This window comes from Papio anubis, chromosome 8 (genome assembly GCF_008728515.1).
Source record: "Papio anubis isolate 15944 chromosome 8, Panubis1.0, whole genome shotgun sequence".
In the NCBI taxonomy this organism is placed as follows: Eukaryota; Metazoa; Chordata; class Mammalia; order Primates; family Cercopithecidae; genus Papio; species Papio anubis.
In genome coordinates this window covers 112,371,079-112,659,436 of record NC_044983.1, presented here as the reverse complement: position 1 = coordinate 112,659,436, position 288,358 = coordinate 112,371,079, and the positions used below count along the sequence as shown (strand labels likewise).

The 288,358-nt window shown below is 38.6% G+C and overlaps 1 protein-coding gene, 2 long non-coding RNA genes and 1 pseudogene across 8 annotated transcripts; 2 read left to right on the top strand and 2 right to left on the bottom strand.

The window, feature by feature from the left end:
* Nucleotides 1-95,934: 95,934 nt before the first annotated feature.
* Nucleotides 95,935-96,847, bottom strand: LOC100999955 (annotated as a pseudogene). Its single transcript, XR_650993.4, has one exon. The product of XR_650993.4 is annotated as a 39S ribosomal protein L47, mitochondrial pseudogene (transcript).
* Nucleotides 96,848-101,232: 4,385 nt separating this feature from the next.
* On the bottom strand, nt 101,233-151,589 carry SLC30A8 (solute carrier family 30 member 8). Its single transcript, XM_003903094.5, has 8 exons — nt 150,791-151,589; nt 135,716-135,915; nt 124,276-124,422; nt 120,048-120,201; nt 116,060-116,210; nt 114,397-114,502; nt 106,766-106,900; nt 101,233-105,394 (listed from the first exon to the last, which is right to left on the bottom strand). The coding sequence occupies exons 1-8, from the start codon at nt 150,859-150,861 to the stop codon at nt 105,249-105,251; spliced, it is 1,110 nt and encodes a 369-aa protein (XP_003903143.2). The 5' UTR covers nt 150,862-151,589; the 3' UTR covers nt 101,233-105,248.
* LOC110744006 lies at nt 104,459-217,180 on the top strand. Of its 3 annotated transcripts, XR_004185916.1 has the most exons (6): nt 104,459-104,570; nt 105,186-105,315; nt 182,560-182,663; nt 183,488-183,550; nt 185,050-185,166; nt 193,578-194,148. It is a non-coding gene; the product is annotated as an uncharacterized LOC110744006 (long non-coding RNA). The 3 variants fall into 3 exon arrangements; XR_004185917.1 differs by lacking the exons at nt 183,488-183,550; nt 185,050-185,166 and adding an exon at nt 211,232-217,180 and having other exon boundaries at nt 193,578-193,762; XR_004185915.1 differs by lacking the exons at nt 183,488-183,550; nt 185,050-185,166 and having other exon boundaries at nt 193,578-194,146.
* Nucleotides 217,181-250,112: 32,932 nt separating this feature from the next.
* Nucleotides 250,113-255,249, top strand: LOC103887058. Of its 3 annotated transcripts, none has more exons than XR_002523958.2 (3): nt 250,113-250,699; nt 252,194-252,312; nt 253,738-255,249. It is a non-coding gene; the product is annotated as an uncharacterized LOC103887058 (long non-coding RNA). The 3 variants fall into 3 exon arrangements; XR_002523957.2 differs by having other exon boundaries at nt 252,194-252,316; XR_004185914.1 differs by having other exon boundaries at nt 252,135-252,316.
* Nucleotides 255,250-288,358: the final 33,109 nt, after the last annotated feature.

Genomic DNA, 288,358 nt, shown 5'->3' with positions numbered 1-288,358 from the left:
ATACATGGTGAACATGGTGAAATAAAATAATATTAATATGTTGCAGATCACAAATGTTTAAATATAAAAATATAGAATTATAGTATGTAAAGTTGTTTGTATATCTATATCAAGTATATATTACCTATATTTAATATTAAATAAGGTCACATATTATATATAATAATGCTTTTATGTGCCTAATATACATCCTATTATAGATTCTATATAAAGGTTAAAATAAATAAATATGCAAAACTTATTCTTTGACAACCCAGAGACAAAAAATCATTATACAATACTCTGGATTCCTTACTTTTTATCCATTGGCCTAAGATAAGGTATAACTTCTTCTTATTTAAATCATATACTTTGTTTCAATCCCACCATAAATGACAGCTCTTCCAAATAACTTTGCTCAATGACCCTCAAATCACTCCTGGCTGTTAATAGCTGATATGGTTTGGCTCTGTGTTTTCACCCAAATCTTATCCAGAATTGTAATCCCCATGTGAGGAGGGATGGACCTGGTGAGAAGTGATTAGCTCATGGAGGCAGTTTTCTCCTTGCTATTTTTGTGATAGATTTCTCATTAGTTTAAAAGTGTGGCACTTCCCCCACCCTCTCTCTCCTGCCACTTTGTGAAGAAGGTGCTTGCTTCCCCTTTACCTTCCACCATGATTGTAAGTTTCCTGAGGCCTCCCCAGCAATGCAGAATTGTGAGTCAATTAAACTTCTTTCTTTTATAAATTACCCAGTCTCAGGTAGTTCTTTATAGCAGTGTGAAAACAGACTAATACAGTAAATTGGTACCGAGGTAGTGGGGCATTACCATAAAGATACCTGAGAATGTGAAAGCAACTTTGGAACTGGATAACCAGCAGAAATTGGAACGGTTTGGAAAGATTAGAAGAAGACAGGAAGATGAGGAAAGTTTGGAACTTCCTAGAGACTTATTGAATGGCTTTGACAAACATGCTGATGGTGATATGGACAATTAAATCCAGGCTGAGGTAGTCTCAGGTGGAGATAAGGAACTTGTTGGGAACAGGAGTAAAGGTGACTCTTGCTATGCTTTAGCAAAGAGACTGGTGGCATTTTTCCTCTGCCCTAGAGATCTGTGGAACTTTGAACTTGAGTGAGATTATTTAGGGTATCTGGCAGAAGAAATGCCTAGGCAGCAAAGTGTTCAAGATTTGACTGGGCTTTCTCTAAAAGCATGCAGTCATATGAGTTCACAAAAAGATTTCTGAAATTGGAACTTATGTTTAAAAGGGAAGCACTGCACAAAACTTTGGAAAATTTGCAGACAGACCATGTAGTAGAAAAGAAAACCCAGTTTTGGGGGGACAAATTCAAGTGGGCTGTAGAAATTTGCATAAGTAAAGAGTAGCTAAATGTTAATAGCCAAGACAATAGGGAAAATGTCTCCAAGGCATTTCAGTGATTTTCATGACCCATCACAGGCCCAGAGGCCTAGGTGGAAAAAATGGTTTCATGAGCTAGGCCCAGGGCCCCACTTCTTTGTGCAGTCTCAGAACATGGTGTCCTGTGACCCAGCTGCTGCAGCTTTAGTTGTGGCTAAAAGGGGCTAATGGCTTCAGAGGGTACAAGCTCCAAGCCTTGGTGGCTTCCACATGATATTGGGATATGGGTGTGCAGAAGACAAGAGCTGAGCTTTGGGAGCCTCTGCCTAGCATTCAGAGGGTGTATGAAAATGCCTGGATGTCCAGGCAGAAGTCTGCTTCAGGGGAGGATCCCTCATGGAGAACCACTACTAGGGCAAGGTAGAGGGGAAATATGGGTTTGGAGCCCCCATACAGAGTCCCCACTGGGGTACTGCCTAGTGAAGCTGTGAGAAGAGGTCCACTGTCCTCCAGACCACAGAATGGTAGATCCACTGACAGCTTGCACCATGCACCTGGAAAAGCCTCAAGCACTCAACACCAGCCTGTGAAAGCAGGTGCTGGGGCTGAACCCTGTAGATCCACAGGACCAGAGCTTCCCAAGGCCTTGGGAGCCCACCCCTTGTATCACCATGCCCTGAATGTGAGATCTGGAGTCAAGGAAGGTTATTTTGGAGCTTTAAAACTTACTGAGTGCCTTGCCAGGTTTCAGACTTGAACGAGGCCTGTGGTCCCTTTGTTTTGGCCAATTCCTCCCACTTGGAATGGGAATATTTACCCAATGCCTGTACCCCCACTCTATCTTGGAAGTAGCTAACTTGCTTCTGATTTTACAGGCTCGTAGGAAGAAAGGACTTGCCTTGACCCAGGTGAGACTTTGGACATGAACTTTTGGATTAAATCTGCAATGAGTTAAGACTTTGGGGGACTGTTGGGAAGGCATAATTGTGTCTTGAAATGTGAGAAAGACATGAGATTTGGAAGAGGCCAGGGCAGAGTACTATGGTTTGGCTCTGTGTCCCCACCCAAATCTCGTCTTGAATTGTAATTCTCATAATCCCTATGTGTGGAGGGAGGAACCTGGTGGGAGGTGATTGGATTGTGGAGGCAATTTCCCCCTTGCTGTTCTTGTAATAAAATTCTCACAAGATCTGATGGTTTAAAAGTGTGGCACTTATCTTTCTGCCTTGTGAAGAAGTTACTTGCTTCTCCTTCACCTTCTCCCATGATTGTAAGTTTCCTGAGGCCTCCTCAGCCATGCAGAACTGTGAGTCAATTAAGCCTCTTTCCTTTATAAATTACTTAGTCTCAGAAAGTTATTTATAGTAGTGTGAAAACAGACTAATACAATAGTTTTCTTTTATCCTGCACCACCAGATAGTGAACTCCTAAAGAGCCTCTTATTTGAGAAGCAGACCCTCAGGTCATTGAGAATAGGACCTTAGAATCAGGCCATCAGAAGCCAAGGCCCAATCTGCCATTTTCTGAATATGAGGTTGGAGTAATTGCTCTAACCTCTCTAAACTTGCTCATTTCCTCGTGTAGAAAATGATGATAATAATTGTACCCACTGCATTGTCTTTTCAGGATTCAAGTCTATATAGGCACATGGCACTCAGTATGTGTAGGCCTTTAGCTCTTTTTTGTGGCTCTTGAACATTGAGTGCTGAATAAATGTGTGTTATGCCAAATCAAATCTTATATTTTCCTTCAAATCTTTTATATTTCTTTTTCTTGTATTTCAGCTTGATTCCTTTAATTTTGTCACCCAGATACTGACACATTGATCATGAAGGCTATTTTAAATTATTTATTCACCTTTGGGTCCTCCAAGAAAACAAACAGCCAGCTACATCAAATTTTGCCCAACAGCATTCTCTCTTTGTCAACACAGAGTAAAAAAGGCAGCTATAGAAGTTTGTAAAAGCATTTTTTTCTGGTGACTCATCAGCAAAGGAGAGAGAAGCAAACATCAAACAGAAAAGTGAACAATCAAAATAAGTAAGAAACAAACTGTGGAGTTTCTGAGTGTTCCTCAGGGTAAAAAGACATCAAGTGAAGGAATGATGTTGCCTTTGTCTGCAAGAATCAGCCAAAATAGAAACTTTTCTTGGAAATTTCCAGATAGTAACTGAAGAAAATGGTTGTGAGAGGTTTTCACACAAATTAACTACCTAGCTGCCCCAACTCCTCTCTTGAATTTGCAATAGAGGCTTACTTCCTTATCATCAGTTATTTTTCACCTCTCTGGATTATTATAAGGTTAACTTATTAGATTCACCTTCAAATACATTACAACTCTACCCCACCATCTCAGTGTCTTCATCTGAAAGAGTTACTGCATGATCAAATGAGCATGACTCACTAGCTATGCCTTCAAAGACATCCCAAATTCACCTCACTACCCCATCACCTCTGACCTGAATTGCAAGAGCCTCCTAACTGTCTCTTTCTATTCTTGCCTTCTGTAATTGATTTTTCCACTCCATGGCCAGAGTAATACTTAAAATACACAGATAAATTGTAAAGACAGTAAATTTCATGTGCATATTTTATCTCAATTTTTTTAAAGTATAAAATAAAATAAAATGTACAAGTAGGCTTTCTATTATCTTTAGAATAAAATGGAATCTCCTTACCATGGTCTCCAAAGCCCAACATGTTTAGGTTTCTGACTTTCTGTTTGACCTCATCTCCTGTTACTTTTCTACTCACTTGTTTTAAGTCATTTCTCAAATGCATCAAATAGGAGCCAAGTAAAAGCTTTTGGTCTCCTTGTCCTCTTTGCTTGGAAGAGTCTATTTCCAGATGTTTGCATGAGTCATGACTTTGATAATTCAGATGGCTATTCAGAGAGGCTTTTCCAAACACCCTCATTAAATGCCCCTCCCTACAACTTATTTTGCCTTACTTGAATTTATTGTCTCATTATCACTCATGTTCTGGAATTAATGAGCTACACGTTGATATTTTCTGTGTCTCTGCACTTGCACACAAGCTTTGCGAAACTTTATCACCACAGCCTAAAGCAATGCATGACATATGGTAGGTGCTCAATAAATAGTTTTTGAAGAATGAGGAATATAAAAAATATTTGTAAAGCTCTTAGTAGAGTGTTGATCACATGTACACATGCAGAGAGTTAATTATTTAAAAGTTATGCAATTTGAAATGTAATGTGAGATCAGAAAAAAAAAATGTGTAATGAGATACTACTAGGGTAGGATGACCTCCACTATCAGGCTAGGAAAAGTATTAGGATGCCAGTAGGTAGAGAAGAGAGTCCATTGAAGATTTCTCCATTTATATTAATTCCTATATGAACTGATTCCACCAAGGCTATACAAAATTCTACCAGACATATGCCTTTATATTCGTAGATGTTGACCAACCTTGGTGCATGGATTAAATTTAGTAACACAGTCTGCTTATGTACATCTAGGATGCAGCATGCAATTGAGTATAGCTTCTGCCCTGGAATTGATTGCAATGCTGCTATTAGGAAACCAGACACTCAGCCTGTCTTCAAGGCCAAAGAAAGTTCATTCCAGGCACCAAGACCTTCTTGTTTTTTGTAGACACTTCAGAGATTTAACATTGAAGGCATTCTGGGACAATGCTCAAAGCCTCAGAAAATAGATTTATATCATCCAAGGAGAAAGAATACACTTTTTCCGGTTGTGAGCTTGTGAACTGCACTTCCTGTATTGCCACCATATTTTCAAGCTTGTAATCCCTGACATGCAGACAGAGGCTATTATTTTAATTTGCATTTCTGGATGACAATGCTGACCTGGATTTCCTTGTAGCCCATAGTCTGTGTGAAGAAGCGATTTTGATGGCTTCTCCCTTAGCCCCTGTATATAATTAGTTACATCTCAGACTGAGACAGAGAAAAAGAAAAGGCAGGAAAAAAAAATTGGCCTGGACTTCTGCTAACTCCAGAAACCAAATGTATTTGTTTCTTTGTAAAAAGTGTCTCCCAAGTCCTTGGCAGAGTGCTCAAAGCAGCTTTATGTAAGTACTGGAAGTTGTCTTTAGTCCAAGGCCCAAAGACTGCAGTTCAGTGCTTGCAAGATCAAACACAGGTGCAGCAGAGATGCTGTGCAGTTCAGCAAGTCACCCTGGGGATAGAGCCAGGTGGAAGACTGTGGGGGAAAAGCTTTTCATATTTTAAAAGATATTAAAGTACCACTGCCTGGAGATGTGAAGTATTTAAGGGAACTCTGGAAAAATTCCTTTTCACTACATCAAATGGTAGGAATAAAATTCAAAACAAGCACCATTCTTTTTCATGCTGCTGATAAAGACATACCCAAGACTGGGCAATTTACAAAAGAAAGATTGTTAATTGGACTTACAGTTCCATGTGTCTGGGGAAGCCTCATAATCATGGCAGAAGGCAAGGAGGAGCAAATCACATCTTACATGGACGGCAGCAGGCAAAGACAGAATGAAGAAGATGCAAAAGCGGAAACCCCTGATAAAACCATCATATCTCATGAAGCTTATTCACTACCATGAGAACAGTATAGGGGAAACCACCCCCATGATTCAATTATCTCCCACCGGGTCCCTCCCATAACACATGGGAATTATGGGAGTACAATTCAAGATGAGATTTGGGTGAGGACACAGCCAAGCCATATCACATTCCTTCAGAGAAGTTCTGTTTTTACCTCCATCACCTCCCCTAACTCTAAGGTAAAAATAAACCCAACTAAAATTTGAGATACCACAACTTCGTAAGGAGAGCTAGAAATGTTACTCTAGCCACATATTTGCTTTGGGTTTATGTTCATTTGTTCACTAAGTATTTAAGTGCCTCTATGGGCCTGAATGTGGTGGGAAGCAAAACCTGAATTTCTCTCAGAGTTTACTACAGTCTTGTTTCAAAATAGAGTGCATGCCTTTGCTTCTTTTACTAGTTGTGGAGAATGATTTGAAGAGGTATACCAGGAATCCTCTCCTGGCATGTGAAATCTAGGCATTATGGAGCCTAGAGGAATGGCATCATATTTCCGTTTCTCCCTGCTTCTGTGATCACTTCTCTGGACCAGCGCCATCCTAGGCACTCACAGATGTTAAATTTAATGACCTATTTCAGGAATGTTTCCTCCTTGCTCCAGTCCACTTCCACAGCCCCAGACGTAATTCACAACATCGCAAAAAGAACATGGGTTTTGACATTAGACAGAGCCAGTTTCCAATCTTAGCAGGCCTTCAGAGGTCACCACTTATGTCCTATGTGACTTTAAATAATTTGGATTTGAGTCAATGCTCCTCTGTCTCCAGTGTACGAATTCTGGGTGCATGTGAATCTTATTCTTATCTGTATACTGAAATTATTTTTTCAAAGAAACATTTATTGAGTCCTAACTCTATGCAGTCCTTGAAAATATAAAGCTAAGTAAGACATATTTGGCCTTGAGAGAGCTGGATGAAGTTCTAAATGCAGATGTCATGACAGTCCTGTCCCATGTGGTTAGTGGAATCAACACTGATAGGAAGTTACAATTTATAGTGGGATGTGCAGGAAAGAATCACTAATTCTTCCATTAGTTGAGACGGTAAAAGAGGCTGAGGTTGGGGAGAGGTGAGCACAGGATTGATTATGTAGGAGTTTATTAGGTGGACAAAGTGCAGAAGGACATTCAAGGCAGAAAGAACAACATGCTCCAAGATGTTGAAGGTTGAGCAGCCTGACATATTTGAAAAATAGCAAATATTTGAGATTGGATACAGTGTTTGTCTTCATTTTCTGTTTCTCAGGATTTCACTCCAGTCACTGTATTTATAATCACACACCTAAGGTTTGTTGTTGTTAATTTACTTATTTATTCAATAAATGTTTTTGAGTATCAACTATGTGTTAGGCAACATAGCAAGTCTGATCCCATTGGTATAGTCAAATCTCATAATTGTACTCATAAGAGGTGAATGAATAATAGTAGTTAAATATTCCAAAGTTTTAAATAATGTTTCTGCTATGCAATTTTATTGTGGAGGTCACGATCATTCTAGCAAATTCTAATGCACAATCATGCTAACACAATAAGCATATTTTGAAACAGACCTGTGCCCATTTATGCATTGATCAAAGAGTGAACTTAACAGGGACCTTCTCTAGAGGATTTTACAGGAGATCAACAAATTATCAAGTATTAATTATCAAGCATTTTTATAAAAGATAGAATGCTCAAGAATAGCAAAAAATATCTTACTCTTACAAAGTCCCTTCCAAAGTGATTGTTTCTAATCAGATCATGGCATTTTTTCAAACAAGACACATCAAGACCCTACACCAAATATGTCTGCCTTCCAGTCTCCCGACGTGATGAGGAATCCCAGAAAACAAGGACATAAGAGATTGTTCTTAGCTTTTGCTTAACAGAAATGAATGGCTAAGGTATAACCCTCTCATGTGTGCAGCTTTGAGACATTAAAGACTCCTCCGGTTGTGTCAGCCTGACACTGTGGAAGGGACAGCTAATGATAAGTTATGTGTGCTCTGGAGAGACAGGACTGGCTGTCACCATGGCAATGGTTATCATGGTCAGACTTTGTTCTTATATACAATGGTTAGCCACCCTTCCCATGGCTCCTCCCTTCTGTGCTGCCCACTTTAACCCCATATGCAAGATACACACAGTTCCTGAGGCAAATATTGGCAGAACCAGATCACTAGCTGGCTGTTTATGCCTTAAGAGAATCTGTATAAACAGCTCCTCTAGAGGTGTATGTTTCTTTGTAGCTAGCCAATAATTTAGAGCAGAAGATACCTGCCTTTTAGATCCCAAGGACTACAAGGGAAGGGAGTTGACCTGAGGAGTTATTTAACAAACATTGAGTAGAACTAGGATGTAGTCATGGGCCTCAGCTATGGCCCAGTGCCCACTGACCAATTCTGTCTCTGTAAGCTAAGTAGCCCCTGCTCACCTGTCTTGTACCCAATGTCATATGATAAGTTATAAAGAAGGGAGACTCAAAAACAAGGCCCATGTGACCCCACAAGACCAGCCACTCTCTTTAGCACATGAAGCCTTAGTAGAGTCATTAAGGAAAATCCAAATATACTCATTTTCCACTTAATTTATTCATTTAATTATACATCTTTTATTTCTTTTCAGTTACTATGTGTTAAACAGTGTGTGAATTCCTGAGGATGCAATGATGACTTCTCCACATTCAGACTTTAGTATGAAAGGAAGGTATATAAACAGGCATCTGTAATACAAGAAGAATCAGTGCTATAATTTATTTCAACAAACATAAAATTGACATTTACTATGTGCCAAACATTATGCTAGACAATGTGGATAAGCTCAGAGTTTAGTAGAAAATGTATTATAAAAGAAAGACATGTTATTATAGTAGAACATTAGAGGTACACCAACAAAAGTATATGAAGTGTAAAATAGTCTCCATGAGTAATTAGTACCTTTATTTAGAGACAATCAGAGAAAACCTGCTGAGAAGGCGACATCGCCGTCAGTTTTAAGAGATGCTTAGAGATTCGCGACCTGAACTACTGGGAGAAGGCTATTTCAGCATATGAAAGACATAGATTCAAGAAATGGTTGCACTTTTTTTACTCCTCCAGTAAAAGTGGTGGGAAACAGCAAACCTTGCTCACACAGTACAAAATATCTAGAATTTTCTTCCTGTAGATGCAGAAGAAAAAGAGGGCTAAAAGATGGAGAGAGATAAAATTGTAATTGCATTTTAAAACAATCTCTGCAGTGGAAGGGTGGAAATTGAACTGCAGAGAATGTCCCTTCTCTTTGGTCACAGAAATCCTTCCAAAGGCCAAAAGTGAGCACTTAATACAATTGAAAACAAGATGAATCCTTTCTAGAATGATTTTATTCTGAAGCCAAGGAAGACATCTTCTCTTTCTTCTTGCATTGTTAAGTTATGTTGACATAGCTGGTTCTACAATGTCTTCTGCCATATGGAGCAAGCCTGTCTACTGTAAAACTGAGTAAAACAGTAATACTAAGAGAATGGTAGGGTTGTCAGAAAGAGAGAGTGTGAGAAGAAACATCCACAGAGAGAGATAACTGAAATAGTTCTTGTAGTTCTAGTACCTGGATCCTGTAGAGTGTCAAGCCAACCCCATCTCTGTCCATGATTTCCTTCCTGTTTAAATAATTTGAGTTGTGTCTATCACTTGCAGCTAAGGGCCTTGACTCACACAGAAAGGTGAGGCTCAACTGATATGTAGAAATCTAGCAGCCAGCTAAGAATATAAAAGGCATTCTAGGCAGAGGGACTAGAATTTCTAAAAGACCAGAGTGTGTGACTTTATATGGTGAGATCTCAGTGCTGTGAATGGGAGAGCAAGAGGCAGGTGCTAAGGTTGGAGAATTGAGCAGGGACCAGGATATCAGTGACTTTGTGGATTATACCAAGATCTGGGACTTAACCCTATAGTTCAACATTTAGCAAACTGCTTTGGCAAAAGATTCGTTTTTCTTTTTAACTTTTATTCTTTCACAGGCCAATCTTTTTGTAAAACACATTAAAATGAATAATTTAAAAAAGAAAATAATGACACAGTACCCAAATCTTTAATTATGAGAATAAACTACATAAAACCACTCTTCCAAGTAACTATACTTATTCTTCATTTCTGTACTTATCTTGTTGCTGAATGAAAATGAACAGTTGCAGTGCAATGCCGGCCCATAGACCACACTTTAGGTGACACTGATGGAGATGACATAGAGCCATTGAAATGTTTTCAATGAAACATTCCAATGTTCCCTTTAAATTTTAGCTTCTTACAATGAATATACACAAAGCTTATAGATTAACAAACATGACTTTAATGATGTATTGCAAGTTCTGCTCTGAATTCTATCCTGTCTAAAATTTTCTCAGGGTCTTGAATGAGCACACAGAAGGCATGCTGATAAAAAGTTGATGACATCAGTTGTTAGGCCTAAGATTTGGAATGACAGCATTAGGATTTTATCTTTTTAACTGTCAGAGCAGCCCTAGAATGGAATGAGGTGACTTGTGAGATGGCAACTTTCTTCTTGACACTGACAGTTGAAATAGAAATTGAGAGGAGCAGAGAGAGAGAGAGAGAGAGAGAGGGCTTGTACACATGTGCACAGGCACATTTGCTAGAGGTGAAAAATAGAGTACCCACCAGAGGTCTTTTCTTAGTTCTTTTCATGAATCTAATTGGTAAGCCACTTTGTCAAGCACAAGGAGAGAGAAAGAAGGATGCCCTGCCCTGCAACTGCCCCGGGTACATTACCTAGGTATCTGTAATTATTATCTCAGGACTGGAAAGCACGGGCAGTGATCTGTGCCTCCATTACATGGTTATGTGAAATAGACCCTTCTCTATTTCAGTGCTTCATAATGACCTTTCTGCAGTACATTTCCACTAAAATTATAGTTTATTTTGTGGTGTATATTCTGTGTTAAAAAATACATCCTGAAGGGTAAATAAATACCAGTAAGCCCCAGAGGTTGAAACAAAAATCTTCTTGGAGTGAATTTTAAAAAGATATATTCAAGACCCCACATGCAAAAGGAAGGACTCTCTACATGGGGTTATCAAATGCCATCCCTCTTGTACAGAACTAATCATTAAAAGAAAATGATCTCTCTACCTGTCTCCTCCTACTCCTGAAGCCGGACTGATTTCCTCAGCCACAAGCTGTCAGATATATTTTTGGAGTCATCTTTGAGAATGATCTTGATTGAGTTAATCAATCAATTTCCCACAGTGCTGATATTTCAACTTCCCACTAAAGGCTGTAGCAGGAAGGCACATAATTAAACTCCCTGCACACTAATAAACTATACTATCGCACTAGAATATACAATCTAGTTCTCAAACATTGTCTATTAGATGAATGTCTGGAAAGATTTTCAGATCATTTTTGGCAAAGGTTCAAAATATTAATCATCATCATCATCATAACAATCTACTTTGTTTACTGTGAGTCAGACAATATGCTAAATATCTGAATGTGTTAGCTATATTATCTGATTTAATTCTAACAGTAACTCAGTTAAGAATTTTTTTCTCTTTCCTGTTTTCTCTTGTGGGCATTTAGTGCTATAAATTTCCCTCTACACACTGCTTTAAATGTGTACCAGAGATTCTGGTATGTGTGTCTTTGTTCTCATTGGCTTCAAAGAATATATTTATTTCTGTCTTCATTTCGTTATGTACCCAGTAGTTATTCAGGTGCAGGTTGTTCAGTTTCCATAAAATTGACACCCTAACATCACAATTAAAAGAACTAGAGAAGAAAGAGCAAACACATTCAAAAGCTAACAGAAGGCAAGAAATAACTAAGATCAGAGCAGAACCGAAGGAGAAAGAGATACAAAAAACCCTTCAAAAAATCAATGAATCCAGGAGCTGGTTTTTGAAAAGATCAACAAAATTGATAGACTTCTAGCAAGACTCATAAAGAAGAAAAGAGAAAAGAATCAAATAGACACAATAAAAAATGATAAAGGGGATATCACCACCGATTCCACAGAAATACAAACTATCATCAGAGAATACTATAAATACCTCTACACAAATAAACTAGAAAATCTAGAAGAAATGGATAAATTCCTGGAAACATATACCCTCCCAAGATTAAACCAGGAAGAAGTTGAATCTCTGAATAGACCAATAACAGGCTGTGAAATTGAGGCAATAATTAATAGCTTACCAACCAAGAAAAGTCCAGGACCAGACGGATTCACAGCCGAATTCTACCTGAGGTGCAATGAGGAGCTGGTACCATTCCTTCTGAAACTATTCCAATCAGTAGAAAAAGGGGGAATCCTCCCTAACTCATTTTATGAGGACAGCATCATCCTGATACCAAAGCCTGGCAGAGACACAACAACAAAAAAAAAGAGAATTTTAGACCAATATCCCTGATGAACATCAATGCAAAAATCCTCAATAAAATACTGGCAAACTGAATCCAGCAGCACATCAAAACCTTATCCACCATGATCAAGTGGGCTTCATCCTTGGGATGCAAGGCTGGTTCAGCATATGCAAATCAATAAACATAATCCAGCATATGAACAGAACCAAGACAAACACCACATGATTATCTCAATAGATGCAGAAACGGCCTTTGACAAAATTCAGCAGCCCTTCATGCTAAAAACTCTCGATATATTAGGTATTGATGGGATTTATCTCAAAATAATAAGAGCTATTTATGACAAACCCACAGCCAATATCATACTGAATGGGCAAAAACTGGAGGCATTCCCTTTGAAAACTGGCACAAGACAGTGATGCCCTCTCTCACCACTCCTATTAAACATAGTGTTGGAAGTTCTGGCCAGGGCAATCAGACAGGAAAAGTAAATAAAGAGTATTCAAATAGGAAAAGAGGAAGTCAAATTGTCCCTGTTTGCAGATGACATGATTGTATATTTAGAAAACCCCATCGTCTCAGCCCAAAATCTCCTTAAGCTGATAAGCAACTTCAGCAAAGTCTCAGGATACAAAATCAATGTGCAAAAATCACAAGCATTCTTACACACCAATAACAGACAATCAGAGAGAGAAATCATGAGTGAACTCCCATTCACAAGTGCTTCAAAGGGAATAAAATACCTAGGAGTCCAACTTACAAGGGATGTGAAGGACTTCTTCAAGGAGAACTACAAACCACTGCTCAATGAAATAAAAGAGGACACAAACAAATGGAAGAATATACCATGCTCATGGATAGGAAGAATCAATATCATGAAAATGGCCATACTGTCCAAGGTAATTTATAGATTCAGTGCCATCCCCATCAAGCTACCAATGACTTTCTTCACAAAATTGGAAAATCTACTTTAAAGTTCATATGGAACCAAAAAAGAGCCCACATTGCCAAGTCAATCCTAAGCCAAAAGAACAAAGCTGGAGGCATCATGCTACCTGACTTCAAACTATACTACAAGGCTACAGTAACAAAAACAGCATGGTACTGGTACCAAAACAGAGAGATAGACCAATGGAACAGAACAGAAATAATACCACACATCTACAACCATCTGATCTTTGACAAACCTGACAAAAACAAGAAATGGGGAAAGGATTCCCTATTTAATAAATGGTGCTGGGAAAACTGGCTAGCCAGATGTAGAAAGCTGAAACTGGATCCTTTCCTTACACGTTATACAAAAATTAATTCAAGATGGATTAAAGACTTAACTGTTAGACTTAAAACCATAAATACCCTAGAAGAAAACTTAGGCAATACCATTCAGGACATAGGCATGGGCAAGGACTTCATATCTAAAACACCAAAAGCAATGGCAACAAAAGCCAAAATTGACAAATGGGATCTAATTAAACTAAAGAGCTTCTGCACAGCAAAAGAAACTACCATCAGAGTGAAAAGGCAACCTACAGAATGAGGAAGAAATTTTTGCAATCTACTCATCTGACAAAGGGCTGATATCCAGAATCTACAAAGAACTCAATCAAATTTACAAGAAAAACACAACCCCATCAGAAAGTAGGCAAAGGATATGAACAGACATTTCTCAAAAGAAGACATTTATGCAGCCAACAGACACATGAAAAAATGCTCATCATCACTGGCCATCAGAGAAATGCAAATCAAAACCACAATGAGATACCATCTCATGCCAGTTAGAATGGCAATCATTAAAAAGTCAGGAAACAACAGGCGCTGGAGAGGATGTGGAGAAATAGGAACACTTTTACAATGGTGGCACTTAAACTAGTTCAACCATTGTGGAAGACAGTGTGGTGATTCCTCAAGGATCTAGAACTAGAAATACCATTTGACCCAGCCATCCCATGACTGGGTATACACCCAGAGGATTATAAATCATGCTGCTATAAAGACACATGCACACGTATGTTTATTGCGGCACCATTCACAATAGCAAAGACTTGGAATCAACTCAAATGTCCATCAATGGTAGACTGGATTAAGAAAACATGGCACATATAAACCATGGAATACTATGCGGCCATAAAAAGGATGAGTTCCTGTCCTTTTTAGGGACACGGATGAAGCTGGAAGCCATCATTCTCAGCAAATTATTGCAAGGACAAAAAACCAAACACTGCATGTTCTCACTCATAGGTGGGAATTGAACAATGAGAACACCTGGACACAGGAAGGGAAACATCACACACTGGGGCCTGTTGTGGGGTGGGGTAAGAGGGGAGGGATAGCATTAGGAGATACACCTAATGTAAATGACGAGTTAATGGGTACAGCACACCAACATGGCACATGTATACATATGTAACAAACCTGCACGTTGTGTACATGTACCCTAGAACTTAAAGTATAATTTAGAAAAAAAGAATATTTTTCTCATCAACTCATTTCTAGAGATATGAAAACTCATACATAGATTAGGTAACTTGCCTAATGTAGAAAAGTTAAAATCTAAATAGAAATGCATTGTAATTGATAAAACTTCCAAACCATTGTGAAAGAAGAATAAATGAATAGGGAGAGTGGAACATTCTAATAGAAGATAGAAAACAAGGAGAAAAACGTGTGGAAAAAGTTCAATATGTGATAAGAGAAATACATCCACATTGATCAGTAACAATTATAAATATATGTAGAGAACTAGTATCCTTTTTATGAAAATGCCAATACAATCCCAAAGTATTGAAATACATCATTTTAAAATATGCCTGGAAAATGCATAAATAAGGTTGACGTGGCTCTGTTAATATTAGAATAATTACTTGTGGACAAAAAAAGAAATGTTAGGGATAAATATAAAATAGTGAAAGAAATAGTTCAGTAAAAATATATATCAAGATTGAACTTATGCACACCTAACAACAGACTCAAAATATGAAAAGCAAATATTAATAGAATAAGAAGAAGAAAAGGATAATCACAAATCCATAATCATAACGAGAGACTTTTAGTAACCTTCTTTTTGTAATATATAAATCAAGCAATCAAAAACCTAGTAAGGATAAAAATTGAACAACAAAATAAGATATAGAGTTGAACAATAACAAAAAAATAAAATTGAAAGAAAAGAGGCTAGATTGACATAAAAATTAGACAATGCATATTAAGCTCAATTATATAGGGATCATTTTGAACAATTACCTGAAAATTAGTCCACAATATACTTAACAAGATGTCAAGCAATTCCTATCATATGGATCACATTCTCTAATGACAAAGCAATAAAATTAGAATTATATTGCAAAAATGTATTTGGAAAATTTAAAATGTACTTCTAAATCATGGGTTGTGGAAGACGTAATATTGAAAACTGAAAAATAGTAAAACCATTACATGTCAAAATTTCCCAAATGCAGTTAAGTCAGCTAGGGTAAATGAATAGTTTTAAATGCATGTATTAGAAAAAATGAAAGGATGACATCAATGGAATAGGAATCACAACCCAAGATACTAAAAAATGAACAGCCAAATAATTCAATAAAGCAGAAAGAGAAAAATAATAGTTATGAGAGTGAAATTTATAAAATTGCAAACAAAGATGCAATAGGGGATTAAAACAAGTGAACTTGTTTTATCCACTAGAGTGATAAAGTGAATACATCCTAGACAACAGTTATCTATACATTGTAACAAATTCTCATAAATAGTATTTGGCATGAAAAGGACAAAACACTGGAGATGCAGTGGCAATGGAAAAATCCATTACCGAATATTCCAAATACCATTATGCCAATAAATCTTAAAACTTAGAGAAACTGAACTATTTCCTAGGACAACAAAATTAGTCAAAACCAATTCAAGATCAGAAGGAAAATTAGATTACATTTGTAAACATTAAAGAAATTGAATAGTTAAAATAATTTATTAAAATTGGCTATAAAAATAATGAAAGTGTGTGGGTGATTTTACAGGAATTTTCATGAAATAGTTGATCTCAATTTTATAAAAATTACTCCAGAATATTGAAAAAAAGAAGAGCTAAATTTCTTTGTAATAGGTTGAAGAGTGGTCACCTCAAAATATTTGCAAGTTCTAATCCCTGGAACCTATGAATATTACCTGACATGGCAAAACAGTGAGTATGACCTTGTATGTGGCAAAATATGTAATTAATTTAAGAATTTTGAGAGGAAGGGTTTATCCTGGATTATTTGGGTGGACTCTAAACCCAATCACATAGATCTTTAGTGTGTGTGTGCACGTGTGTGTGTGTGTTGAAATAGAAGGATCTAATTTTCATTTTATGTTTAAAAACTTTTACAACTGTGATAAAACACATATAATGTAAAATCTAGCATCTTACCCATGTAAGTATACAGTTCAGTAGTGTTCAGTAAATTCACATTGTTGTTCAAGCAATTTCCAGGACTTTTTTATCTTGCAAAACTGAAACTATGTTCATTAAACAACAACTCTCCACTTCACCCTCCCCCGAGCCCTTGGCAGCCTCCACTCTATTTTACATTTCTATGAGTCTGACTATTCTTGATACCTCCTATAAGTAGACATATATGATATTTGTCTCTTTGTCACTTACTTATTTGACTTAGCATAATGTTTTCAAGGCTCATTCATATTATAGCGTGAGTCAGAATTTCCTTCTCATGTAAGGTTGAGTAATATACCACTGTGTGTATATGCCACATTTTGTTTATCTGTTCATCAGTCAATGGACATTTGAGTTGCTTCCACCTTTTGGCTATTTTGAATAATGCTGCTATAAACATGGGTATGAAAATATGTCCTCAAGATCCAGCATTAACATTTTTGTGGCTATATATCCAAAAGTAGAATGGCTGGATCATATGGTAATTCTATTTTTAATATTTTGTAGAACTGCTATACTCTTTTTCATAGTGGTTGCACCACCATGGTGCAAAAGAGTTCCAATTTCTCCACACACTTTTTAAGGATTCTTAGTAAAAAAAAAAATTTTTGTTTTGAGTTTTATTTTAGATTCAGGGGTACATGAACAGCTTTGTTACCTGGGTATATTGAGTGATGCTGAGGTTTGGGATATAAGCTTTATGGCTGCATAGTATTCCATGGTGTATATGTGCTACATTTTCTTTATCCAGTCTATCATTGATGGGCATTTGGGTTGGTTCCAAGTCTTTGCTATTGTGAATAGTGCTGCAATAAACATACATGTGCACTTATCTTTATAGTAGAATGATTTGTAATCCTTTGGGTATATACTCTGTAATGGGATTGCTGGGTCAAATGGTATTTCCAGTTCTAGATCCTTGAGGAATCGTCACACTGTCTTCCACAATGGTTGAACAAATTTACACACCCACCAACAATGTAAAAGTGTTCCTATTTCTCCACATCCTCTCCAGCATCTGTTGTTTCCTGACTTTTTAATGATCACCATTCTGACTGGCATGAGATGGTATCTCACTGTGGTTTTGATTTGCATTTCTCTAATGACCAGTGATGATGAGCTTTTTTTATGTTTGTTGGCTGCATAAATGTCTTCTTTTGAGAAGTGTCTTTTCATATCCTTTGCCCACTTTTTGATGGGGTTGTTTTTTTTTTTTCTCTCTCTCTCTTGTAAATTTGTTTAAGTTCCTTGTAGATTCTGGATATTGGCCCTTTGTCAGATGGATAGATTGCAAAAATTTTCTCCTATTCTGTAGGTTGCCTGTTCGCTCTGATGATAGTTTCTTTTGCTGTGGAGATGCTCTTTAGTTTAATTAGCAAAAAGAACAAAGAACAAAGCTGGAGGCATTACGCTACCTGACTTCATACTATACTACAAGGCTACAATAACCAAAACAGCACAGTACTGGTACCAAAACAGATATGTAGACCAATGGAATGGAACAGAGGCCTCAGAAATCATGCCACACATCTACAACCATCTGATCTTTGACAAACCTGACAAAAACAAGCAATGGGGAAAGGATTCCCTATTTAATAAATGGTGTTGGGAAAACTGGCTAGCCATATGCAGAAAACTGAAACTGGACCCCTTCCTTACACCTTATACAAAAATTAACTGAAGATGGATTCAAGACTTAAACTTAAGACCTAAAACCATAAAAACCCTGGAGGAAAACCTAGGCAATGCCATTTAGGACATAGGCATGGGCAAAGACTTCATGACTAAAATACCAAAAGCAATGTCAACAAAAGCTAAAATTGACAAATGGGATCTAATAGTTTTTTATATTTTGGATATATGCTCAGTAATAGGGTTGTTGAATTGAGTGATACTTCTGTTTTAAATTCTTTGATAAATTTATAAACTGCTTTCCACAGTGGCTGATTTAAATCCCCACCAATGTCGTATATGCCTTCCCTTTTCTGCACAGTCTTGCCGGCATCTGTTGTTTTTTGACTCTTTAATAATGCCATTTTGACAGGTGTGAGATGTTATCGACTTCTGATTTTGCATTTCTCTGATGAGTAATGATGTGATGCATTTTTCATATGTTTCTTGGCCGCTTGCATGTCTTCTTTTAAGAAGTGTCTGTTCATGTCCTCTGCCCACTTTTTAATGGGGTTATTTGGTTTTGCTTGTTGCTTTAAGTTCCTTATAGATTCTGGATATTAGAGCTCATTGGAGGCATAGTTTGTGAATATTTTCTCCCATTCTGTAGGTCGTCTGTGTACTCTGTTGATAGTTTCTTTTGCTGTGCAGAAGCTCTTTTATTTGACTAGATCCCACTTGTCAATTTTTGGTTTTATTGCAATTATTTTTGAGGAATTAGTCATAATTTTTTTCCCAAAGCCCTTGGTGTTTCCTAGTTAGTCTTCTAGGATTCTTAGAGTTTGAGGTCTTACAAATAAAGCTTTAATCCATCTTGAGTTAACTTTTGCATATGGTAAAATGTAGGGGTCCAATTTCATTCTTCTGCATATGGCTCACCAACAATACCAGCACAATTTATTGAATAGGGAAACCTTTCCCCATTGCTTATTTTTGTCAACTTTGTTAAAGGTAGATGGCTGTAGGTGTGAAGTTTTATTCCTGGGTTATCTGTTCTGTTCCATTGGTCTATGTGTCTGTTTTTGTACCAGTACCATGATGATTTGGTTACTGTAGCCTTATAGTATAGTTTGAAGTCAGATAATGCCATGACTCCAGGTTTGTTCTTTTTGCTTAGGATTTCTTTGACTATTTGGGCTCCTTTTGGTTCCATAAGAATTTTAGAATAGATTTGTTCTAGTTCTGTGAAAAAATGATATTGGTAGTTTGATAGGAATATCATTGAATTTGTAGATTTATTTAGACAGTATGGTCATTTTAACAGTATTGATTTTTCTAACCCATGAGCATGGAATGTCTTTTCATTTGTGTCATTTATGATTTATTTTATCAGTGTTTTGTAGTTCTCCTTGTAGAGATCCTTTACCTACTTGATTAGATGTATTCCTAGGTACCTTTTGTGGCTATTGTAAATGGGATTTCCTTCTTGATTTGACTCTCAGCTTGAGCATTATTGATATGTAGAAATGCCACTGGTTTTTGTATATTGATTTTTTTATTCCAAAACTTTACTGAAGTCATTTATAAGTTCCAGGAGCCTTTTGGTGGAGTCTTCAGGGTTTTCTAGCTGTAAAATCATATTGTCTGTGAAGAGAAATAGTTTGGCTTATTCTTTTTCTGTTTGGATGCCTTTTATTTCTTTCTCTTGCCTGGTTGCTCTGGCTAGCATGTCTAATACTATGTTAAATAGGAGTGGTGAGAGTGGGCATCGCTATCTTGTTCCAGTTCTCAAGGGGAATGCTTCCAGTTTTTGTCAAGTCAGTATGATGTTAGCTATGGGTTTGTCCTATATGTCTCTTATTATTTTGAGGTATGTTCTTTTGATCCTGGTTTCTTGAGGATTTTTATCATGAATAGATGGTAGATTTTATTGAAAGCTTTTTCTGCATCTTTGGAGATGATCCTATAATTTTTGTTTTCAATTCTGTTTATATGATGAATCACATTTATTGATTGGCATGCATTGAGCCAACCTTGCTTCTTAGGAATGAAGCCTACTTGATCATAGTGATTTAACTTTTTGACGTGCTGTTGAATTCAGTTGGCTAGTATTTTGTTGAGGATTTTTGCTTCCATGTTCATCAGTGATATTGGCCTGTAGTTTTTTTTATTCATTATGTATTTGCAAGGTTTTGCTATCAGGATAATGCCAGCTTCATAGAATGGTTAGGGAGGCGTCTCTCCTCAGTTTTCAGAATAGTTTCAGTAGAATTGGTACCAGCCCTTCTATGTATCTATGGTAGAATTTGGCTGTGAATCCATGTGGTCTAGGGCTTTTATTCATTGATATGTTTTTATTGCTGATTCACTTTCAGAACTCGATATTGGTCTTTTCTGTTTCAATTTATTGCTGATTCAGTCCTGGAATATGGTGTGTTTCCAGGAATTTATCCATTTCCTCTTGATTTTCTAGTTTGTTTGCATAGAGGTGTTCCTAACTGTCTCTGAGGATCTTTTGTATTTCTGTGGGATCAATTGTAAATGTCACCTTTGTGGTTTCTCATTGTGCTTATTTGGATCTTCTCTCTTTTTCTTTGTTAATGTTAGTGGTCCTTCAATCTTGTTTGTCCTTTCAAGTAACCAACTTCTTGTTTTCTTGATCTTTATATAGATTTTGGGGTCTCAATTTTATTCAGTTCTTCCCAGATTTTAGTTATCTTCTTCTGCTACCTCTGGGGTTAGTTTGTTCTTGTTTTTCTGGTTCCTCTAGGTGTGATGTTACATTGCTAATTTGAGATCTTTCTAACTTTTTGAGATAGGCGTTTAGCACTATAAACTTTCCTCTTAAAAAGACAGTGACTTTTGCTACATCCCAGAAATTTTCGTATATTGTGTGTCTGTTTTAATTTATTTGAAATTTTTTTATATTTGTCTTGATTTTATTGTTTACCCAATAGTCATTCAGGAGCAAGTTATTTAATTTCCATGTAATCGTGTGGTTTTGAGAGATCTTTTGGTATTGATTGTTAGTTTTAATCCATTGTGTTCCAGGAATAAATACAGTTGGTATGATTTCATTTTTTTTAATTATTAAGACTTGTTTTATGGCTGAACATGTGGTTGATTTGGAGTATGTTCCATATGAAGAGGAGAGGAATGTATATTCTGTGATTGATGGGTGGAGTATTCTGTAGACATCTATTATGTCTAATTGGTCAAGCAATCACATTTATTTTTATAAGACAGAGGCAGAAAGACTTTTGAGACAGAAGGGGGGAAGTGAGGCGATCACAGAGGCAGAGATTAGAGTGATATGACCACAAATCAACAGCTGCCTGTAGCCACCAGAAGCTGGAAGAGTCAGGAAGCTAATTTTCCTCTAGAGAGGAGGGAGCATGATCCTGCCAATGTTTGGATTTCATACTTCTTCATTTCTGTTGTTTTAAGCCACCAAGTTTGTGTTAATTTGTTACAGCAGCCACAAGAAACTAATATAACTCTCATCCATTCTAAAGTATAGTAAAATTTTGATTTCTAAATTGGACAAGGGCAGTATGAAAAAAGAAACAATTAGGCAAAACTTCACATGTGAATGACTATAATGCAAAAATCCGAAAGAAAAACCATGTTACTGGTTTCAAACATACATTTGTGTGTGTGTGTATAAAATATATATGTACATACAAGCACTCTTTATTGATTTTCATTCTTTCCTTTTTTCTAATACATGCATTTGGAAAATTATTTTTAATGTTTTCAGTATGTAGGTGTATATATGTATAAATATACATAAAAACTTAAGAGTTGCATGAAAAGTGAACATAGAAACCTGAAAGGCATAAAATTATTAATATAATAGTTAAAATTTTCAAAAGTGAAATATTTATCAGTTTTTAGATAGAAGGAATCATCAAGTACCTAACTCAATGACTAAAACAGGCTTACACTAAGGTACATCATAGAGAAATCTAAGAACACTGGGGACAAAGAAACCATCCTGTAAATTTCCAGAAGAAAATAAAAGATCATCAAAAGAAATGCTGACAACTCAAAGGCAACAGAAAAACACCTTCAAAAATCTAAAGGGAAATTATTTTCATCTTCAAATTTGATACTGAGCTAGACTATTAAACATAGAATAATAACATTTTTTGACATATAAGATGTCAATAAATTTATTTTCCATGTAACCTTTTCCTAAAAACTATGGGAGAATATACTTCACAAAAGCTACCAAGAAAATCTGGGGGAAAGCATACAACAGATACAGTAAACAGAAAATCACACATGAAATAGACATGAAGAGAACCCCTGAACTGTTATTTAGGGAGATGCCAGGAGAGCAGCTATAAGTAGAAGGCACCTGTCCAGAAAGCAGCAAGTCAGAAGGCTCCAAGATAAACTCACTTAGAAAAATAAAATAATAGAATTTCTTAGGATGAGATTTAAACACGTGGCAAAGTTTGGGGTTGAATTCTAACAAGTATATACAAAATTAAGCAAACAAAGCCTAGGAAATTATTAGTTGTAAGGAAAACAAAAAGTTGTTCAGGAAACAAAATTATTATAGGTGGATGGGCTGTGAATGGCATTTACATAGTCATAATATACAAACACTGAATATTATTGTGAACCAAAAGGATTATAATGAGAGAATGGAGGATGTGTAAGATTTATAAAGGGTTGTAACTCTACAGAGAGGTAAGTTCTTACCTTCAATAGTAGTAGTTCAATTGATAATGTCTAAAACTAGACATGTAAGAAATAGTAATTCAAGTGTATTATTTCAAAACATAGGGCTATATACCCCCCAAAAAATCAAGTAAAGGATTAAAATTTTGTCTCTGAGGAAGGATGGGGGTAGGAAAGATGTGAGGGGTAGGAAAGCAACTGTGGCTTAAAAAAAAAAAAAAAACTTGTAGAAATATTTGACTCTTCAAACTATATGCATATATAACTTTGTTACAAATTAAAACTAAATTATCAACTCAATGAACACTTTTAAAAATCTGATAGAATTCAATACCATAAATGTTTGCTCATGGCAAAAATTCCAAATAGTAGCTAAACCACAAAAGCTTGCCATTTACAGTCAGGAGTGAGGAGTGAACAGTGCCCCAACTACTTTAGGTTGCAACTTGACAATACCCAGTACAGCTGAAGTTATGTTTCCATGACTTTCCATAACAGAGGAATTATTTAGTAGGTATACAAGAAGACACGTAAAAGAATGTTCACTTCAACGTTAAGAGATTGAGACCATCCTGGCCAACATGGTGAAACCTCATCTCTACTAAAAATAAAAAAATTAGCTGGGCATGGTGGCACCACATACCTGTAGTCTCAGCTACTCGGGAGACTGAGGCAGAATCACTTGAACCCAGGAGTTGGAGGTTGCAGTGAGCAAAGATCACGCCACTGCATTCCAACCTGGCAACAGAGTGAGACTCCCTCTCAAAAAAAAAAGTATGTTCTCTTCAGTGGTGCTGGATTAGTGCAGAAAGGATGACGATGGTGAAATAAATAAACTACATTTTATTTAGCAACCTTATTCTTGGTCTTACCTTATTTTCCTAGCCTTATTTTCCCTTTGCTTCATCTTCTGAGTGTATCTTAAGTAAACTTCATTTTGTTACTTTACAAACAAAGAAATGGGAAACTATGTGTGCTAATATTTATGTTCTTAACCAAAATATGTGTTTGATGCTTTATTTTTTAGGTTTCCAACCTCTACTTAATTGACACACGCTCACACGCATGTATACACACACATACACATACATATTTATTGAGTCTAAACAACACATGTGCCAGAAATATAATATCGGATCAGTTTTCCAACTGTGTCCTACAAATTATAAAATACAAGTTTCGCTATTCAAAAAATCCTAATAATTTATCACTTGTCAATTTCTGGCAAGTTCTACTTCCGCTAGTCTTAAACAGTTTGCAGAAGTTCACACAAAGAAATTTCTTAGTTCATTGATCAAAATCTGCTTATGTTTATGACATATAGCATGTGCTGACCTTTGGAGATACAATAATAATAAGACAGTGACTATCCTCAAGAAGCTTGTAGTCTAGTGGAGACAACAGGCAAGCAAATAGGCAATTAAAGTAATGTGCTCCATCATAGATGACCTAACCCAGGCTAGAGGATAGATTGAAGACATCTGTAGTGGGTTAAATTTTGCTCCCCTGCAAAACATGTTCAAGTCCTAACCCCTACTACTTGTGAATTTGACCTAATTTGGAAATTAGGTCTTTGCAAATATAATAAACTAGTAGGAGGTCATATCAGCATGGGATAGACCCTAGCACCAGTGACTGGTTCCTGTAAGAAGAGAGAGACACAGAGACACACAGCAAAGGTCATATGAAAACAGAGGCAGAGACTGGAGTGAAATGAAGGCATGCCAAAGATTACTGGCAACCACCAGAAACTGAAGAGGCAAGAAAGAGTCTTTAGATGGACCATGGCCCTGAAGACACCTTGATTTTGGACTTCTAGCTTCCAAACTGAGAAACAATACATTTCAGTTGTTTTAAGCTACCCAGTTTGTGGTAGTTTGTTACAGAAGCCCTAGAAATTGCAGATAGTATTGTATGAAAGATGACTTGAAATCTGAGATCAGAAGGACCCTTGGGGGTTGTGCAGAAGACAGTGGGGAAAATATTCCAGAGAAAATGGCATAGAACAGAGGCTTGGAGGTGTGACAGAGCTCCAGGCCATTGGGAGAACACACCCACTACTACTGTGGGAGTTTAGGGCAGATCTAGCAAGAGTTGAGTTTAGAGAAGTAAGTCGAGGACTAATTATGGATGGTCTGTGTGGATGTCATCCTTTGGGCTCCAGAGGGCCACTGAAGTCTTACGCAGGGGCCCAAATTAACTGATTTGTGTTTCCAAGGAGGTCACTGCAATAATACAGGTGATGTACCATGATGACTCAAATTAGCCATCATAGAAATAGAAATGGATGAATGTGAAAGATGCTAAGGAATCCATCTACACCAGTGGTTTTCAAAATGTGGTCTCTGAATCAACAGCATCACTTGGGAATTTGTTGGAAATTTAAATTCTCACACCCTATCCCAGAAACTCTGAAGCTGGGGCCATGCAATTTGTACTTTAACAAGCCCACCAAGTAATTTTGATGCATGCTAAAATTTGAAAGCCATTGAGCTATGGAAATTGGTGATTGGATGTGCAGATTGAAGGAGAGAAAGAGAAATAAGGATAATGTCCAATTTCTGGCTTGAGCAACTGGGCAGTAAAGAGAAAAATAAAAATCAAGATAAACAATGTGCAAGTGCTTTGTAAATTGGGTTCTGCTCACAGTCCACTGATACCTGGGCAGGGACCAGTTCAGTCTTGAGCAATCTCTGAACAGCAGAGTCTACCTTTAAAGCTCATGAAAATGTTAGAGGTTTTACACTGTCCTCCACATTTGACTTTCCTCATTCTAACTTCTGTTGAAAATCAATTTTTGCTTTATCAACAAATAGCATTGCAGCCAGAGTCCTTTACAATTCCATTTCAAATGAAGGTTCTGACTTTGCTGCTGAGATAACACATGGGAAGGAGTTTAAAGAGGAGAGAGACCACATTAGTGAAGAGGAAGCAATCTCCATGAAATTAATCTTTCTTTCTTTCAACAATCTGTTTTGGGCCTTTAAATGTGTCTCATAAATATTTTCTAGCCTAACATTTTTAGGGTCCCAAAGAATGAGAACTCTCTGAATAAATTATTTGTTTTAGTGACTAGCTCAGGTTTAAATAACAAAGCCTGGTGCAACAGTGCCCCTTTGAAGAGGCACTGCATCACCACATACCTGAACGACTGCAAAAACCTCCCCAGATCTGGGTTCCCTTCACTTCATCAGTGTAGCCCATCAATGTCAGATTATCTTCCTGAAGTGCCTAGAATAAAATTTTCATGAAGTTTCTTCCCTTTTATGAATACAACATTGAAATGAGGGAGAACTGTCATATGTCCTGATAGATAGGGATTATCCCTTGATGAAGACTCAGTGGGAAAAATTAAAAAGAGAATTTCGTTCTTAGTAATTTTCTGTCTTTTTGGCTTCCTTGAAAAATCTGTTGGAAAAACCTAAAGAAAGATTGGATAGAAAAGTGGTTCTGGGTTTGTAAGTTCATATGCAAGTGTAAGGTGGGAATAGTGTCCCTGAAAGACATTTCTTCCTTGGGTGAATTGTTCAAGCACATTGCAAAAGTATTAAGACAATGCTTAGGCTGGAGTGCTGAGTGAAAGGGGCTGTTGGCTGTAGGACTATAGATAGGGGCCATGCAAGGTCCCAGGGAACAGAGTGCAGTCATTCCTTTGTGGATGATCAAGAAGCATCATACCGGTGGCCATCAAAGGACAGTAAATACAGCCCTAATTCAGACACCATTGGGTGTTTGCCAGCCCAGCAAATGCCAGGTGCTGTCTCGGCTTCCCTGTGGCTTCCATTCACTGATGATGGCAGTGTTCTCTTTAGAGGTGTGCAGGTGATCTGCACACCTAGATCTCATAACCATGGTCCCTTCAGATCCAGCCCTCTTGTCTTAGACCATTTTAAATGGGCTAATCCACACAGAGTCACAGAGCTTGCTCTAATCCCCCCTCATCTCTGTTCCCTCTCTCATCTTCTCTCTATTCTAAATGAATCATTTTTCTTCCCCCAGCCAAGTGGGTAAAAAGGTCAGGATCTTACACAAAATGTTTTTTTCCTAAACCTTTATCTGTTCCTTTATTCCATTTTCTTCTCTTACAGGCCCAAGTTTTTGAAATCTAAAAAAGGCAGAAAAGATTCATTTTCCTCTCTGTTATCACTTTTTATTTTGGGGCCTAGGCAAGCAATTAGCTCAGGCTAGCATAGTTGCTTGAATGAGAGGAAAGGAAAATTGGAAGAAAACAATCTCCACAAAAATCATAGCTAAGATTAAGCTAAACCATATGAAACTGCCAGTATTTGACCGTTTTTACCTACAAAATAGCAATTTCAAATTGTTCAACTAATTTTTTAAACCTTTTTCCCCTACATAAAAGTTTATCAAAAGGCTTTACTGTAGCAAAAATTACTACTTTAAAAAAAGCTTAACCAAACGTGGTGCAAGCAAAGAATTAAGAAACTTTTAGTCTGAAAGTAGGTTAACTAATATAGAATTGGTCAAAGATAACTTACTGGAAGAAATGAGCTGTATTGGACTCAAGGCAGGGATATGAGCTACCAGGGACACTCAGATAGAGTACATTAGGTGCTGGAATGGTTTTAGTGGTGATGAATTGCTTGAAAGGCAAATTGATTGAGTGAGAAATGGGACTTCGCATTAATCATCAAAAGATGCAACCAGGTAACTGACAAAGGGAGTCTCACAGTTGCTCTGGGTTTGTGATTCTAATGTGTAAATCTGTCTTTTTTAGCAAGCATCATGGTGTAGTGGAAAGAACACTAGACCAAGAATTAAAAGACCTGATTTTTCATCCTAACCCTACCACAATAGGCTGGAGAAGCTTGGAAGACTCGCTAGGCTTTGTAAGACTGTATTGCAGTATCTACCGACAAAAAAATGAAGGATAATCACACGTCTCCCGCCTCCCTCACCACACTGTTGTCAGGATCAAAAAATAATCATGTAAAGAAGGCGTAAAAAATGCAAATAATTCCTTTATTTATAGCAACTGCTCTTGAAGTCTCATTTAGGCACTGTGTGACTTCATGTGTATTACTGATATCAAATTCAGAAAAGATGAAAATAAATTAAACTCAGATGCCAAAGAAATGTCAATAACATTTCAAATATGAATGATAAAAGAGCCATTAGCAAAATCTCAAATTATTGCCCCAGGCTCTGGCTTGATAAATACTCTCTCTGGTCAGAAAAAAAATACGATTTTTCTTACATCTTTAATCTTCTTCATCTTCTCTTCCTCCTTCCCCTCTTTCATCCTGTTTTTTTTTCTCCTTTCCTTCTTCCCTATCCTCTTTCTTCTCCCTCCTTCTCCATCTCAATTTGTTAAGCATTTCCTAAAGCCAGAGTCTAGCATGTCTCTTATATAATTCTTCACCTTTAATTATGTGTTATTCTTTTTTCTATACTCTTTCTGTTCCCTGATCAAGCCAGTTGTGCTGAATATTTACTTCAAAATATAAATTTGCATAATATACACTGTTGTAAGTAATATATTTAATTGGAAGGAAACAGCCTGTGTTTAGAAAATCAACTTATCTTCTCCCCACACTAGAACCCCATAGACACCTTGTGGGTTTCTCCAGTCAGTGGAATTTTGGGGATCCATCACGGATTCAGGCCATTCCTGTCAACCTGACTTTCCACACCCTCAGGGGCGCTTGGCTTGACTGGCTTGGTCCCTGCCCTGTCCTCCACAGCTGGTCCACAAGCACTTTGGGTGCTCCTGCTGCTGTAAGTTTATCTCACAAAGTCCTGGATACAACCCTCTCCGTATTATTTCTCTTTCCATCTTACTTAACCTCTCCTACTAGTGACAATAAGAGTCACTAGGATGTCAGAGGCCCATCTGTGAGGGGCTAATTGATTTCCCTTCTCTCTCGATTTATTTTCTTTTTCCTCGCCTCCAGAAGCACTCCCGGAACCAAAGGCCAGGGCAACAGCTCATGTTGGCAAAATCCTGCTTTTATTATTCCTTCCCTGGCAACAATTATTTATCCAGCTTGTGAAGTGACTGAGGACATCACACCGACCATCTGTTTCCCTCTGTCTGAATGCGTTAATGTAGTTAGACTCCATTTCCAGGAACAGCTCACTGATGCTGCCTGCGTTTTCTCCATTTGCCTTTGCTAGCTTTGGCGGCGTCTTCACTGGGGTTGGCATTTTCACTTCATGCTTGTTCATTTGATTAGCAGCTTCCTTTTGCGAATTAACTGTTTAGCTTCCACAGAGTGAGCTCTTGGTTAGTTTTCCCTTCATGCCTGAAAGGGTTCCTTTCATTTCGTCTATGCTGACACCATCTCTTTTCTTCAGGACCAAGTTCTCTTGGCTCCATCTCCAAGGTATCTCTCAGCCCCACTCCCATTCCCCAGCAGTGACCACGTGGTTCTGACATTCCTCTTTTCTTGCCTGGAAGACTGGAACACCCATTCTCCTTGTAGGTAATTCTGACCTCCTGCAAACCACAAAGGCCAAGAGATTTTCCTGAAACACAATGGCATTGCCCTGCTTGAATCTCTCAGGAATTTTCCACTGGTCTCAGCTAATGCCCGTCCTCTTTGGTCATGACACACATGTCTTTTATAATTTCCCCTCTGCATTTCTCTCTAGCAGCATATTGTGTTATGTCCTCATACTTGTTTCCTTCTCTTGCAAAGCCCTGACGATGGTCCTGAATTAGGTGTGGAGGGGAGGGAGTTTGCCCCTTGGATTACAACTGGCATGTCTGGAAACACCTCTGGTTGTCACAACTGGGGGAGGGAGAAACTACTGGCATTGAGTGACCAGGGATGCTGCTAAACATCCTACAATGTAGAGGACAGCTGCACACAGCAAAGGATTATCCAGCCCCAAATGTTGATAATGTTGAGGCTGAAAAACCCCACTCTAGCCAGACTAACTTACTTGGAGTTCTCTGGATGCACTATACCCTGTTGTGCCTCCACACCTGGGATCAATGATCTTTCTTCTCCAACATATCTCTCTTTGCCATAATTTGCCTGTTAGTGTCTAACTGCCCTCAAAGGCCCAGCCCAAGAATCCCCAAATTTTGATTGCCTGACCACGGATGATGTCTGATTCCTCTTGTGAGTTTCCCATCACCCCAAAACATAAGCAATATACATTTATAGGGTGTCTACTAAGTGCCAGTACTGTGTTCAGTTCTAATACTAAAATCATGAGCAAAACTAACATGGGCACTGCATTTATAAAATCTACAGTCCAGAGGTGGAAATAGAAAGTCAGTAAATAACCATCCCAATAAATGTGCTGCCCAACGCTCTCCGCACACCTCCTCTCCATACCAGAGGACTCACACCTCTATTTTATTCTTGAGTTTTGTTCAAGGGTCTCCCGTAGGCCAGGCATTGGCAAACTTTTTTTCTTTTTTTGATCCTGTGTTTTCATTTCTTAAAAACTATTGAGCATGTGACCAGAATCCAAGTTCCTTAGCACTATACACAAGGCTACTCCCAATGGCCCGCCCCCCTTTCATCTCCTTCCCCTCCTCTGCACCCTCTGTCCTGCGATGCTCCTGGCCACACCACATGGTGTAAACTGCCTTCCCTCACCCCCTCATTCTTTTGGTAAGTTTCTCTTTTTCCTTTTTTTTTTTCTCTTGAGACAGAGTCTTGGTCCATCACCAGGCTGGAGAGCAGTGGCACGATCTCGGCTCACTGCAACCTCCGCCTCCCAGGTTCAAGCGATTTTCCTGCCTCAGCCTCTTGAGTATCTGGGACTACAGGCACCCACCACCACGCCCAGCTAACTTTTTGTGTTTTAGTAGAGATGGGGTTTCACCATGTTGGCCAGGATGGTCTCGATCTCCTGACCTTGTGATCCATCTGCCTCGGCCTCCCGAAGTGCTGGGATTACAGGCGTGTGCCACTGCGCCCAGCCAAGTTTCCCTTTTTCCATCAATACCTGTATCATATGTCATTGCCACTTCACAGGTTCTCAAAACACAGCATTATCTTCTCTATTTGTGGGCACCCATTGCACATGGTTACGTATTCATATGTTAACACCCAGTTAGAAAAATGGTGAAAATCATAGTTTTGGAGTCTGACAGAGCTGAACATCATTTTTCTAAGCTGCAGTTTCTTTATCTGAACAATAGTAAAATAATAGTGCCTACCTCATAAGTTTCTAAAAATATTAAATAAAGTAATCCAGCACAGTATTAAGGAGTCAATAAATGTTAATGGTTATTACTCTCTCTAACCAAATCATAGGACATGTAACTGATAAGAAATACAGTTCTTATTCTCAAGGAGAAACAGTTCGTCTCCCTGGACTGACTGTTTTCTCCTTGAGGATAAGAATTGTATTTTATTCATCATTGTTGCCCAGAGACAAGAAAGACCTGAACAGTAGATGCCTGGTGAATGTTTGAGTAAAGAAAGGATGCAGGCCCAGTTACAGTGATCTTTCCTGTAGCAACTTAATACCTAACATTAATTGAGGGCCGGGTGCAGTGGCTCACGCCTGTAATCCCAGCACTTTGGGAGGCCGAGGCGGGCAGATCACAAGGTCAGGAGATCGAGACCACGGTGAAACCCCGTCTCTACTAAAAATGCAAAAAACAAACAAACAACAAAAAAAAACTAGCCGGGCGCTGTTGCGGGCGCCTGTAGTCCCAGCTACTCGGGAGGCTGAGGCAGGAGAATGGTGGGAACCCGGGAGGCGGAGCTTGCAGCGCCACTGCCCCTCCAGCCAGGGGGACAGAGCGAGACTCCGTCTCAAAAAAAAAAAAAAAAAAAAAAAAAATTAATTGAGTACTTACAAGGTACGGATGTGGGGTAAGCACTTTCACAGGTTGCCTTACTTAGTCCTCATCATAACGCCCTCTGAGATTGGTACCATTATTATCAGTCTCCATCTTACAGATGAGAAAACTGAGGTACAGAGAGATAAAGAGCCTGAGCAAGGTTACACAGTTAAGGGGCAGAGTTCAAATTTAAAGGCATGGTGTCTGATTCCAAATCATTCGATCTAGAAAATTAGACAATTAGATTAAATCAATATTTATTTCAAGAATTCATTGATCATGCAGTGCAATGGATACACAAAGAAGCCTTTCATTTAGAGATAGATGATACAAAAACATTCACTTTTCTACAGACATCAAAATTAGTTCAGGTGAAGCAATTCTCAGTAAGAAACAGTAAGTAGGGTGTAGGCTGGTGGGATGGGTGGGTGGGAGGTAATTATCTTCTCACTCAAACCAGGTGCTTTTCAACCAAGGCAACAACACATATGCCTTCTCTTTTTCCCCCAAGATCTTATATAGTAAACAATGTGAGAAATATGTAAATAGGAGAGGAAAGAATTAGAGCAACAAATATATCACATCAGGAAAATTGAGAGAAAAATGGTTCATTGACAGAGGAATGGCAAAACACCTCAGTGGACTTCCTAAACAGGAATGTCATTGTCATCCACCCACACAGGCCACCGAATTGTCAGGTTTTTACTGGGAGAAGGAGAAGGGAAGAATTAATGAAGTAAATATGAGAAGCAGTCTCTGCAGCATCTCAGTCACAGGTGGTTTCTCTAACAGGAGTTTGCAGCACATAACTTGGCTGTAAAGAGGATCCAGGCAGTTCTTAAGCTACCTGGGCTCCTGGGTACCTATTTAAATTATTAATTTTAGCCAAATGAGAATCATCTCCGCAGGAAAGTCAGGTGAGCTACTAAGTTTCACAGTTTGCTCTTAGAGAAAACTGTAATTAATCCTCCAAAAAGTCACTGGGATGTAAAACTTGCAATATAGAGAGCAAATGTTATTAAAGCTTCAAGCTTTTCCCATTTATTCATGATGCTGCTACCTCATTCTATTACGCAGTTCTGGGGTCCAGGCCGTGGGCTTAGGTTATGGGTGGCACTGTTATAATGAGGTCCTTCAGGCTAGCTGATGGCTGAATCGCCCAGCTTGGAGAGGAAAAAGACCTCAAGTATATCCTTAAACTCATCTAAACATTGCAGAAGAGGTGAGATACAGTAGTATATATGCCTATTTAACATGCTCCTATTAACTCCCTTTGTTCTCTGCTCTTCTGACTGAGGAGCCTATAAGCCACAGAGACCCCAGAAAATCAAATACAGTTGAAATCATGAGCTCTCAGGAAGGGGACCTTATGGGGAGGGGCAGAGACGAAAGAAAACCATTTGGTTTATAAATTTGAGAAAAACATTGCCCCAGTGGCCTCAATGTAATTGAATTGTGGGGAAGATGGAATGTATTGAAGAGGAAACAAAAGGGAACCACTTGATTTGGAAATAATCAAAGAGGAAAAATAAGTAAATTATCTGTGGAAGCTATTTGATTAAATATATGCCCTTTAAATACATATTATTTCACTTTTTGCAGTGGGGCAAAGGTAGTTCCCCAAAGATACACTGGTGTACTATTCACATGAAGAAGAAAGACATGCTGGGCAGACAAAGGAAGCATATGTCCTTTGCACAGATTATACATGGAATCATCTCTATCATTCAATATATGGCATTCAAGAAGAAAGGAAAACCAAACTGGATCCTCTATATGTACCTAAATCTTTAAATGATTAAAATGAAATAAAATATTCTTAACATGGGAGCTAAATGACCACAATTTTATATTCCACATCCTATCACACCTACAGAAATTTCCTAAATATTTGTCAAAATGATGGATAAATTTATTAAATTATTAGAGATGTGGCTTATAATTTAATGAAATCAAGAGTTCTTTACATTACATCATACTTACTACATATCTAATTTTACTGGCAAAACACCAATAATTATATGTTACACATGCAGTATATACATTCCATATGATGTAGATTATTTATATGATATAGATTACATCAATATCTGCTTATATATCATATATTTATGTCTATTATATATTATATATAATATATTACATTAAAAAGTATACATAGCAAATCACCAATAATAGAAATTTCTGGTGAATAGAATTTTCTAGTTGACAGAATTTTTGGTAAAAGAATCTAGTTTTGTCATTGGTCAATAGAAGATATGATGGAGAAATAATTACCTTGAATGACCAGGGAGTCTGGGAAAGTAAATTTAACTTCAAAACTCATTGATTTATCCCTGTTATACCCAAGAAATTAACTCCTTTGGTATTCATAACTTTACTTTCCACTGGAAGCAGCACATTTTAACTCTGAACCCAATTATCCTTAGTAGTTCAGCCTTTGCTTTGTCTTCAAAGCCCATCTAGACGAATGTCTTCTCTGGAATACATTTCTTTCCTTGTAAGAATGGACGAAATCAATCTGCAATCAGAAGGACAGCCAGGGTGTGATTAGCCAGAGTGCACTGGATAAACAGTGTTTATACTTCCCTACATTTTGACAAAATTCACAATATTGTGAATTACAAAATTCACTTTGAATTTTTCAGGGAAAATTAAAATTAAATACTGAGCACCATGACTTTACTGCCCTCCTCGCCAGACCTGCAGCATGCAGATGGCACTCATTCATCTGGCAGTAAATCACGGTGGTCTTGTAAAGCCCTTGGCTGAGGCTTGGGGTCCTCTTCCTGGTGCCACCTGTGGTCCCTGGTATCTATTCCAGCAGGGCCCTGCTGTGGCCTTCAGACCTGCTATGAGAAAATGGCACTGCCACAAGCATTAGCATGACATTTCCATTTCTGAACGGAATGTCCCCAGAACAAGGCAGGGGCTGAGGAAACTCACTGGGCACAATGAATAAAATAGAACCAGACACGGCATTGAGTAGGCTCATCTGTCAGAAAGGAGGCAGGAGTGGGAGAGGAAAAACAAGGGAGGCAAAAGAAGCTTGCAAGGGAAGCAAGGGGAGGAAAAGGCAGAAAGAGTTTTTAAAGTGGAGGGAGAAGGAAGAGAGAGAAAATCTCATCTTAAAAGGTGAAGGGGAAGAGGTCAAGACTGAGGCTGACACAGAGAGTGACACTGCTGGAGAAGGAGACCTGACAAACAACACTGAGAGATAAGACAGCTTAAAGCTGTCCTGTGCTGCAGGCAGTGATATAACCAGGAACTGGCAAGTGAGGGACTAATGAAAACAACAGGAAAGCAAAAATGCACCGCAGGATTACCAAAAGTAAAGCTAACACAGATTGCGTGTGTTTCAGTGTAGAGAAATGTAAGAGCACAAATGAGGAGTGAGAAGGTCTCTAGTCTTCACTGTGCCATTAATAATAAAAACTGTCATGGCAACATTTATTAGGGATTGCTGTTTTCCAGGCATGGTGCTAAGGGTTTCCCAAGTACCCTCTTGTTTAATCCTTACAGCGACTCTATGCAGCAGGTCCTACTATCTTTCCTCTTTGGCAGAGGAAGACTCTGGAAGATACTCAGCAAAGTCACCCAGCTGTGTGATGAGGGGAAGGGGGCTGGGAAGGGTAGTAAGGAGAAAGCTGGAACAGGGATCAGGTGTCACAACCAGTTGGCAGCTTCAACCTCACATATTAGGATCTGGCTTAAGAATTTTGTTTGACAAAAGAGTTTATCAGCTAAGATACATCCACATCACTAACCAGATACCCCCTCAAATTCTTTCCTGTTCTTGAAGTCAATTCAATGCATAAAGTCCTTTCCTTGAAACTAATCAATGAATGATGCTGAGATTGTAGGTGGCTCAGGATTCTTTCTCTAAGGTCTTTCCTTTTCAAAGTGACTGTTTACAGCAGGGGAAGAGGGTGACACACACACACACACACACACACACACACACACCCCAGAACACACAATTATAACTAATTTTCCTATTTATTTTGTTCATGAAGACTGATGAGGAGAAAGACTACAGCTTTGCTCCAGAAATAGAAGTGGTCAAATTGGCACATGGGCTGTGATGGTTAGCAACCAGCATTTACAAGACTTTTGCCTGAGAAAATAAAGAATCCCTGGGTGTGAATGAGGGAGTCCTCATGGCTGTGAAACTTGAGATATCACACTCATGACCTGCAGCTTGGTCATTCCCACTCATTTCTAAATATTGTAAACAACTTCCTTATTGCAGCAAGGACATCTCACCTGTTGCCAGAAGTCAAAGCCAATACAACCATGGTGCCCTGAGCCATCAATAATACCATGTCACTACAATAAACTCTCAATGGAAGTGCAACCCAAGGCCAGTCCTGTCTACTGGGGAATCTTTTCCTTTTCTTATGAAAGTGGTTGGGGCTTTTTTGTAAGCCAAATTGAGTAAAGGCTGTGAAGGAAGATCAGGGGAGAGAGCTGTCCCCAAATGTTTCTAGGCCACCTCAAAGTTGATAGTTGTGTCTCTGAATTCCCTACACAACTCAGACACACACACACACACACACACAACTCAGTTACAGAAAAATTTAGAGAATAAAGTATTTCTTTACTCTAGGTTTTCTTTTTTTTTTTTTCTTTTTTTTTTTTGAGACGGAGTCTCGCGCTGTGTCACCCAGGCTGGAGTGCAGTGGCGCGATCTCGGCTCACTGCAAGCTCCGCCTCCTGGGTTCACGCCATTCTCCCGCCTCAGCCTCCGAGTAGCTGGGACTACAGGCGCCCGCCACCACGCCCGGCTAGTTTTTTGTATTTTTAGTAGAGACGGGGTTTCATCATGTTAGCCAGGATGGTCTCGATCTCCTGACCTCGTGATCCGCCCGCCTCGGCCTCCCAAAGTGCTGGGATTACAGGCTTGAGCCACCGCGCCCGGCCTAGGTTTTCTTGAAAAAAGAACACAACAAATCACAGCAAGGCATACTGAAATTTCTTGTTCCCATCTTGCTGAAGTCTTCATGAGGGCTACTTACAAGTCTCCTCTCCCAGATTCTCTTGTCTGGGTCCACTTGGTGCCACATCATCTCTCAACTATTCCCTTCATTCACTTCTCTTGCCTCTCTCATGTCCTACTTCCTTCCCCAAGCTCTAGCACTTGCAGCCATGTAGCTGACCTGCAGCAGTTTCCAGCACACAGGACATCCAGTCCATCCAGGTCTGATTGCTCACTTCTCTCTGAGGGCATCTCCCTAGAATACAAACCTCTTTATAGAAAGAAGGAAAGAAAATAAAAAACCGTTATGAGCAAGGTGTGGAATCCTGGGAAAATTAAGAAGAGAAAGGGACAAGAAGGCTGAGACCCAAATGATGTGCAGATTAATGGGGGATTTTAATGAGTGGCTTATTAGGAAATTGTAGATAAAGCAAAGGAAAGATAGGAGAAGGGCCCAGTTAGGATATTTTAGATATAAAATGAAGAAAAAAGAGCTAGTCAAATTAATGCCATTTTCTCCATTGTTTAACATGAAACAGATTAAATGAAATGACTAAGATATTACATAATGGAAAATATCAACTGCAAGTGATATTCACGATAACAAATGAAGAAATTATATTTTAGCTCAGATGCCATAAGCAGAATTGAATATGATGGCCCCACAATTTGCTGCGTTTGGAGAGATGTGTAAGAAACTAATGGAAGAATCTTAATGACACAGACAGGCATTGCACTTTGCAGTGGAGGAAGGGATTGCATCTCACTTAAGTACTTCCTCCTCCTTCTCTCCCCCCATTCCTGCTAAATGGAAATCAGACACATGTGTCAAGGGGACTCGGTCACTTTGTCTGCATATTAACTGTTATATTAAGATTTGCTGCAAAAAGACAGTCCATTAAAGTTTTGCCTCTGAAGAGGGAAAGGAGTGGAAATAAATTATCAGCTGAAGGACATTCTGGGAAGAGCTCTTTTGAGCATTCATTATTACTATTTAAGACTAATGGAAATCAATTGTTCCAGTGCCTCAACTCTGCCCAGTTTTGTTTTGCCCTTGGGAAAACTTTATCTCTTCCCACATCTGAGTCAACAAACAGGGTTCAGATTTGCTAGCTCTGTTACAAAAATACAAGAGGCCTCAATGATGTATTAATAATTCAGCTTACAAAACCGACTGTGTTTTCACTGGAATGCAGAATTGGAGTCTATGCTTCCTCATGAGAAGCCAGAGCAGGAGGGATTCTGGGAAGATGGCATGATACTCATTGAGGGACGGCTTGGTCAGCTTAAGGGCACGTGAAGCTGAGGGGCAATTCCCTGAGGCAGTGTTAAAATGGTTCAACCAAATCATCTTCAGGGAGACATTATTTATGCTATACCTCCCATGACTCTTTCAGGAAACTACAGCCCAGTATCATCAGACCTTCCTGACTTTGCACTTGGTGTACCCTCTGCCTAGAATTCCCTTTTCTAGTCTGAGGTACAGGTGGATTATGTGATTCTTGAGCGCTGGGAAAATTCCTGCACTTAAAATGTAAATGACATGAGTCTGCTGTGGTGCCTGAAATTCCCACACCAGTCATTTCAAAGGTCATAACTTTGAAGGAAGATCTTAAATATTTCCAATTTTTTGTAGTTAATTGAACTGAATCATGTTATCATATTAATCATAAAAGAGACCAAGGTGCAGGGAAGAATGGGACATAGTATAGATCAGCTTTGTTGGAAATTAAAGGAAGCAGAAGAGCGAACACATGCTTCCAGTAGAGTGGGTTGGTGGAAAGAGAATTGAACCAAGAATCAGAAGTATGCAGTTTGAATCTTCTCTTTGTTTCTTACAAACTACATATCTTTGGATGAGTCATTGGGAATTTTAGAATCTTGGTTTTCTCATTGTAAAACTGGATTAATAGCATTTTCCTTAGTAACCTCATAGGGCTATTGCAATTATAGCAAAAGGTGATCAGAGAAGGTTCAGGTTCTGTGAAGCCTGAAACTAACAGAATTTGGGGCACCCTCTTTAAGAAAAAAGATCACAAAATTATAAAAAAAAGATATAGAGATAGAAATTTAGAATATGAAAAGAAATCATAATACATTATGAAAAATCCTGTAACTCCCTTCAAACAACAACAACAATAACAACAACAACAAACTAAAACAACAACAAGCCAAAACTGTACTCCCAGCTCGAATTTATCTTAGCCACTTGCCAAAAATACCTGTGCTCACACCAAAGCCAGCAGCCAGGGGGAGGAACATGATAGAGAGGAAGTTGAAGTAAAGAAAGTTGTCTTAACAAACCACAGCTAAAATGCCTACTTTTGCAAATTTTACCAAAAACTGCAGACTATATGAATACATTGCTAGCGGTGTTTTCCATTGAAAGGGGCTAGTACCATTGAAAAGCTCAGAAGCTAAAGCTTTGTTAGTGATACAGTGTTGCTGTGTTCACATCCAAATCTCATTTTGAATTGTAGCTCCAATATTCCCACGTGTCATGGGAGGGACCCAGTGGGAAGTAACTGAATCCTTGGGGTGGGTCTTTCTCATGGTAGTGAATAAGTCTATAAGACCTAATGGTTTTATAAATAGGAGTTCCCCCACACATGCTCTCTCTCTTACCTGCCACCATGTAAGACGTGACTTTGGTCCTCCTTTGGTTTCTACCATGATTGTGAGGCCTTCCTAGCCATATGGAACTGAGAGTCTATTAAACCTCTTTTTCTTTATAAATTACCCAGTCTTGGGTATATCTTTATCAGCAGCATGAGAACAGACTAATACAGTTAGCTTTATGGTAAACAACTTTCTGAGATGATGTTTGTTAAAGGTTGTCATGAGTTGTGAACTACAGTACTGTATAAATGAAAGGTATAGTTTTCATGTTTCCCATTTCCAGAGGGATAACCTGATAGAAAATACGTTTAAAAGGCTACCCTTCTAATATCACTGCAGTAAAGTTGGTGTAAGTTGGAGTTTAGATTATTTGTATCACAACTACAACCCATATTTCTCAATGAAAATTTCATATTAAATTTCCTGTCTCAGAATATATATACCCAATTCCATGTAGAAAACAAGATTTCAATTTATAAGTGACTAGTTCAGTCAATAGAACACTTAAAATACATACTTCTATTAGTAGCACTGCATTGTCTCTTGGTCTATAACAAAAAACTCGGAGATGTAGAGTCGTGTCTTAAAACAATACTAATCATGTATTTTCTCATGTATTCTCATGCTATGTGTGGGTCAGATATTCGGAAGTTGTTCAGCTGAGTGATTCTAGCTTCGGGTCTCATGTGTTTATAGTTGGATGTTGGTTGGGGCTGCAGTCATCTGTAGGCTTAACACAGGCCAGAGGATTTACTTCCATGGGGCTCACTGGCATAGCTGGCAAGTTGGTCCTGGCTGTTGGCTTGGAGCCTCAGTACTACCCCATGTAGGGGCCTCTTTTGGGCTACTTAAGTGTCCCCTTGGCATGGTGGCCAGCTTCCCCTAGAGCAAGCAACCAGAGAGAGAGAGAAAACATCCTTGCCAATTATGATCCAACACAGGAAGTCATCAATGTCATTTTCCTTGGATTCTCTTGGTATAGGAGTTACAAAGTCAGTCTAGATGCAAGTGGAAGAAATATAAACCTTACCTCTCAAAGGGGGTTTGTCAACATTTACATGATAAGAAGAGCATACAGAATGAGATACGTACTGGCACAAACACCTTTGAAAGAAAAAAATCTGCCACAACCTCCCTCACAGAAGCCTGGGAGATGGTTAAGGCAAATATTTTAGTCTTTTTTCATCAAGAGGGAGCACTTTAAAACGTTTTGTCAAAAAGGAGCCCAATAGGTCTGGGTTCAAATACTGTCTTTATATTTTATTTTCTGAGTCATCCTGGGAAAAGTTACTTAACCTTCCAGGGTTTTTGTTGCCTTATCTGTAAACTCAAATATGACAGAATTCTCATGAGGCTTAAATGAGATAAGGTCTAAAGGGATCAGCCCACTGACTGGCATGGAGTAAATGCCAATACATAGTAGGCACATTTTGGAGACACACAAACAGAAGCTGAAACATTAAATAATTGCCCATTACATGATTTCTCCAGGTTGCAAACAAGAAAAAATAAAATTATTGAAGCAAAATCTTTTAACCTAAAGTGCATAAAAATCTTTTAATCTGAAGTCTAAGATCTCTTAACCAAAAGTCTTCATGGTAACGGGTGAGTGAATATTGTACTCACATGATGAGTAAATGACTGTGTATGTTCATATAAGGTTGGTTCTTATGCTTTGATTTTAAATAGACTCTTCTTATAGTCTAACTTTAAATACCAACTGAAAAGCTAAAACCCTCCAAGTTCCAGGTGCCCATTACTTATTTTTGGATAATAAATGTGATCCACATTATTGATTGTGCAAGTACTGAACTTATGAATTACTTTTTTAATTATTCAATTTGATAGTATATACAACACTATAATTAATAGGAGCCTGGAGTTGGGAGCAAATTTCCATTTTTTCCCTTAGTTAACAGTCTTGGTATAAACAATAATACAGCTGAGTTTAGCACATAGGAAAATAGGATCATATTTTAAAACTGAGCATGTTAACCAACTATGTTCTCTTTTTGAATATTAAGGGTGATTAAGAGGCTTTGTTTACCTCAAATTATTTGGGACGTATTTGCTGAGAGGTTGAGGGAAAGGGTTAGTAGGAAGTGTTTAATGCATTAAGCATATGTATAAGGTTTCTGTAATTCATCAGCTCCAATTTTTCATGCCTTCCTATGCATTTCCAGAGACTGCATACATTATACAGTGATGAATAGGGTGCTGATTAAATAAAACTTGTTGCTCTTGCCCAGAATATATATATTTTCACGTTAATTTCAGAAATTCTAAATGGTATCCTTAAAAAATGGCTGTTTATACCATACCTGAACTTCAGGGTAAACCAGAGTTATTAGAAGTTTGACAAACAGAAAGTTTTATTTCTCTTGACTTGCAGAAAATGACACCCACTCTTTTCGTCAAGACTAAGAAACAAAGCAAATTAAAGCATAAAATCCTATCTCGGACCTTCAATAATTCTTGAGATCTTCGGTGTTCAAAATATTGTGCTAGGCAAATGTATCCCACACTCCCAAGGTAGTTAATGATCTCAGAAAAGCCTGTCTATTCTATCTGCCTCTAAGAGAGTCACTGGGTACCCTCACACATTAAAGGTTCTCAGAAATCAAATAACAAGTTGCTTGGTTTAACTCAGTTGCTGGATTTAACTCAGTGTTTCTCAAGTGTATTTGAACAGGGAGTTCTTTTTTTTTTTTTTTTTCCTTCAAAGAACATCGATAGGCACCCCATAGACCTTGTCTTCTTTTAAGGGCTACACTCTCACTATCCCAGTGGATGTGCATGATCCTGTCTTATTTAACCAAACTCCTCCTGATGGATCTTTGTTACCAAGCTTTTGCAATTTTCAACCCCCATTTGTAAATTGTAGCACGATAGCCATGGTTATTGTCTTTAGATAGACTTCTAAATTTAGGATGCATGGTCTTAACCCACTCTTGATGTATAAGCTATAAAACCATCTCCTGAATATCACTAAAATTGCTCCCTAGAAATGAGAGTCCAATCATCCCTCCTCTGCATTGGAAATCTTATGGTTTCTGTGTAGTGACTGTTAGGGCAAGAGGTGCTGACATTCAGGAACAGACAGGGCACCATTAGCTGCATTTCTATGGAAGCCAGTGCTCTGCTTGGCCCTGATTCTATTCTGGATTGGGATATGTATTTTCACCAAATGTAAAGTCAGCCACAGAAGGAGCAAGTGAGCACCTCTGGCTTCCTAGATAAGACTTTGGGATGATGTGTGTGCTTATTCTGAATTGCACTCAGATAACCCATGGTATTGCTGAGTTAACTGCACAAGTCACCAAGTACCCATGTTTCGTCTGCATTTCCCCTGCCAAGTGTATTTAGTCCCCTTCTTATTTGTTTTCTGCTGTTGGCTGGTCACAAAAAAAGAAGCAAATCAACCACAAAGAACAACACTCCAAAGTCCATCTGTTGCCTGGGGCACTAGTGAGACTCATCTCTGCTCAGCTTTTAACTCTGTTTCCAGTGGTGAATATAATTTCTCAGTCAACACTTGGCCAAATGACTCATTTGCAGTCAGCAACCAGATATATTCTTGTGCATAAACATATTTATGTGTTTTGGAAAAACTCTGAGCCCATCCAATTCTATGACTATGATATTTGCATCAATCCTGGCTTACAGAACAAACCCCCTCTGTATGTGTTGCTGTATCCAGACATCACTAGCTAGTGCTGTACTCACTCCTGTATCCAAACATGACTAGCAGGCACCATTCCTTCTTCCCCAAGTAACTTTCATTCTTTTTCACCTTTCCTCAACCCCATATCCTTCCTACCCAATTTTGTAATTTTCATCTGTTCTTAGGGGCTCAGATCTTATCCAAAACCTTCCTGAAGCTTCCGCTGCCCATCATAGCCCAATAGGACCTCTTTCTCCTCATCTTATTAGGCATCCACCATATTTAGACTTGTGTTCTCATTTATCTTTTTTAAAAATGTGTTTTGTCTGCAGCTGGATTATGAATATCTTGAAGTAAATTACTGTCTTTTCATACTTTCTGAATTATGAACCATAGATTCTCTTTTGTTTGCTAGAGATTTCAGGGCAAAATCACTGATGATGTATGCCCAAGTTGGCACAGAACCTACTGGGTAATTGCCAACCACTTTCTCAGATTTTTTAGGCAATGAGAGTGCCCGGGGTACCTGTCTCAAATGTTAACTATAATAATTAGTTAGAGAAGAAAGATTAACCGCAAACATTTATTAAAATCCTGCTATCAGCTAGGACCCATCCTAGGTTCTGGAATTAATCAGTGAATAAGACAGATACAGATCCTGCCCTCATGGAGCAAATGCACTGAAGATCTTTGACTCTTGGAAGACTATGAACTCAACCTTGAAAGCTGAGAGGTAAAAAAAATATGAGTGGCCATTTGGAATTCTGGACATAAAATACATGCATCGCCTGTTTTATGCAGACATGCTGGTACGTGGTTGCATAAAATGGGGCCTTTTTATTATTCTTTTATGGATTGGCCATAGACTATGCAATACAAGTGGGACATAAAAGAATAATGGAAAAGACGAGACCTGACTAAATAAATCCTTTGAGAGCTTTTTTTCCTTAACACTTTGTCATGAGAATAAATTCTCCTTGTACTGGTTTTTGCTTCTGTTCTTTTCTAGGTCACTAGAAATGAAAATATATTAGAATGACATGCATATTAAAAATCTTTGCAATATCTCCAACTCAACACTAGACCTTTATGTACCAAAAGGAAATACCCAAAATGAATAGCTTGGAGGAAGGCCACTGGATAACGTTAGGAAAACCTGAAAATATCTACTCATTTGTCTAGGTTGATGGCTAATACTGTAATAAGAAACTAAATCCAAACAAACTATAAGACAGTTTTTAGTGACAGTTTTCAGATTGTGAACATTGTGAATACATAATAAACATTAGATAATCCTCATGATAAGACATTAGAGGAATGTTCTGCACAGTAAATAATATGAGGGGGTTAGAGTGATGCAACTTTTATTGTAGAACCTGGGCCCATATATATGAGACAACAGGCTACAAATGTGTCATTTCCATAATATGATATAAAATAGCTTTTCGTTGTTAGCAATTCCCAAGCCACAGTGAACGACAGATGAATGATTGGAAGGTAGAATCACAATGCTCTATGATAAAAATGAGGTATTGATTCTGCTAGATTTTAATTTAGATTAGTTTACTTAGAAAAAGTAATAAATTGAAATGTACTCAACACAGCTTCCATTCGAAATGACTTATCAGGATTTCAAAATGAAACCTTAGGCAAGCAATAATTTTAACTGTAGCACTCACCTAAGTTGCCCACACTAAATTACAGCATCTTTGCAAATAATTTGGACAAGAACAGGACAAGTAATATATCTCTGGATGACTAATGGGAGCTTGCACTGCAATGCCAGAAGAAAAGATGGAAAAAGAACTGGAAGCGAGTATCTGGCTGTAATAAATTAGGAAGACAAACATCTGAACTATTAGAAAAGTGATGCAACGTAAGCCATGCTATATGTTTGCCTGATGCCTAATTCAGTTTGGTGATCTGAGATGGTCAGATGAAAGGCATCATCTGTAGGCAAATGTGGAACTGGATTTCTTTTTATTCATATCTAGGTTTCCTGAGATATTAATTTGTTGCTACTAACTTTAGCTTGAAAAAAATTTTCAATTCAGTCTTTTTAGCTTTTTATATGCAATTAAATAAAATAGTGCATATAAATCTGATAATACAAACTTTAGTCTATACTGGGATGATAATAATTATGATTGCTAATAATAATTGAGCTCTTATTATAAGCCAGACACTAAGCTCAACATTCTTATTATTGCATTAAATGTGGAGTTCAGAAAGTATTATGTTCCTTTATGTGCAATTATGACTCACTTTTGCATTTAGTTTTACATTTTCTAAGTTGAACTGATGATCACAAAACTTGAATATTTTAGTCTTTTATTTGCATACTACTAATTGAAGATTGAAGACCTTACGACCAAGTATATGTTTACTGTCTTCAGCACTTTTCAATTTATACCATGTCCATGATCAATATAAATATTTTGTGTGTGCAGCACACATGCACGCACACATACACACACACACACTCTCTCTCTCTCTCTCTCATTCAGATATGCTCTTACAAGGATTCCCAATTTAAATAGCTTTTTCTCCTGGCCCTTTTTGAGGAGGGGGCCTTTAAAACTTTTTTTTAACCAGATGATTATTATTAAGTGTTTTCCCTGGTATACATAATTTGTAGTATCCATCTCTGAAATTGTTAACTGCCCTTAGTAAAGAATGACTGCGTTTCTGGCTCTTTCATAATAGCTCAGCTTTCTGATCTCTACTTGAAAGAATTTCTCTTCTGTAGGTTCAATACTACCTCCTTAGAAGTGAGGTTCTTTGTTAAAGGTTTAGCTCCTGTAGCATTCTGGGATGCTTCTGGGGCCATTAAGCTTAATGAGTTAACAATTTTTTTTCCCAAAGTGTGTATGAGGTGCCTACTGAAGATAACTTTTACAGGTTCTCCTGATTTATTACAAAGAAAGTCCCTTTTCAACAAAAGCTTTCAGGCTGAACTTTCATGCTCGTCTAAGGGAAGCAAACTTTTGGTCTCAATTGCTGCATAATACATCACATGCCATTTTTGTATTCTTGAGCTATTATGTAACCAAGCTATCAGTTACATCAAAGCTTGTCTCGCTACATAAAGATGAATTGACAATAGATAAATCCCTTCTCTCTCCAAATGTTTTTTTTTATAGAATTCCATTGAATAAGGACAACCTATTCCTTTTTGAAATGAGATTTTTAAATTTCACACATATTTATCAAGAAACAGTCAAAGCAGAATTAGCAACTTTTACCATAAAGGTGTTTGGTATTTGTTCTTAATAGAGAGCCTCTAAAAGGCAAACCCCATGCAACCATCAGAGGACCTTTTTAGAAGCAAGTCTTCAAAGCATTCCCTTAGCAGAGGGTGCTGGTCTCATAATAGGGATTCCTAAAGTTCCTCACACTCTACTCACCCTATTTGAGACTGCAAAAGGGACTCTTGACCCAGAGGAAGAGGAGGCAGAAGCAAAGTTCCTGCAAAGACAAAAAGGCAGGAAGAGCCCCTGACCTGTTAGCCAGAGATGACAGGAGCTCTAGCTCATGTGAGGCAGCTCGGTGGGGTCACCTGGAAACCACTTTCCACAGCAAAATAAGTCAGTGCCCTTCGCTCCTAAAGGCCCCCTCTGACCTTCGCCAGTCCTCCACTCTGATTCCGGCTCTCGTATTTCTAAAACGATAGGGTTCGGCATAAAAGCCTTCATTCAGTTCTGTAAACTTTGTTCACCCCTTGTAATATAGCCAGCCCGAGATCAGCATGACACACACGTTGCTGTGGGACCTTGTGCAAGTTTCTTAACATCTCTGTGCCTCTGGCTCTCATTTGTAAAATGTGGACAATGTATTCATTTCGCAAATATTTTTTGAATGTTTCTGAATATGCCAGGAACTGTTTTAGGTACTAAGACTACATCATTGACCCCTAAGAAAGGGCAATAAATTAATAAATCTGTACCTTAAATTAGCTTACATTCTGCTAAGAGGATTTAGACAATTTTTAAAAATTGAATGAATAAATTACCATAGAGAAGAGTAAAGCAGGGAAGGAAAATAGAAGTAGAGGAGAGAGTTGCAGTTTTTTCTTTTTGTTGTTGTTTTGTTTTTCGTTTTTGAGTCTTGATCTGTGACCCAGGTTGGAATGTGGTGGCATGATTTTGGTTCACTGTAGCCTCCACCTCCCAGGTTCAAGTGATTCTCCTGCCTCAGCCCCCCAAGTAGCTAGGATTATAGGCATGCACCACCACTCCCGGCTAATTTTTGTATTTTTAGTAGAGACAGGGTTTCACTATGTTAGTCAGGCTGGTCTTGAATTCTTGAACTCAGGTGATCCACCTGCCTCGGCCTCCCAAAGTGCTGGCATTACAGGCATGAGCCACTGTGCCCAGCCAGTTGCAGTTTTAAATAGGGGAGACTCTGAAGGTCTTTCTGAGATGGTGACATTGTAGCAGAGTCTGCAAGCAGGAGAGGGTTAGAACTATGGAGAACTCGGGGTTTAACAAGGAAATAGAAGGACGAGATAAGGTAGAATGCTTGAGTTCCAGGAAAAGCAAGGAGCCTGGAGCGGTAGGAGAAAAGAGAAGACTGGTGGAGTAATAGGATATAAAGATAAAGAGCTGATGCAGGCACAAATCTCTGGGCTTCTCATCCTTTGTACTGTGTCAGCTTTCCTTTGAGTAATAAGGATTTGAACAGAGTGATACAGAGTTTAAAAGTGGCACTCTGACCACCAGTTTCAGAACAGAAGGGGATCAAGGTGAACAAGGACAGATACAAGAAGATGGCTCAACAGGCTGCACTCATTATTCAAACAAGAGATGGTAGTGGCTTGGGCCAGGATGTGATGAGAAATGCTGAATTCTGGGTGTATCTCCTATGTAGAATCACCAGGATTTACTGATAGGTAAAATGTGCAATGTGAGTAAAGAGAGAAGTTGAGGCTGACTTTGACTTGAGCTAGGGTACTTTTAAAGACGCTATTTACTGAGTCAGAGAAATCAGCAGAAGCCACAGGTTGGTGGGGGCAGGACTGGAGTTTGGTTTTCCATGTGTAACTTGAAAGGCCAAGTAGATTTCCAGGTGGAATTATAGAGTTGACATTTAGATAATACAAGTACTTGTTACTTTTGATGGTTGGGAGGATTAAAAGAGCTTTACTATCCAACCCTGCCTACTTTTCCAATCACATCTGCCACCATGTCTCTGCCCACCCAGGCTCAGTCACTCACCCGGTGCTGAGTGCCCAATAGAGTACTTTTTTGTTCTCTTTCTCATCTCTATATCTTTGCATGTGTAGTTTCCATCCCAGGATGCTCTTTCCTCCTTGTCCACCCATTCCCTTCATTCTGCCATTTCTTATTACCCAATATTTAATTTTTTTTTCAGTTTCTCTCTTCTATTATAATTCTCAGGGAAATACAAGGCAGTAGTATTTGTTTAAGACAAATATCACCTCCTCCAGGCAGGCCTTCATAACTTCTCTGGGTAGAAGTAAGAGACGTCTTCCTTTGAGTACTCATAGGACTTCTCTGGAGCTTTAATGACAACCTTTATCATATTAATTATTAATTAATAATTAATTGCTTGCCACTGTACTTACTGATTTTCATGAGTCTTCCCTAAGGGGCCCCACAAAAGGTGAAATTGTTATATTTCATACTAAGTATTTAATAGATATTTTTGAATCAATGAGTAAGCAAATGAGTGAATGTTTTATAAGGCAGAAACAAAATGAAGAAATTATTACTTGAATGAATTTTCTGCAATGGAACATTTGTCATGAAACTGGTTTGAGCAGAGGCAAATCTTGAGTGGTCATCATTGCTGGAGCTCTTCCCAACCAATCTGTTTAGCCCTGGTGTCTGGCACAGTGCCTGGCACTGAGGATACACTTACTAAATGTCTGGTGATAGAGGTACCAGATAAACTCTAGAGATGAGTCACAAAGAAGATGCTATCTCCAAGGTCTATGAATTGTGGAGGATTGGTCACTGGAATAAAATTAGGAACTTAAATTTCAGCCACTTTAATAAAAAGCACGCTGCAGAATTATTTCACACTGGCAATGTTGTCACAACCTTCTGGGAAGAACTTATTCTTAAACACGTCTTAAAAGTGCCAGGCTTCAAAACCACCTGTCAATACAGGTTTGCCAATATCAGATAGTTAAGGAGCAAATGTTTTTGAAAACAGCAGCTGCCAAGCATTTCTGAAGGAGGTGCCCAGAGTGTTTTGATGAGTGCCGAGTAAGAACTACTCTCCTTCCCTGACATGCCAGGTTATTTCCCTTTGACCATTCATTTGTCGGAAACACCCTTCCTCTTTATTTCACCTGGCTAATTCTATTCCTCCAAGTTTCAGCCTAATGTCACTTCCACCCAGGAGTTCTTTATTGATCCTCCAGGATGCATGGTGGACCTTTTCTAAGTGTTCTCAGAACATTCACACACCTCCCTATCTGAGCAGTGGTCCCCCTTCATCATGAATTCTCGGTCAGTTGTCTGCCTCTCCTCTCTTTAATTTCAGCACACTTGACTCAAAGACTCAAATATTTAAAGTGTTTGATAAACATTCATGATATAAACCACTAATCCTTGGTGGTTGGGGTGGTTGAAAAGCATTGGCGGATAGAACTCTTCAGAAGGGTTGGCCCACATGCAGGGTGCTAGAAATAGAATGTTCCAGGCATCAGAAATCATACATCATTTATCCTACAATTCAGCCTGGGCCAATCCCACTAATAATACCCTGGTAAAGTTACCATGGCTGAGTCATGCTATTATGAAATTACTTAAATCTCTTTTAAAAAGTGGATTTTTACCTCAATTAGAGAATTCGAAGGCCTAGGCCATATGCTCTGTTACAGCCCTTCAGGGTTTCTAATGGTGGAGAAGAAATCTGAAATTCAGATATGATAATCTCAATATTTGTTCTGAAAGGAAATTTTATAATCACTTTCACAAAGCTTCAGGCTTTCCTGGAACTTGCAGTCTACATCTGTACTGAGGTTGAAATATTTGTTGAATCATTTTCTTTCTTTCTTTCTTTCTTTCTTTCTTTCTTTCTTTCTTTCTTTCTTTTCTTTCTTTCTTTCTTTCTTTCTTTCTTTCTTCTTTCTTTCTTTCTTTCTCCTTCCTTCCATTCTTTCTCCTTCCTTCCTTCCTTCCTTTCTTTCTTTCTTTCTTTCTTTCTTTCTTCCTTCCTTCCTTCCTTCCTTCCTTTCCTTCCTTCCTTCCTTCCTTCCTTCCTTCCTTCCTTCCTTCCTTCCTTCCTTCCTTCCTTCCTCTTTCCTTCCTTCCTTCCTTCCTTCTCTCTCTCTCTCTCTTTCTTTCTTTCTTCTTCCTTTTCTTCCTTTCTTTCTTTCACGGTGAGTTATTCCAAACCACAGTTTTGAGTAGAATAGGGGAACTGTGATGGATTTAGTCAGATTCCTTTTCTTGAATTTCCATATAGTTTCCAGAAATGCCCCTGTATAAAACCCACCTCTGTGTTTCTTTACTTTTCTGCCAAGATCCTTTGTGTTCACAGCAAATAATGCATGAAGTCCTTGAAACTACTGAACTCATTAGTTGCTGGAGCAATAGACTGAGTGCAAATTGCAATTAGAGCACCACTGGAAAAAGAAATCAGTTATGAAACAATCCTAAGTCCCCTTAATATGCTGGTGATATTAAATGCTTAGTATAAAGTAAGCAAGGTCATTACCAAGTTGCAGCCATCATTTCATGATTCCTGCAGAAGAAAAATGAGCTCAGTCAAATAGTGTCTTACAAACCAAGCTTTCAAAAGAAAATGACTATTAGGCTAAAAAGTCTCAAATTTTATTATTGAATAAAATTAAAATCAGGTAAAATCAGGTAATCTTTGCCTAACTTTGTTTGATTCTCAGACACCCTCTTTTAAAAAATCTAGTCTGTTAATGGCCATTTTTTAAATACACATACACACACATGCACACACACACAAATATATATATACTACGTGTGTTAAAAATTAAGCCTAATATAAAATAAACCAAAATGTAAAGTCTATTTCCTGCTTCAACATAGATTAATACCGACCTCTAAATTTATACAATTTTATTTCCAAGTTAGATGTGATATTGTTTATATGTCTAGCACCTCAAAAGAAAATCATAAGAGAAAATGAGAGCTTTCTAATAATATTTTAAAACAAGAGAAAATACATGTGGAATTATTGAGTTAGTCCCAACCCTGAAAATATATGATTATGAAATCCACACATTTGTTTGGTAAATTCAAAGCATTATTATTTTATGACACATAGCAGTGATTTTTATGAAGTAAAAGACCACAGTTCAAAGAAATAAATAATGTTTAAATTAAATTAACTACAAAATGTGGCAGTATTTTTTTTCCAGTTAACATTGTCTATGCATGCTTTTTTCTGAGGTTTTTGGGAGACTAACTTGCTGCTTACTTAATCTGCTCACTGTTTTTCATTTGAACTTTCTAATTTTGAATCGTGAGCACATTTCCAAGGTATTCATTTATGGATGTCCTGAGAGGTCTGGATTTAGGATGTGTCTCGAGAAGTAGATTTGGTGTTAGAGTCTATCAAGTGCCCCAGTATTACTAACCTGGACCTGTTCTTTTGTTAATATCTACTTGAGTGGTTTTTGGAAAACACAGGTAGTAGAAAGTCAAACCTCAAATCTATCTGGTTACCAATTTTAGAAGCGATCTTCCCCCACCGAATTCCAGTTAAAAATGTAGAAACTCTTTTAGCTTCTTCTAATGATGGCGAATGAATCATTTCCACACTGTCATTTCAACCAGGATGCAGCATTCTGAGGCCCAATGCCAATGTACTGTATTGTGAAGACTTAAAGGCTTCTCTTGCTCCTGCATAGTTATTGAATTTCAACTTGCAACCTACAGACCTTTTCTAACCCTGTTCCCACCCCAAGTGCAGCTATTGAATCTTCAGCTTCCTGGAATTTTCCCTTATTTTCTTATGAGCTCAGCGATACATTTTAAAATTCTCTTTTCCCCAGCATTTCTAGTGTTTTGCTGCAGGAAGATTTTCTGGCTATATACTCTACCACACTGGCAGAAAACAAGATCTTAGCTGAGACAGTGAGATGCACTTAAGACCAAAAAAGAAAACAAAACAAACATTAAAAAATGCAAATTAATTTTTTGTTACTAATTGTGCAGTTCTCAAAATATGTTACTTTTCTAATTATTAGTTCCTGAAAGAATAGCTGCTACCATATAAGTGCTTTATTTATAAAATCAGGAAATTCAGTCTGATATTATACACTACAATATAGAGAACTTATAACGACTTATAATAAAATGAGAAATTAAAAATAAATCAGACTGTGTTAACGTGTGTTTAATGTATATATGATCCACTTATTGAAACATGATATCAAAAGAAAACTATATACACCAAGCATTCTTCAAATGATTTGTCAACGGTTTCAAGAAAATGTTTTGTTTTCCATCTCCTAGTTATATCAATTACTGAGAAACGAGTCTTGGAATATCCAGCTACATTTTTGGATTTGTCCATTTCTTTTTAATTTTATCAGTTTTTGCTTCATGTATTTCGAAGCATTGTTATTAACTGCATAACTACTTAGGATTAAGTCTTTTTGAATTGAGTCTTTCATCATTATGTAACATACCTCTTTATCCCTCATAAGGTTTTAACTCTGAAGTCTACTTTGTCTAATATTAATACAGCCTCTCCAGCTTTTTCAAAATTAGTGTCTGCATGCTATATACTTTTTCCATTTTTACTTTCAACCTACCTATACTGGGTCATCAGACTTTTCTCCTAAAGGTTCAGATGGCAAATATTTTAGGTTTGTGGTCCATGTGGTTTGTTTCATAACTACTTAATTCTGCCTTTGTAGCATGAAAGCAGCCAAAACAACTTGTAAATGAATGGGCATGTCTGTGTTTCAATAGTTTATTTGTAAGAACAAGTGCTTGGCTCGTGAGCCATAGTTTACTGACCCCTAACCGACGTCATACTTGATGTGCCTTTCTTGGATAGATGATATAGGGAAGCAGTAGAAACTGAAATTTTTTAAAAAACAGGCTTATCACAGAATAAACCACACATATTCAAACTGTGTAATTTGATAAGTTTTGACATATAGACCCTTTATCACCATTGTATTAGTCCGTTCTCATGCTGCCAATAAAGACATACCTGAGACTGGGTAATTTATAAAGGAAAAAGCTTAATGGACTCAGTTCCACATGGCTGGGGAGGCCTTACAATCATGGTGGAAGGCAAAGGAGGCAAAGACACATCTTACATGGCAGCAGGCAAGACCATGTGTGCAGGGGAACCGCCCTTTATAAAACCATCAGCTCTCATGAGACTTATTCACTGTCATGAGAACAGCATGCGAAAAACCAACCCTTGTGATTTAATTACCTCCCACTGGGTGCCTCCCATGACACATGGGCATAATGGGAGCTACAGTTCAAGATAAGATTTGGGTGGGGACACAACCAAACCATAGCAACCACCATAATCAAGGTAATGAGCATACCATCATCCTCCAAATCACTGTGCCTCCCACGTCTTCCTGTCCCCCACTCACCCCCAGGCAGCCATTGATCTGCTTCCTGCCACTCTATATTTGTTTCCACTTTATAGAATTTTATATAAATGATATCATCTAGTTATGTATTATTTTTGTCTGGCTTCTTTCACTTATATAATAACTCAAACTTTATCCATGCTGATGAGTGTATAATAGTGCATTACATTTTATTCCTGAAGAGTACTACATTGTACGGATATGCTACGATTTATTCAATTATTCACCTGTTAGTGGACATTTTGGCTATTTTCCATTTGGGGCTATTACAAATAAGGAAACTTTAAATATTTGTGAACAAGCCTTTCACAATATATACTTTCATTTCTCTTTGGTACAAATACCTAGGAATGGAATGACTGGATCATATGGTATATGTATGATTAAAATCTTAAGAAACTGCCAAACTGTTTTCAAAGTGGTTATACCATTTTCCACCACCATATTTAATGTGAATACAGGTAGGATTAGTTTTCCATCTATCATTGTGCTGTTTTTTTCTTTTGCTTCTGTTTTTCCTTCTCTTTTGCCTCTGTTTCTGCTCCCTTTTGAGTTTTGCTTCCATTTTATCTCCTTTTTTGAATCATTAGGTATATTTCTTTATTTTACTATTCTAGTGGTTACTTTTTGGTTTCTAGTATACATTTTAACTCATCACAGTCTATCTTCAGGTGATATGATACGACTTCACATTGTGGTATAAGAATGATATCGTGGTATACATCCATTTCTACCCTGCAGATGATTGCACTCTTATTGCCATGCAATTTATTTGTACCATGCGTTATAAGCCCCATATTACATAGTTAATATTTTTGTTTAAACTGTCATTTATACACAATTTTAAGGAATATATATTGTTACCAATGTCTTTACTATTGTCATTGGTTTTCATTCCTTTTTGTAGATCCACATGTCATCCTGGTCCCATCGTCTTTCTGTCAGAAAGATGTCCTTTAATATTGCTGTAGAACAGACTTGTTGGTGATAATTTTTTAAAATTTTTGTGTGTCTATTTCAACTTCCTTTTTGAAAGATATTACCACCAGGTATAAAATTCTAGTTTAAAATTTTTGTCTTTTCAATAATTGTGTTCTTGGAAAGAATAAGTGTTCTATAACTGCTGAGTACTGAATTCTATGTTTGCTTATTAGATCTAATTATTAATTCAGTCATTAAAATGTATTATTATATTGTTTAACTGTTTTATCCTTACTAATTTGTCAGCTTATCAATTACTAATTAATGCATGAAAACCTATGTTTATGGTAGTAGATTGGACATGTTTTTCCTTTAAAGATGCTAAATATTGTTTTAAATGAGGACATATTAGGCTCATAAAAGTTTAGAACTGTAATTATATCGTTATGATAGAGGCTTCTAGTGCTTGCTCTTAATATTGTTTGGATATTTGTCCCCTCCAAATCTCATGTTGAAATGTAATCCCCAGTGTTGGAGGTGGGGCTTGGTGGGAGGTGTTTACATCATTCACCCCTCATGAATGGCTTAGCATCATCCCCTTGGTGATGAGTTCATGTGGGACCTGGTTATTTAAAAGTGTGTGGCACTTTTTGTCGCTTTCTCTTGCTCCTGTTCTGGCCATGTGATGCACTTGCTCCCCCTTCACCTTCTTCCGTGATGGTAGGGTTCCTGAGGGCTCCCTAAAAGCAGATGCTGGAGCCATGCTGGTACAGCCTATACAACTGTGAGCCAATTAAACCTCTTTTCTTCATAAATTACCCAGCCTCATGTATTTCTTTATAGCAATGCAAAATGGATTAATGCATATACATAATTCTTCTCTCCTTCTGGGTACAGTAGAGTATAATAATCCCCTGACTTTCTGAAATAAGGCAAGACTAAAAGTAACTAGTTCATACAAAGTGTCTATGAGAAGAAGTAAATGCCACTTGCAGGCTGAAGCATTCAATTTATAGCATGAGACAATCCAGTGCTCTCTTACCTTTCCATGGCAAAAAGAAGGTTATGCATTTCTGACAGGGCCACTACAAGACAATAGAGGCTCTATCAGCCTGAGTTTCTGGATGATTGTGTGGAATAGTATACCATTCTGACCTGTAGTGGTTATACAATATGAGTAAAACATGTTAAACAGGATGAATTTGGGGCTAATTTTTACTGAAGCAAAACCTTTCTTATGTCACTAATACATGTAGTGATTCCTTATCCCCAATGAGGCTTTTATCCTTAATAAATTGCTTATGCTGTATTTTGTGTTATACATGAAACAACATTAGCCTTCTTTTAATTTGTAGTAGTTGGGTGAATTTTTTACTTGTCCTTTACTTTTAAACCTTTTTTGTTTGTTTATTTTGTTTTGTTTTAAATGTGTCACTTGTAAATAATAGAATATAATAGGATTTCAACTCAATTTTTATTATTTCAACGAAACATTCAAGTATTCATTTAGTTACTTATGAGTACTAGGCCCTATTCTAGATACCTGGAGTATAGTAATGAACAAAGTAAAATTGTGTCTGTAATAAAACTATGAATATCTCTCTTTTACTGACAATGTCATAATTTCACCTTCACTGGTAAATAAGAATGTGTCTGAATAAAATTTGGTGTGTAACTAAACTGTATGTAATTTCCATTTTGTAGGTATACAATTTAACATTAGTAATTCTGTGTGGCTTAAGCTAACTAGGTTATCAATTATTTTCCCTTAGCATCAAAGCTATTTGATGTCTGTCATTGCTATTGAGAAGTTTCATTTCAATGTCCCTATTTCTATTAAAGGTAATTTATTTTTCTCTTTTTTAAATTTTTAATTTATTATTTTTCAGTATTGTTCTACTTATGAATTTGTAGATCCCTTTCTTTTCTTATTTTAAAAAAGTTAGCAGCTATTTTCTTAAATGAATATTGCCATTGTCTTATTCTCTCTAGAGTTTCCGTAGGAATTCCTATTAGATGTATGTTGGACCTTCTCATTTGTTTGCCTTCATTTCTAAACATGGCTTTCCTATTTTGTCTCTTATCATTCATGATGCATTATTTTTTCTCAGATACATGTTTCTGTTCATTAATTCTATTTTAGTTGTGTTTATCTGATGTTAAGCACATTTATTGAGTTTTTAGTTCCAGTGGTTATACTCTTTTTTACTTCTCCAAGTTTTATTTATATTTCCAAATATTTTTATTATTTTCATGTAATGTTTTATGTGTGTTTGATGTTTTGATTCCTTTCTTTAACTCTCATTAATCTTAAATATGATTATTTTATGTTCTTTTTCAAATTGTCATTCAAATATCTCAAGTTTCTATGACACTAATCCCACTGTTACCTTGTGCGTTGCCTCTAAGCCTTTAAATTGTTTCTTCATATGCTTTCTTATAACAAGCTCATTGTTAGGTGATATATTTTGTTATTGTTTTAACTATTTTGTGTGACCTGAATTCTAGAAGTTTCTTTCAAGGGTTAGTTTGCATTTGTTTCTGACAGGAACTACTTGAGGCCTATTGAATTTTGGGGTTAAGGTTTCCAGGTTACATGAGTGGTGTAGTTCAAAACATACACCTCAATGCAACATAAATCTTGAATTTGTAATTATTTTTTCTGTCATAAGCCAAACCCAGACAGACAACAATCTTTGTTTTCTACTTGTTACAATCCATGATGTTCACAACAAATGCAGTTCTTCAAGGGTCCCAGAAGTATGCAACAGTCTTAACTCCAACTCCTAGCCCTGTGTGTCTGTAAGGCCTCATTACTTATGCCTTCCACATCATAAAAACCAAAATCATGGTTGACTGATACCACTACTTCCTTCTCCTTATTCTTCTAGAAAATCAAGAAGTAGGCAGACAATTAAATTTAGAACTAAGGTAGATATATGGGGGTAAAATGCTGCCAGTTCCTAGTAGTACAAAGGTTAAAACAAAAGGAACAATCTTCAATCTTTACAGTTGACACAGGCAAAGTTTCCTTGGATAGATCACAAATAGCACAAATCATTTAAAAATTGATAAATTGGAATTTATTAAATTTTAAAACTTCTGCTCATTGGAAAATAGCATAAAAACACTAAAAATACAAGAAATATATAATTGCAATCCACATATCTGACAAAACACTCACATCCAGAATCCCTAAATAATTCCTACATCTCAATAATAAGTCAAAAATGGGTACAAGATTTGAATGGACTTCACGACGATAATCAATAAGCAAGTGTAAAGATGCTCAATATCATTAGTCATCAATGAAATGCTAATTAAAGCCAAACTGAGATCCCATTATATATGTCAACTGGAATCCTCAAACATTGCTTAATGTGAAATGGGACAATCACTTTTAAAACATGATTATCATCTTATATAGTTAAATATATACTTATCATATGACCCGACAATTCTAAGTTTTTACCAAATAAACAGAACACATACATCCACACAAAAACTTATATTTAAATGTTCATGGCAGCTTTATTCATAATAACCAAAATAAACGAACAAACCACAGATACACATAACATGGATTAATCTGGAAAAAAAAATGCACTGCAGAGCAAAAAAAAAGCCACGCCAAAAGAATATTTACTATATACTTCCCATTTATCTAAATTAGACAGCAGTAAAAACTAATGTATAACAGCAGAGATCAGATCAGTTATTGCCTGAGATAGAAGAATAGAGGCTAGATTCAATGCAAAGAGATACCAGGAAGCTTGTTGGAGTGATAAGAATGCCTTAAATATGGTAGTAGCACATGATATATTTTTTGTCAAAACTTAAAACTGTATACTTAAGATGAGTGTAGTTTACTGTATATAAATTATATAACATAACTTATATACCTAAACAAAACTGTAAGGATGATAGTAATTTGTTATTACACCAGTGGTAAAACAACAGAGTGATTCCAGCAGCAAAGCTGGTGTTGTTGTCACTAAACTGCTGCCTCAACATCCCTTAGCTTCCCTAATACCAGAAAAATAGGTGTTTTCAGAGCTTGAGAAGGAATTATGGCCTGTGAAAGTATTGAGTGTCCCCCTGTTCCACAGAGCCTGGATGTAGAAAACCAGACAGGTAGTTATTTTCATGGTCATTCTTGTTTTCTGTAGTGGGCACTGGGCCAGATTTATGTCTAGGATTGACCAAGTCAAAGGGGAACTCGAGTACATGAGTGAGAAAAATGAAAATGAGTCCTGTCCTTAGAAACTTTCAAGATTTTCTATGACAACATACTTTATTGAGATACACAGTTCTGTTTTCACATATTGTAGCAAATCCTCAGACAACTATCAAAATAACATTTCCCTTCTTCCTCCATTTCTTCATAGTTAACTGATACTAATTTGTTTTCTGGCTTACAGTGGGATTGTTAATGAGTTTCCTATTTCAGAGTCTGAGCCAGAGACTCCAGGTCACCAGGCTTTTGTATGGGCATCTAGAGCAGGAGTTGGCAAAGTTTCTTTTTTTTTTTTAATTTTAAAATATTTTATTGATAAAAAATGCTAAAGGTCATCTGAGTCTTCAGCGACTAGTAATCTTTATGCTAATGGAGAGCCATGCCTTGATGTTGACAGCTGCTGGCTGATCGGGATGGTGGCCACTGAAGGTTGAGTTGGCTATGACAATTTCTTAAAATAACACAACAATGAAGTTTGCCACACTGATTGACTCTTCCTTTCACAAAGAGTTTTCTGTAGCATGTGATGATTTTTGATAGCATTTTACCCACAATAGAATTTGTTTCAAAATTGGAGTCAGTTCTCTCAAACTCTGTCACTGGTTTCTCAACTAAGTTAATGTGATATTCTATATCCTTTGTTGTCATTTCAACACTGTTCATAGCCTCTTCTCCAGGAGTAGATTCCATTTAAATAAATCATTTTCTTTACTTATCCATAACAAGCAGCTCCTCATCCATTCAAGTTTTACCATGAGATTGCAGTAATTCAGTCACAGCTTCAGGCTCTACTTCCACTTCCAGTTCTCTTGCTGTTTTAACCTTCTTAAAGAGACAGATAGTAAATATTTTAGGCACTTGGGACCAAGAAGAAATATCAACGATATTACATAGGTACTTATATAACAATTTGGAAATACAACTATTTAAAAACATTTTTAAAAATTTGGTTACAAGCCATAAATAAACAGGCTTTTGGCTGGATTTGGCCTTTGGTAGGTCTCGTAGTTTGTCAACCCCTGATTGAGGAGAATTAAAGTGCAGTTGTCCTTAGGGACCTCTTTCCTGGGGACCAAAGAGAGGAGGACAATGGTGGTGAATTCCAAGAGTGTGGAGGAAGCCAAGTTCCACTTCTGTGAAATACCTAGGGTTGACAGTACCTTTGATGGATGGGCTAGTACATGGATTTCAAAAGGGATGGAGTGGAAAGCAAACACCAAGGACGGTGGCCTAGGGAGCCATTGGCAGAGTTCTGGGTGTCCCAGCTTAGCACCAAGTTGGTGAAAGCAGGTACATTTAATTGGACTAGGAAGCCCTGGGCAAAGATCTTGGGCTTCCCTTCCTGGAGGGAAAGCCCTGATGCCATGAAGCTGAAGGACCCCTGCTCAAGCTCACTGGATTACATAAGCCATTTGGGACTCTGAACAACCAAGGTGAAAAGAAAACTCCTTAATAAAGATAGATATTGGCTATTCCATCATAGTTCTGGGGGCACTCAGAACCAAATTTATTCTGATTTAAGAAAACAAAACAATGTAATATCTGATGCACATGCATATTGTGGGAAAAAAATCTACTGTATATCATTAAATGACACCATATTTTCAGAACCAGCACACTACTAATTTAGAAGCAAGATAAGTTATAAGCAAGCTTGTTATATTGTCCAGACTCCATGAACTATTTTATAGCTGGGGCAATTAGCATGAAATGAGCAAAACTCTCAATACTTTCTGTGGTTTTCCCACTCTCTGTCTCCTACCGAAAAAAAGAGGCATTATAAATCTTAAATAGCGATATCATATCATGATCTAAAAGTGTCACTCAGCTTCTCATGGAATTACAGTGAAGGAGCAGTCGGCCCTTTCACCGTCAAAGACAACTGTCAGCTTCTGCTCTGGTGGATGTTTCCATTGCTGGGCCTTATTATTTTTCTTACCCTTGTTGAAAACATGCACTCCTCTATCACAGCCTTCTCAGGTGCTTAGTAGATTTTGCCATGGAGACCACAGTGGCAGCTTGATGCCTGGTGTGTGAAATAACATGTCAGCATCCAACCTTGCTCAGCAATGAGAATTGGCATTTCTAGGAGCCCAAATTCTCCAGAGTCAGTGCCTTTTGCTGAGAGTGGATAAATATATAGATGAAAAGAGCCTTTATCGCTCCTATTTCTTGTTTATTTGATTGCATATTGTGTTGTTTTGATTTATAATCCACCCTCAAATTCCTGGTTTGGTAGTATCTATTATCTGTGGTTGTCACTTGCAAGAATTGAGCTTTATTTTCTTTACTGCTCTTATGTACCAGTGGTGGGTGAGAAATGGCCTTCTCTGTACTTTTATTTTCACAGGCTATCCATAATAAAGTTGACAGGGAAGTCCCTCAAATGCACATATGTAGTGTGTATAACACAAAGGGGAAAAAAAGAGCCTGAAAGAAAAAATAATGAATACACCTTGAGCACTGAAATAAAAGGAAAGAAGAAAAACATGCTGAAGTCAGGTTTTTGTAGTTAGAAACAAAGGGAGGTTAAAGAAATGTCAAGACACCTGGCTCCCCTGCCACTATGTTAATTTAATATTTCAGAAATGAATATCTTCATGTTTAAAACAGTGATTATAATTCCTCCCCTACCATTTTATTTTGAAAGTTAGATGGCGTGCAGTACACGGCACTTTGAAAGTAGCTCTGCTAGCTTTGCCCTGCTAATAATTAGATAGTACATTTAAATTGAATCACTGGAGAATGTTTAATCGTTGAACTCTTTACAAAGCTGAGGATAAAGTTCAGGGAGCTATAAGGGATCATGTAGCAGCCCAGGGCTAGCAACAGTGAGGACCCATTACCATTCCTAGCCTTGAGCTGGTGAGAAGTGTTTACCAGTCCTAAGGAGGGCGGGCATGGAAGAGCTCACCTAGCAGGAGCTGAGTTCAGTAGAGAGATCCAGTGGACCCTTGGCAACTTAGCAGGGAGATAGGCAGAAAAATACCCCAAACTCACTCACTTCATGTGGCCTGATCTGCTTGTGTCCTGCCTCCATTCCTACCACTACCCAGATTAGCAGACAAGTCAGAGAGCAAGGATGGCTGTTAATGCAAAGGCAGGGTAGAGAAAGGTGAAGAGCAGATGGAGGGGGCAAATGAAGACATCCAGAATGACAACAAAGACGGCCTTCTTTCCTCCTTTCATGCCTTCCACTTAAGAGTTTTGGGTAGGTGGGTAGATAGATAGATATCGATAGATCAGGGGTACATGTGCAGGATGTGTAGATTTGTTACATAGGAGGAGAACGTGTCATGGGGGTTTGTTGCACCTATTATTTCATCACCCAGATATTAAGCCTAGTATCAATTGGTTGTTTTTCCTGATCCTCTCCCTCCTCCCACCATCCACTCTCCGATAGAGCCCAATGTGTGTTGTTCCCCTCTGTGTGTCTGTGTGTTCTCATCATTTAGCTCCCACACATAAGTGAGAACATGTGGTATTTGGTTTTCTGTTCCTGTGTTAATTTGCTAAGGATAATGGTCTCCAGCTCCATGTCCTTGCAAAGGACATGATCTCATTATTTTCTGTGGCTGTGTAGTATTCCATGGTGTATATGTACCACATTTTCTTTATCCAGTCTATCATTGATGGGTATTTGGGTTGATTCCATGTGTTTGCTATTGCGAATAGTGCTGCAATGAACATATGCATGCATGTGACTTTATAAGAGAATGATTTATATTCCTTTGGGTATATACCTGGTAATGGGATTGCTAGGTTAAATGGTATTTCTGACTAGGTCTTTAGGAATTGCCACACCGTCTTCTACAATGGTTGAACAAATTTACACTCCTACCAACAATGTGTAAGTGTTCCTTTTTCTCCATAACCTCGCCAGCATCTATTATTTTTTTGGTTTTTTAATAATGGCCATTCTGATTGGTGTCAGATGGTATCTCATTGTGGTTTTGATTTGCATTTCGCTAATAATTAGTGATGTTAAGCTTTCTTTCATATGCTTATTGGCTGTATGTATGTCTTCTTTTGATAAGTGTCTGTTCAGGTCCTTTGCCCATTTTTTAATGGAGTTGTTTGGTTTTTTCTTGTAAATTTTATTTAAGTTTCTTATAGATGGTGGATATTAGATCTTTGTCAGACGCATAGTTTGCAAAACTTTTCTCCCATTCTGTAGATTGTCTGTTTACTCTATTGATAGTTTATGTTGCTGTGCAGAAGCTCTTCGGTGTAATTAGATCCCATTTGTCAATTTTTGCCTTTGTTGCAATTGCCTGTGACATCTTCATCATGAAATCTTTGCCCATGCCTATGTCCTGAATGGTATTGTCTAGGTTGTCTTCCAGGGTTTTTACAGTTTTGAGTTTTACATTAAAATCTTTAATCCATACTGAGTTAATTTTTGTATATGGTGTAAGGAAGGGGTATAGTTTCAATTTTCTGCATATGGTAGCCAATTCTCCCAGCACCATTTATTGAATGAAAATTCCTTTCCCCATTGCTTGTTTTTGTCAGGTTTGTCAAAGATCAGATAGTTATAAGTGTGTGGTCTTAGTTCTGGGTTCTCTATTCTGTTCCATTGGTCTATGTGTCTGTTCTTGTACCAGTACCAGGCTGTTTTGGTTACTGTAGCCCTGTAGTATATTTTGAAGTCAGATAGTGTGATGCCTCTAGCTTTGTTCTTTTTGCTTAGGATTGCTTTAGCTATTCAGGCTCATTTTTGTTCCATATGAACTTTAAAATCATTTTTTCTAGTTCTGTGAATAATGTCCATGGTATTTTAATGGGAATAGCATTGAATCTATAAATTGCTTTGGGCAAGATGGCCATTTTAAAGATATTGATTCTTCCTATCTGTGAGCATGGAATATTATTCCTTTTGTTTGTGTCATCTCTGATTTCTTTGAGCAGTGGTTTGTAGTTCTTTTTGTAGAGATTTTTCAGTTCCCTTATTAGCTGTATTCCTAGGCATTTTATTCTTTTGTGGCAATTTTGAATGGAAGTTCTTTCATGATTTGGCTCTCAGTTTGGCTGTTGTTGGTGTATAGAAATGTTAGCAATTTTTGCACATTGATTTTGTATACTGAGACTTTCCTGAAGTTGCTTATCAGCTTAAGAAGCTTTTGGGCTTAGATGATGGGGTTTTCTAGATATAGAATCATGTCATCTGCAAACAGGGATAGTTTGACTTCCTCTCTTCCTATTTGAATGCCCTTAATTTCTTTCTCTTGCCTGATTTCACTTCCAGAACTTCCAATACTATGTTGAATAAGAGTGGTGAGAGAGGGCATCCTTGTCTTGTACCGGTTTTCAAGGGGAACGTTTCCAGTTTTTGCCCATTCAGTATAATAATGGCTGTGGGTTTGTCGTATATGGGTCTTATTATTTTGAGGTATGTTCCTTGAATACCTAGTTTATGTAAAGTTTTTAACAACAAGGGATGTTGAATTTTATCAGAAGCCTATATATTTTTCCCAAACATCGACTCATCTTCTGTGTGCTTCATTTTCCACAGAGCATCTAAAGCAATCTTACAAACTTGTAAATCTGATCTCATCTTTTATCTGTTTAAAACCTTCACCAATTTGCCATTGAAAGCCCAGTGTGATCCACCCATGCTAATCTCTACAATCTTACCCAGGCCATTTTCTCCCTGGCTCCCAAACCTCAAGTCATACCTCTCACACATCTTCTCTCCCTTCTTTAAAAAGCCACACTTACATCCACTCCAGGGCCTTTGTTCTCACCACTTTGCTCATGATTTTCCTAGAGTTGTTCAAATATCTGTTCCTTCTTATCTCTTCATGCTGTAGCTCAAATACTATGTTGGCAGAAAACCATTTGTGACTATGCATTCTAAAGTATCCCTCATGGCAGACACTGTTGGCTTTCTACCCAATATTTTATCTTCTCTGCTTTCACATTAACAAAACTGCAACTTTTCATTGGACACGTCACTAATCAACTTAAAGACTACATTTCACATCTTCTTGCAGGCATGTAAGATCAAGTGACTTAGCTCAGAGTAATGAAGTGGGAGAAAATAAGTATCCTGTAGGAATACTAGGAAGTCTTCCAGAGGGATGAGATATTTCCTTGTCTTCATTATTGCCCATCTTGCTGCTTGGAACAGAGATGTGATGGCTAGAACTCTTTAGTCATCTTGAACCATGAGGACAAGGTTGGTACCTTAAGAATGGATCAAAGACTAATAAGCTGGAAAGGTGCAAGATCTCTCATAATCAGGCCTGAACTTTTCAGCTGTCAAATATTTGTTCAACGAGTTTAAAGCATTATTGGGTGTTCTTTTTTCCTATCTCTTTTTCTTGAAGCTACCAACGCTTCACATTATTTCTTTGTTTCTTTCTTTCATTGGACTTACCACTATCTGAAATCATCCCATTTATGGATTTGCTCAGTTATGCATCGCTTGCTTCCCCTCATTGGAGGACAAGGCTCATATCAGTCTTACTCACGAAGTCATATCCAGCCCCTAAAACAGTTCCTGACACAAAACATAGGCATTCAATAACTACTTTGAATGAATGAATGCTTTTTTTTTTTTTTTTTTACTTTAGTTTTACTGCAGGTGGGAATGTTTACCCGTGAGTCCAATTTTCTTAATGATTTTCTTATTCCCCACTGGAATATTCACAGTGAAGAACCCAGCCACTATGACTGTTCAGAATCAATGTAAAAAATATTTCTACAGTGGAGTGACTTTATATTAGGTTCATTGAAAGGCCGGGACTCTGTTGGAACCTAGGACCTAAAACTAATGTAGTCATGCACTGTCGCTGTATCAATCGGCAGTCTGAAATTAAATTTCTGTATTAAGTTGGTTTTATACCTTTTATAAGGGTCAATCTGGGTGTTTTTCAAATAGATTCTTAGACGAGGATACTGCTAACGAAAATCTACAACAACTCCCTGAAGGCCAATACACGCAGTTACATTTAGGATTTAATCCTGTGGGGCTCTTTTGCAATAATTAATACTATGGGGAGTTTTTCCTTCAAGATAAAATATTCTGTAACTCTTAATGAGTACACTCTGAAGCTTGTCTATAGTGCAGCCTTTTCAACCCCTTATCATGTAATTCAACTCTAACTTTGTCCACTCAGTTTTGTTCTTAGTCTTCTGGTGGCAGTGAGGGAAGGAATGTATAGTTTGTTGATTGCTTCTGAGTTAGAACCTCTTTAATCATCTCAATTGCTCTAGCTGATTTGGTTTGGTTTAGGTTTGCTCCTACAAACTATAGGGGCTGTTGACAGAGGTGCTTGGGATGTGGGTTTGTGAATCGGGCTGTATTCTCAATCTAGATCCTTCATAATTAGATATGTACAGGTATATTTATAATAAGATTTACAAGAGCTAACCCTTACTTAGCATATATCAGGCACTCGTCTAAACCCATTTCATGTGCTATCTAACTCAACCATCTTACCAAGAGGTACTATTTTCATCTCCCATTTTACAGATAAGAAAACTGAGGTAAAGAGAGGTACCTCAACAAGGCTGGCCAAGGTCATAGGGAAAACAAATAGCAGAGCTAGGTTTTGAACTCTGGTCGTCCTGACTCCAGAGTCTGTGCTCTCCATCACCATGCTAACATTCCCTCTAGAAATGAAATCTTACTTTGTGAAACACTTTCAGATGTGAGATCTTATTTGATTATTCAAAAAATATATTCAAGAGAGAAAGACAGACAGTGACATTTTCATTTTAAGAAATCAGAGCACGGAGATACCAAGAAGTCAAATATTTTACTTAAGGTTATAGAAAATTCAGGATCAGTGCCCTGTAGTGGGACCAGCAGAAACTTTCGAGCTAGTTAATCTATGTCAAATGTAGGCTCTATTATTACTGGTTATGTGCTTGGAATGTCATCTTACCTCTTTGAGCTGTAGTTTCATCATCTCATCACCCATACAATGAGAAGTACAGCAGGTGTCTCCATCTTGGTACTGTTATCATTTGGGCTGGAGATAAAGCAACATTCCTGGCTTCTATTCATTTGATGCTAATAGCATAACTTTTTTCACCTTTTCACCCCCAGCTATGACAACCCAAAATGTCTCCCGATATTACCAAATGTCAGGGGTAAATAGCCTCTAGTTGAGAACTACTATCTCTACCTCACAGTGTATTTTCAGGTATTAAAGAAAATACATATAAAGTGATGGGTGCACAGTGTTTCCTTGGTGAACGTGAGCTAGTATTAATTATACTTGAGCTTAGCTCATTCTTTGACCAGTGTTTTTTCCATAGCAATAAGGACAGCACTTTCACAGATTGGTGGAGGCATCAAATGAATCAGTGTATATGAAAATGACTGGTTGTTACTTAAAACTCATATGCCATATTGAAGCAAGATCAGACTCTGAAGTGTAATACATGAATTAAAATGGTTCATTCTTTGCAGTGCTCAAGTCGATATTCCATGTTGCACTTGCTTAAGGCAATAGAAAGTCCAGAATATACACATGTATACACACACCCAGCCCCAAGCTAATTCTCTAGTTCACATTATGGGCACAAGTCTTGGCTCTGGATTGAGTACTGCTACTTCCAATTATAATTACAGTGATTTCTAGTTTATCTAGTATTAGGGTTTTGAGTTCCATGGAAACCAAAAGCTCTTGATCTTTTTTTTTTTTCAAATTCACTTCCTATCACAGCTCCCCAAGAGGCCTTGTTGCACAGAGTCGTCTATCTGCCTTTGGTCATTATAGGATTTCAGCCAAAGACAGTTGCAAAGTATTGATTGTAGCTATTTCTGGTCTTCTTTCTCTACCAGTGGTTGAATAAAGTAAAGAAGGGAAGTTCATGTCACAGAGAAGGATGGCAGAGGATAAGACCTACCAAACAGCATCTTTTGCTGACAGAGGCATTTGAGACTCCATTCAGCAGCCTAAAAACGTTTTGAGTAGGTTTATTTATTTTTTCACAACTTTCTGTTGTAACAGCAATATCTCTGATTGTATATCTTCAAAGTTCTTTTTACCTCCCATTTATTTAACAGGCAAAGGCATAGGGGATCATCAACTGCACTGGCATCATTCCTCATGGATTTTTAATTTCTACACTTTGCCATAGGAAGAAGCAAATGAAAGCACCCATGCACAAAACACTTTAACAGTTTTCATCATACACAAAGCAAACCGTGCCAAGATGTGAGCATTTCTGGCTTGCCTCTGCTCCTGGACAACCCCTATTTAAAAAATTTTCATATGTTCCCTACATTTTTCCTTACAAATGTCTGTCCCAAATTTGTCCTTTGATAATTGCAGTCTCTTCCTTTCTGCTGGCTCCTTTTCTTCTTATTATCCAATTGTTTAATTCTAATTCCTGGTATATCACTCACTTCTAACCTCTTGAAATTTAGCCTCCACCTTAATCATCCTACTAAAATTGATCTCTCAAAGGCTATCCATTAATAGACTCCTACATATATCTTGAAGTCTACCAAAGCTGAGTCATCCACCATTCCCTTTGGATGGTATCTTACATCTGTACTTTTTCTTATAGTGTCAATACTGTCTACATGCTCATACTCCATTCTGATTCACCAAGACTGTCATTAGCTACCAGGGTTCCTTTGTACAAATTATAAAATGACAGCTCCTTCTCCAGGTCAATTGTTCTCAAACTGTGGATCCCAGTACTAGCAGTACCAGTTTCACTTGGAAACTTTTTAGAAATGCAAATTCTCAGCCCTACTTCGACCTACTGAATCAAAAACCTTAGGGGTAGAGACCAGTAATCAGTTTTAACAGGTCGATTGGGTGATTCTGATAGATGCTAAGGAGGGAGAACATTGTTCCAGGGGAATGGTGACAGAGTTGCCAACAGGAGAGGAAGGTAGATTTCAGCTCCTATTGGCAACCCTTAGCCAGGCTCCCTTGGCAGAATGGTCCTCCCTAACTTCTGCAGACATACAGCCTGCCTATTACATTGTACTTATCACTTCAATAGCCATTTAAATTAATATTTTAATGACCCAAGAAGAAAAACCATATAAGGGTCATGATAAATATTGGAAAGCATTTTATAAAATGTATATATTTATTTCTGAAAATAAAAATTCTTAGTAAAATAGAAATAAATGTTTTCTAAAGACATCACTTTACAATATAGATTCTGAAACTCTGAAATAAATCTAAGTGAAGATAAGACACCGTTATAATTTTACAGAGTTTTGAAGATGCTAGCTTTTATCATTAAACAAGAAAAAAGAATGATCTATTAAAATTAATAAAGGGACAAAGTTACTATTTTCAGATAATATAATTTTATATCAGGAAACTAAGATTAATTTTACAAATTAAGTAATGCTACTGGTTACAACATTAATATATACAAATCAATAGCTTTCCTATTTATAAGTAGTAACTACTTAGAGCAAAGATTGACAAACTATGGTCTGAGCACCTAATCCAGCAAAGTAAGGATGGTTTTAATATCCTCATTTATTTATGTTTTTGAGACAGTGTCTTGCTCTGTTGCCCACGCTGGAGCACAGTGGCATGATCCTACCTTACTGCAGCCTCAAACTCCTGGGCTCAAGTGATCTTCCTGCCTCAGACTCCTGAGTAACTGGGACCATAGGTGTACACCACCACACCCTTTTTTTGTTTCATCTTTTTTTGTAGAGACACAGTCTTGCTATGTTGCCTAGGCTGGTCCAGAATTCTTGGTCTCAAGCAATCCTCCCGCCCAGGGGTTCCAAAAGTGCTGGGATTACAGGTGCTAGCCACTGCGCCCAGACCCTACATGGTAGAGGGACTGTAAAACACACACATGCCTGCACACATATGTGACAGGGTCCTGAAAAGACTGAAACATTTACTATCTGGCCTTTACCAAAAGGAAGTGCTTACCCCGATTCAGAGAATATGATGTTCATATTTTGTAACAAAAAGTTATAAAAATATCTAGGAATAAACTTAGTAACAAATGTGTACTATCTATATGAAGAAGACATAAAAATCAGATTGAGGACTAAAAAGACTTGAATAATTGGAAAATGGAAGATTTTTTATTTTGAGTGAGAAGACTCAATGAAATCAGTTCTCCCTAATCATGTTTGTAATCCCAACTACTTGGGAGGCTAAGTAGTTTATCTTTTTAATCTATAAAGTTAATTGGATTTTGATTTAGGCATATTTTATCAAAAAAATCATAAAAGCCTATCTCATGTTTTAAATGTCATCAATATACCAAAATCCCATAAATGTTCACATCCACTTCAGACATCTCAGACTCTGGATGCATGTATGCAACTCCCTACTTAATATCTTCAATCAGATGATAAAAGATATTGTAGAAGAACATATCGAAGCAGAGCCCTGACTTTCCCTAAGTCTCTCCCCCTGCAGCCTTCTTTGTCTCATTTAGCACCAATTCTAATCATCCATTGGTTTAGACCAAAAATATCCTTAGAGTTTTTAAAGAGGTCTTTCTTTTTCCAATACCCCACATCCAATCAGTCATAAAACACTTCCAGTTATACCTCGAAAATATATTCAGATTCCTTCCATTTCTTATAACCTCCACTACTATCACTCTGCTCCATCTAACATCATCTCTCTACCTGGATTACAGCTGCGGTCTATCAACTGCTCTCTTGTATCTGCCGCTACCCCACAATATACTCTTAAAAGAGCAGTCAGGTCATTTCTTTTATTTTTTATTTTTATTTATTATTATTATTTTGGGGGGTGGGTGGATGGAGTCTTGCTCTGTCACCCAGGCTGGAGTGTAGTGGTGCTCACTGCAACTTCCACCTCCTAGGTTCAAGTGATTCTCCTGCCTCAGTCTCCCGAGTAGTTAGGATTACAGATGTTCACCACCACGCCCAGCTAATTTTTGTATTTTTATTAAAGATGGGGTTTCACCATGTTGGGCAGGCTGGTCTTGAATCCCTGGCCTCAAGTGGTCCACCTGCCTTAGCCTACCAAAGTGCTGGGATTACAGGCATGAGCCACCATGCCTGGCCTCATTTACTTTAAAACCTAAGGCATTTCATGTCACTCTACTGGACAAAACCTTCTCATAGTTTCCAACGTTGGGCAGGGTAAAAGCCAACACCCGTGCCATGGCCTTCAATGTCTGACACCATCTGGCCTACATTCCCCTCTGAACCTGTATCCTAATACTTTCCCTGCCCACTTTGTTCACTTTAGACCCATTGGCCTCTTTGTTATTTTTGTAAGAAACAAGGTGCATACTCATATCAACAACTTTGTGCCTGCTCTTTGTTTGTCATAGAATGTTCATCCCCAAATAGCTAATTTCTGCCTCCTTGAAATCTCCATTCAAATGTCACCTCAGTGATGCCTCACTTAAAACCACCCCCCAGGGCTCCTGGCACCCTGCTTTCCTTTACCTTTCTCTACTGTTCTCCAAGTCCTAATTTCCTATAGATTGTATCCTCTACTAAAACTGTAGGCTCCACAAACGCAAGGACTTTTTCTGTTTTGTTTTCTACCATATCTCCAGGGCCTAGAATAGTGTATGGCACATGGTAAAATTTTCAATAAATAGTTGCTGAATGAATGCAGAATGTGTGGGGAAATTCTGTAAAACAGCATTGAGCAGAATTAGCTCTACCAGATAGGAGTAATTACAAAACTTTGGTATATAAAACATTTTATACTACACAAGAGTATCAATTTCAATGGAACTAAAAAAATGAAGAACTAGAACCAAATACAAATAGAAATTTAATACATGGTACATGTGGCATTTCAAATCAATGGGAAAAAGATGTAAAACTAAAGAAAATGGGAACAAATTGGAAGAAAAATCAAGCTGGGTCTTTATTTCTTATTCCAAGATAAATTAAACACAAACCCCTGAAAATTTTCAAAAAGAATTTGAAGGCTTTTAAAAGCACATATTCTGGTGGTGATTCAGGCAGAAGCAGAGAGAGAAGCATGGCTGACAGAAAAATTAACAACAATAATAACAAAAATAAGCCTTCCAGATGTGCAGCAAAGCTTCCAGAGTGGGAATAGAAACACATTAAGAGTTCTCAAAATGGACTGGAGAAACTACCAAGTGTGCAAGAGGGAGAAACTTTGAATTGCCAAGAGGATAAGACAACTAATGAGACCTCATCCATTTCTTTGCCTTTTGTTTTTTTCTTTGACAAGGTCTCACTCTGTCACCCAGGCTGAAGTGCAGTGACACTATCTCAGCTCAGTGCAGTCTCAACCTCCCAGGCTCAAGCAACACTTCCACCTCAGCCTCCCAAAGAGCTGGGATTACAGGTATGAGCCACGGTGCCTAGCTTTTTTTTCTGGCTTCACTGAGTTATACTTGACAAGTAAAAAATTGTACATATATGAGGGGTACAATGTAATGTTTTGATGTTTGTATATAGACTTTGTGAAATGACTATTGCAATCAAGCTAACTAACATATCACCTCACATAGTTAACTATTTAGTGTACATGTGTGTGGTACGAATACTTAACAATCAAACTTCTTAGCAAATTTCAAGTATACAGTATTAGCTATGTCACCATGCTGTACACTAGATCACCAGAGCTGATCCATTTCTAATGTCAGAGTCTTTTTCCAGTACCAGAGCCTTTGATCAATAGTTTCATAAAAGGTGTATCAGGGGAGGGTCTCATTAAACAGGATTTATGTGCAAAATGAATTTTGACTACAATTTAGAACTAATGCTTGGAAATAACTAACCTGAATCGAAAAGCCATCCTTTCTCTGAAAAGAATAACTTTCTTATCTCTGAGCAAAAAAGCTTTGTTAATCAATATCTTAAGGACTTCAGTTTCCCATTTACTGGTCAGCAAAATGAAGTTAATTTTCCATCATTGAGGATGAAGCCATTCAAGGGAAACCACAAATACTCTCGCTTCTGGCCTTCTTGGGAGAATCAAATGAAAAACTGGCTTTCTAGAGAAGTGCTAATGTCAGTAACCCCGGGCTATTATGGAAGTGACAAACAAATCAATTAGCTTGGTGTAGAGCATGACCTTGGGCTCTGAAATAGAGAGACTTCTGAGAACTGCCAGATGAGCCTCCTTCTGTGAGAAACAGTGTTTTTGGAAAGAGCCAGGCAAACCTAGGTTCTAATTCTGGCTCTGATGCATTCAGTACTTCTGTGACTGCAAGCAAGTGGCTACCTATCCACTGGACTTCTGGAAATAGTAGACAAAATAAAATATTCAATTAATTAACTTCTATTTAACACTTTCTATGTAGCTGACATGTTTGGTGCTAGGAACACAGGGATGAGCAACAGAAACAAAATAGAAAAGAACTGTATGGAGAGTTCACATAATCAGATATTACACAAGTAAACAAATAAATGGTATAATTATGGACAGGGCCTAGAGTCATGAAATAGAGAATAACTGGTTAGGAATAGTAGGGGCACCACCCGACATAGTATGGCCATAGCTCTGCTTAGCATATTCCAAGCAGAAAAAGCTGTAAATGCAAAGATCCTCTGAGGAGACAAGAGCTTGCCACATTGAAGGAAACCAGTGTGACTGGAGCACAGTGAATGATGCACAGAGTGGTGTAAGATGCAGTTATAGAGGCAGACATTGACTGACTCCCATTCTGCCCTTGTTTGCTCCCAATAGTATCTTTGATTACCTTGCATGAGGCTGGCCATGTGACACAGCTCTAGCCAATGAGATGAGGCACAATTCCCAGTGGAGAGCCTTTCTGTCTAAATTGAAAACAGTATCAAACTCTTACATTTGCCCTTTATACATCTTTATTCTTGCCTAGAACAGTGATGCAGTATCTGGAGATGTAGCAACCATCTTGTGACCATAAAGACAAAAACTCCATGATAAAGAGAGCATAGAAGAAAGATAGAAGGGGCCTGGGCTCTTGGATGAGTCTCTTGATTATCTGCTCAGACTTCCTACTTTAGAAAAAACTTTACACAAGAAAAGTTGGTTTCTTCCTTTACTGACTCATTTTGTTGAATTTTCTTTTACCTAACACACAACCACTATTCCTAGCTGATATAGTTGTAGAGGTTAACAGAAGGCAGACCATGCATGGCAAAGAGTGTAGAATTTAAGGATTACAAGCACATGTAAAGCAACCAATTACATTCAATGGCACATTTTAGATTTTCAATAAGTGATTATTCCTACTATTAAAATGGCAATATTTACATATTTGATGCTAATTTTGAAAAATAAAAATCTTAGGTCAGCTTTTCATACTACTACAAATAATTTTTTTCTCCAAAGTCTTCTCTATTCTCTTCTCCAAAGCAAAATCTCAGAAAATTACCCATAATGTACATTGGGTCAGCACTAGTGTATCATGCTACATTAGGTGCCAGTGATTAAACTGACACCATCTGGACTGAAACATGTTGTCTTTGCCTGATGTCAAAAGAGCAAAGACAGCAGAACTCATATTCAGTGTGCTGGAAACTTCTAAGTATCAATCCACAGAAGGCTGCTGAGGTTGAGAAAGCATAATCCCAATAGTCACAAATAGCTCAGAGTCCTGGAATTAGTCAGTAAGCCTAAAGGAAGAAATGAACACAGCTTGCAGTTTCAGGAGATACCACTTCCCTATAGGTGAGAAGTGAAAAACTGGCATCTCGCCTCCGCTCCCCAGCACAGACAACCCCCAAATGAGATGCCTGAGAAACGGGATAAAGTGGAAATCCGAACCTCCATAGTTGTAACATGAGGCCCCTAGCAACTTGCATCAGGATTATCATCAGTCTGTGATACATACAATACAATGTAATACACATATGTAATTTGAATGTTTAGGTGCAGTGGCACAGGAGGGTATCTGCAGAAGATTCTCTTCCATTTCGGAACTGGTCAAGAATAGCTATAGAAATACTGTTTGTCAGTTGTAAGATTTATAAAATAAGTTTACAAAAACTGAAGTTTCTTTCATTGGACAGCATAAATACACACACACACACATATATATACACACACACAGAGATATGTATATTTGTACACCTATTTTATGTATGTATATATTACATTTACATATAGATACATATATGCATGTGTGTGTGTGTGTATATATATATTCCTGCACAAATATATTTAAAAGCATCATAAATTCATCTCTGTAAATTACCAAAGATGGTGGCAGATATTGTTTAATATGTTTCAGATTAAAATTCACTGAGATAAAATGTATCTGTAAAATTAAGTAAAAATCATCATGGCAGTGGGCCCCAAGTCCAAAGAAGGTGGGTAGGGAAGCCTCATGGGTAGATAAAGTAAATATTACCCTACCCTAAGTCTAACATCTGGAATTCAAGACCTGGAACAATCACTTTATCATCTCACTCAATGCCCAACAAAGAGGGTTAAAACTTCAAAAACACCCAAGATGAAGAATATGCACATTCTCCTCTACCTTAGAATGTCACTGAAAACACCCTCTAGTCAATTCACCTGCCAATGAGCCTGATGTGATGCTTGTACTTACCCCATCACAAGGGAAAAGATCCCCCATGTGAAAGTTACAAGGGCATTGGGGAGAAGGGACAATGGCCACCTGTGCAGAAGCCACCATGCCTCTTTCTCTGTTCTCCACCATCTTTAGTAGCCCTAGGGCAAAGCTATCTAGTGCTGACAGATGATAATTTTGAAAATCAGACTCCAAACAGGAGCCTATGTATTTGTACCTAAGGATATGTTACACATGTGTTTATATACTTTATGAAATGAATTATTATGAATATGCAGTATGCATAAGAAACTCACCAAAATCTTGCTTCCTGCTGACTTGCTAGCTAGGCAAGCTGAGATTTTTGGAAATTTAAAAAGCAAACTAATTTGCAAAATAGATAACAAGGGCTTCCACGTGATTCTCAAGTATAACTTTCAATTTACAAGTCTTTTATCTGTCCTCACTTTTCATCTGCCCTTCTTTTCTTCAACATCATTTGAACCTAAACAGATCTATCAGCATGAAGATTCTGAAGAATTGCCTGAAGGCTTCCCAAAAGAGTACAGAACTGTCTATTTGGATATTTTAAGGCACTTTTAATTGTAGGAAAATGGTCTCTGGATATCTGCCATAGATCATGTGGATTAGTGAAATTCATTCAGCTCAGGCATAACATGAAATATTAATAGTAGCAGTAGTAATGGTAATAGTCGTAGTAGTAATAGTCACCATGTTAATCACTTTACATACATTTTTTCACTAAATTATTTTTACATTCTGTAAGATGGTCATTTAAAAGCTGATGAAACGGGGTCAGATTTATCAAAACCACATAACTAGTACATGTCAATGGCAGAAATGAACCCAGGTTCACCTCACTTCATTGTTCATGCTCATACCTACCTCTCTGTGTTGTTTCTAGAGACACTAATCATGCTAACTTACATGTTGCGCAGAAGCTATTGTGGAAACCACTGGACCAAGATTATTGGTGACTTTACCTACAGATGCTGAAGCCACAGCTCAGAGGGAAACAACAGTAGGCAGGCAGGTTGAAACACTAGTACAGGAGAACCACACACCCTACCTGAAGCATAGTGCAGCTAAGACACCTCTGTGACAGAAAGACACACTGGCATATGTGGTAATAAGATAGGCTGATTCTGAGCAGGAAGCACTAACAACCACTGGAGCAAAGACCAAAACAAAGTGACAGATGACATCCAGGTGTAGACAGAGATGCTTACCTGGAATGTAGCACAGAGAGGTCAGGTGCCACATGCGTAACCTTGAGCAGTAGCAGCACTCAGATAATTGTAAGTAATAACACCCCTAAAGTGTCAACTTCTAGGTGAATTCTTACACACTATGTGCAACAGAGAATGTTGTTCACCAGGCCAAGTGGGTTTGTAGAACACAGAGTAACCAATCTTTTAAAATTATTTTTAACTAAATAATTTCTGCAGATTTTACGTTAGATTCACTGTAGTTCAACCATCAGCTTCTGTCTTTGAGAGCTACATACTTCAGGAGATAGACACAGCAGCAGCTACTGGGATCTACAACAAAACATGCCAGAAGTATTGTTGTTCAACATTCTCCAAGACTTGTGCATCAGGCCCATATTGGTAAACTTGGAACTATGTCTGTTACTGTGTAACACAAGGTCACAGTAGATTTGAATTCATCCATTCATTTATTTATTCAGCCAATATTTCTCCAGCATCTATTAAATGTCAACACCATACATATACTTACAGTCAATCTAGGGTGGGGAGAACATTTTAAAAATATAGAAATGTATGTTTAATTGTGAATGTGATTAGTGCTACAAAGAAGTCCAGGATGCTATGGGAATTCAATGTAGGGGATCTAAACTCGGCCTAATTGTGTGTAATTTAAATTAAGACTTGAATGGGAGTTTTACTTTTGTTCTGTAAGGAAGAAAGAAAGAATCTTCGAAGGAGAGAAATATGAAGTTCCTGAAGGAGAAAGTTGGAATTTCTGATACATGGGAATGTGGCTGGAGTATGAACAGAGGGAAGGAAGAGTGGTGTTAAAGAGACTAGAGAGATGGATTGTGAGGGAAGCCATTATCAACCACATTTGGCATTTCAGACTAATCTAAGGACACTGAGAGGTCACATGAAGGGTTTTAAGTTTGGGTATAACATAGTAATGACAAGCCAGGAATGCTTCTGTATTTGTTAACTTTACAATCTGTTAACTCTACAATCCTACTAGGTAGATAAACTGATCTCCTCTATCAGATGGGGATGTTCAGCCTTAGAAAATTTCAGTCACTGATGTTGGACAACCAGCAGAAAAGCCGAACAGGGATTCACACCCGGCAGCCCGGCTCCAGAACTGAGCTGAACTGTTACCTGACATTGCCTCTAATGAGCAGCTTTGTGCTTCAGAGGGCAGCAGATTGTTAAACGTGTTCTGTACATATTTCTTCAGTTGGATGTCCGTGAATGAGAGTAGAATAGGATCTCAAGAAGAAATCACTAGATATCTATCTGCCTTGGCTGTGTACAGCTGGTGGAGGCCTTTTGACAAATGTGAACATCACAACCAGAAGTACTTTCTGCACCTATTAGACATTTTGCACGTAAAAGCCTCTGAAAAAAAATGGAAGGCAGTCCATATTTCAGCAACTTCCATTAAGCTGTCATGTACCTTTCCCACACTTCCTGTCATATGGCAAGCCTTGGATTAATAAGATCTTCCTTACTTAGTGAAAGTGCTCTTCTCTCATTTACCCAGCCATCCTGTATTCTACTCCTGATGTCATAGTGCAATAATTTGAAGGTGAGAAGCACAAGTTCAACCCAGATCTTGAGCCCTTGGGTGGTTCTGAATCTTAGCAACTGTAGCCAACGTTTTAAAGGCTAGAAACATACTGAGTTTTGCTTCCCCAGGACAACCTACTACGGAAAACTCTTCCCCACCTAGCTCCTGAGTGTGAGAAACAAGGGAAATAAAATACAAAAAGCTCATTGTTTAGTTGTGTTTTGTGTATTTTTGCATATGGAAAATTCAGAGAATATAGATGTAGAACTCTACAGTAAGCGTATTTTAACTAAGCATTTTAAGCTGTTGAAAGTTTCATTCAAAGTCTGTTTTTTAAATAAGTAATATATTTGCAATACAAATACAAGTTTTCACTCATCCTACTAAAAATTATATGCATATACATACATATATATACATATATGCACATGTACATATATATGGAGATATATGTGTACATACATATGCACATATACTTGTGTATATGGAAACAGAGTTTCAATTATTCCTCCTACTCTAAGTCACTTGTACCCACCAAATGTCTCCAAAATAGGTAAGTTCTGTTATTAGTTTCTTCTGTACCCATCCAGGGATTGATTTTTTTTTCCTCATTCTTACACAAAAGGGCATACTATGCACACTATTCTGCAGCCATTGTTTTTCACATAACATAAATATTTAGGAAGTGTCTTCACTTTTCTTTAAACTATTTGTCATATGTGATTATTGAGCATGTGGCTAGAACAACTTTTTGTCTTTTAATAGCTTGAGATAGTATTCACATCACATAATTCACTCATTTAAATTGTATAATTCAGACCAGGCATAGTGGTTCAGGCTTGTAATCCCAGCAATCTGGGAGGCTGAGGCCGGAGGATTGCTTGGCCCAGGAGTTTGAGACCAGCCTGGGAAACATACAGAGACCCCTTCTCTACAAAAAATAAAATAAAATTATCCAGGCATGGTGTCATGCACCTATAGTCCCAGCTACTCTGGAGACTGAGACAGGAGGATCTCTTGAGCCCAGGAGGTCAAGACTGCAGTGAACTGTGATCACACCATTACACTCCAGCCTGGCCAACAAAGCAAGACCTCATCTCCAAATTAAAAAAAAAAAAATCTGTAAAAAATAAAAATAAATTGTACAATTCAGTGTTTGTAGTATATTCACAGAATTAGGTACAATCACCACAATCTAATTTTAGAATATTTTCATCAACCCCTGCAAAGAACCCTAATGCTCATTAGTAGTTAGTCCCCGTTCACTCCCTCAAACTCCTCTCCTTTAGTCCTAAGAAATACTAGTATATTTTCTATCTCCACAGATATACCTATTCTTGACATTTAATTTAAATGGAATCAAACCATTCGTGGTCTTTTGTGAATAGCTTCTTTCATTTAGTATAATGTTTTCAAGATTCATCCATGTTGCAGCATGTAATATTCAAACATTTGTCTTTGAGCTTCTGTATGTTTCATTTCTCTTGGGTTTATACATGGGAGTGTAATTGCTGGGTCATATGGGTAACTCTGTGTTTAACATTTTGAGAAACTGTCAGTTGTTTTCCAAGGTGGCTACACTATTTTGCATTACGAGCAATATATGAGGTTTCCAACTTCTCCACATCTTCATCAACACTTATTATTGTCTCTTTTTTATTATAGCCATCCTAGTATATGTGGAGTGGTATCTCGTAGCTTTGATTTTCATTTTCCGAATGACTAATGATTTCGAGTTTCTTTTCATGTGCTTATTGGCTTTTTGTATGCCTTACAAGTAATGTCTATTCAAATCCTTTCTCTATTTTTAAAATGGGTTATTTGTCTTTTTATTAATAAGTTGTAATAATTCCTTATACATCCTAGATAAAGTCCCTTATCAAATACATAATTTGCAAATATTTTATTCCATTCTGTTGACTTTTCTTTTCTCTTGATGGTATCATTTGTGACACAGAAGTTTTAAATTTTGCTGAAGTCAAATTCGTATATTTTTGTTTGTATTTTTGGTGTTATATCTAAGAAATCATTTCCTAACCCAGCTCCATGAAGATTTACTCCTAGGGTTTCTTCTAAGGGTTTTATAGTTTTAACTATAGATCTTTGATCAATTTTGAGTAAATTTAAGTCTTTGATTTACTTTGAGTGAATTTGTGTGTATGATGAATGAAAGAAGTCCAACTTCATTCTTTTATGCACATGGATATCCAGTTGACCCTATATCATTTTTTGAAAAGACTCTTTCTCCCTTAAATTGGTTGGCACCTTTGTTGAAAATCAATTAACCATAAATGTAAAGGTTTATTTTTAGATTCTCAGTTATCTCCCACAATGAGTTATATGTCTATTCTTAATGATAGTTCTGCACTGTCTTAATTACCATTTTCTTGTATTACATTTTAAAATTAGGAAGTGAGAGTCTTCTTACTTTATTTTTCTCTGTTAAGATTGTTTTAGTCATTCTGGGCCCCTTGCACTTTCATATGAATTTGGAAGTGGCTTGTCAGTGTCTGGAAAAAAAAAAAAAAAAAGCCAGGTGGGCTATTGTTAGGGATGGCACTGAGTCTGTAAATCAATTCTCAGAATAAGCCTTCCTTAACAAAATTAAGTATTCTGGTCCATGTATATGGGTTGCCTCCATTTACTTAGATTTTTAATTGCTATCAACAATGTTTTTAGTTTTCAATGTATAAGTCTTACCCTTGTTTCCTTTATTTCTAAATATTTTATTCTTTTTGATGCTATCATAAATGGGATTGTTTTTTAATTTCATTTTTGAATTCTTCATTGCTAGCCATAGAATTACTGTTAACTTTTGTATATTGATCCATATACTGTAAACTTATTGAACTCATTAATTAGTTCCAATAAATTCTCAGTTGATTTCTTAGAATTTCTATATATGAGAGATCATGCCATTTATAAAGAGAGAATTGTAATTCTCCTTTTCTGATCTAGACATCTTTAATTTTTTTTATTTGCCTGATTTCCCTGGCTAAAATGCACAGTAAAATGTTTCTTAGAAATGGTGAAAGCAAACATTCTTGCCTTGTTCCTGATCTTAAGAAGAAAGCATTCAGTCCCTCACCATTAACTATGATGTTAGCTATGCGTTTTTCATTAGATATCATTTATAAGGTTGAAGAATCTACCTTCTATTTCTAGTTTGTTGAACATTTTTTAATCAAGAAAGGGTGTTTGATTTTGTCAAATATTTACAGATAAAATATTTCCCAAAATCAAACACCCTTTCATGATAAAGAAAAAAAATTTATTGAGATGATCATGTGGGTTGTGTTCTTAATTGTATTAATATGGTACATTATACAGATTGGCTTTTGGATGTTAAACTAACATTACATTCCTGGGATAAATTCCACTTGATCGTGGTTTATAATCCTTCTCACAGGTTGCTGGATTTGGTTTGTCCCTCTGCCTTTTTTTAGAGCTGTATATTATTCCAGTGTGTGAATGGTTTACTTATCCAGTTCCATATTGATTGGAGTTTTTTAATTGCTTACTGTTTACAAATAATGCTGCAATGAGTCAGCCCATATGTATGTAATTTCAGAAGTAGAATTGTTATTATCAAATAACTATTTTGATATGTATTGTTTAAAAGCTCTGTAGAGCTGGAATCCATTTACATTTCTGCAAGTCATGCATGAAATTGAACATTTGATCACAAGCTTGGAAGCTGAGTGGTATCAAATTTTTGGATACCTGTCTTCTTAATAGTTCCACATTAGTAACCATGAGCATTGTTTTCATGTTTTGGGAGCCATTTTCAGGGTCTACTGTTTTCAGTGTTTATTCCTAGGCCTTGCTTATCTTTTAATGAGGATACTGATGTTTTGCAATATGGTTATAAATGTAGTTATAAAAGTACTTTTTTAAACTAGGGAAAATGCAACTTGGCTTTTTTAAAAAAAAAACTTTTTGCTATGCAGGATTTTTAAAAATATTATTGGGTAAAATTTAGAGATTTTTATATATGGTTTCTGATTATTAGCAATAAATAGAAATGTCTGTTTTATGCTAAGGCAATTAGAATTTCCATTGTCTTTTTTTCCTAGAACATTTATGCTTTTATTTATTACATGTAAGTAATTGATCCATTTGAAGTATATCCTGGAGTAAGATGTAAGAAAGATTTACAGTAATCTTTTTCTGATTTTTTTGGTCTATCAAAACTTATTGTTTTTATTTATTTGAAATGTCACCATTTTACATAACATAGTTGCACATTAATATGAATTAGTATCTATATAATAAACTCTCAAATTAATATTTTCAGATTTTTCTTCTCTGTTCCACTGGATTGTCTTCCTACTAATGTCTCAGCACCATGCTGCTTTTTCATTGACTCTCAAAATGCATTCTTTGTTTCAATAATCTAATAGATTGATTTCTCAAATTCACTTAATTTTTTTCCTATTCCTGGATATGTTTATTTGCTTATATTGCTATATGACCCTAGAAACAGTCTATCTGGTTTTTGAAACGGTGATACTTTTATCAGGTTAGCATTGTATTTATAAATTAACTTAGGTAACCTTGACATTCTTCATGATGTAGACTATTCCTACTCAAGTCATAATATCTATCGAATTTTTCAATTGTTTTTGACGTACTATGATGTTTTATCTTTTTCTTCATATATGTCTTGCATATTTCCTATTTTTTCTAGGTATTTTATCTCTTGTTGCTATTATTTATGTTAATAAGATTATGTAATCATATCTAATAATTTATTATTGCTTTAATATATAAAAATACTAATTTAATAATTTTGTAGTAGTATTTTTTTTGAAAACTTGTATTCTTTTTAATAGTTTTTAGTTGATTATCTTTGGTTTCCAAGGAAAATACATAATCATTATGATCTGGAAATAGTGATAGTTTTACCTCTTTCTAATTTTTAAAATTCTTTCTCTTAAATATTTGGGTTAATTTATATCTACACAACAAGTCTAAATAATTGTGTATTTCTGTGCTTATATAAAAAGTGAATTTCTTGCAGGTAGCATTTAATTGGGTCTTTTATATTCAGTGTGATAATTTGTGCCTTCTAAATTGAGTATTTAGGCCATTTACATTTAATGTGATTTGAACTGTATTACATTTAAATCCATCATCCTGCTTATTTGCTCTCTATGTTCTTTGTGTCCTCTTTTCCATTTTTTGCCTTCATTTGGGTTAAATTAATATTTTTTAATGATTTCATTTCATCACTTGATGTATTAGCTACAGCTCTATGTTGTATTATTTTATTGGTTGCTAGGACTTATGCTATACATCTTTAACTTATCACAGTCTGTCTTCAAGTGATAGTCTTCCACATCACATGTAGCATAAACATACTGCAGCAATTTACTGCTATGCTTCTATTCTGATATTTCGGATATTGTTGCCCTTTGTTTACTTCAACATGTTGTATAAACTCCATATATAATTTTGTTTCAAAAGTCAACCATCTTTCAAAAGGAATTTAATAAGAAATGTCTGCATTTTATTTTTGTAACTACCATTTTCAGTGTGCTTCATTACCTTGTGGAGCTCAACATTTTTGTCTCATATTATTTTTCTTCTGCACGAACTTTTAAAAATATATGTCTCATAGTGCTGGTCTACTTGAGATGGATTCTTTCAGCTTTATTATATTTGAAATGTTTTATTTTGTCTAAAGAAGTATAGATTGACAGAAAACTTTTTTTCATTACTTTAAAAATGTTTTCCTAATGTGTTCTAGCTTGCATTGTTTCAAATGAGAAATATAATATTACCCTTGTTTTTGTTCCTCTTTGGGCAATGCGCATTTTCTCTTGATACTTTTAAGATTTTTTTCTTTATCATTGGGTTAAACAATTTGATTGTGATAAGTTTTGTTATAGTTTTCTTCATATTTTGTCATTGGCATTTGTTGAACTTCTTGGACCTGGGGGCTCACTGTTTGAAAAATTTTTTGGCTGATATGTTCACAAACATTCTGTGTGCCTCATCACCCCAATTCTCTCCTTAAGGACTCTAGTTACACACACATTTGACCATTTAAGTTTGCCCTACAGTGTAATAGTGCTCAATTTCTTGTTGTTGGTTTTTTTTTTCCCAGTCCTGTTTCATTTTAGATAGTTTCTATTGCTATATCTTCAAATACACCACTTTTTATTTGCAATGTCTGTTCAGCTGATAATCTCATCCAATGTATTTTTCATTTTAGACACAGTTTTCATCTCTATAAGTTTGATTTTGGCCTTTTTATAAATCTTTCTTGTTTCTGCTTTACATGCCCAATCTAGCTCCTCAAGTTTATGGAATACACTCATAATAGCTGTTTTAATCTCCTTTACTAATTAGACTACTTTAAAAGAATTTAATCATTTTGGGCCTTGTTTTTTAGCTTTGTTTAGCTGAGCACCATTTAGTCTAGGGTTGATTTTCTCTGCTATTGAATAAAGACCCATTTTTACTACTCTAACTAAAGCCTCCTAACTTGAGGTTTTCCAATCTGAGTGTTGGGAACAAGCACTATTTCAGCCTTGTTTGAGTTATGAATGATTCCCTTTTATTCTTTCAGTAGGTCCTTTCCAGACTTAATTAGTGTTTCCACTGACAGACACTGATCACTCCTCAGCTGAGGACTTGAGGGAGTCTTCCTGCAGATCTCTGGCTCGCTCTCTCTGTGTGTGTGTGTGTATCTCCCTCACCTCTAGTGCCATGTCCTGTGAACTCTACCTACTCGGGCATCCTCAGACTCTTAGTTCTATCTCTCCCACTCAGGGAGACTGCCAGACTGTCTGCAATTCCCTGCCCTGTGACACAAAAGTCTGGACACTTTTTCAACACAATAAACTAGGGAAATTATTTGGCTCACTATTTGGTTCCCTGACTCCTGGGAATAATTGTCCTTCATTGACTGGTATTCAGTGTCTTGAGGACCATTGATTTTGTCCATATTTTATTTGTTTGACGTGATGGTAAGTCTCTGTTACTCCATTTTGGCTACAAGTAAACGTCTTAGATCTGCTTTTTCTGTCCTACTGGTCCTCTCTCTACGCTTCTTTGTTTTTTCATATGCATCTTCTGCTCAATACTAGCTAATGTTGAAAGTCTTATGCATATACTGGAATCAATATTACATCCATCTCCTAGAGTGACTGAAAATGGAGCATAAAGGTTTTAATTTTCCTAGTCTACTTGTTTTTCCTGAAAGCCTAAAAGAGAATGTGAAAGATGTTGACATTCTTAAATAAAGCCATTTCAGTTTCTATTTCAACAGTAGCTAAGGGCATGCACAAATCCTAGATTCTCATTTAAGTAGAATAAATTGGGGCATATTTAATGCCAGTAAGTTTCTTAGGCCATTTGATGTTTCCAGGTCATCGTATATGGGGGCTGCTATAGCCAATTAATCTTGATAATATTTTTAGTATTATTCAACAACTGGGAACATTTTCTCTGAAGTTTTGTGGCCATTATAATCACCATTATTAGTAGTAAAATTGTCTTTCTCTAATGAGGCAAAATGCACTATGTCCTGGGGTACTGGGTTCAAGAGACAGAATGCGAAAAGTATAGTGTGATTTTCCCTTCTTTATTATTAGTCTGTTCACTCCAGCCCCAAGTCTTCACCTCACCTTCTACTACTACTTAGAAATTTTGCTCCTTTGGTGCCAAATGAGGAAGTTGAAGGCCCATTTTTGCCATCCAAGGTTATTCATATATTCATGTAGCCACAACAGAAAATGGACCAGAGGAGGAGTATGGAATAAAGTCCTAGAGCACATGATTTGGAATGACACAAATCAGAATTTGAATCTTAGTTCTACTGTTTATTAGATTTAGGCAAGTCACTTAAACTCTCTGAACTATTTTCCATCTGTAACATGGAGGTTATCATACGTACATCATTGTTTTATTAAGGGTTAAATAAGTATATGAATTTAATTTCTCAGCCCAGTGCCTGACATCTTGCCAAGCATTACTATCATTATTATTGATATTATGTTAATAATATATTGCAATTATAATTTATAATGAGAAAAGGTTAGGACTCTATTTTTCCCTCCAACAGCCAGTTCAGCATTACCAGTGTCTTGTTCAAGACTTCCAAAGGAATGTGCCAAGCTCAGGATTTATTGCCATTTTGATTATTTAGTATTCACTGAGCACTGAGAGAATGCAGCATTTGTGGGAACACAGAAGGAGGTAGGGGCAGCCTCTCCCACTCTGAGTGGAGAAGGAAACCTGGAGCTGGCTGGATGTGTGGCTGAGAACAGTACAGCCAAAAAAGACCATCTGGACCAGTGCAACCAGGGTTCCCAGGAAATCTGTGGGGCCTCTGACTAAACTAAGTTATTTGGCTTCTAATCAACTTAACATTAACATTCTCCAAGCCCTCCCGTCTAAGATGCTAATTTATCCTAAAGAGGCATGCAAAGTATAGGCACCCACATCAATCAAGCTGCTCTTTTCTTCTGCCTCGTCTCACTTCTGTCAGCTAGGTTGATCCCCTGGAAAACAGAGACCTTAAAATAAAGTAAAACCCTAATTTGAATGAACACCACTGCCAAACCCTCGCTTTGAGAGCCCTGAACACAGTTGGGGACTTAAGGCCTTGCCAGTCCAATAATAATTCTACTGAAAAAAATGCCAAATTCCCTTTCTTTTTAGAAAAAGGGCCAAGCATTGCTTCTAGAATTGCCCAGTCCATGACCTCCTAACCTTCCAAAAATTGCTTTAAGGCCGAAGGTGTTCTGAATTCTGGACATAACATTAGTACAAAAGCTGTCCCCTCCAACAGGTTGACTAGTGACAGGGTTCAGTTCTAAGTCACAAAATGCATCCTGTAATTGCTTTCTTTACTTTATTACCTGCTTCAGCCCAGACAAATGGTATTCAGGGAAGCCTAAGGGTATCCACTTTCCCACAGAGAATTAAGCAAGACCTTCTTTTTAAAACCCTATCTTATAAATTTGACCCATTTCACCTAAAATGCTGAGGGAAATTTCAGATCAGACCCTCTGCCTCATTTTTCATGGTATTATCTTTACTTCCCCAGATACAGTGACAGGCACATGGAAGGTGCTTGGTCCAATGTCTGCTAAATTCAGTACAACCAAAAGAACCATTCCTCAGCTTCCATGGGTTTTTATTTGCAACTTTAGCTCCACTGGCATTTATTTCCAAACTTCATGGTCAGGTAGTATTACAGGAAGGTCTCAAAAGCAATTCTGCATAACTAGACAAGCAAATAGTCAATGTAGATATGAATGTGTGTGCTCTAGACATGCTGTAAGTTGGAGAGGGGAGGAGGAATATTTGTAGTCCCATGAAAATAGGCAAATCTATTGTAAAATGTCTACAATATGTTGCCACAGGAATCATTTCAGTTAATAGTGATACTAACTGCTGATTATATGATGGTTGATGGTTCACAAAGGACTTTTGCCTATGGTATCTCATTTGATCTCCATAACAACTGAAGGAAGTAAGAAGGATCAGGATTCTTATTCCTGTTTTATCCATGGGGAAGCAGAGCTCCTAGAGTCAGCTGTGAGCAATTTACAGTGATGGAATTGGCCATGTTGACACTTCTCCTGCTACACTCCCTATCACATATTCTCAGCTGCTCCTGATGCTTCTCTTCTTAAGAGCTCAATCCAGGATCACTGAATCCACTCCTATACTTTAAAAGTTGACATACTGTATAATCATTTATTGAATAAATTATCCAGTGATTACTTAGATAGTAGGCACCATAATAGGTTGTGGAGGAAGAGAAAACATTAAATAAGATAAAGATCACTGTTTTTGCAGAACTCAAAGTCTACTTGGAGAAGTCAAAATTGTAAATATTTTTGTGTAATGTGGTAAGTCCCTACAAAGTGTTCAATAAGCAAAGAAGAGAGAAGAATAAACTTTTCTAAGAGTGGAAGTCAGTGAAACTTCAGAAAGGGTTGATCTTTGGCAGGGCTTTAAACGATAAATAAGAGTTTCAAGGCAGAGAAGAGAAAGGAAGAGAAGGGAGGGTATTTGAGTAAGGGGAAATGAGCGCAGGCATGAACAAATATGGCCTACTTATGAAAAGATTAGCGGCGGAGCAAGATGGCCGAATAGGAACAGCTCCAGTTTCCAACTCCCAGCGCGAGTGACACAGAAGACCGGTGATTTCTGCAGTTTCAACTGAGGTACTGGGTTCATCTCACTAGGGAGTGCCGGACAATTGGTGCTGGTCAGCTGCTGCAGCCCGACAAGCGAGAGCTGAAGCAGGGTGAGGCATCCCTCACCTGGGAAGTGCAAGGGGAAACGGAATCCCTTTTCCTAGCCAGGGGAACTGAGACACACAACACCTGGAAAATCGGGTAACTCCCACCCCAATACTGCGCTTTAAGCAAACAGGCACACCAGGAGATTATATCCCACACCTGGCCGGGAGGGTCCCACGCCCACGGAGCCTCCCTCATTGCTAGCACAGCAGTCTGCGATCTTGCGGCAAGGCAGCAGCGAGGCTGGGGGAGGGGCGCCCGCCATTGCTGAGGCTTAAGTAGGTAAACAAAGTCGCTGGGAAGCTCGAACTGGGTGGAGCTCACAGCAGCTCAAGGAAACCTGCCTGTCTCTGTAGACTCCACCTCTGGGGACAGGGCACAGTAAATAACCACAAAAGCAGCAGAAACCTCTGCAGACGCAAACGACTCTGTCTGACAGCTTTGAAGAGAGCAGTGGATCTCCCAACACGGAGGTTGAGATCTGAGAAGGGACAGACTGCCTGCTCAAGTGGGTCCCTGACCCCTGAGTAGCCTAACTGGGAGACATCCCCCACTAGGGGCAGTCTGACACCCCACACCTCACAGGGTGGAGTACACCCCTGAGAGGAAGCCTCCAAAGCAAGAATCAGACAGGTACAGTCGCTGTTCAGCAATATTCTATCTTCTGCAGCATCTGCTGCTGACACTCAGGCAAACAGGGTCTGGAGTGGACCTCAAGCAATCTCCAACAGACCTGCAGCTGAGGGTCCTGACTGTTAGAAGGAAAACTATCAAACAGGAAGGACACCTACATCAAAACCCCATCAGTACGTCACCATCATCATCAAAGACCAGAGGCAGATAAAACCACAAAGATGGGGAAAAAGCAGGGCAGAAAAGCTGGAAATTCAAAAAATAAGAGCGCATCTCCCCCGGCAAAGGAGCGCAGCTCATCGCCAGCAATGGATCAAAGCTTGACAGAGAATGACTTTGACGAGATGAGAGAAGGCGGCTTCAGTCCATCAAACTTCTCAGAGCTAAAGGAGGAATTACGTACCCAGCGCAAAGAAACTAAAAATCTTGAAAAAAAAGTGGAAGAATTGATGGCTAGAGTAATTAATGCAGAGAAGGTCATAAACGAAATGAAAGAGATGAAAACCATGACACGAGAAATACGTGACAAATGCACAAGCTTCAGTAACCGACTCGATCAACTGGAAGAAAGAGTATCAGCGATTGAGGATCAAATGAATGAAATGAAGCGAGAAGAGAAACCAAAAGAAAAAAGAAGAAAAAGAAATGAACAAAGCCTGCAAGAAGTATGGGATTATGTAAAAAGACCAAATCTACGTCTGATTGGGGTACCTGAAAGTGAGGGGGAAAATGGAACCAAGTTGGAAAACACTCTTCAGGATATCATCCAGGAGAACTTCCCCAACCTAGTAGGGCAGGCCAACATTCAAATTCAGGAAATCCAGAGAACACCACAAAGATACTCCTCGAGAAGAGCAACTCCAAGACACATAATTGCCAGATTCACCAAAGTTGAAATGAAGGAAAAAATCTTAAGGGCAGCCAGAGAGAAAGGTCAGTTTACCCACAAAGGGAAGCCCATCAGACTAACAGCAGATCTCCCGGCAGAAACTCTACAAGCCAGAAGAGAGTGGGGGCCAATATTCAACATTCTTAAAGAAAAGAATTTTAAACCCAGAATTTCATATCCAGCCAAACTAAGTTTCATAAGTGAAGGAGAAATAAAATCCTTTACAGATAAGCAAATGCTTCGAGATTTTGTCACCACTAGGCCTGCCTTACAAGAGACCCTGAAGGAAGCACTAAACATGGAAAGGAACAACGGGTACCAGCCATTGCAAAACCATGCCAAAATGTAAAGACCATTTAGGCTAGGAAGACACTGCATCAACTAACGAGCAAAATAACCAGTTAATATCATAATGGCAGGATCAAGTTCACACATAACAATATTAACCTTAAATGTAAATGGACTAAATGCTCCAATTAAAAGACACAGACTGGCAAACTGGATAAAGAGTCAAGACCCATCAGTCTGCTGTATTCAGGAGACCCATCTCACATGCAGAGACATACATAGGCTCAAAATAAAGGGATGGAGGAAGATTTACCAAGCAAACGGAGAACAAAAAAAAGCAGGGGTTGCAATACTAGTCTCTGATAAAACAGACTTTAAACCATCAAAGATCAAAAGAGACAAAGAAGGCCATTACATAATGGTAAAAGGATCAATTCAACAGGAAGAGCTAACTATCCTAAATATATATGCACCCAATACAGGAGCACCCAGATTCATAAAGCAAGTCCTTAGAGACTTACAAAGAGACTTAGACTCCCATACAATAATAATGGGAGACTTCAACACTCCACTGTCAACATTAGACAGATCAACGAGACAGAAAGTTAACAAGGATATCCAGGAATTGAACTCATCTCTGCAGCAAGCAGATCTAATAGACATCTATAGAACTCTCCACCCCAAATCAACAGAATATACATTCTTCTCAGCACCACATCGCACTTATTCCAAAATTGACCACATAGTTGGAAGTAAAGCACTCCTCAGCAAATGTACAAGAACAGAAATTATAACAAACTGTCTCTCAGACCACAGTGCAATCAAACTAGAACTCAGGACTAAGAAACTCAATCAAAACCGCTCAACTACATGGAAACTGAACAACCTGCTCCTGAATGACTACTGGGTACATAACGAAATGAAGGCAGAAATAAAGATGTTCTTTGAAACCAATGAGAACAAAGATACAACAAACCAGAATCTCTGGGACACATTTAAAGCAGTGTGGAGAGGGAAATTTATAGCACTAAATGCCCAAAGGACAAAGCAGGAAAGATCTAAAATTGACACTCTAACATCACAATTAAAAGAACTAGAGAAGCAAGAGTAAACGCATTCAAAAGCTAGCAGAAGGCAAGAAATAACTAAGATCAGAGCAGAACTGAAGGAGATAGAGACACAAAAAACCCTCCAAAAAATCAATGAATCCAGGAGTTGGTTTATTGAAAAGATCAACAAAATTGACAGACCGCTAGCAAGACTAATAAAGAAGAAAAGAGAGAAGAATCAAATAGATGCAATAAAAAATGATAAAGGGGATATCACCACCGACCCCACAGAAATACAAACTACCATCAGAGAATACTATAAATACCTCTACGCAAATAAATTTGAAAACCTAGAAGAAATGGATAATTTCCTGGACACTTACACTCTCCCAAGACTAAACCAGGAAGAAGTTGAATCCCTGAATAGACCAATAGCAGGCTCTGAAATTGAGGCAATAATTAATAGCCTACCAACCAAAAAAAGTTCAGGACCAGATAGATTCACAGCTGAATTCTACCTGAGGTACAAGGAGGAGCTGGTACCATTCCTTCTGAAACTATTCCAATCAATAGAAAAAGAGGGAATCTTCCCTAACTCATTTTACAAGGCCAACATCATCCTGATACCAAAGCCTGGCAGAGGCACAACAAAAAAAGAGAATTTTAGACCAATATCCCTGATTAACATCGATGCAAAAATCCTCAATAAAATACTGGCAAACTGGATTCAGCAGCACATCAAAAAGCTTATCCACCATGATCAAGTGGGCTTCATCCCTGGGATGCAAGGCTGGTTCAACATTCGCAAATCAATAAACATAATCCAGCATATAAACAGAACCAAAGACAAGAACCACATGATTATCTCAATAGATGCAGAAAAGGCTTTTGAGAAAATTCAACAGCGCTTCATGCTAAAAACACTCAATAAATTCGCTATTGATGGAACGTACCTCAAAATAATAAGAGCTATTTATGACAAACCCACAGCCAATATCATACTGAATGGGCAAAAACTGGAAAAATTCCCATTGAAAACTGGCACAAGACAGGGATGCCCTCTCTCACCACTCCTATTCAACATAGTGTTGGAAGTTCTGGCTAGGGCAATCAGGCAAGAGAAAGAAATCAAGGGTATTCAGTTAGGAAAAGAAGAAGTCAAATTGTCCCTCTTTGCAGATGACATGATTGTATATTTAGAAAACCCCATTGTCTCAGTCCAAAATCTCCTTAAGCTGATAAGCAACTTCAGCAAAGTCTCAGGATACAAAATCAATGGGCAAAAATCACAAGCATTCTTATATACCAGTAACAAACAGAGAGCCAAATCATGAATAAACTCCCATTCACAATTGCTTCAAAGAGAATAAAATACCTAGGAATCCAACTTACAAGGGATGTAAAGGACCTCTTCAAGGAGAACTACAAACCACTGCTCACTGAAATCAAAGAGGACACAAACAAATGGAAGAACATACCATGCTCATGGATAGGAAGAATCAATATCGTGAAAATGGCCATACTGCCCAAGGTTATTTATAGATTCAATGCCATCCCCATCACGCTACCAATGACTTTCTTCACAGAATTGGAAAAAACTGCTTTAAAGTTCATATGGAACCAAAAAAGAGCCCGCATCTCCAAGACAATCCTAAGTCAAAAGAACAAAGCTGGAGGCATCACACTACCTGACTTCAAACTATACTACAAGGCTACACTAACCAAAACAGCATGGTACTGGTACCAAAACAGAGATATAGACCAATGGAACAGAACAGAGTCCTCAGAAATAATACCACACATCTACAGCCATCTGATCTTTGACAAACCTGACAAAAACAAGAAATGGGGAAAGGATTCCCTATTTAATAAATGGTGCTGGGAAAATTGGCTAGCCATAAGTAGAAAGCTGAAACTGGATCCTTTCCTTACTCCTTATATGAAAATTAATTCAAGATGGATTCGAGACTTAAATGTTAGACCTAATACCATAAAAACCCTAGAGGAAAACCTAGGTGGTACCATTCAGGACATAGGCATGGGCAGACTTCATGTCTAAAACACCAAAAGCAACGGCCGCAAAAGCCAAAATTGACAAATGGGATCTCATTAAACTAAAGAGCTTCTGCACAGCAAAAGAAACTACCATCAGAGTGAACAGGCAACCTACAGAATGGGAGAAAATTTTTGCAATCTACTCATCTGACAAAGGGCTAATATCCAGAACCTACAAAGAACTCAAACAAATTTACAAGAAAAAAACAAACAACCCCATCAAAAAGTGGGCAAAGGATATGAACAGACATCTCTCAAAAGAAGACATTCATACAGCCAACAGACACATGAAAAAATGGTCATCATCACTGGCCATCATAGAAATGCAAATCAAAACCACAATGAGATACCATCTCACACCAGTTAGAATGGTGATCATTAAAAAGTCAGGAAACAACAGGTGCTGGAGAGGATGTGGAGAAATAGGAACACTTTTACACTGTTGGTGGGATTGTAAACTAGTTCAACGATTATGGAAAACAGTATCGCGATTCCTCAAGGATCTAGAACTAGATGTACCATATGACCCAGCCATCCCATTACTGGGGATATACCCAAAGGATTATGAATCATGCTGCTATAAAGACACATGCACACGTATGTTTACTGCGGCACTATTCACAATAGCAAAGACTTGGAATCCACCCAAATGTCCGTCAGTGACAGACTGGATTAAGAAAATGTGGCACATATACACCATGGAATACTATGCAGCCATAAAAAAGGATGAGTTTGTGTCCTTTGTAGGGACATGGATGCAGCTGGAAACCATCATTCTTAGCAAACTATCACAAGAACAGAAAACCAAACACCGCATGTTCTCACTCATAGGTGGGAACTGAACAATGAGATCACTTGGACTCAGGAAGGGGAACATCACACACCGGGGCCTATCATGGGGATGGGGGAGGGGGGAGGGATTGCATTGGGAGTTATACCTGATGTAAATGACGAGTTGATGGGTGCTGATGAGTTGATGGGTGCAGCACAGCAACATGGCACAAGTATACATATGTAACAAACCTGCACGTTATGCACATGTACCCTAGAACTTAAAGTATAATAATAATAAAAAATAAAAAAATAAAAAGAAAAGATGAGCAGCTCAGCGTGTTACATTATAGGATATTTGGGAGAACTGGTAATAGGTGAGACTACAGAATAAAATCAGGCCAGATGGCTCCATACTGAGACATCTAGTTCCTAAACCTGTGCGTTATATATATTTTCAGAATTTCATGTTTTAAAAAACAAGTTTTGTAAATAAGCATTTCACCTAAGTACTTGCTCAGTACCAAGCACCAAGTACATCAATATTTGAAATGCCTTCTGTGGAAGAAGGCAAGTTTGTTCCAAGACAGGCGTAGATAGGATATGGACCAGGAGATCAATAGTGGAGATTGTCTGGGTGCTGTGGCTATTTCTGGGTGGCCACATGAAGAAAAGGGACAGCTTGTGCAGACCCAGAGAAGTAAGCCATGTCAAAAAAAAAAAAAAGATGGTTCTAATTTATTATAATCTTATAATGTTATTTATATGTTGGCGATGGCAGATAGCAGAAAGACTCCGAGGAAGAGAGGTGTCTCAAGAGCATGGAGATGGGACGGACTAATTCTCCAGTCTCCCACCCCTCCACCTGATGATTCTCCTACACTGACTGTGGGTTATATTTCCCTGTTTAGTGCTTTGCAGTGAGTGTATGTGGATAATAAGTATTAAATGCCAAACAAATAAATAAATATGTGAAGCACTTCTTTACACGGGATTTTGGGGTACTTGGTACCTCTTTGACAAATTTGGTAGAAAATGTATTTTGCCAAAATAATACAAACCTAACTAAAGAATTGCAGCCTGCCACACTTTGGCTGTGGTTCTTCTTCCTTTCAGTCAAGAGCTTTGCACTTACCATAAAATTCTAGCTCCTTCTCATGGCCTACAGGGCTTTTGCCCAGTCCAGCCCAGATCACCCCTCTTCCCCCAGCCTTGCTCGCTACACTCAGTACATCTGCTTCTTTTTCTCAAGGCTACCAGGTTCTTCCTACCTGTGGCCTCTGTCCAAGCTATCCTTCCTTTTCCTCCTCCACTTTGCATGGCTGGCTCAGCCCAAATGTCACCTCTTCATAAAGGTCATGCAGATATAGCTGCCTTGCTCTAGCCCTCTCCCAATTATTACCATATCCATTGGTTTTATCTCTATCTTACCACTTACCACTATCTGAAAATGTCTTATTTTGGTCTTTGTTTGTTTTTTGTCCATATCTCCCACTATAATGTGTCATTATTACTGGGATCCCCATGTTCACCACAAGGCCTGACACAGCATAGTCACCCATTAAATAAAAAAGTGAAAGAAAAAGCAAAGGTAGTTTTGGGGAGAGTCAAATTCTGCCTCTATTGGCATCAATATTTCAAACACCCCAATTTCTACTTGACTTTTCCAGTTACGGAGAGAAACAGCCATATATTATCTCACTTTCATCATATTATTTTAATATCCTTCATCTAAGTAACTTGTGAATCAATTTTATATTTTTACCCCCAACTCCTGACCCTTCACTCCACCCCATTTTCCTCCCCATGTCCCCATTCTCCCCCTCCATGTCCCCATTCTCCCAATCTAGTCTATTTCTGTGAGTGATAGGGAAGGAATGTACACTTAGCTCACTATCTAGTATAACACCCTTCCATACCAAGTACCGCACTAAGTACTTCTTTTTTTTTTTTTTTCTTTATAAACCACTTAACATATTTACTCTTGTACACAGATTATTCAAGAAAAACAAAATGGTAAATTTAAGAGTTCAGACATCTTAGACAAGACTTGACTTCTGGGCTTCAGCAAAATGTGGAAACTTTTTTAGAAGAATTTTTGCTTTCTTTCTCTCTAAATTTTCCTTCCGTGCTTTGATGCGGGCTCGTTTCTCACATTCCAGACTGAGAAAATGGTCCACATAAGGCATGACCAAGAATCGTTTCCTATTGTATCTTTTATTTAGGTGCCAAGGTATAACCCACTGCTTGAACTTGTGCCAGATGATTCTTCCAAAGATGTCTCTTCTCCAAGCACCAGGTCTAGCTCTTTCTTGACCAGTCTGAAGAAGCCTTAGGGCATCTTCTCTTTCCTGGACAACTTTATCTAATGCATCCATGGAATCTACTACCTTATCTAACTGCTCTGGACTTGGCATTGGCAATCTCTGCCGCTTGGCCTCCTGCTCTAGGGTTAAAATCATGTTTCTTTCCTTCAGTAAGACATACGACAGTTTGTGTAAATCTTCATTACTTTTATTCCTTAGTTGCTGACAGGTCCATGCTGCTCCAGATTTTACTTTTTCTTGCCCCCAGTTTTTTGGGTCATCAAAAAATTCTTCTAGTCCTCTTCTTGACAATGTAGTATGAAATAATCTATATTGGTGAAAGGATGTCACATTTGGTGTACTCTTAGGCAACAAACCAAGAAAAAACCCTGTGCAGGCAGGGACCTGAGGAATTATTAACGACCTGGAAGCTTTCAGGGCAGCTGAGACTCTCCTACAAAGAAAGGCCAAACCTGCCGCAGCCATGTTTTCGCATAACCCGCACTAAGTACTTCTTAAGTATGATCTCTGAATCTGATTTATTATAAACACTTTCTGAATATTGCCAGACCCTACACATTTGCATTATAACTGTTCCACTTACCTATTTCCTTTAAAAAAAAAAACAAAAAACAAAAAACTCCTTTTTGCCTTCTATCTTTTCACCTCCTATTTATTTCTACCAATTCCTTAAAATAGTTGTATATCCAATAGAATGAATCTAATTTTAAAGGTCCTTTGATATATGCCATAACAATTTTTATGGCATATTTTGATCACTTGGTTCTTCAAATAGTCCATCAATCTTTCATTTTAAGTAAGGAACGCATGCCTTCTATGACACCATCAGTGATGTTTTAAAAGCAGGGATTTAGTTCAGAGAAAAAGAAATGTTAATGCTCTCAGTTCACATTATACACCAGCCATTGTGCTGAGAGCAGCACATTAGTTATCTAATGATTACAATAACCTTGTGATATCGGTGTCGTTTTCCCCATTTTATTGTGAGGTAACTGAATCCTGCTTCACAATGTGGCCAAAACCATGCAGCTAGAAAGAAGATGTACTGGATTAGAAGCAGAGGCTGAGTGAATATAATGTTAGAGGTTAGACACAGATGTCTGGTGTTTACAATGAAACATCTGAAAGAATTAAAATGCTTCATTATCTTATTGATAACTATTGAGGCCTGCTAGAGGAAGGTGTGTTCCTGCAGATAACTTAATAATACTACTCTGTGCTGGGCCCAGTGCTAGGTGTTATTATTCAGAGATAAATAGAAACTAATACTTTAAGGAGGGGAAGATAGAAAAACAAAACACACAAGACACAAAGTGACAAAAGCAAGAACACAAAAAGGTGATTGCTTGAAAGGCAGCACTGAAGATGGAATGATTGGCATTGGGTAGAATATTAGGAAAAGCTTTCTGGACTAGGGGCCATCTGAATGGATTCTCAAAAAATGATAACTAGAATTTATTGAGAACTTACTATGAGCAGTGAATTGCATTAAGTGTTTTACATACAGCTTCTCATTTAATCATCACCTCTATTCTAAAATGGGTAGTCTTCATTCCTTCACTGAGTAAAAAACTGAGACAGACAGGTTGACTAGGTTGCTGGTGCTCAGACAGCCACTGTATCAAACATAGTCCAACAAGATCACAACAATTATTTTGTTTTTTCATATGTAAAATTTAGCCAGATATTGAAGAAATTGAAAGCAAAAAGAGAATAAAAAATAACAGAAGTAGAATTGCATCAAGCAGTTAACCCTCCTAATGCTTAGGGAATTAATAGAACCCAGAAGCTTGGAGGAGTAAACCCCAAGCTAAAACACTGTCCTCTGAGGAGGAGACACTGATTAATTAATGCTGATATCTTAGCCAGGGAGAGCCACAATGGAGCTGGGATCTAGACCTCCAAGGAAACAGTACAGTAACCTGGTGCTTTTCTCTGAGGGGATGTGATGAGGCTGGTTCTTTGAGTTTGGGGTCAACTACAAACTGGAAATACTGCAGGAAAAGAGAATGAAGTACTGCTGCCATGGTGAAGAAGTATTACTGGGTTGACACTGTTTGAGACAGGATCAAGCAGGAAATAAAACAAGAAGAAAGTCCCCTTTTCCTCCCTCTAGGCTTCTGATACCCCTCTAGGGCCTCCTAACAAGGAGCAGCCAGCAAAGGAGAAATGTAATTAACACAGTCCCTGCCCCCAGCATCATGAAGCCAAGAATACCTGAGAGAGTTGAGGGCTGAGAGACAATAGCTTAAAAACTGGCACAACCATGCAATCTTACTTTCATTATGGCCTTTTCACTCTCCACTCTCCTAGATGACAATTTCACTCTTGCTCCTCTTGTTTTACATCACTAATACTTCCTCTTTCATTGTCACACTCAGCTAATAACCTTGCTTCCTATTCACTTAGAAGAATGAAGTGATCAGAAGAAAATGCCAGATTGCCTCCATCGTACCTAGCCATCTACCAGCAGAATTCTGTTATTGTAAAAGTTCTGTGTTGTACATAAATACCCCCACCTAGAACCAGGTACATGACCTGTGCACTAGATTCCATCATTTCTTGCTTCCTCATGTACACCACTCCAGCAATTCTCTCCTCTCTCTGTGAGTTGGTGGCAGTTAATACCCATCAGAAACCCATGTGTTTCTCTGTATTTCCCAGCTTCCCTTCAGTTAGGTTAGGGCTATGTGATTAATTTTGGCCAATGGCCTCCAAGCAGAAGTGAAAAGCATCCGTTTTAAAAGGCACTGTAACAAATTTAAGATGTGGTTTCCCTTCTTCTCTCTCTTCCCTTGCTATCTCAGAGGCTAAATAATGTTCCAGATGGTGCAATTACAAGATGGAAGGGCCTTCATTATTATGAACACCTGTGTAATTGTGTGGCCCTCACAAGATAATGACTTTTGTAACTGCAGCCCAGACTTCTCTCCTGGATTAAAATACTATTTTTGTAACTCTAGCCCACATTCATATAAACAACTGCCTATTTGATATCTTTTTGTGCTTGTTTAATAACTCAATTTGCCTAATACCAAATTCCTAATCCTGCCCCATCTTATAGGCATCCTCCCCTCTAATCTTTCTTGGCTCTACTTCTGAGATCTATTCCAGCACTAACAGTCCAAGCCTAACACCAACATTCACATCATTGCCCAATATTTACCACTGGACAATGCAGAAACTGTCACCTCAGTAATGAGAGAAGGAAAGTAAAGTGAAATACCAAGTTCTGGAATAAACAGGAAAATTTCATCAGGAAATATAAATTACTCCATGATTTGATTACCCTGAAAAGTATCTTTATGAAATATGTTTTTCAAGGGAGAAGCAATGCAGGTGTGTTGATTTCCTAAAGTTGATGCCTACCATATCAGTATTGAGTTTTTTCAGGACCGTTAGGGTTTAGCAATTCAGTAATATTTTAATCCCAAATATTAATAAAACTCTTCTGGACAAATACAAACTTACCTAAAGCAATATTCTACTTCCTGCTGTTGTTTTGACTTGCAGTTGATTGATGAATACATTAACTGAATTAATGAATTAAAAGTCTCAGGGTATAGGATTTGAGGGTTTTTTTTTTTTTCCAAAATCTATATATTGTAATATCTCTACTATTGTGCAAATGTTTATTCTCGGGCAAAAAGAATTCTTTTGTTGAAGGATAAGTGGTAAATTCTACAGTGTTTAAGAGCTACCAAGATGAAGGGGGAAGAGGAGGCGGAGGAGCAGAAAGAGGAAAAGGAGGAGGATAAGAAAAAGAATAAAAATAATTGTGTATTCTCATCAGCTATGTTTGATCACAGTGCTTCCCTCAGAACTTTCTTATTAGAACATGAAAAATTATCTAATCTAAGATCCTGAAAGACCATCTCCACAGCTTTATCTTTATAAAGGATTGGAGGTTGAATGGAAAGGGAATCTGCTTCTTGTTTATGAATTCAGAACTTATTGAGCCAGGGAAATCTACTCTCCTTTCCCCATCCAAGTTGATACAAGGTGCTGAACTTTATGAGTAGGTGGAAACCAGAAAAAAAGGCTTCGTCTTTCTGGGGCATTAATTATTCATAGAAAGTACTGCCGTAAAGAAATGCCAACACAGGGTATTCTTATTTCCCTGACCGTGGACTTTTGCCATGTCAGAGGCAATTTTGGAGTGGAGAATAAGGCAATGACAGAAATTCTTGTTCATCAATCTCACGTATATGCCCAATAAAATCCCCTATTCATCTCTATAAAAATGGAGGAGGAGTTAAAACAAACCAGGGCACTGGTTCATTAAATCTCTACTGATTCCTGTTTGAAGAACGCAATTTAACTTCAAAGGAAACCCTAAATTCGCATCTGATCCTAATTCCATTGTACAGGTTAACTCACCATGGTTTACAGTATCTTCAGTACAGCTGGTGCCCTTTCTTCTTCTGCAATATCCCAAAATACTCCTAAACTCAACAGATTCAGGGAAATAATGTTTGATAGTACTGCTGGACTGCGTATAACAACCATAGGGTTTTAATGGCTGTAAATAGGATAATTATGTTTTTGACAAATGGGTATCCCTTTGAAGAAAGGAAATATAGGGCAATTATAATGATACATTGTCTCCAGGACTTGACTGACACTCCTGAAAGGGGTGCAATTCAGCTTAACATCTCTCATCACTTCCTGGCTTTATGGTTGAAGAAGCACAAGTTTGTTTTTCACAACTGTCAAGGGCTCCTGCCACATCTGACCACCATCTTCTTCCCCCATTGGGGTTTTATGCCCATAATTTCAAAAGCACCCCTGATTCTAACACATTATCTTCCATCTCTCTAGACAAATATGTTCCCCAAATGAGTTATTTCTTCCAATAAACAACTGAGAGTGAAAGAATGTATTCTCATTACAGTCCTCATTGGTGTCATGAAAAACATGTCCTGCCATGATTTTGGTGATAAAAAGATGACTTAACCCAAACTCTCTCTTTCTTGATTTTATTTTAAACAACACACACTAACATTTTAAAATAGAATTTAAACAGGTGCCCAGTAACAGAATGACAAACGTTAAGTGTGAAATCAGAAAGTTAAAAAACTAAACCGCAGATGGTCACCTTTTTATTTTTTTAACATCCGCCTGCGCTGGACTGTTAAGTGGCCTCATCACTGTCAAGCCAGGCAGGATTTGTAAAACTTGGGATGTGGGTATTCAAAGATGACATTTGCTTGGTGCCTTTAATGATTTCTGTAATTAGTCATTTAAACAGATTGCCCTGTGATCCAAAACAGGGAATACAGAGAGATGAGCTGAGAAAATCATTTCCTGGAGGCACTTTGGAGCTAATTGTGGAAAATGAGGCTTGTCTCTTTGCAAGACTCTCTGGATCATATTTCACTGGGTGGGGATGGAGCTGGAGAGCAACATTCTCCAGGAATCTATAAAATGTATATGCCTGGGAGGTGTTTTTCTTTTTAACACTACAGTGCTAAAAGACTTTGTCAGGTCACAAAATTTAACAGCTATTAAGTGATCCAAATTTGCCCCTGGCAATTTAGAAACCAGAGAAGGAAATGCACCTGGTCAGAGAAAGTTGAGGCTACATGACAGAGAAAAGCCAAGGACATGATATTTCACAGGAATAGTGTAAGACTTGGGAGACCTATGACTTTGTCTTCATTGCACTGGACAGTTGTACTTTTTGTTAATAAATGTCCTTGGAGTGACAATTCTGCTTTTCAAAGATAAAAGTGGAAGCTTTCAGAGAGAGTCAGAAAGGGATTCGACTATTTTAATTAATTCATCGCTCTCACTAGGTAACAGCCTCTCAGTAAATGCCTTCATCCCAGCAAGCCTCCATTGCTTCCTCAGAGAAACAGCTGTTTAATTCTCACCAATAATTTTGCCGCTGTCTTGTGGGAACTGTGTTGATAACTCAAAATTTCTCAAAAGTTTAGATGATTTAAAATTCTGTGCCCACTCATGTTTGTACATAATAAAAAATAACAGTTAACATGTACTGAATGCTAACTACGTGCTATGCACAGCTCCAACCTTTTAAAGTGTCCTAATTTATTAAACTCTCACACATTTGAACAGGGAGGTTTTACTGATCAGGAAATAGAGGATCAGGGCATTTAAGTAACTAGCTTGAGGTCACAGAGCTAATAAAGGGAAGAACTAAGATTCAAACTCAGGCAATCTAGCTTGAGAACTGATGCTTAATGTGTAAACATCCTTTCTTTCATGTCCTTCAACATTCCCATTTCCCATCTGTAACCAAACATATGGAAGGCATACATTTCTTTTATGGGTCCTAACATCACCATAGAGCCCTAGATAAATCTTAAGTGGGTGCTGGATGACGGTGAAGCATATTAAAAATGGAGGGTGGTGGTAAAGTTGACCTGATTTCACCACTCAGAATAGAGTGTTGCTTTGAAAGACATAAAGGAATGTAGATGACCGGTTGATGAGTGCAGCAAACCACCATGGCATGTGTATACCTATGTAACAAACCTACATGTTCTGCACATATACCCCAGAACTTGAAGTATAATACTACTAAGAAAAGACATAGAAGATCATTAACGTCTTGATAGCTGGAGAGGATACAACACCATGAAGTAAAGAATTCAACTACATTATTCCACTTACTTCTGGTGGCCTGGAGTTCTAACCACACTAGGGAAATGGTAATGGGAGTCAGAACTTCAGAATTGATGGATGGTGCATAAAGCCCCTGAGTAGCATCTGTTTTTTCATCTCAAAATCCTTAAAATCTCTGTTGTAGATTGCCTTGCATTTTGCCACATAAACATCTACTGTTCAGAGTTTTCAGTCTAGCTCACTAAAAAAGCAGAATTTCAGGCAAACAGCAGAAACACCCTGCACCCATGGGACAATTCCTTTGGTTGACACACAAATCTCCCTCCCTAATGATTACCTGACATTCAGTGAATTTCTGACATAAAATCAAATCTAAACATGGGTTTCAAAAGGAAGCAGAAGCAAAGAATTATACTAAAACTTGTGTGTTTGCCAAGTCACCTAGTCTTTAGGGTGTCCTATGCAAAATATGGAAAAGCAAAACCATTCAGTGGTCCTTGAGACAGGAAAAATGATTTGGCATAAACCATTCTTTCCATTTTGAGAATCGGATGTGGCAGGAGACATTGGGAACCTGAGGGGCTCTAATCCTGGTTGCCTAAACATGCTCATTGAGGTGAGGGATGAGTATATTCATTTCAACTGAGCAGGGAAAGCTCAGCAGAATGCTAAGTAGCTATTTCAGTGGTGCTGATTGATTTGCAGAGATGGCACAGATGTGACCTTCTCAGTCAAAGTCAATGTTTTCTTGGCCCTCAAATTTCAGAAAAAAAATACAAATATAAATGATAAATAATGACAAGGCCCAGATATAGTCTCAGAGTCATTGCCTCAACAATTATTAATGCCTGCTAGGTTTCTAGTACCCTGCTAGAGTCTGACAACAGCATAAAAATCATCTAAGACCTATCTCCTGTTCTCTACAATATTCATGACCATAAAGTTGCAAAAAGTATGTAGTTTTAAAAATCACAGCGTGGAGAGTTTTCTTTGCATCACGTATTTTGCTTTTTCAACTAAAAGCTAACAGACAAACATAAGTGTGCCTTGCGCCTAGTCTTCCTTTTGTCTAGAATGCCTTCTCTTCTTCATCTGCCTGGAGAACCTCCATATGTAATTCAAAGTCCAACAGGGTTGTCACCTCAGTGACATGAAACCTCACTGGCCATACCCATGCAGCAATATCTATCGCTTTCCTTTTATACCCCACTACATCATTGCAATTCAAGATATTACTGTAGCTGCCTGTGTATGTGTCTAGCAGTCCCACTCAATGACCTCCTGTGGTTGACAATCTTCTAGACTATGGCTCATCTTTAGAAGCATCTCTGGGTAACTTTTAAAAATGTAGAAGTCCAGGTTCCAAACCAAACCCATTGACATAGGATTTCCAGAATGTTGGCCTGCATATCTTTAGTTTACTCTCCACAGATAGTGTTGAGTTGCTACCAGGACATAGAAGCACTTGCCGCATCTGATTCCTCTTTATAGTTCCAATGCTAAGCCCAATGTCTAGTACAAAGCAGTGCTCAGATCATGCTCGTGGATTGAATGAATCGGTTGCATCTGCTTTATTCCTTCTTGCAGGTAAATATCTAAATTATCTGTAGCAACAACTTGGTGGGGTCAACTCCAATGTTTTTGTCGGCTGTTCTTGAAGACTGCTGGGTCTCTACAATCACATTCTTTGGCTGGTGCCAGTGTTTAAGCACTCTGGTAGGTGAAAATATTTTCTTTTGAATAGTGATTACATAAAGTTTTGAAATAAACAAGTTAGAATTTAGAAATAAGAGGGATTTATTGCCAAAATGTGACAAGTAAATAAAAATTAGTTGTAAGTGCCTCTCTGTATATTCATATATATTTCCAATTCAGAGTAGAAAAAAAAAAATCACATTACAGCTTAGTGAGAGAACGAAGTTCTAATGGGGTGTTAGCATACAGAGTCATTTTATTCCTGTCTTGGCTCTCCTTATTTTTTGTTTCTCATGTTTTGGGAAAATTTTGTGACTATTTTTCCCTTCCACTGATCTCTAGTAAGACTTTCCTGAGTTCAAATTTACCTATGTGTCCTCAAGATGCATTACTGGAAGGGAGATGAATTTTGTACTGCCGATAGTTACAAACAGCTGTTATTTCGGCTCCACTCAGGAATAATCTATATACACATTCCTGTAATTGAACACAGCTACTGATCAGTATATAATCCAACTGATTGATGGATCTCAGTGCCTCTTCCTTCATGGTGAATGGAGCTAACTAAATAGATAAAATGTGCATTGCACCATGACATGAATTGCTTCCTTTGGTTCCTTATTTTCTATGATGCAGAAACTGCATAGCAGCATGTTTGAAGGCCGCCTGTCAAATTTGGGAAGCTGACATGTGACTGAGCTAGTCACGGGGGTCTTCACAGAAAAGGCAGTCTGGATCCTGGTCGACTGGAGATTCCATCTGAATGGTGAGTGAGTACACCGTAAAGCTTTTGCTGAGGGCTCTAGCAATTTCTCTCCGAACCACTTGGCTCTCCCGGCTGGCTGCTGTTGATAAAGAACCACAGGGAGATTAGCGCTGATTGCACACGCATGGGTGACTGCTGTGACTCCAACTTCAAGTACTTTGTCTTTGACCTCCTGGGGCAGGGCAGAGGCAGGGCACTCAGAGGAAGCCATGTTGGCTCTGATAATCAGCTACACTCACACAGACAAGGCAGGGGAAACTCTGGTGCAGGAAAGTGCCCTGTCGCTATGGGAACTCTTTCTGTCTGCTATTATCTCTGGAGTCTGGCATTCCTAGGAGCTTAGTATGGAAGGGGAGACAAGCCCTGGAAAAAGCCAAGACAGAACTATTATTTCTTATACAGCCCTGCTCACCAGCTCCCAGGGATCTCTGGGTTGCAGGCCTTGTATGTAATCAGAATTTATATCAAGGATAGTGACAGGAACCAAGAAGCGTTTAGAGCTCCCCACAGACCTTTCTTAGAGCAGCAACCCTCACTGCCATATTGTTTTCCTGTCCCAAATGCTATCAGCAGGCTGTAAAGTCCCCTCCATAGCAACCTGAGTGTTTACTAGATTCTTCCATTTGCAGTGAAATATTGGCATAGTGAATGCTGTAAATTCCTTGAAGTGAGACCTGAGCCCCTTGGAGAAGATGAGGATGTCTGAGAAAGCACAGTTTTCAAATGACTGTCACTAGTGTTCCTGTCCCCTGCCCCTAAGTAACTTCTTGAGTCATTTTTTAGCAGCCTAATGTATTATCTTTGGCCTGAGTTTTCTCCTGAGGCAGTAAATGCTCTCTCACTACCTAGTCTCCCAGCTCTAGGACATATCAGAGACAAAAATTAACTTCTTGAAAAGGTAATTTTTAGTATAAACCTAATATTATAAGAATTTTCTCACATGGCTGCAGAATTTCTAACCACACAGTGTGGGACCCGCCATAATTCCTATTAGCACATCCATTTGCTTGTTAGAAATTGAAGAGTGGGGCCTGTGTCTCTTTCATCTTCCTATTTTCAGTTCTAGGAAAAACATCATATATAGAGGAGATACTCAATTAAGATTAAGTTTTTAATTCATTCCTATTATTTGACTGATAGGACACCAAGCCAAACAGATGAAGTTGAATTTTCAGAGTCCAAGGCCTTGAAGTTGGGGTTGCATTTTAGCCCTTTGTTCTGTCTGTCCTCGGCCCTCTGCAGTCAGCCCCAACGATGTCATGGGTATCATTGTTGCTATGACAACATCAGTAAGTGGGCTGGTTTCAAAGGCCCTTGGTAATAGAAAACACTTTATAATGTTTTGACAAGCAACAGACAATAAGGGCAGCTCTACAAAAAGGAGGGAAATTACTGACTTTACAGGACAAGGACTGAATTTTTTTCCAGGGTGTTTACAAAACTCACTGACCTGTAGCAACATGAGCTGAGAGAATTACTTGATTCATTGTTAGAGACCAGATGTGCAGGCTGTGCACAGACGCCACCCCGTCGACTGCTAAAATAAGCTCTTTCACACCATTGTAATTCAGGCTCTTTGGCACACCTGACAAAAGGTAAGAGATGGAGGCTGTAATTATTCAACTAAATACAGCTCATTGAATTACCTAAACAAGCTGCAAAGTCCTCCCCCAAAGTTCAAGGTGCTTATCCCTTTGCTGGTTTCTTACTTCAAATGTTTATAAAGAAGATTTACCTGACTACTTGAAGGTTTATCATCAACCAAAAGTTCCCACTCAGAATACTTGCATAATTTACTATGTAATAACCAACAACGGTAATTATCCTTAGTTTTTACGGTATACTATTAAACTAACTGTGCCTTTTCCAACTATCTTTATATACACTCTGGAAAGTAAAATGAATAACATGAAATTTGGTATCAAATAATCATGGGTTAGCATGCTGATGACAACTATTGTGAATTTACCCAAATCCCAGAACTTCTCTGATCCTCAGCACGTTTGTAGTAAAATAAGGGTGATAAGAACAACACATAGATCACAGAACTCTTTGAGGAGCAATTCAGAAAATATCTAAACATTATGAACGGCAATGTTGTACAAAGATTAGTTACCCAACAGGTCATTTAGTGAACTGTGCTAATAGAAGATCCTAACATTGTATAATACCGTCTTATTCCTTTTGTAAGTTTTCCATGATTTTAGCTACGCTGGAGGATGCTGTATAAGAGATGTCTAAGTACACCCCTTTTTTAGCCTCTACTTCAGTTATGTACAAACAACACAAACACCTGGGGTGTTTATTAAAAACAAATGTACCACGACTCCATTCCAGACCTAAAAGGAAATTTCTATGGATGAAGCTCCAAAATCTAGAGTCTTTCAGAGTGGTTTTCAACCTTGGATGCACATTAGTATTACCAGAGGAGATTTTAGAAATCCTGATGACGAAGTTATAATCTAAGACCAATTAAATCAGAATCTCTGTGGATAAGGCCCAACATCAATGCTCATTTGGTGATTCTATCAGGCAGCCGAGATTGAACCACTGCACTAACATGCATGAGCCACTGAGCAGCTCTACTTTGCAGTGGTTCTCCAGCCTGACTACATGTTTTTAAAAATACCAAAGCCAGCCCCAACCCCAGCAAATTAAATCAGAATCTCTGGGTGATATAGTTTGCATATTTGTCCTTGCCAGTGTCTCATGTTAAATTGTATTCCCCAATGCTGGAGATGGGGCCTGGTGGGAGGTGTTTGCGTCATGGTGCCAGATCCCTCATGGCTTGGTGCTGTCTTTGCGATGATGAGTGAGTTCTTGCAAGATTTGGTCATTTAAAAGTGTGTGGCACCTCCCTGCCCTTGCTCCATTCTCATCATGTAATGTGCCTGCTCCCCCTTTGCCTTTTGCCACTATTGGAAGCTTCTTGAGGCCTCCCCAGAAGCAAATGCCACCATGCTTCCTGTATAGCCTACAGAACCATGAGCCAATTAAACTTATTTTCTTTATAAATTATCCAGTCTCAGGTATTTCTTTATAGCAATGTGAGAACAGCCTAATACACTGGGTATGGGAAGCCTGAGAATAAGTATTTTTTAAAAGCTTCCCAGAGGATGATAATGAGCAGCTAGAGCTGAGAACCATCTACTTAAAGAAATGGGGAACCCTTAACCCTCCTTTTGAAAAATTTAACCCATTTATGCCTGAGGTTGCAATTTTTTGAATTTTTGTAATCAGACCTTGGCAATGACCTTGAGCAGTAGGATATAAATAACTCCCACATGCTTAGCATTCCAATAATGGAACACTAGGCATAAATAGGCTAAGAACCTTGTTCATGGGGGATTTCTTCCTTGAAGTTAACTCAAAATTCTCTACAGCATAAGCTGAGTTTTTGATCCTACCTAATATTGTTTGTGGAAGTAACAAAGAGCTGGTCATTATGCTGTTTTACTCTATGAGTGGCAAGAGACCTAGGCTCCTAGAAGCAGATGAAAGGAGTTCTTGTCTCAAATTAGCCATGCAATGTGAATAAAGTCATGGGTAAAACTGTTTTAATAATAATAACAAACTTTTATTGAGGGCCCACTATGTGTAAAGTTTGTGCAAAGTACTTCATTTATAGCAATTATCTCATTTAATAGTCCTAAAAACTTTAGAAGCTACTTATTAAGGTTACAATTCTTATTTAACTAGAGGAGAGGAAATTGGGGTCAGTTAGATTAAGGAACATTGCTAAGGCCACAAAGAGAAGTGGCAGAATCAGGGATATCAGATCCCAACGTCTGTGCTCTGAGTACAAAGTGTTATGCAAATACTAGAGTCCAGGAATTACAATCGAAACATTATCTGTTACGCCTAATGTGTGTCATCTCTTTGGGGAATTACCATTTGAAGACCTGCTATCATTCATCTAGGCCCTTTGAAATTAAGTCATGATCCCACTACCCTTTTTTCACTTGTCTCCTTCATCTCATTACTATTATAGAGAACACAGGTCCACCATGACTTATTTTATTATAAGAAATAGTGTTGCCAGGCAAGAGGCATGGCCCCTCTGGCCTTGATGCTCCATCACATCCTAGAACTTTCTTTTGCCTGGGGGGGAGTCTGAAAAAAATATTAATGCATCCAGAAAAATATCTAAATTAGTGTTTAATAAATAACTTCCCAGACTTACAAATGTATTTTAAAAACCACTGAACACCATTCATAGTTAAATAATTGCATTTGAAATCAATAAGATACAATATTTCACCTATCAGAGTAGAAAAGAATGAACAGTTTGATAATACTCAGTGGTTGTGATGATGTGAGGAAAGGAGCATTTTCATATGCTGTTGGGGGGAAGGAAATTGATACTATATCTTTGGTAGAAATGGTAATATCTATCAAATTTTGAAATGCATGTGCTATAGTTTGGCTGTGTCCCCACCCAAATCTCACCTTTAATTGTAATAATCCCCAGATGTCAAGGGTGGGGCCAGGTGAAGATAATTGAATCATGAGGGCAGTTCCCCCATACTGTTCTCGTGGTAGTGAATAAGTCTCGTAGATCTAATGGTTTTACAAATGGGAGTTCTCCTGCAAAAGCTTTCTTGCCTGCTGCCATGTAAGGTGTGACTGTGCTCCTCCTTTGCCTTCTGCCATGATTGTGAAGCCTCCCCAGCCATGTGAAACTGCGAGTCCATTAAACCTCTTATTCTTTATAATTACCCAGTCTCAGGTATGTCTTTATGAGCAGTGCAAAAACAAACTAATACAGCATGTAAGTTTTGAAACAGCAATATCACTTCTAGGAATTATTCCACAGATATTCAAGTGCTAAAAATATATATATCCAAGGGTGATAATTACATCATTGTTTATAATGTCCATCACAAGCAAGTCCTTCCATGCTGTGCAGTAATTACAGCTGTGAAGAACGGGGTTTATCTATGTATGTGCTAATATAAAAGATCTCCAAGTGAAAAATGTCAGGTGCAGAGAAAAATGTGAATCAATATGTAATCCCATTTTTATTAAAAAAAAGGCACACACATACATCACATACACATATACATATACGTGTGTGTGTGTGTGTGTGTGTATATATATATATATATGCAAATGCACAAATATCTTTGGAAAGATAAATGTCAACTTATTAATAGGTATTATCCCTGAAGAATAGGACTGAGAAGGCAAAGATGGAAATATAAGGAGACTTTTTAAAATTATTGCATACTTTTCTGTATTATTTTTAAATTTTACTAAGTACCATACTAACATAATTTGAAGACCTAATTTAAAAAGTAAGTGTCTTCCAGAAAGGAGTTATCTGCTAGTTTCTATAATTAACTGATGCAGACCAGTCTCTGCACTTTTCCTGAAGTAAAATAAGAAAGATAATCACCAAGGAAGAGCTATAGTGAGACACACAAAAAAAGTGGAATATAACTCATTTCAAATTGTACACCAACTTGTCTTTTATCTTTCTTTAAGTCAATAACTTCCATAATAGCAACAACAGCTGCAGCTCAGCACTTGGTGCTCAGGAAAGAAAATGGATGCTTCTGTGGCTTGACAACCCAAATATTAGAGCCAGAAAATTCACTGTTACTATGTGACATTTGACTCCTTTATCCATTTCACTGTTGTCAACACTATCATCTTTCAAAAATTGTAGTGACCACCAAGAACAAACCTTTAAATGTATACTTAGCAGTGAACGCTAATGAAATGTGAGCTGTCACTAAAGGCAATTGCACTCTGAGACCAGATCTACCTTATGTCAAAATGTGCTGGAAAAAAAAAAAAAAAAAAAAAAAAAAAAAAAAAAATCAGCTAATGTCTGGATATTTCAATCATTCGGATATTTGATATGATGCAAACTTATAGCTCTGGCTGAATTTTACAGGTGCCATTCCCATGGCCAGCATGTGAGAATCCCTTCAGTGGTACGAAAAGATTAGTCCAGTGGTTCCTGAATTGTTGTCCTGGGACCAGCAGCAACAGCATCTTGTTAGAAATTCAAATTCTTGCCCCTCCTACTCCCCAATAAGATATACTGACTCAAGAATTGTAGGAGTGGGTTCAGATATCTGTGTTTTAATAAACCATCCAGGTGATTCTGATGCCACTAAAGTTTGAGAACTGCTGGGTTAGTCTAATAAGGGTTTTGGACAAATATGTATGTCCAAATACCTATTTTATAATACCTATTTTCCTGGAATGTGGGATAGAAAATGGTATCATTTGTTAATACAAATGGTCAATGTAGCAATGATAAATCACCTTCACCTTCTAAATATAATTGAGTACCTTGGGTCTCCAATAAACCTTATTTTTAAATTTTAAACAGTTTTAAATTGACAATAATTGTACATATGTAAGGGACACACAGTGCTATTGCCATACAGATAATGCAGATGAGGGTAATTAGCAAATTCATCATGTCATACATTTATTATTTCAGCCTGTTGGGAACATTCAGTATCTTCCTTCTAGCTATTTGAAACTATATATTATTGTTAATTGTATTCTTGTCATTCTATAGTGCTATAGAACATTAGAGCTTATTCCTCCTATCTCATTGTAATTTTGCATCCTTTAACAACTCTCTCCCTATCCTACTCTTCCCCTTCCCTGCCTCTGTTATCTGTTCTACTTTTTACTTCTATGAGAACATTTTTTTTTAGCTTCCACATATGAGCCAAAACATGTGATGTTTAACTTTCATTTCCTGGCTTATTTTACTTAGCATAATGTCCCCCAGTTCCATCCATGTTTCTACAAATAATAGGATTTCATTGTTTTTCATCACTGAATAGTATTCCATTGTGTATATACACTGCATTTTCTTGATCCATTCATCTATTGTTGGACACCTAGGTTGTACTCCCACACTTTCCCTTTGATGCTCCAGTCAAATCTCCTCTAGTTATTTGTTGCCTTGGCCCTTTCTTACTGGGGGGACTAGCCCCAGCATCTCTAGTCAGCCATCTTGCTGATGTCACTCTCTGACATACTTTAATATTCTAAGATAATGTCAACGGGAGTCAGTAGTTCTCCCATTCCAAGTACCACTGAATAGTTCCTCTGGTGATGAAGATGGATTTATTCTGATCAAGACTCTCTTATCTGGCCTTTCTGAGGCCATCAGCATCTATGGCTGACTAGTGCTATTGCCACAGTCTATAACCAAGAATTGGGAATTTCTTCCTGTGCAGGTAAATATACAGTACAGTGTTTATTTCCACAATGTAGCTTCATATTTCCTATATTCCAGTCAACACAAAAATGCTAGCTGATAGTTTATATTTACCAAGCTTCCACTATGTTCTAGCATAATGCCATTTATTTCATCTAATCGTCTCAGCAACACTGTATTGTGGATGTGATATTCCCATTTTTGAGTTGCGAAACTGAAGTTCAGAGGAGGTTACCTGAGGTCTCACAGCTAGAAACTTGCATGACTAGCATTTGAACGAAGGTGGGTCTGATACAAAGACCTTGCTTTTTCAACTATATGATATCTCTCTGAGCTAACTCTGCCAGTAAAGATGTAGCCTAGAAAGGGCAGAAACCAGTAGTTCTTCAACCATTTTATGCCAAATGAAAAGAAAATCACCAAATTGCAGAATGGGGGAAAGGAGGCAGGCAGTAAGCTTTCGGCATAAGGATGGATTTCTTTGCAGTGAGGGTTATTTATGTGATCTGTTCCTGGATAGTTGGAAGACTCAAAGAGCCAGACAGAAATTTCACAGGCCCGGGGGAGTAGTCAAGGATAATGATAATGGGGCTGTAGGTGATGAGGTTAATAACATAAGATCCTACTCGGGCCTAACAGCAGGCCTCAGCAAAGCCTCTGGGACCACTGGCCCCTGCTCCCAGCCATGTTAAGATCTCTAATAAAAGACCCACACCTCTTCTTTGTAGCAGTTCCCACTATTGCATTTCAGTGTAATTTTTTGAATAATCTCTTTCTCCCCTTATTATTTTATCCCCATGAGGACAAAGCTTTTATTTTTTTTTAATTTTATTTTGTTGAGGTAGGGTCTTACTCTGTCACCCAGGCTGGAGTACAGTGGCACCATCTCGGCTCACTGCAGCCTCTGCCTCCCAACCTCAAGTGATCCTCCCACCTCAGGCTCCTGAGTAGCTGGGACTACAGGCTTGCACCACAATGCCCAGGTAATTTTTTGTATTTTTTGTAGAGATGAGGTTTTCCCGTATTGCCCAGGTTGGTCTCAAACTCCCGGATTCAAGCAATCCTCCCACCTCAGCCTCCCAAACTGTAATTCCTGGAATTATAGGCATGAGCCACTGTGCCCAGCCCATATTTCATTTTACTATACTTTATTTTGAGAGATGGGGTCTCACTATGTTGCCCAGGCTGTAGGGCAGTGGCTATTCACAGGCACAATCCCACTACTGATCGGCACAAGAGCTTTGACCCACTCTGTTTCTGATCTGTGCCAGTTCACCCTTCCTTAGGCAACCTAGTGGTACCCTGTTCCCAGGAGGCCATATTGATGTTGAACTTAGTGCAGACACCTGAACCTCATAGCACACTACAGCCCAGAACTTCATAAGAGAGCTGTGTTCTGCTCTGCTCCTCTCTGTAACTCCAGTTCTGAGCACATTACCTCGCACAGAGCTGGGGCTCAATAAACACTTGCCAAACAATAAAGGGTCACCCTTGTTTTCTTCTACTCAGAGATACAATTTGAAAAAAAAATGTTTAGCTCTAATGCAGCCTAGGAGGTAAATTTATGTAGTTTTTTCTTTGGTCTTTTCCAGGTATATTTAGGGAATAATTTATATTTTTGCAGTATCTCCTCATGATGTTTATACTTATTGTTTTTACACTGTGAAATATTACATAACAGTTGCTAGAGCAGGAATAGAAGCCAGTTCTTTTTAGTTGTTCCCATATGAAAAAAATCAAACGATCGTTTTCACAAAAATTCCTTATCACTTTAAATTTTTTTCATAATTCAAATTAACAGTGAGCATGCCTTACAGTCATGCCCTTTTGTGATTCTAGGGAAGAGAAAACACTGACCCTGGGAGTAATAATAAAATCACTCCTACCTTCCATGAGTAAGATGGAGAAGTCCTTTAAGATAGTGATGGTGCTGGCCAAAACCAGGATGGAAAAGATGAATGTGCAGATTGGGTCAGCTAGTTTATACTCTGGCTAGAAAAAAACAAGGATTTTGGTTAACTGAATTCATACCTCTCTTCCAGAAAGTCTGATTAATAAAATAAGTAAACCTCCCTGTGTCTTTCCTTCTCTGTCACTCATTCACCCTTTTGACATGTGTCATCCAACTCAGAGGCAAGACTTTGTTTTTGAAGACTCAATCCTTCCTTTTAGCTTTAAACTACCAGCAAATAAAGAAGTGAGACTACAAGACATGCTCTCCCCGTAATTTAAGAACTAAAAGGAAGAATATTCTTAAGTTTGCTCTCAAGAGCCCTGATTTAACTTCTTGAAGATTAATAAAAGTACAGAGTATGTGATGAAAGTATGCATAAATATGCCCACAAGATCCAATGACGTTTTGGCCTTAATTATAATGAGCAGAAGAAAGGATATTACTTGCTCAGAAATTGCATATGGCCAGCATACACCTGGACTATGCTCTTGGTTGACTGGGGTGAGTTTATTTCTTTGCCTCTCAAGTATTGCACATACTCAAGGCTGGCATCTTTGATGCAGTCTTAAGGGTGTGAACCAAAGTGTCATCCTTGCTCAGTCTCCTCACTGGAACCCTTAGCCTCAGGGTGAAATGTCTGCTTTTCTACCCTTGATGAAGTTCTTTGCCACAGAAAAGTATCTTTAAGAAATTCAGCATCAACTCAGTTTCTGTAAGTAGACCCTCAAACTCCACGTACCCTTATGATTTTGAACTAGATTTGCCTTAGACTTAAAGCTTTCAGTGATCATTTTGCTCAACAGAATTCAGATATTTTTGTAATTTTTATTTACATGTTTTCCCTTTTTCAGGAAAAGCTGTGAGTCTCTGCAAATTAGACAATTGTGATGCAAACAGACAGAGCTAAATGTTCTTCTCCATTCTGTGCCTGCTAACCCATCTCTGTTATCAGTATTACCAGGTAGAGATCTGTAGTGGATATTTATTTATTTAGGGTCAGAGGCTTACCGGGGAGTCTTTCCCACTTTTCATTAGCACTTTGGCTTTTGGGGGAGAAGCCACCTCCCCCATTGGGGCAATACTGGTAGAACAATAAATCAGGTACTCTAACCTCCCTTCAGCCAAGCAGCAGACACAAGACACAACCTAGGTCAATTGGACTCCGTTCACAGAAATATCATTCTTCAGAAGTGACAAAAACAGAAAACAAAATTTGTTGAGACACATTTATTTCAGTGTGGTGTCTCGGACAGAAGTTGGACCGTTTCTAAAATCTAGATATCAAAATTTGCCCTTATTTCTACTTTGACGTCTGTCTAGGAGCACACACAGTAAATTTCAGCCATTAAATATACTTTTTGCTAAAGTGAGCCAGAGATGTTCCCTATTGCTTATAATCCAAGAACCTGAAGGTATTCACAGTTTAGTTGCTATTCATCTTAACACCATGGTTGAGGGTTTGTTTGCTTGCTTTAGCTTTGCAAAGTAGTTTGTATAGGTAAACAGAGGATGCCCATTCTCTTTAAGTTAATGTTGGAGCTTCCATACTACCTAATCTATGTAAGTACTAGGATGGTGGGTAAACTCAAACTCACCTTAAAGTAGATAATAAGTGCACTAATTAGCACACTGATACTCTGAAATAGATCTCCAAGGGCATGCACAAAAGCAGCTCTGACGCTGGCATTGGCTTGCACTTCCTTGTGATTGTGGCCAAGGCGTCTCTGGTGCAAAACCACAGTTAGTCTGAAAGAGAGAATGTTTTTAGCACACATGAGATCAGTTTTCAAAATGTAGGCAGCATAATGGAGGAGCTGGCAATAACATGCATTATCCAAAATGATAGATAGTTGAAGTATTTATGCTTTAAAAAGATCTATCTTTGACTAATGTTTAAATACACGTGTCATAAAATTTTAATACTTTTATACAAAAACAAACCACAGAGACGCACCCAGTTTACTCATTCATCCACCTAATGTTTCTCTGTTTCACATTGAAACTGGAAAGCATCACTTCTTAGATGAAAATCAAGCATTTGACAATGAAGGGAGGAAATCTCCTTTATTGAAGGTTGACTGTCAGGCACTGAGCTGGCTTAAAGTCAAGCTTCATTGGGAGCTTAATTAAAAGTACTGGTTTCACATGCAAAAAAAAACACAGGAAGGGATAAATAAGGGAAAAACAAAATAAGTAGTGAATTTTATTGAGGCTTTATTTTACCTTTTATTTTACTTAATTTTGTGCATTTTCAAAAGAATTTGAAATTTGAATGATTTCTTAATGTCCAATGATGAGAATATTGTGCTCATGGATATAAAGCTCTTAATCCAGAAGTAGAAATATATTAATGTATTAAAAATGATCTGGTATGTGTACATATATATATACACAATATATTGCAAAGCTGAGCATCTCTTGTCTCAAAGTGATCAATAGCAAATACTACAAACTATGTGCATAATTCTGTTTATCTATACCTTTAAGTGGTATTAGACTAAACGTAAAATTAGAACATTTTCACTGACAGCTCAGTGTTTTGCCTTTCTGAACCTTTTCTAAACATTTTGGAACAAAGATTTTAAAACAGCAACATATTGTTCAACGTCATGTATCCCATTCTATTTTCAGGTAAAGTGTCTGTTAAAACTCAGGTCATCACCACAAAGTGGAATGACCACTAGGCATCAAGATCTGATCACTACAGAATATACAGTTTTCAGATGTTCAGTGTTTGGGTAGAAATTCACTCTCAACTAGGAGTTACCATTTAAGGTCCCTTAGACAGCCTGATATGGCTGACAGATCATAGACCCTCATCTGATCTGCCATGTGTGTTCATCACATTGTCATTCATTCTTTTACTCATCTTATTGACAAAAAGAGACAGGAAAAAAACATATGTAGTCACTCATATGCAGACACTTGTAAAATCTTGGGCCATAAAGGTGAGTGAAAACAGATGTGGTCATTCCCCAGTGTAGCTTTAAATGTACTGGAGAAGGTAAAGTTTAAGCACCCCCCTCCCCCCCCACACACACAAGTGGAAAATTCTAATTACAGTAAGTCCACCAAGAACTGGTACTATGGGTAATACAACAGAGGAGTCTGATTTAGTTAGAAAGACGTTACAGCTGAGTTGAACTCAAAAGCTTAAGCTAGAGTTAAATATGCTGAGGGAAGGAAATGTTTCAGGCAGTGAAAACTTAGCAGGCAATAGCCTTCAGGCTCTATTTATAACCTTCATCCTAGAATCTCTTCACAACTTCTATTGGAACTTTCTGTCCTGATTTTGAGTCCCCAAGGAATAGATTTATTCCTGAATCGCAGTTCTGATATCTTTATATTCAAACAATACAGCATCTAGCAGCATTTGAAACCTGTAATCCCAGTTTTTGGAGAAAATATTATAGTCACTCAGCATTCTTATCCATCAATAACTATCTACTCGCACAAAGAAGGCAGAGATTTCCAACTGCCTTGACTTTCTGAGTGTAAAAAGCACCTGCAATGTGAAGGTCAATGTTCAAAAGCAGTTACAAGAGAAAGAAAATTTGGATGATATCTGTTTAGAAAATCAAACCTGATCATTGAGGCCCCAGATTGATGTGATAGTTGGGTAGGTTTGTAGCCTTCATCTTTGTGTAGCATCAAGACAGCCTACGTGACATATGACTCTCAGGAAGTTAATACTTGTATTCTTCCTTCTGCCTCAAGACCATATTGTTCTCCTTATGCAAAGCAGACATTATTGACCTGTAGTCAGCAATATGTGTGCTCTGGCATATTTGTCTCCTAGGGGTGATAGATTTCCATTGATCGACTCACACTTTTTCTCCCAGTGCCAATGTGAAACACATTTTCAAGTTAACTGGCTGAAGATGGGGATCTAGTCACTGACAGCAGATCAAACACCATTCTTCTAATTATTTAGCTCAGAGATTTTGAGCAATGGCTCACAAACTGAGAGCTGGGTAAGTGAGATGTCAAGAGGCAAGGCTATTAGAATGAACTGAGGACCTTTTTCAAAGTGTACGTGCTCAGCTATTCTTGAATTCCAGAGATGCCATTGGGGCCCCTTTTAAAATCCACTGTTTAAAACTTCATTTTTCGATCACTGTCTTCTCTACTTTCATGTGAAAATCTACCTCAGAGCATATATCAAGTTGCACTGCAAGATAGATAGGCAGATGATAAATAGGCTGAGTTTCCTATTGCTTCTGTAATAAATTTACCATAATGTTTTAGCAGCTTAAAACAACACAAACTTATAGTTCTGGAGGTCAGAAGTCTACAGTGGGTCTCTAGGACTGCATCTTTTCTAGAGGTTCTAGAAGGGAATTCATGTTCTTGTCTTTTCCAGCTTCTAGAGGTCACCTGGCTCCAGGCTGTGTTCTCCATTTTCAACATCAGATATACAGCATCTTCTCTCCTCTCTGATCTCCTGTCTCCTTCTTATAAGGATGCTTGTCATTATGTGGGCTCACCTGGATAATCCAGGATAATCCCCTATCTTAATATCCTTCATCACATTTGCACAGTTCCTTTTGCCATATGATTTAACATATTCAGAAGTTCCAGGGGTTAGGATGTTTAAATCTTTTTAGGGGAGTGGGTCATTATTCTGTCCACCAACATGATAGCTAGCTAGATCACTAGACAGAGAGATGGGTGGATGGAGTTTTAAGTAGAGTTGCCCAGAATTAGATCCTCAAATGGGAAGGAGAAATTTGACTCAAAAAGATCAAAGTCCTGACCTCAAAACCCCATTGCCTGAGCAATCCAGTAGTTCATTTTAGGAAAGGGAGACTCATTTGTCAAGGGACATATGCTCAACTCCTGTAAAATGATTTAAGACTGCCTAGATAAAAGAATGGACCAGCAGGTTGAAACCAAAGGGAGACTTTAACTAACATGGCACAAGGAAGAATTTTCACGCAGTCACAATGCTGCAAAAATAATAGAGGCTGTTTTTGAGGGAAATAAATTTCCTTTTATGAGTTCTATTAAAATATATGAAACTAATGACCATTTTATGGAAATGTTGCAAAAGAGAATGCAAAAGTAAAATGGGGACTGAAGTAAATACATTTTAGAGTCCCTTCCAACGCAACCCACGGGGAGGCCATCATCTGCTCACCTCACAGAAATGGAACAGTAGTAAGTTACGCCCCATGTGGAACCATTGACATGCCTGAGAATGTAAAGGAGCTCAATTTCTGGGTCTGTGAATCTGGATTAAAATCCTGGCTCTGTACTACTTAACCTCACTGGGCGTCAGTGTCCTGATCTGTAACATAGGAGTGTTGTGAACATTAAAGTTGGTAATGTATATCCAAACATCCTAACCCTGCCTCTGGCACACCAGAAGCTTTCGAAACATGGTAGCTAGTAGAAGCCAGTATTAAAAAACACTTTAGCTTAAACAAAAGCAGTTAACCTTGTTTTCAATCTTAAAGCCATTCAAACACTCTGTCTGGCCTCTATCATCTTCACAAGTACTGAGTTTTTAAAAAGTCTTTGTCCAGATAGAGTTACAGGAGAGCCTCATGGGCACTGTGCGGGGACCAGGGGATGACTTACATAATGTTGGCTGCCACTGCGCAGCTGGAAACGATGATCATCACAGTCGCCTGGATCTGGTAATTGGGATACAGCAGGCGCTCACACGCCAGGTACACCAGCACGCCAGTCACCACCCAGATACACAGGATGGAGAGCAGGGCACCAAGGATCTCTAGGAATTCAAACACATGCAGAAACCCACACACAGATAACTCCATCACCTACACCCCCAAAACTTGTAAGACTCTTTGCCGCTTCCCCCCAAAAGAGGCTTCACACTAGTTCACTCAGTGATTCACAAAGTAAAAGTCTGGACAGATTTTAAAACTAAGAGAAGGAATTTTAATGTTGCATTCATAAAACACCAGCATCTGAGTCATTATGCTCCATGTTACTAAGTAATTTCCAGCAAATTTTTAGAACATATTAACTGCTGCTTACCCCCCCTACCCCCCGCCTACCCCACCACCCTGCCGCCATTTTCCTTGGGGATCTTAATTTAAACAGGTGCTAAAATGATTGAAACTTATTAGGAGGTAAAATAATGAGACACAGAGAGTAAAATGTGTTTAGAAACTCTTAATTTCGCCATAAAACATTTACGACCTGCCAGTGCCAGCACCTTCAATGGAATAAAATAGTGAAAAGGGAAAGCTTCAGAGAGCACTTGAAGAAAATGAGTTTTATTTGCCAGGGCAACATATTATAAACACAGAGGTGAGCTCAGAGGCTTGCTAACACTCTGCATTTTAAGAGCAACAGTAAGGAAAAGAAGCATCAGAATAGAAGTGTTTACCTCAATATGTAGAGATAAAATGGTGTTCAATCTGCCCACTGAGGAAAGTGCATTTGCTCACTTGAGGAGTTAACACTTCATTCTGACCTTTAACTCAAACCCATAGATAGATTCTAAAAACCCAGAAGGGTCTAGAAACATTCTTTGAGTCAGTGGTCAGGTACAATCCATCATTTAGTCCTTCCCCACTTTAAGCTAATCCCAGAGATTAGTTCCTTTTAAAGCAGAGCAATGTGATATATTCTTACCCAGTGTGTGGCAATAATTTCCCAGACTTTAGTCATTTACAGACAACCTTCATAACGTTTTCCAAATCCACATGCTACCTGCCTTATTAACCACTCAATATTTTTTTCAAATAAATTCCCTTTTTACACTTAGCTTCTTCCTAAACAATGTTATCCATGAAATTACATATTTGATGTGCTAGTTTATTTTGTAATGGGCATCAGGATGTGTAATTATTGTCCATGTGACACTTAAAATTATCTGACCAACTGTGGAACATTTCTCACACTATGGGAAATGCTGATGCAGATGTTTAAGGCATGAGCTCAAGTGTCAGACGTATATGGACTGGCTATGTGACTTTAGACAAGTCGCTTAACCTATTTGAGCCTGAATGTTCTTATCTATATGTATTATAATAATAGAATATATGTAGAATAGAATAATAGAATAATAGAATATACATAGATTACGGGTTAAATTATGTTCCCCCCAAATTTATATGTTAAAGTACTAATCTTTGGCCAGGTGCGGCGGCTCATGTCTGTAATCCCAGCACTTTGTGAAGCCGAGGCAGGCAGATTGCCTGAGGTCAGTAGTTCAAGACCAGTCTGGCCAACATGTTGAAACCCCATCTCTACTAAAGATACAAAAAAAAAAAAAAATTAGCTGGGCGTGGTGGTAAGTAATCTGTAAACTGCGCTACCAGGCTGAGGCAGGGGTATTGCTTGAACCAGGAGGTGGAGGCTGCGATGAGCCGAGATTGCCACCTCTGGCACCCAGCCTCGGGCAAGAGAGAGCAAGACTCTGTCAAAAAAAAAAGAGTGCCCAACCGGCCCCTCTGACTTGTCCTATTTGGAAATAGGGTAATTGCAGATGAAGTTAGTTAAGATGAAATCATACTGGAGTAGGATGGTTTCAATATGGCTGGTGTCCTTACTTAAAGTGGAAACCTGGACACAGACATGCAAATGGGGAAAATGCCATGTAAAGATGAAAGCAGAGCTCTATGAGCCAAGGAATGACAAAGTTTCTGACAAAATTTGCCAGAAAACCACCAGAAGCTAAGAGAGGCCTGAAACCGATTTCCCCTCACAGACCTCAGAAGGAACCAACCCCACTGACGCCCGATTGCAGACTTCTGTTTTTCGTAACTGTGAGGCAATAAATGTCAGTTGTTGAAACAGAAATGTATTTAAAACCGAGTAATGTATTATTACCCAGTGTGTGGCAATTATTTCCCAGACTTCAGTCATTCATAGACAACCTTCATAATTTGTTATGAAAATTAATAATGTACCCCCCCAAAATAATGTACCCAATTTGTAGTACATTATTAAGGCCGCCATAGGAACCTAATATAACATATAGCAAACACTCAAGAATCTGTTATTTTATTAGTCTACTCAGGCTACTTACAACTCCCCTTTGCAGAAGTTTATGAGGACCAGGCCCAAAAATTTCTGGTTTGCCGGAAATGGAAGTTGAGTCTGTGGATGTCAGGAAGTGTGTTTCCTACCCGTGAAAATCCAAATCAGGGTATGAAAGTGGAGCGTGTCTAACTCAAAACCCATGGTTAGGAAGCACAGTGGGAAAAGAGCTGCAGGTGTAAAGCTCAAAACCAAGAGCAAGAGTCAGGAGTCAGATCTCAAGACAAAACAAAGAGTCAGAAATCCAAAAGTAACTAGTTAGAACGGGAGACACATGAGGATCACTGGTAAATGCTACCATGATTGCTTAAAAAAAAATAGCTTAGCTGGGCTCATTGGGTTGACCAGATGATGGGTGTGTTGGGTATGAATGTGTTGGACTCACCTCTATGTCTATAGAGGTGCTGTTTAATATGGTAGCCACCAATCATGCATGGCTGTTTAAAATGAAATTAAGTAAATTTCAAAATCTGGTTCTTCAGTAGCACTAGCCGCATTTAAAGTGTTCAATAGCTACATCATACTGTATATGACAGAATATTGCCCTCGCAGCAGAGAGTTCTATGAACAGCTCAGGGTCTTCCATGGCCACGATGCCAAAGTACAAGCAGAGATCTAAATTCTGAGTTCACCCTACATTTTCAAACCATCTTAGGTTTACAAAACAGCTTTGACAAATGGTATCAGAAAGGGTCAAGTACATGTAAAACTTTACACCGACAAATAATGGGTGCTTAGCCAGAGGTCCATGTTTTCCAAGTGTAGTGCTGTTCAAGCACCGGCAAAAGCATTCTCAGATCACATTGTCACGAACTCTCTTTACTGCTGTTTATTGCCTCATCTCCTGGATGTTAAAGGGAAGCAAGTCAAAACACCTGTGATGATCAATGGTTTAGTATGAAATTAGGACTTCCTGCCATTCTAAACTTGAAAAACTGCAGTCCACAGGTGTCAGTCTACAAGCTGTGACACATGTCTAGCAGCCCTTTCAGTGAAGGCTGGCCACCCTTGCTCAGCTCTCCGATTTCCTCTACATTGAGGTTCTCAACCAGTGTGAAAAGTGGAATTGTGGCTATTTGTTCACATGATTTGCACAAAATACTCAGTCAGAAGCTCCTCCAGCTGATATAAGGAATAACACAGAGGAGAACTGAAGTTGCAGAGTATGGGGTTGTGGGGGCGAGTAAGGGAGGGATTGTAAAAATGAGTCAGAGTAAAAACCCTCATCAAGACCTAGGTGATGGGTTAATTACTCAGTGAAGGAACCAGCTGCAAGAAAGCTTGCATTATTGTTGATTGAGTGAGCAAGCTATTCAGCTGGACCATTCTCTGAATGGCTAAATGCTGTGTGTGAGCAGGAAAGCCTGTATTCTATTCCTGAATCCTCTATAAGAAGTTCTTCAATCTCTGTAAGTCTCTTGGGTGCTCCGTGCCTCCTTTTGCAATATGGCAGAAGCTTTACTCCTATCCTCCCTTCCAGGGATGCAGAGTAATTTAGTGAATTGTATTATGTCTATCACCAGGCACAGAGTCCCTGAGGCTGGGGCGGTTGCTGAAGTGATACACGTGTTCCTCTTGTCCCAGAGGACTAGAGATAGCACCATTAATCTGTCTGTTATCTGAATTAATATTGAAAACACATATTCCCACATAGACGTTTGTTTTATCCTGTGCATCAGAAATGTGTCTCTAAGGATTTTCCAACAAGGCTTTGCTTTGTAGCTTCCATTTTTACCCTTGGTTTGACTTTGCAGCACCAGCCTGCTGTTATTGCTCACTCTATGAACTGTACCTGCTCGGTGCCATCCAAATGTCAGCCGCTTAGAGGGAGGCTTCGATGACAACCACAGGGAGAAGAGACTGAGCAGGAAACTGGTCAGGTCAATTAAGAGGTGGGCAGCATCTGTGACGACAGCAAGACTCCCAGCGAAGTGCCCACCTAGAGAATGCAAAATAGTACACTGTGTTAAGGCCCCAGAATGCAGCTAGATTCATAGACATGCTAACCATCGTGGGTGAAAATGCCGCAGACTCACAAAACTTTAGAGGAGAAAGAGATCTTAAAGTTTATTTAATTCACTCCTTCTGCAACTCAGAGAGTGGATATGATTTGAACACGTAGAAATCAATTTCAAAGGAGAAGCCATTCCTTGGGTAGCAAAGACATAGAGATTAGAAACTGTGGGGCAGGCACATCTGGAGAACACCTTAGTTAGACTGGGGTAAGAGGATTCAAAAGAGAAAAATACAAGAGGATCAGGCTGAAGCAGTGTGGGCCAGATTCAAAGAGTCTCATAACCCAAACTGAGGACATGGACTTTTGTTTATAAACTAGATGTTGCGATCTGGCCCACAGATGTGTTTTTATTTGACTTATAATTTAATCATCATCTTTACCCTTTCCTTTTTCTCTATTAATTCATATTATCCACCTGAGCTTGAAATCCCTGTAATAAATAATAGGGAGCAGAAAGGAGAAAGGGCAGGTACCTTCCAATGGGCATCTTGAGTGCTACAATCCAATAAAGCACAGGGATGCAATGTAAGCCATGAGAGTCCTGCCTGGCTTTTCCCTTTATTTGATGTGCTCCCTCTACTTCCCTCTAATCCTCCTTTGAGAAAAGACCTCCAGCCTCCAAAATAGAAGTTAAAGAAAAACCTTGCCCTTTCCTTCCCAGACACGGTTTGTTGTTTGAGAGCAATAACCTTTATTGCTCTTACTACATCTTCTCAGCAAAGGGCTTTTGCTGACTGATTAGTTCTCCCTACAGCTGTTTATTGCCTTGTGTACTACAAAATAGCAGAGACTGTCAGCCATCAGCCTCGCCATCATCAGACTCACCTTGTCTCGCCAATGATTTTTAAAAATTACATAGATAGCTCATAATTGCAATAATCCCCACAGGCCATTGGCTCTATCTGTAGTTAATAACTGGTTTGTCAAGGTTTAATGGGCTGAAGCAAAGTAATCTTCGAGCCTGTTACCGAACAGTCAGTGCAAAAATCAGAATGATTCATTAGCCGAAAAGCAACATTTTGCTAACAAATCAGCTGTCCTTCCAATTATCCTCTAATGTTGCTCTATCTGCCAAACTTGGTCCTGATGATAAAACTGTGTTAATAAGGCATTATTTCTTGCCCGGAGAATAACTCCATGCAGATAAGCAGTATGCTGCAATCACAGCAATGAGTGATGATGATTCTACGTGCTGGGTTGAAATATAGTCTAAATCAAGGAAATGAAGTCAGTCTTATAAAGTCTCTTCAACAGTCTCAGCTGAGGCAGGAAGCACCTGAGAAAGAAAAAGGGCTTGCTTTGGAAGAAATCATGTTACTATGGAGGCTTGGAAACAGAACCATTTTGCAACCTTCAGAACTACTTATAGGAACCATCCAGAAAACTGTAGGCAATCGCTGACACATAGAGCAAACTGCTTGCAAGAGGTAATTTGTGACTGATCTTGCATTTGCTTCTGAAAGCATGGAGTATTATTGACAATTAATTCAATTATCCAGCCAATATTTATTGAGCCCTTACTGTGCATGGTACCAGGGATTGGGTATACAAAGATAAACAAATCATAGCCTCTCTTCAGTGATCTCCTTGTTTAACACTCACTGTACCAGAGACAAGTTAATGGGCTAAGGGATCGGAGAGCTGCTCTCACTGGGAGGAGTGAGGAACTTTTCACAAAGAGAGGGGTAAGAATTAGCAAAAACAGAAGGGGTTTTCGGGAAGAGATAAAACCACAGGCTAAAATAGAGTGAAAGAACATAGCACTTTTCAGGGAAAGCAGAAGGTATGGAGTGTTGGAGGAAAAATGGGAAATGAGCCTGGGAAAGCACATTGGAAATGCCTGTGTGAGGTATTATATGTCAAGCCAAGGGGTTTGAATGTGATTCTATGGCTAAGGGGATCTACTTATTACTTTGAGGCAAGGTTGTGGTATGTTGAGATCTGTTTTTAAGAGAGACGTCTTAGCCAGCAATATGGAGGATGACTTTGGAGAGAGGTTAAGAGGAGCTAGAGGTTAAGACTCGACAGTGTTAGCCAAGGGAAATTATGATAAAGCCATGAACTAGGGCAGCAGAAGTCATATTTCTGGAATACTTGACAAGATGTGGAGAGCAGTACACTTATACCAAGATAAGAGACACACAGAGAAGACTCAGACCTGGAAGACTTTACTTAAGGCCTGTGAGGTGAGGGTGACAGCAATAGAGCAGAGGAACCATGGGGCCTGGGTCTCACAAACTACCTCCGATTAAGATGGTGTTAATTCCCCATGTGGGTTTCCATGGAGAACAGAGACTGACAGCAATGAAAGAAGTAAATGTTTATCTGACATTAGCCATGTGTCCCATTGCTGGGCTTACACCGTTGTGTGCTATTTATTAATTTTTAAAAATTCTTTAATTATTTTGTGAATAGTATTATGATACTATACCATATGTTGTGTCAAAACCCCATTGAGTTGTTATTTAACAAATACAACTGGTCCTCAAATAACATCAGTTCATTCAACATCCTTTGTTTATAACGTCGATAAGAAAATAAAATGGATTCCTGACCAGGGCCGCTGTCTGTGTGGAGTTCGCATGTTCTCCCCATGTCTGCGTGCGTTTTCTCTGAGTATTAGGGTTTCTTCCCACATTCCAAAACTGTGCACGTGAGGTTCACTGGCACATCTACATCGTCCTGGTCCTAGCGGGAGTGAGTGTGGGTGTGACTGTGCCCTGTAATGGGAGGCATCCTGTTCAGGGCTGTTTCCCATCTTGAGCCCTGAGCTGTGAAAAGCTCCAGCTATGAAACTGGAATAAGAAGGCTGAAAAAAGAATGAATGAAAACAAATGATTATAAAATAAATATGTGTAAGGTAGATGATCATCATACAGATGCCCAACAAAAAAAGAGTATGAAAGTGCTCAGCAAACCCAGCTCATTTTTTCTTATTTGGGTTTGAACTGTGTGGTGGTAGGAGGCACTCCTGACAATTTTCACTTTGCAAACATTTATTCCTTGATGTAACCACCACCATTATGACCACCCTCACTCACTGATTCACCCAAAATTGCATAATTATCTCACTTGTGTTTATCATCTTTCTTAGATGTATGTATAGCTCACATTTATTTCAGTGTTTAATATTTGAAGTGTTTTGGCCTTATTTAGAAGTTTTATGATGTTTTTGTGACCAGTAATATGGCATGGAAACTTGACTCGTTTCTATCCGTTGGCCTATGGTAAAATTGGTTTTTGTTATATGTCATTTCACTGAAAGTCAAAGTTTCCAAGAACTTCTCCACGATGTTAAGTGAGGACTTACTGTGTTTAAAATATATCACAGTTCTCATGTTTTGACATTTCTTAAAATATTAATACCAGGAACCTCCAAAAATATAAGAGGCCTGAGCTACTACAATCCCTTGGCTGTGTAGAACAAGTGCCCTGATCAATAAAACTTGTGGTTATCACACCACCCAGCAATATCTTTCTCTTAGTAAAAGAGAAGTTTTTCACTCAGTTACCGTCTTCCCCAGGCTGCTCCCAGCTCTGAATTCCTGTCTGATAATCTGGTGTTTTCTCTATTTTTTTTTTTTTTTTTTTTTGAGACGGAGTCTCGCTCTGTCGCCCAGGCTGGAGTGCAGTGGCCGGATCTCAGCTCACCGCAAGCTCCGCCTCCCAGGTTCACGCCATTCTCCTGCCTCAGCCTCCCAAGTAGCTGGGACTACAGGCGCCCGCCACCACGCCCGGCTAATTTTTTGTATTTTTGGTAGAGACGGGGTTTCACCGGGTTAGCCAGGATGGTCCCGATCTCCTGACCTCGTGATCCACCCGTCTCGGCCTCCCAAAGTGCTGGGATTACAGGCTTGAGCCACCGCACCCAGCCCGTGTTTTCTCTATTCTTACTCAACTCAGACTAGTCCTACTTCAGACATCTCCCCTAACTACTCTCAATTTCTTCCAGCAAAGGCCATACCTGAGCTTATTTTTCTTCTGAGGTCTTAGCATCTGAACGCGTATCCATTCAAATAGAGAAACATGTTTACATCTGCAACATAACACCTCTTTTTGGCCTTTCTACAAGTAGGAATTTTCACCAGCTATCAGAAAGAGTCCCAATTCAACAGGTTCAAAGGTCCCTTAAGGGTGGATACATTATGCTTATATCCTTCTTTAGTTGATTCTCCAGTTTGCTCTATACTCTGTCGCAAATTATTTCCCTCAACACAGCTCTATGACCTGCTTCTCCCCCATTCTAAATGTCAATTACTCCCCAAAATCTATGAATGACCGAGCCTCAGCTCTTCTTGGCCCTCCAACTACCATTCTAGTTATATTCTCCATTAACCACATTTTACCCTACACTCCTGCCTTGGATAGGCTTTCGCAGTTGTAAGCCATGAATGCCTAACCCAAACAGCTTAAACAATACCAACAACAATAATATACCAGTATACTGGCTCATACAACTGAGAACATATCTGGGTGGGATTGGATCAGATGCAGCCCAGTCCTAAGGCTCAAAAATGTTCTTGGGCTCTGCTCTGTCTCCAGCTACTGCTATTGATTGTCCAGTTTAAGAAAGACTTTTCCTCCATTTCAGCAACAAAGGTAGACCTCTAAAAGCTCCAGACCTGTAGCACTTCAGCTCAGTTTTTGTAGAGGAAAGAGAGAATGCTTTTTTTCCAGCCTCCCTATGTAAAGACCCAGAGACTCTGATCAGTCCAGCTTGGTATCTCATATCTAGCCCAGCCTAAAAGCATGAGGTTCTCAGACCAGCAGGACCAAAATTGCAACCAGAGAAAAGAATATGACAAAGCTTGCTGAAAGGAAATACCAGTCTACTACGGACAGTGGTACCCAAATTTCTAAGAATACAGATTTCCTTTCCTGTTTCAGACCCATGCACTTGGAATCTTTCAAGGCAAGCCCTGATAAGTATCTATCTCCTGGACCACAGCAGTAAGTAGTGTGCTGTTCCTTCAGGCCACTCCATCTACCTTTTGGCCATATCTCAATTCCTATTCACTTTTCAAAGCCTTGCTCAAACCCCATATCCTGCAGGAGGACCTCTCAGATTTTCAAAAGTGATCTGAGAATAGTAATTGCTTTCTCTAACATAGCCAAGAATGGCTTTGGGGAGGAGGTGAGCTGTGGATCAGGGTCTTGACTAATGACCAGGATTTTGATGAGTATGGAGAAAGAGGAGAAGGCTTTTCTATTCAAAGAAAAAAAGCATAAGAATAAAGTGCAAAGATTATCTTGCAGAGAATGAATAAACAAATGTGGCTGAAACAGGGTAGTCAGGGAAATAACAAGATAAGAATATTGATAGTTTTGCCACCAGATTATGCAATGTCTTGAAAACCGAAGTAGGAATTTTTCATTTTTTCCAGGATGCTAGAGCTTTCCAATATATTGATCTTTTTTGACTTGAGGCAAGCAATTAGGGCCTAGCACAGTGGGAGCCTCTGAAGCAGTCTCTTCTAGCTACAAGCACCCTTGTCAGTTTATCCCAGTGCTCAGTAAAATGTACTACGCTTGTCATGAAGGGAAAAAGGTTGTGAACCCTGAACTAAGCAAAGGGGAGCGAGTTAAAAAAAAAAAAATTTTTTTTTTTTTTTTGAGACAGAGTCTCACTTTATCGCCCAGGCTGGAGTGCAGTAGTGCAATCTTGGCTCACTGCAACCTTCACCTCCTGGGTTCATGCACAATTCTTCTGCTTCAGCCTCCCAAGTAGTTGAGATTACAGGTGTGTGCCACCACATCCAGTGAATTTTTATATTTTTAGTAGAGATGGGGTTTTGCCATGTTGGCCAGGCTGGTCTCGAACTCCTGACCTCATGTGATCCACCTGCCTTGATCTCCCAAAGTGCTGGGATTACAGGCGTGAGCCACCGCACTGGCATCAGTAAAAAACTTTGAAGACAGAAGTAATATAAGGAGAGCAATGTTTTAGGAAAATTGGCTCAATCTCAATATAGCTCAAATGCTGAATATTTTTCAGTCAGTATCAATTTAATTTATTTACTGACATCATCACTCACTTCTGCCCCTAAAGTCAGATTAGAACTCATAGACTCTAATGCATAGAAATGAGAAGGGAAAGAGGAGGTTGTGAATGAAATTAGACCCTTATCTCATACCATATACAAAAATCAACTCAACATGGCTTGGAGACTTAAATATAAGATCTGAAACTCTAAAACTACTAGAAAAAATATATAAAGGAAAAGCTCCATGACATTGGTTTGGGCAATGCTTTTTTTTAAATATGACCCCAAAAGCCCAGTCAACAAAAGTGAAATTACACAATTGGGATTACATCAAACTCAAATGTAAAGGAAACAATCAACAGAATGAAGAGACAATCTACAGAATGGGAGAAAATGTTTGCAGACCATACATATGATAAAGGGTTAATATCCAAAATATATATAAGGAAGCCAAACAACTCAATAGTAAGAAAACAAATAACCTGATTACAAATGGGCAAAGAACCTCAACAGACATTCCTTGAAAGAAGACACAGAAATGGCTAACAGGTCTATGAAAATATGTTCAACATCACTAATCATCAGGAAAATTCACCTCACATCTATTAGAGTGCTTATTACCAAAAAGAGGAGAGACAAATGTTGGTGAGGATGTGGAGAAAAGAAAAGAAAAGAAAAGAAAAGAAATCTTGCAAACTGCAATGTAAGTCAGTACAGCCATTATAGAAAGCAGTTCCTTAAAAAATTAAAAATAGAACTACCATATGATCCAGCAATTCTGCTACTGTGTATATATCCAAAGGAAGTGAAGTCAATATGTTGAAGATATGTCTGCCCTGCCATTCAATGCTGTTCATTGCAGCATTATTCACAATAGCCAAGATATGGAATCATCCTAAGTGTTCATAGACGCATAAATAGATAAAAAGAATGTGGTATGTATACACAATGCAGTTCTGTTCAGCCTTTAAGAAGGAAACCCTGTCATTTGCAGCAACATTGATGAACCTGGAGAACATTTTATTAAGTGAAATAAGTCAGGAACAGAAAGACAAACACCACATGATCTCACTTATATGTGTAATCTAAAAAAGCTGAATTTATAGAGCAATGAGTAGAAGTGTGGTTACCAGCGGCAGGGATAGGGGCTGGGGAAGGAAGAAGCTGGGGAGGTGTTGGTCAAAGGACACACAATATTAGTTAGATAGAAGGAATAAGTTTAAGAGATCTATTGTAGAACATGGTGACTATAGTTAAGCACAATGTACTGGATTCTTCCAAATTGCTAAAATGAGTAGATTTTAAGTGTTCTTACCACAAAAAAATGCTAAGTATGTGAGGTAATGTCCATGTTAATTAGCTCGATTTAGTCATTTCACCATATATGCATATTTCAAAACATCATGTTATACATAATAAATATATATCATTTTTATTTGTCAATTAAAACAAATTAATTTTGTGAGCAGAAGACCATCTCTTTTCAGACTATTTATTAGATATCAGCCGGAGGGACGATACCATCTATTCTCAGCATCCATATGGATTCAGGGAAAAGCAGAGGAAGAAAGTAGTGGAAGAAAGAAGTCAGTCAATGAATCTTCCTGAGCTGTGTTTGCAGGTGGTAGTGCCAGAATTTTATTTGGATGTCCAAGAACATCGCCTTTTCAAATCACATTTCAAATGAATTCTGTTATTAGGTTTTTCATTATGTCAATCTTTTACATAAGCTATTAAATATTATCCACAAACTTATTAATTCCAAGAATGATAAACAATATCCCTCTGGTATAGATGTTAGTGAATTTCCAAATGGTGTTTTCCAAATTAGAATTGCTAAAAGTAAGTTCTTTGCGACTCCATCAAGCTATTAATTCAGCTTCTTCAAAGGAACTGACTCCAGGAATTTTGTGGTATTAGTTCTGTAAACTTTGAAAGGATATTGCCAACCCTGGAATTGTCTTGGACTAGACGTGTCTAAGTTCTTTCATAGTTTTCAACAGTTATAAATGTCCAAATATGAGTGTATAGGCCATTAGACTCCATAGCTAGAAGAAACCAGCTAATTCTGGTTGCTAGATATTATAATGCAAAAAATAGCTAAGCAGAGTCTATTTTTCTCTAGTCTCAGATTATGATTAATTTACCCCTTCTTTTGGATAATAGAAATGTAGCCACCAAAATATTGGTAACAGAGTGTGAAGGTAACATTTGATAACAGATTGGTAGTAGCTTATGGTCCTATACGTCAGGTAGTTTACAGTGTTCTTTTTTCTATTTGGGGAAAAATAATAAGATAACATTGCATATCAGGACATTTGAACTAAGTTAATACCAACATGAGGCTATCATGTTCCATGGTATAATAATACATTTGAAATTTTCAACGAGATGAATGACTTTGAAAAAAAATAAATGGCCAAAGTGTACCCAAGATGGAGAAATTTTGAGTGTATCAATAAGTGAGGAAGAAGCTAAAAATCACATCTAACGATCATCTCCAGAAATGTCTCCAAAGCCATACAAATAACTAGGTAGTTTTTTAAAAAGGAAGAGATAATAAAATGTTACATAAACTGTTTTTATTTCTTTATAAAATTATTAAAATTAAACTTTCCATTTAAGCATGCATAATTCAAATATAAAAACCTAGAAAAATGACATAAAAAAGAAAACTATAGTTAAATTTCAATTATTAATAAAGATGTAAAAATCCTAACAAAAATATCAGTGACTCAGATTCAGCAATGCATTAAAAGGATGGCCCGCCACAGTCAATTTGAGAGGCACCATAGTTAGGGCTTAGGAATATAAGCTCTGGAATTCAGACGGCCTGCCCACTTACAGGTATGTTTCCAAGGGAGAGTTACTTTACTCTTTGTGCTTCTAGTTCCTTCTATAAAGTGAGATTAACAATGAGAGCTACCTCTTAGGGAATTCACCAGGATTAATTAAGGTAATACACGGAAAGCACTTGTCACAGCTTCTAACACATAGTAAGCATTAAATAAATAATAGCTATTATCATAATGCCAAAAATGCAAAGATCATAACATGTTTCAAAATCTCTTTATATAACGCACCTCAAATATGGGTCAAAAAGCTTTAAAAAACAATAAATTCAAAAGAAAAGGTATTTGATTAAAAGTCAACACTCGTCCTTGATTCTTTGCTAATAATTACAAAACTGAAACAAAGAAACATTTCATTAACATAATACAAAACACTTAACCCTTCAAGAAGCATTTTGCTTAACAGCTAAATAATCAAACATAGATTTGATTTAGCATAAGGTATTGTTTAACATGATAAAAACATGAAACACACAAAAGAGATATAACTATTGAAATGAGGAGAAATATGTTTTCTGCACAAGAGAGGGTGATGTCCTGGGATGAGGAAGATGCACGAGACAGGAAAAGGGGACATGCACTGAAATATATTTAGAATTGACAATAATTCAAATGCATAATTGAGTACAAAGTGAATATACAAAAATCAAAACTTTAGAATACAAAAAGTAATTATCTAGAAAACAAAACATGAAAAATGGTGGACTGCACTCACCCCTGGAAAGAATAAGCCAAACACATACAATAATCAGAAATAACTCTTTCAAGAAGTAGGCTGTCCATGTAGTCAGATGAACACCATAAAACCTTGATGAGACATGTAGAACATTTGGATAAATAGAGAAACATAACATATTCCTGGAGGGAAAGCTGAATACTTAAAGATACTATGTTCTCAAATTAACTTAAATATTAAGAAAATCATAATTGGATGGGGGAAAACTGAACAGAACAATTCTCATGTTTAATTAGGATAATAAAGAGAGATGAATAGCCTTTGCTTTTCTCTGCTAAATTAAAAATCTTTAATAGGAAATAACAGATATTATAACATATAAATCTACATTAATTATGTCCTTGACAGAGACCAGAAACACAGATCAGTGAAACACCTTAGAAACAGACCCTGCTATTTATAAACTGTGGATAAGTGATTAAAGAAATATCAAAAATCAATGGGGAAAATAATTAATTATTTCATAAATGATGCTGAAAACTGTGTTAGCTATTTAAAAAAAAATTCAGTCCTGACAGCATACAAATATATCTAGTATCAACATTAATTTTAAAATTAAATACAAAAATTAAACAACAAAAAAGCTATCTTCTCAGTAGATGGAGAAGGATTCTTAAGCACTAAAACAGTAAAAGAGTAGTAAAAGAAATGAGCTCAAAATGAAAAGTTTAAAACAGTTACCTATGTAAAATTTAAAACTTGATCTAAGTCAACACAAACATCAAAAGGTTAAACAACAAACTGGAAAAGCACTTATAACTAATATAACAAAGGTCTAATATCCTAATATATAAAGAGCTCCCAGAGATCAATATAGAGAATTAAAAATTTTTCTAAAAAACAAATGAGTAACAGACATTAAGAGACAAGGAGAAAATGCATTAACAGAGGGAAATACAGATCACTAACAAGCATGCAAAAATAGTCTAATAGTAACAAATAAATAAATATTAAAACATTCATCTATACAATAGCAAAGAGATTTTAGAGATTAAAATTAGTTGTCATTAAGATTTGCAGTCAGAATCATTCTCAAGTAGAGCTGGTAGACATGAATTGTTTAGCTTTCTCAACAGCACTCTGGCAGTATGAATCAAGTAATACAAATATTCATGTCCTTCAAGCAATTATTTCCACTTTTAGGAATCTCTTTGAAGGGATTAACCAGAAAGGCAGGCAGAATTTTCTTCAAGATTTTGCATTGCAACATTGTCCATAAGCAGGAAAAAACTCCCTAAATTTCTAACGATAGAGAAATCGTTATGTAAATTACAGTGGAGCATATTAGAGAATATTGTTCAGGAATAAAAATGTTTATGAAGAGTATTTGACAGTGTGGTCAAAAGCATTCAGTATGCTTTCAGTTATGTTTAAAAAATAAAACCTGTGAGCTATGAATAGAAAATGCATTGCACAAAAAAACTCCCTAAAATTATTGAAGGCTATGACTCGAATATGGAATAGTGATGAATTTTATTTTGTTTCCTACTGTTTTTCAACTTATCTACAATGAGCATATTGTTACCTTATACTTACAGAAAATACTAAATCTTACTTTAAAAGAACTTAGGTAACCCTCCCATAATGATGCAGAGTTTTATTTGTTTGCTTGTTTAATCAAAAAAGTCTGCAGAAAGACTCACCCACGACCTCTGCAATCATGAAAATGAAGCATATTGCTGAAGCAGCACAGAGCTTCCACTTGGCATAGGCGTGCTCACTCGCCCTGTTCTCTGTGGGCTGGGAGCCACTGTGGCAGTGGTACATGCCTCCTGACTCCAACGCCTCTGGTCTCTCTCTGGGACATTGATCTTTATTCACCGGTTTCTGTTGGAGTTCCACACTAGGAATGAGTTTGACAGAAGCAAGAAGTGAACATAGTTGCAAACCAGCCACTCACTGACCCACGCTGCCCATACTTGGAACCACTATTAGGACATTTGCTTACTTGCTAGGAAGTGTTCATTTGCAGCTCTTTCTACAAGAAAATATCAAGTGTAAGAAACAAGCAAGAAATTTCCTTCTAAACTTTAACTACTAAAAGTTGTACTTTTATTCAGTCAAACTCTTATTCAGTCAATGCCACCAATGATTAAGAGATATCAAAGGAACAGGAGAAAAGAAGCAAATACATTTTAAAGGGATTTCTTCCCAGTTATTTCACTCACAAAAGACTTGGACACTGTGCTACAAAAAATAATAATAAAATAAATCAGACTACATTGTACGATATGTGTATATGAGCCAGACTGAGGATTCAAATACTCAACAACATCATTGACAGATCATAGTACTTTTTCCTGGTGACTCTGTATGTACTCTGAGACCTTCTTACCACCGCTCTGCAGACAGTGGCTACCAATTAATCAATGTTATGATGAGAGTTGAAACCTACTTATACTTCCCAAAGCAGGCAGTGAATATCAGTTCCGCTCAAATATAAAGCAAAATTTAGAGTCACTCATAGAATTTCACAGATGGAAAGGTAGATAACATTTGGTCTAACACTTTTTTTTTCTTTTTTTAAACAATTTTTATTGATGCATAATAAATATACCTAATTTAGGGTACATGTGATAATTTAATACATTCATATAATTTTTAAAGATCAAATCAGTATACTTGAGATGTCCATCACCTTAAATATTTCTCTTTTCTTTATTCTAGAAACATTTCAATTATTCTTTTCTGGCTATTTTGAAGCATATGATAGATAATTGCAAACCATAGTCACCTCACAGATCTATCAAACACTAGATCATTTTCTTCTATCAAATCATATATTTGTACCCATTTATCAACCTTCCTTCATACCTTCCTCCTCTCTACCCTTCTCAGCCTCTTGTAACCACCAATCTACTCTCTTATCTTCATGAGAGCCACTTTTTTAGCTCCCATATATAAGCGAGAACATGTGATATGTGTCTTTCTGTGCTTGACTTATTTCACTTAACTGCAACCCCATATTTCTTGGCTGAAGTAACTAAGGTTCAGGGAGTTTAAGTAATTGCCTGATGTCAAATATCCAGGAAATTTTGGAGTGGGAATCCCAAGCCCAGTGTTTCTTCTGTCATGCCTAAACCAATTTTAGGTGTCCTAATGTTGGGGCAGAAAGGCAGATGTCAATATCCATGGATCTTGAACTAATCATATTTTTAAATTTTTAAAAATAAACTCATGTACAGAAATAAATAAGAGTCTTGGAATTAAGAACTTTGCATTCGTGACTCTGAAAGGTAAAAACAAACAAACAAACAAAATTAGCAATATATTAGCTAAGTCTGATGGTTTTGGCTTAGATGAACATTATTATTCTGACTCTAATTATTATATATGATTTTTCTGAATAGAATAATATATATTCATTATAGAAAATCTGGAATTACAAAAAAGTCACAAAGCAGAGGGAAAAATAACTGGCAATCCTCTCCAAGAGACAATTATTATTGATATTTTATTGTGTAGATTTGTAATATATGAATACACTTTTTACATAATTAGATTTCAGATTAATTAGGATGTTTTGGGTTATAAGTATGGAAAACAAGACTCTTGCTAGAGTAATTAACAAGTAAGAATTATTGGTTCTGCAACTGAAAACATCTAGAGGGGCCAGGTTTCAGATACTCTTTGACGAGGTCTCCAGATTCATGTCTTGGTTCTCAGCTATTCTTCAACCTCAAGCTTGTCTTCCCCATGGTAGCGGGATGGTTGCCAAAGGTAATCAGACTGTGTATTTATTTTTTAACATATACATAGAGAGATTATCCCCTCTCAAACTGCTAAACAAGAGTCTTGATGTGCATGTGGATTTGGCTAAATGAGAAACAACCACTATAGCCAGGGGAATATGGATGAGCTGATTGACTTAGGCATTGCTATACTCAGAAGACTGGCAAAACCCAGCCATGCTGACTCATACAGCTGAGAATAGGGAAAATTTTACCTAAACCTGGCTGCTCCTCAGTGGGGAAGCGCTAGAATGGATGTGAATAAGATGATTGCATCACAAGAGGATCCTAACAAAGATACAGCTTCTGAACCTGATTCTTAGCTATAAATATTGTTAATATTTTTTCCATTTATAAAATGTTGTATATCATTATTTTTAAAATATGGAGGGCAGTATATATTTAACATAGCTACATCATAGCATAATTAACTCATGTTTTTAAATTATTAGACAACTTGTTCTTTTGCAATTACTTGCTCATATAAGCACTACTATGATTCACATCCTTATAATCTTTGCTCAATATATTATCTCCTTAAAGTGGAATCTTAAAGGGGAAATTACTTGGTCAAAAGGTACCTACATTTCTAAGGATTTTGACATATATTGCCAAACCGGCTTCGGAATAAACATTACAGCCAATTTATGTCAGTGGTTTATTTTTTATCAATTATGTGAATAGCACTTAGGATTCTGAGTAGTTCCAAATAAGCTTCTTAGTTGGAATAAGAACAATTTGGAAAGTAACAAATAAAGTATTTATATTTAAAATGAGTAGACTTTTGCTTTTGTTATGTAATAATATTCTAATAATAAACAACCATAGAATATGGTAGTGTGGGTCCCCAGTGGCCATCAACTCAGAGGAACCTCAGTACTAACACGAACACATTGTTGAGATTTACTCCTTCCTTGGGCTGAGAAGACAGCATGAGCAAAGCAGGCTCACCGATTGTTCTGGAACTGCCTGGTGTGCTGTGGTCATATGAAGCGTTGCTTTATTTTAGGTTTTCATAAATCTTATGACCAGGGAAAGCAAAGTAGTCAGTGACCAGGAGAGAGAATTTATCTTGGAGCAGCTTAGAAGCCAGACCAAAGCAAGAATCAAACCTGGGAAAAAGCCCCTGGGCAATGCCACCAGGAGGAAAGTATGAAAATGTGGGCAATTTTTACTTTTGTGTACTGTTTCCCTATCTTGGATTCTAAGTTTGACAAATATGGGTATACTTTGAGCTGAGACTGCTTCTTGAAGAACTAAGCCAGAAATCCAAAAGTGGGCTTCATAAGGTCCATTGAAATTGTATATAATGTGTTCGTGTGTGTGTGTGTGTTTTATGGGACAGGCAAAAGTACACAGTCTTCACTTAGCTTCCAAAAGAGTCTGTGACCCCAAAGAAGTTAAAACCCAAAGTTAACATATATTCCTCATAAGCTCGTTAGAGCAAAGTTATCTAAGTCTCTCTAGATGCAGAACGGCTCTTGATCACAACAATGATGTGACTTTTCAATATTATTTTAAGAAGAAAGTTATAAAAAGCAAGTTCTATGATGCAACAAACACTGAAATGTGAATCTGCTATTAATGAATAAATCCCAAAACATTCCCATTTATTCAAATATGGCCAAAGCTTTAAAAATTAGGAATAATAGGCCAAAGAAATTTACTGTAGCATCAAAGAAAAAAAAGATGGAGAAACAGAGATGAAAAAGTATGGAAATATTAGAAAATTTGATGCCAATATTCTAAAACTTTGATTTCATCTGCAAAAAATGGGATTTAGAAAATGGGACTTTATTTTTGCAATCTTGGAGAAACTTTTATTTTTTAATTCTATTTTTGTTTAGTGGTAGAAATTAAATTCTTTTGCTTCTATCTCCAAAATAATGTTGGTAAAATTTTTATTTTTTACCCTCTTATTTCAAATGTTGAGCACATAAAAATCACTTTAATTTTGTAGTTTCACATCATTTTCCCCAAGAACCTCAAATCACTATTCCTGTTAGAAGGGGAGATAAAAGCTTCAGCCTCACCATGAATTTTTAACATTTTATTCATTCATCATTAAATATTTATTGCATACCTAAAAAGGGCCTGCACCAGCAGAAATGTTAATGATACCATGTTGTACAAGACAAACAAAGGTCCTTCTCTAAGGAGCCTGTATTTTAGTAGAGGGAGACAAAGAGTAAATGAATCAATTTACTTTGTCTTTAGTAGAGGCTATATAGTATGATGAATGGTGAGCAGGAGAGGGAAGATGAACTACCTTAAATGTGGTGGGAAAGGAAGGCACCTCTGTGGAGGTGATATCTCAGCAGCAAGTTACAGAATTACCAGGAGAAAACCTGTATAAGTGAAAGCTATCACAAGTAGAGGGCATTGCTAGAGCAAAAGCCCAAAGACAAGAAGGATTTTCTTGTTCAAATGCTTGTCTTGAACAGAAAGAAAACTACATAGGTGGCCCCTGTGGCATAAAGAAAGAGTGAAATGGAAAGAGGTCAAAAAAGGGATCAGATTTTGCAGAACAATTCAGGTCACTATAAAGAGTTCAATTTAATTCAAGATCTAAAAAGAAAAATTTGGAAAGTTTTGAGCTGGGAAGTAACATTACATGGTTCACATTTCTAAAATGATCGCTTTGGGTGCTGCCTGGAAGACTAGAGTGTAGAAGATCAAAACATAGAAACCCATAGAAGATGACTACAGCCAACACATTGGTGGCTTGGACCTATGTAGTGACAATAAAAATGGAAAGTAGTAGTCATATTTGAGGGACTTTTGAGAGGTGGAGTCAACAGGAATTGCTAATCAATAGCATTAGTTCAGGGGGAATAATAGAGAGGTGGGACTCAAAGATGACTTGTTGGTTTCTGGTTACAGTAACCAGGAGAAAGGAATGCCAGTTCCCAAGATGGGGCTGAGTGGCAGGCAGTGCAGTATAGAGGCTGAGAGCTTGGGCTCTGGCAACCCACCACCTCAGTCAAACTCCCAACCTTACCACTCACTAGTCATATGACTGTAAGAAAATTACTTAACCTCTCTGTGCCTCAATTTCCCCATCTGAAAATAGGAATAATGGTGGCATCACTCTCATAGGCTGGTTGAGAGATTTTTAGCTAATTCGTATAAATCACTTCAAAGTGTAACTGGAGCAAGATAAATGCATAAATTTTAAAATTATTTTACCATATTCATGAACCACATTACATTATTATCATTGTTATTTAGGAAGGATAAAGTAGGCTATACTGCAAAACAACTTTCAGGACAAGCATTTTTATAACAAGACTTAGATAATAAAAAAGCAAACCAATTTTTTGTTTCTCTTTTGCCCACATCCACTATTCCAGATTTTACTCCAGTGACATGACATCAGTCTTGTATGAATTGACCCTGGAGATTGACTGTTCATTCCTAAACAGAAGATAAATATCAAAGAGAGAAATAACATTCCTGTAATCCCTTAGCAGTTCTTCACTTCTGTTTCCCTGCTTCACCATTCTCCTTGTCTGCCCTAGAAATAGTTCTATATGCTCAATGCCTGGGACCCTGTCTTGAGCATACAGATATTCAGTACATATTTATTGAGATTTTATTTCACTCAATGTTTATGAAATAAATGAATGATGTAGAAGAAATAATTTGAAGGGTGAGAACTAGAGAAAGTGGGAAATAGAAACATTTACAGAATCAGATGTCATGTTTTGTCCTAGACAGGTATTCAATCACACACCCCTTTTTAAACAACTTTATTAAGATAAAATTATAAAATTTGTGTGCTTTGGGAGGCCAAGGCAAGCAGATCACTTGAGGTCAGCAATTCAAGACAACTCACTAGAGATGGAGTGAAACCTCATCTCTACTAAAAATATACAAAAATTAGCATGGTGGTGGGTACCTGTAATCCAAGCTACTGGGGAGGCCAAGGCAGGAGAATTGATTGAACTCAGCAGACAGAGGTTGCAGTGAGCTAAGATCACACCACTGCACTCCAGCCTGGGCAACAGACAGAGCAAGACTCTGTATCAAAAAAAAAAAAAAAGATCTAATTTTAATATTATGGAAATGGTCTATTTAATCTATATAAATTAATGGTTTTCAGTATATTCACAGAGTTGTGAAACCATTACCAAAAAAAACCCATATTCATTAGCAGTAACTCCCCATTCTCCTTGCACCCTCTCCCAGGCAACCACTAATCTACTTTCTGTCTTTACAGATTTGCCCATTCTGGACATTTCATATAAATAGAATCATATAATATGAGGACTTTTGTGAATGGCTTCTCTCATTTAGCATCATGCTTTCAGGGTTTATCCATATTGTAGCAAATATCAGTATGTCATCAGTATTCCATTGCCTTTTATTTCCAAATGGTATTTCATTGTATGGATACATAAAATTTTACTAGTCAGTTGATGGATATTGGGTTATTTCTTTTTTTGTTGCTTTTTGACTATTTCAAATAATGTTGTTATGAAAAGTTGTATAGAAGTGTTTTGTAGAAGTATGTTTTCACTTCTCTTCCAATCAAGCAATGGAATTCCTGAGTCATAAGATAACTTTATGTTTGACATTTTGTAGAACTGCTGGACTCTTTTTCAAAGCACAGTACCATTAGACATTCCCATACACTGTGTAAGAGAGTTCCTATTTCTCCAAATCCTTGCCAACACTTGTTACTATGTTTTTTATTATAGTCATTCTAGTGGGTATGAAGTGGCATCTCATTGTGATTTTGATTTGCATTACCCTAATGACTAATGATGTTGAGCATATTTCATGTGCTTATTATACATTTGTATGTTTTCTTGGAGAAATGTCTATCAGTATTCTTTACATATTTTAATTGATTTATAGTTTTATTAATTATAACAATTATTTTACATATTCTTATACACATCCCTTATCATGTAATTTGTAAATATTTTATCTCAATATGTGCCTTATCTTTTTATTTTCCTGTTAGTTTTGTTTACAGAACAAAATACTTTATTTTGATGCTCTCCAATATATATAATTTTTCTTTTATCACTTATGCTTTAGGCGTCATATCAATAAACTGTGGCCTCACCCAAGATCACGTGTTTTCATTTAGGAGTTCTATAGGTTTGGCCGGGCGCGGTGGCTCACGCCTGTAATCCCAACACTTTGGGAGGCTGAGGCGGGTGGATCACGAGGTCAGGAGATCGAGACCATCCTCGTTAACACGGTGAAACCCCGTCTCTACTAAAAATACAAAAAAAATTAGCCGGGCATGGTGGCAGGCGCCTGTAGTCCCCAGCGGGAGGCTGAGGCAGGAGAATGGCCTGAACCCGGGAGGCAGAGCTTGCAGTGAAACGAGATTGTGCCACTGCACTCCAGAATGGGCGACAGAGTAAGACTCCGTCTCAAAAACAAAAACAAAAACAAAAAAAGAGAGTTCTATAGGTTTTGCTCTTACATTTAGGTCTATAATCAATTTTTTAGTGATTTTTTAAAATGGTGTCAGAAAGGTATACAAATTAATTCTTCTGCTTATGTACATCCAATTGTCCCAGCAATAGTTGTTGAAAATACTTTTTTTTTTTTTTTACCATTGAATTGTCTTGGAATCCTTGGTGAAAAACAATTGACCACACATATAAGAACTTATTTATGGACTAAAATTCTATCACATTGGTGTGTATGTCTGTCTTTATGCCAATATCACACTCTTGTTGTGATAACTATAGCTTTGTATTAAATTCTGAAATCAGGAAGTGTGAGTCCTCCAAATTTATTCTTTTTCAAGATTCTTTTGCCTTTCGTAGGCCCCTACTGGTTCCATATAAATTATTAGGCTAGCTTAACTTCTTCAAAAAGACAGTTAGGATTTGAGTAGTAATTGCATCAAATTTCCATGTTAATTTTAGGAATAATGTCATCTTAGCAATATTACGTTTTCTAATCCACAAACATGGGATATCTTTGATTTATATCTTTTATTCTTTCTTTAATATTTCTCACTCACTGTTTTGTAATTTTTAGTGTAAAAGCTGTGCACTTCATTTGTTAAATTTATTCTAAAATACATTATTATTTTATGCTATTGTAAGTGAAGTTGATTTCTTAATTTCATTTTCAGATTTTCCTTTGCTACTGTATAAAAATACAATTACTGTTTGTATATTGATCTCTTTTACTGTGACCTTACCAAACTTGTTTATTAGTTCTAAAATTTTTAAATGGATCTTTTAGGACTTTCTACATATAAGATAATGTCATTTGAAAACAGTGATAGGCTGGGCACAGTGGCTCATGCCTGTAATCCCAGCACTTTGGGAGGCCGAGGCAGGTGGATCACCTGAGGTCAGGAGTTCAAGACCAACCTGACCAACATGAAAAAACCCCATCTCTACTAAAAATACAAAAATTAGCTGGGTGTGGTAGCGCATGCCTGTAATCCCAGCTACTCGGGAGGCTGAGGCAGGAGAATCACTTGAACCCAGGAGGCGGAGGTTGTGGTGAGCTGAGATCATGCCATTGCACTCCAGACTGGGCAATAAGAGAGAAACTCCGTCTCAAAAAATAGGAAAGGAAAGGAAAGAAAGCAGTGATAATATTAATTATTTCTTTCCAATCTGAATGTCTTTTATTTTGTCGTCTTCCCAATTGCTCTGGCTAGAACATACAGTACCATGTTGAGTAGAACTCATGAAAGTGGACATCCTTATCTTGTACCTGATTTTAGGGGAAAGTGTTCAGGCTTTCGCCATAATTACTATAAAAGACTGCACTTTGGTACAGTGTACACTGCTCAGGTGATGGGTCCACCAAAATCTCAGAAATCACCACTAAAGAGCTTATCTGTGTAACCAAACACCACCTGTTCCCAAAAAACCTATTGAAAAAAATTATGATGTGAGCTGCACGTTTTTCATAGATGCTTTTGAAGAAGTTTCATTTTATTTCTAGTTTTGCAGGTGTTTATATAATTAAAGGGTGTTGAATTTTGTCTATTCGTTTTCTGCATCTAGAGAGATAATCATGTGAGCTTTGTTCTGTATCCTATTAATATGTTGTATCACTTTGATTGTATGTCAGATGTTAAATTAAGCTTGCGTTACTGGAATAAATCCCATTTCATCATTGTTTGTAATTACTTTTATATGTTGCTGGATTCAGTTCATTAGTTTTTTTCAAGGATTACTGCATCTGTATTCATAAGGGATACTGTTCTGTAGTTTTATTTTCTTGTGATATTTCCTCCTTTTTTGCTATCAGCAGAATATTGACCTCATAAAATGAGTTGGGAAGTGCATTTATGCCTCTTCTACTTTGGGGAAGAATTTGTGATGAGTTAATATTAATTCTATTTTAAATTTTGATAGAAATCACCAGTGAAGACATCTGGACTTGAGCTTTCTTTGTATAAGGTTTTATGAAATTTATTAATAATTCAATATCTTTACTTATCAGATTTTCTGTTTCTTCTTAAGTTCATGTGGTAGTTTGTCTTTCTATGAATTTATCCATTTCATCTAAGATTATATACATTTTATTTTATGCAGTTTACGATTAAATCAGTTAAGAGGAAAAAGGAGAACAAATCATGTCTTTTATAATTACCCACATTATTACCCTTATTGGTGCTATTTTTTTTTTAAGTATTGATTCAACTTAATATCTGGTGTCATTTGTTTTCTTTAATATTTCTTTTTTTACTATTGCTTTCTTTACTGATTTTTGTAAAGTGAATCCAACAACAAATTATCTTAATTTTGTCTGTCTTTATTTCACCTTTATTTTAGGAAGATAGTTTAGGTGGATATAAGATTATTGGTTGATAGGAATTTATTTTTCTTTTACCACTTTAAATGTCATCTCACTGTCATCCTCCTTTGCTTCTGGTAGAAGTCAGTTGTTAATCTGATCAGGATGCTCTCACACATAATGCATCTTTATTTTTTTCTCTTGCTGCTTTCAAGGTTTTTTATTTGTGTTTTGCTTTTAGTAGTTTTACTATAATGTGTGAGCGTGTAAATCTATTTGCTTGATTCTTCTTAGAGTTCACTGACCATCATGAATGTATAGATTAATATTCAACAAACTTCAAAAGTTTGGGGCCATTATTTCTTTGACTATTTTTCTTCTCCTTTATCTCTCTCCTTCTGGCCCTCTTATTATGCATATGTGAATATATTTAACAATGTACCACATTTCTCTGAGGCTCTGTTGATATTTTACTTCATTCTATTTTCTCTCTGTTTTTCATGTTGCATAATATCTTCCAATCTATTTTCAATTTCAGTGAATCTTTCTTCTGCCAGCTTCTATGAGTACAGTTCTACTGTTGAACCCCTCTAGTGAATTTTTAATTTCACTTATTGTACTTTTCAGCCTCAGAATTTTCATCTGGTTCCTTTCATTGATATTCTCAATTTTATGAGACATTTTAATCATACCTATCTTTAATTCTTTGTTCTTTGATTTTCTTTAATTCTTTTAACCTAGTTATAATAGCTGTTTTGAAACATTTGAATTCTAAGTACAGCACCTGGACTGTTTCTACTAACTGCTTTTTTTTTAAACCAGGTGTTGTCTGACTTTCCCTCCATGCGCAGCCTCTGTTGTCATTCCTCAGAGGGTGCATGACTGGGTAGGTGCACAGTCATTCTTATCCTCTCCCATTTCCAAAGGATAATAATCACTTTAGTTGTGTTCACTTTGACTGTTTCTTTCCATGGTCTCGCTGTTAAGGGATTGTTCTGCCTGTGTTGGTATCACACCCAGATTTTGGCCTTCTTAATTGTTTGCTGAATTGTTGCTCTACGGTTTTCAATAATACTCTGAGGTATGAATGGACCAACAATCTGATCCAATTAAATTTGTCTGCTTCAGCTACTGTAACAACATACCACAGACTGTGTGTCTTAAATAACACAAATGTTATTTTCTTACAGCTCCAGAGGATGGAATTCCATAATCAAGGTGCTAGCAAATTCACTGGTGAGGGTTCTCTTTCTGACTAATAGATGCCTGCCTTTTCGTTACTTCCTCGCGTGGTCTTTCCTTAGTGCATACACCCAAAAAGAGAGAGAGAGTGAGATATCTAGAGTCTCTTCTTATAAGAACATTACTTCTGTCAGATCAGGACCCCATTCTTATAACCCCAATTAACCTTAATTATTCCTTAGAGGCCCCATTTCCAAATACAGCCACACTGGCATTTGTGCTTCAACATATAATTGTGGGGGACATAAACATTCAATCTATAACAGGCTTCTGTATAGGGGTAATATCTGGGGCCAAATTTTGTGGCTAGTGCCAAATCCAGGAGGGCATTTCTTACCTCTTTTTCTGCCTGTCTCTGTTTAACTTCTAGCCGGTCTGCCAATAGCTTGTTGCTATCATGAAGCAACAAGCCTACTCTTAATTGCTCAGCAGAAGAATCTTCATTGTTTTCAACAGTGTCCCTATGCTTGAAATGCCCCATGCTCTCTTACAAATAAAATTCCAGCTTGTGTATCATCAGTCTTCTAAGGCAAAGATACATAACCCTCTATTCTTATGGCCTGCCTCTCCCATAAGTAGTACCTTTACACCACTGCACCAGAGCTGGCAGAAGAGACTGTGACCTACTTCTCCTGGAGCCATATTCTTGTTCCACAAGTGGAGCACTGATTACGGATAGTAGTCCCTAGTCTTTTTTGCTTGTGCCTCCTGGAATACGTCCTGCACACTATGAGTGATCCAGGGCAGGGATATTCAGGACCTTGCTGCTCCTGGGTTAGAGATTATACCCTATGAGAGGAGGCTTGGTGAAGGAAGGAAACCATAGTCCTCTTGGTCATGTCTACAATGAAGAGAATTTCTGCAACTTGAGGCTGGGACAATAAGAGATTCCAACAGCCTTTTGCTCTAAGGGTGAGCTATGATCTTTAACTGGAAGCTGGGAGGAGAGGGAGTCTTGTCTTTTGGCTACATCCACTCAAGAGTTGAGCTTCCATCATACTGAGCTTGGGGAAGAGCAGAGGTTAATGGAGCAGATCCTGGTTCAAATGCCATAGACTCTCACTTCTTACTGAGATTTAGATTTTCTAGAATAAATAATTCTTAATTTTCTGCATGCCCTTAAGACAATTTCCAGAGATTTTTATTTCTTTTTTATAACTTTTACCAGTTAAATAGTTGTTGAAAATGTTCTAGCAGTTTACCTCTACCATCTGTCCCTACCCTTACTTCCTCTGCACTTCAACATATGGCTGGGGAAAAGAGAAACTTGATCCCTTCCACCTAGCACCAAGAAAAACATTGATTGTTTTTCTTGTTGTAGTTCAACTTTACACAGCTTTTTTTTTTTTTGCTACAATGAACCCAAAGCCCAGCCCAGAGAATCCCATCAATGAAACACATTTGGAGAGACTGGAGAAGGTAAAAAACATGGTTCATGGCACCTACTGGCTCCAATATTACTACTTCCTGTAGTAAAATGTCTGTAAAGATTACCTCCAGCAATTCCTGTCATCCAATATGCACATGCAATCAAGAGATAGAATCTATTGCCTCACCCATGGAATGTGAGACTTGGGACTTGCTTTAATCAACCCATAAATTGTGATAAAAATGATACTCTGCCAGTTCTGGTATTAAGCTCTCTGAGAATGGTCAGCTTCCACTATTGCTCTCTTGCTACTCTGAACTGCCATATAAGGAATTCCAGGCTAACCAGATAAAGTGAGACACCATACAGAGAGAGAAGCCATGGGAAGAAGAATTAAGACACCTGCCCCAGGCAAAAGCCAACACAAAGATCTCAGTCATGTAAGTGAAGCCATCTTAAACCTTCTCGCCTAGCCCAGATACCAGCAGAATGCAGCTTTCCATTCCAGCTAATATCACATGGAATGCTGCCCAAATCCTGACTCACAGAATCATAATAAAATAGTTGTTGTTTAAGCCACTATGTCTTGGGGTAGTTTGTTGCAAAGCAATAGATAAATGGAACACTCCATTTGTGGAATTAGATAATAAAGTTTTCTTCAGATTAAGTTTCTTAACAGCTGGTAACAGTTTAAATAGAAAACTGATAATAAGTAGAAAGAAAAAGAAGTAGAAGGAGAAAAGAGGAGGACTATTAGGGGACAAAGTTATCTATGACTAATAGAGACAGAACAAAATAAATGAAATAGATTGGGAGAGGTAAGGGAAAAAGTGAGTAAGTGAGGGAAATCAGGGACATGTGACCTAAGGAGGAAATAGATTAACGATTCAAGAGCCCAGATGGTGGACGTATGAGTACAGGAGATGTAGAGGGAGAAGGCAAACACTAAATTAACAAGTAGGGGGCCTGGGTCCACAGCACAGTTCTATTGTAATTAGCCATCTGCCCTCAAGAAAGGCATTTATTTTGACCTCGAGAAAGGCATTTGTTCTATATGGCATTCAGTTTCCTACATGGTAAAATGAGGGATCGAGATAAATAATCTCTTGCAGATTTAATTTATTTCCCTTGACAAGAAAATACAAATGAGTTTGACAATTCTTATAAACACTGTGTCCTGAAAACCATACCTATTTATGGGGTGAATGAGACTTTGTAACTATAAGTGGTTGGCTTATTTGTGCAATAAAATGCTAATAGTCTACATTACTGAGAAAGGAAATATTGTTATTTCAGTAATGTGGAGATGCTCTATTGATAGTATCTGTAGGGCTAACAATTTTTTGTACAAAATTTCTGCCTGACTTACCACAAGGCTTTGTTTTTTATGTTAATAACCTCAATAAATCATATCTAATATTATTTTCTAAGAAAAATAATTATTCCAATGTGAGACTGCTAGATTCTTTGTTTTAAGACAAGTTATAAATATCCTTTTTATAAAGTCTCTTTGCTGTTGCTAAAATATTTGATGCCATCAAACATAGTATCACTACTCCTTAGAATATTAATTTGGCTTTGTGAAACAAACAAGAACATTACACATACTATTAATGGGCAAGTATTCTCTTAAATTCTTCTAACATGAATTCTTTTCAGATTTTCATTAGCTCATTTATATTCACTGAATGTGTTTCTTTTTTGAACCCCATTCGGATTCAACTCCTCAAACAAACCAAGCTCACATCTTATGTATGCGAAAGTATATTTACTGTGCAATTATCTAAGTCTGCAAAACTTTCCTTAAACCTATTTTCTATGTAGGTTATCCCTAACCCTACTTTAACTCCTTTTTATTTTTCAGCTCTTAGCCTATTACTTCTGAAAAAGCTTCCTCTGATTCCAAAGTCCAGTTATTCTTACTGAATGCCCTCAGTATGACATAAATACACCGTTTTGTAATTGCCTAGCTCTAATATGTATTTCACATTAGACTAAGTTTCAAGAGGACAAAGATCTGAGACTAGACATTTTTTTCTAAGTCCTGCACTTAGCCCAGGTGTGTTCAATCAACAATTGTTAACCAAGTGAAAAATGAGTGAATGTATTGCATGTGACACTGTGGGAGACATTAAAAAGAAATGGAATACTTTGTAGAACATTAGAATCAGCTATATTTATTATAGGTATGTATATTAATAATGATATTTTATGAGCATGAAAGCAACAACTCATTTTAAGATCAATATAACTACAATTATGCCATATAGTTGAAGTCTTAATTTTTTCTAAATATAATAAAATTTACTATCTATCAAAAAACTGAGAATAATTGAGAAAAGCAAAAGTCAACACATTAGATTATATAGGTCTATTTTTTGGAATAAACACTACAGATGAAAAACACATCAATAAAATGTGTTCTTTACGCACTTAGGATATTTAAGGAATCAAATCAACTATATAAAGTATTGCATTTTTCAGAATATAAAATACATGTCAGTCAACAACTTATAAAATGTTCCAGAGTGCCCCAAGTTGCAGAGTAAAGGTTTACAGTTCAGAAGCAACAAGGTATAGGAATTAATTGGATGATATTCAAGAGAGAAAATTGTGAAGCAGACACAGACATCTATTACCTTTCTAGTGTGAAAGCATACATCTTGGCAGCTTTATCATTCACCAGGTAAGTTCTTTCAAGAAACTCCATGACGGCCAGGATAAGAGCTGCTGCTGCTGTTGTCGCTGTTGAACTCACCGCCCAGTTTTGGAAGCAAAGCAGCACTGCAACTATTTATACACTTTCTAAAGAAAAAATTAAAAGGCTCCAGAAATTAAAATAATGAGCTTCCTACATCAGTGCTGTTGGTAGGTCTGCTAAAATTACAGCCTCCTTGGAATATTACCTGGCTTCATTGTTTTCACCTACAAAAACTGCTTTTCTAGGGAGACTTGCAGGTAGCATTATATGAAGTGTGTATGTCTTTCGCATGATATCTGATTCAATTGTGCTTTCTAAGAGGTAGAGGAGCTCAAGAGTTTGCTACGAATTGCTGATGTAGGGTTTTGACCTTCAGAGCACACCTGGGTGAGCTGCAAATAGCTACCATTCTGTACACTAATCTAATTTTTTCTTTTTCTCTCCCTCCTCCTTTTTCTACACTCTTTATCAGCCTAAAAGTATTTCTTTGGAATTTAGTTCTAAGATGACCTCTAAGCAGCTGTCAGAATTTACTTGTCTCTCCTAGGACCATTTTGGGATTTCACTATTGAAAGGCAGGACAAGGGTCAACAGTTTCTGAAACCAGTAATCTGAAAACAGTTCTTGGTACAGCAGCTTTGAAATCCTTTTGACCGGCAAGGGAAGGACAGACTCTGCTTTTACGTAAATAACAGCACTCCAAAACACAAGAACCAGAGTGAGCTTACTTCTCCCTGGCCAGGGTACGCTCTATTAAAGATCAAGGATTCACCCTATCAGGCATGCCAGTTCCAGCTCTCAGGAATGAAGCCTCTGAGTTGCTCCTGAGAGACCTTGGACTCTTCAACTCCTAGGAATCAGTATTTACTTCATTACAAAGGACTTTCCTTCTCAAGTAAGAGAAAGAACTATAGCCTTATGGCAAGAGCTTGGACAAACAGTAGGCATTTGTGTGGGGGCAAAAGGTTCCAAGACCTATACAAATGTATGCAAGGATGCAGAGAGAGGGGGTTTTGTAGACTGGAGAAGAGGAGTAAACCCAGACCACTAGGTTCTTGTTGCCTTTTCCTTGTGTGATCACTAACTTTCTAGTGAGAAAACTCAGGGTAGTTAAGTCCCAGAATAACCCAGTGGCCCAGTATAATGGGAAGTTGCCCATTATGCTGAGCTGAAATCTCTCACAATGGCCTGATAAGATGAATATTGTCCTCTAAAATGAGGATGGGGTTCAATGCCAGTTGTCATAGGCAGTGACAGGAGAAGACACCTTTGGTTCAGAATGAGAATATTAGGTCTCCTATCACATCTGTGGTGTGATCGCTGTACCTCTTAATATCTTAAGATTTCAAACACTTTCATCTATAACATAAATTCTAAGGTCTTCTCATATGACCCCACTCTTATCCTTAACTTTGCTCACACAGTTGGGAGCCTCTAAGAGGCTCTGGGGGAGCCTTTTCCTTGCAAGTGAAGGCATTGAAATCCTGGGTCTACTGTTAGCAGAATAAAAACCAATGTATTTTTTCTCATATATTCTTACTCTTAACCTTACAAAGTAATCAGTTATTCTGTGGAGGCAAAAATAAAAAACCAGAAAAGAATTACTAATCCACCTGTGTGACACATTCAAGCTGCCATACGTCACAGCTTGAATCATTTGTGAATAGTTTCACAGCTTGAATCACTGTGAATAGCACATACAAGAGAAAGAGAATTCAAGTGAATGAATGTCAAAAATGAGGAAACAAGTCCCAGAGCAAGATGGCCGAATAGGAACAGCTCCAGCCTCCAGCTCCCAGTGCAAGCGACACAGAAGATGGGTGATTTCTGCATTTTCAACTGAGGTACAGGGTTCATCTCACTGGGGAGTGCCAGACAATCGGTGCTGGTCAGCTGGTGCAGCCCGATCAGCCAGAGCTGAAGCAGGGCGAGGCATCACCTCACCTGGGAAGCGCAAGGGGGAAGGGAATCCCTTTTCCTAGCCAAGGGAATCTGAGACACACAACACCTGGAAAATTGGGTAACTCCCACCCTAATACTGTGCTTTACCCAAGGCTCTTAGCAAACGGCACACCAGGAGATTATATCCCACACCTGGCCGGGAGGGTCCCACACCCATGGAGCCTCGCTCATTGCTAGCACAGCAGTCTGCGATCTAACTGCAAGACAGCAGCAAGGCTGGGAGAGGGGCGCCCACCATTGCTGAGGCTTAAGTAAACAAATCTGCCGGGAAGCTCGAACTGGGTGGAGCCCACAGCAGCTCAAGGAGGCCTGCCTGTCTCTGTAGACTCCACCTCTGGGGATGGGACAAAGCTAAACAAAAAGCAGCAGAAACCTCTGCAGATGTAAAAGACCCTGTCTGACAGCTTTGAAGAGAACAATGGATCTCCCAACATGGAGGTTGAGATCTGAGAACGGACAGACTGCCTGCTCAAGTGGGTCCCTGACCCCTGAGTAGCCTAACTGGGAGACATCCCCCACTAGGTGCAGACCGACACCCCTCACCTCACACGGCATGGTACACCCCTGAGACGAAGCTTCCAGAGCAAGAATCAGACAGGAACACTTGCTATTCAGCAATATTCAAACTTCTGCAGCCTCCGCAGCTGATACCCATAACAATATTAACCTTAAATGTAAATGGACTAATGGTCAAATTAAAAGACACAGACAGGCAAATTGGATAAAGAGTCAAGACCCATCAGTTTGCTGTATTCAGGAGACCCATCTCACATGCAGAGACACACGCAGGCTCAAAATAAAGGGATGGAGGAAGATCTACCAAGCAAATGGAGAACAAAAAAAAGCAGGGGTTGCAATCCGAGTCTCTGATAAAACAGACTTTAAACCATCAAAGATCAAAAGAGACAAAGAAGGCCATTACATAATGGTAAAGGAATCATTCAACAGGAAGAGCTAACTATCCTAAATATATATGCACCCAATACAGGAGCACCTAGATTCATAAAGCAAGTCCTTAGAGACATACAGAGAGACTTAGACTCCCATACGATAATAATGGGAGACTTCAACACCCCACTGTCAACATTAGACAGATCAACGAGAGAAAGTTAACAAGGATATCCAGGAATTGAACTCAACTCCGCACTAAGTGGACCTAATAGACATCTACAGAACTCTCCACCCCAAATCAACAGAATATACATTCTTCTCAGCACCACATCGCACTTATTCCAAAATTGACCACATAGTTGGAAGTAAAGCACTCCTCAGCAAATGTACAAGAACAGAAATTATAACAAACTGTCTCTCAGACCACAGTGCAATCAAACTAGAACTCAGGACTAAGAAACTCAATCAAAGCCACTCAACTACATGGAAACTGAACAACTTGCTCCTGAATGACTACTGGGTACATAACAAAATGAAGGCAGAAATAAAGATGTTCTTTGAAACTAATGAGAACAAAGATACAACATACCAGAATCTCTGGGACACATTTAAAGCAGTGTGTACAGGGAAATTTATAGCACACTAAATGCCCACAAGGAAAGCTGGAAAGGTCCAAAACTGACATCCTAACATCACAATTAAAAGAACTAGAGAAGAAAGAGCAAACACATTCAAAAGCTAGCAGAAGGCAAGAAATAACTAAGATCAGAGTGGAACTGAAGGAGATAGAGACACAAAAAAACCTCCAAAAAAATCAATGAATCCAGGAGCTGGTTTTTTGAAAAGATCAACAAAATTGATAGACTGCTAGCAAGACTTATAAACAAGAAAAGAGAGAAGAATCAAATAGATGCAATAAAAAATGATAAAGGGGATATCACCACTGACCCCATAGAAATACAAACTACCATCAGAGAATACTATAAATACCTCTACGCAAATAAATTTGAAAACCTAGAAGAAATGGATAATTTCCTGGACACTTACACTCTCCCAAGACTAAACCAGGAAGAAGTTGAATCCCTGAATAGACCAATAGCAGGCTCTGAAATTGAGGCAATAATTAATAGCCTACCAACCAAAAAAAGTCCAGGACCAGATAGATTCACAGCTGAATTCTACCAGAGGTACAAGGAGGAGCTGGTACCATTCCTTCTGAAACTATTCCAATCAATAGAAAAGGAGGGAATCCTCCCTAACTCATTTTACGAGGTCAACATCATCCTGATACCAAAGCCTGGCAGAGACACAACAAGAAAAGAGAATTTTAGACCAATATCCCTGATGAACATCGATGCAAAAATCCTCAATAAAATACTGGCAAACCGAATCCAGCAGCACATCAAAAAGCTTATCCACCATGATCAAGTGGGCTTCATCCCTGGGATGGAAGGCTGGTTCAACATACGCAAATCAATAAACATAATCCAGCATATAAACAGAACCAAAGACAAAAACCACATGATTATCTCAATAGATGCAGAAAAGGCCTTTGACAAAATTCAACAGCCCTTCATACTAAAAACTCTCAATAAATTCGGTATTGATGGAACATATCTCAAAATAATAAGAGCTATTTATGACAGACCCACAGCCAATATCATACTGAATGGGCAAAAACTGGAAGCATTCCCTTTGAAAACTGGCACAAGACAGGGATGCCCTCTCTCACCACTCCTATTCAACATAGTGTTGGAAGTTCTGGCTAGGGCAATCAGGCAAGAGAAAGAAATCAAGGGTATTCAGTTAGGAAAAGAAGAAGTCAAATTGTCCCTCTTTGCAGATGACATGATTGTATATTTAGAAAACCCCATCATCTCAGCCCAAAATCTCCTTAAGCTGATAAGCAACTTCAGCAAAGTCTCAGGATACAAAATCAATGTGCAAAAATCACAAGCATTCTTATACACCAGTAACAGACAAACAGAGATCCAAATCGTGAATGAACTTCCATTCACAATTGCTTCAAAGAGAATAAAATATCTAGCAATCCAACTTACAAGGGATGTAAAGGATCTCTTCAAGGAGAACTACAAACCACTGATGAGTGAAACAAAAGAGGACACAAACAAATGGAAGAACATACCATGCTCATGGATAGGAAGAATCAATATCGTGAAAATGGCCATACTGCCCAAGATAATTTATAGATTCAATGCCATCCCCATCAAGCTACCAATGAGTTTCTTCACAGAATTGGAAAAAACTGCTTTAAAGTTCATATGGAACCAAAAAAGACCCCATATTGCCAAGACAATCCTAAGTCAAAAGAACAAAGCTGGAGGCATCATGCTACCTGACTTCAAACTGTACTACAAGGCTACAGTAACCAAAACAGCATGGTACTGGTACCAAAACAGAGATATAGACCAATGGAACAGAACAGAGCCCTCAGAAATAATACCACACATCTACAGCCATCTGATTTTTGACAAACCTGAGAAAAACAAGAAATGGGGAAAGGATTCCCTATTTAATAAATGGTGCTGGGAAAATTGGCTAGCCATAAGTAGAAAGCTGAAACTGGATCCTTTCCTTACTCCTTATATGAAAATTAATTCAAGATGGATTCGAGACTTAAATGTTAGACCTAATACCATAAAAACCCTAGAAGAAAACCTAGGTAATACCATTCAGGACATAGGCATGGGCAAGGATTTCATGTCTAAAACACCAAAACCAATGGCAACAAAAGCCAAAATTGACAAATGGGATCTAGTTAAACTAAAGAGCTTCTGCACAGCAAAAGAAACTACCATCAGAGTGAACAGGCAACCTACAGAATGGGAGAAAATTTTTGCAATCTACTCATTTGACAAAGGCTAATATCCAGAACCTACAAATAACTCAAACAAATGTACAAGAAAAAAACAAACAATCCCATCGAAAAGTGGGCAAAGGATATGAACAGACATCTCTCAAAAGAAGACATGCATGCAGCCAATAGACACATGAAAAAATGCTCGTCATCACTGGCCATCAGAGAAATGCAAATCAAAACCACAATGAGATACCATCTCACACCAGTTAGAATGACAATCATTTAAAAGTCAGGAAACAACAGGTGCTGGAGAGGATGTGGAGAAATAGGAACACTTTTACACTGTTGGTGGGATTGTAAACTAGTTGAACCATTGTGGAAAACAGTATCGCGATTCCTCAAGGATTTAGAACTAGAAATACCATATGACCCAGCCATCCCATTACTGGGTATATACCCAAAGGATTATAAATCATGCTGCTATAAAGACACATGCACACGTATGTTCATTGTGGCACTATTCACAATAGCAAAGATTTGGAATCAACCCAAATGTCCATCAGTGACAGACTGGATTAAGAAAATGTGGCACATATACACCATGGAATACTATGTAGCCATAAAAAAGGATGAGTTAGTGTCCTTTGTAGGGACATGGATGCAGCTGGAAGCCATCATTCTCAGCAAACTATCACAAGAACAGAAAACGAAACACCGCATGTTCTCACTCATAGGTGGGAATTGAACAATGAGATCACTTGGACTCTGGAAGGGGAACATCACACACTGGGGCCTATTACGGGGAGGGGGGAGTGGGGAGGCATGGCATTGGGAGTCATACCTGATGTTAATGACGAGTTGATGGGTGCTGATGAGTTGATGGGTGCAACACGCCAACATGGCACAAGTATACATATGTAACAAACCTGCACATTGTGCACATGTACCCTAGAACTTAAAGTATAATAAAAAGAAAAGAAAAGAAAAGAAAAGAAAACCTTAAGGAAATTTTTTTAAAAATGAGGAAACTACTTTAAATCAGTCTGAAATTCATTAAGGGTAAGTACAGAAAAGAAGAGATAAGCAATATTTTCAAATCAGGAAGGAGAATATTTGGCTATAGATATCAACAGGAAATAATCTGGAAGTTTGAGATTCCTCAGTACGAACTTTGCCTCTAGTACAAATACAGATGTACAGATCTAGGTATGTCTATTTATAATTCTATGAGTGTGAAGGATACATGCCAGGCAGTTAATTTGGATTGCCTATGGGGCAAGAATCAAGTGAGAGTAGAATGGGGTTGATGTAGGACAGGGAAAAGTGAAGACGGGAAAAGAAACAACGAGAGACCCAAGCAAAACAACAAAAAATATTGCTACTCCCTGTCAAAAATGTATCTTACGATCTCTTATATTTGTCTATAAGATAAACTATATAACTCCTATGTGGTCTAATATCAGCAATTTTATATGGTTCAACTTAAATATATATGCACACATATACAGATACCTAAAATATATGTGTGGATATGTATATTACATTTACTAATAAAAATGTATGTATTTATAAAGTATTGGGAAATTAATTATGACTTTCATCAAAGATTTATGAATCCCAAAAGTTACTCTTGAAGATGATTACCATAAAGCAAAGCTTCCAGTGTGAGTAGCATAAGAACAGGGAACAGTAGATTACAGCAAATAAAATTATGTTTAAAAAGTAAGTTTTGCTACCATAAATTTAGATGCAGATAAGTTATGATCCAGAATTGCATATCATATTATGTAAAATATGCATCTGCTGATCACTTTATCCTTTTACAAGTTCATTTTAACTGCACCATCATTCCCTCTCTCAAATATTTTGTCAGCACAACATTTGTGAAAACTCTCTCATCCTCCCTGACTAACCTTTGGTCTACTTTGGCATGAACTGCCCACCAAGGGCCAACAGCCTAACTGGGCTCCACAAGCAGCATAAAATGTATATTTGGAAAGCAACTCGGATGAAAAAGGAAAATCCCATCCCCTGTTGACATTGGTTTTAGTGGGCATTACGCTGCTCATTTCAGTTTCCTAGGTAACTGGCTTCCAAACCATCCCGAGGTTTGGAAGAGGAGAGGTTGTCCTCTCCGCCCACTCTCCTTCACAAGCTTGGAGTAACTGAATGGGAAACACACAATCTATAACAGCTACCTGTGGAAATAAGTTATTCTGTCAGCCACAAGAACATCACCAACATCACTGAAGAACTAGTTTGGCTCTTCAGTGCTAGCTGTTGTCAGCAACAATTTCTTAATAGGATGTTATAAAACAGTAGCTAATACTTGTGCAAAAATAATTTCACAAGTATCTTAAACATTGTTGGATATTTCACTTGCAGAAAGGATGTATGGATTTATAAAAAGCTACCGTCATCATCGCTAGACACTAAAGTACCACGTCTTATAATTTGTGTTCCCCATACTTAAACTCGTATTTCAGAAATACTTCTGAATGTTGCCAATGTGTTCATGCAGCCATCTTTTTAAATCAGACATAGAAATGTGCTTGTTTTTAAATAATAAATGTGGACTTTCATCATGTTTTTCTTTTTCCTGTTTGTGTGGAGAGGTAGTGTGGTGAAACGGTTTAATACATGGGCTTTCAAGTTAGGTAGACAATTTTAGTTTCTGGTTTGACCACTTTCTTAGATGTGTGACCTTGAACAAGTTGCCTGACCACTGTGTTTTTCAGTTTCTCACCTGTAAAATGGGAGTATTAATAGAATCCATCTTAAAGACTTCTTGTGAAGAGGAAAAGAGATAATATGTGTAAAAGTTCTTAGCATAGTCTCTGCTATATAACCAGTTTTATATAACTGTGAGTTTCTATACACTGGGCCATGTCTAAGTAAAATATTTTGGCTATTGCTGAGAAATTGGCCCCAGTCTTAGCAGAAGGCTAAGAATTACCTATGAATGAAGCATCCATCAAGGAAATAAAGGTTATTGAAAAGGAAGATCTGGGGACTTCAGCTATTGGCTCTGTGACTTTGGGTAGATCTCTCAAACACTCTGGAGTCTACTTTCTCAAATTAGATTGAGGTCCGCCTCATTCTACCCCCTCACCAGTAGAGTGCCATTCAGAATGATCTTCACTATGGAGCTGTCTTCCACAACTGGGGAAGAAATTCAGACTCAACCACTGTAATCACCCACTAGAGATTCTGGACTTACGCATTCTCACATAGCTATAAAGATCTTATTATTTCCAAGTTGGGTAATATCTTCTTAGCAAGGTAGCTTTATGGTTATAACCACAGTGTGAGTATTTCCGAAGTTTCATCTAGAAATGTGAAAATAAAGACATTAGAAATTTAATTGGATTGTATTTTAGAGAGCATTATGAAAATTTTATTTTAATCTAAAGTAAACATGTATAAAACACAAACCATTTCCAATATTTTATACATTACTTGAAAATGGACTGAAAGCCATGTAATGTTTATTTCCTGCTTGATAAATTACGACCATATTTTTTTTTTTACTATTTCTAAAGAGATCGAGCTGTAGAAATGTTCTGGTGAAAATGCAATTTGCATTTGTTAAGAATAGAAAGGCTTGATAAAATATTGATACTAAAATAATAAAAGAAGTATTAAGTCTCGTAGATGCAAATAAATGATAGAAAAATGAATTAGCATTATTTTGTTGGGGAGAAATATTGGGGCTAGCTGCTTGAAGTGTTTATGAAGTATATATTTCTTCAATTCTTCTCCATATACCACACTTCTTTTTCCAAGCACTCTGCATATTTGAACTAATTAACCCTCAAAAGCACCCTCTAGGTGAAATATGGTTGATTATGTCTTACAAACTCCAAAACAATGGTCTTTTAGCTTCATAATCTCACAACTATATGTCTTTTTATTTTATTTACATAAAAAGGCAAGAGAGGATTACAAAGAACTAATCCATTATTTTAAAGCATTAGAATAGAAAAAGTAGACAAAAATATACTTTGTAATATTCCAACTCCTTAGTCTATAAATGCACAGAGCATCACTGAAAACTAAAACATTAAATGTTGAAATTTAATAATAATAATAATAACAATAATAATAATAATAGAGTCCTCTTGTCATTATCTGGAATGCCGCCATTTAATTTTCATGAGGGCTGTTTATTTTCCTTCAGTGAAATGTTTTAGGGGCTCATAATTCATCTTTGGGAGATGGATTTTCACAGTGCGTTCCCAGATGAATACCAACAGAGCAAAGGCAAAGCTCATCGTCTCCTCTGAATCTCCAGGCCTGGATTTATTTGACTCCTGGCTGACAATACTGCCTCTCAGGAGATAGTCCAGGAGACAAGACAAAGCTGCCTCAGAGCTTTCCCCTGAAAGACTGAACCATTGCTTTTCACGTTGAATCCAAAATGCATCAAGGGAACGGATGGCAGCTGTCTTTCCTGCTTGGAAGCACAACCACAGGGCATTACTACTAATTCATCTCTTCTTTTGTATTAGTGAATTTGCTTCCAGTAAGTCTACAGTTTAAAATGCTGCTAATCCAATTGTAGCAAATCTCACCACTACCATCAGGAGATGAGTTATTTTAATCTGCATCCAATGAAGACAAGTGAGGCACCTTATCGCCTTCTGCAACCCTAAACTCTTGACGAAGTCACCCAGATATTGATCAGTGAGCAGATGACAGGAGCTTCCATTTCCTTTGCAGTCAGCTAACTCCAAAAGAGAACACAAAATGTTTATTTAATTATAACAAGCAAACACAAAACATTATTGAAAACATTATATTTAGCAACAGATTTTTAAAAGCATTATATACCTAGGATAATATTCCCCTTTATCATTCAGAAATTAAAACAAAGAAGATTATTCTCTGAGTCTCTACCAGAAATGTAATACATCATCATTCACAAAATAAAATTTTCATTTTAAACTTTCATATTAAACTGTTAAAAAATAATATCAGGACACAATTACCATGTTTTCCTATTTTAGGTATTACATATATAAGAAAAATCAATATGACAAAGCAATATGAAATTTTTAATAAGATTTGTTAGAACGGAATTTGGAATAATCTGCATTTCCTAGTCACAAGTTAGTTTCCAAGAAACCTGGTGAATAATAAACTCAGACATCCCTTGAACTTTTCCTATGGAAGGAAACAAAAGTAGAAATCAATTCTATGAATAAAATGATGTCCCAGTGGATACTAATTTTCCATCACTTCTTAGAATCATCATTATATGATGTTGCTGACAACAAATGAAGAACATTGATTTCTAATCCACTTTATAACATATGGTCATTTCTCCTAACTTTTTAATAAACACAAGGCTCCCAACTAAAGTGAGGTACACTGACTAGTCCTAAAGTTTGAGAACAACGGATTCATCGACTGCTCACACATATCCTTTGCCGGGCTAACTGGCCAGATGAAAAGCCCTGGAGCATTCTACTTTTATTCAACATAGTCATTAGCTACTAATTGAAACTCCTTGCTGGGTAGATGTGATTATCTCATTGCTACCCACAGTGTATTAAATTCTGCTCTGAGGAGACTTCTTCTCAAGACTAGCATACTTGACACCTGAATCCAGCCCAAGCACCCATTTTAACTCTTGTTACTGCTGAAACGAACATGTTTTCATGCTGAATGCATTCAGTTGGTATATCTGGAGGCTGTGAGTTCGAATTCTTTCCGTCTCACTGATTTTCAGTGTCACTGAATACGTTTGCTTCTTTCCGCCCCAGTTTCCTAACCAGAAAAAAAGTGAATGACACCGCTGTGAAACCTCAGAAGGCTCTTGTCAGTAAAAAATAATCCCCTTTCTCCTTCAGACTAAAGGAAACACTTCCCAAGTATTTTGTTGTGTACACTATTTACGCTAAGGATTGAGAAGTCATTTCTTGCTAAAATAAATAAAATGTACTACCAATAAACTGCCAGCTAAATAAAACTTTTAACATTTTAATTCAAAAAGTAACACGTGCTCAGCAAGGTGTTTTAAGTTTCACGAGTGTAGACAATGGAGAGCAAGTCTTCTTGTTACCCTGGGCAATAACACAGGGAACATATGATTTTTTAAAAGAATATTCTGAATGTCTTTATAAAATTCTTTGTGTATTTATGAGCATGCACACAGACACAGACACACACACACACACACACAGCCACATCTTTTTATACCAAATTTGCCAGACAGCAGTCTGGTGACTATAAGGTAGCATCAGTAACGAAGCATCAATAATGAGACTATTTCCTTTCCTGTGGCGTCTGCTAGGAAACTCCCAGTCCTCTGTCTCCTGGACTGGGAAGGTGTGATGACTGTGACTGCTGTGCCATAATTCCCCATAAGTCAGCAAGTGCATGCCCACTTCTCACTCACCTCTTGCTTACTAGCAGATTGAACAGGCTACAGTTCACAGAAGTGGTTTTTCACTGGGAGAAAACTGAAAGAAACAAGCAAGGAGCCCAGGAGATAACTCAGGTAACTAACTGCTCAACCCAACAATCGCCACGTCCTCTTCTATCCATGCCTTAACAAAATTCCTACTTCTAAAGGCTAAGCTCTAAGCTGATGCGATACTCAAGCAATTTAGACAGATGTAACTTCTGCTCTCTGAGAATTTATAATATAAGAGAGAATTGTCTTCGAAAAGAAATACATTTGGTACGGGGTGATATACAACTCATTGCAAACTAGCAACAGGTCACACAGCATTGCCAACATTTTATCCTTAAGGTATATAAATTCATTCATAAAACCAGAATCAAGACTGAGGAAGGAAAAAAGTGAATACCTCCAGGCCGGTTACCTTCAGTATTAACACTAAAAATTAGAAACACCTATCTTAGCCCTTGGGATTATTAGATCTGACTCTGTCAATCAAAAACAACATCACACATCACACAGCATCTGATAATTTCTCATGGCTTTAATACTCTCTAGAGCCTGGAATTAGAGACACAAACTTATAACATTGTGCTGAGCAGTTAGACAAATGAAACATTTAGTTTGTCACATAAATTCAAATATTTTCCTGTCTTTCAGGAAAATGTCACAAGATGATGAATCTTTTCCTGCTTAATCTAATTGTGAGAGACAATGACAGAGCACAAGAAATAACGTCTCTTCCAACAACCTAAGGGCAACATTATCTTTGTTGCTCTACACTGCGGATCTCTTTCATGAAGAGTTTTAGTTATTGCTCTTCAGCATAGTGTTTACAAACACTCAGCAGCTTATTAGTCAGTAGATGAGAGGAAATGGGAAGATTACCAAAGAAAAAGTAATTTAAAACATTAAATAATGTGAAAAGACTAATTATAAGTGTGAACTGCCCATCATTTTTCCCTAAGAACTTCCACATGAGACTTCTTTTTCCTAGGTTTCAAAAATAATTTGGAACGCATACCAATTATGCTTTAGAGATGCTTAGCTAAAAGGAATACATTTATGTACCTGTGGATCATCTCATAAACAAAAACTCAAGGACAGGTCCGGTGGCCTCTGTTCTAGAGAGCAGTATGGTATGTAATGAATTGTAGACAGTTTCCACTGAACTGGCTACTTTGCTTTTAAAATTGGCACTCAAGAGTAAGCTTCAGTTACCTGGAAATGGCACTATTAGACACCCAGTACTGTTGGGTTTGCCTGGAACATGTGCTCTCCCGCTGGCTGTGCACACAGATGCTGCATTCTCATCCTGCCACGTATCACCTCCTCAGACAGCGCCTCTCACATCCCCGTGAGAAGCACAGTGAGCTCAGCCATTTCTAGTTTTTCCTTTCCACACCGCTCTTCATCCCTTTCAGCACCCTTATTGCTCTCTGTCTTCCCTCTTTAATTTTGTGTTTGTTTCTCATCTACTCCTATGAGAACCTAAGTTGTTAGTGGCCAGGGGCTTTGGCTGTTTTCACACTGTTGTTTCCCCAGTTCTTCATAAATGGTATCTGGAATATCATGGGTGAAGAATATATTTTTTATAAATCAATAAATGGATGGATAGATGGATGGATTGGTGGATGATGGATAGAATGTACTGAGGAGAAAGCCATTACATAATGAGTGATTCAAGAGTAAAGCCTCTGAAGTCAGAAGACTTGGGTACCATTCATCAACCGGCTAATCAAAATCTTTCTGAACCTGTTTTCTTACATATAAAATGGGGATAAATGATTTTTCTCTAATCCTAATTTCTCTAAGATAGTTATAAAAATTAAATGCAATGATTTAAAGTAAATTTTATATATAAAGCTCATAGTAATTGCTTAATAAAGAAAGACTTCATATTAATACTTCCTATATAAAACCAGCCTGTTATCATGTAGGCATTTCTGCCTCATCAAATAAAAAAGAAAATCACGAAGTACTTTGAGATCTAGTTGTCAAGTCAACAAACATGGAGAAAAAGTTATACTCGATTGGACTTCTTTGCCATAAAGAATAATAATATTTGGAGTTGGCAAGAATATTAAGCTTGAAATTGCACTGCTAACTGGCAGGTTATAGTTTCTTCTGTGCTTCCTTGAGGGGGGAAAAAACACAGCTAGAGAGAGAAGATCATTGAAGTTGATGCATTCCAGGAGAAAACAAAAAACTCTGACATTCACTAGATCAGTTATTATACACCCAGATCCTATTATTACAGATCCTATTTTAATATTTTTTCTTCCTAAAATACAGAAATTATATTATCTCGGTTTTTTTACTAAAACTTGCAGAATATGTTTTACTCTAGTGCTATTTAAATTCAAGTACATTTGTACTGTATATATGCATTCTTAAATACATGCGGAGAGAGTCAATTTGTTATGAGACATGAGGAGTTCTACATTATTTCTCATTGGTGCAAAACTAATTGGCTTTTCTCTGTCATTGCACAAATATTTATTTTTCCATTTTATCATTCTTGTAACTGCAGCTGAAATTAGTAAAGGGCACAACCACCTGGCGAAATCTGGAGCAGGAAGCTTTTCATTTCCAAGCATCCTAGCCACATTCATTTTCCGACCTCAGGAGATGCTGCTGGTGGAGCTCCCTCATAGTGCCACTCCTGCTAAGAGCACAAGTTTCCCATACACATCTCCATTCACAAAAATACTTGGTGAATTTTTCTCTTGAGCTAAAAAGACATTCCTAACATGTTAGCGCTGTCTGAGGCTCAAGAAGTAGGAATGGAAATTAGTGGCATAAACTACTGGTTCCTCTGCCGACCACATTAGAGTCACACAAATCTGGGCTGATGTAAAATGGAGACAGAATGATAAAAACTGTAAAAGAATGGAATAAATGAAAATTACAAAAATGCATAAGACAAAATTACATATCCAAATTTGGAGACTGGATTCAAGAATCTCAAATGCAATCATGGCAACACCAAAACTTCTTATTCTGATAAAAATCTTGTATATATTCTGATTAAACTATCTGGAGATCAGTTGCTCAGTTTGTTAGTTCTTAACCCTCACCCGCAAGTGCCTATCAAATTATTTTCCCAAATGAAAAGAGTTCTTTCACTAAAAAGAAACTCTGATGTTATAATTTTGGTATCTCAATATTTTTTTATTGTGGATGTTTTCCTTCATTTCATTAGATGCTATATATGTAACCATCTTTACTGATTTTTTATTTCAACTTTTATTTTAGATACAAGGGGTACGTGTGCAGGTACATTACATGGGGATATTGTGGGATGCTGAGGTTTCGGGTATGGATCCTGTCATCCGGGTAGTAAGCATAGTACCCAGTAAGTAGTTTTTCAGCCCACACCCTCCCCCATCTAGTAGTCCACAGTGTCTATGGTTCTTATATTTATGTACATATGTGCTCAATGTTTAGCTCCCACTTGTGAGAACATGCAGTATTGGATTTTCTGTTCCTTTACCGTTATTCACTGATTTTCTTTTCTTTTTTTTTTTTTTCTTTTCTTTTTTTCTGGACACAAGGGAGGACTTCTCTGTCCTTTTGAGACTGGAAATTGGATGTGGTCGTATTGCTAATTCTTCCCAATGGAGTGAAAGTCATATGAATTACTTTTTGGTTGAGGTATTTAAACGCCAATGTGAGATCCCACAGCACTGATTTTGCCTGCTCTGGCAACCATGAAAGCCTGTGTTGAAATTGAGCTTGCATGAGCCCGGGTGCTGGAATTGTAACAACGAATCAGCAGAGCCTCTCTACTGACCTGCATTGGGTTTGTAACATGAGGGGAAGCAAATCTTTGTAGCTGGGAGCATCTGAGATCTGTTGCTCATTTGTTTGTGCAGCATCAACTAGCCTCTTCTGACTAATATAATATTCTTATTATAAAAGCATGGCACAATCCTTTACTCCCCTCTCCCTATAACTAAAGATTCATTTTCCTAGACCAGTTTTTACAATCACAGGAATGAGCTCATAAAACAGGTTATATCCTTTCACAATAATCTATACGAGTCTGAATGCATGAAAAGGCACTACTTTTGGAAAATGTGTTCCTGGGAATCAGTTGGTCCTAACTCCCATCCACACCCTTCCCCAGCTTTGCCTCTCCTGGGACATCTCCTGTCAAGAGTCTATCATGTTGAAATTAATCAGGCACTTGCTTCTCAAAGATACAAGAATGTGCACACCAAGGGTAAGAGATGAAAGGATTCCCCACAGCAAGTTAACATACCAACTGCACTAGCCAATACCTGATGCAAGCTCTTTGTTCAATTTCCTCATCAACAGTTTCCAAAATCTTCAGTGTCCCTTTCAGTCATTTATAAATGAATTGAGAAATTAAAATAAGCAACTCTTAACTATGTTGTACAGCAGATCTTAATGTGAAACACATTAAGAATGACATATTGTGTTAAAAAATTAAAATGTGGTGATATTGTACAACTCTGTCAATTTGCTAAAAATCACTGAATTATACACTTAAGTGAACTTTATTGTAGGTGAATTATACCTCAAAAAAGCTGTTTAAAATGACAAAGTAAAATATGTAATTGCTATAAAGTATAATTTTTTTTTTTTTTTTTTTTTTTTTTGAGATGGAGTCTCGCGCTGTCGCCCAGGCTGGAGTGCAGTGGCCGGATCTCAGCTCACTGCAAGCTCCGCCTCCCGGATATTGCTTTACATTATGAAACTTTTATATTACTCTTCACACAAAAGATATCTTATAAACTTTTATTTCCACATTTCAAGAAGTATGATCATTTTCCCAGGGTATCAATGCCTAATAATGAAATTAGTTCAGGTTTCTAATTAATGCTACATTTAAAGATTCCTTCATGCTATTTTAATATTGATAGCCTGTTTATGTAAATGTCATCCATTAGTCTCATTCTGATGTCTGTTTATGCATTGCATAAAATCAGCTAGATTACATTTTTAAAACATGAAGGTTTCTGGTCAGGGAGTACACCTTTAGTCTCTGTGTCATCTGAGTAAATGAGAAGGTTTAAATGTAGACACATCTGTCGCCATTATTAAAACTTAGACCCAGAAGAGGATGGTTAGTTTCCCAGTGGCAAGGAGCAAATGATGAAAGTAAAGGAGATGAAGCCTGACCTGAGGTCTGCTCTCTAAGGTAAGACAGAAGATGGAGAAACTTCCCATTAATTCATTCAACAAATATTCATTACATGCCTGGTCCATGCCAAGCAATGGGTTTAGTGAATAAGGTGCAACAGTGAATAAGTCCAACTGGTTCCTCTCCAATGGAGTGATATTCTAATAATATAAAGGAATGCCCAGCACATTTCAAAGACCATCACAAGCTCCATCATCATTTGGGAAGCAATTGACTTAAGGATTTCTAAACAGAGGAGCAGAGTCCATGGAGGGGAAAGGAGACTGTGGTCCTCTGTGAAAGAAAGGCAGAGTCTGGTCTTCAACCAGGATGCCAAAGACATGACAAAGCTCTGTGATCCTTGCCAGAAAAGAGACTTACACTTCAATAAGGGAGGTCTTCACTAAAACACCCAGAGCTGAAGTGTGGCATGTGGCCTATAACCAGGTTCTACTAAAAGAGAGTAAAACAATGTTTAAAATTACCTGCCTCAACTGTGCATTCATCTGGGGCCACCATAGATGTCAGTACTCAGATGAAAAGTGCTTGTAGATGGTAAGCCCAGCTCTTGGAAGCAATGAAGAGAACAGACAAGGAGAGGGAAAGATTGGATGGTTAAGAGTTACAAGCCTTGTAGGTGAAAGGCCTGGGTTTGAATCCCAGTTCTGCCATTCATGAGCTAGATAACTTTGGGAAAGTGATTTAATCAGTTTCCTTACATGTAAAAGGTGGACAATTATAATAGTATCCAACTTACTGTATTGCTGTAATTATCAAGGGAGATATTGAATGAATAGTGCTTAGAATAGTGCCTAACACTTCATAAGCTCTCAAGACATGTCACCTATTATTAAAGGATGTCAGGGCCTAAATGTTGCAGTTGTAAGCAGTTCTCTTAATCTCGATTTTCCACATACAATCCTACTATAAAGCAATTAGAATAAGTCTACAGGCCATACAAAGGCCAGTCTTATCACTGCTTCTAAGCCTGTTACTAATTAGTAATTAGCCTAAGTATAAACACCCAATAAAGCAATATGACATAAAAAGGACCACTCTAATACCTGATTTCCATTTCAGTTAAATTCCACATATCATAGAGGACACTGACACACTACATTGTATATGTTTTTTATTGTGAAAAACATGAGACCTACTCTCTTAGCACACTTTTCTAAGTGTATAGTATTGTAAACTATCAGCATGATGTTTAGGTCTTGAGAACTTTTCCATGTTGTTTAACGGAAACTTCATACCCACTCAACAGCAACTCACCATTTCCCCCTCCCCCACAATCCCTGGCAACTATCATTCTACTTTTTGCTTCTGAGTTTGACTATTTTAGACACCTCGTATAAATGGAATCATGCAGTATTTGTCCTTTTGTGACTGGCTTATTTCACTTAGAATGTCTTCAAGGTTCATCCACGTTGCAGCGTAGGTAGGTGCTACAGGCTGAATATTTGTGTACCCCTCCAATTCATGTTTAAATCGAATCACCAATGCGATAGTATTAGGATGCGGCATCTTTGGGAGGTGATTCAGTTCATAAGGGCAGAGTCCTCATGAATGAGACTGGTGTCCTTATAAAAGAGGCACCAGACAGAATCATGTGAGGATTCAGCAAGACGGCACCATCTGGGAACTAGAAAGTGGGCCCTCCCCAGACACTGAATCTGCCAGTGTCATGATCTTGGATTCCCACCCTCTAGAACTGTGAGAAATAGATGTCTGTGGTGTATCAGCAGCCTGGTTTATGGTGTTTTGTTACATTAGTCTGAATGCACTAAGACAGCAGGATCCCTTTCCTTTTTAAGACTGAGTAATATTCCATTGTATGTATACACCATGTTTTCATTATCCATTCATCCATTAATGAACGTTTAGGCTACTTCCACATCTTGGCTATTGTGAAAAATGCTTCAGTAAACACGGGAATGCAAATCTCTTTGAGATACTGATTTCTATTATTTGGGATAAATACTTAGAAGTATGATTGCTGGATCACCATAGTTCTATTTCTAATTTATTGAGGAACCTTCATATTATTATTTTCCATAGTGGCTATAACACTGTACATTCCCACTGACTGTGAGTAAGGGTTCCAATTTCTCCACCACCTCAGCGACACTTATTTTGTATGTATGTGTGTGTTTATTTGCTTTTGATGGCCATCCTAATAGGTATGAGCTGATATCTCACTGTGGTTTTTGATGTGCATTTTTCTGATGATTAGTGATATTGAGCATCTTTTCATATACCTATTGGCCTTTTGAATGTATTTTTTGGAGAAATGTCTATTCAAGTCCTTTGCCCCTTTTTAAAACCAGGTAATTTGGGTTCAGGGATGATGAGTTTTTGTTGATTTTAGGGTTTTTTTCTGTAGAAGTTCCCTATATATTTTAGATATTAACCCCATATCAGATATATGGTTTGCAAACATTTTCCTTTAATATGTAGGTAGCCTTTTTTATTCTATTGATTGTGTCCCTTGTTGTGCAGAAGATTTTTAATTTGACATAGTCTCACTAGTCCATTTTAGCTTATGTTGCCTATGCTTTTGGTGTCATAACAAACAAATCATTGCCAAGACCAATACTGTAAAGTTTTCCCCCTATGGTTGCTTCCATTTCAGATCTTACGTTAAAATCTTTAACCCATTTTGAGTTGATTTTTGTGTATGGTTTAAAATAAGGGTGCAATTTCATTCTTTTGCATGTTGTAATTGAGTTTTTCCAACATCATTTGTTGAAGACACTATCCCTTCCCCATCATGTATTTTTGGCAACCTTGTCAAAGATCAGTTCACTATATATGTGTGGGTTTATTTCTGGGATCTCTATTCTGTTCCATCGGTCTATATATCTGCCTTTATGGAAGTACTATACTGTTTTAGTTACTATGGATATGAAATATGTTTTGAAATCAGAAAGTGTGATACCTTCATTTTTTCTTTCTCAAGATTACTTTAGTTATTTTAGGTCATTTATGTTTCCATACAAATTATAGGATTTTTTCTATTTCTGCAAAAAATGCCATTGTAATTTTGATAGAAATTGCATTGAATTTGTTAGTCACTTTGGGTAGTATGCACATTTAAACAATATTAAGTCTTCCAATTCATAAGCACAAGATGTCTTTTTATTTACTTATGTCTTTTCTTTCATCTATGTTTTGTTGTTTTCAGCATATAAGTCTTTTACCTCTGGTTTATTTCTAAGTATTTTATTCTTGATGCTATTGTAAATGCGATTGTTTTCTTAATTTCCTTTTCTGACAGTTCATGGTCAGTGTATAGATGTATAGAAACATAACTGATTTTTATAGGTTGATTTTATATCCTGCAACTTTACTGAATTTATTTTTAAAAACACCTTACATTTTACCTTAATATAGCACTGCTGTACTACAGCTTCTACCATCTCCCAAAATGCTCTGTCTCCTGCAAGGGTTTTAAGGATAAGGTGTTATATGATATTAGCCATGCAGAATAAAACTTAAACTTAATGATTATGCATACACCCAGATGATGTGATATGGGAGTAAGGTGGGGCAGGAGAAGTTGTGGCACAAAAGTAGAGTGATTGAAGGGGTGATCACGTAGAATAATTCCTAAAAGAATGTAGTCTTCTCTCATTCCCCTTGACTACTTCTTGGACTAACGTGGGCGTGGCAAATGGGGAGGATACTTCAGCAGCCAAAACCCTGGCACTGGCCAGCAGTCTCCTTTCCTCTTTCCTTTAGAAACTCAATCTAAATTATGAAGATGGGGAAAAAAGGCAATATGGACTGACTCCCCAAAGATTCTAGCCCAAGGTGGGTCTCCAGTAATTCCCTAACACAAAACAGATGAACTAAGGGTGCAGGAGACAACAGTCAAAGCTGGGAGTTGCTTTGTGAATATAATGGATCTTTGAGATGATTGTTTACTGCTAGCCTCACAGTATCTCAGCATCACGAATTCAAGTTTCTCTTGGCCTACAGGTAGAGCCTATCTGGAACCTTTTCCAGAACACTATTTCTGATATAGGTAACCAAAACTTGGATTGTCCTTTTCAAATTAGACCTCTATATTCCTTACCATGGAAGCCAAACAAAAGGAGGCTGACTTCGTTGACTTCTACCCAGTCCAAATCCCAACAGACATTAGGCCTGTCTCAGAAGCCCATAGAAATTTGCCTCATTTCCAACACCACATCTCTGAGTGAGTTTTGATGTTAACTGAATTGTTTGCACTATTTTCTTTCTATAAATTTGCCAGAATGTTACCATCACCTGACAGCAATGCAGATGAATGACTCAAGTTGTTCAGTTAATAAAAGACCAGATTGATTAGTTTTACACATCAAAAGATAATAATGGTATCTTTCACGTGAGGAGGTATGCTTGGAAAAAGAACTAGATGTGTTTAGAGACACACTTGGAATGACTATTTTTTAATATATTTGTGCAAAAAATAAAAGGAGCCTGCTGTAAAATATGTTACCAAATATACATTAGGCTGCTGTAGATTTTCAAGGTCTGAAAATATGACTTCTCTGGCTTGGCAATGCATTAAGAATGCTCCATGGTTTAAAAAAATGAGCTATTGATCTTAGAAGATTTTAATTTAGATTAGTTCACTTAAAAGTGTAATAAATGGCAGAGCTCACATGTTGAATCACTAAGGCAGCAATTATTTTAAGAGTATCAGTCATCTGTGCTTCCAATTTAATCAAATCTCTTTACAGAGTTTTTAGACAGTATTTGAAATAGCCATATAACCTGTCTGTGAAAAGGTGTTTTGAGTTGTATGTCAAAAGTTGAAGAGAAATTAGAAAGACAACTTGCGGTTTTAAAAGACCAATGATGACAGATGGGCAGTTGCTTTTATTTTATCTGTGAGCAACTGTTATTTTGCAAAGGCTTTTTTTATTTGTTTGTTTTTGAGACAGAGAGAAGGTATATCATCTGAACTGGAAAAGTAACCCAAAATGTTTCTGAGTTAAATTTGCAAGAGCTAAGTCTTTAAGAAGTTAGAACAAGAGTAATCACACAATTTTGGTGACCTCTAACAAACAAATTCTTGCTCATGTTCATAAGGAAAAGACAAACATAATAAAAAAGAAAAAGAAAAGACAGACCTTGTTGTTAGTGTTAACTTACAGTTTTACCTTAGATGTCAAATATTTAGTCTGAATGGACTTTTTACCTTTGGCCTTTTCAGGTTTTAAAGAAGATTTCATCATATTGGTTTGTGAGATGCTTGTAGGTCCCTGCTGAAATGAAGACAGGCCTTCATCCCTAGAGCTAGAACCGCAAGCTCTCCCTTAAGTCCTATAAAATTCATTTAGAACCATCTTTCCTGACATCTGTACATAAAGCAGTGTAAAACATTACAATATAAATTACATCTGGGTGATTCATCTGAAATTCTATTTCGCTGTTCAATAATTAAAAGTTGAAAACCTCTCCATAGCTTTACTGCACTCTCTAACAAGACTAAAATTTTTTGATAAAGCATCTTCCTTCCCAACAGTGGAAGCCTTTGCTGCATTCTGCAGAAATGAGTTTAGTAATTAATAAATCGCATCCTCTGGGATCTGACTCTGTGTGAAGCTCTTACTGAGGGGATGTTACATATTCAGAACTCCCAAATTATCCACATATTTAGAGTATATGAATTTACCATAACTGTCTTTTTTTTGTTGTTCATAAAATGGGGATGACAATAATACCTGTTACACAGAGTTGTTGCAGGATTAAATAAGTTAATATAAATAAGTGCTTAGACGAGAGTCTGGCACACAGAAAATACCACAGTATCAGCTATTGTTTCAACTGTTAGTGGTTTTGTATTATTCAGAAGAGCCCCTTTGCTTCATATAAAGAGAAATTATTCTAAAGATGGCCCTTTCCTAGGAAAGACAAAAATGCTGATAGCTACAAATTATTTTTCATTACCTTTTGAGTCTCAGGCATTTCTGGAGGGCTACGGCATTCATTTTCAAGAGTGTAGAAGCCACAAGGTGGTAGGAAGAAACAGTGTTCTAAAACATCAGTATTGTATAGGTGGGGTAGTTTCAGGACTTCTAAGAAGGGCTCTTGCCCAAATACTGGCCTACTATAACCCTGACTCATGCCTGCACTCACTCACATGAAACCATTGCTCCTATTCAAATGCACATTCTTAGAAAATAAACATATTAAGTCACTGTCTCCTATGGACACTTGACTGTAAACTAAACCATCAGAACTTTTCTGATTTCACTATGATGGGTATCTGAGAATAGACTTTGATGGTGGCAAGAAGAAAGAGAGTAACTTCAAGGACAGACAGGTTACCTACCAGTCTGGAAGGCATACTGGGAGCAATGTGTAATGAACAGTTCTAATTCTAATTCTTTATATAAAATCCAGGCACACCTGACAGTAGTACCCCTAATTATGCTACTCATGCATTCTGATATGTTTTTTGGAGCAGAATAGAAAGAGTACATTACAGCTAAGATACTTAGAATTGCCTTTATTCTATCTTGCATTTCATCTGAGCCATTGCCTTATGAACAGGAGTCACATAATATGACATTCCTAGCTTCCGTAATCATAAATGATAATTATACAGAATTTCAATTGTCCGTGAAATCAGGATTGTTTTAGTATTTTAGTTCAGTTTAATCATATTCTGGACCAGCCTGTGAATTGGGTATTTTTTAGATCAAAACATGAAAATCACCATTCTGTCACTTCTAATCAAAGCCCTCCAGTGCCATCCCATCACACTCAGAACAAAATTCAAACGTCTTGTCATCACTGCCTACCTATAAGGCCTTGTAGACTTCTCAGGCCTTAGGTCATGCCACCTTGCCCAAACACAGCAAACCCCAACCACACAGGTCCTATTATCATTTCTTGTTTTTATCTCAGTCTTTGCCGAAGTCTTCAAGAAAGGGCGTACAGAAGTTTGGAAGGGGAGCTCTTCTCCCCTCCATAAAAATCTCTACAAACCCTCCTTAAGCCACTAATAATATAAGCATACAACCAACACACAATATAAGCAAAAGCAATGTGCTTGCTCTGCAAATGCAACTTCCAGACAAGTCCCAGAATTCCCCTTCCTGTCAGCCCACCCTCAAGCACTTCCAATGGCTTTACATCTGCATTTCCTCTCTATGGAATGAGCCTCCCCAGATCTCAGAACAGCTGGTCCCTCCTCATTGATTAGGTCTCAGTTCATATGCCACCGCCTCAATGAGCTCTTTCCTGCCCACTCTGCAGAAAGTGGCTCCTAATCCTTCACCCTCATCTTCAGGCCTCCAACTGTTGAACTGTTTTGCGTTTATTGGTAACTGAAATTAACCTATTTCACTAATTTGCTTGATTGGCATATGACTTTCTCACCCAAAAGGAATTTCACTGAGGAAAAAACATATATGTTTGTCTTCTGACGGTGCTCAATGCTTATTTGTGGAGAGAAATAAAATTATAATAATGAAAGAATGATTGTAAAGAGAATACTTACTGCTGCTAATAAAATGTAAAATTGGTGAAGAGCTTGGCAGTGTGACCAAAGGAGTTCAAAATGGCAGTAGGACAAGAGAAGAAGTACCCCAAAAAGGAACAAAGAAAATTAGAGCAGAAGATTGATGGGGAAAAAAAGAGGATCAAAATGGCAGACAGGGATAATGCTTGGCAAAGACAACCTTTCACAATTTTGACTTTACATCATACCTCAACTACAGCAGTTCCTCCTGCTGGTTTTCTATTTAAGAAGACAAAGAAGGTTAGATGAGAACTGTGAATCACACGTGTAATCCCAACAGTTTGGAAGGCCAAGGCAGGAGGATAGCTTGAGACCAGGAGTTCAAGACCAGCCTGGTCAACAGAATGAGACCCCACATCTACAAAAAACAAAAATTAAAATTATAAACAAAAAATAAAATTTAAAAATTAGCCGGGCATGGTGGCACAAGCCTGTAATCCCAGCTAGTCAGGAGGCTGAGACAGGAGGATCACCTGAGCCCAGAAGTTTGAGCCTACAGTGATCTATGATCACTGTAGCCACTACACTAGAGCTTGGGTGACAGAGCAAGACCCTGTCTCTAAAAGAGAGAGAAAGAGAAAGAAGACAGAAGAGAGAAAGACAAAAAAGGCAATTAACTTATAGAGCCTAAAGTATAATTCAGATCTCTACATTCCCATTTGAGACTGCTCCCAGCCTCTGTGATTCTGGAGGCTGAAATTGATCATTTTCACACTGCTATGGAATATTTTATGGCTGGGGAAGCATAACCAACAAAATAGTGGGCTTCCTGAACACCCCCACTTTTTCTCTCAGTAGACTCCAGTCTCTTAAATCTCACTTAGATGAGAATCTGCTGAATCAGCAGAGGTAGGAAATCGAGAGTCTTTGGCTTACTAAACAGCCAATTAATTCACTTTACCATATGAAACAGTTTTAATAGGAGGGCTAAGGGATTTAAAGCTGACGGGGATCAGCTTAGCCTTTGAGGGGGGAATTCACTCTGGTGATTACCCCAGGGCTTAAGTGCTCAGTAAGAAAACTTAATTTCTCCAGATTGATTTTCTCCTCTCTATCATCACCAAATTGTTGCTGCTTCACCAGGTATACTCCCTTGGTGTTCAAATTCTGTGTTGTGGAATACGAATAGCAGTTCAGAGGGGCAAGGTGGAAGGGGATATATAGACAGGAAGGTATCGGTTCAGTGATGGTCCTTGTCAATTGAACACGGTCATTTTTTTTCATTCAAATCCTAATCTCATTTCATCTAATAATTACTCCTAAGTGTAGACACGCAGTAGGAAAGCCATTTCCTGGAGAAACAATATAAATGTTTGGAAAGAAAAAGAGCTTCTATTTTAAGTGCTGTGTGTCTGAATTTTGCAACTTGATGGCTAAGACAGCGCATTTGTACCTGGAGCCAGGTCATCATTTTCCAGTAATCTAGTGATGCTGTTCTCCAGCACCTGGGAGGTCTCATGACCCAACCACCCTGAGTTTGCTAAAGAAGCAGATGAGAAAAACATCATCTTTAAGTAATCTGTTGTCCTCTTGTTTCACAAATCTTCTGTTTTATAAATCTACCCATGTCTTCACCTATTGTCTGAACCACACTCAGTGCATCTACATCATTGTATCATGAATTACAATTATTTTGTATATTACCTCACCATCTTAAATACCACTTGAGGGCGGGAACCAAGCATGCCATACCCCAAAGTTTTTCCAAGTAGACAAGCCCTCATTAAGTTTTATGGAAATGAGTTGAATACATAAAACGTCTAGCACAACAACTTCTGTATAACTACAGCTAACAAGCACTAGAACCTCTCTGCCTGCTGGCGCCTTCGCAAGCCTGTTACTCACATCTCTGAATGGTAGAGATAAGGATGCCTTAACAGAATCACAATGCAGGCAATTGTTAAATCAGAATAAAATTCCAGTTCCTGGGCAATGCAGCCAGGCTTAGTATACAGAAGCTTCTCCAAACTTTAAATGTTATAATAGCAATACCTCGCTTTGGATAACACTTACACTTTCACAACTATTTTCTTATCTCATCTTCATAATAATACACGAGGGAGGAAGGGTAGATAATATTATTTCTATTTGGAAGATAATACATTGAGTTATAACATAGAAAAATGACTTGCTTCCATTCTGTTACAAGCATCAGAGCAGAAAGCTGGCAACCAGTATCGGTTAGTCTTCTAAACCACTAGTTCATTACTTTCCCACTAAACTCACCATGACATAAATCTCCTTAGAGTTTTGCTTCTCAAACTTTCATGTGCATACAAATTGCCTAGGGATCTTGTTAGTATCCCGGTTAAAAGCTGATTCCGTTTGTCTGTATTTCTCTAACAAACTCCTAGGAGATACTGATGCTCCTGGTCCCCTGACCACAATTTGAGTAGCAAGATTATAGAAGGCAGTGACTATGGCTACCATCTTTATATCCGCGCTGCCTGGCACATAGTAGGTGCTCAATAAATAAGATGTTGACTGAATAAAAGAACAGTCATGCTTGACCCATTTTTTTCTATCTGTAGTGCTGAGCAAATAGTAAAACACTCAAGAGATAAGTAGTGAGTTAATGAAGTAATCAATGGTCAATGAAACAAAGAAAGTGCTGACTCCGTAAAACAGCATGTAATCACGCTGGAAGGAAAAACAAACAATTTGCAGAGCAAGAGAGTCCTTGGGATACACCCCAGCATTTCCCCTGGGCTAGCTATTGAGTCCGTAATAACACATTTTTCTTATGCAATTGCCTCCATCAGAGAATCCTCATGACCCTACACGTCATATGATGACTTTTTTCCAAGTATTTTTTATAGTTTGAAGACATTGTCTTCCTAATACTTCCTGCCAGTGCTCAACGAAGTAAACCAATTTCAGCATCCTCATTTTTGCTCTGGGAAAAGAAGGCTGAGTTGTCCCAGTCTCTCTCTGGCAGAGGTGAAATTAGAGTCGGGGCTTTCTGCCTCCCAGCTCAGACCTTGACACTCAACTGAGTCTCAAGGGGTTTTTCATTTACACCAATTCCTTTAACTGTACACCCCTCCTGCGTGGTGAATTGGCGGGGGCTGTACTTCAAGCAAAATATGTAACTATTCTGAACTGAGTTATGAAATAAAAGGCTTTATTAAGAGTAAGGGATGAATACAACAGAGCTTAATTAAAATTCTCTGAATGGTTGGTGGGTTAGAACAATATAACCCACATTAAGCCATTTTCCAGGAATCTCATCTTTCAAGGTCTGGAGCACAAGACACTCCGGCACATTGAATCTATCTCAGGAAAGCAAAAATCACCTGTCATTTATCAATGAACCCATGAAGTGGTATCTTCACAAACTCCTGGTAGCAGTTAAATTTTTCAAGAAATGGAGTTGGAGGACAGAAAACGATAACTGAAATAGACAGGGAAGAAATGTCACTTCTCTTTTTTACAGAGGGACACATAGTCCAGATGCTGCTGCTTGTCTCTGAGTCCCTGCAGCCTTCTTCTTAGATGACTTGGGGTACCTTGGCTCCCACCTGAGGCACAGATGGGCCATGTTTTCTAAACATTTCCAGACATTAAACAAGAAGGACATTTTGAAATTGAGGATAAAAAACTCTCCAATTATAAAGAGGAAGAAAAAAAATGCCTCAACCAGGAGCAGAGCTGGTTTTATGCACAGTTACCTCAAACCATGTAATCGGGGACTTAGTTTCCCTCTATCTCTCAACTCTGCATTCCTCCAGGTTGACTTCACGGCATCAAAAAGGTGCTCCCTTTAGGGCAGCAAGATGGCCTCCAGCCCCTCAGACCTATATTGTAGTAGCTTTGCAGCCCCAGTGGAAAGACAGTGCCTCTTTACCACTAGTTTGAAAAAATAGTGCATAATGCACTCTAATTAGTTTAGTCCACATGTCCAAAGTTAAACCAACATCACAGCTAGAGAACATGGTGTTCTAGGCAGCCAGGCTGGGTCGGGTACTCCATCGTGGTCTGGAAAGTGGAGCCCCATTGAAGCGCAACAACCAATAATTTGGAAAACAGAGTGACCCAAAGGAAAGGTAGGGTGCTGTTACTAAAAGAAGAAAGAAGGGATGGTGAGTAGGCAAGTAAGAGTGGTCTACTGCTAAAGTCTGATCTTACTTTTTGTTTGAATTCTGATAACTAGGTTTTTCCCTGCTTCCAAAACCCAGTTCCTAACCTGAACACCATTTTTGACAACTAGCTCCTTATCTTTTCTTGTATCTGGATCCTGTCTTGGAAACATGCCAGAAAACAATAAAAATAGCTACCAATGTTTATTAAATATTTAGCTTGTGCCAGGATTTCTGCTGTTAACTATTTTTTCTAATTTTATTATTACAAACACCTACAAAGATGTGTTTTATCACAATTTCATTTGTAGCTGAGACATCTGAGGCTCAAAGTTAGGTAGCTTTCCTAAGAGAACATGACAGTTATGGAAAAGCCAGGTATAAAGGTCTGTCTGATTTCAGATTCTAAGCCATTAATCATATGACGTGTTGCCCGGCTACCTTTTCATGGACTTGCCTACAAAATTAATGCTTGCCTGTTTTAAGGCTAATCACCTGACGGCCTCTATCTTTGGTGTCCTCCTCTGTAAAGCAAGAAAGAAGATGGCTTCCTCATTTGCCTATCTCATCTCTCAGGGCTATTTTGAGGATTTAATGAGTCAATATACATACAGCATTATGATTAGGATCATTTCTTATAAATCAAGCAAAATGACAGCTATGGACATGAATTTGGATATACACATACATACACACCACACCAGTTCCCACTGTCACTTACTTCTGGCTCTGCCGAGGATGGACCCTTCTCAGCCCATTCCTCAATCCTCTCAGAGACTCTGGGGCTCAGGACACTTTATCCCCCTAAAAGGAGAAGCTTCGTCATGTGCCCCTGCATGCCCTGGCATCCAGCCAGCTCCTGCAGATCCTTTGCTCTCAGCATTTCACAGTCCTGCTCTACAAGTGTGACGGCTGCCCCTGAGAGGACATCTTGCCCTTCCACTTCTCTGGGCCACCACTCCCTACTCAGGACATCATGACACATGGTGACCTTATGCCATTTCCTTGGCTCTTTTTATCTTCTTGGGACTTACACCCACAGGGCTGGAAAGAAGTCCTCAGCTCTGTCAATCAGAATGACAAAGTCACAGAAAGCACGATGTAAGACTACCATTTAAACTATTTGATGGTTTTTTTTTTTTTTTAAGTAATGTTGCTGAGTCTATAAAATTCAGAGGAGTGGAAAGAATTTGAGGAAGCCTCAATACCTCTCTCTGGGGCCCACGCCAAACATCAACAGCAGCCACAGCTTCTGTCATCTTATGGAGGGTTTTTTTGAATCAACATGTTTTTATTCTGATACTCTTTCCAGGTGTATCTATCTTACAAGGTGTAATGAAGATATCAACAAGTCAGAAATCCTTCATTAAGTTAACAAAATGCTTTGCACTTCAGTTTAGTTTTTCAAAACAGAGAGGGCTTGGAAAAGTCAATAAAGAAAGCGTAAATATAAGCACCTTAATCATTAAAAATGCTGAGCCAGCTCTTCTGTGAAGCCAGCCATTTCCTGACTGGTATCCAGGGTGGTAATTCCTCTCAGATCATCCCCTCAAAAGAATGTCTTCTTTGAATTCTCAGCATTTGTCCTTAACAGCACTAAGGCTCTTTGTTAGAGAGTTTTTACCTTAGGAGACAAAGTTGAAAAGCCTACGAGTCTGTTGAGATAGCTATTTTTCAACTTAATAACAACATGTCTTCAACAGACGTAAATACAGATGTTGCAGTTTAAATGGGTGTTTCAGCATTGTCAGATAAGGGGCCATTCATTAAATACGAGTGAACAAACAACTTTCCAGCCAAAATATACGCGGGGCTCTTAGGAATTTATAAAATCTGATTAGTTTCTTCTCTTGTTTTTTTCCTATTGGCAGTGGATGGATTTAAAAGGTGACTGGAACACTTCTTCCTGATCTCAGAGATGTGATGGATGTCTGGGAAGATTTTCTCAAGGGCTAGAAGTTAAGAACTTTGTTCCTACTGTTTATCTTTTTCCCTTTCGTATTCAAGCCACTTAACCATACTGAGCCTCAACGTTTTCATTTATAAAATGGCAATCAGTCTAACTTTTCTCTGGAGGACAGCTGTTGCCTGCCTATCACTATTTCCTTCTTTTCTGGTGACAACATCCTCCTTTTCTTCAAAGAATAATGCCTACCCCATTATAATGACTTTTACATGGGGCTGTCCCAACACGTGTTGCCTTCAAGGCTAGGTGCATGACACAGGCCTGGCCAATCCGTGTGTCCAATCCCTCTGGCCACTGTGATTGGTCCAGTTATGGGTATATGATGTAGATCAATCCAGTAAAACTCAGCCTCGTGACTTTTACTGGAACCATCAGTCAAGACACCTTCTTTTTCTGTGGGGTTTCCAGGTTAGGAGAAGGAAGGTTAGAGCCCTGGGACGCCACCTCATGTGAAAAGCCTGCCAGAGAGCAAAACTAGCACAAAGGAAGGAAAGTATTCCAATAAAAGGGTGACACGGAAAACTGAAATGTGAATTTGTTAAATCCTCAAATAGCCAACAGCTTCTAGGACAAGATCATACAGTTAGGACCTCGATAACAATTCGACTGTGGAATTGTCGAATTAGGACCTCGATAACAATTCGACTGTGGAAATATAAGAACATTTTAGATCCTGTGTTGCTCAACTCTGAAACGCTGCTCTGTGTTGTGAATATTGGTTTATTTTCTTTGTAGAGTGGAGTCATTAAGACTAGAACTCCAGGCTTCCTCATTCAACTCCAAGGGTTCCCAGCAACATGTGAAGTCCTCTGTCACTAAGAAGCTATGTGAGTGAAGCAGGCTATATACCTTGGTTTCAACATCTGTGAACAAGGTGTAATGATGGTTTTCTCATCTTTTTTTAGGATGGTTGTAAGAATCTGAGACAGTGAGAGGGAAAAGATTGTTTTCCATTCATTAGTTTGGGTTGAGCATTGGAGGCATCTCCTCACCTGTTAAACCAGCACTGGTAAGTCACTCTTTGGAGCCATTTCTGGAAAGAGGTTCTGTACAAATAAAATTAGAAAAGTCTGAATTTAGCATATGAGAAATATTATGGCCATTGGTACATATCACTCTAAACACCATTCTGCTTATTCTTGTCATGTAGGGGTAATTTGATTTTTAATCTATCCACTTAAATATTGGCTGCTTCTATAGAGTTCCCAACCAGCAGTCCTTGTGCAGGCAAAACTCCCATTTAACTGAATAAAACTATTGAACATAAAACATTGTTAGGAAGACTTTGATATTGTATTCATCCTGCTGATAATTATCTTACATGTTTTAACTACCCCCAGTAGTGCCCCAAGGTTGGTTAAAGGAAAAATGTAATTTACTCATCGAAATAAAATATTGTACAAGTATCAAATGATACTGATAAATATTATACAATAAACTTTCCTAGAATGCTTTCCCTAAAAAATTGGGGACCTTATACTTCACTAATCATATATTGCAGAGCAAGCTGGTTTATAACAGAATGATAAAGGTGATTAGAATGAAATAGAGGCCATTTGGATTGATTTAGTTTTGCTATATTTATTATGATTTACAATACTTTGCCATAAAAATAAAATAATTGCCCCAATTATTTTATTGTCTTTATGTTATGGTTATACAAATAACCACAATTATTTGTAGTTATTGTCTTTATATTGTGGTTGATTTTATAATGGCTGACCTTTATCCCATAGATTTTTCAGTGTTAGTTATTACAGTTTTTTACCTGAGAGATCTGGGGGAGTTGTGTTTTCGGTTCAAATATCCAATCTAAATTTGGTTCTCTTATAGCAATAGATGGATGACTCACTTCTCATAGGAATGATAGAACTTGGATCATCTTGTCAATCACAGGTAGTAGATTGGATGTCTGGCCCCAAATAATAAGCTCTTCACCAAGAGATAGTATCATCTCCTTCCCTTAAATAACAGTCCTCATTTCTAGCTGGTATAAGAATTTCATCTTCAATAATTGATCAGTGTGACAGAAAATCTGTTGTTGGCAAAGCATGTTTAAAATTATATTACTTAATCATTCTCATCTCAGAGACACTTTGCATCTGCTCCTCAAATCCAATGCCCATTGCAAGGCACAGGTCCATTTTATGCAGCAACTGATTGCCATTATTTTTAAATTTTCCTTTATCTAAAAAGAGCAGAAGCAAACTTTGAGTGCTTCATGGGCTATATTTAATACTTTGATATTATATTAAATGCAGAGTCAATATGACATCCTGTTATTGGTATAGTGCAAAATATTTTCAAGCTTATTTCAGTAAGAACAGTATCCTGACAAAGGCATGCTGTCAATATAAATGCGTCTATTTTACACATTGGAAATGAACAAAGGAAGTTCACTAGTATAAGAAAATAGATCAATGGTCCTGTGAGAAACTCTTACGATGCTCTTCTCACTCTGTTTTTGTCAGTTAGAGATTTATCGAGAAAGGTGCTATGGCAAAAATTGCATCATGTGGGCCAAGTGACATTTTTCTGCAAAGAAAATACTGATGACTCAGTGCTATGCAGACAGAATGGTTTTCCTTCCCCAGTAAAGCATATGGGGGTCAGGCAGAGATAACATCCCTTTGGCATCACTGCAGAGGTGATAGGTGTGTCATAAGCCAACCAGCTACTGAAAGAAAATGCCAGATCATTCTGCCATGGTACAGGCAAGATGCAATCATTCTGAAACCATGTGCAAAGCTGAGTTCTATTTTTAGAGGCATTTGTTAATTAGAGTCAAAGTGGGCTAGGGATTCCAGGTGGAAAATCAAATGGTCTAATTAGATGGGGACGTAGAACAGGGTAGGGAAATAAACACTGAATTGACAGGCAGCCAATCCAAGTTCTGGGTCCTGCACCACTGCCAACAAGCTCTAATCCTCAGCAGTTCATTTGACCTCTGAGTCCTCATCCACAAAAGGAAAACATCTCTAAAATCCTCTCTTGCTCGAAGTTCCTTCTTCCTCTAACAATCTCTGAAACGATAATCAAAATCTAATTTATCCCTGTGTCTTAGTAAAAGAAACTCAGTAATTTATTAGGTTGGTGCAAACATAATTGTGGTTTCTGCCATCACTTTTAATGATAAAAACCACAATGAATTTTGCACCACAATTGCATACAGGAAATTATATTTCCCAATACAGTAGTGTCATTTAGACATTTAAATGTAAATATAAATTAATTATAATTAAATGAAAATAAAAATCTACTTCCGCAGTCATACTAAGTATACTCCTAGTGTTCGATAACCACATGTGGCTAGTGGCTATTATTAAGTAGTGCAGATTATAAACTTCCTTTATCCCAGAAAGCACTAATTTATAAAACTATTTTCCTCTCCCTAGAGCGTGGTGGCTTTCTGCAAATGTTTGTGGAATGAATAAGTGAGAGAATGAGAGATTAATAAAGCCAATACTAATACCAGTCCAACGAAGAGCTGCAACTGAAAGAAATCTGACAAAGTATGATGTATATTTAAAATGAAAAGAAACTCTATTCTATTCTTCATGAAGTTAGACTTGGATAGCTATGTATAGCTCTGCTCTCTGCAATTTAGGAGAAATAATCTGGAAACGGAGAAGAAATAGGGACAAGCACCTGTAACGTGCAGTTTTATGTGTCAACTTGGGTAGGCCATAATACCCAGTTATTTAGTCAAACACTAATCTAGGTGATGCTGTGAAGGCATTTTGTAGACGTGTTTAACATCTAAAATAAGCTCACATTAAATAAGAGATTATCCTCAATAATGTGGGTAGGCCTCACTGAATCAATTGGAAGTCCTGAGAGCAAAAACAGGTTGGCCAGGGAAGAAGAAATTTGACCTCAAAACTGCAACATAAAAATCCTGACTAAGCTTCCAGCCTGCTGACTTGCCCTACAAATTTCAGATGTATCAGGCCCCAACCATACGAACCAATTTCTTAAAATAAATCATATATGCATATTCATTAATATATACACTCATATAAAGAACCCATATATGTGTACATATATGTATGTGTATGTGTGTGTAAGTTCTATTGGTTTTGTTTCTCTTGAGAGCCCTCGCTGACAGAGATTTTAATACAAAGAAGTAGGGGTGCTATTGTGTAAAATAAATAAATAAATAAATAAAAATATGGAAGTGGCTTTGGAACTGAATAATGGATAGAGGCTGGAAGAGTTTTTAGGTGCATGATAGAAAAATCTTAGATTGCTTTGAAGAGATTCTAACAGAAATGTCAGAAGTGTTTGAACCAAAGCAACTCCATCTTTAATAGGGGCTGGGTAAAATGAGGCTGAGACCTACTGGGCTGCATTCCCAGGAGGTTAGATATTCTAAGTCACAGAATGAGATAGGGAGGTTGGCACAAGATACAGGTGACAAAGGCCTTGCTGATGAAACAGCTTCCAGTAAAGAAGCTGACCAAAACCCACCAAAACCAAGATGGTGACAAAACTGACCTCTGGTTGTCCTCACTGCTCATTATATGCTAATTATACTATATTACCATGCTAAAAGACACCCTCACCAGTGCCATGACAATTAACAGATGTCATGACAACATCAGGACGTTACCCTATACGCCTAAAAGGGGAAGGAACTCCCAGTTCCAGGAATTGCCCACCCCTTTCCCAGAAAACTCATGAGGAATCCACACATTGTTTAGCATATAATCAAGATATAACCATAAAAATAGCCAACCAACAGTTCTCTGGGCTGCTCTGCCAATGAAGTAGCCATTCTTTATTCCTTTACTTTCTTAATAAACTTGCTTTCACTTTATCCTATGAATTTGCCTCAAATTCTTTCTTGCATGAGATCCAAGAACCCTCTCTTGGGGTCTGGATCAGGACCCCTTTTCGGTAACAGAGATATGGATATTGAAGGCAATTCTGATGGGATCTCAGAAACAAGTAAAGAGGGAGAATTATAGGGAAATTTCTGTTGTTTTAGAGAATACCTATTGTCATGAACAGAATGTTGCTAGAAATATGAACATTAAAGATGCTTTGGTGAGGCCTCAGATGGAAATGAGGGACATGCTACTGAAAACTGGAGGAAAGGCAATCCTTGTTAGAAAGTAGAATAAATGTGGCTGAATTGTAGTCTGTTGTTGGGTGGAGAGCAGAACCTGTGAGCAATAAACTTGGATATTTAACTGAGGTTCCTAAGCAGAGCATATCCTGGTTTCTCCTAGAAGCCTATAATAAAATGTGAAAGGAAAGAAACAGAGAAAGAAACTGTTGAGCAAAAAACAAACCAGAACCAGATGATTTAGAAAATTCTCAGCCTAGTCACATTGCAATAATATCAGAAAGCAAGTTCTAGAAGAGAAACTCAAGTTGGGGTCTAGTTGGACACTCTTTTGCTGAAGAGATTAGGCATATGACTTACGCATTCAATCACCCATGTCAGCAAAGGCCAGGAATAGAGATAGGTTATCCAGAAGAAATGTCTGGAGAAACTTTTTGTCTAATGGAATGATCCCCATGATGCCCAGAGAAGACTGTTAAGGGTTTTGAGAATGTTATACATGATGTCCACAGAAGACTATTAAGGGTTTTGAGAATGTTATATGACTAAAAGCTGTAGCTTGGACTAAACAGGACAGAGATGGGATGAAGTGAAAGAAAGCTGTTGGACTTATGGGATTCTACAGGCAGGAAACAGGCTGATAGAGCAACTCAGTATGTTACCCTTGGCTGGGTGCAGTGGCTCACACCTGTAATTCTTGCACTTTGGGAGGCCGAGGCTGATGGATTGCTTGAAGCCAGGAGTTCGAGACCAGTCTGGCCAACGTGGCAAAACCCGTCTCTACGAAAAATGCAAAAAATTAGCCCGGCATAGTAGTTCATGCCTATAGTACCAGCTACTCAGGAAAGTGAGGCAAGAGGATTGCTTGAATCTGGGAGGTGAAGGTTGCAGTGAGCCAAGATCACATCACTACACTCCAATCTGGGCAACAGAGTGAGACCCTTTCTCAAACAAACAAACAAACAAAAAGTATGTTACCCTTAAAGCAAAAAGAAAGATGACTCGGAGGGCATGAGGGTAGAGTGACAGGCTGAAAGGACAGCACTACCACTCATGTGAGCCAAGAAGAGAGGGCAGATGCCTCAGGCTCTCTGAGCATCAAGCCACAGAGAATTATTCTCAGTCCTTGAAATTCTGCTTGTCTTGCTGGGTTGCAAACTTGCTTGGGACTCATCACCCCTTTCTTTCCTCCCAATTTCTCACTTTTAGAATGAAAATTTTCTACCCTGTGGCTGTCCCACCATTGTATTCTAGACATAGATAATGTGTTGTCTAGTTTGGCAGGTGCACTAATAGAGAGGAATTTTACTTCAGGATGGACGCTACCCAGAGTCTCACCTATACCTGACTTAAATGATTTAGAAGAGGAGATTTTGGACTTTTCAAGTTAATTACATATAATAAGATTTTGGACTTTGAGTTGACGCTGGAATGACTCAAGACTTTTGGGGATGTTAGGATGGAGGGAACGTATTTTGCATGTAGGAAAGACATGAACTTTTGGGGCCTAGAGAGTAGACTACACTGAGTTGAGTGGTGTCTCCCCAAAATTCTTGTCCACTTGGAATCTGGAACTGTTTCCTATTTGGAAACAAGGTCTTTGAATCTGTAATCAAGTTGAGATGCATCATGTACTGTATTGGGATGAGCTCTAAGTCTAACAATTGGTGTGCTTATGAGAAAAGAGAAATTTGGATACAGAAACACACAGGTACCCATGGAAGAAGGCCATGCAAAGATGAAGAATAAATTGGGATTACGCTGCCAAAGCCAAAGGAATGCCAAGGATTGCCAGAAACTAGAAGCAGCAAAGAAAAAGTCTTCCCTAGAGCCTTTGGAGTGAGCATGTCTCTGTTGATGGCTTGACTTCAGACTTCTAGAGTCCAGAACTGGGATAGACTAGATTTCTGTTTATTTGGACTGCCCAGTTTGTAGTGATTTATTATGGCAACCCTGTAAACTAATACGGCACTCAAGGTAACCAGGGCAATGAGAGATAAAATGCTAAATAAAACCTGACAAGCAACATTCGATCTTTTTAAAGTCAGAAAGATGAATGGTAACTAATAAAAGAATTATGTAATATAAATTTATGGAATAATTATTTAGGCAACTCATTCATTTAATTTAAAAGACATCTCTTAGATCATGAAATAGGTATATTTAAGACAAATGAATTAAAGCAGAGAACCACTTCATACCACTAATACTAAACTTATGGAAAACTTTGTATCCAAAGGAAGCACAAGCTAAAATTCAAGTACATTGAAGGGGTTTACATGAATTTATTGGAGACAGATTTTCTATAAAGATTAGAAGAATATTTTTAAAAACATCAATATGATTTTTTAAAAAATCGAACAAATTGGAATCCAGCCTGAAATCCCACAGCTCAACAGTGACATACCACCTGGGTAGAACTTTGTATAGGAAGTCTGCATTCTCAGATACCGTATGTATTAGTCAGGGTTCTCTAGAGGGACAGAACTAATAGGATAGATGGATATATAAAGGGGAGTTTATTAAGGCATATTGACTCACATGATCATAAGGTGCGGTCCCACAATAGGCTTCCTGCAAGCTGAAAAGCAAGACAGTCAGTCCAAATCCCAAAGCTGAAGAACTTGGAGTCTGATGTTCAAGGGTACGAAGCATCTAGCAGAGGAGAAAGACATAGGCCAGAAGACTAAACCAGTCTAGTCTTTCCATGTTCTTCTGCTTGCTTTTATTCTGGTCACACTGGCAGCTGATTAGATGGTGCCCACCCAGATTGAGGGTTGGCCTGCCTTTCCCAGTCCACTGATTCAAATGTTAATCTCCTTTGGCGACACACTCACAGATACACCCAGCTACAATACTTTGCTCCCTTCAATCTAATCAAGTTGACAAGCACTATTAACCATCACACCATGTATCCAAATAAAGGGAAATGTTCTTTTCAAACTCTGTTACTCTAAAATTGAATTTTTCCAGTGTCTTCAGTGGCTGATCATAGGCAGTATGTAAATACATCTGAGCCAATCTGAGTTAAATAGGTATCCTGACTACAGGGCTTTACTATTGGACTTAAATATGCTTATGTACACTGAGACACTCTTAAGAGGGAGATGGTGTGTCCAACAACTCCAAAATTATTTATCCAATTAATCCCTTTTAATTGAGCATATTTTTGATGTGCAAGATAAAAATTCAAGTATGAGGCCCTGGAAAGATGCACTTCTCTTTACTGGGAGGTCTCCACCAAAGTCAGTAAACACTTTATCTTATCCTTCTGTCCTGGGGGCCATATGGGTTCATAGGTAGGGGAAGGGATAGAATAATATTTTTAATTGAAAAGAGAGCATAATACAGATTCTAAGATTAAAACTTTTCTGGTAGTTTCTATCATTCATTCATCATCCATCGATTTACTCTTTGACTTGCCATTCTCCTAAATCCTGCTATACATACAGAATTACATTTGAACTTGTTTATACTCCAAAATAGTGGTATGTTTAGTTCTAGTAAAGGACACTACAGAGCATAATAGAGACATTAAGAAGGGTTCCAGAGAAGAGTTACATTCATGAATTAGGAGACTGGAAAATGGCAGCTCTGGGTAACAGTTTTATGAAATTAAAATAATTATTCCAGTTGGAGAAACAAGGAAAAAAAGCCTAAATGAGTATAGGTTTCTTCAACCATTCCCTGAACAAACACTGATAGTATCTACTCTAAACAGGCAGCGAGCTATTTTAGATCTTAGAGATTGAACTGAAGTCTGAAGCAGAAGAAATGAACTTAACAATTATAAGAGCAGAAGAAACATTATTCCAGGAGACCCTGTTCTGCTCATTGTAGAAGGCCTGAAAGTGCCTCCAGCAGCCAAACTGGCTTCTTGTTTCCAGCACAAACCAGTATTCCATTGCCTGCTCTAAGAGCACCCATGCATGCCCTGTGGTACAGCGAGGGAAAGCATGGGACACAGAGTCAGAGGGCAGGCTTGTGTTGGGGGCTTAGAGCCTCAAAGACGAGCTGTGGAAGAAAGTGGTTATGTTCTTACAGATTAAGATTTGAATACCTCCCCCAAGGTGCTCAAAATATCTTTATAGAGAAAGTATCAGACAATTAAAAGCGCATGGTTCAAATGTATCTTTTCCACTGTGAGACTGCTCGAGCTACTCAACAACGTACATCCTTTTTTCCTTACCTATTAACTGGTGACAGTTAATACCCATCCACTAAAATTTTTGTAAATATTAAATGATATACATGTAAAGAATTTAATGAAATATATAAAAATCTGTATGGCATCTGAGACAGAGTAGGCAAATAGTAGATAATTATTATTTTGTATTTATACAAAATGGTTGTCAATATCGGGTTTGAGGTAGGGGAAGGGATGGAGGGTACAGTGCATTTTTACAGATGTGGTACCTTTAGACTATCTGGCTCACCTCTTGTTCCCATTACTTTATAGTACTGTGACCTTCAGAAAGTCATTTAACCTTTAAACCTCACTTCCCTAATCTGTAAAATTGATATATAACAATAGTACCTAACTCATAGGGTTGCAGTCAAGATTAAATGAAATACAGTATGTAAAGCACTTAGTTCAATGTATGGCTCCAAAACAAAAAATAAATGCCATCTCATTTGATGGTACAGTACTCAGAGTTTATTTTATCAATAAACCCTTCCATCAGTTAGTGTTTATTGTCCGAAAAGAGACTGATGATGTTTAGTGAGCAGGAATCGTATTTATAATGATTTAGGTAAAAGCCCATCCATTGAATACTCTGTAAGCTGGTGGCTCTCCTAAAGCCTCCTGTCCATTTTTGCCCTACAGCTTTCTTTAAGATACCCTAAGTGATGGCTTGTGGTCACCAGATATTTTTTCTTTTTGGTTGACCTTTGCTAGACTTCAGATGAGAAACTGCTACCTCTAGATCTCCCATCGTATAAGCTAAACTATATTTTCTCTAACTATAATGTCTATTTCTTATTAAGTAAAGCAGCATTGAGACTGGAGGGCTTGGGTTCTGGAGTGAGACATGGCGTGATATTTGTCAAGTTGCTAACTACTCACAGCCTCAATTTAAAACAAGGGAAGGTGACATTGTAGCTGAGACATGAGACCTGAATAACAATGAGAAGTCAGTCATTCAGAGACCTTGAGTGGGACAGAGAAAAGGTGTGCAATGACAAATCTAGACATAAGAAACAGCAGGTGCAAATACCCTCAGGACAGAACAAAGATTGTTCACTAAAAAGTGTGTGAGAGAGAGAATGGTTTGGCTGTAGGCATTCCACAGCTGAAAGTTTATGAGAAAAGATACATATCTTATACTTTATATTAAGCTGCTCCTACTTCTAGCATGCTGACTTAATTGGCTGATAAATTGATTCCCTCTCTGCTGGAATTCATCCCTGAGTTTAACCTATTTTCTTATATTCTTAACCATATGCAATCATTTTCCACTAAACCTCTGTGTACCCAAGTAATTTCACTCCCCACTTGGTGTCTCTGGTTTCTAGCATTGTAACAGAAAACTATCATGACGGCCCCTCAAAAGCATTAGATGTTATTACCTTTTTCCCCAGCAGCTAATTATCCACCCCATTCACTGCTCTGCTGAACTTCCTCCAATTCGTCTCTATCTTTTTGCTGCCAAGCTAACAAAATGGAATAGCCTTTTCTCCAAGAACAGTATTACCAAAGAACAGAGGGACAATCTCCCCTGAGTGCTTTACTTGGCATTCCTTTGTGCCCCATCCCAAACAGTCTGTTTATTTTCTGTTACCTGATCCCATCGTAAAATCAGGTCTGCTCTTCTGCCCACTACTCCTATGCCATTCTTGCAGCCAGCTTTCTAGGATTTGTCTTTCTCACTTAGTGTCTGTTTCTGATATTCTCTCCCCAGGTGGTGGGGCACTTTTTTGAGTTGAATCTCAATTTCAACCGTACCTATACTTTCAGTAATTTTATGTCTGAAAGCGTTTCTCAATTATTTCTGTATTCAGCAGTGTTTTAGGGAAGCCAACCAACTATGTCCACCTAATCCTAAATGAATAGAATCAGAAATTCTTAACTGTGATATTCCTAGAGCAAAAATCCAGTAGAAAGGCAGCTTCTCCCGAGAAGGGGTGAAGGCCAGAGGCAGATCATATTAAGATAAATGAGACTCCAAATGTGTTGGTTTATGGGCCTGGAGGCCTGGATTTAGGTTGTGACTCTACATTTCATGTGTCCTTGAGACAGCCATTTCTCCACTCTGGTGCTCAGTTTTATCTTCAATAAAACAAGGACTGAAACTATTCATGGTCTTCAAACATTTTGTTTTTGTTTTTGTTTTTTTTTAGCACTGGAAGTTTTCTTAACACACATGTATATGTAGCTCCAGTTGAATTTATTGGGCAAAAGTGACACTTTTGGAATTTGGAATTGAGGACTACTCAGTCCATCCATCTGCTGATCCCCTGGATAGTCTTCCGTGGGTCCCTGGGAACCCTCAAAATACAATTTATAAACTCTTGGACTGGATGGCTCTGTAAGCCCCTTTCCACTCTCTGGATCTGTTAAGTATTAGGTGGTAGCTGGGAGAAAGAATTGTGCATAAATGAATACAAGGGAGAAATTAAAAGAAAGAGGAGAGAAGAGGCAAACTAGCATGAGTTGAGTGTCTATTATGTCCAGGCATCGAGAGCGGGCCACAGGCCTTCACCAACAGCAGATTTATGTGTATTCCCAACAGAAGTGCGTATCATCAGCATGTATCTCTATGTACAGATAAACCAAACATTTCTGACATGAAACCAGAATTGTATCTTAAATATAATTAAGTATTCATATATTTTCTTCTTTTATTACAGTAGGCCATCCATCCTTCCCCAGAGAGCATTACTGAGCATTCAGTGTCGACGTAGCATATTCAGTAGCAGTTTATCCCAGACACACATCCGTGGAGAGGAGGGAGCTACACGCTTTCCTGATCATCTGGTTTCATATGAAGACAAAGGTTAAAGTAGGACAGACGAGTGATACTCTACCAAAGATTGTGAGTACAGCATTCTTAACATTCCCATTCTTCCACTAAGAGCAGGCAAAGGCAGGTGAGTTTGCTGATTTGTACTGATTGATCAGAATGCATGTTCTTGGCCGTATATGTATGATACACTATTGAAATAACTGGAGAAATCCTCATCCTACCAAGCATGTATTCATAGAAAAACGAGATGACTGTTAGCTTAAATTCTGCTTTATCAGGGAGGTCTTGATTGACTAAATGCTCGAATTTTAAATTAGCTCTTCCTGTTTTTCCCTCTTTTTCTACCCTGTTACTTAGCTTCACAGAACGTGTGTGTGTGTATATATATATACATACACACACATAAACGTATCACATATGCATATATGTATTTGTATATATGTATATATGTGCGTGTATACATATATACATATATATACACACACAGACACACACATATATATATTTTTTTTTGAGATGGAGTCTTGCTTTGTCACCCAGGCTGGAGTGCAATGGCGCCATCTCGGCTCACTGCAAGCTCCGCCCCCGAGTTCACGCCATTGTCCTGCCTCAGCCTTCTGAGTAGCTGTGACTACAGATGCCTGCCACCATGCCTGGCTAATTTTTTGTATTTTTAGCAGAGACGGGGTTTCACCGTGTTAGTCAGGATGGTCTCAATCTCTTGACCTCATGATCCGCCCACCTCGGCCTCGCAAAGTGCTGGGATTACAGGCGTGAGCCACCACACCTGGCACGGAACTTATATAATCTTTAAATTATATGTTTATTGATTTAATCTCTCTCTCTCTCTTCCAGGCTGCATGTTCAATGAAGGCAAAAATGGGATGACTCTATTCATTTATTTTCTGCCTCCCCACTAGAGTAGAAGCTTCTTAAAGATAGGGGCTATGGTCATTATTCTTAGCATCTCCAGCTCCAGTGGCAGTAATAAGACAAAGAGTGCCAGATGGCCCAGTGCTCCATGACTTTTTGTGTGAGTGGGAGGTGGGGAGAGGTGAAGGCTTCAAGGACAAGTAGAACTTGGAGTTAAAATGTTGCTAAGAAAAATCTGACAGTGGTCACACATGACAATATGTCATTTCCTCACTCTGCTCCATCTTTGCAGGTAGTTCCCACTCTTCCTAAGAGTGATGACTCTTCCTTTATAATAATATTATTAATAATGATGAGGGTTTAAATTGGTGTTTATTATCTATTTACGAAATATTAGGTGTCAATTATCCTAAGCATTCAAACTATTAATTTAATAACTTCTGTGTGTGCTCCCAGGAGGCCAGAACAGTATCTGAGTCTGATTTGCAAATGTAGAATAGAAGATTTCCTTGACCCAAATGTTAGATGAACCTTAAGTCAAAGGCAGACTCAAGTCATTACAGCATCTACTTTCTTCAAGCCCACGTAGAACCAATTGGGTTCCATTTACCAAGCAAGGCAGGCATGTGAAATGTGGAACAGCAAGTCAACTTCATGCTTCACTGCAACTTCAATCATGTGGAAGCAAATATCTAAACATTTTGTAAGAATTGTTCATCTAAGCTCAGCAGGAACAAGTGCCTCTATTGATTAGCAATGTTTACCACATACATGGATGAGGAGTAGCAGGGGTCACTCAATGTACTCATCAAAACTAGCCCTTCTGCGGAGCAAGATGGCCGAATAGGAACAGCTCCAGTCTCCAACTCCCAGCGCGAGTGACACAGAAGACTGGTGATTTCTGCATTTTCAACTGAGGTACTGGGTTCATCTCACTAGGGAGTGCCGGACAATTGGTGCTGGTCAGCTGCTGCAGCCCGACCAGCGAGCGCTGAAGCAGGGCAAGGCATCGCCTCACCTGGGAAGCGCAAGGGGGAAGGGAATCCCTTTTCCTAGCCAGGGGAACTGAGACACACAACACCTGGAAAATCGGGTAACTCCCACCCCAATACTGTGCTTAAAGCAAACGGGCACACTAGGAGATTATATCCCACACCTGGCTGGGAGGGTCCCACACCAATGGAGCCTCCCTCATTGCTAGCACAGCAGTCTGCGATCTAACCGCAAGGCAGCAGCAAGGCTGGGGGAGGGGCGCCCGCCATTGCTGAGGCTTAAGTAGGTAAAAAAAGCCGCTGGGAAGCTCGAACTGGGTGGAGCTCACAGCAGCTCAAGGAAACCTGCCTGTCTCTGTAGACTCCACCTCTGGGGACAGGGCACAGCTAAACAACAACAAAAGCAGCAGAAACCTCTGCAGATGCAAACGACTCTGTCTGACAGCTTTGAAGAGAGCAGTGGATCTCCCAACACGGAGATTGAGATCTGAGAAGGGACAGACTGCCTGCTAAAGTGGGTCCCTGACCCCTGAGTAGCCTAACTGGGAGACATCCCCCACTAGGGGCAGTCTGACACCCCACACCTCACAGGGTGGAGTACACCCCTGAGAGGAAGCTTCCAAAGCAAGAATCAGACAGGTACACTCACTGTTCAGAAATATTCTATCTTCTGCAGCCTCTGCTGCTGATACCCAGCCAAACAGTGTCTGGAGTGGACCTCAAGCAATCTCCAATGACTTGCCAGATGAGGGTCCTGACTGTTAGAAGGAAAAACTATCAAACAGGAAGGACACTCTACACCAAAACCCATCAGTACACATCACCACTACCAAAGACTAGAGGCAGATAAAACCATAAAAGATGGGGAAAAGAGGCAGAAAAGCTGAAATCCAAAAATAAGAGTGCATCCCGGCAAAGGATGAGCTCATCAGCCAGCAACGGATCAAAGCTGGACGGAGAATGACTTTGACGAGAGAAGATGCTCTGAAGTCCATCAAACTCTCAGGAGCCAGCGTTATGGAATTCACGCATTCCAGTGCAAAGAACTAAAACTTTGAAAAAAGTGGAAGAGAACTGATAGCTAGAGAATTAACACGCAGAGGAAGGTCAGAAATGAAAATGAAAGAGATGAAAAACTATGATTAATGCAGAAACATGTGCGGATAAATGCATGTAAGCCCAGTAATCACCCTGACCAATAACTGGAAGAGGAGTACCGAAGGATTGAGGATCAAATGAATGAAAAATGAAGGAAGAGGAAACCAAAAGAAAAAGAAAAAAAGAAAATGAAATAAAGCCCAGGTATATGGATTATGTAAAAGACCAAATCTACGTCCGATAACTAAACAATGGGGGTGTGTCTGAAAGTGAGGAGAAATGGAACCAAGTTGGAAAAACACTCTTCAGGATATCATCCAGGAGAATCCCCAACCTAGTAGGGGCAGGCCAACGTTCAAATCCAGGAAATACAGAGAACATCACAAAGATATTCCCCGAGAAGAGCAACTTCCAAGACACATAATTGCCAGATTCACCCAAAGTTGAAATGAAGGGAAAATCTGGCAAGCAGCCAGGAGAGAAAGGTCGGATACCCACAAAGGGAAGCCCATCGACTAACAGCAGATCTCTCCCAGCAAAACTCTACAAGCCAGAATAGAGTGGGGGCCAATATTCAACATTCTTAAAGAAAAGAATCTAAACCCAGAATTCTCTACATCCAGCCAAACTAAGTTTCTTACAAGGAAGGAGAAATAAAAATCCTTTACAGATAAGCAAATGCTTGAGATTTTGTCACCACTAGGCCTGCCTTTACAAGAGACCTGAAGGAAGCAATTCCAAAACATGGAAAAGGAACAACCAGTACCAGCCATTGTGAAAACACATGCCAAACAAAAGCATCCATTTAGGCTTAAGAAGACACTGCATCAACTAACGAAAGTAAAATAACTAGTTAATATCATAATGGCAGGATCAAGTCTACACATAAATAACATTAACCTTAAGTGTAAAATGGACCAAATGCCCCAATTCAAAAAGACACAGACTGGCAAACTGGATAAAGAGTCAAGACCCATCAGTCTGCTGTGCATTCAGGAGACCCATCCCACATGCAGAGACATAGGCTCAAAATAAAGGGATGGAGGAAGATTTACTACAAAATGGAGAACAAAAAAAGCAGGGGGTTGCAATACTTGGTCTCTTGGATAAAACAGACTTTAAACCATCAAAGATCAAAAAGAGATAAAAGAAGCCATTACATACCGGTAAAAAGGATCAATTCAACAGGAAGAGCTTAATCTATCCTAAATATATATGCACCCCAATACAGGAGCACCTAGATTCATAAAGCAAGTCCTTAGGAGACTTCACAAAGAGACTTAGACTCCCATACAATAATACTGAGACTTCAACACTCCACTGTCAAATACTAGACAGGATCACCCAGACAGAAAGCACATGATATATCCAGGAATTGAACCTACCTCCAGCAATCAGACCAAATAGACATCTATAGAACTCCTCCACCCCAAATCACAGAATATACATTTTCCTTGTGCACTACATCGCAGACTTATTCCCTAAATTGGACTACATAATCAAAGTGCAAAGCACCTCAGCAAATGTTAGCCAAGAACAGAAATTATACCAAACTGTCTCTCAGACCACAGTGCAATCAAACTAGAACTCCAGGACTAAGAAACCCAATCAAAACCACTCAACCATGGAAACTGAACAACCTGGGTTCCTGAAATTGACTCAATTTCGGGTACATAAATCGAAATGAAGGCAGGAAATAAAGATGTTCCTTCTTTTGAAACCAATTGAGAAATAGAAGATACAACATACCAGAATCCTGGGACATTACTTAAAGCAGTGTAGATAAACCATGCACTAAAATGCCCACAAGAGGAAAGCAGGAAAGATCTAAAATTGACACCTAACATCACAAATTAAAAAAGAACTAGGAAAGCAAGAGCAAACGGCATTCCAAAGCTAGCAAGGCAAGAATAACTAAGATTAGAGCAGAACTGAAGGAGATAGAGATACAAAACCCTCCAAAAAATCAATGAATCCAGGAGCTGGTTTTGAAAAGATCAACAAAATTGATACAGACCACTAGCAAGACTAATAAAGAAGAAAAGAGAGAAGAATCAAATAGACGCAATAAAATGATAAAGGGATATCACTCACCGACCCCACAGAAATACAAACTACCATCAGAGAATGTCAATACAAACACCTCTACGCAAATAAACTCAGAGAATCTAGAAGAAATGGATCATTCTGATAATTTTACACTCTTCCCAAGACTAAAACCAGGTAGCCAGTTTGAACTGAATAGACCAATAGCAGGCTCTGAAACTGAGGCACAATTCATAGCCTTACCAAATCCAAAAAAGCCCAGGACCAGATGGATCTACAGCTGAATTCTACTAGAGAGGTAAAGGTATGAGGGGAGCTGGTACCATTCCTCTGAAACTATTCCAATCAATAGAAAAGAGGAATCCTCCCCTTAACTCATTTTATGAGGCCAACATCATCCTGATACCAAAGCCTGCCAGAGACACAATAAAAAAGAGAATTATAGACTAAATGGTCCTGATGAACATCGATGCAAAAATCCTCACAAAATACTGGCAAACCGATTCAGCAGCACATCAAAAAAGCTTATCCACCATGATCAAGGGCTCTATCCCTGGGATGCAAGGAGCTGGTTCAACATTCACAAATCAATAAACATAATCCAGCATATAAACAGAACTAAAGACAAGAAACTACATGATTATCCTAATAGATGCAGAAAAGGCTTCTTGACAAATCTAACAGCCCTTCATACTAAAAAAACGCCAATAAATCTTGGCAGTGCATTGATGAAATGTACCTCAAAATAATAAGAGCTTATTTATGATAAACCTACAGCCAATACTATACTGAATGGGCAAAACTGGAAAAATTCCCTTTGAAAAATCCGTTAATAAGATAGGATGCCCTCTCACACCCACCAATATAGTGTTGAAGTTCTAATAGGTACCCAGGCAAGAGAAAGAAACTGGACGGTATCTAGTTAGAAAGAAGCAGCAAATTGTCCCTCTTGCAAATGATACGATTGTTATTTAGGAAACCCCATTGTCTCAGCCCAAAACTCCTTAAGCTGATAAGCAACTTCAGCGTGTCCGTAGGATACAAAATTAATGTGCAAAAATCATGCCATTCTTTATACACTACAGTAACAGACAAACAGAGAGCCAACCAGGAATGAACTCCATCTGCTAAATTGCTTCAAAGGAATAATGCAGGGAATCCAACTTGCTGCTAAGGGACGTAAAGACCCTCTCAAGGAAAAAAACTAAGCAAACCACTGCCCAGTGAAATCAAAGAGGACACAAAATGAAATTGGAAAGGCTACCATGCTCATGGATAGGAAGAATCAATATCGTGGAAAAATGGCCATACTCGCCTGCTGCAATTTATAGATTCAATGCCATCCCATCAAGCTACCAATGACTTTCTCTCAGAATTGGAAAACTGCCGGAAAGTCTATATGGAACCAAATCTCCAAGACAATCCTGTAAGTCAAAAGAAACGCCGGAGCACTACACTACCTGACTTCAAACCATACCTACAAGGCTAGCACAACTAAAAACAGCATGGTACTGGTACCTTCTAAAAACATATTATAGACCAATGGAAATAGAACAGAGTCCCTAGAAATAATACCATACATCTACAGCCATCTGATTTTGACAAACCTGAGAGAAATAAGAAATGGGGAAAGGATTCCCCATTTAATCAATGGTGCTGGGAATTACAAGTAGAAAGCTGAAACTGGATCCTTTCCTTACCCTTATATGAAAATTAATTCAAGATGGATTTCAGGAGACTTAAATGTTAGACTCCATTACCATAAAAACTCCTGAGGAAACCGAGTGGTACCATTCAGGACATAGGCATGGGCAGACTCTTGCGTCTAAAGCACTAAAAAGCAAATACAGCAGCAAAAGCCAAATTGACAAATGGGATCTCATTAAACTAAAGAGCTCTTGTACACAGCAAAAGAAACTACCCATCAGGAGGAACAGGCAACTCCATAGAATGGGAGGTACCCTTGCAATCTACTCATCTGACAAAGGGCTAATATCCAGAACCTACAAAGAACTCCTGCAACAAATTTCATAAGAAAAAACAACAACCCCATCAAAAGTGGGCGCTGGATATGAACGACATTTCAAAAGAAGCATTCATACAGCCAACAGAGACACATGAAAAACGCTCATCATCAATTGGCCATCAGGAGAAATGCAAATCAAACTATTAATGAGATACCATCCCACACTAGCTAGAATGGCAAATCATTAAAAAGGAGGAACAACAGGTGCTGGAGAGGATGTGGAGAAATAAAATTCACCTTTTACACCGTTGGTGGGACGTAAAACTAGTTCGTCCATTGCGGAAAAATGGCATAAGGATCCTCAAGGATCTAGAACTAGATGTACCTCTGGGGTAAATGACCTGCTCATCCCATTACTGGGTATATACCTGTGCTGATTATAAATCATGCTTATAAAGATACATGGCCATGTATGTTCATTATGCACTATTCACAATAGCAAAGACTTGAATCAAACTCCAAAATGTCCATCAGTGACAGACTGGATTAAGAAAATGCCATATACACCATGGAATACTATGCATTAAGCAAAGATGAGTTTGTGTCCCTTCTAGGGACATGGATGCAGCGAAGTCCACTAGTCCTTAGCAAACTATCATGTAAGAACAGAAAACTAAACAATCGATGTTCACTCATAGGTGGAACTGCTGGAACAAATGAGATCACTCTTGACTCCGAAGGTACCATCACACACTGGGGCCTATCATGGGAGGGGGGGAGAGGGGAGGGATTGTACTGGGAGTTATACCCGATGTAAAATGGATTTTAGCTGATGTTGATGACAGATGGGCAAGTACAGCAACATGGCACAAGTGACATATAACAAACCTGCACGTTATACATGCAAAATCTCTAGAACTTGTGCATACAATAAAAAAATAAATAAATAAAGAAATAAATAAATAAAAACTAGCCCTTCTGCAGAGAAACTAAGTTCTCCTTAATAATGCACCTGGAAAGAGCAAAGTTCAAACTCCATCAGTGCATAAGACAGACTATAACATCAAGACAGTCTTTCTCCTTTCCAAAATTACTGGCCAGAAATACAGCCGCAAGAGCTGGTGTCAGAGAAAGATGATGAAAAGGTGAGCCCAAGAATCAAGAATGTGCAAATGAAGAGTTGAGAGCTGTTGCTCTCTCAACAACAGCTCAGTGCTTCAGCCCATCATACTCTCAGGAAAAATTTCCCTGAACTCTTACCCAAACTGGGTCTGACTTCCTGTTCTGTGATCTCACAGGTCTTTATACATTTACTCCATAACACTAAAAACAGTTTGTAATTATGTAAGTTTATGACCAGTTGAAAAACTTATGTGCCTCCAACTAAACTCTAGGCTGAGCTCCACAAAGGCTGAAACTATCTGTTTTGCATCGTTCACAGCCAGTTCCCACCTCACTGCCTAGCAAGTAGAAGCCCTCAATAAATACTGCTTACCTGACTACAGGAATGATCAAGGCAATGGATTTTGGGGAAGCTTTATCGGGAGGCTTTGACCATCTCCCTATTCCAAAAGATATCATTTGTACAAGGTTGTTGCTGCTTTTTATTTAATTCACTTTGTGATTAACTCAGTTTGGGAGATGAGCAAAGCAGAATGAATGACAACTTTGTCAAGAAAGTCCCATTTTAAGAAAAAAAGATCATTTTGGCAATATAGAAGTATTTTTTTTTTGCAAAAACAAACACCCTGTCAAGTTTAGTTCCTAGTGTTACTAAAAGTAACAGTAACTACCAACACTAGTTACTAACTAGTAACATGTTACTGTTATAACTAACTAGTAATACTAGTGACACTAACTAGAACAAATAATTGAGTGAATAAAACCAACTAGTAACGATGACAGCAGTGGCCCATCTAGAGCAGCTGCTGCTATGACACCGGCTCCAGTGGGGAAGGTGCAGCCAGGGCTGTGTGCTACACGGAGCTAACGGGGGCTGGGAGCAGGCAGGAGACCCGCCCTTCCTGGCGCAGCTGCAGCCACCTAAGCCACGGCTGTGGACCTGGGCATCTCTGCACTCTTAGGGGCCTGGGAAGACCCCGCCTACCCCCAAGGCCCGGAGATATCTGCTCCCGCTGCCTGGCCTGTTCCTGGCATCAGCTACAATCTTGGAGCAAGGTTGGGGCCACACCCAGGTGCTGTCACAGCCTAGCCAGGTGTGCACACACTCAGGGCAGTACTGCCATGCCAGCCCCCTGCCACCTAGACTCCCTGTGAATTTGGGTCCCAACAAGCATGAGAAGGAGGCTGAGGTGGGGCTGAGGGCAGTTCAGCTCTCGCCTGCAGGTGCCCCATGGCATGAACAACCTGGACACCATGATTGGCAACAGGAGGCAGACAGGCTTCTGGGTGGAAAGGGACAGGTCCCAGGTGAAGCCCCACCTTCAAGCCAGGGAGGGCCTGAAGCCTGGGGGCCAAGGCTGCTGGTCCCACGAATAGGAGTGGGAACTTGTAGTGCTTTTTCCAGGCCCACCCATGGCCACTCATGGACCAACTGGCACACACTTCTTCCCCTCTGAGGCCCATAAAAGCTCCAAACTCAGCAAGACTCAAACAGAGGATGGGACAGGCATCTGCAAAGAGCAGCTACCCACACCAGGGTCTCCTCTCTGCTGAGAGCTGGACACTCATCAGGACACCCTGCCTGCAGAGAGGAGCTGCCCATTCCAGGGTCTCCCCTCTGCTGAGGGCTGGCCGCTCATCAGGACACCCTGTCTTCAGAAAGAAGCTACCCACTGCAGGTCTCCTCTGAGCTGTTCTCTGAGCTGCTGCTCAATAAAACTCCTCTTCACCTTGCTCACCCTCCACTTGTCTGCCTATTTCATTCTTCCTGGACACAGGACAAGAACTTGGGACCTGCCAAATGGCAGGGCTAAAAGAGCTGTAACACAAACAGGGCTGAAACATGTCCCTTGGTCACCATTTTGACGATGCCAAGAAGGAGAGGAGAGAGAAGATGAGAAGAGCTGTGGCCCTTCGGGGAGCCCAAACCTAGGGGCTCCCTGAGCCAGGGGTGTGACACCCTCTTTGGGGCTCTGCAGTTCTTGGCATATCCAACCTTCCAGGCATCACCACATTCCCCAGTGTCAGCTGTGGAAGCTGCTTGCAAGAGGCCTGGTCCAGCCAAAGCCTCACAGGGAGCCAGCACCTATGCTGGTGCGTGGAGCTGCCCAACCTGCCCCAGTTGGTGTGCCTGCCTGTGCACAGTGGCTGGACCATCCCATGCTCACTCACATACTCCTTGCCACTCCACACCTGGTTTACCCTTGGCAGGCATGGGATTCAGGTCAGTAGCACGAACCAAGCACGGCCTGCCAGACCAAGTTGGCAGAATGAGTCCAGAGGGCCCAGGCAAAATTCAGGCAAAGGCACCACTGGCCACAGAGGTTTCTGGCTGGTGAAGTGACACCCCAAGAATTCCATGACAGTAACTCGGGTTAGTAGTGTTACTAATGAGTTAGTGCTACTAATTAGCATTACTAGTTAGTTTTATTCACTTGTAACACTAACTAGTAGAAAAACAGTTGAGTGAATAATAAAAATAGGCCCTCCCTAGCAATGACCAGGCCTCAAAAGTTTATAAACCAATATAAGCTGCCGCATCTGATGAAGCAACTTTGGTGTGGAGTAGGGGCAGGGGCCCAAGGACCACTGAGGAGCAATGGAAGAGAAATACTTAGAAGAACCAACCCATTAAGGTGAATGTGTACTCATTCTTATTAAGTCTTACCTTACTTAGTAAACATTGCTAATTAAGCCAAGTAAGATAAGACTTAATAAGAGTGGGTACACATTCACCTTACTTGGTTGGAGTTTCAAACCCTGTCTCAATTCCTTGGACCTTCCTTTTTTAAAAGTTGCTGAAGTTGTGGGTCCAGAAGCTGTCAAGTCATGGTCTAAGAGGAGTCACAGACATGGTTATCAGCAGCTACTTTCATTCTAAGAGAAGGATACCTGGGCCGTGAGAGTATCTTACCTCATGGCCAGGAGTGGAAGATTAGGGAGGAGAGGAGGTTGTCCACTAAACTCAAGAAAGCAAGATCCTGTTCTTTTTTAAGACCTTAGTATTAAGGGCTAAATTCTATCAGCCCCTGGTAAGGACAGACTAGGAAGTAGTGAGACAGCCTAGTAGCCCACATCTTAGATCCTTTAGCTGACACAGGGGATATCTGACATTCCTCCCAAAGGAATACAAGCAATACTATGAGCAGAGAAGAACCCAGAATAAGTCATGCAGCCTGTGAAAGACTCTGCTCAGATAAGTTGACTCACTCCAATCCCAAGCAAGGAGGCACAGCACAGCTTTCACCTGCACAAAATGGAGGTTTGCTCAGGCAGCATCCTTGGGAGCCTTATCTCAGTGTCTCCCTGGACCAAACAAGATGAGACGCCTCCCCAGCTTGTATCAGGGTCTCACTATAAGGGCACTGGCCTGTGCCTCCCCAGCTCTGCTTCTTACATTCTACTTTGTAGTCTCAGCTGGCCTTCTCTACCTATCTCTTTAGGTATCTCTCTATCTCTTTAAGTCTAGGTACTAGTGGGCACTCAGGAAATCTTTGTTGAATCAATGTTCGCATCATTAGTCTAGTAATCATGGCTAGCTAAAAATTTTTCCAGGCCCAGTGCAAAATGAAAATTTGGAATCTCTCCTTCAAAAGAAAGGAAAAAGAGGGCTGTTAAAGGCACTAAGGTCCAAAGGGATTTTTTTTTTCCTTCTATGTTTTCTCTCTTAACTCGTGATAGTGTTTTTTAATTTGCTGTTTAATCTGTTGTAAGTAAAGAAAAAATAAAAATTTAAATGATTAGCATTAATTTTGCTATTTATCTTTATATCATGCAATGACAATTTAAAGTGCAAATATAAGAACATTTCACTCATATGAGTCACTAGAACTACTGAAAATCATTTTGCTCATATGAGGAGTCACTGAAAATATAATTTGTATTTCATAACTCATGTAAGTATTTGTATTTTGTTTTTACCAGAACAGTTGAAATGCTGCACAAAACTAACTCAACAGTTTTTATGTCACTCTTTGTTACAATTCTACCAACACTCTCTCCCTTCTACTTACTGATGATTAATGATGAGTAAAGAAAAAGAAGGATGAGTTGTCCTATCTTTCCCATTCCTTCTAGGTCATCATTTTCAGCATAATACAGGGAATTATGTAAGAAAAGACATGATGGGATTTCTTGGTCTTTTATGTTTATTTGAACACCATTGCCTGTCCCTAAGAATCTTAGTGAGGACCTGTGTGCTTTTTCTCTATGCTGTGTATGTGCACAATGCATTAGCAATTGGATCAGCCCTAAAACTGACATCAAAGTCTAGGTCAACTGAATGGTTTTCACATAGCCCACAGAAATACCTTCATTTTCTTACCTTATAAGATTGTGTGGCTTCTAAGGTAAGCCACATATATATTGTGGCTAGAGATAAAGTGAGGAAAGACAATGAGGGAAATACATAACAGGGGATTTCTGAGGCCAGTTTTTATTCATCTATTTCTAGTTTCAAGGGTTTAAAGCAGATTAAACACAAACAAAGCTCCTGACCATTGTGGCTCTGTGGTGTCCACAGGGTTTTATTTCCCTTACCACCAAGATAATTCAATTCAACAAATATTATTGAGTTTTACCATATGCTTGCCGTGACAATGCCAAAACCATCTACGGAGGCAGGGCAGAAACTGAAAACTGCCTGGAGACCAAGCTTTTCTTCCTGGGAAACACACAGATATTTACCAAAATGGAATAAAGGACTTCTGAAAGAGAACAAATGGATTCTGTACAGGAAACTAGAGAGATTCTGTACAGGAAACTATGTCCCCATCTTCAGTGTGTACAAAACTACACACTTCCTCACCCTGAAACTGGTTTTGTTCATGCCCCGTTCAAGATACATTACAGCAAGAAAGGAAACCTGGGGTCAGATTGAGAGAGCCTTGGCTTTCTGTCCTTTGCACTCATTGAAGTTAGGGATGTTACACCATGAATAGCTGGCAAGAGATTCTAGAATGACTTCTATGATTTTGCCTCAGGAGCAGGTGCTGAGATGAAGTGGCTCTGCCAATCTAAGTGGAAAAAAAAAAGATGTTTTCAGATTAATAGTGAACCTAATCTTGCTGTGTTCTAAGAGTGAAGAAAAAATTCAAAAAATGGTTTATTCATCCATTTATTCCAGACATATTTTATGAACACCTACTTTATATGTGAGGTACTGAACAGCGTGTTGCAAAAACAAAAATCAGTAAAACCAATAAGACACTGGTTTTCCCCGGAGTACTCTCAGTCTAGTGGGAGAGACATTGACATAAAAAACAAATTAAATGCAATTTGACAAATATAAAGAGCTAAGTATGGCTGCCATGGGATATCTTAAGGGCTGGCAACAAACCCAGTGTCCAGGCATTTAGTGGCTCTGCTATGGAATGAATGTGCTTTCCCCAAATTCATATTCTCAAATCCTAATCCCCAATGTGATGTAAGGATTAGGAGGTGAAGCCTTTGGTATGTGCTTAGATCATAAGGGCAGAACTCTCATTAATGGCATTAGTGCCCTTATTAAGAAACCCAAAGTAGCTCTCTCACCCTTTCTACCATGTTAGGACCCAGCAAGGAGATGACCACCTAGGAACCAGGAAGCAAGACTTCACTAGACAACAAATCTCCCAGTGCTTTGATCCAGGACTTTTAGTCTCCAGAACTGTGAGAAATAAGTTTCTTTTGCTTATGTTACCCAATCTATTTTTTATAGCAGCCCAAACTGACAAAGACAAGCTCCTTGCATAGAAAGGCTCCTTAATAAATATTTAGTAAATGCACAAATGAATGAGTAAATGAAGATTTCTTAGGGGAGTTAGTAGATAAAGCTAGTCTTAAAAATGTATTAGGAGTTGGCTGGGCGCAGTGGCTCATGCCTGTAATCCTAACACTTTGGGAGGCTGAGGCAGGTGGATCACAAGGTCAGGAGTTCGAGACCAGCCTGGCCAATATGGTGAAACCCCATCTCTACTAAAAATACAAAACTTCGCCGGGCACGGTGGCAGGTGCCTGTAGCTTGGGAGGCTGAGGCAGAAGAATCGCTTGAACCTGGGAGGCAGAGGTTGCAGTGAGCCAAGATCATGCCACTGCACTCTTGCCTGGGCAACAGAGCGAGAATGTGTCTCAAAAAAAAAAAAAAAAAAGATTATTAGGAATTATCAAGATTGTTTCAGGAAGAAAGAACAACTGCAAAATCCCAAGTGCAGAAGGCAGCAAGGCATGTCCAGGAAAACCCAAAGAGGTAAGTGTGGCTAGACTGTAGGGTGTGCAAAAGGGAGAGGTAAGCAATGTGCCTGAGGAAGTGAGCAGGAGTCAGTTATGATGGAGCTTCGTAAGTCATGCTGGGGTATCGGACTTTACAGAAAGGGCAATGTGGAGCCCATAAAAGAGTAGAAATGAGGAGGAAAGAGGTGTGAACAATTTGTGTAGTAGGAAGCTCATTCTGGCTGCAGTGTTAAGTATAGATTGCAAACAGCTAGTATATGAATACAGTGATGCCAGCTGAGCCTTGCCATAATCCAGATTGTCATCACAGATAATGACCACCAATGGAAGCAGTAGTGGGGATGGAGAGAAGTGAAAATGCTCAAGGGATATTAAAAAGTACAAACATAAGAGTTTCTGATGACTGGGTATTGGGATGTGAATGAAGCAGGAGTCCAGATTTCAGATTTGGGCAAGTAGTCAATGTTGGCACCATTTCTGAAATAAGAATCCACCATTGCCCCCATAAAAAAGAATCTTGTTTGGGGAGATGGGAGATGCAAAATTCAGTTGGGTTTGAGGTTGCTGAGGAAAACCCATGCTGAACTATTGAGTAGTCTGTCAGTTATATAAGTCAAGACCTGTGGAATTTTAGGCTAGAAAAAATACTTAGATAATTTCGTATGTATTTAAAGTTGGGTAATTAGAAAAGACCACCTAGGTAGATTGTACAGTGAAAACCAAAGAGGCTAGAAAATGGAATACCAACACAAATACAGTGGAGCAAATGAAAACCTGAAAGGAAATAAAATAGAAGTTTACCCAAAGACTGTAATGTCATAGAAATCAAGGAAGAGAATATTTCAAGGAGGAAGACACCAACACGGTGAAATATGCAGTGAGGACAAGTAGGATAAGAATGCATGCATGTTCAAGTGGATTTGGGAGAAAGAAGATTACATAACACCTTGGTGAGAGGACTTTTAGCTCATTACCTGGAATGGCACACATGGATACACCCATGTGCTACCTCCAGCACTGGGTGCAATATCAGGATCCACCTACCAACCAACATCACCTAATACAGTCAGCCAAATACAAGCTCTGCCTCCAATATCTGGACTCAACAGGATCCCGCCACCATCTGTAAAATCATAGGGTCTATGTGCACACTGGGTCCTTGGAAAAACACGTGTATTACCTATATGTGTTGAAGACTTTCTTGGGTTTACTTAAGCATAATTTTTAAATTGTCTTTTCAGTAGCTAGCAGACAGGAAAACAAATTTGTCTTAAACACCTTGAGTTTATAGGCTTCTCACCCCTCGGCAGCTGCCACTGGCAAATCTAGTTTATAGAAATGGGAGATGAGGGAGATATGCATGTTTTTCACTGTCAGAACTTGAGAGGCAGTGATGGAATACTTACAAAGTGGCAGTTCTCAGCAAGTATTTGGGTTATTAATGTGCATGGTTGGAAGGCTGTAGCTTTCTAATTTGAAAGAGGTCTACTAATAGTAATACTGGACTCCAGGAATCAGGGGGGGAAACCTGGGCATCTGCGTTGTACTGAATGTTCACAAACTTTCACAGTTTCTTCTAATTTGTAAGATCAGTTTTCTGTTTCTTTAGCACTCTCCCTCCCTTATATTTATATAGTAGGGGGGAATGTTGCACATAAAACAATCATTGGGTCAGGGGATCTTCATGGCAAAGCCTTTAGGTATCAGCTACCTATGCAATTTTTCTCACCTTTCCAAGTTCTTTCTTGGCTTTCTTGATCTCTGCCTTATGCTTTCTCTCTGTTTCTCTCTCTCTCTCTCTCCATTCTCTCTCTCTTCTTCCCTTGTCCCTCCTCCCTTTCTCCTTCCCTCCCTCCGTTCAATCATCCTTTTTTCCTCCCTTTCTTTCCCACTTTACATATTTACCTTTCTTCTTCTCTGTTCATCTCTCTCTCCCCTACCCTCTACTTTCTTTCTTTCCTCCCTGTCTCCCCATCTCCCCTTCAGGGTAAGATACCTGCACAGGAAGAAGTGGAAGACATAAATCATACTTAAACTGTTTATATAAGTCTAAAATGAATATAAAAATTTTTAGACCTGGAACCAGGAAACATTAAAAAGAAGCAATAGATCTGCCTAAGAAGTGTGGGACAATAAGCCACCTACCCTATTATGAGAGAGTGCAGTTGACATTGAGCCAGATAAAAGTATCATCAGTTGCTAAGAGCAGCATATAATGAGGTAGAAATGTCAGAAGTTCCTGAATCAAAAAAAAAAAAAAAAAAATCTAAGATTGGAGTTCCAGAAACTCACAGAGAGTACAAAATACAGCAAGACAAATAAGATCTATGAATAACACAGGGAAAATGTAGAAGATGAGGAAAAAAAAGATGAAGCCAACTTGAAAGGTAGTATGATATCATACAGGCTTAGCTAGAGTTGCTTGAACAGAACAGAAAAAGGAAAGACAGCCCAAGGAATTAAAAATGATGAGCCACCTCAAATGAAGGCTGAGAGAGGAAAACATCCCAAGACAGATTAAATGTGCTTTCCTAACACATTTTTGTGGTCATCGGTGTCTACACTAGTTAATTAAATACCTAACTATCATCTGCTTCATAATTTAACCTCATCCTTGGGCATCAAGTTCTGGCTCTCTATGAAATGGTTTCTCATTTCCTACTAATGTAAATTACCACTGTTGACTTTCCACTTGACCACAACACAGCTCTTCAGATCCCAGACAAAGCTGAATGTCAATCACATACTGTTTTTTCCTTAAAACTACCATATCCCTGGATTCCATTTCTGAGAAATCTCATTATAACCCGAGATTTTCTGTGCTAGAATATGTTTTCCATAGAGTTTACCTTTAAATGCTGACCCTGACGAAGGAGATAGCCATGTGAAACTCCTATATACAGACAGCCAGCAACAAAGAAAGATAAAATATTGGTGGGGACAATTAATTTGTGTCTAAGATGGTTTTCAGTTACAGCTCTTCGCACTCATTTTGATACTTTATTTTCTCCCGATCCACCTATGAATGTTAGATTTTATCAGAGTGATTCTAATTCCTCACAATTTGCCCGTGCCATCATGATGAGTAGAGTGTACTTTCCAGCCACTTGACTTTAAGCCTAGTCATGTGACTTGCCCTGACCAACACAATGTTAACAGAAGTAGCATAAACAGAAATGTGAACTGTGCTTCCATAGTTTAACTTCCTTTCTTTTGTTTCTGTCTTTATAGGTGAGAAGAAAACACCTTGGTAGCTGCTGGATCAAGGCAAATGAGAGACACATGGAGCTCACCTAGATCCAACTCTACAGCTTGGAGCTAAGCCTAACTTAGCCAAGTCTAAGTTTGACCTCAGCCAATTCATAGATGTTTGAGCCAGAAGTAAGGTGCTTGTTGCTGGAAGCCAGTTACATTTTGAGATCTTTTTGAAAAAATATATTGTCATTGCAGACATAGCTGCACATAGTTTTCCACACTGTGGGAAGTCAAATTAAGCATGCTTAGACTTTTAGAGCAGAAGTCCATTATTAGTATGGTGGCAAAAATGTTACAAGTGACATAGTCCTCTAATTTCCTTCTCCTAGTCCTCTGCCAAAGAACTAGAGTACTTCGTTTTGAAGTGGAGCCCTAATGGGAGTGTTCATCTTCTGTCACCAGGGTTAAGGCTCTTGACGCTCACTGGACACTCACAGTTGTTAGTTCCCTGGAAGACGTGAAAGAGCTTGGTTGGACCTGGAGTTGTCAGTCAATAACCAACTGTAACAGACCTACCCTTCCAACAATATCTTGATTCAGGAAATTGAGTGTCTGCTTATAGTTAATCCTCTATTTTTTGACACCTAATAGGAGAAACATTTTCAAAAGATCAATGACCTGACTCAGTTAATGTGCAAGGAAAAATAAGCAGTTCCAACCTTGTCAGTTTATCCGTCATCCCTTATCCAAAATCCTTCAACTCTCTTGGAATTATTTTGTTCTCCATACTTACCCAACAAATATCTTACTTTTGTCTTGGACTTTCTTTTATAGTTATCTCACATAAGCTCCTTGTGACTAAGGGCACATATTTGGAATCAGACTACTCAAGTTCAACTCTTGGGTCTACCATTTATTAGCCTGTATTACTTTGGGCAAGATAATTAAATTCTCCAGGTCTAACTTCTCCCATTATAAAATAATAATAGTTATTACCTGCTAGGATTGTCTTGAGAAGTAAATGAGATAATTCATAAGAACCCTTTAGCACAGTGCCAGCCACATAATGAAGGCATAGTAAGGCAAAGTTATTATGCTGCTGATAATACTTGTCTAGGCAGGGCTCTCATATTTTTCTCTGGATCCCTTACTGTACAATTCATCTGTCCAATGACATGCTAAGATTGTTTTAGAGTGAGTTGCTTCAGAGTTGAATAATTCTAACAGTATATTCTCACGTTTGGAAACAACTTGGAATTCCATTTAGTGTAGACATCAACAATGAAATCTCTAGAGGATTAGTAATTTCTACAGTTTTTATTCATTATAGAGACACCAATGAAAAGAACTGGGTAGAAGGTCAGGAGGTCAAAGAGATTGAGTTTAAACCCTCACTATGCTGAGTACTGTTAATAATGGTATGATCTTAAGAGATCTAATCTTTAGTTTTTCCCACCTAAAAAACAGAGTTGTCATGAGTATTTAATAATAGAGGGTAGTACGTAAACTTCCTAGCATATAGCAACTGCTTAATAAATATAAGTTACAGTTTTTTCTAAATTTACCAAAGAGCCAAGGGAAAAAATGAAGATTTTGTAGCCAAAACCATTTCTCTTTCTCTGTTATGTGCCTATCTGTTCCAGAAGCAGAATTAATTCCCTGAACCTCATCAAAGGAAGGATTTGAACATTTTAAAAAAGTCAATCTCTTTGGGTTTGTTATTGCTTGTTTCCCATACCTCAGAGACACAAATACAAACCTTTATAATGTCATCAGGAAGAAGGGGAGGTCAAACACTCCTTAACTCAATAATTGTAAGGTTATTATTTTGCAAGGAATAGAGTCAAAATTCCATTCATGTGAGGACTGTAACTTCTTCATTACTCCTTCAGGCAAGATGTCCCTGATTTTAAGTAGCTCATGTAGAAACTAGTTATAAGTCTTTAATAGAGAGACTGTACTGGAATTATAGGATATACTTAGGGATTTGAGCTTCCCCACCCACTTGCTTTAGAGTGACAATTCACACCTATAAAAACACAAAAGTCCAAGAGTTTATTAAACATTAGAAGACCCAAAAAGCCAAGACTTCTGCCCGTAAAAGTGATGCTTCCTAAGGGGAAGAAATGGAATTTCTCAGAGAATACAACTTGGCTTGACCAATGGACTGTACAAGGAAGATTAGGAGGTAACTACTGGGGTAAAAGAGAGATGGTTCCATCTTTCTGGAACACTCTAATAAAACTGTAAGTTTTTCCTGATTTCTTCTTTTATGTGATACAAGGGTCAAATTTGATACATAAAGTCATAATGCCCCACATGTACTGCTCAGGAACATCTGTTTAGTCCTACTACAAAACTTGGGGAACATGGTTTCCTAATGTGGTACCAGTCCTCTCTTCATGGATTACTTGGGAAAGAAATTCTGACTGGCAGACTCCACAAGTATAAGACAGTAAGAGGCCAATTTCTTTATTCCTCTCCTCTTCTCCACTTGTCCTCCCACCTCAGCTTTGGGAGAATAACAAAGTGTGGAATAGAAAAAAAGGAGCCTTGTTGTACTTCATTGGCCTCAAGAGGTCTCATCTATTAATGAGATCCATTATGTTACTCTCAGAGAAAATTATAGTCAAAAATATTTCAAGTTTTAGGGAAGTACTGAATATATAAGGATTCTGTTACTTAATCTCTGTGCTCTTATCTTGGGATGGCAAAGCTCAGTGAGGCTATCTTGAAAGTAGCCTGAAATCAATTGATCAGATGCTACTTGGCAGGAGGAGCCCACCAGGAGGATCAAGGACATGGGTGACACAGTGAGTGTAATTAGTCGTCAAGATAGGCTAGGTTAGGTGTTAGTGGCAAATTATCTCCAAATCTCAGTGGCTTAGTACAATAAAGGCTTATTGCTGATTCATGCAGCATGTATACTGCAGGTCCAAAAAGGCTCTGTTTCACTCACAGATCCAGATTGTAACATTATTTGCCATCTCGTAGCTACATGATCTAAACATCAGTAGAAGGAAGGTGTCCTGGGTCAGGCTACCTGGAAAACAGATCAAGATAAAGATTTCTGTGCAGAAAGGTTATTGGGGAGGGAATTCTGATTGACATCTGCCAGGGAGAGCGCAAAAATGGTTGAGCAAACAATTGTTGAACTATGTTGTAACAACAAAGGTCTTGGCCAATCTAACAGGGAGTCCTGGAGCTACACTGGTTCTTCACAGTTGTCTCACCTTAAGGCAAGGGACCTGGGCCTTTATTATCCCTTATTAACCAGTCATTTGACTGTCTTGACCCCAGAGAGAGGTTATGACCTTGAGTAAAGTGGCTCTCCTCTACTGAGGATAATTCCAGGAGAGCAACTCAGCTGAGAGCTGTCAGCAATGGGAGGAATCAGAGCCTCAGTCCTAAAGAGCAGATCTGGGCCGCATATCATAGCATCCACTACAAGGGGTAAAGTGCGTGCACTTTTCACTGCCTCCACTTGGGAGAGACACATGCTATTTTTTGCTCTCTTTTCAATGACCAAAAGGAGTCACATGATTCTAATTGGAAGGAACCTGGGAAGTATGGGGAAAGCAAATAGAATATTCGGGAAGGATCATGATTTCTGCCACAATGGAGAAGAGATGTCCCTCTGCAGCTACTCATTTCTATTTCCAGTGGTGTGATGTCTTTTAGCCATGGTCATATTACAGGTTCTATTTTGCACTTGGCAACCAATGACTTTGTAATCACTTGTCTGGTTTCTGCCTGCTTTTCCTGAAAACTGTTTAGCCTCCTTTCCTTCCAACTGCAAGATCAGATCCTTCTCCCGAGCTCTTGTCCTTGTCTGGTCTGGGCATCAAGTCAAACATCCTAGTGCTTTTTCTTCTCTTCTGGTGCTCCAGTTCAAACAAAACCAAAACCAAAAACAAAACAGGCTCATTCTCTAGTCCTGACTGAACACTTCTTACAGTTTCTCCCAAACTAAAGCTTTCTCTATCAATCCTATCTGTTGATTCAGAGTCCTGAACTCTACATTATTCTTGTAGGTCCTATCACACGACATTCACTTGTTTTCAAATTGTCTGCTCTTCTCCTTCACATCATCATGATCATTATCCTTACCTGAGCAACCGTCAACTGCCTTTTGTTGGATCTTCTACACTGTTCTCTCTAACCACCTACCTGGTTGGATTTCTGGTACCCGAAAACCCTGAAGCACTGGAACTCAGCCAAGACCACTAAACTGAGATAAAAAGAAAGAAATACCTTCTCAACCTTAAAATTCTTTGAAAGTGCATTTTCTGTGATCAGCTATTTTTTTTTTTCTCTTTTAGTCATTTGGTTCTTTCTTGCTGTTTCTGTATATACACATTACTTTTCATCATTAGGGAGTCATTACATACTTCATCTAGACAGTGCCCTGTGCTTTAAAGACCTAGACCAATTATAATTAAAGCAGGGTATGGATCACTGCATACATGGTATTAGTCCTTGGACTCTCAGTAGCTATTGACCTACTTTAATAATTGACTGAGACTATTGATTCTTTAAATATAACTATATGTTTCTATCTTAGTGGAACCAATTACAGTTAATAAGTCTATTGAAGAATAGCTGACTTCTCAAAACTTGACTTAATTCTATCTCAGGGACTCAGAAGATAACTAATGACAACTAAGTGACTTCTGACCCATGTCTGACTGAGGCTGGGCTACTACTTGAGTCCAACTCCAACATCCTGTGACTATTTGCAGTGAAATAGTACCTAGAGGAGGAGAGAGCACATGAGAAGAGCAGAAAATGCTAACAGAACAAACCATTGTTGTGAATCGGCAATTACTGTCTATTTAATCCAGACTTCACAGACAGACAGCTGGCCACAGACACATAGTTTTGTTATTAGGTGACAATTTTTGAAATTGAAAGACTTTATTTAAAAACTTGTATTCCAAATGTGAACTGAAAAGGCAGACCTGACAATGCCAAGTCCTCCTCCCTTGTGGCAGTAATTAACGGGAGCCAAATAGCGGAGGGTCTCCTTCAAAAGGACAAGAGAATGCTCATTCTCCAGATCACCAGAGCCCCACTATTTCCCTTTGTTAGGGGCTGAATTGCAGTCCTCCAAAATTCATATGTTGAAGTCCTAGCCCCAACATGACTGTATTTGGAAATACAGATTTTAAAGAGGCAATTAAGGTTACATGAGGCCACTAGGGTAGGACCCTAATCCAATCTGACTAATGTCCTCACAAAAAGAGGAAGAGACACCAAGGATGCTTGCAAACTGAGAAAAGTCATGTGAGAACGCAGTGAGAAGACAGCCATCTGCAAGCCAAGGAGAGAGGCTGCAGGAAAAACTAAACCTGCCCACACTTTGATCTTGGTCTTGCAACCTCCACAACTGAAATATTTCTGTTATTTAAGCTCCTCAGTCTGTGGTATTTTGTTATGGCACCCTTGGCAGACTAATACATTCACCGTGCCCTCAACATCTATCACCATGCCTGCGCTTTAGGGTTTTTCTCCCACACCCTGATCCTTTCACTCATTACCTCCCTGAGTACAGTTTGACACCCATGATATCAATTTCACCAACAGTAAAATGCAGATGACTCTGCAGTTTACAAAAATGACTTTGGAGGAAGATATTAAAGTAAATAAAATGAAACAAGATTAAATATTTAGGTGAAAACAGTTTCTACTAAGATAGATATTTTTGGCACAAAACCAACCACCACAAACAAAATTTTAACAGTAAATTAGTCCAACCACTGTGAGTAGCAGTTTGGAGATTCCTCAGAGAACTAAGTATTGAACTACCATCTGACCCAGCAATCCCGTTACTAAGTATAAACCCAAAGAAAAAGAAATTGTCCTAGCAAAAGGATGCATGTACCCATGTGTTCATTGTGGCACTATTCACAACAGCAAAAACATGGAATCAACCCAGGTGCCCAACAATGGTGGACTGGATGAAGAAAATGTGATACATATATACCATGGAATACTATGCAGCCATAAAAAATAATGAAATCATGTTCTTTGCAGCACCTGCATGCAGCTGGAGGCCATTATCCTAAGCAAATTAATGCAGAAACAGAAAACCAAATCCCACATGTTCTCACCTACAATTGGGAGTGAAACACTGGGCACACATGGACATAAAGATGGGAACAGTAGACACTGGGGCCTCCTAGAGGAGGGAGACAGGGAGGGGCAAGGGCTGCTCACTATGCTCACTACGTGGGTAACAGGGTCAACCGTACCCCAAACCACAGCATCACACAGTATACCTCTGTAACAAACCTGCACATATATCCCTGAATCTAAAATAAAAATTGAAAAAGAAAAATAATTTAAAAATAAAAGGTATGCACCAAATGTTAACAGCAGTTATTTAAAGAAAGTGGAAATATGAATTGTTTTTATATTCAGTTTTGCTTCTGTATGTTCTACTTTTTCTATAATGACCATGGATTATTTGTAAAACAAGAGTAAAAGTAAATCTTAAAAAACAGATTTTTTAAAAATTGTACCAGATATCAGGTTAAGAAAGATAGGGTGGTTAAGATCACTGAGAAGCAAAAAGAAAAGAAAATTCTGTGTTCGCTCCTTGTCTGTGCTCCATTTCCTTACTTTAAAATGAAGATAGTGATGTCAGGATGCATCCAATGTACACCAAGTGCAGATTAGAAGGCCTGGAAAAAATACTACCAAAGTGATTAGAGATATTTGTTCTGTTAGGATTCTAGGATGCTTTTAGCTACACAAAACAGAAATTTCAATTCAAGTTAGTCTAAACAATAAAGAATTGACTCGGTTTAACAACTGGGAATTCAAAATTGTGGTACGTTTTGCAGTTGACTTACCCTCGTAGCCCCAGTTGTCTGTTTCTCTATAGCTGTTTTAGATGTGTTCCTTACTGTGGCAGTGCTGGGCTTCACAGTCTGGAAACATACATATTTTCCTATAACTGCATCCTTTTCTAGAAGTACCCACCAACTTATCTTTATACCCCATTGGGTCAAATGCCCATGCCATTTCCTTGTTCTTAGCGGAAATGTCATGATCTGATTGGCTTAGCCCTGGGTTCCTGAACCCATTGTTAGCAAGGAGAATAGTACAGTGAAGCTTAAAATACTCAAACGTCACTGCTAGAGTTCTGATTTGGTTAGTTTACCCTGAGACACATGGGCTACTTGGTGGAGGTGCTAGATATGTGAACAAAATAAAGATCCTTTTACGGCGCAAGAGAAAAGCCATCCAGGCAACCAACATTGACTACGATGTGAATATTTTCATTAGTAAAAGGAAGAGAATTCAGGCTGGGTGCAGTGACTCACTCCTGTAATCCCAGCACTCTGGGAGGCCAAAGCAGGCAGATCACCTGAGGTCAGGAGTTGGAGACCAGCCTGGCCAACATGGCGAAAGTGTCTCTACCAAAAATACAAAAATTAACCAGGCAAGGTGGCCCACACCCTCAATCCCAGATACTCGGGAAGCTGAGGCAGGAGAATCACTTGAACCTGGGAGGCAAAAGTTGCAGTGAGCCGAGATCACCCCACTGCATTCCAGCCTGGACGACAAAGCAAGACTCTGTCTCAAAAAAAAAAAAAAAAAAAAGAAAAGAAAAGAAAAGAAAAAGAAGCAGGAAAGAAAAAAGAGATTTCAGGCCAGGTACGTTGGCTCACACCTTTAATTCCAGCACTTTGGGAGGCTAAGGCAGGTGGGTCACCTGAGCCCAGGAATTCAAGACTAGCCTGGGAAACATGGCGAAACCCCACCTCTACAAAAAAATAAGAAAATTATCTAGGTGTGGTGGCATGCATCTATAATCCCAGCCACTCAAGAGATTGAGATGGGAGGACCACTTGAGCCCAAGGAAGTGGTAGCTGCACTGAACTGTGTTCATACCACTGCATTCCAGCCTGGACAACACAGTGGAAAAAAAGAAAAAAGACACAGAATTCACAACTTTTGGAATTGTCTTACTTAAACCTTTTGATGTGCTAAGTGACATAATATAAATATATCAGTTAATTTAATCTTCACCACGGTCCTATGAGATGAGCTTTATGATGCCCATTTTGCAGATGAGGAACTGAGTGTCAGAGAGGAATGTCATGGTTTTAAAATCTAGAAAGTAGCCACATGCATGGACACAGCAACATGGGGGGAAAAAAGAAAAAAAAAATCTAGAAAGTGGCCAAAAGTCAGAATCACATCTCTGTGACTTCATTCCTTTTATGTAAAATGAGAACAGCAATAGCACCTATCTCATAGGGTTTTGTGGAAACTAAATGAGTTGATACATGTGGCTTGCTTGGAAGAGTGTCTGGCACTTAGGAAGCAAGCAGTAGGACTAGAATTTTCATTACTTCCTTTCATGGAATCTATCCATCAACGGGAAGAAACTCCATTACTGTGGAACCTCTAAGAAAGAAAGAAAAAAAATCATGCTAATTAAACTATAACCTAAGACTGTCTTATCATTTAGAATTTTTATATTACATTTATTGCAAGAATAGTTTTGGCTTAATCATAGATTTTTATCATAAATTACTTTTGTGCACACATGAAAAGGAAAATGTAAGAGAAATAAACTGGCTGAGGTATTCCTGACATTTCTCTAAAATTCAGTCTTCATCTTCATCACTTTTTCACTGAGTCTTTAATATCCAACTTCTTCTACACAGTATCAATCTGTGCCACAAAAAGTGCTAATGATGAAGTTGATAATAAAGTGTTTACTAAAATCCGTACCAAAAACCAACTTTACTTTAGGTCTTCTTAACATAGTTTTGCAATTATGTATAGCTAGTCGTCTTTGACTTGCTCTAGAAAGATTGCCAATATCTGAACAAGTGGTTTCTAGTGGTTCAAAAGAGTGATCCACTTCTGTCTCCAGGATTGTTTTCCAAGCTGTTGACATCCATTCAACAAGTTTTGATGCTGACATTTTGAATGCATGTACAGGTCATACCAACCACTTCACAACTGCTGCCTCCCTGAGAGATAATATAAAATGCCATCAATTAAAATCAGTTTCAGAGATTTTAAGATAGGAGAGATATGCATCTCACAGATGATGAAATAAAGTAGCCATATTCTTCGTATTAGTTTTTCTCTTATTCTTATAGGTTTGCATCCAAAGATCATAGACCTTAGATTAAAACCAAAATTCAATGCCAATAGCATAGAGTATTAATCAAATAGACAAGAAATGAATACAAATTGAGATACACTTCATTCTCACTGAGAAAATTAAGAGGTTAAAGGAAAGAGACATCAAAAAAGTTCAAATGAAAAAGTACCTTGTTTTATTGATTAGAGAAAATAAGCATAGAAGTGCCTATATTAGCAACCATAAGATTTTTTTTCTTCTTTTTAGAATGATGAAAAGAATCAGAAGCTTGAAGTGCAAAAACATTGAAATTTCCATCTAAGGCCTTCCCTTTGTCACTATGAGCAAGAGCCCTGACATTGGTATTTTTAACAAGCTCCTCCGGGGATTCTGAGGCATAATCTTTATTGGGTGAATAGATTGCCAGTGGCCCATACTCAGTTAGGTCACATAGGAGAGTTCAGAAAGGAGTAACCTGGGAGAATATCCCAAGATGCATGAGTGTAAACAGGTGGTCTATCAAGAGCTACATTTGCTAATAACTTTGCAGAATCCAAAAACATTCCAGTAGGTCTTCAAAAGTTTTATAATTACCTATGTCAGCCAAGAAGATTTAGAGAAATGGAACATACTCTACCAAGAGTCATCACAAGAGATGTTGTCTTCTTTTAATGCTGAAATGTCCCTTCTAAAGACATTTTGCAAATGTCAAGATCACCTTTGCTAATTGCTGCTACACTTTACTGATTTAGTTCATCATGCAGTCAGTCAGTCAGTCAACAAACATCATTAATTCCTTCTCTTTGCCAGGCACTTTAATAGGTGCCACCAGAGAAAAAAAAAAAAAAAAAAGACTATTTGGCCCTTCTCCTTGAAGAAATCAGAGTCCCGTGGAGACAGATAAATAAGGTAATAATTAAAAAAGAGTGTGACATGTAGTTCAGTTGAAAGAAACAGAAGAAAGAGTAACTGAACCCCAAGCTAAAAACTGGAATAGGTGTGTTTTGGAGAAAAGAATACTTCCTGTGTTTAATAATAGCCTGGTTCTTCCTGGAAGTTCCCACTCCACTTTTTCTCCCTCTTTCTTTAGATAATCAGAATACGGGGGTATGATGACTGTGGCAGAGAGCTCTGCAATTTCTTCATTCATTTTGATGAGTAACTGTTTCTCAAAATTCGCTGCAGTTTAAATTTCTGAAGCCAAGAAAAGGCAGAAGGAACCAATTTCATATCTGATTACCTTCGGCTGTCTTGCCTTCCCAAAGGGAAAAACTCTAGCTCTTCACAATTTCAGTAAATATAGAAAAATAGACTTCTCCTCTTGAGACATTTATTTAACCAAAAATATTTGGAAGATGGTGTTACCTGGATGCTTTGATAGGAAAGGCTTAGAATAAATTTTATTGGCATATGTGGCATGATATAGTAAAACTGAACAGCAGCTAGAAAGCTAAGGAACTCTAGCTAAAGGGGGTACAGAAAATTGTACTATTTTGTAATTTTTTAAAGTCTGAAATTATTTCAGAATGAAAGTTTGTTTAAATACCAAAGAAAGAGAGAAAAGAAGAGAGAGGAAGAAGAAAGCAGGATTTCACCAAGGTTGGAGGGCAAGAGAAAGTAATGAGAGAGGAAATTCTAGGTAAAGGTACAGGGAGACACAAACCCATATGGTGTATCCGAATAACTACAAGTAGTCCGAAAGGCTGGATTATGAGATATCTGAGACAGAGGGGACAGGAAAAAGACTAGACAAATGTGACACAAGAGAGACCAGATCATAGAGAAACTTGTACACCCTATCAAGGTATTCTGCTTGCATGTTATAGGGTTTCAAATCCCACTGAAGGGTTTGAAATATGAAAGTGACTTGATTACATTTGCATTCTACAAAGGTCATAGGTGTCAATATGAAGAATGGACTAGAGAAAGGTGAAGCTGAAGATGAGAAAACCAATAAAAAGGTGATTTAAACAGTCCAATAAAAGACTATGTAGAAAGAGAAAATTGTAAACTCACCCAAACTTTGATTTGAACTTGATTAAAATTGCAGTTGAAGCCACAAAGCACATATCACAATGACATTTTATGAGAACTCTCAAGAGGAAGGAAAGCTGTTGGTATGAAAGTCCTTGAGACTGCAAAGCACTGGACTAGAAATCTATGCTCTGTTATAAAAATATGGAAGAAACTAAGAAATATTTGCAAGCTCATTTTCATAAAAGAATTATAAAGAAAGAATTAGTCAGGTTTATTGAAAAGTTAAACCTATAGTACTTCATATATTATTGTTATAAACTTGAGATTCTGCCCAGTTAGCTAAAAGAGGGAGGAGGATTTCCAGTAACATTTTGCTTCCTAACTAGAAAGACAGTTCTCGCCTATGAATTATAGTTCTTAATTTCAAGGTTACTGTAAGCTTGTTTACTATGTTTGTGATCATATGTCTTTGCTCACTATTTTTTTGTTATAGGAAGTTGTGTTTGCTAGATTATATTAGTTATAGAAATTGAGTTTATTCACTAAAATTGGATACTAACTTCTTTCTGTAACTTTTCCACTACATAAAGGCACGAATTCACTTGCTGGTTAGACAGTACTGACTGTTGCTGTTGGTTTTCTCCCTATAGACCTATTTAAGAAAAGAAACTAATGCAGAATTCCAAGATGTTCATTGTAAAGCATGTACCATTTGTTTCTCCCACAATGACAAGGGTCCTAACCTAGAACACGGGTGATAATGGAGAGAAACAAATAGAATCAAGCAATTTTATAGAGGCAGATAAACAGATCTTACTCTTTTAATGAGATATGAAGGATGGAAAAGAGTAAAGGGTATTACTAGATTTCTGTTTTAAGTGACAAGAAATATAGCGGTGTCATTAAACATGGTAGAGTACAAAGAGCAGGTTCAAAAGATGACAAGTATCACTTAAGACATATTGAACCGATGTGCCTGTAATTACATTTAAGGAGATATTGAGCAGATCATTGAAAATATGGATCTGAGGTCAAGGGAGAGACTGGGGTTGGTGATAAAGATTTAAATATTATCAATGTGTTAGTGATAGTGGTGGCTATGACATTGATGCCCCCTGAAATAACGATTCTATACATCCACATAGCATGTAACAATTTTCAAAGCACACTTGGCTTATAATACTATCTCCTCTAAGGTAAGCAAGTCAAAAGTAGTTATTCCCATTTTATAGATGAAAACACTAGGAACTAGACAAGATAAAACATGCCCAAATTCGTGAGTCTATGCTAGAGTTTGGATTCTTAGACTCCAAGAGTGGTGTTCTTTCTTTTGTTCCATGTTGACTCAAGATGAAACCACTGCATACAAAGTCCACGGGAAGGATCATGAGGCTTATAATACTATGCCCTCCAAATTGAGTAAATCTAATCACTTAGAAACAATATCAGATTCTCCAGTGCAGTAAAATTGTAACAACTTAAACACACACAAACATGCACACATTTCATTCTTAAAGACCTTTAGGTAGTTATTACCTTCTTCTCACAGTTGGCATCTGTCTCCTTCTGGCACATTTCGAAGTCTTCCACCTTCTGTCACAGGGAAAGAAGAACCACCTCCACCCACACACCCCAGTTAACCAAGTATGATGCTGCCTTCTACTTACTCTCCTGTGGCAAGAAAGATTAACTTTCCCAATGCCATCTACCTTAATTCATAAACAAGCAGAAAGGACAGAATGAGTAGACTGTCAGGTCCCACCTACCAACCCTATGAACTGTTTGTGGAGGGCTGATGGGGAACTTAGGCAGGCACCAGATCACAGAAGAGCCATGTCATCCACTGTGCCATTGGGTTTTATGATCCATGTGACTCAGATCACAATATTCTCTAGGCTAAAATATCTCTTATGAGAAACTGGCTTAAACTTATAAGAGGGTATTTATTTTCCAAAGGGAAAGAGTTTTGAATAGGTGAGGTGAAAATGGTACTGAATGAGACAGACCGGATTGCAAAGGAAATTTTTTAAAGAATAGTGGTCTATTTTAAGTCAAAAAGCAAGAACTATTTGTAGAGTAGAAAGAAGTATCGGCCACGCACCGTGGCTCACGCCTGTAATCCCAGCACTTTGGGAGGCTGAGGGGGAAGATCACTTGAGATCAGGAGTTCAAGACTAGCCTAGCCAACATGATGAAACTCCATCTCTACTAAAAAATGCATCTAATCAAGTTAGCTGGATGTGGTGGCACACACCTGTAATCCCAAATACTCAGGAGGCTGAGGCATGAGAATTGCTTGAACCCGGGAGGAAGTTGCAGTGAGCGGAGATCATGCCACTGCACTCCAGCCTGGGTGACAGAGTGAGACTCAGTCTCAAAAAAAAAAAAAAAAAAAAAAGAGAGAGAGAGAAATATAAAAGGAACCAGAGAAGGAAACAAAAGCAATGTTACTAACAAAAAGCTCTAGCCTTAGAAGTAGTGTGCACTCAAGCATGCAGAATTGCATCTACTTTACAAAGTCGAAAATGAACATTTTTCAACTAGAATCACAATGGTGGCTATGGAAATGCAGCAAAATGATCCAAAATCAAAAGATATAAAGCAATCTCAGCAACTGAAATAAAGTTTCAGATGCAACACTACTCTTACATCACACATAAATGTCAGACACAGTATATTTTGTACCAAAGATCCCATTAAATTTAACGGAAATTTTACATGCACAAGGACTCTAGAGTTTGGATACATGAAATAAAGATTTGAATTGCTAATCCTAAAAATTGGACAAAAAGGCCCCTACATTTGAAAAAAAAAAGTAGTAGGATTTGGGGGTTTGAGCAGTTTTTTTTTCTTTGGTGGGGGGTGAAATTGCTATTGGTTTATGAAGATATTCTCAGTTGGGCTTCATTTTTTATGTCCCTTTAATGTAGAGACTGACAAAATAGCTCACATAGATGGATCCATAAAACATCTGGGAGTAAATGAGGAAAATAAAATCAAAGGTAGGTGATGACAATAAAATAAAATACTGTGGAGAAAAAAGGAGGACATTGTGAAGGAAAGTCAGAAAACGGACTTAAAGAAAGAAAGAAATATAAAGAACTGGATGATCTTATTGTGGTGGTAATATGAATGTTATCCTTGATTAGATGTATACCAGGTATTAAGGATGAAATATTATCTCTTACAAAATGCAAAAAGAAATAAACACAAGCATATTCTAATTGTTCTCATCATTAGGGATAACTTTTCAAAATGTATTCACTATATTTGCATTTTCCTAATAAAGGATCAAATGAAGAGACAACTAACATATATCTTTTATGGATATATATTTGAATTCACTCTAGATGGTCAAATAAAGAGCCTGCTTTCAGAAAAGTGGGATGGGTGAGGGATTAAGCAGTGGATAGTGAGGCACAGAAGGAATAACAAAAGTGGAAAACTGTCACCAACCCTTAGCCAAAGTCAAAGGAAGAACATACAGCTACTTAGCAGGAACTGTGATCATGGTAACCCATAGATTTGGTGCCAAAGCAGTAAGAAATAAATCACCAGACATTTTCTTCTCCAGCCCTCCAACTGTATGTTAATGCCTCCGATAACCCAAAACCAACTGGAAGAAAGCTCCTGATGAGGAAGCTTGCAAAATACAGTCTGTAAGAGTTAGCCTCTTAGGCAGAGAAGGGTGGGAGATAGGCTAATGGGAGATGAACAGAGAAAAACTAGCGTGTTTATTAAAATGGTAAATCTAGTATACAGTTAATTTTGGATATTAAACTTTCATTTAACATGATATCAGTGAGTATTTGAGGAATAAATAAAATTAGATCCTTATCTTACACAATATACAAAAATCAACTCAAAATCAATTACAGGGATATATATAAGATCTGAAACTGTAAAACTACAAGAAGAAAACATGGTAGAAAAGCTCCATGACATGGGTTGGGGCAATGATTTTTAGACATGACCCAAAAGCACAGGCAACAAAAGCAAAAATAGACAAACAAAATGGCATCAAACTAAAAATCTTCTGTACTGCAAAGAAAACAATTAACACAGTGAAGAGATAATCCACAAAATGGGAGAATATATTTGCAACCCATACTTCTGATAAGGGGTCAATATCCAAAACATATAAAAAAGCCAATTAACTTAATAGCAAGAAAATAACCAAATTAAAACATAGGCAAAGGATCTGAACAGAAATACTTCAAAAGAAGATTAAAAATGGCCAATAGGCATGAAAAAAAAGCTCAGCATCACTAATCATTAGGAAACTGCAAATTAAAAGTACAGTGAGATATCACCTCAGACCTGTTAGAATGGCTTTTATCAAAAAAAAATGTACAGTAAGTGTTGAAGAGGATATAGAGAAAAGGGAACTCTTGTATGTTGTTGGTGGGACTGTAAATTAGTACAGCCATTATGGACAACAGTATGGAGGCTCCTCAAATAATTAAAAATAGAACTATCCTATGACCCAGTAATTCCATTTTATAATATATAGCCAAAGGAACTGACATCAATATGTGGAAGGAATATCTGCATTCCCATATTCATTGCAGCATTATTACAGTAGTCAAGACATTAAAACAACCTAAGTGTCCATCAACAGCTAAAATGATAAAGAAAAAGTGGTATATATACACAATGGAATAGTATTCAGCCTTAAAAAAGGAAGACATCATGCTAAGTAAAATAAGGCAGCCGCAGAAAGACAAATACTGCACGATCTCACTTATATGTGGAATCTAACAAAGTTGAACTCATAAAGTAGAAAGTAGAATGATGGTTACCAGAGGCTGGGGAAGCGGGGGAGAGGGAATGGAAAGTTGTTGATCAAAGAGTACAAAGTTTTAGATAGACAGGGGGGAATAGGTTTTTAGATATATTGGACAACAGGATGACTAAAGTCAATAACAACATATTACATAATATATTTCAAAATAACTAAGAGGATAAATTTCAAATGTCTAACTAAACAAATGATAGGTAAGCAAGGTGATGGATATGTCTTGCTTAACCAATAAATAGAATGTGACAGAAGTGATGTCATGGGAATTTCAGAGTCTGGGTTTCTGCAGATGTTGCAGCTTCTGCTTTTGTGCTATTGAAGTGCTGCCCTGACCAGCCAAGTAAGGAAGCTGGTCTAGCCTGCTGGAGCGTCTGAGGCACTTTAGGAGAACCAGTGTCTTAGTGGGTGGCCAGCACCAACAGCCAAGCATGGAAATGAGCCATATCAGACCTTCCAGCCCAGTCCACCCTCCCGCTGAATGCAGCCCCATGTTCAAGCTCAGCCAAAACTGGCAGTGGAATCTCACAGCCAACCCACAGAATCATGAGAAAAAAAAATCTGTCATTATTTGATTCACTAGATTTCGGTGCTATTTTGTTTCTCAGCAATGATTAACAGATACAGACTCCATAAGGGCGCTGGACATGTCTCTGAATCACTGACTGATTTCAGTTTCATCCTATAACAGAAACGTAGGAAACTACAGATCATGAAAATTTCCTCCAGGAAAATGTCATTTGAATTTGAATGTGAAAGAGTCACATATAAATTGATTAAAAATCAAGTTGCATGTGTTTATAACAGGAAAAGGTGATTAATAAAGTCAGATTATACGTGTAAACCACACCAAAACTAATGATCAAACCTACTTCCAGGGTGTTTGTGGGCTTGTTTGGGCCATCTTCCCATGGGCAGACTGTACTGACAGTGTGCCCGCCCACTCCTGGGCAAACAAGGTACCTCAACAGACAGGACACAGCCACTGTGGGGAGACAATGCAAGGACCTGTGGGTTTTCCCAACACCATCCTATTCTAGAGCAGAAGTCTGAAAATTCAAGAACATGAAATTCAAACCCAGTCTTCAAAGTCATGATAGAGTCCTCCAAGTGGCTCAAGCATGAAAGACATCTATCAATTTATATGACTAAAATCCAGTAGAGTCAATGTTATGGTTTGGATCTGTGTCCCCACCCAAATCTCACCTTGAATTGCTGTTCTCATAATCCCCATGTGTGGTGAGAGGGGCATGGTGGGAGGTAATTGAATCATGGGGCTGGTTACCTTTATGCTGTTCTTGTGATAGTGAGCGTTCTCATGAGATCTGATGGTTTTATAAGGGGCTTTTCCCCCTTTACTCAGCACTTCTCCTTGTTGCTGCCATGTGAAGAAGGACGTATTTGCTTCCCCTTCCACCATGATTGTAAGAGATGAAGATAATACAATGTATAGGTTTATTAACTTGATTCAAAACTTCAAAATATTTAGATGTATATTATCCAGACCTCTACTGTACTCTTCTCTGGAACCTCACAAATGCTGGAAGTAGTTACTAACCCTCTAAATTGGGGTCCACTGACCCCTGAGGATCCATAGATATATTCTTTCCCATCACACATTCACTTTCAATAATAATATAAAACTCATCATTTGAGTTTCAGTTGAACAAAATACTAAATACTTGAAATATGCTAAGTGCTCTGTAAGGTGATACTTGATAATTACTGAAATAACTCTTTGGTTGAAAATAAATATCCCCAATATTTTTAATTTTGAAATACCATGAGATAGTTTTGCAAAACCTGATGTAACTTTAAGCAGTTTTGTTTTCTTTTTTATACTCTCATTTCTAATTCCTTTTTAATAAGCAACTGAAATGTAGATGGGATTATAGCTATTCTTTATCATTTTCTTATGTTTATTTTCTTGTTGTTTTTAATAATGAGTTTGCATTGCTCTGTAATAAAATTGTAAAAATAAAAAATTACTCAAAGAGTATACAAAACTATTAAAGTCATCGATGGCTAATTCCCTGAACCAGGAAAGTAGCAAAAGGGCAAATAAAGGGGAAATTTAAGATATATTTGGGAGGAATTTTGGATGAATCTTGGAGATACAGTGAGAGTTGAGACTTAAAGGTGAGAGAGAGGTGGAACCAATAGCAAGGACGAGGCTTTTGGCTTCAGCAGTTGGTGAAAAAAACAGTGGTTGCCACACATAGTGGCTCATGCCTGTAATCCCAGCACTTTCGGAGGCCAAGTTGGGCAGATCACTTGAGGTCAGGAACTCGAGAACAGTCTGGCCAACATAGCGAAACCCCGTCTCTACTAAAAATACAAAAATGAGCTGAGCATGATGGAGGGCACCTGTAATCCCAGCTACTTGGGCAGCTGAGGCAGGAGAATCGCTTGAACTCGGGAGGCAGATGTTTCCGTGAGCCGAGATCACACCACTGCACTCTAGCCTGGGTGACAGAGAGAGACACTGTCTCAAAAACAAAACAAAACAAAACAAAATAAATAAATAAAAATAAAGTGGTTTTGCTCACTGAGATGGGCAACACATGTGGAGAGAAGCAGTTGAGAGGATGGTGGTGATAATGATGTGCAAAAATGATGCATGTGGAGCAAATGAGATGGCAGAGCACACCGTACCAGTGTGACTCTTCTGCCAATTAATTAAAGTCATGATCATCCTTGTTTAGCATGTCTATCTGAATCTACAGCTGTTTCTTGCTTTTATTTTGCCCGACATTACATTTTACTAGTGAAGCACCCTCCTTCCACAGCAGGCAGGCTCAGAGGGGTTGACTCCCAGAACCCCTGATGGAAACACTACAGGGAGTGAAAACCGGGTTCGAGTCTGGCTTGCTGCGGTGCCTCCTCTTAATGGGTAGGAATGTAATATTCATTAAAAAGAATTCAGACTTCAATCACTCTAATGATCATGAAACTTCTTTCATCAATGCATAATAGAACAAAAAGATTGATTTTCATTAGGCATGACTTTCAACTTTTTTTTACTTCTTATATAAAAAATGAATCTGTTCAAAGTCTTTCAAGGTCCAAGACATTTCTGATCTTCTTGGAAATTGTAGGTAAGTTTTTACACAGTTTGCTGCCCTTCACCACCACAGTCAATTTAGAATACTCCATTATCTGGTGAAATTTTACGGCTTAAACTGCCTTCAATTTAGGAGCCCCCCACCTTCCAGTAAAATGTTATTTTTGAAAAGGACATTTAGTATGACTAGGACACTGTGCCTTTTTTTTCTTATTGTAGGTTATAGAAGAAAGGAGGAACAGGAGATAGTGATTAATAATATTAGTATACTGAATTTATAGTCCCTAAAAGTTAAAAACGTTTACTCAGTATTTCCTAAGTATCAACAAAAACCTGAACAGCTTCATCAGAATACGATCTCATTCACAGCCATCTGCATTTGCAAGATGTTAAATAAATGTGAGTCCTCCAGATTGTGTAGCCACTTTAGATTGTATGGACTTACCTTGTGTTGTTAAGACAGATTCTTGTTAAACTTGAAAGTCAATCTGTTTACAAACTTTGTAGAGTTGAATTAGAGGGGCCCATAGACGTCACAAAATCTGACTTGGTTGCTTAGAGCATCACATTCTCCTGGCCACAGTGACTGAACCAAAATCACAGAATAATGGTGATATGGCAGTAAGAAATCTTTCAAAGAGACCAAAAAAAAAAAAAAAAACAAAGAACATCTCTCCAAGTGGCTCAAGCATGAAAGACATCTATCAATTTATATGACTAAAATCCAGTAGAGTCAATGTTATGGTTTGGATCTGTGTCCCCACCCAAATCTCACCTTGAATTGCTGTTCTCATAATCCCCATGTGTGGTGAGAGGGACATGGTGGGAGGTAATTGAATCATGGGGCTGGTTACCTTTATGCTGTTCCTGTGATAGTGAGCGCTCTCATGAAATCTGATGATTTTATAAGGGGCTTTCCTCCTTTACTCAGCACTTCTCCTTGTTGCTGCGATGGGAAGGAGGATGTATTTGCTTCCCCTTCCACCATGATTGTAAGTTTCCTGAGACCTCCCCAGCCACGCTGAACTGTGAGTCAATTAAACCTCTTTCCTTTATAAATTACCCAGTCTCAGATATGTCTTTATTAGCAGTGTGAGAATGGACTAATACACAGGGCTTCCAGGCATAACAGGATGCAAGAGCTCAGAACATATCATTAAGGCTGAGTTACTCTTTACTTCTCAGTTTTGTCTTTCCAAATTATTGACTCACTTTCAGGCTTCAGGAGATGATCCCTAGAAGTCCAGGCCAACCTATTCCTTATTGCCAAAAGTCCCAGAGAAGGAAAAAAAAAAGTACACATTTGTTCCAGCAGTCCTAGCACTATGAGATGATTGGATCTCACTAACACTGATTGAGTCATGTGACCAGTCTTCAACCAATCACAACATCCAGGAGACTGTAATGTTCTGATTCACCCAATCTGTGTCACAGTCTCACCAAAGCCAGTGGGAGTCAACTCCACCTGAAAGAGGTAAAGTGAGTGTGAGGTCAGGGTGATTCCCCAGGAGAAAAAATAATCACTCTTCTCTCATGTAATCCCAGCACTTTGGGAGGCCGAGGCAGGTGGATCACAAGGTCAGGAGATCGAGACCATCTTGGCTAACACGGAGAAACCCCGTCTCTACTAAAAACACAAAAAATTAGCTGGGTGTGGTGGCGGGTGCCTGTAGCCCCAGCTGCTGGGGAGGCTGAGGCAGGAGAATGGCATGATCCCAGGAGGCGGAGCTTGCAGTGAGCCAAGATAGTGCCACTGCACTCCAGCCTGGGCGACAGAGGGAGACTCCGTCTCAAAAAAAAAAAAATCACTCTTCTATTTCTAGAAGAGGTTGGGTGGTATAAACAACAGATGCCTGTAACAGCAGCCAGGCAGCAGCTAGATCACCAGGACCCTTACTTCAAGAAAGAAGCTATTCCCACCACTTCTTTGTAATTTAAAATCTCTAAACAAGTTACTAAGAAGAAAGGACAGCAGATGTACCAGCAATGAGTAGAGTGAGAGCCTCCGTGGACTGAACACAAAACAACAGAGCTTGAGCCAGCTTGCTTGTTGCCCAGGACCATTAAAGCAACAGCACAGTGGAAAGAAGGGGCTTGCCTACTTGCACTCACTGCCCAGTCTTGGTTTAACTAGGGTCTCTTTCTTCACATTGTTGTTTTTCCCCATTGGAAGTTGACAGTTTGACATCCCATGGGTCAGCAAGTGATAGAAAGATGATGGTCTCCTCATCGCCAAGATAAAACCTTCCTGTGTTCCACCAACACATGGGAGGCCAACTGAAGTGTTGAAGGAAGGAGTAATACAGAATGGGGCCATGGGATCCATCCATGGCAAATTTCCCAGTTTTCTCATTTTGCTAAGGGGCAGCCAGCCCAGGTTCCACCAGCCCTAGTCATATAATGGAAGGCACCAACTTCCACAGGATATCTTCTGAAAACTCTATGTTTGATCCTGCATGTAACTTACTTTTCAAGGCTTGTATTAACTATGCAGATAAGACTGAGCTCTCTCTCTTTCCTCTTGGATTGAGAATTCCTGGAGAAGCAACCAATTGCCCCAGCTTGCATCATTTGTCCAATTCAAGTTATCCTATGACCAAGACAGTGGGACATGAGAAACAAAATGGCTGCTCCCATGGAGACTGTGTAAAGTCTCCCCATGGGGACTGTGTAAAGCAATTTGACTGCTGTGGCTACATGCTCCTACTGCTGCTGCCTAGGGAAAACGCTGACTCTTAGACCAGGGATTTACTAAGATATGCAGGGACACCAGCCGGCTACAATTTTGTATTCATTCGTTTCTTTGATAAATAAGAAAAAAAAGTTTTCTATTAATATAAATAACATCCTTCCTTCTTTATGTTCTAAATAAGGAATTTATTATGTAATTTTTAAACTCATTTCACCAATTTTTCTATCAGCAAAACAACTCACAAATGTTAGACACCCAATCTCACTAAGCATAGAGAAAAGTTATTATACTTGTATATTTATAAGGCTTTAAATTTTGTTTCCAGGTTTAATGTTCAGGTCATCTTTCTCACTTTTCCATAGTTTATGGTCTCCAGTTTTCTGTTGCAATCTTTCTGACCCAGATAACTTTCTAGGAGACATACTAAAGTATTTAAAATTTATGTAATAAAATATAAGAGCAAAACATAAAACATGATTAACACAGTGAGGTCAAAGTTAAACACACATTTGAATGTGTAAAGACATTGAGTTTATTTCCCAGAGTGAATCTGATCTTCCTCACAAGCCCTTACTTTATTGGATAGTAGAGGGAACACTTCAATCAATTTTATCTGTTAAACTTAGTCCAACTCAATAAATTAAACAGTGCCATTTCAATGATCCACTCCTGCTCAGATAAATTTCCTGCCCTCACATATTTCTCTCCCCTCCTCTTCTTCCTCTCCCAGATGGGGCTGGGTGAGGAGGGGCTGGGGAAGGAGGGCTTACATAGCCTCCTGGTGCAGAGAAAGTCTCATTTTCCCACACATAGGTCCTTGTGTTTTCCTCTGGCTCCCCTGATCACTGAGATAATGCTCTCTGGCTGTCCAGTGGTGAGTCATCCTCCTGGCATCAAATGATAAAAGACTGTGACAGCTTCTCTTACTTTGATCAGTAACCTGTGATCACTCCTATTGAACTTGCCCCTCTTCAGCAATTGCTGGTGTTGTGTATACTCTGAGATCTCGCTGTAATATCTTGTTGATCCCTAGGCAGAATTGTGTACCCAATTATCATCAGCTATACCATCACTTCACATCCCTGAGACATCCTCCTGTTAACCAACAAGCACCATCAGCTACTTCTCCCATGTCCCTGAAGAACATGTGAGAATGTCTCAATACCTTTCACCCTTATAGAGATGGAGTCTTGTTTAACAAATACTCTATATCAAGGATTTTAGGCCAGGTGCAGTGGCTCATGACTGTAATCCTAGCACTTTAGGAGGCTGAGGCGGGTGGATCACCTGAGGTCAGGAGTTCAAGACCAGCCTGGCCAACATGGTGAATCCCTGTCTCTACTAAAAATACAAAAATTAGCCAGGCGTGGTGGTAGGCACCTGTAAACCACCTACTCGGGAGGCTGAGGCTGGAGAATCACTTGAACCTGGGAGGTTGCAGTGAGTGGAGATCATGCCATTGAACTCCAGCCTGGGCAACAAGAGCGAAATTCACTCTCAAAAAAAAAAAAAAAGGATTTTATTATAAGGTAGCCATCACAGGTTGGTGTGAGAGTGAGAGGAGCCATCATGAAAGGTGGTCTTTTCTCAGATCTCTTAATAGAAAAGTAATATAAAATAGCCTCTTCTTTTAGGCCTTCCCTCACTTCATCTAATACCTCTCTGGTATTAGACTTTCTACCTAGAAGAGAAAAATCACATGTCAAATGTGTCTCAACTCCTGTTTTCCCTTACTCTCATTCCGTTTTCCTTTTGACAGTCAACTGAGAAGCAAAAGAGTTAAGATTTTTCTACCTCTTCCTTTTAAAACAGAACTTTCTCTATATTATGTGCTTCTCCTTCTCAAGGTAGAATTTTCTGTCCCACTTTCCCTGATTCTATATTGATGGCTGCCAGGGAACAAGATATAGGAGGAAGTGGAATAAAAACCTAGGTTATAATATGTCCAATATATTTTCCAATTTGCATGTGTATGTTGCATCAAAGAATGGTCAGTGCTATCAAAGATGCCTTTTGCTTTGCATTTGAAATTGTTGTCTGCTTTGGAAAAAAAAAAAGGCCTGATTTATATTTTGCCTGCTTTATAAGAAGTCACACGTGGAGTACTGAATAAAAGAGGCACTTAGGACATTTCTGATTTATTCCTGTGGTGTTTTCACATCCCTACATAAGTAGAAACCAGAGGGGAGCCCTCTGGCTGATCCATGCAAAATCCTGCTCTGCCTGGACCATAATTTCCCCAATGAAAGAGAGATTTAGCAGCCGCTAAAGAAAAAAAAGAGAGAGAGACTTTCTTCCTAATGTAATTAAACAAGCTGAGAAAAGGAAGCATTTTGGAAAGAAGGTGAGCAGCCATCCAAAGCAATTCTGCCAAGAATAAATATTTATGGATTTGTCTGTTGATGGGAAGCCCTAGTCACTGATTACATTCTGGCTTGTGTGGTCTCTAAATACTTCCCATGAACTCGCATTGTCGGACTCGAAGTCATAAAGCATTGTGTCATCAGCAGCTGTTGCCTGAAGCCCTCTCATGGTGTTACATACGAAAGGTCCTGCACCATACAAATGGAGGGGATCTGTTTTAAGTGAGGATTCCAATCAGGAAAAATGATTTCTGCCAAAGGGGCTTTAAACTCCCTCTCATAAGACCACTGTGGACCAAAACTATGGGTAAAGCCCTAAATGAGGTCACAGCCATCAAAGAGACTTGGCCCTGCAGTAAGAGAGAGGAAGACAGAATTATCTGGCCACTCCTGTGGTCTAACCAGACTCTGTAGGCCACAGGCATGCTGCTTCACCTCCCTCTATGGTTTTCTAGTTCTGACCCCAGCCCTATGGCCACACTTGTGTGCCACTCTGAACGCAGACTCTTCCCTTCCCACATAATGTGGTTTGGATATATGTCCCCTACAAATCTCAGTATTCAAGGTGGGGCCTGGTGGCAGGTGTTTGGATCAGGGATGCATCTGTCATGAATGGCTTAGCACCCTCCCCTTGGTGATGAGTGAGTTCACATGAGATCTGATTGTTTAAAAAACACCTTCCCCGCTCTCTCTCTTGCTCCACTTTTACCATGTCATGTGCCTGCTGCTGCTTCACCTTCCACCATGAGTAAAAGTTCCTTGAGGCCTCCCCAGAAGCTGCGCAGATGCTTTTGCCATGCGTGCACAGCCTGCAGAACCATGAGCCAGTTAAACTTCTCTTCTTCATAAATTACCCAGTCTCAAATATCTCTTTATAGCAATACTAGAACAACCTAACATGCATGCCATTCTTGACACCATCTGCTAACTCCACACCCTGCATCGGACCAAGACTGCATCTGTCCCTAAGCTTATTAAACCAGACCCAGTAGCTTAGTCTCGACATCTACCTCCCTGGATCCTGTGTGGAAGGTCCACTTCTTCCAAGTCTATCCCCTGCTTTGTAACTGCAATTTCTAGGGCACATCTCAATGGTTTCAAACGTGTGGGGAAAAGCATGAAGGGAGATGGGGGCGAGGCCAGAAAACAGGTTGGTCCTGTTCTCAATAACATAACACCCTGCCAGAGTAACCTGCCCTGTTCCTCTCTGTGATATTCAACTGTTCTTTCTGGTCCACTTGCAGACTTTGTCCCTCATTTGGGTCTCTTCTTGTCCCTCTTACTTGGCTACCTCACATGATTTCCTGCTCAACCCTGCTAAGATGACTCTCAGGGACTCCGTAAGTAAAATGCCATTTGCTGTGACTGTTTTCCAGATCACAGACAAAGCTGATAGCTGAACACACATTCGGGTCTCTGCCGAGCCTCTTCATGCCCCAGTGCAGCCCACAGCTTGAGCAGCCCAGATTTGGCTTGTAAGTAATAAAGGATTGTGCTGGACATTACAAACTAGAAGAAAGTCATTGTCCAAACAGCATTTTTAATATTTTGGTATTATTTAAAGATGGAAAAAATACTATTTCCATGATTAAATGGCAACAGCCTAGGATATAGTTTATGAACTTCTCGATTGCTTCTTCTGAGATGATCTTTATTTCGCATGGACTCATTTTCAAGGTAAAGATGAGCAAAAACCTTGGCATGTGAATTTTCTCTAAGGCACTATGTATCAGTTATAGGAATGCTAGGAGAAAGCTTATCTGGCTGGGTTTGCATATATTTTTCCAGTGGTGTACGCATGCATGTATGTGCACATACACTGTGTGTGTGTGTGTGTGTGTGTGTGTATCCTAATACACCATGTGCATGCAAATGGGTGATGGATAGGTAGATGATTTCAGGTTTTGCTGTTTGGAATTTTATCACTGAAAACCCAAACTAGAGTTATAGTGAAAATCACTGAAAAAGGACTTCAATTATGGAAAACATGATCTGATGTATTAGCCAGGAAGCTCATCAATTTCTACTGTTCCATCTATTAAGAACAAACCACCACTAGTTTTCTGTCCAAGCAAATGAGCAGGCTTGCTGAATAAAACTATGGTAAGTAGCAATACTAAAGAAGTCTTCTAATTCTTTACAGACTCAGAAACCCCAATTATTCCTCAAAAATAGGGAAAGAAAAAAAAAAAAGAAGACAAGCATGGAGAGAGAAATATGTCCAAAGAAATCACTGAAATATTTTTATTTCCAAAATAGATTTTGAACTAAAAAATAAAAAAATTAAAATAAATAAATAAATAAAGTGATAAGAGGCAAAGTTACCTGGGGAAAATGAAACCTGCTATAAACCACCTGGTGGTTTCATGAGGAAAGAGAATATTTTCCTTTAGAAAATTTCCTTGCCCAGTTTTTGGCAGCTAGAAAACATATGTGATAAAACAAAGACATAACTGAATCAACGGGGGATTTAAGTCGAATCAGATTTAGGAAAAGCCAAATTGTCTCTGGAGTGGGGAAATGGAAGGAAGAAACTTTATAGAACACATTGGGAGAACATTATTTACTTCTCTCTGGAACACTGATAAGCTAGCAGGTAATAAAATTGTTATTGCAATATTTACTACAAATTGGCTTTTTTTCCTGCATCTGTATTTTAGCTATGCACCTCCCTTTGCTGAGCTATCTTGTTTGGCAGTGGGGTTTTTACTGCCACTCTCAGGCCATCCTCTCCTCCTTTATTTCTCATTCTGACCAGCACCAATACCATTCTCTTGTTCTTCCCCTTGCTCATCGAAGTTCTTAAAGATGAAATTCTGAGATCTTTCTCTGGCTATGTAGATGTTCCCACCCTCTTTCTTCCTTTCTTGCTTTTGGCATCTGAACTCTGTGCAGACCCCTATTCTGTGTCAGGGTAGAACTGCTTCTCCTCTCCCATATTCTACCTCTATCTCCTGAGCTCTATAAAAAAGAAAAAAAAAATGCATTTCCATTCTCTGTTTTCACTGCTCAGCCTGCATGTCCTGCTGATGCTTTCACTCCAAACTCATTATCTCCATCCCAAACCAGCTCCTCCCCTTAACTTCCCTGCTTCCATTAATGGCATATTGAGCTCAAAACTATTCTTCTTCAACTCCCACATCCAGTCAATTGCTTCTGTTCTAATTCTTATATCTGTTCCCTCCTTCTCACCCTCTCTGCCTCCACACTAGCTCAGAACCTCATTACTTTTCCCCTAGCCTACTGGGAAAACGACCCCATTGATCTCTGTCTTCACCCACTCTAATCCATCCTACTCACAGCTACCAAACTAATCACCCCAAAACACACCCCAATCTTCGTGTCCACCCCCAGCTATAAAACTTTAAAACAGCTCACTGTCTTTGGAATTAAGTGCAAACATTTTATACTGCCACTCAAGTAACTTTACAAATGAATTCAACCCAACTTTTGAGATTTATCCACCACTATGATCTATCGTCCAACTAAACCAACATGATGGAGTAGAAACCAAGAAAGGTCAGGTCCAGAATTGGGCTTTTGCCTGGAAGTGCAGGTCTGCATATTATTCATGAGTAGGGATATAGGAAGGTCAAGATGTGGCCCAAGGAAAGGAAGGTTGCCTAAGATAAGACCTGCCAGTTGCATAGGTCTTTCCACAGCTCATTACTCTATACATAGTAGATACTATATGAATATTTGTTCAGCGACTTCGTTTTCAATGCATTTTAAGCTAGGATGTTACATTTGGACAAATACCAGCCAAAGAGCAGATGTTTTCTTATGCTTTTCTAAATCAACATGGCTTATTATTTGTAGTTTCCTGCCTATATACATGCTGTTACAAATGCATTCCCCAGGCTAGGACTTGGCTATATTTTTGATGAAAAGAAAGAAACAACTTTCCCTGAAGTCATATTAATAACAGCAGTCCTTTTCTCTTTCATCTTTCAACTAACAGTGCATCCATCCGGTCAATGAAATGTCTGCAAATTCAAACTGTTTAGGAATAAGTTAGCCCTGCTGTTGGATATTAAGGCTCCCACAAACGTGACTTCAATAGAAAAATAACAATAACAGTAATTTCCCAACATTGTAAAGTTCTGCAGCATGAAAATTTCTGTCCCAGACTTTGTGAACTGTTATCCTTGCAATTTTTTAAAATTAGGTAAAAAAGGTATGGTGAAGGGATCAGAACATTTTTTAAGAAAGGGTTAAATAATAAGTATTTTAGGCTTGTGTTCCTTTCAGTCTTTGTTTTAACCTCTCAACTCCAGCTTTGTAGCGTGAAATCAGCCACAGACAATATGCAAAAGAATGAGTGAGTGGGTGTGTCTGGATTCCAATAAAAAGTTCTATGTGGACACCAAAATTTAATTTCATGTTACTTTTGGGTGCCACAAAATCTTCTCTTTTTTCAGCCATTTAAGCCATTTTAAAAAGCGTTCTTAGTTCACAGGCCATGCAAAACCAGGCAGCAGTCTGGATTTGGCTCACTGACCATAGTTTGCTCACTCCTATTATGGTGTTATTATGGTCTGAATGTTTGTGTCCCATGCTCCCAAAAATTAATATGCTGAAATGTGAGCATCCAAGGTTATGGTATTAGGAGATGAAGTTTTGGGGAAGGTAATTAGGTCATGAGGGTGGAGCCCTCATGAATGAGATAAGCTGACATTGGCCTTAGCAATGATTTTTTGGCTATGACACCAAAAGCACAGGCAGTAAAAGCAAAAACAAACAAGTGGGACTACATTAATCCAGAAAGTTTTTGCGTAGCAAAGAAAACAATCTACAAAATAAAAAGACAATCCACAGAATGGGAGAAAATATTTGCATATATATGATAAGGGGTTCAAATGCAAAATATATAAGGAATTCATGCAACTCAAAGGGAAAAGAACAAATAAATAACCCAATTAAAAATGGACAAAAGACATGAATAGATATTTTTTCAAAGAAGACATATGAATGGCCAACAGACATATGAAAAGGTGCTCAACATCACTTATCATGAGAAATATAAATCAAAACCACAATGAGGTATCTTCTCACACCTGTTAGGGTGGCTGGTATCAAAAATACATGAGATAGCAAGTGTTATAGAAGGTGTGGAGAAAAGAAAACCCTTGCAGACTGTTGGTGGAGCATAGACTGGCATAGCCATTATGAAAAACAGTATGGAATTTCCTCAAAAAATTAAAAATAGCACTATCATATGATCCAGCAATTCCACTTCTCGGTATATATTCAAAGGAAATGAAATCAGCACTTCAAAGAGATATCAGCACTCTCATGTTTATTACAGCATTATTCACAATAGCCAAAATGTGAAATCAAACCAACTGTCTATCAACAGATGAATGGTCTTTTTTAAAAATATGGTGTGCTGTATATATGCCTATATATAAAATAGAGTATCATTCAGCCATTAAAAATAAAGAAAATCCTACCATTTTTGGCACCATGGATAAACCTGGAGGACATTACGCTCTGTGAAATAAGCCAGACACAGGAAGATAAATACTATATGTTATTTCACTTATATGTGGAATCTAAAAAAAGTTGAACTCATAAAACCAGAGAGTAATATGGTGGTTTCCAGAGGGTAGGGGCTGGAGGAAATGTTGATCAAAGGGTATACATTTTAATTATAAGATGAATAAATTCTTGAGACCTAATGTACAGCATAGGTCTCAAGAATTTATTCATCTTACAGGTAATGGATATGTTAGTTCAATTGTGGTGAGCATTATACAATATGTATGTATACCAAATCGTCACACTGTACACCTTGAACATGTATAATCTTTATTTGTCAATTATATATTTTAAAATAAGTAATGAATGGTCTCAGGGAGCTTGTTTGTCCTTTCCACTCTGTGAGGACACAGAGAGAAGATGCTATCTCTGAAATAGAAACAGGCCCTCATTCGACATCAAATTTGCTGGCTCCTTGATCTTAGAGTTCTTAGCCTCTGGAACTGTGACAGTTAAATTTCTGTTGCTGATAAGCTGCATGGTTTATGATATTTTGTTATAGCAGCCCTAGTGGACTAAGGCAAATGCTATCCTCATTATATAGGTGAGATTCTACGGCTCAAAAGTTAATATGACTTGCGTCTGAAATCACACAGAATGGTATCAGTATTATTAGTGAAACTCTAATCTGCTTCTTGTGACCAGAATTCTAGTCCCCTCCCTACATTTGGAAACATCTAAGAGTGGCCACCCATTTCTCCAAGCAGTGAAAACTGCATCCAACATGGAGAAGAGTATCTGAAAAAGACCAAGAAATCATAAAATTTTATTTTCCCCAAAGGATTTATAAGTGGTCTGTTGCTCCTCTTTCCCCAAAACCTAAACGCAAAAAATATGTGAGAATTTGCATGGACACGGAAACCCTCCTTGACCAAGCTTTAGTTAGACTTCTCTGGTCCCCCTTCTCAACTAGACCTCATCCTGGGACTGCAGTCCTTAGCCTACTGAGCTCAATTTTAGCAAAAAGAAAGAAAGAAAAAGAGAAAGCCATGCTTGTACTAATCCTGGGACCTACCCAGCCTTTTGGGATCAGGATGGTGGCTGCTTAGGGAGGGTAAACACAGACCCATGCCTTACAACAGGGACGAGGAGTGATAAAGGTCCCCACAGCGCAGAGCCCTGACTTTGGCCAGAAGCCTTTCCTTCCTAAAGCTACTGCTGTGGTGATGGAAAGTGAGCAGGGAAAGGGAAGCAGCAGGAGAGTCCCCACTGATTACATCATGTTGGACAACAGTAGATGGTTGATCACAGGAGGACATGAGGAGAACTGTGAGTCTAGAAATGCTGTGAATTTGAAGGGTTGCTCTGGACATTATTAATTATATTGCCCTTGGTCAGATGTTACACTGTAATATGAAGGCACGCTTTGGTAGCACGGGGTCAAATCATTGACCGTCTTCACTGGAGGAGTGAAGCCAACAGAAACAAGCTACCTAGAGACACTTCTCTGTTATAGGGACAAATGGACTGCACAGACAGAGGATGTTTCACACACAAGAGAATTCATTTCTTAAAACATTTGTTGCTTGCTTTCCAGATGACCACCATTTATGGGCATGGAATTACTGCAAAAGTTAGAAGTAGTCAGACCACCAAGAAAAGCATCTGGATCAGCCAAGTCTGCAGATCCCTCTTCATTTGTTTCTGTCTTAATTTTGGTCTTTTTCTTGACTCCAGCTAAGAATGATGGAGCTACTGCACTGACTCATTTTATTATCCAGGCATTACACTTGGGGCCATAACTGTTACTGAAGGACATACATGTGTACATTCTGTATATAAACATTCATTATATTAGTGGTCATCTAAATTGTTTCCATTATTTCATTACTTCATGTGGGATGTTCAAATGACCACAAGTTCTACTGAACTGGAAATACAATGATGATCACATTAGGGTAAGAATACACAAAATATAGAAAAAGAAATACTCATTGAAGAAATATCAACAAGAAATGTAGACTTTAAGTGACATTTGGAATCTAAATCAAAATGACATTCTCCAAGGAGCTGGAGAAGGGTCCCCGCTGGTCCTGGGATTGCTGTTGTTGATATGTGAAGTCATGCTATGCAGCCCAGCAACTGCTGCTGTCTCTGGGGGAGCCAATTTAAGATTTGCTTCAGTAGCTGTAATTTAAGGCTAAGGGCACTGGGAGTTGAAACCGGGCACTCTACAAGCATATAACCAAGCAGATTTCTATCCACGTTGCAGAACCTTTGGGCTCACGCCACAGCTTTTCTATTCTCTGTCATCTTTTTCCAATTAGAAAACAGACCAAGTAGAAGGAAATGATCACCCACCAGCTCTATCTGAAAATTATCAGCGCTGAGCCCCTATGTTAGCCTTTCTGAGTTCTGCTCCCTGGAGAGGGACTGGTAACCCCGCATTTCCAAGCTCTGATTGAAGCTCATTATCATCAAAATACTTTGGTAGTTCAATTTTATCCATCCCATTTCACAGATGGCCAAATTAAGGTCCAGTGAGGTTAAATAGCGAGTGCAGTCTCTCAGCTACTGAGTTGCAAGGTCTTTTAGCTGGAGACCAAGGTCTGCCCTTTTTACACTAGAAACCATTTTCTCTCCTCTATCAAAATATATATATATATATATTTTTTTTTTTGAGAGAATCAGAGTTAAGTTTAAAGATGTCATATGACTTTTAGGGCCCCAAATCAAATGCTCTGTGGAATCCACCTGAGACTTTTGGTAGCTCGTGGTTTTTGTCAAACTATTGAAAACAGATTTTTCTGACTCTAGTTAGCTCTGGGAAAAACTTTATTTTCCTTATCCTCTGCAACCCTTTATCATTTTCTTGAATACCTCACATCAAAATGATATTCTATATACCTCTGACAATTTCAACCCTTCCCCATCATGATTCTAATCTCACCATGTAAGGTAGGTGGGTGGGGGGTGGGCTTCTAACCAGTCACAGCTAGAAACTTGTTCAGTGCTAATTAGTGCAAAAAGGCAGGGATTTCAGTATTCTGTCTGTTCACACATTGATGGTGACAAACTGAATACCATTAAGAACCACATACCATTTGCTCTTATCTGTTACCTCACCTACAAGATGATGTTCCAACCTCACAGGGTTAAATCAGATGGTAAATGCAAAGAATTTAGGCTGGGCACAGTGGCTCATGCCTGTAATCCCAGCACTTTCAGAAGCTGAGACGGGGGATTGCTTGAGCCCAGCAGTCCCAAAACCACCCCCAGGCAACATGGCAAGACCCTGTTTCTACAAAAATTTTTAAAAATAGCCAGGTGCGGTACCACATACCTATCATCCCAGTTACTCAGGAGGCTGAGGTGGGAGGATTGCTTGAGTCCAGGAGGTCAGGGCTGCAGTGAGCCATATTTGCACCAGTGCACTCCAGCCTAGGAGACGGAGTGAGGCCCTGTCTCAAAAAAAAAAAAGAAAAAAGAAAAAAGAATTTTACAGCACATTTAGTGTATGTTCAGTGCCTGTTAGCTATTATTTCTCATGAAATATTCTCACATATCTATAATGAATCATCAGCACAACGTAATGGAAAGAGCATAGATTAGAGTCAATTCAGAGGCTTGGGTTCCAGCTGTGAATCTACCACTGAGTGCTCACTTCCATAATTCTAAAAGGCCTCTTTCCTCTCTCTAGTGTGAGTGTTGATACTTGTTTGGCCTTCTCTAAGTTATAGGAAGGATCAAATATGCTGGTAGTTTTCAAGTTCATTTCAAAAATCTAAAAATACATGCCTGCAGGTATATGTTATTGTTTCAGCTGCTCTTATCATTAAGTCACTGCTGTATGAAGCACTATGCATGCATTGCCTTCATGTGGGAGGGTGTGGGTTGTGGTAGAGAGAATATAGCAAACTTTGGCTTCAGACAGAATAGGGTTCAATCTCAATTCTACCATGATTTGCTTGTCAGAGCCTCACTGTCCCCATTTGTTCAGTGGGGCTAATAGAGACTATTGTAATAGATGTTCCTATAATAGCTGGGCTGGGGCTTGGGCTCAGACATCCTAGGGTATGGTTCTTCTATCCATACAGTTCCATCCCGGGATATGGATCTGAGCAATATGGCCTCTGTTTTCTGTCTGCATCATCTGTTTACAAGAGACACAGAGAAAACTTGAACCCAAGTCATTCAGTGGGCTTTAAATACATGTACATGCAGACATGATTCTCTAAATGGATCTGAGAATGGGTGGAAGCCAGATTATAGGAAAAGAATAAGGATCACTGAAGGGAGAAAAATCTTAGTAAATGAGGAAGACCACTACTAAGCACAACTGAACACCAAGAAAGGAGACTTCGGCCGGGTGCGGTGGCTCACACCCGTAATCCCAGCACTTTGGGAGGCCGAGGCGGGCAGATCACGAGGTCAGGAGATCAAGATCATCCTAGCTAACACGATGAAACCTCATCTCTACTAAAAATACAAAAAATTAGCCGGGTGAGGTGGCAGGCGCCTGTAGTTCCAGCTACTTGGGAGGCTGAGGCCTGAGGCAGGAGAATCTGTTGAACCCGGGAGGCGGAGGTTGCAGTGAGCTGAGATTGCACCACTGCACTCCAGCCTGGGTGACAGAATGAGACTTCATCTCAAAAAAAAAAAAAAAAAGAAAGAAAAAGAATGGAGACTTCATATACTTACATTACCCTGAAATGAAATTTAGAGGTAATAAAACCTCATGTTTTTAAGAATCAATAAAAATGGCTTAACTATAATATGAAGGAGAAATAAAAAGAAAAGTAATTTATAATAAAATCATTTGCAATTCAGAAAGTAAGAGCTGGAGGTGATAACACGGGGAGATTAAATGAAATAAGCATAAGCTCGTGCCTCTATGCAGAATCCCAAGGTTACGATCCAGATGACCCACAACTCTGTAATATTAGCAACTAACACACCAGGAGTGGTGTTGCTATTGGTGATGCAATTTTCTGAAATGAACAAATCCTGATGATGTTCTGAGTAAGATAAAGGTAATGTTCTCTCAATGTATGCAGTGGTTGCGTTCTTAGAAAATTCAGAGTACTATGTTAAAACTGTACCCAAAAAATGTATTGTGCTGATATAAAACATAGTTCATTCCCAGGCCTAGATAATGGTAAATACGTTTTTCCATTTAATAAATGCCTAGGTGCAGATTGTGTTAGCCCATTTGCATTGCTGAGGAATAAAGGAATACCTGAGGCTGGGTAATTTATAAAGAAAAGACACTTGGCCAGGTGCAGTGGCTCACGCCTATAATCCCAGTACTTTGAGAGCCCAAGGCAGGTGGATCAGCTGAGGTCAGGAGTCTGAGAGCAGCCTGGCCAATATGGTGAAACTAATCATACAAAAATTAGTTGGGTGTGGTGGTGCACACCTATAATCCCAGCTACTTGGGAGGCTGAGGCAGGAGAATCACTTGAACCCAGGAGGCAGAGGTTGCAGAGAGCCGAGATCGCACCATTGCACTCCAGCTGGGTGACAAGAGTGAAACTCCGTCTCCATAAATAAATAAATAAATAAATAAATAAATAAATAAATAAATAAATAAATGAGATGTATTTGGCTCTGCAGGCTGCACACAAAGCATAGTGCCGGTATGTGCTTCTGGTGAGGGCTTAGGAGGCTTACAATCATGGCCGAAGGTGAAAGGGAGCCAGCGTATCACATGGCAACAGAGGGAGCAAGACAGAGTAAGGAGGTGCCAGGCTCTTTTAAACAACCAGCTCTCACATGAAGTACCACAGCAAGAATCCATTCATCATCATGGAGTGGGCACCAAGCCATTCATAAGGGATCTGGCTCCTTGACCCAAGCACTTCCCATGAGGCCCCACCTCCAACACTGGGAATCATATTTCAACATGAGTTTTAGAGGGGACACACATCCTGTCTCACACATCAAAGGGTTTCTAGCATCTCTGTTCTAATCCACCAAGAGCTTTCTCATCATTGTAATAACCAAAATGGTCCCATAAATTTCAAACACACTCCCTAGGGGATGATTGGCCAATGAGTCAGTACAATCTTAACAAAATAATAAAACCACCGTAATCAAGTAACTTCCTAATCTGTTCCTTTCTCTTGGCTCCGTTTTCATTCCAGAAATCCTAGGCCACTTTTTCTCTTTCTGTTGCTACTTTTAAATCAAATTATCTTTTTAGATTATACTCTGACAACTTTGAGACTCATATTTGACCAGAATATTGTATCTCTTCTCAGAACCTTTCATCCACCACAATGGTTATTAGAAACCAATTTATCAGTAACTTTAGCTCCATTTCACAGGAGAGAGACTGAGGAATGAATCAGGCGGCTCACTGAAGGGCATGCCACAACCTGTCTGCAGGGGTTGACCAGAACCTGTATCTCTCAGTGACCCCGAACCCCTTTGCTCTTCTCCACTGTTCCTTCTACTTCCCTCTCAGACCTGTGACTTCATTTGCATTTTTAAGGAGTGAGTTGGAAAGCAGATAAAAGCTCAAATCACTGTTTTGCTCCTCGTTAATTCCTCTGGTGAAAAATCAGTAGTCAGCCAGGTGCGGGGCTCATGTCTGTAATCCCAGCACTTTGAGAAGCCAAAGAGGGTGGATCACTTGAGATCAGGAGTTCAAGACCAGCCTGGCCAACATGGTGAAACCCCATCTCTACTAAAAATACAAAAATTAGCCGGGCGTGGTGGAGCACACCTGTAATTCCAGCACTTTGGGAGGCCGAGGGGGGCGGATCACCTGAGGTGAGGAGTTCGAGACCAGCCTGGCCAACATGGTGAAACTGTCTCTACCAAAAATATAAAAATTAGCCGAGTGTGGTGGTGCTCGCCTATAATCCCAGCTATTCCAGAGGCTGAGGCAGGAGAATCACTTGAACTCAGGAGGCAGAGGTTGCAGTGAGCTGAGATCACACCACTGCATTCCAGTCTGGGCAACAGAGTGAAACTGTGCCCCCCCCCCAAAAAAAAGAAAGAAAAGAAAGAAAGAAAAAGAAGAAAAAAGAAAGAAATCAGTAGTGAAGAAGAACCCTGAAATGGGTTTCCATTAATCCAAGCTCTTGCTCCCCCTCATTTGCATGATTAATTGCAATCCGGCTCTTAGAGGACTGTGAGCCACCCCCAAGGCTGCTACTCCATGGAGAGAAAATCCATCTCTGAACCTGCTCAGGTGTTTGAGAGGATGATGAACACACCGGACGTGATCAAGCAGGGCCAGGCCACAGACTCATTCAGTCAGGGAACAAGTCATGCATGGTGCCTCCCGTCTCCCTCCTTTGCAGAGATGTGGCAGAGAGTGTAATAAAAAGTAATGATGTGGAAGAGAGCATGCTGTTGCCTTCCAAGGGTCGAGTCAGTACAATCTGTGCAAGGTCCTGACATTTTCACTCTTTTTCAGTACAGAAATACTGAATGAAAAAAATACAGTGCCAAAAAGAAAGACACATACCTGGGTCACTTCAGACACCTGAAAATAGATCCCAGATGAGGCATCCCTATATATCAGGAAGATTGTTTTTCAGAGTGAGAGAGGCAGCTTGTGGGGACTGCCACTCAGTGCCACCTCCGTGAGTGACAATGGACTCGCTCTTCTTAATCAGTGTGGGCCATTCTCCCGAGCAGCTATATATCAGCTCGCACTTTTGGAAAAGCCGTTTTCTAATAGGGCCAGGGGGCTCTTGCTTATTCTGATAAAGAGACCTATCATTTCAGGAAGTGATTCAAAGGATTTATTTGGTGTTTGCAGAAGGAGAAGAGCACAGTGCCCACCTGGGAACACATATCAGGCGGTAGGTAAAGAGGATGGCAGTTCGTAAAAACATTTTCAAAGCTTCCAAATGACTGATGTATCCCTGAGAGCTCTGAAAGTGACGAGGGGAACTTTGCAGCCTCTAAATTGCAATGATTGCAGCTGGGACCTCCTTGGATTGAAAAAGGAGACTTTTAAAGGCTTAACTACAGAGCGTATTCAGATAGTGTCATCACCTAGATGGTTGCCTAGCATTGGAGAGGCAATAGAACATGCCATTTGCAACCTTAGTAAAGTTAACTAATCTCTTCATGTGTTTCTGTAACTATGTATACATCTAATTCATAGGGTTATTGGGGGAATTATATAAGTTACTAGTGGTTGGCATGTGGGCAACATTATGTAGTGACCACAAGGATAACTAGAACACTGTTAAAGGCCAATGTAGTGTAGACAGAATAAAACAATAGCTCTCTATATTTTAACTGGAGGGACACAAAGTCCTACATACCCCCAAAATCTCCCTACTCGAAGTTTTCATTATCATTGATATTGTTAATACCTTACATTTGCTTAGCGACTTCTAGATTACAAAGCCCTCATTTTAATCTTATTTGATCCATTCTAAAATGCTATGAAATTACCCTGTATGATACTAGAAATCTTCAGTCTTTCAAATTGAGATATATGCTTCTGAAAGCTCCCTTTCTAAAACTTCAGTAATTCCAACATTGGTAAAACTTGAACTCTCATCAGTGAAGACAGCACATTGCAAATCAAGATACATTTCTCTTCCTGCTGTGCTCATGCTTACCCTAAAAAAGAAATGGAATTGACTTTTTTTTTAATCCAGTCGGGAATGTTGCAAGGATAATGATCTTAAAATAACACAAAGTCTTATTTTTGGCAATGAATGTTATGTTTTTAGGCCAAAGACTTATTGTATTCATTCATTCAACAAATACTTGTTGAGCACTCATGCCAGGCACTTCTGCAGGCTATAGAAACACAAGAGTCAGCATTTTTGTTTAAATATCTACAATATATTGAGCCATCCTACTAAACCAGACACAGAAAGCAAATTAGGAAAAATAAAGTCAGGCTGTTTTACGGACATTGAAAATGATTGTAATCAGCAGGATCTAGTGATAAATGAAGCAATGCAACCAAAGGATGGGAAGCATAAATTGCTTACCATGAGAGGTACATAAAGACGCATTTTTGAACAATTATGGCAATTAAAGCACTTGAGATAAAATGTGAGGGATATACAAGGGGAGTATAAGAAAAGAACATATCTTGATGTTATTCTAGGCCTCTTTCCTCCCCCACCATATACTACCTGCCACCTCGTCAATTCTTGTTCCAACAATCATTGGGTCACTGACCTCCTGAGCTTAAATCTGATGAACACATTCAATTCTTTCCAGCCTTGTTAGTCCCACTGAACACATGCCATATGACCATCCTTGGCACAGAATGCTACTAAGCTCAAATTGTTACCAGAAAGGGGTCCCAATCCAGACCCCAAGAGAGGGTTCTTGGATCTTGTGTAAGAAAGAATTCAGAGCAAGTATGTAAAGTGAAAGCAAATATAGGAAAGTAAAGGAATAAAAGAATGGCTACTCCGCAAACAGAGCAGCCCCCAAGGGCTGCTGGTTGCCCATTTTTATGGTTATTTCTTGATGATACGCTGAACAAGGGGTAGATTATTCATGCTTCCTCTTAAACCTCATAGGGGAACTTCCTGATGTTGCCATGGCGTTTATAAACTGTCAAGGCACTGGTGGTAGTGTAGCAGTGAGGATGACCAGAGGTCACTCTTGGTTTTGGTGGATTTTGACTGGCCTCTTTACTGCAAGCTGTTTTATCAGCAAGGTCTTTATGACCTGTATCTTGTGCTGACCTCCTATCTCATCCTGTGACTTAAGAATGCCTATCTGGGAATCCAGCCCAGTAGGTTTCAGCCTCATTTTAACCAGCTTCTACTTAAGATGGAGTTGCCCTGGTTCAAACGCCTCTGACCAAATGATCCCTAAAGATCTGTGACCAGAAGATCCACTCTCCTTTCCTGACCTTTTTCTACTTGTCAGCTGTAAAGTCAACAAAGGACTATATGGAGTCCTTCCCAAGGTCACCTTACATGTTGGACTTGGGAGTTGATGTCAGTCACCTTGAAACTGTACTCAAATAATAATCCTCAGAGGAGTTCTCAGACTCTTAACCTCCTGGACCAGGTCAGACCCAAAAGCATTTTTGCAGATATTATTTATATTCCACTCCCTCTAGTTTGGAGGAAGAATTAGGGATAGAGCTTGAGCTTTAAATCAAATCCAGGACCTGTCATTCAATGGCCTTGTAGTCTGAAGCATGTTTCTTCAAATAGCTGAGCCCTGGTTTCCTCATCTACAAAACAAAGACAAGGCTGCTACCCTCACAATATCATTGTAAAGATTATGTAAGAGAATACATGAGAGAATACTTTTTACCAAGGTTGCCAGACATGACTACATTACCCATCCACCCACACACCTTCCAAAGGAAAACTCCCTCAGTAGTCCCCGCTAATGCTATTTAGCCTGTCTAATTGCCATTCCTGTGATCTGAGATCCCGTCTCCCACTCATCCACAGTGACTAAACCAGGGTAGTCACCTGAGCCAAAAGCAGGCAATCCACAGACCAGTCAGCTACCATGACAGGTTGGCCTGGGTCAAAATCAAATAAACAAATCAGCAAGCTGAGCCAATCAAATTCTTCTCTTTGGGATTTATTATAAATTTAGAAAAAAGGAGAGGCTGAGATAGTTAATAACAAAGAAAAAGTAAAAGGAAGTTAATGGCTGCTTTAGTGCAATGGCAAGCTAAAGTCATAGGCAGGCATAATTTATGAACAGGCAGGAAATGTGTAGACTGGAAACTGAGAAAGACAGCTATAGAAAGAGGCAGACAAAGCAGACACGCAGAGAAAGAGAAAGACCTTGAGAGGACACAGCTTCCTCTTAGTTCCTAAGCCTTCTCTTCTGATTCTATGTCTCTAAGGGGATTCTTAGAATAGCCCCATTTGTATTGAGATAACTTGGGTTGAACAAAAGAGGCCTGATCAGGCGTTCGATAAATCTTAGTTCCCTTGCCTTACTTATTTAGTTAATTATTTGTCTCATCACTTATTCATGCACCTATTCTTTAATTTATTTACTAAGTTAAATAATTCCTGACCACCTACTCTGTGTCAGGTGTATTCTATCTGCCATATTTGTACTGAGGGCTTAACTTGTATCCTTCCCAAATAACATGTTTGGAATTATCTGGGTATTAGAGAAGGGGACAAGAAAGACGCAGGAGTGATCCTGATGGTGATAAAGATATTTAGAGAATTAGTGGAAGACTTATCAAATTGTCTGTGGCGGTGGAGGGGTCCACCCCTCCAATTCTGAGCAGCATCAGTCCCACTAGCTTCAGCATCCGCCCCAAAGCCAACAGTAAACTGCCAGGCTTAGGTCTAAAATCACATCTTCCTGTATTTCTCTCTCAACGTGCCCAGCCTCAAGCAGGATTTGGGGAGGAACCTTCACAGCCTCTCCCTCTGATCCCGCCCTTCATGACTGGAGAAAATGTGTTTCTTTTCCGCCTGCTCATTCCTAAGTCTTTCTCATATACCATCATCTGTCACAGGGATGGTGACAGCCCAGCATAAGCCAGCTTTAATTCCATGGATTATTTTCTTCTGTCAGCTTTTAAAAAAAGAAAGAAAAAAGAAGGGGAAAAAGCAGTCTGCCCAGGCTCTCCTTGAAAAAGGATAAAGAACCAGACCATGCCAGAGATCCGTGGAGCCATCGGCTGGTCTGAAGAGGTCGGTAAGTTCAGGTTCGTGTTAGTGTCCAAATGTTAAACAAACAGATGGCTTGTCACACGGATGTTTACTAGCCTCACAGCTCCGCACTGGCCATGCTTTGAAAGGACTGCTGCTGCGAGCAGAGTATATGTCAGGCTTTTACCCTGCAGTCACCTGGAGTCAGCCTATCTAGGTCAGGGACTCCAAGTTGCCTCTTCAAATATGGGAGTGGGAGCCCGTAGCCTCTGTTCAGTATTTCCAAACCTAACAGACACTGCCTGTTTATCCACAATAAGACTGCACAAGCTGCCAAAACATCCAACTTCTTTGCTTTGGGCTGGAATGATATTAACCCAGGCTGGCTGTGTTTGTCATTTCTCAGTTTCCAGAAACCAAAATTGACACTCAGCAGTCTCTTTGATGAATACCAAATAAACAATAAATTAACTGCATTTAAAAAAAAACGGATTTGTTGGATCATAAAAAACCTTTCAAATATGGGGGGGGACGATGAAATGGAGGCCTGGTGAGGAGCAAGATGGCAATATTCTTCCCTGATGTTACAGACCATCTCAGCATTTCCTCCATCCAGATTGTAAAAGGTTCCTCCACTAGAAAAACCAGAACCTTCCTTTAGGAGAAGAATAAGGCTAATGGTCCATATTATCACCCTCCAACATGCTTTAAAAGGTCAAATCGTGGTTCCATCAAACCTGGGCTGGCTCCCAGTTAGACCACTGAAAGGATGAAATTTTGACTTTTCCAAAAGGAGGAGGATGGAGAAGGCAATGCTGTCAGTAGAGAAATTAATTTCTGGCAGGCCAGTGTTAAATATCCTAGTGGATTCTCTGGCTCGCATTTGTTTAAAGCATCTTGCGGATGGAGCCATGAGAAGCACAACAGCTTGGAATGTGCAGCTAGTTCTGAGGCGGAGGGCGCCTTCTCGCCACAAGATGGCAGCAGGAGCCTGCGTTTGAAGCCAGGGCTCCGCGGTCCTGCAGCAGTATTTCCCCCACCGCCCAGGAGGATCTGATTCCCCTTGAATTTTAACCAATTGTGTTACAGCTTTTGTCTCCAAAAGGACAGAAATAGGTTTTCTCTTTCCCTCTAATTGATTTTAAGTTTCCTTTTGTTCAAGCTCTGCTAAAAAGAAGAGAGAGCCCTATTTTTCAAGACGTCTATTAAGTGGGCCAAATAATTATACCCCAAAGATAAACCTTTTCTCTGAAAACCACGCTCAGTATTTGCTCTAGAAGCAATGCTTGTGCTCTGTCAACCCGCTGACACGCCTTAGGGAAGCAGTCGACCCCCCTGGGGATGCTTTGGCTTTCTCCTCCAAACCCAGCTGTTGGCTGATTGAACAACAATCACCTGCTGGGACGCGTCCTCTGGTGACTAGTGGGCGCGTCTAAAAAGGTGATAAATTTGCCCTTTGGTTTCCAGGCCTCCTTACTGGATTCTCCATCACCCTTTTGCAAAGAATAACATCACCTAATAAGGACAAACAGCCTCCAATGTGTACTCAGTCATTTGTCCACTGAATAAACAATGTTACCGATTTCCTAGTCTTCCTTCCATACTGACTTCCTGTTGCTTACCGCAGCAGCCCCCAAAACAATGATGAATTCTTAGTCTTTGTGTACCCGGATACCCCTCCGCCTGAACACTCTACCCCAGGCTCTTCACTTGGGTAAGACCACTGCCTCCTTAGTTCTCAATCTAAATGTCACCTCCTGTGGATAGGCTTGTCAGCTGTCAAGGCCAGTCCTAATGAGAGTCCCCTCACAAAGCTCACATCACATCCTACGCTTCCATCATTACAGTTCTTCCAAAACTATGTAATAACTACTAGTTGATGAGTCATCTCTCTTCAAAGAATGTAAGCTTCTCAAAGGCAGTGCCTCCATCTGACTTAGTTTACCCTATAGCCTGTAGCTTAAAGTTGCCTCCCTAGTACTTCATTGAATAAAGTAATTGCAGAACTAAAAAACATACTGAAATTTTCGAGCTTACCTTTTCACATAATGTAACTATGAATTCCACCTACTGTTTTTTGAGGTATCTCATTTACTTGGATTTCAATACGCCATTTTCAACCCAGAGTGGTGCTGGGGCAGGGCAGGTGGGGAGAATTATAAATCGAAAATGTGGAGAATTGCGCAAATCTCTGAGTAGCTAATGGGCATATGTCACAATATTATCTGTATTATCATTTTCTATGGGGGAAGTGTCTGGGTGTCAGAGCTTACAGGATCAAGTTAAAATACCCCTGTTTTATAGTCAAGTTATACTGATATCTGACCCTATCTTTATCAATCACGTTTATCACCTGTGTGGTATCTCCCCAACCAGGAGGATCTCTCATTTTTCCAAATACATGCCAGGCTTCTCTCACTTTTGCGATTATTCTGACTGCCTGATGTAGGATGACTTCCCGGGTGTCTCTCTATTCACACACTTCCCACTCATCCTCACAAACCCACTCAAGTTCTCTTCCTGCCGGAAGCTTCTACTGACCAACGAAGCCCATGCTGATTTCCTGTCTCTGAAAATCAACAGTTTGGAGGGTCTGGATCCAATGTCCTTGGTTTCTATAATTCAAATCACAACTAGATAAGCTCTAGCATGCTAGAATCCCAAAAACCAGGCTCCATGTTAACTGGGAGTGAACACTCTACATTTTTGCTTTTTCTCTAATTATATGCTGTCTGGAAACTTATTCTCCCCAACCTAAAAAATACAAGCTACTCAAAGAAAGCTTTGTGTTATGTATCTTTGATATCCTGCAGGGTTTCTGATATGATCCTAAGCATAAACCCTCCATAAAGGTTGATTCACATAAGCAACCCTGTAAACTGACTAATAGTACTACATTAGGCCAGGTGTGGTGGCTCACGCCTGTAATCCCAGCACTTTGGGAGGCCAAGGCTGTCGGATCACCTGAGGTCAGGAGTTCGAGACCAGTCTGTCCAACATGGGGAAACCCCATCTCTACTAAAAATACAAAAATTAGCCAGGCGTGGTGGCACATGCCTGTAATCCCAGCTACTCGGGAGGGTGAGGTGATCCAAGATCACGCCACTGCACTCCAGCCTGGGCGAAAAGAGCGAAACTCCCCCCCCCCCCCAAAAAAAGCACTAAATTCATAGCCCCCCAATCTAGTATTTAGCCTATTCTAAGTCTCAGCAGGCTGTTTCCCAGAGGATGACTCCCAAAGCAGGACTTTAAACATAAGGAATAAAACAGCACCAGCTTCCTTGGGTCCAGACCAGATAGGATACATTTCCCAATTCCCGCCCCACCTCACATACACACATACATTAAAGTCTGCAAAATTCAGTCTGATTTAGGCATTATCCAAATAACCCTGCCTGTTACCAGGATCGTCACTTAATTATGGTCCATTTCCTGAGCATTCAGCCAAAGGAAGATGTAAAGTGCCGTGACTGCTTCTGCAGAGCTCACAAATTAAAAACCTTGAGGTTTTCTGTGGTTTCCGAAGCAAAGCCGGAAAAGCTGAAAGATGACTGATATGGTTAATACATTTATTGGCATTAGGACATTGTTATTTTATTGCTGGTATCAGGGTGATATCATTTTTCATAAAGACACCATAATTGTTCTTGAATGTCATAAAAGGTGAAATTCATTCTCATGAAAATTAAAGAGAATATTACAATGCTTCAGTCAAAAGGGGACTAAATGATACAGATGACAAAATGTACTGGCTTTAAATTTCTGTCCATAAACCAGGAGTGAGACTAAAGAGAATTAGGCTAGAGATGAAGACTGTAATAACCTGGAATTAGTTTAGGCATCCCTTTAATCTCATTTATTCATGGCATAGACTGTTCATTGGGAAATCTGCTTTCCTTCACTGGCCAATATTTTAGCTGTCTATGGCCCAAATGAAAACACTGAATGGCAGGATGAAGAGATTGTAATGGAAATATATCTTACTGAAGATGGCAGAAGCAACTCACTTCTCACTAAAACACACAAGACCTAGGACCTAAAGTAACCAATGTGTCAAGTCCTTTGCTCAAAATATTTAGACTTTCATCCCCTCAACCATCAGATTTTTTTTTTTTTTTTTTGGGATGGAGTTTACCTCTTATTGCCCGGGGTGGAGTGTGATGGCACTATCTCAGCTCACTGCCACCTCCACCTCCCGGGTCAAGCAATTCTCCTGCCTCAGCCTCCCGAGTCGCTGAAATTACAGGCACCCACCACCACGCCCAGCTAATTTTTTGTATTTTTAGTAGAGATGAGATTTCACTCTGTTAAGCAGGCTGGTCTTGAATTCCTGACCTCAGGCAATCCACCCGCCTTGGCCTCCCAAAGTGCTGGGATTACAGGCGTGAGCCACCTCGCCTGTCCTGCCATCAGAAATTTTTAAGGGCAAATTCTAGAATCTGTCACATACAAATTCCTTTTTTGACCTGCGGAGGTGATGAAACTTGGAAAGTGTTTAGGAATTCCTTTCTGCTGTATGTCCAAATTCCATTTCTTCCTCTTCTCCACCCCCATCTCAACCTGAGCCCCACTAAAAATTCCTTCTGCTGCCAAGCGCCTTAAAAAACCTTTACATTATTTATTGTTTTCTGTGGATTCATTGTGTGTTGGAAGCCTCACAAGAAGCTGAGTGCATAGTTTCAGGGCAATAAAACAGTCAGAGCAAATGGCAAACTCTTCGGTTTGGCACTGAGGAATCCAGCATGCATCTGTGCATTCCTCCCTGTGTGGCTGGAAACCTCTCAAATCTGGTCCTCAGTTTGTGTCCCTCGGGTGACTGGTTCTTTGGTTACTCTATGGGAGAAAGCCCCTAACAGAAATGCAACATCATGGGCCAGCAATTCCCAATTTTCACGTGCACAGATGTCTCTTGGGGGTCTTGCTAAATGTAGATGCGAATTCAGGAGATCTATGTATAGGGTTGAAAACTCGGCATTGCTAAGAAGCTTCCAGATGATGCTACGAAGCTGGTTCATGGGTCACACTTTGAAATGAAAGGCGTGCATTAGCTCACCTTCAGTACTAGATTGGGCTTCCTGCAATTCAGTCAGTGCTTACACTTGCCTTCATTAAAACAAATTTGAAATTAGCCCCATTCACAATGTTTGCAAAAATGAATTCATTTCATTACCATTTTGATCCTGTATTTACTTGGAGGCAAAATAGGTATTAATTAATCTGGGGAATGAGCTGGGTGAACAAGGAAAAACTCTTTGATCTTTTTACTAAAGCATTTTTCTTTCTCACTTTCCAACTATATATTTTGCTTCCTTGTTAAAGTAGCTAATGCCAATTTCATCTTGCAGTTTATTAAAAAGTGCATCTTGGCTAAGAACAAATCAGTTCCAGAAATGTCACTGAAGCCCGTGTGCATCAGGCACAAGGATTAGACAGAGCAGAGTTTTGCATGGCCTGTTTTATTTTGCTCACCCAAAAGGAATCTCATGTTCATTCCAACCCAGATGTCATTTGGGGTGGTATTATATAGAAATTCCAGTAATTAAACTCACTAAACTATGACCAGCTGACATTAACCCTGTTGTTAGGTCACAAATTGCTTCCTTCTCTTGTACGAGAAGATATCTAAGAGCTCCTCTGTATTCTGAATTAGTCACAAGCTCTCAGGAAAATGACCTCTGAAGACATGAGCTCAGAAAGTCACAGTGATCAGAAAGAAATTTGTATGTGTCTGTAAGTGTAATGTCCACGGGCATATGTATACAGACAGGCTAAGTGAGATGGGGGAAGAAAAACAGCGAACTTGAATTTCAGATGTTAGCACAGACATATTAGCATCATGACCTAAAGGAAGCATCTTCTCCTTCAGAGGAAAGCTCGGGGGGAGGAGAAGATATTTTATCAAAAGGCCTAGAAAGGTCAGAAGGTCAGAAAAAAATCAAAAGCTATAAAAAATGGCATTGGAGACTCTGGTCCTGCATCTCAAACAACAGTTAAAGAAATGTATCTACTTTCTACACACCTACTATATGCACGCTAGTCGTCAAAATAAACTAAAAACATAGTAAAAGCAAGATATTGTTCAGCTATTATTTACTGATACCTCCCACTAGGAGTGCAAACCATTGCCCTCAAGGGCCCGCTTGGGTAGACAATATTGTGAAGGCCTCAACAATGTCCTCTTCTGTCCTGGAAGAGACTAAAGCTCAGTTGGGAGGCACGAGGGAAAGACAATTACATTACAAGACTGTCTGTATAAGGTATGGAGCAGAGCCTAACGTGACTACAGGTATCAAAAAAGGATTCATGAGTAGAATGGGATTTGAGCTCCATAGAATGCGTAGCAGAAAAAGCAGCACCAGAGCTGAGCAGAAAGATTTGCTCAAAAGGATATTTTTGTCTATTAAGAAAGACTTGAGCCGTTAGACATATTATTAGAAAACAAGTAAAATAAAATTTTCATGAAAATTAAAGAAAAAGTTAAGAATACATACTACTGAACTTATGCATATTGATCTCCCTCTCACACACACAGAGTAAATATAGATAAACCTAGGCACAGTGTTGTTGTCAAGAAAACAAGTCTTCTCTCCTGTAAGAGGAGTAAAAGATGAGCAACTAAACTGAAGGTGGAAAATACGTCTTATTCCCTTTTCGAGCTTCAGGATCCAGCGTGGGGTCTTGTTGCAGCAGGTGCACAAGACTGTCTGAATGATAAAGGAATAAATCATCATTTACTATTTGAGTTCCAGGTCAGAAATGAGAATCTCCGTGAGTATTTCTGCATCGCTCTCCTGAATCTCTCTGCTGTTTCAGCTGGCACTGCCTTCCCTTCCTCCTTGGCAGTTCCACAGCCTTGACAACTGCACTTAGGCATCCTAAAAACAAGAAATGATTCATAAAGCATCTTCAGAGATCCTTTGAAAACACTTGTGGGATGGTTGTGATGACATAACAACAAGCTATCTTTTCGTTTAAAATCATCTTATTGGTTACCCAGGGGAATTGTGAAGAATACAGAAAATGCTTCAGGCAGGCCGAAGTGTGGAGCATCGAACATTCTCAAGCGTGGTTGACAGAATATCTTCACCTTTCTAGAGTACAATTTTACTCTACCCATTGCAAATTAAAATTCATATACCTTTTAACACTTCCACCTCTGGTGATTTTTTTCTACAGCCTACATGCACAATGATCTACAGACAAAAATATTTATTGCAGTATTGTTTGTAGAAGCAAAATACTGAAAGCCTAGTAAATGTACATTAGTACAGGGATGGCCAAATGAGTTCTGGTGTGTTCGTCTAATAAACACTATACAATCAAGAAAAGAAAAAAAGAAACAATTTCCAAGATCCATTGTTAAATTGAAAAGAAATCAAGATATACAGCAGTAGATATAATGAGTGGTTTCAAAGGAATGCATACACACATAAATTATCGTTAAGTGCATAAAAGATATGTACATCTTTTAAAAGATGTACATATCAATCTCTGGTGTTTTGGGAAAAAAGTAAAAATAAAAAAAGATGTACAATGAGCTAGAAATAATAACTACCTCAGGGGCAGGGAAATTTGGAGGCTAAAAGAGAGCCGTAACTTATCATGTAAACTTTCCTGTATCATTTGCTTTTACCAAGTATCCACATTAGTTTTGAAGAACAATTTTATAAAATTACTGTTTAGAGAAATAGAAAAGCTTGAGGGTATTTAGATACCACATTCAGCCTCAGGATGGCAGTCTAGTTCTTCCATTTTTTTCATTACCCTAACCAGAACTTAATTTGGATTTCCTCTGAGTGTTCTCTAACTTCACCTGCAATGTCTGAATCTGCAGTGAATTCAATTATTAAGGAACTACTTCCCCAAAAGGAAGACTTCGGTTTTATTCTATTTAATCCACTTGATCATTTTCTTTTCTAACTTTCTCTCCCTTTCAAATGCTTTCCAGTCCAATCTCACCTCCCTTACCACAGATTGCACCTGCTAAAGTGAAGTTTTCCCATTACTAGCTTGATGGGTGGTCAGTTTCCAAAATCTTTCCCTAAGGAATCCCATTTAGACACCATAGATGTATATGCCTTGTTTTCTCATTATTCTAAGTGGTGTTTTTATTTTATTCCCTTTTTAACCCCTATTCCTCCAGCTCTACCCACTATATAGTGAGTATATTATTCTATACCCACTATGTGGGAGGGGGAGCTTCTCAATGGTGCATTTCATCTCAAAAACATTGTAGAACTATTCATAGGGTCAAAGTTGGTTTCTCTGGCTTAAGTGGTGGATGAGGAGGGGTATGGTGACCCACCTGCTCACTTATTCATCCCACTGTTTACCTACCCTTCCTCTCCATTCTACCCCAATCCTATGGACAATTTTGCAGGATCACCAAAAGATGCTAGGATTCCACAGTTAGCCTTTGAAAACCTCTAATCTAGAGCAAGAAAACCTGGCAATATGAGAAATCTGCTCAAGTCAATATTTTCAGAAAGAGGAATTTATTATGGTGAAATGAGGAGCATGCAGATCTAGGATTTAGTTCTTCTAATCTGAATTAGAAGAACTACAGAGCATGCCTAAAATATTTTGTGCAGCAGCCTTCTAGGAAAACCACAGCACATTAGTAAAATGGCAGCTAAACAGATTCCTGCCTGCGAAAAAAGAATCTACTATTTTTTTTAAAGGTGAGAATAGAGGATTTTAATTTTTTATGATTCCAAGAAAATGTTATAAAGGTTATACCTACAAAGCCTGTCTTCCTAACATGAAAAAAAAATTTTTTTTAATTGATGTGCTAGAAGGCTCTATTACTCACATCTCTCTTTCTCTCTCTCTCATCCCAGGCAGGGTTAAACAGCCATGGTTCCAATGCACAGCTGCCTTCTAAGGCAGAAAGATTTATCAGAAAATATCAAGGCCTTGGAGCCCAATTAGGCTCAAATTCCAGCCTTGCCATAAACTTGGGCATGCTACTTGGCCACACTGAATCTCAGTGATATGGTCTGGCTCCATGTCCCCACCCAAATCTCATCTTGCACTGTAATACCCACGTATCAAGAGAGAGACCAGGTGGGAAGTGATTGAATCATGGGGGTGGTTTCCCCCATGCTATTCTCGTGTTAGTGGGTGAGTTCTCATGAGATCTGATGGTTTTATAAATGTTTGACCATTCCTCCTTCACACACTTCCTCTCTTGCCTGTTGCCATGTAAGACATGCCTGCTTCCTCTTCCGCCATGACTGGAAGTTTCCCAGCCATGTGAGACCACCCCAGCCATGTCGAACTGTGAGTCAATTAAACCTCTTTTCTTTATAAATTACCCAGTCTTGGGGTCTTGGGTACTTCAAGCAATATGAGAACAGACTAATACAGGAAATTGGTACCAGGAGTTTGGGGCACTGCTATAAAGATACTTGAAAATGTGGAAGTGGCTTTGGAACTGGGTAACAGGCAGAGGCTGGAACACTCTGGACAGCTCAGAAGAAGACAGGAAGATGTGGGAAAGTCTGGAACTTCCTAGAGACTTGTTGAATGGTTTTGATCAAAAATTCTGATAGTGATATGGACAATTAAGTTCAGGCTGAAGTGGTCTCAGATGGAGATGAGAAACTTATGTTTAAAAGGGAAGCAGAACATAAGGGTTTGGGAATTTTGCAGTCAGATAATGTGGTAGAAAAGAAAAACCCATTTTCTGGGGAGGAATTCAAGCTGGCTGGAGAAAGTTGCATAAGTAAAGAGGAGCCAAAGTTAATAGCCAAGACAATGGGGAAAATGCCCCCAGAGCATTTCAGAGAACTTCACAGCAGCCACTCCCATCACAAGCCTGGAAGAGTAGGAGGGAAAATGATTTCATGGGCCAGGCCCAGGGACACACTGCTCTGTGCAGCCTTGGGACACAGCACCCTGAGTCCAAGCTGCTCCAGCTCCAACTGTGGCTAAAGGGGGCTGAGGTATAGCTTTAGAGGTGCAAGCTCCAAGCCTTGGCAGCTTCCACATGGTGCTGGGCATTCCAGTACACAGAATTCAAGAACTGAGGTTTGGAAACCTCTGCCTAGATTTCAGAGAATGTATGGAAACACCTGGATGTCTGGGCAGAAGCAGAAGTCTGCTGCAGGGTTGGAACCCTCATGGAGAACCCCTGCTAGGGTAGTGTGAAAGGGAAATGTGTGGTTTGAGCCCACACACAGAGTCCCCAATGAGGCACTGCCTAGTGGAACTGTGAGAGGAGGGCCACTGTCCTCCACACCCCAGAATGGTAGATCCACTGACAGTTTGCACCCTGCACCTGGAAAAGCCTCAGGCACTCAATGCCAGACCGTGAGGAGCTGCCCAAGGCTGTGGGAGCCCACACCTTACATCAGCATGCCCTGGATGTGAGACATGGAATCAAAGGAGATCATTTTGGAGCTTTGAGATTTAATGATGGCCCTGCTGGGTTTCAGACTTGCACGGGGCCTATAGCCCCTTTGTTTTGACCAATTTATCCTGTTTGGAATGGGAGCATTTATACAATATCTGTACCCTTACTGTATCTTGGAAGTAACTAACTTGCTTTTGATTTTATAGGCTCCTAGGTAAAAGAAACTTGCCTTGTTTTGGATGAGACTTTGGACTTGAACTTTTGGGTTAACCCTGAAATGAGTTAAGACTTTGGGGGACTATTGGGAAGGCATGATTGTGTTTTGAAATGTGAGAGAGACATGAGATTTGGGAGGGGACAGGGGTGGAACGATATCATTTGGCTCTGTGTCCACACCCAAATCTCATCTTGAACTGTAATCCCCACGTGTTGAGAGAGGGACCAGGTGGGAGGTGACTGGATCATGGGGGTGGTTTCCCCCATGCTGTTCTCATGTTAGTGAGTTCTCAAGAGATTTGATGGTTTTGTAAGTATTTGGCAGTTCCTCCTACTCTCTCTCTCTCTCTCTGTTTCTTTCTGTCTCGCACCTGCTGCCATGTAAGGTGTGCCTGCTTCCCCTTCTGCCATGATTGTAAGTTTCCTGAGGACTCCTCAGCCATGCAGACCTGCAAGTCAATTAAACCTCTTTTCTTTATAAATTACCACCCAGTCTCAGGCAGTTCTTTATAGCAATGTGACAATGGACTAATACACTCAGTTACTCTCTTGTAAAACAAAGCTGATGTCTGTAAGCAGCATGGTGTAGTAGTCAAGAGCTTGGAATCTGAAGTTAGAATGCCTGGGTTCAAACCCCAGCTCTAGCACCTTCTAGTTGTGCTATGTTGGGTAAGTCTCACCACTTCATGCTTCAGTTTCCCCAACCATAAAGTAGGGCGAATACTAGTACCTATCTTACAGGGTTGTTATGAAGATTCAATAAACTGTCTTTGGAAATGACTTAATAAGTGCTATGTAAGTATTTGTTAAGTATTAACACATAGTAGCATTATGTAGTAAAATTCAAATTACAACAGACAGTTAAAAGAGGAAATGGTAAGTGCAATGAAACAGGACTGGATGTGGGAGTATTGGAAACTGATGGTTTCCATCATAAGCCCTTATAATGGCTATGATGTGATTGTTTTATTATTGTTCATGTACATGCATTACTTTGATTAAAAAAAAAAAAACTTTGAAAAATAAAACCCAGAGTACTTGATGTTACGTATTAGTCATGTTATTTAATCTCACTGAATCTGCTCTCACTCTCATAAAATTAGGACAATAACCTCACTCATTGTTTATTATCCTCCTATATCTTTATTTCTAGGAGGAAACACTGTTTCTGAGTATATAGGACAACTAGCTATGTGACCTTGGAAAGTAATATAATCTTCCACAGCCCTGTTTCATCAGAACTGGGTTGAACTCTGAAGTTCTTCTCAGCAATGAGGCCAATGCATGTTATTTTGTTGCCTTTTTTAACTTCAAAAAATACAAATGTATTACCTTACAGTTCAGTAATACACGCTCTCACTAGGCCAGAATCAAGGTGATTGCAGGACCATGTTACTTTCTGAAGGCTCCAGGGAAGGTTTTGTTGCTTGTCTTTTCCCACTTCTCAAGGCTACCCTCATTGCTTGGTTCCGACCTCCCCACATCTTCAAAGCCAGGAAGAGCTGATAGAGTCCTTTTCCCACAGTATCACTCTGACCTCCTCTTCCAGTTTTTATTCCTTCAACCTTCACTCTACTTTATTTCTTTTAATTGAGGTGAAATTCACATGACATAACACTAACCATTTCAAAGTGAACAATTCAGGGACATTTAGTACATTCATGATGCTGTGTAATCACTACCTCTATCTAGTTCCGAAATATTTCATCACCCCTAAAGGAAACCCCACACACATTAATCAGTGCTCCCCATTTCCTGCTATCCCTACTCCCTGGCAACCACCAATCTGCTTTCTGTTTTTATGAAGTTACCTATTGTGGATGTGTCTTATAAATGGAATCATACAGTATAATTCCACACAGCACACTGAGGTTCATCCATGTTGAGGCATATGCCAACACTCAATTCCTTGTTATGGCTAATACATATTCCACTGCATAGATATACCACAATTTGTTTACCCTCTCATCCACTGATTGACATTTGGATTCTTTCCACCTTTTGGCTATTTTGAATAGTGCTGTTATGAACATGCTTGTGTATGTATTTATTTGAATACCTGCTTTCAATTCTTTTGGATATACACCTGTAGGAGTTGCACTCCTGTGCAACTCTGTGTCCCATGGTCATGCTAAGTACCACCCATGGTCATGCTAAGTACCACCGAACTGTTTTCCACAGAGGCTGGACCAAATTACCTTTAATTTTAATACATCTGCAGAGAACTCCACTCCCTTCCTTTATGTAGCTGCCAATGCTGCCCAAGATTGCAGGGGTTCCTCTGACATTAGCTATAGCAGGAACGTTCCAAGAGCTTCCAACAAGCAAGACTGCCAGAAATACCTAGAAGGTTGACAAGTCTTTTTTTTTTTTTTTTTTTTTTTTTGACAGAGTCTCGCTTTTGTTGCCCAGGCTGGAGTGCAATGGTGCAGTATCAGTTCACCGCAATCTCCGCCTCCAGGGTTCAAGCTATTCTCCTGCCTCAGCCTCCTGAGTAGCTGAGATTACAGGCACCCACCACCACACCCAGTTAATTTTTGTACTTTCAGTAGAGACGGGGTTTCGCCATGTTGGCCAGGCTGGTCTCGAACTCCTGACCTCAGGTGATCCGCCCGCCTCAGCCTCCCAAAGTGCTGGGATTACAGGCGTGAGCCACCACACCTGGCCAAAGATTAACAAGTCTTTCTAAAGAGTTTTAGAATTTTAAAAACTTGTGATGAAGCTGCTTTATGACAGGCACATGCTCAAAAAACGTTGAGTGTTTAGTAAACATGAGAAATAGCATAAAGTCAAATAAGCCAACTGGCTTTTAGAAGCTGAAAAGTAAAACAACAACAATTTCACAGTCTGTATCTTTTTTACAACTTTTTATTCATTTGGCAAAAACTTACTAACTGCCTGCTGTGTGCCTAGCATGGTGCACTGATTATAGAACATGATTCTTGTTTTCAGAGAACTCATGATCTAGCTAAGAAAACAGATGATAAGCAAATAATCATGCTAAACTTTGACAAGTACTGAGAAGGGGGTGGGTAAAGCATTATGAAGGTTCAATAGTAGAGAAGTTTAGTGTGTCTGAGAAGCTGGAAAAAAAAAAAGCATGGCAGGAAAAGAGATTTTCAGTTAGATCACAAAGATTGCGTAGGAATGCGTTCCTCAGAGATGGGCTGAGGCTTACGGTGCTATAATCAAAGGCTTGGGAGCATACAATTGCCAAGATAAATTTGGGGAATCCTTAAATAAACAAGCTTAGAAATAATGGAGTATGTGAAGGTAAGTATGAGGAGTGAAAGTGGAAAGGAAATATCTTACCAGCCAGAAATGAAGGGGATGAAGGGACTCCTGCCAGCATTTGACCATCTCCTTGAAGAGCAGCCCACCCCCCAACAATGAGAGTCCTTACGGTATCAGCAGCCTACAGAGGCTTAGCATTGGCATCAAGCACATGCAGGAATGTGTGACTTACTTCTGGGGGCATTATTAAGAAGATTTCAGTTGGGTGCGGTGGCTCATGCCTGTAATCTCAGTACCTTGGGAGGCTGAGGTGGGCGGATCACCTGAGGTCAGGAGTTTGAGACCAGCCTGACCAACGTGGTGAAACCCCGTCTCTACTAAAAATACAAAATAAATTAGCTGGGCATGATGGTGCATGCCTGTAATCCCAGCTACTCAGGAGGCTGAGGCAGGAGAATCGCTTGAACCCAGGAGGCAGAGGTTGCAGTGAACCGAGATCGTGCCACTGCACTCCAGCCTGGGCAACAAGAGTGAAACTCCATTTTAAAAAAAAGGAAGAAGAAAGAATTCAAGACTTTAGAACGGCATTTCTCTGAATTTCTAAATGGATTTCTCAAAATTCTAGAAAGCCCTATAGTACAGTATATAAGCATATAAGCTTTGGAATTGAACAGCCCTGAGTGACTACTGTTTCTCTCTAAACAACAGTTTTCTTACCAGCAAAATGGCCTAATGGCAACATTTATCTTGTAGGATTCTGAGAAGATTAAATGACCAAAATGTGCATACATTTACTAATATAGTATCAAATACACAGTAAGCATTTGTAAATGTGGCCTAATATTCTTGGTAAGAGGCTTTATGAAGTCAAACTGATCTGGTACTTGGGAAAAACTATCTAGTTCAGCTTTCTTTTGTGAAACATTTGGGTCAAGGGGGTCAGTTATGGCGTCAAAATCTTTATCACAAAAATTCTGAGAAGATCAGGATTTTGTTGTTGTTGTTAGTAAGCTTAGAAAGAAAAACATCTATGATATCTAGTTCTTTGTGGAATCTTAAATAGATTGCTTCTCTTGAGAATTTTCCAAGACGTGTTCTCAGCTGAAAAAGCACACATCTCTGTGATATTTTCCCATACTTCTTGAACATACCCCTGAATAAAGGTCAAGTGTGACTAGGAGAAGGAACTCAAGTTTTTAATAATGGTAGTCTCTCATTGGTTAACATCATCTCAAGTATATTACATTAGTGTTTGCTATTCAAGTACTTGTAACTTTTCAAAGATTTACATTCCAGACTATCTAAATAACTCAGCAAAACCTAGACTTACCTTGACTAAACTCTACACTCAAATAAATTTAAATTTAGAAAAATGGAGATGATTCTGACATGGCTTCAAGATTTTTCTTCAAAATCTGTCATATTTAACCACGGCACCCAGGCAGAATTTTATTCCTTCCAGAGTGACAAAGAAGACGACAGACCAAAGAGATCAAGTTCAGACATTGAACATGCCTTAGCTTCACTCAAAAAAGAACTGGTAAGAACATTGGAAATATTGTTAAATTTACACAAAGAGAAAGATGTGAGGCAACATTAACTGGATCATGGGAACCATAACTGAGAAGTAGATAACATGTCTAGTGAATAACTAAAAATTAGCTGAGAGTAGAAAACACTGCATATATTTTACATGCAGAGCATCTTTTCCTAGTAAAAGTTGTTTAGGGTGCCTTTTTTAAATTTATTTTTACAAAAACAAGAAATGCCCACCATAATGGCAATGTATGGTTCTGTATAGGCAATGTATTTGCCTAAAATCTGATAACGTATAAAGCCATCAGCAATGTATTGATATATAGCTACATCTCCCCTGATATACCCATGAACGATTGAGGGTCACTTCTTCATTTGCTCTACTGCTGTTTCTGGGCTATTCTTAGAACTGTAATCAGCAGGGAATTTCCTATGCTCTGAAAATGTCTAAGATCTACCCTTATTAAATGCTACATTTTCATCAAACTTAAAACTTAGGCACAGCTTCTTCAGTTTTAAAAAAACAAACAAACATTGCACTATTAGGAACTACTATACTTTAAATATTGTCATTGTGTTTGGAAAATCATCCTCTTTGTCTTGTCTAATAATTGGTTTCCAAGTGACTACTCAAAGAGTGAATTTATCTTCAATGTCAAATACTCTGACATTGGACTTGATGATTCTGAATGTGTTTGCAGTGTTAGATGACTCCAAACAAACACAATAACTCTGCACAGGAGAAAAACTGTCTCAACATCAGTTTTCTGTTCAATTCCTATAATTTACTTGTTTATAATTATCTTTCCATTACATTAGCTGTTTGTCTGAGAGACAGACATAGCTTCATTAGCCATCACAGTGAGCCGGGGAAAGGCAGAACTACTGATCCACTTCCAAAGCACCTCAGCAATGTGGGGGTTATGATGATGGGCTGATGAATTTAAAAGCTTTAATTTTAGTTTTCAAAGCAAGTCAAAATTATTCAAATAGTTTCTGTGGTTTCTTTCTTTTTTGGAGATTTGTTTTGATGTTTTAACCTTGAAGTTCTGGCTCTGAAACTAAATTTCCAATCTCATTGAAATTCTCTTAAAACAAAACAAGTAATCTATGCACTAGAAGCACTAAACCCCCACAACTAGAAGGTGACTAGGTAACCAGAATGGAATGCTGAATTTCTTATGACAATTGCAAGGACCTGAGTATTACAAGTGGGTAGTTAGTCCACCTTTTAGCCAATACAAAAGTTGACAATAATTAAGATAATGAAATCATCGACTGACAGATACTACCTGTGAATGAATGGAGGAATTATTGAGTAATCCTGGCAGGGTCAAAGTAGCTCATCTTAGAAAAATGGATAGCTCAGCATGGGGGCAAAAGATACCATATTTCTGTTTAGAAATGTTGGAAATAGAAGTTTTACCTTTACTTAGCCTTGTTAGTGGTATCTCTTTAAATGAATGCATTTTTTCATGAATACTTATTTCTTTTCCAGTTGGTTATACGGATAAAATAAAATACTGTTGACATTATTTGCTCACTAAGAAGTAATATGTCACTAGGGCAAATGAAAACTCATCCTGATTTATTTCTGGTAAATTGAGGCCACCTCAATTTATCCTTAACATTGTCCTTTACTGTTATCTTAGACAAAGGTGCCAACTGTTTGATAACCTTTATCCATTAATTATATTTGCTTTATTATTTATAGACACACACATATTTCTTTCGATATATATAACGACATATATATATTTGTCATATGTATATCATATGTAATCCTTCTACCTGCTTATATCAGCTAAGGGGAAAAGATTCAGTGGTTCAGAAACTTTAGATTTTACAAGAATTATATTTCTACTTCAACAAAAAGAACATCCCTCTTTGACCTAGTCTTCCTAATTTAGTACTCCTTACAATAAAAAACAAAAACTGTGGTGAGAAGATGCAGAGATTTATACATGTCAGAAAACATTAAGGCTAGCTCTTGTTTCTAATTCCAAAATTTTCAGACACTATCCAGCAACCCTCTGAGGTCTAGAGACCGTCCCAGAAACCAGGGGCAACAGTGCCATGTTTGCACTTCTTACCCTTTTTGTTTTTAACGATTTCATGAAATGTTTGTTGTATTCATATTTCAGGAAGTGATCTGACTGGTTCACTATGTAAAAGACCTGAACTTTTATGCTGCATTTTAAAAATAACCACTATTAACATTTCCATCTGAGTTTTATTTTTTATTGCTATTAACGGCCTAGCAAGTATAAGTGATTGTGATATTACATCAGACAAAAATTATTGCCTCCAAGGAGATCACAATCTCATTTAAAACAGCTTTCTTCCTCTCTTTCTCCACTGTTTTTCCCTCCAGCATCAACAAATCAAATGGTAGTCGACCAACACACAGCAGCCTTCAAAACCAAAACTTATTTCCAAGAAAGTTAAAGTCCTTGGGAAAGAGGGGGGAAACATAGTCTGCCAGACACTGTTTTACATTCTTTGTAAATATCTTAATTAAGCTCAGGATAATCCTATGAAATATTTTATACATGAAGCAGCTTAGGCTTAGAGAGCTTGAATGACACACCCAAGGTCACTCTGTAAATGATAGAATTAGGATTTAACCCAAGTCCTGTGTAACTCCAAAGACCCTCCTTTTTCCCATAACTTATACCTTCTCCAAAGGTGACAGCCAGCAGGGTGGCAGGTGAACATAAAAGCAAAAGGAAACACCTATTCAGAAATGAAGAAATGAGAATTTTATTATTATCTTGTTCTTTAACTAGAAACGATCCTTAAGAATCACAGTGAGACTGGAGTACAGGTTAGCATCCAACTCAGGGTCCTGCCTAGGTTTCTCTGGTCTCCTCTAAAGCACTGGCATTCATTTCTTCATTCAACACCAATTTACTGGGCACCTAGTAAGAGCTTAGCACTGTGGGAGTCAACAATACAGTACAGTGAACTACAGTGTTCAGAAGAGCCAAACAATTAACAGGTAAATAAACAAAATTATAAGCAAAATAATTGGGAGGCCTGGGTTTTTCTGACATACTGACATTTGAATTGAGACCCAAAGAGAGGGAAGAAAACAGCTGTAGGAAGAATTTTCCAGGCAGAGAGAACACCAAATACAAGGATCTGGGGCAAGGAAGAGTTTGACTTGGAAGAACCTGAGAACAGGCTAATGTAGCCTCGTGAGCACTTGCATGGGTGATAGGAAATGGTGTTGAGAGGTAGATGCAGCCTTGAGGTCAAGATGAGCCCGTCCTTTTTCTCCCTGTATTCAACTTTCTATCCCTGTCGACAAACACATGCCCTTTTAGTTTGGATGATGCTCTAGCCAGAAAATACACCATATTTTCATTCTCGGTACACTTCCTACAAGACCTAGCTCTCAGTAACCACGATGAGTGCTACCCAGTGATAACGCCTCACATTTATATGGGGATTTACAAATTATAACGGGCTTTCAGGCATCTCTTTTATTCCTCACAACCAGAGTGTTAGGGTAATTTAGTGGCACCCGGACCGTGGAATCAGTCACACCTAGACACATCAAAGCTCTGCTACCCCATCAGCTATGTGACCTCAGATTAGTCACCTAATCTCTATCAACCCCAGGTTTCTTGTTTTAAAATAGAAATCTCTCTCTCTCTCTCTGCATTCATTTTGTGAGGATTAAACAGATAAAGTATCCAGATTGCGTAGCACAGGGCCTACCAGACAGCAAGAGTGCAAAACACATGTACGTGTTTTAACCATTCCTTCCCTTTTCTGCAGATAAGAGAACCAGGAATCAGAGAGATAAAGTGACTTGTCTAACAGTATACATTTAGGAGGGGTGAGCACCAACTTTGGATACTTCATCTAAGAGCTTTTCTCTTTCTACTGTAGTGAATCACTGCAAAATAAAAGGAGGCTAATAAACCTGTTTCTGCCCTATGGGAGAGAATATCATGTACAGAGAGAGGGAGGTCAGTTCCTCAGAGTGTGAGATTAGTTTGAGCATTGATCTAAAAACTCTTACCCAAGAATTTCTTCCGGGCATACTTGCTTTCCATTAACCATTTCTCTTTGCCATTTCTGCTGAGCAAAAGAATATATATATATATATTTTCTGCCCTATGCTTTCTTAAAAGAAAAAAACAAATGGAAGTTTCATGAAATTGTGTGGGTGCTCTTTTTATCTTTATCACCCTAAAATGTGCCTGTATTGAAGACAAATAATATTATTACATGCAATGATTAGAACTATGTTCAAAAAATGCTGACATGTCACTAATCCCATGAAATATATGGAAGTTAATTATAACTGAAGCATACCAAAGTCAGCCAGGGGATTGCAATCAACAAGATTCACTAAAGGAATGTGCTGTTCTTTGCTGTGAAGGGACAGGCAGTTCTCTCTCCTTTTCTCCCCCCAACCCCCGCATCTCCCTTCTGCCTTGCCTTCATAACTCCTAAAATGCAGCTCCGTGTTACGAACAAATGCACCATCACCCTGAGAAGGAAAGGAAACATTCACATTGGCTCATGCCCAGGGGATGCTTTAAAAGCCTTGAGGCTGCAGATAGCCTGGTGCTATCTCTGTAACCTTAATCCTGAGACCATTAAATGCCATTTTCTTCTCCCAAGAAGAGCATCCATCAGGTATTCAGCACAGTAGCATCTTTCCCTGAAATATGGCTAGTTGCAAGGCCACCAGAAGTTCAGGCAGGTACTGATTGCTATTAAAGCTCTATTAGGAAGCCTAGGTAAGATTTCAAGAGCTGTGGTTCCTGTGAAAAGGCAATCAGATTTTCTGCCCTAGAGATATAGGATCAATCAGCCTTGGATCAAAGAAAAGCATGGAAGAAGAGAATATGAATGGAACTGGAAATAAGGATTTGGGCTTCTGTTGCTCATTTCCTTTGGCTGTCTGGAGGGAGAATAGTGCTGTCATTGTCCCTAACTCACTGGGAGTTCAATCATTCCTTCATTCAAAATATATTTTATTACATGCTTAAGTGTGCAAGGGACATAATCTTTCCAGTATATATCCCAGAGAACATTAATCATTCAAGAATTTCATTGAAAACTCTACTTTTGTAATTTAAAAAATAAATCTAGAAATGCTGACTACTCTTTTTCAAAAGGCTCAAAATGCACAAAAGTTCTGAGAAGTTTTGCATTTAAAAAACTGATTCTGTTTAATCGAGCATTTCTCAGATTTCTAAGCTTAAGGCCCCTTTCCCATTTTCTGGTTTATAAGAGGGACACTAAAGGTCATTCATACCAGACCTCTTTTTTGCCTATTCCGCTGTTTGAATCCAGCTTGTATCATCCCTAACTCATCATTATGTACCTAACATAAAAAATGGAAGATCCTAATGTCAATGCAGTTCAATCATCAATCTTCCCCTGATGGTTAGTGTTTTTTGACCTTTTTAAAAAATTTTTACTTATCTCAAGACCATAAATCTATTTTCTTATAGGAACTTAACTTTCTAAACTTTTACATTTGAGCAACAATTTATCTAGTATCAAGATTCATTTTTTTTCTCCCATATAACTATCCAACTGACCCAATATCATTCTTTAAAATGGTCATCTTTCCCCATTACGCTGCAGCAGCACTTCTGTCACAAATTGAGGGTCTACATCTGTGTAGGTTTATTTCTGGGCTCTCCTATCGTGTTCTGTTGATTAACTTGTGTGTCTTTGGACCAATACCATACTGTTTTAATTATTATTGTTGTATAATAAATGTCTTGATAAATGGTTGTGTAAACCCCACAACTTTGTTCTTCCTTGAGATTCCCGTGTATTTTCTTGACCTTTTGCAAATCCATGCAAGATTTTAGATTCAGCTTGCAAATTTTCACACACAAAAAAAATAGCAATTTTTAAAACCTGCTTGGGTTTTTGCTGACATTGCCTCGAAAATGTAAATGAATGTGCTGAGAAAAGACATCTTTACATTATAGGATCCTCTAATCCATGAGCATGGTATCCCTCTATATATTTGGATATTCTTTCATCTCTCTCAATAAAATCTTGCAGTTTTTGTTTTTGTAGAGGACACTGTGGCTGGTTGGAGGATCCTACAGCAGATCCTCTAGAAGCACATTTTAAGAAAACAAGATGCATTTAGAAGAAAAGAACAAAAATATTAAAATGAAATTGAGGTGACTTCAAACAAAGTCACTAAATAATAGAGAAATGTGTTATCTATTTACTTCAAATTGTTTTCAAAGTACAAGTAGGGATCCTCAAAGTTTTAACAGATCAGAGGGCAGCAAACCTTTTTGATAAGTTCTACATGGTAACAATTGTAGGCTTTGAGGACCAAGAGGAAAAAAATCAAGGCTATTACACTAGGTACCTATATAACCATTTAAAAGGTAACTGTTTAAAAATATGACAATCATTATTAGCTCTTGGACCATAAAAAATGGCAACTGAATTCTAACCACCCAGAAATGACACCATTATACATTCTACTTTCTCTCATTGGCCAACTTTTTAAAGTCTTTCTAAAATTTTACTTCTCTCCCTTTTCTCCATCTTCTTTTCCATTCTCACAAATACCACTGCAGTTCAGAAGTAAGGGTCTATTAAGTCTATCGCGTATTATTCCACTCTTTTCTTTAGGTTTTTATAGTCATATAAAAACATCTACAGATATTTATAAAGAGAGAAGGGTCATAACATTGTTTGATATTCAAGAATGAGATAATTTTATACCTTATCAGTGTCTTGCTTTTCTTACAAAATAATACAATACCAATATCTCTCCAAGTAAAAAAATAAAGATACTGTTCATTCTTTTTAAAATAGCTGTATGATATCCAATTTTATAGATGTGCCAGAATTCATTCAACTATTCCCCAATTCACCATTTTCCTGTTCTTTTATTCACAACAATGGTGCACTAAATATTCTTGTGCACATATACTTAATTACTTGGATTTCTAACTTGGATTTCTATTTGTAAGAGCTAGATTCTCCTGAATGAGATTGCTAGGTCAAGAACTATGTGTATGTTTAACTTTAATAATTAGTACCAGATTGCTTTCCAGACAGTTTGTAATAATTCACATTTTCACCAACACAGTAAGAAGTAATCTTTTCCTCCTACCCTTGACAATATTTAACATTACCATAATTTTAATGTTTACCAATTTCATGAATAAAATGATAGTTTGTTAATTTAATTTATATTTGTCTTTCTATTGTTTATCTTTTTATTGGTTTTTCATTGGAGAATGAGCCTATAAAATTTCCATTTATTTAAAATTTATTTAAAGAAATTTTCTTTGTAGCCAAATGTAGGGCTAATTTTACACAACCTCCATGTATTGAAGAGGCATTTATTTTCTCATCTGTTGGAAGCAAAGTTGCAACAACTGGCTGCAAACCCTCTCTCTTTCATCAGAGTCCTCTCCTCCCATGACTGAGGCCTGCACTGAGGCGGACAGGCAATTGCGTTCTATCATCTTGTGCCCAGCTGTGCCTTTTCTTACCTGCCTGACTCCTGCAAGTACTTAAGCTCTTAGCCTTCAGAATAAAATCTGAAAGTGTTGTTGTCCCACATGTTCTTTGAAGATGTGTGCTGGACCTATTGCAATCCAGGGCCTCACTCACTACACTCTCCCCTACCATGCCCTCAACATTCCAGCCATACCAACTACAGTTCTCAAAACAAATCTTGATTTTCTGGTATCACTGCTTCTCAATGCCTTTGCTTGCACTGCTTCCTCTGTCTAGAATATTTTTCCAACACACCATCCCAAGAGCCCATTTCATAGATTTTAGCATGTTTTCAAACACTCTTTTCAATACAGCACACCCTCCATGTTCCAGTCCCTGAGCTAGGTGCTGGGATTACTACTGCAACCAAAATGGGTCCATTTCTTGCCCTCAAGAAGGAAGCAGAAAGGAACATTAAACAACGAATGATGCAATCATTGCTTAAGACAAATGTGTGTTTAAAGAACTGGGAGTTATGAAACTGAAATCTGTTGCCCTCTTGTAATAGGATAAAGGAAACAACAGAGGGAGCATTCAGGAATGGTGCTTAATAAGGCAATGTAGAATCAATGTGTGAAATTTGAGGCAGGGGAAATGATAAGGAAAGTGCTGAAAATTAGAAACTGCCTTTATTTTTGTATGAAATTGTGACAGAATGATCACCAGGAGTAAACACCTGTTAGTCTAAAAGTAACTTCATAACTGTGAGCACTAGTCTACATTGTTATATACACTGATTCATTTTTTAAAATGCATTGAGCTTCAGCTATTGCCAGGCCTTGTGCTGAACACTCAGGATATAACATGGAGTAAGATGGGTCCTGTTTCTGGAACCTCACAGTCTCTGTGGGGATTGTTGTGATAATCTCAATAGAGAGTCTGAAAACTTTTTCTTAAGGGGCCAGAGACTCAATATTTTAAGATGAAACCAAGACTACTTCTGGTACTTACATGACCATTTAAAATTTAGCCATGTTAAAAATTTTTTTACAAATGCTTAGCTGGTAGTTCATATGAAACAACAGGTGGGCTGGGCGCGGTGGCTCACGCCCATAATCCCAACAGTTTGGGAGGCCGAGGTGGGCAGATCACCGGAGGTCAGGAGTTCAAGACCAGCCTGGCCAACATGGCAAAACTCCGTCTCTACTAAAAATACAAAAAATTAGCCAGGCGTGGTGGTGGGCCCCTCTAGTCCCAACTACTTGGGGAGGCTGAGGCAGGAGAATCACTTGAACCTGGGAGGCGGAGATTGCAGTGAGTCAACATTGTGCCACTGCACTCCAGCCTGGGCAACAGAACAAGACTCCGTCAAAAAAAAAAAAAAGTGCTAGCCAGATTTGGCCCAAGGGCCACAGTTTTCAACCTGTGGTCTAGGCCAGCACTATCAAATGCAATAGTGCTATGCAACACAGTGGCGCTTTCCAACACGGTGGTGCGTTCCAACACAGTGGCGCTATCAAGGCAGTGGTGCTATCCAAACACTGGCGCCAACCCCCTGTGGCTGCTAAGTATTTGAAATGTGGCAAGTCCAATTGAGATGCGCTAAATAAGCATCAAAGACATTATGGACTTTGAAGACTTAGTAAAAAAAAGAATATAAAATATCTCAATGATTGTTCATATTGTTACATGTTGAAAAAATATTTTTGATATATTATGTTAAAATACATTGTTAAAACTAATTACAACTAATTCTTCTTTACTTTTACATTTTTATGTATTTATTTATTTATTTATTTATTTATGAGAGACAAGGTCTCAATATGTTGCTCAGGCTGGAATGCAGTGGCTACACACAAGTGCAACCCCACTGCTGTTCAGCATGGGAGTGTTGACCTACTCTGTTTCTGACCTGGGCCAGCTCATCCCTCTTTAGGCAACCTGGTGGTTTTCTGTTCCCAGGGAGGTAACCATATTGATGCCAAACCTAGTGTGGACCCCAATCAGCATAGTGCGCTATAGCCCAGAATGCCTGGACTGGAATGATCCTCCCACTTTAGCCTCCCCAGTAAGTAGCTGGGACTACAGGCAGATGTCACCATGCCCAGCTCTACGAACTTCTCAAATATGGTTACAAGAAACCTCAAAATTATGTAAGTGGCTCACATTATGTTTCTATGGGACAGCACAAGTCTAGATAACTTCCCTGTTGGACAGAAAGCCATCATCGAAAATGAACTCATTAATAAAAAGAAATTCATCTCTTCCGAATCTTCTCCTCCAACCCAGAATCTTCTCAGCAAGGTCTTTCACGGCCTGGGCAGCCAATAAAAGTTAGATTTATCTGCCTCATTTAGTCACTCTCACATAATGCTTCCTTTTCTTCACAGGTATTCTGAAATTGCTGTATTTGCTTGTTTCCTTACTTATTCTCCACCTGCCTGAACTAGAATGTCAATTCCACAAGTGCACGGCCCTTTCCCATCCTCTTCACTGTGGCTCCACATCAATTTGACTTTGGTGTTGGCTTCTGCCTTGCTTCTATTGGGCCAAAAACTATGCCAGACAGAGAGTGTTTAGTAAATATTTTGATTGAGAGAAAGCACTACAAACATAGAAAATACAGAAATGAAATGCTGTTGCAACTGAGATAAAATTTAGGTACAGGGATAAAGAAACCTTATATTCTAATATGATTTGGCAACTTCAGAAACTGAAGCAAAGTGCTTGAGAGCAGGCTGATATTAGAACACAAGAGAAAAACACAGAACCACCCTGAGCCACTGGCCCCTGTAACTATGATCTTTAATAATAATATTAATAACAGTAGAAATAGCAAGCATTAGTACTCTGCTACATTTACTTTGTGCCTGGTACAGTTCTAGTGCCTCATATATATTAACTCATTTAATCTCTAAACAACCCTATAAATTAGACACTATTTCCTTCCTTTTACAAATTAAAAAACGGGAACAGAAAGTAAAGTGACTTATTCAAGGTCACACAGCGTCAAGCAACAGAGCCAGGATACAAACCCAGGCACTCTCTTAAACACCTTACTATAACCTTAAACCTCGATGATCTTCCCTGATTTTATTAGCTTTATCTTATTGTGAACATGCTAGATGAATATTATGTAACATGAATTAGAAATATAGATCTTTTAAAAATCTGTTTAAAATGTGAATGGCAGTATCATCATAACAATGAACAAAGCTTCAGAATAAATGGAGAAAGAATCACTATTTTTCATGCTGTTCTTAAGCATCTACCCTCATGACAGGAAGAAAATGAGGTAAATGCTTTCTCTTAAGCTCTAAGCATATTTGTACATTTTAATCTCTCTCCTTGTATATTCATCAGAGCAATCTTTTGTTAGCTGTAAACTTGCTATGTAAATATATATAAAATATGTGCTATCTACAGATATTCTCTGCTGAAATGATGACAGTATTTGTTTTCAGTGACTAAACAGGGACCCCAAAGTGGATACTAAACTAGCAGCTGTTAGGGTGCATTTCAACAGGAGGAATGAGAGACTTGAGAGAGATGTATTTATTTGGCACCTCAGCCGGGAGTTGATAGCTCCCTTGTTCTCTGCCGGTCTTTTCCTGCTCAGTTTTCTTAACTTGATTTTCCTCTTCCTGCAGCACCCAGCCCAGCTATAGTCTGATATTATATCTGATCCTCAGCAGAAAGAATGTTTGAAACCACCTAACTCGAAAACTCTTTGATTCAATATCAACTTCTATTATCTGCTGGTGTCCATTTTCCAAAGGCTATTCACTCAGCATTTTCTGTGCACAAGGCTAGAACACCACCTAGCTTCCACAAACTATTTTCCTGGGAACCTACCCCTTTTTCCCTACAATATGCCAGTTTTTGGGTTTCTGGATTTCTAGTTTCTTCTGCCTGGTCTAAACAGACAGCCCAGGTGACCTCTCCAGGACTGATTCACCTGATTGAAACCTTTATGCCCAGTATTATCCCCCTTCTCTCTTACTAATGTTTGCTCTTGTTCCTTCTTATTCAAGCGCATTCCACTGCTGCTTCTCCTTCCTCTTCTCCCAAACCATTAGACACCTGTCATTTGTGGCAGAAGTTAAGCTACTCAACAAGTACTTCCGCCCATTGTCCTGAGTGTTCAATAAATGACCCTGTGGCTCTCCCCAATGTACCAGGTTGTAAAACACCAGTGAAATAAAGCATAACACCAATTAGGATTATTTGAAGAGAAAAACATATGGCTTAGAGTCATCTGCTATATTTAATATTTTCTGCTTATTATGAAGTTTTCTACTTTAGGCCTGTGTCACAAAGTGAGTCCCAAAAAACACTGATACTAAGACCGATATGAAGAAAACTGATCCCTCTAGAAAAAAACGTGGGTGGAAAACGGTTCTGTGCAGGTAACTCTATATTCTGTGTGCCCTTCTTGTTTCACAAACAGATTTGACAAGAAGCCCTCCCTCGCCCTCTTTTTTTAGGGGGGGGGGTGCACATAACAGCATCTAATTTATTATTGTAATGTTTCCCATTGGGCCCACTTTAGGAAATGCAGTTTTAAGAAGATGAAGATGAACCAGATATTTTTTCCACCTTCAAAGGACCTATATCTTGGAAGGGACCATGGAGAAAAATGAACAGCACAAAATAAGAGTAAACAAAGCACAGGTGTATGTGTTTGTGTGTCTGAGCAGAGGGAAAAAGTTAAGTATGGGCTGTTTACTAAGTTTCATTGTAAGGTGATTGGCCTCGTATTCTCCTTGGAATAATGATATATGGATTTTTGTCCTAAATCTCTATGTGGTGCAGAACATATAAAGTCAGTCAGAAAGTAGGGAACTTTTAAGAAGTTTTATGGTTGATAGTAAGATCCTTAATCCTCTTGTATGTACCACTCAGTTTCCTATAAGTTCCCCTCACCAACATCTGGTACTTTTAACAGCCTCTAAAAAGAATTTCCACCTTCATCCCAAATTCTGATTCCAGCTCAAGTATCTATCTATATATATAGAGAGAGATATATAGATAGATATTTGTAACATATATATAGATATATATAATATATATTTGTAACATATATATAGTTGTGATGTTACCAAATGCCAGGGGTTCAGTCTAGGTCCCTTTGCTTGCTGCATAGAAAGCCAATCACTGAGACAACATACATTAGCAGAGAAGAAGGTTTTATTCATGTGCTATCAGCCAGAGAGACAGAAGACAAACCTCAAATCCATCCCTCTCCCACACACTAAAGTTAGGGGTTTACATAGCAGGGAATTGAGGAAGGGTAAGAAAAGGGAATTGGACAAAGGCAGTAGATGCATCTCATTTCCCAGGGGCAATGACCTATCAATAGAAAGCCTCAGCTCTCTGATATTTGCCGGAAGTCCTGATGATCAGTTCCCTGAGAAAGGAACTCAGATAAGACATCAGTAAGTTAAAATTGGATCCGTTTCAGCGAACACTACGTATTTGTTTTGCAACCTATCCTCTCATAGACACTTGTTTTACTTTAAGTCCAAAAGGGATCTAAAAAGACCATTCTATATTCTTTAGATCTAAATATGCTCAGCATATTTGCATGACTAGCATCATGTTTAAACAGCTAGCAGTTGAGGAAATAGAATCAAGGTATAGGGAGTCACCACCATAGCAGCCATTCTCTTTCCTTGGCCAACCCCTTGAGGATTTCCTCAAAGTTGATAGCCTCATTCTTTGTAAAGACTTCATTTGTTACACCCTTGTTACTCTCAGTCACATTCTGGAAACTAAGAAGGACTGGCCAGGAGCCAAAGGCTAATATGATAACACTTGAAAAAGAAACCCCACTGAGTTACTAATGGGAATATTTATTTGTGAGTATAGATCTGATCACCTTTTCAGAATCATTACTGATCCCCTCATCTTCAGCATTCATGTGCCCCTATATTAGGTTGGTGTAAAAGTAATTGCAGTTTTGCCATTAAAAGCAGTTGGCAAAAACTGCAAATACTATTGCACCAACCAAATAAAACAGCAATGCCAAGTTCACCAAGAGCTAAATGAACACATATTGATAGTCTGTTTCACACTTTTTTCAAAACTATTCTAAGTTAAAGAACCTGTAGCTATTAAGGGTGCAGGATTTCATTAATTTAATGGCTCACAATTTATCCTTAAATGTGCTATCGCTGAAAAAATGACTGATAATGATTAATACATTCTCACATGACCTACAAAGAAGCTTTGTTTTTAAACATCTCTATGTAAAACTAAAATCTTTAAGAAAAAAATGAAGATAAATAGGAAAGCAAAGTAAAATAGAGGGATTAAAATGGACTTGCAAGAAAATACTCTTCATTCCCTCACCTCTGTCCCTCCTAGACAATTCTTAGGCCCCAATAGACTCCCGTAAGGAGGATTTCCATCTTCATCCCAAAGCTTGACACCAGCTCCAGGTATATATATGGTTGCCATTTTTAAGCTGTAAGGTGCTAATATACCTGACACATTGTGGACGAGAAAATTTACTGAGAAAAAAAAGAATGAATATTAGTATTTTATTTTTCTTTTTTACTTCCACATTTTCTTCTTTTATCTACCCTAGAGCAAGGCTAGGTGCTGCTCAAAAGGGGTGCCTAGATGATTTGATAACATTTCCCACTGAACATCTTTGTTGCTCAGTTCTTGTATTCCCAGTCTTTTGTTATTAAATACTTGCTACCTTCCACAACTCTTTCAAATGTGGAAATGAGAATGAATCATGCAGTACAGAGAGATAACAGAGGAAGGTGAGCTGTATACAGAAAGCAAAATTCACAAAAAGATAACTGCTAAAATGGCAAAGAAACATTCTTATGCTTTTCCTTGTGCCTCATTGTCCATGCCTCTACTCCCTCTTATCCTCCAAATTTCTTGACATTTCCATCCTAGAGCTGAAGGAATACAAATCCATTTTGCTAACATTCTTCAAACAATTGAATTCTCAAAGTTATACCTCTCCTGACCCAAGTAGTAATGAATTTCTAAGAAATAAGAAGTATTAATAGTTGCAGAGAAAGCCAGAGGAAATGCCAGGGGTCAGCTTGCTCTTTCATCAAAAGTAGCCCCATTAGAATGAGACAGTCATGTCAATAGCGAATTATTAGATCTTCTTCTTAGATATGTCAGATGATACACTGTTGTCATGACCACTATAATTAAAACACTGAGTTTCTCTGAAATGCAAAAGCATTATGATTGGCTCTAGAGTATCAAAAGGTTATAAGAAATATATGCTGACTGCCTTCAAAGGTCTACAGTCTATTTGAGGATCCACCGTGTGTGTGTGTGTGTGTGTGTGTATACATATGTCTACGTGCGTGCACAACACACACACACACTGAAATACAGTCATCCTTCTGTATCCTTGGGGATTGGCTCCAGGAACTCCCGAGGGCACCCCTGATATAAAATAGCATAGTATTTGCATGCAACCTGCACACATCCTCCTATACTTTTTTTTTTTTTTTTAATATACTTTATGTTCTAGGGTACATGTGCACAACATGCAGGTTTGTTACATATGTATACATGTGCCATGCTGGTGTGCCGCACCCATTAACTCGTCATTTACATAAGGTAGATCTCTGAATGCTATCCCTCCCCACTCCCTCCACCCCACAACAGGCCCTGGTGTGTGATTTTCCCCTTTCTGTGTCCAAGTGATCTCATTGTTCAATTCCCACCTATGAGTGAGAACATGCAGTGCTTGGTTTTCTGTTCTTGCGACAGTCTGCTGAGAATGATGGTTTCCAGCTGCATCCATGTCCCTACAAAGGACATGAACTCATCCTTTTTTTATGGCTGCATAGTATTCCATGGTGTATATGTGCCACATTTTCTTAATCCAGTCTGTCACTGATGGACATTTGGGTTGGTTCCAAGTCTTGGCTATTATGAATAGTGCTGCAATAAACATACGTGTGCATCTGTCTTTACAGCAGCATAATTTATTATCCTTTGGGTATATATGCAGTAATGGGATGGCTGGGTCAAATGGTATGTCTAGTTATAGATCCTTGAAGAATCACTACACTGTCTTCCACAATGGTTGAACTAGTTTACAGCCCCACCAACAATGTAAAACTGTTCCTATTTCTCCACATCCTCTCCAGCACCTGTTGTTTCCTGACTTTTTAATGATTGCCATTCTAACTGGTGTGAGATGGTATCTCATTGTGGTTTCAATTTGCATTTCTCTGATGGCCAGTGATGATGAGCATTTTTTCATGTGTCTGTTGGCTGTATAAATGTCTTCTTTTGAGAAGTGTCTGTTCATATCCTTTGCCCACTTTTTGATGGGGTTGTTTTTCTTGTAAATTTGTTTGAGTTCTTTGTAGTTTCTGGATATTAGCCCTTTTGTCAGATGAGTAGATTACAAAAATTTTCTCCCATTCTGTAGGTTGCCTGTTCACTCTGATGGTAGTTTCTTTTGCTGTGCAGAAGCTCTTTAGTTTAATGAGATCCCATTTGTCAAGTTTGGCTTTTGTTGTCGATGCTTTTGGTGTTTTAGACATGAAGTCCTTGCCCATGCCTATGTCCTGAATGGTATTACCTACGTTTTCTTCTAGGGTTTTTATGGTTTTAGGTCTAATCCATCTTGAATTAATTCCTGTATAAGGAGTAAGGAAGGGATCCAGTTTCAGCTTTCTACTTATGGCTAGCCAGTTTTCCCAGCACCATTTATTAATTAGGGAATCCTTTCCCCATTTCTTGTTTTTGTCAGGTTTGTCAAAGATCTGATGGTTGTAGATGTGTGGTATTGTTTCTGAGGGCTCTATTCTGTTCCATTGGTCTATATCTCTGTTTTGGTACCAGTACCACGCTGTTTTGGTTACTGTAGCCTTATAGTATAGTTTGAAGTCAGGTAGCATGATGCCTCCAGCTTGGTTCTTTTGATTTAGGATTCTCTTGGCAATGCGGGCTCTTTTTTGGTTCCATGTGAACTTTAAAGTAGTTTTTTTCCAATTCTGTGAAGAAAGTCATTGTTAGCTTAATGGGGATGGCACTGAATCTATAAATTACCTTGGGTAGTACGACCATTTTCACGATACTGATTCTTCCTATCCATGAGCATGGAATGTTCTTCCATTTGTTTGTGTCCTCTTTTATTTCACTGAGCAGTGGTTTGTAGTTCTCCTTGAAGAGGTCCTTCACATCTTTGTAAGCTGGATTCCTAGATATTTTATTATCTTTGAAGCAATTGTGAATGGGAGTTCATGACTGTCCAACACGCCCTAGTGAGATGAACCCAGTACCTCAGTTGGAAATGCAGAAACCACCCGTCTTCTGTGTCGCTCACGCTGGGAGCTGGAGGCTGGAGCTGTTCCTATTTGGCCATCTTGGCACCCCCTCTCTATACTCTTTAAATCATCTCTAGATTATACACCATACCTAATACAATGCAAATGCTATGTAAATAGTTGTCATACTGTATTGTATGGGTAATAATGACAAGACAAAAGTCTGGATGTGTTCAGTACTGACACTTTTTTTTTTTTTTAATATTTTCAATCCACAACTGGTTGACTTCACTGGGAAGTCTGGAATTAGAAAATTAAATTAGGAAGATTAACTACTAAAATATTTTAACTAGCTACCATTAAAATAGCATACAGACAGAAAACATTGAACAAAACGATATGTACAAATTAAAATTAAGAAGTAAAGAACTTTATAGGAAAGGAACTCTGTATTGCTTGCCTATCTTTAATTTTGTATATACTCTCCAAATTAAAAAAAAAAGTTAAAATTCCAGACAGCATATGCTAAATGCAAAATGAGCTTTATGTGAGCAACTAATACAAAAGTTCAGAGGAGAAAGCAATCTGGAATTATTCTGGGTTCTTTTCAAAGTAAACTGAGTACACAAAATTTCTGTCCTCAAGGAGCTCAAAATCGGTATGAATTATTATGTTACAAAGACTAAAACTTACCCACTATGAAACAAGTGCATGGAATGAGAAAACCTTCTGAATTAATAAAATTCATATTACACAAGGTCTTATTTGAAATAACTGCCTTAACACTTTCATAAACTAAAAGCTTCCAAAATACTTATCACATAATAGTCCTGCTTATGTTTTATTGAGTAATTAAAAGTTATTTGCCATTAGATGATTATTAATACGTAAGAAAATGCCATTAAACTTTAAGCAGCTTTGGAGGATTAAGTATTTTATTTTTCCCAAAGAGATCCAACATCACCCCTGGCTGCTTTTTGCACAATAAAAGTGAATGCTATATTTTTGGCAGTGCCCAAGGATAGTGCAAAATTATAGAGGGTCCACCACAAACTCTAAATTAACAAGTCTAGAGCCCTGAGCTGGCAAGAAGTGACTTCTGCTGTCAGCTCTCTCTAGGCTTCTCTCTGTCACAGGTGCAGGAGTGGGTAAAGAACAGGGTAGAAGTATTTAATTTGGAAACTATCTACTCCATTGCAAGTTTACCTTAGGAGTTTCACAAACATCGAGCTATTTGGCATTTCAAGGAACTTCGCAATAAAAGGGCAGACTAAAAGTATTAGCTTCATTCAGCCAAAGAGGACACAACCTGAAAAATGAAACATTGGTCAAGACTCCTGATTACAAGTGACATAAACCCAGTTAAAACTACTTGGTCAAAAAGAGAGTTGGTCCACATTACTGCAAAGACCAGGCGAGGATCTGGTTTTGTGGACTCCTCCATGTAACCAAAAATCTGCACCCTCTTCCCCCACTGCCCCTCTCATTCTTGCTCCTGTTCTTATGGCCATTTCTCCCTATGAGTTACCCTTGTTCTCTCGAGCGGTAGCCTGAGAATGGAGTAGATAGGAGTTTAGTGTGGGAGAGTAGAATCTGAAGAAACTGTGGAACACCCAGATAGACGACTGATATGGTTTGGATCCGTGTCTCTGCACAAATCTCATGTCAAATTGTAATCTCCAATGCTGGAGGTGGGGCCTGGTGAGAGGTGATTGGATCATGGGGGCAGTTTCTAATGGTTTAGCACCATCCCCCTGGTGTTGTTCTTGTGACAGAGTTCTCACGAGAGTTGACTGTTTAAAAGTGTATAGCACTCCCCCCATCTCGCTTTTGCTCTTGCTCTGCCATATAAGATGTGCCTGTTTCCCTTTCACTTTCCACCATGATTGGAAGCTTCCCGGGGCCTCCCCAGAAGCAGAAGCCATTATGCTTCCTTTACAACCCACAGATGTGAGCCAATGAACCCTCTTTTCTTTGTAAATTACCCAGTCTCAGGCATTTCATTACAGCAATGCCAGAACACACTAATACAATGACCAATTACATCAGTGACCAATTACATCAGTCACCAATTACATCTGCGAATGTAGAACTCAGGAGAAAGAGATGAACTAATAATTTTCATAAAGCACCATGTAATAGTATCAACGCTTTTCAAGCATTGTCTAATTCTAGGCACTTTACTAAGCAGTAAAACTCATTCAACTTCCAACATCCTGTGAGGTAATCTCAGAGATTTAAATGAATGGCTTAAATTCTCACAACTACTAGGCGGTGGAACTGCCAGATTCTAACCCGAGGGTATGACTCCTGTTCTGGACACTGTGGGAGCTGGCTGAAACGTTATCTGCTGAGGACTCACAACTGACCTTTCCCAGAATTTCCCTCCACAAAGGGAACTCCCTCACCCAAAGTCAGGCCCCATTGATAAGAGAAGGTTCCAGGGCCTAACCACCTTTCATCAGTTTGGAAGAGTACAACAAAGGTCTCATGGGGTCTTCTGAGGTCTGTTTCAACTCCATCCTCGTTAAACTTCTTCCCCTGCCTAATTCTACTTCCTCCAATTTTTCACATGTGATGTCTCTAAGCCTACCCTCTGATAAAACTCATGTACACAAAACTCCATCTCAGAGTCTGTTTCCAGGGAATCAACCTCAGACATATTCAAAGCCTGTGCTGTTCAAACCTTTCTCATAAACAACCTCTTCAAGTGCATTGGCTTTGCCTGCTTCACTCCAAAAAAAAAAATATGACATGAACCATGAAGTTTTAAAAATGAGCAATTTCCAAAGAGAGGACAAAAAATGTTCCCATGACATATTCAGAAAGCCTGCATAATCTTATGTGAATTGTAGACCCAGTCAACAATTTTCCCAGGTAAATACTGTATATTCTCTGTTACAAAGCTAAGAAAAAGCCCTTCATCATATTGGTTTACTCTTTTCTGTCTCCCCAGCAAATTAAACTGTTCGATAAACAGCCTGAATTTATCAGCTTCTCCTTTACAAAGTTTTACAAAACCCAGCTTGCCTGCACATCAGAAACTGTTTTGATACAAACTGTTTTGTTGAAGAGTAACTGTGGATTCCTGCAATCTCAGGTCACTGGGGATTTGCTAATATTCATTGGGTCCCCATGATTTGTCATAAGATCACAAAATTGTCAATCCCCAATCTTAATCTGAATTGCAACAGAAATCACATAAGAACAACAAAAAACAAAGAGCAATTTGTTCATCTAGTTCTTGAAGGGCAATTCAAGTTCATTTGGTCATTTTAGAATTTTCAGAAAATAGTCTTTTTTTCTTCCCTCTCAGTTTTTTCCAATACAAAATTCTGGCCTCCATGTTATAATTTCTGGAGCTCCAGAAAAGATCCATGCTCTTTCAAATATCTCCCTTCACTGACCTAAGGCATTAGAGATTCTTTCTTTAACGTCAATCAAAGGTCTCCAAGGAAATAGAAACTCTTTAAGCCTTCCAAGTCCAGCAGAGTTTAGTTTGAGTATGACTGAGTTTATCAGCAACCAGCAACTTTCTAAGCAGGGGATTTTGATTACTAAGTCCTTGGGTAGAAGGACGGGGTGGGAAACCAGCATTGGTAGAAGAATTTGTTCAGGATACTTCACAAACATCATCTCATTTGATTCCCAAGTAATCCTGTATTATTCCACGTTTACTGCGGAGGAAACTGAGTTTTAGAAAAATAGGTAGATTGCCCAACATCACATAACTAGACACTCCAGATGTGGGCCTCTCAACAGTCCTCTACCCTAAAAACACTGGCTGATAAGGGTTAAGAAGAAATAGAAACTAAGATACAAATGCTTGACCTCATGAGTATTATCAGACTAGGCTCTGGGGCTGAAGGTAACGTTGGGCTACACAAAGCATGACCTGAAGCAGAAGGGGGCCTTGAGGTAAAAGAACCCTTCCCAACAGATAGATACAGTTCTTATGTACTGGATTGTAGAATGGCCACCACCTCTGTAAACAAGGCCAGGAACATCTATAAACTCA

What these genes read in the sequence shown, in the direction of transcription:
- SLC30A8 (XM_003903094.5), bottom strand. Translation starts at nt 150,861, where the DNA reads ATGGAGTTTCTTGAAAGAACTTACCTGGTGAATGATAAAGCTGCCAAG. An exon ending in CACTTATTATCTACTTTAAG is followed by an intron (nt 114,503 to 116,059) that starts GTGAGTTTGAGT and finishes GTTTTTTTCTAG; the next exon opens with CCAGAGTATAAACTAGCTGA. An exon ending in CTCAGCTCATGTTGCTACAG is followed by an intron (nt 105,395 to 106,765) that starts GTCAGTGAGTTT and finishes CTTTATCAACAG; the next exon opens with CAGCCAGCCGGGAGAGCCAA.